This window comes from Phyllobates terribilis, unplaced genomic scaffold (genome assembly GCF_046119375.1).
Source record: "Phyllobates terribilis strain yellow unplaced genomic scaffold, ASM4611937v1 Scaffold_8__6_contigs__length_399053987, whole genome shotgun sequence".
NCBI lineage: Eukaryota > Metazoa > Chordata > Amphibia > Anura > Dendrobatidae > Phyllobates > Phyllobates terribilis.
This window is the reverse complement of record NW_027362768.1, coordinates 352,663,074-352,951,431: the sequence shown is the minus strand read 5'-3', so window position 1 is coordinate 352,951,431 and position 288,358 is coordinate 352,663,074. Positions and strand designations below refer to the sequence as shown.

General features: G+C 46.5%; 1 protein-coding gene across 2 annotated transcripts; it reads right to left on the bottom strand.

Moving 5' to 3' along the window:
* Positions 1 to 136,079: 136,079 nt before the first annotated feature.
* Positions 136,080 to 143,122, bottom strand: LOC141157444 (uncharacterized). 2 transcript variants are annotated; one of them, XM_073644730.1, is made up of 4 exons: positions 142,983 to 143,122; positions 142,608 to 142,849; positions 142,073 to 142,248; positions 136,080 to 139,506 (listed from the first exon to the last, which is right to left on the bottom strand). In XM_073644730.1, exons 2-4 carry the CDS (start codon positions 142,650 to 142,652, stop codon positions 137,883 to 137,885), a joined length of 1,845 nt encoding a protein of 614 aa, XP_073500831.1. In that variant the 5' UTR covers positions 142,653 to 142,849; positions 142,983 to 143,122; the 3' UTR covers positions 136,080 to 137,882. The 2 variants fall into 2 exon arrangements, with proteins under 2 accessions (XP_073500831.1, XP_073500832.1); XM_073644731.1 differs by lacking the exons at positions 142,073 to 142,248; positions 142,608 to 142,849; positions 142,983 to 143,122 and adding an exon at positions 139,715 to 139,804.
* Positions 143,123 to 288,358: the final 145,236 nt, after the last annotated feature.

Here is a 288,358-nt window from a genome sequence, read left to right as displayed (position 1 = left end):
CCAGCAATGTATACATGACATTGCCAGAGCAGACCACCCCACTGTATCCAGAGCTGATCACTCCGTACTAGGACCCTGTAATAGAAGTGGACGGCCCCCACACACAGGGGGCAGCTGTGGACGTGGTCCTGTGCCGGCTTCATTAGGGCAAGGTATATAGAGGATCTCATCTGTACCGAGAAGCCGGACGAGCAGTCCTGCAGCAGAAGTGACCGAACACTGCGAGGGTCAGTACCTAGGACCACCTCTTGGGAGGAGGAGGATGTTTTAATGAAGTATAAAAACTTAGGACACTATAGTCCTGATTGATCAATGCAATTATGCCAGAATTCTGGTGTAAATCACTTTGAAAAGTCACAATTTTTGTGCATTGTTGAGTTGATCAAAAATGTTGTGACTTTTGGTGTTTTCACGTCAGTTTTGCCCAGCTTCACCAAAATGGGCAGAGTTGGGGTAGGATGGAAGTGTGGCACCACAGCTTGTCTAATTCATGGCGAACTGTGGCTTCCCTTACACCAGAAATCTTACTCCAGTCCATGACTGGAGCAAGATTTGTGGCAAGGTGCACGCACCACTTGTCAGAAGTGCATAATTCATGCGCCACTTAATGAATCTGGACCGTCTGACTCCAGCACGCTCCCTCATCAAGAGCAGCTTGAATATGACCAGTCTTAATGAATCCGTGTCCTAAGTGCTTCATTAGTTAAAGAATAACCGTTGTTTTAATTTTTGTTTTGTAAATTAATATTACACATGATAATAAGTAATTTTATAATCTTATCAGAGAAGTCTTCTTTTTCCTGCTGGATTGATCTTTCAGTCTCAATTCGCGGTAACATCTGTAAAATCTGTATTCAGTGAAGACAAACTTTCCTATTAGTGAGATAGATGACAGTTAGTGCTATTAATACTCTTTATAGAAGGAAGGGGAGGAGCTAGTGACGCGCCCCTGGGCCTGTGTCGCGCTGCGTTGCGCACGCGGGAGCTTACCCGGAGCCGAATCTGTTGAGGGTTGTAGTCTCGTGGCGGTGACCCGGTCCGTGCCCAGGGAGTCAAACTGAGCGGCGATGTATCAGCGGTAGATGTTGGACGACTACGCCACCCGTTGAGTACAGCTAAGGAGCTGCTGCTGCAGGGCAGACCGCTGAGGCCGGTGGTAGGATTGTGCAGCGTGATAGTATAACCCCCAACGGGAGGGGTATGGCCTCAGGGCAGCCGACGTGGATGATGGGGGTAGCAGGAACCACTCGGAGACGGTACGGTGTAGTTCAGGGTCTTTACTGGTGACAAAGATAGACCCTCCCAGAGTACTGGCTAGCGATTGTGGCCTGGTCAGTCCTTGAGCAGATGGGATCTCCCCTGGCCAGGCGGAGTTGTAGGCCTTTCAAACTAACTGTACTCTTCTGGCTACCTTGCTAGAGGCGGGTATAAGTAGCCCACGTCCCTCAGTGTACCGTGTGGTGCTCACCCGTATGGCCGGTGACTCAGGGCCTTCGGGTTTCTTGGCCAGAGGACCTGGAATCCCCTGCCTGACGGATTCTGCTGCTGGGTAGGAGTTAGTCCCCACAGCCTCGGACTCCGGGTCCGGTAAGAAATCTTCTCAGTCAGGGCGAGCTCTGCAGCTGCCAGCCCCTGACTCCTTGTAACACTGCTCCCACAGAGCTCCTGATGTTCTGTTCCTATATTTGCTTCTTTTCTCTGTCTCTACTTCTTCTCTACTCACTAACCCTGCCTCAGCCCCAGTTTTATATAGGGGAAGTTCTTCCCCTCCCAGGACTGTGCAGGAGGTGTGGCATGCATAGGATTCCTGACCAAGAGACCTCCCACCTGCTCTCAGACGTAATATCTCTATCACTGTGGCAACCAGACCCCTGGGGTGTCACATTCCCCCCTAGTGAAATTTAGTACTCCGGGACTAAACATATTTTAGAAAAACATAACAAGATATAACAATAACAATACAATAAAGAAACACATAAAGGTGGTCACGGCATGTCCGTAACCGGGTGCAGTGTTTGAAGAAAGCAAGGTGTCCATTTCACCAAAACAGGGAGACGTAACCAGGTAGGGGTCTGTCCTGCCCCGAGTCCTTAACAGTCTTTAATCCGTCCTGGGTTACGCTCCAACTATGTACACAGGATTCCCGGTAAATCCACCAAAGACTCCTATAAACAACTAGAAACACATAATTATACACAAGCAACAAGAAAAACAGGTAACCACAAATAAAACAATTTATACACTTCAAATCCTCCAACGTGCGGGTAACTGGCCTCTAGTGGCCCTAGTGGACCTACGGAGCTGACTGTCTGGCCCTGAACTACAGGGTGTAGGAGCTGTCAAGGGTAAATTGGGCAGCTGTCTATGGGCCCTTTGGCTCACTAGGGATATGGCAGGCTCACTGCAAGCAGAGGGTTGATCCTCCTGATCTGCTGGTGTGGGGTCTTCTGCCTCCTGGACCGGCTGTTCTTCCAGCTCTACCTGTTGCTCCGTAGGTGCTTGGGATGCTGGTTGGAGGAAGGTGAGTACGGGTACCACAACTGCACCATTGACTTGAGTCCAAGACCGAGGGAAGTCTCCGAGCACAGTACTAACCATATCTTCCCTTTCCTCTACGGGTCGATGGTCTTCTTGTTCCTCTTCAGGGTTCCGTAGCTGTTCAGGACACTTCTTCAGGTGATCCCGGGATACAATGGCTGTGGTCTCCCCTCCGTCTTTACTGATGGTACAGACCTTCGGGTTCTCGTGGCTTGAGGGCAGTACGGTGTACGGGTCCTTCTCCCACTGGTCGTCCAACTTGTGGAGCCGTCTTTTCCTCTTCAAGACCTGCTCTCCGGGCACCAGGGGAACAGCGGGAGCATACTGGTTGTAAGTTTTCTCTTGTCTCTCCCTAGCCTGACAGAGACTTCGCTCCACGCTCTCCTGTACTTTCCGGTACTGCTGCTGCCTCTCTGTGTCCCAGTCTGCTTCTGGTGAAGTGTCCTCGGGTGTCAGGACTCCCATTTCCAGGTCAACAGGTAACTTACCAGGTCTCGCCCTCATTAGGTAAGCCGGGGTACAGTTGGTGGAACCTACCGGGATGTGGTTGTATAGGTCCACCAGATCGGGCAGCTTCTCAGGCCACAGACTGCGTTCTTCCAGGGGCAACGTTTTCAGAAGATCCATTACCACCTGGTTCATTTTCTCACAAAGTCCATTAGTTTGCGGATGATAGGGTGTCGTCCTTATCTTCCGGCAGCCATACAGATTGCAGAATTCCTGGAAGACCTCCGCTTCAAAGGCAGGTCCCTGGTCCGTCAGCACTTGGTCCGGGTACCCGTGTGGACGGCAGAAGTGCTGCTGGAAGGCTCTAGCTGCTGTTTGAGCCGTTAAGTCCTTGACGGGGACGACAACCAAGAACCGGGAGTAATGATCCACGATAGTTAACGCGTAGACGTAGCCACTTCTGCTTGGGGTCAGTTTTACATGATCCAAGGCTACCAGTTCCAACGGCTGCCGGGTGACGATGGACTGCAGGGGAGTCTTCTGGCTGGCACGGTCCTTCCTCCTCAGGTTGCACGGGCCACAGTCTCTGCACCACCTCTCGATGGTTCCCCTCATGCCTACCCAATGGAACCGCCCGCGCAGCAGGAACTCCAGCTTCTTCCATCCGAAATGCCCAGCTCCATCGTGGTATGCCTCCATCACCATGGCTGCGTCTCGTCGTGGCACCACTACTTGCCAGATTAGTTCATGCGTCCGGGAGTTAACCATCCTGCGGCACAACTTCCCCTTGTAAAGGAACAGTCTACTCTTTTCTGCCCACAGTTGCTTGGCTTCCTCCGGAGCGTCTGGGTCAAGGCGAGCCTCTGGCCGAGTCAGCATCTCCTTCACCAGCCGGACGGCAGGGTCACTGTCTTGCGTTTCCGCCCAGTTGTAGTGAGGTAAGGGGTTAAGCGTAGCGCCTTGCTTACTCCTTACCCGATGGGAATACTGGATAGTCCCATGACGGTGAAACGCGGGGAGTTTGACTTCTTCCAGTCTCTCTGGATCTTCTCCTACGTCCAGTAGGTTTGGCATCCTGGACAGGGCGTCCGCGTTGGTATTGGAGCGTCCTGCCCGGTATTTGATGGTGAACTCGTAGTTGGACAGGCGGGCCATCCATCTCTGCTCTAGGGCACCGAGTCTTGCCGTGTCCAGGTGTGTCAACGGGTTGTTATCCGTGTACACGACGAACCAGGAAGAAGCGAGGTAGTGCTTAAAGCGTTCGGTGACTGCCCACACCACTGCCAGGAACTCTAGCTTAAATGAGCTGTAATTCTCAGGGTTTCTTTCGGTGGGTCGCAGTTTTCGGCTGGCGTAAGCGATTACTCGCTCCTTCCCCTGCTGGATCTGGGACAACACGGCTCCTAGCCCGATGTTACTTGCGTCGGTGTAGAGGATAAAGGGCTGGCTGTAATCCGGGTACGCCAGGATTTCATCCCCCGTGAGGGCCATCTTCAGCTGGCGGAAGGACTCTTCTTCCAACTTCTCCCATCTGAAGGGCGGCTTCTGGTTCTTGGCCTTCCGGGACTGGCCTATCAGGAGGTCCTGCATAGGAGCTGCCTTTTTGGTGAAACCGGGGATGAACCTGCGGTAGTAGCCTACCAACCCGAGGAACTGCCGCACTTCCTTTACACTGGAGGGACTTGGCCATTCCTTAATTGCGGTGATCTTATCAGGGTCGGGAGCCACTCCGTCAGCGCTCACCACGTGTCCCAGGTACTGCACCTTTGGTTTCAGGAGGTGACACTTGGAAGGTTTCACCTTTAGGCCGTAGCTTGCCAGAGCTTCGAACACTTCCGCCAGGTGTTTCAGGTGGTCCTCATAAGTCTTAGAATATACGATGACATCGTCCAGGTACAACAGGACCGTCTCGAAGTTTCTGTGGCCCAGACAGCACTCCATTAATCGTTGGAAGGTTCCTCGTGCGTTGCAGAGTCCGAACGGCATACAGGTAAACTCGCTAAGTCCCATCGGGGTGGTGAATGCGGTCTTCTCCCGGTCCGCCTCTGCTACAGGAACCTGCCAGTACCCACTAGTGAGATCCAAGGTAGAGAAGAAGTTAGCAGATCTTAAAGCAGCCAAAGACTCCTCTATCCTTGGTAAGGGGTACGCATCCTTGTGTGTGATACGGTTGATTTTCCGGTAATCTACACACATCCTCATGGTGTTGTCTTTCTTTTTGACTAAGACTAGCGGAGCTGCCCAGGGGCTACAGCTATCCCTGATCACCCCAGCCTCCTTCATGTCTCTAAGCATCCCCTTGGCGTGTTGGTAGTGTGCAGGGGGTACGGGTCGATACCTCTCTTTTATGGGAGGATGGTCTCCCGTGGGGATGTGGTGTTCTACCCCCTTGACTCGCCCGAAGTCTAACGGGTGTTTACTAAACACTCTCTCGTACTCTTGAACCACCCGATAGACTCCCTGTTTCTGGTGTGAGGGAGTGGAGTCAGTACCCAAATGTAGTTGCTGACACCAGTCCTCCATTGTTTTCTTAGAGCCGTTACCTTCCTCCGGGTGAGATGGAGGCAAGGGTTCCACAGATTGTATAGCATTTTGGTTAATGGTATATAATTTGGCTAGCGTGGCATACCGGGGCAGGTACACTTCCCTCTTCCCGATATTGATTATGCGAACGGGCACCCTCCCATGGCGTACATTAACCACCCCCCGTGCTGTCAAGATGGTGGGCCTACTGTCTGAGTAAACTGGTTCTACCATTGCCTGGTAATCTCTACCTCTCAGACCAATAGCTGCCCGGCACCAAATCATCATTTCACTTTTTGGGGGCATGGCAATAGGGAAAGGGTCACACATTCTCACGCTACCAATCTCACCGCCGGAGAGTTCCACCTGTTGCCGTCGCATCAGTGCCCGGATCTCTTTTTGGAGCACTCGCTGCTCGCCGGAGCTGGCGTTCTTGGCAACCTGCTGTAAAAGGAAAATCACCTCTGCAAGACAATTTTCAATTACATTAGTTCCTAGAGTTATCTTTGGGTGACTCTCGTGCTTGTCAATGTCTACAATGATCAGTCCCTGTGCTGCCAGTTCGACTCTACCGATTTTAATGGTCACCTCTTTAAATCCAATCTGTGGCACGGGCTGACCATTGCTGGCGATGATATTCAAGTCGTCGTCAGGGTAGCGTGTGATATCCGAGTCATTCCAGTACTGCTTGAAGAGCACGTACGGGATGGTGGTGACCTGTGACCCGGTGTCCAGTAGGGCACTCATAGGAATGCCATCCAGTACCACGGGTAAGACTGGACGTCCTCCCACATATTTGTCGCGCCAGTTCGATGGGCCTGGTGATCTTTTTCCTGGGGGTTGGCCCTCTACCCCAGGTTGTGCCAGTTTAAAGGACAGTACCTTGCCATATGTCCGGGTTGATTGCAGCGGCGGCAGATGGGTCGTCCGTCCTCGTTGTATCGGTCGCTGGGTCTCCCTCTGGCCGGTGGGGTCCTCCTTGGTCGACGCCACGGGATGTCCTCCGGTCCGGATGCCAGCTGGATCTTCCCTGGAGTGGAAACCTGTAAAGACTGCACAGTTCGGGTTAGCGCAGCAACGCTTTTAGCTAGCTCTTGGACCTGATGGTGCAGGTCTGGAGCTGGGTCATTGTTCAAAGCCTGCGCATCAGCTCCCACAGGCCCTGCCGACAAGGGTGCCGCCTCCTGGTGGTAAGTGGTAGTGGGGCGTCTGTGGGTCACAACGCCACCTGGTGCCGGTTCTCGGAGCACCCGGATGGCTCTGTCCTTGAACTGTGCAAATCCCAGATGAGGGTCCTGTAAGGCCATTGCCCGCAACTGGGTTCGGTGGGCATTGCAATATAAACCCTCTATAAATTGTTCAGTCAACAGCCTGTCCTCGTCTCCCACGCCGTCAGGGTCGGTCTGCTTAATGGCTCTCAGGGCCTCTTGTAGGTTTAGGGCATAGTCCCTTATACTCTCGTGTGCTCGCTGCTTGCACCCGTAGAATCTAAGCTTGATCTCGGCTGAGGTGCGGGTATCAAAGGTGTCCCTCAGCCGGGTTAGTATCCCTGCGACAGTCCTCCCCCCAGGTGGCCAGGACTTTACCTCCCTTCGGGCTGCCCCAGTTAATTGGGCCACCAGGATGCTCACTTTTTGCTCTTCTGTGAGGGGGTACACCTGGAAGAGGCTATCCAGCTTTTCTCTAAAGTCATGCAGGGTATGTGACTCCCCTGAGTACTGGGGTAGCCAGGCCGCTCCCGGGATATAGGGCATGGTGAAAGGCATGACTGCAGCAGCGGTGGCGCTGGCGGGGGTTGAGGCAGTGAAGCTCTCCTCCGTATCCGACATCCTCCTCCCCCCTAGTGGACCGTGGCCTACCTTGCGATGATCCTCTTCCGTAGGCCGCGGCTCCGCAGTAGATCGTCAGGGTTGAGGACCTTCCGTCGCGCTCCTGTGACGTCGGCGTCTGCTGGGCTCCTTCCAGGACCTTACGCGACGTCCGGACGTGAGGCGGGGCTTCAGTTCTCGCGCGCTTTCGGAGTCCACGCCCCTCTTCTTCCCGCGCGACGTCTTCAAGATGGCGTCCAACGGCGGGAAAACTCCACGGAAGGCGGGAAGAAGGCTGAAGATGGCGCCGGATAGCGGGAATCTTCACCACAGGTAAGTTTGAACAGTCTTTTTCAGGCACGCAGTACCCGGTGGTTGCGGGCACGAAATCCTGCCGACTACGCCAAAAGTTGACGCGCCCCTGGGCCTGTGTCGCGCTGCGTTGCGCACGCGGGAGCTTACCCGGAGCCGGATCTGTTGAGGGTTGTAGTCTCGTGGCGGTGACCCGGTCCGTGCCCAGGGAGTCAAACTGAGCGGCGATGTATCAGCGGTAGATGTTGGACGACTACGCCACCCGTTGAGTACAGCTAAGGAGCTGCTGCTGCAGGGCAGACCGCTGAGGCCGGTGGTAGGATTGTGCAGCGTGATAGTATAACCCCCAACGGGAGGGGTATGGCCTCAGGGCAGCCGACGTGGATGATGGGGGTAGCAGGAACCACTCGGAGACGGTACGGTGTAGTTCAGGGTCTTTACTGGTGACAAAGATAGACCCTCCCAGAGTACTGGCTAGCGATTGTGGCCTGGTCAGTCCTTGAGCAGATGGGATCTCCCCTGGCCAGGCGGAGTTGTAGGCCTTTCAAACTAACTGTACTCTTCTGGCTACCTTGCTAGAGGCGGGTATAAGTAGCCCACGTCCCTCAGTGTACCGTGTGGTGCTCACCCGTATGGCCGGTGACTCAGGGCCTTCGGGTTTCTTGGCCAGAGGACCTGGAATCCCCTGCCTGACGGATTCTGCTGCTGGGTAGGAGTTAGTCCCCACAGCCTCGGACTCCGGGTCCGGTAAGAAATCTTCTCAGTCAGGGCGAGCTCTGCAGCTGCCAGCCCCTGACTCCTTGTAACACTGCTCCCACAGAGCTCCTGATGTTCTGTTCCTATATTTGCTTCTTTTCTCTGTCTCTACTTCTTCTCTACTCACTAACCCTGCCTCAGCCCCAGTTTTATATAGGGGAAGTTCTTCCCCTCCCAGGACTGTGCAGGAGGTGTGGCATGCATAGGATTCCTGACCAAGAGACCTCCCACCTGCTCTCAGACGTAATATCTCTATCACTGTGGCAACCAGACCCCTGGGGTGTCACACTAGCAGAAGGGGAGGAGCTAGCGGAAGGCACAGACCTTCTGCTGCAAGTTCTCCTGAAACCACAGTTACTTCTCCATGGAAGATTGCAGCTGGTGTTTATACATAGAATCCTAGAACATTAGAATTGGAGGAACCTCCAGGGTCCTAGTGTCCAACCCCTGCTCAATGCAGGATTCACTAAACCATCTCAGACAAATGTCTGTCCAGCCTCTGTTTGAAGACTTCCATTGAAGGAGAATTCACCACCTCTCGTGGCAGTCTGTTCCATTGAAAAACGCACCAAATCTGCAGCGTGTGCACACAGCCTTGTTGTTCTTTTGGTCACAGGCAGGTCTTTGCACAGTCCTGAATGATAAGTACAGCACATACACGCTAAGGCTATGTGCCCACGTAGCAGATTTGATGCAGAGCGTTTTTGCCTCTCTCTGGCAGAAGAAAACGCATGCGATTTACATGCAGATTTACATGCAGATTTACATGCATTTTTTCTGCCAGAGAGAAGTGTTTTTTCAGCATTTTTTCAGCGTTTTCGCATGCGTTTTTTCAAGCACTTTTCCAAGTGATTTTGAGCATAACTTGGAAAAGTGCTTGACAAGTTGGTCTAACAATATAAATCCATGCAACCGGCATGGATTTATATTGTGTGACCAACTTAGATGCTTTAAATGCTGCATCTATAGTAAAAAAAAAAGAATTAAAACGTTAAAAATAAAAAAAAAACCTGTATACTCACCTCTCCAGTCTCCTCCCGGCGGCGTTCTCTCTTCAGCGTCCCGCGGTATACTGGCAGGACCTGCGGTGACGTCATTTAGTCAGCTGATGGTCACGCGACCATCACCTGACCTCTGACGTCAGCGGTCACGTGACCATCAGCTGACTAGATGACTTCACTGCAGGTCCTGCAAGTACACCGCTGGACGGCGAGGAGAGAGGATCGCCGCCGGGAGCAGACCGGAGAGGTGAGTATACAGGTTTTTTTATTTTTAACTTATTTATTTCTTTTTTTCACCGCTTGGTAGCCGGGATGAAGAGGAGTTGTAGTCTCTTCTTCATCCTGGGTACCACACGCACCCCGATTACGCTGCAAATTCTCGGCCATTAAATTTAATTGAAACGCAGCAAATCCACATATACCTGCGGGGTTGCTGCTTTTCAATGGCCGCAAATTTGCGGCGTAATCGCGGTAGAAATGGTCATGCTGCATTTTGCAACGCAATGCGAATGCGACGCGCTAATTAGCGCATCATGTGCACAGCACATCTGAATTCACATTGCTTCGCATGGCAGACGGTTTTACAAGCGTTTTCATGGGCACATAGCCTAAGAGCGGGGAGCGGCTCTAGTGTCACCTACTGGGATGGCACAATCACTGTCACCAGGATACAGGGGACATTATCAGAAAGGAGGAGATGACGTCTCTTCCCTCTCGCCTATCAGAGAATAGATTGCTGTATACGGGGGGCCTTATCCTCCTCTATTACACAGCACTCAGCTCCTAAAGGGAATGATTTGACCATAATACAATATATTTGAGTGGGGCCAGTGCTCCAGTTTTATGTTCATAATGTTGAATGGAGATTGATCAGTTACAGTGTGTCTGAACAGGGTCCGAGCCCACATCTCCTGAGCTCAGGCTTTACACTGAGCATCACTGTCACGGACGTCAGATGAGAAGGGCATGGAGCACGATGTGGATGGTTGCCTCCGTATCCGCCATTACCTGGACTGCTAGCTTTACCTGGACACTCTGGATCAGCTCCTCCGTCTTGTCGAGACCTCTAAGGGCCTGTTCACACAAGCAGATAAAATATCATTCAGAGTTTCATCCAGAAAAGTGGGAGAATTCTTTTCTCACTTGTCATCCATGTGCAGTCCAGATCTAATCTGGCTTTTTAACCATTTACAGTTTCCAGGGCTACAGGATTGCAATGTATCTGTATAAAGCAGATTTTTTTCTGTACCCATAGACTTGAATGGGTGAATCTTGTCTGACGGATGAAACGAGGACATGCTGCCATTTTCTCTATTTATTTTTTGCTCACACACAGATTCGATCAGTGACAAAAAAAAAAAAATTCCTCATCTGCACTTTCCCATTGAATAGCATTGGTCTGAGTGCTGTCCATTTGTTCCACAGACAACTTTCCTACTGAAAATACATTCGTGTGAACGAGTCCTAAGACATTGTAATTGGTTATTAGATGTTGACTGAAGTTTGGCTCTGAAAATGCAGGGCTCTTAAAGACGTTCTCTAATACTTTAATGCAGATGATTTATGCATAAAATAGGTTGTCTATATCAGATGGTTGTAGGTCCGACTCTTGGCTCCCCACCAATAAGTTGTTTATAGCTCTGGCAACGGCCGGATGTAACTTGTGCACAGAGCGCACCCCAGTGGCCACTGCCTGGTGCTGCAGATCACCTCCGGTACTCCTCAATAGCTGGTCTGCACCCGGCAGCGGCCGCAGTGTACGGAGCGGTTTTGTTCCACTTTGAACATTGCCTGCATCTTGCCAGAGGTGATGGCGGCTGATCATCGGGGGGCCGATGGTTGGACCCCCACCTATCTTATATTAATGACCTATCCAGTGGAGTATAAAAGTGTTTGATAACTCCTTTTAAAATCTTGTTTCCATCCCATTGTCTTATACAGCGTGTATCTGTGTTCTTTGTGTAACCAGATGGGCCTGACCTCTGATGGTTCTTCTAGGCCTCTATTACAGCTCTTACAGCCCCAGCATGCATCATTTGTGCTGGAGAGGAATATGAAGATGCAGGAGCAAATAGAAGAACAATTAGGAAAGCTTGGATTATTAGAAGAGCAAAAAATGCTCATAGTGGAGGTGAGCCTATTATTATTATTATTTTATTTATTTTTTAACTTTCATTTTAATATTTTTTTATTTTTAGGACATTTGTTTCCTCTCTTCAGAAAATAACAGTAGATAAGATTGATTAAAGCTTCTGGAAAGGTGTTCAATAACGTCTGATCAGGTGGCTGGTTTGTAATGGTTGTCCCATCTTACCAATCCCTCTCTCCTGCGGTGAATGTGACATTGTGGGATGAATATATATATATGTACATCTGTATGTGTGAAAAGTTATTTGCCCCTTCTTGATTTCTCATTCTTTTGCATGTTTGTCACACTTAAATATTTCAGATCTCAAAACAAATTTTAATATTAGACAAAGATAACACAAGTAAACACAAAATGCAGTTTTTAAATGAAGCTCCTAATTATTAAGGGAAAAAGAAATCCAAACCTACATGGCCCTGTGTGAAAAAGTGATTGCCCTCTAAACCTAATAACTGGTTGAAGCACCCTCAGCAACAACAACTACAATCAAGTGTTTGGGATAATTGACAATGAGTCTTTTACAACACTCTGGAGGAATTTTTGCCCACTCATCTTTGCAAAATTGTTGTAATTTAGCCACATTGGAGGGTTTCCGAGCATGAACCGCTTTCTTAAGGTCAGGACTTTGACTAAGCCACTGCAAAGTCTTAATTTTGTTTTCCTTAAGCCACTCAGAGGTGGACTTACTGCTGTGTTTTGGATCATTGTCCTGCTGCATAACCCAAGTGCACTTCAGCTTGAGGTCATGAAGAGATGGCCGGACATTCTCTTTCAGGATTTTTTGGTTAACCAGCAGAATTCATGGTTCCATTTACCACAGCAAGTCTTCCAGGTCCTGAAGCAACATAACAGTCCCAGACAATCACGCTACTGCCATCATATTTTATGGTTGGTATGATGTTCCTTTTTTGAAATGCAGTGTTACTTCTACGCCAGATGTAATGGGACATACACCTTCCAAAAAGTTCAACTTTTGTCTTGTCAGTCCACAGAGTATTCTCCCAAAAGTCTTGGCGATCATCAAGATGTTTTCTGCCAAAACTGAGATGAGCCTTTGTTCTTATTGCTCAGCAGTGGTTTTCATCTTGGAACTCTGCTATGCGTGTCATTTTTGCCCAGTCTCTTTCTTATGGTGTAGTCATGAACACTGTCCTTAACTGAGGCAAGTGAGACCTGCAGTTCTCTGGATGTTGTTGTGGGGTCTTTTGTGACCTCTTGGATGAGTCTTTGCTGCGCTCTTGGGGTAATTTTGATCAGCCGGCCACGCCTAGGAAAGTTGACCATTGTTCCATATTTTCGCCTATTGTGGATAATGACTCCCACTGTGGTTCGCTGGAGTCCCAAATCTTTAGAAATGGCTTTAGAACTTTTTCCAGACTGATAGATCTCAATTACTTTGTTTCTCATTTGGTCCTGAATTTCTTTGGATCGCAGCATGATGTCTAGCTTTAGAGGATCTTTTGTTCTACTTTACTTTGTCAGGCATGTCCTATTTAAGTGATTTCTTGATTGAGAACACGTGTGGCAGTAAACAGGGCTGTGTGGGGCTACGGAAATTGAACTCAGCTTCCCAAAGATGTGACAAATCACAGTTAATTTATGTTTTAAGGAAGGAGGGGCATCACTTTTTTCACACAGGGCCCTGTAGGTTTGGATTTCCTTTTCCCTTAATCATAAAAACCTTCCTTTTTAAAACTGCATTTTGTGTATACTTGTGCTGTCTTTGTCTAATAGGAGTCTGCTGCTGACATTGGTATTGGGGTAATGTCCCCTAATTCTGTTAATATCCTCCATCCTGGTATGTATGGTCCCCCCTTCCTGGTATGCATGGCACCCCCTGATCCCCATCCTAGTTTTCATGGCACCCCTTGATCTACCATCCTGGTATGCATGGCACCCCCTGATCCCCATCCTAGTTTTCATGGCACCCCTTGATCCCCCATCCTGGTATGCATGGCATCCCTTGATCCCCCATCCTGGTATTCATGGCACCCCTTTGATCTACCATCCTGGTATGCATGGCACCCCCTGATCCCCATCCTAGTTTTCATGGCACCCCTTGATCCCCCATCCTGGTATGCATGGCACCCCTTGATCCCCCATCCTGGTATGCATGGCATCCCTTGATCACCCATCCTGGTATGCATGACACCCCTTGATCCCTCATTCCGGTATGTATGGCACCCCTTGATCACACATCCTGGATATATACAGTAACAGACCAAAAGTTTGGACACACCTTCTCATTTAAAGATTTTTCTGTATTTTCAATGACTATGAAAATTGTACATTCACACTGAAGGCATCAAAACTATGAATTAACACATGTGGAATTATATACTTAACAAAAAAGTGTGAAACAACTGAAAATATGTCTTATATTCTAGGTTCTTCAAAGTAGCCACCTTTTGCTTTGATGACTGCTTTGCACACTCTTGATAGTCCTACTGAATAGAATTTGTACTATGGCAAGAAAAAAAGCAGAAAAACACATCCCCTACATGAGACACCCATTCAGGGCCAGCGTAAGGGCAGGCTTACTAGGCATCTGCCTGGGGCCTCCAGCCCGTGGCGTGCCGCTATAGGTCCCATGAGTTCGTCCCCCCGCATCGCGCATTGAACTGTATCGGTAGCGGGGGAATGACTGTCCCTGCAGAGTGTAGCTGCTGAGACGCTCTGCAGAGCATGGAGCAGCTGGAGAATGAGGAGAGGTGAGTATTGTATGTATTTGTTTTTTATACGTGGTGACCATAATACTGCAGAACTGGGGGGCTGCATTATACTCTATGGTTGGGGCCGAATTATACTTTATCGAGGACTATGGGTTGCATTATATTATATGTACTATATGTTTGGCTGCATTATACTATAGGGAGGCTGCATTATACTCTATTAAGGACTGAGGAGAATGCATTATACTATATGAAGGACTATTGGGAGTGCATTATACTATATGAAGGACTATGGGGAGTGCATTATACTATATGAAGGACTATGGGGAGTGCATTATACTATATGGAGGGCTATGGGGAGTGCATTATATTATAGGGAGGGCTATGGGGAGTGCATTATACACATTATACAGAAGCTCCTTTTGAACAAGGGGTCCTATGTGCAAATATTACATCACCTAGAATAAAGTTTTGAGTTGAAAACTGTTTGAGTTCAGTTTGTAATAACCTGCTAATGCTTATAATTTCAAAAATGACCATTTTTTGTTCTTTATTAAAATGAAAAGGTTGAAAACTCTGCTGTGCATAATAATTTGGAACATGCATTTTGAGTGCAGTTTGAGTGTTTTATTTTTTTAAAAATATACTGTTATCATAGGCAGTTTGTACAAAAACCTTTCAATTGTACTCTAATAGTTATTTGACTGGAAAATTACAATGACTGCAATTCATATAGGTAATTTGGGAAAATCTGAGAAAATATTATTTGCATAATAATTTGGAACACAGTGTATATGGAGGACTATGAGGTGCATTATACTATATGGAGAACTATGAGGTGCATTATACTATATAGAGAGCTATGGGGAGTGTATTATACTATTTGGAGGAATATGGGCCACATTATACAATATGGAGGGCTGTGGGGCACATTATACAATATGGAGGACTATGGGGAGTATATTATACTATATGGAGGGCTATCGGGAGTGTAGTATACTATTTGGAGGAGTATGAGCCTCATTATACAATATGGGGGGCTGTGGGGCACATTATACAATATGGAGGACTATGGCATGTATTATACTAAACAAGCAAAATGCTGCCTATTCATCGAGTAATTGGATTGTTTATGCCAGAACAAAAATCCTTGTTCTCAGCAGCACATTGGCCGGTGTAACCTGCAGATGTGCTGCTGATAACATGATGCTGTATGGGGACAGATTGATCTATTAGTGATTGTTCTGTATCCATCATTCTTCCTCAGCTGGTGTAAAGAGGTCGGGAAACAAGCGTCGAACGGCTTCAGTATTGTGGATTGCGCTCGTTTAGCGGCCTGATCTCAGCGCATGTAAATACAAGCTAAATGTTTGTGTGGTGCTGTATGTCAGCATTTGGGACCCCACTTTAAACTTTTCCCCAGGGCCCCACTTTATCTAAAATCGGCCCTGCACCCATTTAAATGGTTCCCGTCCGCTGCACAGACTGGGAGAGAGAGGGGAGACTATTTGTGGCTTATGTAGTGGCGCTCAGTTTTGTGGACATCGGAGGGAAAGTTTTCTTTTAATTTATGAAATTCAATTCATGTGCTAAATTTAAAAAAATAATATTAGTAACAATTCAACTTTATTTTAGTCCTTAGGTTATGGGTGAGGATCTTTTGGCAGAAAGAACAGAGGAAGGACAAACGGACACAAAAACCACTCAGACATTGGCCTCTTACATAATGCCGTCTGACGCCGAGTTCAGAGTCAAATGGTTTCAGAAAGCGACCACTTTCCTAATGAGCAGCGAGTAAAGATGATCAGCTCTCCGCCATCACTGACTGTCTGCCAACTGGAGCTTGTCCATCTCTAATCATTCCTGCTCAATGGGGGCCAAAATATTTTTACTTCACAGTAATCCCTGACATCTTTTCGAAGTATATTGTATACATAGTGATCTTTATACGGCTGGAGCACTTAGCAAATCAGATGGCGTGCAGGTAGCGTTGTGCAAGATCCAGTATGCCGTCCTGCTTCTATCATTAGAGGGTCCTGCTAGAGAACAGCGGCCACACTATTATACTGTGTCCAGAGTTACAGGAGTCTGTCAGATGTGGACTGCTACTTTGCAAAAAATGCTTAATAAGTTATTTTTTTTCAAACTGGATTGATATGCAAAATATTTTTAATAAAATCATTTTCTTATACTTGCAGGGTTTCTGTTTATTCAGTAATGTTGTAGCTGTTTTCTCTCACGCTGTGGATGATTGTAAATGAATACAGTTTCCTACATAATCATTGCAGCGGATCAGTTAAAAACGGGTGCCGTATGTGTTGTACCCAGGGCCGGCATCACCACCCGGGCAAGTGCCTGGGCCCTGAGCGAGCAGGGGGCCCACTCACCCTCTGGGACACCAGCACGCTATGGGGCCCATGAGTCGGCGGGGCCTGATGCCAGCGAATGGGCACTTGCACTGGGCCTTCCTCAGTGCTTTAAACTTTTTGCAATACTTACCTCTCCCTGTTCCTCTGCTGCTCCTCTGTCTTCTGCGTCTTCTTACTCTGTGACATCTCAGGGCAGAGGGCGCGATGACATCACTACAGAGCGCCCTCTGCTGATCAGTCCCAGTGCAGAGAGTCGGAAGATGCTGATGAGACAGGCCTGCAGTCAGCAAGGAGCGGTGAGTATTTGATTTTTTTTTTTTATGTATGGAGTATTATATGGGGCTCATTATTTATTGAACAATATATGGGGCCCATTATGTATGGAGTATTATATGGGGCTCATTATTTATTGAACAATATATGGGGCCCATTATGTATGGAGTATTATATGGGGCTTATTATCTATTGAACAATATATGGGGCTCATTATGTATGGATGTAAAATATTAATCTCTTATGATATAAAATATTACATATAAGCTCTCAGAAGCTTAGTCTCATGCTTAGTAGGTTCAGAGCGTGACAGAGGTTATTCTGAGAACCTTGGCAGACACACCTGTTCTGTACATCAAATCTATAGGACTCGTTGTCAAGATGGGTTATTTAGAGATAACTAATGATGAAAAGTCCTTAGCCATATGTTTGAAATATGCAACATGAAGTAATTGTACATAGTCGAAAATACATACTCTATTATAGGTATGGAGGTTACTGCCATATCAGCAAACCGCCATATTGGGTTATGTAACTGTAAAAATAGTCTCCAATGTATATCCATGAGGCAAGATGGTATATAAGGAGAGGCATCAGTATGGTGGGTAGATTCTCATACCTTGAGGTCTCCACCACGGACCATCACATACTGACAAAACTGGTTACGTAAGAACTTATAATTGTTTCTATTTTCCTTTAACCTGATACTCCTTTTGTTGTGTGCTATGAACTATTTTCTTTCCATTTTTTGTAATCACCTTTTTGAATGAACATTAAATAAGCTTTTATTTTATCCACACAATTCAAAGACTGATTTCCCTTTTATCCTCACTGTGCCCTTATCTAAGATAAGGAAGTGTTAATTTTTCTAACATTAATGGCGAGCCACAGCCAGCTCTGATTTTTGTGCTATTTTGTGTGGAATCCTTCCTCTAGTACAAAAAGGGGGGAGGAGAGAGAAAGCTAAAAATATACTTGTACAAGTCTCAGGAATTCCACATTCACAAGGATCAGACGGAATCTACTGGACAGTGAGGAGCGTCTCTAAAGCATACCACGTGGGGGTCAGCGGAGCACAGAAAAGTCACCATCCATTGACGGTTGCATCAATCCAGGAGAGGAAAAGCCATTCCATAGCTGAGAAATGGATTTTATTCATGAATATTCTAAGAAAAGTAACATACAGTTTAAGTTTGTTCATAGCCATACAGACGCACAATTGTGGTCTAGTTTGTATACCCAATGTGAAGCAGAGAATCTTAGCATTGATAAAAGGTTTTTTTCTGTAAAAAAAGTTACAGAGAAACCTTCAAAATGTGATGCATATGGTCCGTGTGTACAATAATTTGGTTTTTGAAAAAACTGACACACAAGCACACAAAGCATGCATTATCACACAAGACATCAGTCATTCTGACAAACAGGTAGACACACAAGACATCAGTCATTCTGACACACAGGACACTGACGGGGATTACTTTGATTGTCCAAATTGTTTGATTTTGGCAGAACATATTGAACAATTGGAGGATCAAATTGATACCAGGACAGAGTTATTGTCCAAATTACACCAAGACATAATAAAGGTTTCTGTAAATACAAGATCAAATAGTAAAAGTGAAGATAGTGCCTCCACATCATTTATACCAGAGACACAAGAGTTCAAAATTTTTGGGGAAAAATTACAGGGAGTTGAACTACAAAGGAAAAAATTACATGACAGAGCAGCACGAATCAATCTTAAAATACACGATCAATTGATGAAAATTGTAAAAGACATCCCAAAGTACAATGAGAAGGTGGATGCTTTTGATAATGCAGATATTTTTGAATCTAATACAGATAAGTTACCTCTGATGAAGGAAGTCACTTCACAGGAAAGATCATGCGAGCAGTTTGTGCTATTCTAGGGGTACAACAACAGTTTCATGTACCTTACCATCCACAGTCTGCTGGTATTGTGGAAAGGATGAATAGAACAATAAAATCCAGAATTGCAAAAATGTTATTGGACAAAGGTAATACTTGGGTTGATGCAGTACCTTTTGTACTGTTGAGTGTTAGAGGAACTATTTCTTCTACAACTCAGTTTACTCCCTTTGAACTAATGACAGGAAGGAAAATGCCATTGATTTTCCCACATGAACCATTTTTGTCCACACCTCAAAAAGATGCTGTTGCAAGGTCCAAATGGTTGCAATTGTTGCAGGAAAACTTGAAAAGCATTCTTCCACATGCTGCATCAAGAATGCAGAGGATGGAGCCACCATATGAATCGAAATTCAAAAAAGGGGCTCTAGTCATGATAAAAACTTTCAGGAAGAGTGGACCTTGGGAAAGTAACTGGGAAAGTCCCTTTGAAATAATCGATACCATGGGACAAGTTATGATCCTAGTGCAACCAGCATCTAACATGGTTAAAAATACCCACAGACAACAAAAATTGTGGGTACATGTTCATCAATGCAAATTGTACATTGCAAAATAATGATACTGCATTTCTTTTAGGAAGAAATGTATTCCAATAAGAGCTGGAATACGGAATACCATGTCCTTGATGGAAAGAATTCAATACCAATCCTTCAAGAAAAGAAAAAGTTTCCCAGGAAAAGCTACTACCTGATGGGAACCACATTTCTGCTACTTTGTACTATTTCAATTGTGATCTACGCAGAAGACATTTTTTATCATGGAACGAATACTAGTGAAGTGAATGGACATATCAAAGGAACGTTACATTCACGAAAACCAAGAGGATCAAGTCTACAAAATCTAATTGATGAAGACATACCGGACGATTCAGTAGATATTACTGGAAACATTTGCATGGGTTATGGTGTAGAATGCTGTATTGAACTGCACTTCATACACGACACTAACATAATATTACATGCGGCCACAGGACCGAAGTCTAAATTTACACAGTTACAAGGAGATTATATACATAATAATAAGACAGGCACATGGGAATGCAATCCTACAGATGTGTTATACTGGAATATAGAGATAAGAGGTGAAGAGAAAGCTGTATGGTCGGGTGATATTACTAATGATATGCTCGTAAAAGGGACAGTTAGAACATCCGAAACAGAGATTGTGTTAAAATCACAACTTTTTGGGAAAATTTTGGATCATTCATTACTTTCTATTACAGAAGGAGATGAGGATTGGGTAAAAACCTGGAATTTCCAGATAACCAGAGAACCAGTACGCGTACAAGTATCTGTAGTTTTTACAGTAACAAATACTATCACTCCAGAAGTAAGGGTTGCACCACAAGCGGTACATAGTCAAGAAAATATGTCTCCTCTTTTATTAAAATGCAACACAAGGTTAGAGTTACCTCCCGAGTCTTTGTTAACATGGACCAGAAACAAATTATTTTTGGGAAGTTTTTCAAATGGTCCAACAAATGTTATACATAGAAGTCAATACGGGAATGTGAGATGGCTGGATAAGAATTTTGTTTTTTCTCTAGAGAATCCATCTCCTAAGGATTCTGGACTTTACCAGTGTTGTGTTTTAACTAAAAATAATTACAAACAGTGTAAAGATGTAAATGTGAATGTTTGGTCAGCAGTAGATAATGTATGTACGCAGACAAGGTTTCAACCATCTACTTCTTTCCAAATCAATCAATTCCAATCTAAACCTCTATTAAGAGATGGAGTATTTATGACCATGATATGGACTTTCAATATGACTAACTAGAAAATCTCTTCCAAATATCCCCAGTGTAAATCACATCTCATTAACATGGAGATGGGAATAGAGCAATGGTTTGGGAAAAGAACTTCAACACAGGTTAGAAGCAAGAGGGGGATATTAGAAGGTATTTTGGGGGGATTAGGAACAGTGGGAAGTTTAATTAATACTATGGACATTCATACACTTAAATCAGATTTTGAAAATATTGAGTATGTTGGAGGTAAAGGAGTAAAAATTCAGAAAAGTTTGAATCAACTCCTTGAAAAGATGGTTTTGAACACGGCTGCTGTGCTGGGATCTCCAGTGTCACATCTACAAGATGCGACTTTAGCTCTAGCAAAAAGTGAACAGGAATCCCAAGTGGCCAGAGCATGTCTAGAAGTTCAGATTGAATATTCCACCAATCTGAAAATGATTGCACAAGCATTGCAAAGTGGAATTACACCTTTAGGAATAATGAGAAATTTGCCTACAGAATATAATTTTGCATTAAATCATACAGATTTGTGGGTAAATAAGTGGTTAGGATGTGAACAGAACATTTGTATAGGAACATCACTAATCCCAATATCGGGAAGAGAAGAAACCATGGTTCCTATAACTGTTCTGGGCATTCCTGTTAGTAATACACAATTACTATATGATCAATTACAGTACACAGATTTTGCATTTGATGGTACAAACACTGAACAATTAGACATTTCTTCATGCTTACATTTTGTTTCTAAGGTAATGTGTCTACCTGGACAGGATAAAGTCATTTTCCATTCATGTTTTCACAATCATACCTCATGTCACGCTAGGGTTGAGAATGTGCGGACATTACATGATTTGGTGACTCCAATAAGTTCAAACAAAATTTGTTTCCAAGTTATGTCCGAAAAAGAAGTTGTTTCTGCATTCTTCTCCTCTTGTGTACATGCTCAAAATCTGACTATAGGCTTATATTGTATGGAAGGAGATGTAAAAACTATCTCCAAGAAGGAAGGAAGTATTAACATTACGTCAATAGGGACAAGAAATCTGAAAATCCTTCCGATACAGTTCAATTTGTCTCAAATAAATAATTTCCCATGGGATATGTGGACAAATGAGATAAAGAAAGACAAAGGTTTGTTAAATTTATTAACAAAACAACTAAAAGAAGCTGAAATTGTATTCAGACATGAACAAGGTCGTTTAAATGATATTGAACATGAATGGACAAGTATGTCGGGCTCATCTTGGTGGAAAAATTTAGGAAAATCAGTTACTAGTTGGTCACAGTCTTCAGCGAAAATGGTAGCAGGAAATATATTAACAAATCCAATAATAATATTATTTATTTTGATATTTTCATGCATATTTTATCAGATTTTAATAACCTATAAAATTAAGAAGATATATAAAAAGATAAAGACAGAAATGAAAAAGGAGGATGATATTTTAAGAGAAATGCTAAAAAGAAAAAATTAACTTTTTGAGTGAATTTTTAATTTTAATTTAGAAGTTTTTGGGAACTCAGATGATGTTCAATACAGGTGTCAATACAAGGTGTTCAGAATAAAGAATGAATGTGATACGAATGGTGAGAAAATGAGTTTAGGATTGATTATGATATTTCTTAAATCATAATCAGGGGGGACTGTAAAATATTAATCTCTTATGATATAAAATATTACATATAAGCTCTCAGAAGCTTAGTCTCATGCTTAGTAGGTTCAGAGCGTGACAGAGGTTATTCTGAGAACCTTGGCAGACACACCTGTTCTGTACATCAAATCTATAGGACTCGTTGTCAAGATGGGTTATTTAGAGATAACTAATGATGAAAAGTCCTTAGCCATATGTTTGAAATATGCAACATGAAGTAATTGTACACAGTCGAAAATACATACTCTATTATAGGTATGGAGGTTACTGCCATATCAGCAAACCGCCATATTGGGTTATGTAACTGTAAAAATAGTCTCCAATGTATATCCATGAGGCAAGATGGTATATAAGGAGAGGCATCAGTATGGTGGGTAGATTCTCATACCTTGAGGTCTCCACCACGGACCATCACATACTGACAAAACTGGATACGTAAGAACTTATAATTGTTTCTATTTTCTGTTAACCTGATACTCCTTTTGTTGTGTGCTATGAACTATTTTCTTTCCATTTTTTGTAATCACCTTTTTGAATGAACATTAAATAAGCTTTTATTTTATCCACACAATTCAAAGACTGATTTCCCTTTTATCCTCACTGTGCCCTTATCTAAGATAAGGAAGTGTTAATTTTTCTAACAATGGAGTATTATATGGGGCTCATTATCTATTGAACAATATATGAGGCCCATTATGTATGGAGTATTATATGGGGCTCATTATCTATTGAACAATATATGGGGCCCATTATGTATGGAGTATTATATGGGGCTCATTATCTATTGAACAATATATGGGGCCCATTATGTATGGAGTATTATATGGGGCTCATTATCTATTGAACAATATATGGGGCCCATTATGTATGGAGCATTATATAGGGCCCATTATCTATGGAGCATTATATGGGGCCTATTCTTTATGGAGCAATATATAGGGCCCACTATTTATGGAGCAATATATAGGGCCCATACTGTATGGAGCAATATTTGGGCTCCATTATTCTGTATGGAGCATTATATGGTACCCATTATGTATGGAGCAATATATGGGGCTCATTTTACTTTATGGAGCAATATATGGGGTCCATTATACTGAATGGAGCAATATATGGGGATCATACTGTATGGAGCATTATATGCGGTCCATTATTCTGTATGGAGCAATATATGGTGCCTATAGTACTGGATGCAGGACCATGTGCTGCCCATAATACTATATGGAGGACCATGTGGTGTCCATAATACTGTATGGAGGACCATGTGGTGTCCATAATACTGTGTGGAGGACCATGTGGTGCCCATAATACTGTATATGGAGGACTACGTGGGGCCCATAATACTGTATAGAGGACTATATTGTGTGCGCTGGGAGGATTCGCCGGTTTCTGAGCTGTTGTAGACTTTACAATAGATATCACTCATGTAATGTGAGAAGTCAGTGAAATCTTTAGCATTGTACTATACCTATATTTCTGTGCATCATGAATCGTGGTAGGTGTGAAAGGGGCCCACTGAGACTTTTGCCCGGGGCCCATGAAATCCTGGAGCCGGCCCTGGTTGTGGCATCTATTTCTTTTTGTACTGTATGCATGAGTTTTAATGGCGAATTTCTTTCAAAAAACAGTGGGATAAACAGTCATCTGAACTTGTCCCTTAACTTACATTGGTCTGTGAGGTGATCTGAAAGCAGAAAATCCAATGCTGACTTCTATAACATTTGGGGTAACTTTCCCGCATTGGTCTCTACATAATCTGTGAATTCAGGGAACTGCTCGATCTGCAGCAGATAAGAGGGATTATATCAAAATGCCATCATGCAGACCAGCAAGTGACACATCGCTGGGATAAGATCCTCTGCCCCGACTTGTTGCTTTTAGATTACATAGCAAAAACCTGATGACAGTTTCCCTGTAATAAAATATCAGAGCTTCTCACATGGGAAATACAGCGGGTGGCAGATACTGGCCTGGAATCCTGCAAATACACAATACTGCCGTCGCCTATACAGTGCATTGTGAAAGGATTTGGCCCCCTTAAACTTTTCTACCTTTTGCCACATTTCTGGCTTCAAACATCTACTATATAATTGTCTTATCCCATCTGTCTGTCTGTCCGTCCTGGAAATCCCGCGGGATTTCTGAAAAAAGATGGCAGCCGTTAGCGGCTCATCTGGCGGACGGAGGTCAGCGGCGATGCAGCGGGGAGATGAGCGGCACTAGCAGCACAACTATCCCGACCGGCGCCGCTGACCTCCATGCGGCTAACGTCGGAAGATCAGCCGCTCGGCCCGCTGATCTCCCGACAGCAAGTGTGAACGGAGGACCGGGGAGCGGCGCCGCCGGTCGGGATGCTTCTGCTGCGAGCAGCCGCTCATCTCCCGGCTTCTCGCAGCAGAAGGAGCCGCACAAGCAGCGCCGCTCCCGGGCCCACACTAATACGACGCTGATTGGTCGCGGTGGCCGACCGCGACCAATCAGCGAGATGGGCGGCAAATTTAAACGCCGCTGTGCTGATTGGTCGCGGTGGCCGACCGCGACCAATCAGCGAGATGGGCTGCAAATTTAAACGCCGCTCTGCTGATTGGTCGCGGTGGCCGACTGCGACCAATCAGCGAGATGGGCGGCAAATTTAAACGCCGCTCTGCTGATTGATCGCGGCCGGCCACCGCGACCAATGAGCGAGATGGGCAGCAAATTTAAACGCCGCTCTGCTGATTAATCGTGGCCGGCCACCGCGACCAATCAGCGATATCGGCGGCAAATTTAAACGCCGCTCTGCTGATTAATCGCAGCCGGCCACCGCGACCAATGAGCGAGATGGGCGGCAAATTTAAACGCCGCTCTGCTGATTAATCGTGGCCGGCCACCGCGACCAATCAGCGATATCGGCGGCAAATTTAAACGCCGCTCTGCTGATTAATCGTGGCCAGCCACCGCGACCAATCAGCGATATCAGCGGCAAATTTAAACGCCGCTCTGCTGATTAATCGTGGCCGGCCACAGCGACCAATCAGCGATATCAGCGGCAAATTTAAACGCCGCTCTGCTCATTGGTCGCGGCCGCCGGCGACTGCTACCAATCAGCGATTTTGGCGCCAAATTTAAACACCGCTCCGCTCATTGGTCCCGGCTGCCGGCCGGCCGAGACCAATCAGCGAGATTGCCGGAAAATTTAAACAACGCTCTGCTGATTGGTCTATTTTATCGCCAAATTTAAATAAGCTCTCCGGTCCTCACTAAAACAGTTCGCTGATTGGTCGCGGCCGCCACCCGTGACCAATCACCGATATTGCCGCCAAATTTAAACACTGTTTTGCTGATTAGTCGCGGTTGCCGTCCGCGACCAATCAGCGATTTTGGCGCCAAATTTAAACAACGTTCTGCTGATTGCGCCCGGTCGGCCGCATACATATTCTAGAATACCCGATGCGTTAGAATCAGGCCACCATCTAGTAAAGATATAAAATTCTATTTTTCTGGGGAAGAATCAACAACAAGTGGGACACAATCGTGAAGTGGAACGAAATTTATTTGCTATTTTAAACTTTTTTAACAAATTGAAAAGTGGGGCGTGCAATATTATTCGGCCCCCTTGAGTTAATACTTTGTAGTGCCACCTTTTGCTGCGATTACAGCTGAAAGTCGCTTAGGGTATGTCTCTATCAGTTTTGCACATCGAGTGGCTGAAATTCTTGCCCATTCTTCCTTGCAAAACAGCTCGAGCTCATTGAGGTTGGATGGAGGGCGTTTGTGAACAGCAGTTTTCAGCTCTTTCCTCTGATTCTCGATTGGATTCAGGTGTTTATGCCAAACATATCGTTTTGCATTGTGGCCAAAAAGTTCGATTTTGGTTTCATCTCACCAGAGCACCTTATTCTACATGTTTGGTGTCTACCAGGTGGCTTGTGGCAAACTTCAAACGAGACTGTTTGTGGATATCTTTGAGAAATGGCTTTCTTCTTGCCATTCTTCCATAAAGCCCAGATTTGTGCAGTGTACAACTGATTGTTGTCCTATGGACAGACTATCCCACCTCAGCTCTAGATCTCTGCAGTTCATTCAGAGTGATCATGGGCCTTTTGGCTGCATCTCTGATCAGTCTTCTCCTTGTTCGAGATGAAAGTTTAGAGCAGTGTTTCCCATACTCTTGTCCTCACAGACCCCACAGGTCATGTTTTCAGGATTTCCATAGTATTGCACAGGTGAGAGAATTCCTGATGCCTTGATGATACTTCCATCACCTATGCAATACTAACAAAATCCTGAAAACACGACCTGTGGGGGTCCGTGAGGACTGGAGTTTGGGAAAAACTGGTTTAGAGGGACGGCCGGGTCTTGGTAGATTTGCATTGGTCTGATACTCCTTCCATTTCAATATGATCGCTTGCACAGTGCTCCTTGAGATGTTTAAAACTTGGGAAATCTTTTTGTATCCAAATCCAGCTTTGAACTTCGCCACAACAGTATCTCGGACCTGCCTGGTGTGTTCCTTGGTCTTCATGATGCTCTCTGCACTTGAAACAGAACCCTGAGACTATCACACAGCAGGTGCATTTATACGGAGACTTGATAAAACACAGGTGGATTCTAGTTATCGTTACCAGTAATTTAGGACAACATTGGATCAGTGGATTCTCGTTATCGTTACCAGTCATTTAGGACAACATTGGATCATTCAGAGATCCTCACTGAACTTCTGGAGTGAGTTTGCTGCACTGAAAGTAAAGGGGCTGAATAATATTGCACGCCCCACTTTTCATTTTTTATTTTTTTTTAAAAAGTTTAAAATATCCAATAGATTTCATTCCCACTTGTTGATTCTTCCCCAAAAAATTTGAATTTTATATCTTTATGTTTGAAGCCAGAAATGTGGCAAAAGGTAGAAAAGTTCAAGGGGGCCAAATCCTTTCACAATGCGCTGTATGTACCACTCGCCGACCTCCCTCTGTGAGAAGCTGATGGTTATTAACTATGGAATACAATGTTTTATTATAGCGGTGAGTGCTGCATTCACTTCTTACACTCATTCATGTGGATTTGTCTGATTAGTGACCTGCACCAGCTTATATCATGGGGCTGCTCAAAGTATAAAAATTTACCAAAAAGGTGTGGTCTGTTTATTTTCTTTTGGTTTCCATTTTTTTTACTTTTTTTTTTTTCTTTACCTGGATCTTTCTGTAAAAAATAAATAAATAAAAAATAAAATATAGTCAACCTCTGGTATGCTCTACTACCATGAGATCCCCATAATAAAGGCAGAATTTAATAAAGGGTTACACATTTATCCAAGACATTGAAAGTTATGGTTAAAAAGGTAAAAAGACTTTTCTTTTTTTGCAGCAAAATTGGCTACAATTGCCCAGCCAGGTTATATTTGCCCACAGCGTCGGACTGGGGAGACTGGGGCCCACCCTACAGCTAGATGCAGATACCTGATAGCCTTTATCCCCGTTATAGTGGAACCTCGACTGTAAAACACAGGCGGCTCCTGCACATCTACTGTGCGCACAGCACAACTGGGATGTACAATTACGGTAGTTTGCATTAAAGGGCTTCTTTGGTGAAAGCAAGTTATCGCCGATCCATGGGCTCCTCAGCCCATAATAACTTAATGATCGTTTGGGTCCGACCATTGGAAACCGCACTGATCAGAATTGGGAAGTTTTATCCCTGACAGGACACTTTTATCCCCATTTTTAAATGCAGCGGCAGGTGGGATGTCTGACCGCAGATCCATTCATTCTCTTTGGGGATTCCAGAAAAAAACAAGAGCATCGCTCGCAGCCATTGAGGGAATGAATGGATCAGTGGTGAAGTCGCACATGCTGCTCCAGTCTAGTGGGGATAAAAGCTCCACATTCTACCAATCGGTGCGGGTCCCAGCAGTCAGACCCCCACCAATCAATACCTTATCACTTATCCTTTGGAAAGGTGATTACTTGTTTTCACAGTAGATTTCCTGTAAGTGCATCTTGTTCCAAGTATTTAATCACAAATCTAAATAAAGATTATTCTCCTAATTAATATCAGAGAGAACAATTGACTGCTATACACAACACAATCCACTTTTACAAGACCAATAATACCACATTCAAGGGAGAACTAACACGACACTGTGACCAGACCACATATTACCAGCATAAAGCGACCGAATAATCCCACGTAGAAGGGAGAAATACAGCCACACCGTGACCAGACCACATATTACCACCACATAGTGACCGAATAATACCACATATTGTATAAGGGACAAATATTGCCACACCATGACCAGACCAGATTTTAGCAGCATATAGCGACCAAATTATTCCACATACAAGGGAGAACTACCGTCACACCGTGAGCAGACCACATATGACCACCACATAGTGACCGAACAATACCACATACTGTAAAAGGGAGAAATATTGCCACACCATGACCAGACCAGATATTACCAACATATAGCGACCAAATAATTCCACATACAGGGGAGAAATACCACCACACCATGTCCACACCACACAGTGACCAAATAATAACACATACAGGGATAAATACCACACCATGACCGGACCAGATATTACAATGTAGCACCCTGAGGATTCGGCTGCTACAGGGGTATTGCACCTCAACCCAGAGGTGTGATATTCCACTCCCGGGTAAGGATGGAGTGTGGAGCTGAGCTCAGAAAGCTGCATGCACTACACACATCCCATTTCCGAGGAACAGACCAACGGTACTCCCACTTAGAAATGTGCAGGTACGACCGAGTCTGTTCCTGGCTGGAGTGGGAGGGGGGTGGTACATCCCAGTAGTGTAGGGGCAGATAGGGGGAGCAGTCTGGGTAGTGCTAGGAGCTCATTGGGTGCTGGTCACCTGAGCTCACACATAGAGGGAGTATATAAGGTGGGAACCATCTAAGATCAGGGTCAGTCAGCCACAGTCAGTCAGCCACAGTCAGTCTGTGAGAGGACAGTCAGTAAGCCTTTGCAGAGGAGTGGAAGAGAGCAGAGGAGCAGAGCAGCCCCAAGGCCCAGAGTGAGAGAGGAGTTTGAAAGACCCAGAGGGGGAGAAAGAAGGAACTCTGAGAGCCCAAATACAACCACAGGGTGAAGAGTTGGCAACAGGGTACCGGATCCCAAACTGGTGGGGGCTACAGCATACCTCAGCCAGAGACCGGAGGCCGTGGGCAGCATCTGCCACGGCCACCCACCATATCCACCCGGAAGGCAGACCACGCGTAGGGTCAGGGAACCCAGAGACAAGGGTTCGCCAACAAGAGGCCCGAGGGAGCCGGACATAGGTGGATCCCTGGTGGGGAAGGCCAGAGACGAGGACAGGACAGAAAGGGAGCTCAGAACCACGCTCCAGAACTACTTGGGGGTTGGCCGAGTCCAGGACCTGGTGGACGCAGCACGGCTCGGGTGGTCACTCAAGGCCGGAGTGACCGGAACATCTGCAGTAAGTAAAGAACCCTGAACTGCACAACCCGACTCTGACTCTCATTACCATCATCCCTGCACTTCCACAACCACCATCCTCTGCACCTGACCCCCTGAGGCTATACCCCTCCCGTTGGGGGTTATACTACCTAAGCTGCACTCACATCATCAGCCTCAGTGGACCCTGCTGCAGCGGCGGCCGTAGTGACCGCAATTCAACGGGTGGCGTAGTCGACATAAAGAACTTTAGTAACATCAGTAAGGACTGCCACACACTGAGCTTGACACCCTGGGCACGGACCGGGTCACAGCCACTCGGAGACTACAACCCCCATCTGATCCGGCTCCAGGTATTCCCCTAAAGAATATGGCCCAGGGGGTGCGTCGACTTTGGCGTAGTCGGCAGGATAACGTGCCCGCAACACCCGGGTACTGCGTGCCTGAAGAAAAGAACAAGTTTACCTCAAAAAGAAGTCTCCCGCCAGTCCCGGAGGGTCCCCGCCATCGGACTCCATCACAGATCGATTCCCGCCGGTTGTCCGCCATTAACAGCTTTTTCCCGCCATCTGCAGAGTTTCCCGCCACTGGGAGACGATTCCCGCCATTTCCAAAGGTTTCCCGCCTTGTCAGAGCGGACGCCATTATGGGCGTACCAGAGGATGGCAAGAGGCCGCCTCCCATCGTGGGCCAGGACCGAAAATGGCGCCAAAAGTGGAAACCGCCCCCACCAACAGAGACTGTGATGCTAGAGGTGTCTGTCAGCGTGAAAGAACTGCCCCTGGAGCTGACAATCACCAAGTGGCCCCGGGACCGCCCTCGAAGTGGGAGGACTGAGAAGAAGAGAACAAAGATGGGTGTCGCCTGGAGCAGTCTGGAGAGAGCGCACCCGGAGACAAGAAGCCTGGAGCAGAGTCCAGAAAGAGCCTACCCGGAGATGGAGGGAGAGCCAGGCAGCACCGACCCAGTGGTCAGGAGCCTGATGCGGGCCGCCACTCCAGGCAGCACCGACCCAGTGGTCAGGAGCCTGTTGCTGGTCGCCACTCCAGAAGGCCTGCTGGAGACAACGGGAGGAGAGCAGAGCAGCACCGACCCGTTGGTCAGGAGCCTGCTAGAAGCAACGACCCCACTAGGCTTAGTGGAGGTCTTGGCACAGCTCCCCCGAGATCGGGAGTGTGCACAGACCGCGCTGGAGGGCCTCGCACGGAGGATGGCCCGGGTGCAGCGAGAGACGTTAGCAGAATGGAGCCGTGAGATGGCCCAGCAGACAAGAACCCGTCAGCGGAGCACGCCACCCGAGACGAGGAGACAGACCGCCTCTGAGGATGGCGCAGGAGGACTGAAGGCCGGAGACGGCGCCGAGAAGGGAGCCGAACGAATGGAGGCAGGTAAAGGGGACGTCACTACCCCGAGCCGGGAAACCGCGTGCCTGCCCCAGCTCCCCGTCGCAGAGCCCGAAGTATCCCCTGCCGTGCCCGTCGCTGCAACGTCACCGCCGCAGACTAGGCCTCAAACGGGAGCCGCGACCCCTGTGACGTCACACGCCTCGACCCCGAGCGTGACCAAGCAGGAAGTACCATCGGCCTGGTCGCAAGGCCTAGTACCCCCGGGCGCCGCAATACCAACAGCGCCCCCTACATACGCGGAGCCACCGGCCTGGTCGCAGGGCCAAGTAACACAGGGCGCCGCCGTTCTTACGGTGCCCTTTACTTTCAAGGTGCCCCAGGCCTGGTCGCAAGGCCTGGTTAACCCGGGCGCCGCTACCACCACGGCGCCCATAACACCTAAAGTACCGCACCTGGGTGAGGACCTGTTCGCCCAACATACGTGCCCGGATGGGCAGCCCTTTATATGGCCACCGGAGTTTCACCATCCCCGACTCCGGAAAGAGAGACCCCTAGACGAACCCCTGATTCCGGTTCCAAAGCCCGTAAAGAGGATCTCGCCCCCGCTAGCAGAAGCGCAGTTTGAGTGGGACCCCACCAGAGAAGACCTCATGGGGTTCACTCAGGAGACTCGGGCAGCCGCAGCGGAGCGTGCAGAGTGCTGCCGCCAGCAGCTCGAGGTCTTTGAGAGGGAGCGGAGAGAGAGGCGGGTCCGGGAACAGCAAGCCCAAATAAGGAGCGCGGAGCAGAAAAGCCGGACCAGGAGAAACCCCCGTGCAGCGCATGGTCCCCGTACCATCGGGACTGTGATAAAGTTCAATCTGCAGCATGGGTGGGGTTTCATCAGGGATCACTGCACCCCAGGCGACGTCTTCGTGACCAGGAGAGACGTTGAGTCCCACCTACCGGAGGGACACAGAGGTCGTGACCTGTATTTAGGGGACGAGGTCACCTTCACCCGGCACAAGTGTGCCAAAGGACCCTACGCCCTCCATGTGCATCGCCTGACGGAGGAGGAGCTGCGGTGTGAGGAGGAGCAAGAGGACCCGGACGGGTCTGAACCAGAACCTGGAACCAATCACAAAGAAAGAGCAGGAGGACGCCGTCGTTGAGTACGGTAGTATAGAGACTGTATATAGTTGCCCGTCAGGGCACAGTGAACCGTTGCTGCTAATAAAGTCCCCGTTGGGACCAGAGAACTGAACTGTTAACCCCGTGTGTCCCTATTCCCACTGACCGAGGACTGAGAGCGGTCATCCCTTTCCTAATACCTGGCTGAGGACTGAGAGCGGCCATACCTTCCCTTTGTATATAGTTGCGCTTCCTAAAGCGCCCCCTACTGGTTTTATAGAAGAACTGATTTTTCTTCAAGAGACTGTCGCACTTTACCCGGTCACAAGTTGCACCGTGACCGGAGGTACCAGAAGACAAGAATGTTAATATGAAAAGTTTTATGATGCTGCTAATATATGTTGTTTTATATGTTTTATTATGTTGTTTATGCAAAAATTGTATGTTTTGATGTTTTTATATCTTACAGCCCGAGAACGTGCTGTGATTTACCAGGGGGGAATGTAGCACCCTGAGGATTCGACTGCTACAGGGGTATTGCACCTCAACCCAGAGGTGTGATATTCCACTCCCGGGTAAGGATGGAGTGTGGAGCTGAGCTCAGAAAGCTGCATGCACTACACACATCCCATTTCCGAGGAACAGACCAACGGTACTCCCACTTAGAAATGTGCAGGTACGACCGAGTCTGTTCCTGGCTGGAGTGGGAGGGGGGTGGTACATCCCAGTAGTGTAGGGGCAGATAGGGGGAGCAGTCTGGGTAGTGCTAGGAGCTCATTGGGTGCTGGTCACCTGAGCTCACACATAGAGGGAGTATATAAGGTGGGAACCATCTAAGATCAGGGTCAGTCAGCCACAGTCAGTCAGCCACAGTCAGTCTGTGAGAGGACAGTCAGTAAGCCTTTGCAGAGGAGTGGAAGAGAGCAGAGGGGCAGAGCAGCCCCAAGGCCCAGAGTGAGAGAGGAGTTTGAAAGACCCAGAGGGGGAGAAAGAAGGAACTCTGAGAGCCCAAATACAACCACAGGGTGAAGAGTTGGCAACAGGGTACCGGATCCCAAACTGGTGGGGGCTACAGCATACCTCAGCCAGAGACCGGAGGCCGTGGGCAGCATCTGCCACGGCCACCCACCATATCCACCCGGAAGGCAGACCACGCGTAGGGTCAGGGAACCCAGAGACAAGGGTTCGCCAACAAGAGGCCCGAGGGAGCCGGACATAGGTGGATCCCTGGTGGGGAAGGCCAGAGACGAGGACAGGACAGAAAGGGAGCTCAGAACCACGCTCCAGAACTACTTGGGGGTTGGCCGAGTCCAGGACCTGGTGGACGCAGCACGGCTCGGGTGGTCACTCAAGGCCGGAGTGACCGGAACATCTGCAGTAAGTAAAGAACCCTGAACTGCACAACCCGACTCTGACTCTCATTACCATCATCCCTGCACTTCCACAACCACCATCCTCTGCACCTGACCCCCTGAGGCTATACCCCTCCCGTTGGGGGTTATACTACCTAAGCTGCACTCACATCATCAGCCTCAGTGGACCCTGCTGCAGCGGCGGCCGTAGTGACCGCAATTCAACGGGTGGCGTAGTCGACATAAAGAACTTTAGTAACATCAGTAAGGACTGCCACACACTGAGCTTGACACCCTGGGCACGGACCGGGTCACAGCCACTCGGAGACTACAACCCCCATCTGATCCGGCTCCGGGTATTCCCCTAAAGAATATGGCCCAGGGGGTGCGTCAACAACATAGTGACCGAATATTACAATACTGATCATTAATGAAATGTCCTCGGACGCAAATTCAGTTGAAACCAGTGGGCCCCCTCTACGTCCTGCTCAGGGTCCTGCCAAGGACCCTGGCCCACCGGATAATCATCCAGTGTCCCGGTGCTCCAGTCAGATCCTGTTTGCCCACCAAACTCATCCATTTAAATGTCTGATTTTAGAGTTTGCATTGTGTTCCTTTTCTTTGCTTATAAAAACATAATAATTATAGTCTATGGACCTTTTCTGATGCTGATGGTTCACAAAAGAAATTTGAGACATGTTTGATTGTAATCTGATTTGCAGATAAAACTGGCCCATTCAAATGATTGGATTGCCAAAAAAAAGATACATTTGCATCCTTGTTCTGTATGTTTTTCACTGACTAATGTTAGAAGTTTGTGAACCTTCATCACTTTTTTTCTCTCATCAATAGGTGGCAGAAAATGTCATTTTTCAACATGAGGAGAGAAAACTTCCTTCCATCACTTTACCTGATGGGCCCATGTGTCAGATCAGCACAGAAGCAAATAGGCTGCAATTGCTCATTTTTAACTCCTCTTTAGCTCATAATGTGGAGTAACATTGTGTGGATCAGACACACAAAAACTCTGTTCAAAGGTCGGCTTAGGGTTTACTTCATGTACACACAAATTGCCAAAGGCAAATAGAGATCCCTTAATAAAGACCGAAATATAAAACATAACTTTTATTTTGATTATTAGATATAATAACGGAAAAGATAACACACACTTAAAATCACACAGTACTGGATGTTTCTGATAATTCAGCGCTGGGTTCTATGAGCCATAACTATTAAAGTGCTTGTGCTTCTGTTATGGCAGTTGTGTATCGAGGGCTTATTTGTCTAATATATTATTCTTCAGAATAAATCACCACCAATAGTGAGTCCTCAATATAATCCTACTCGGTATACACTATTCACTTTATTATGAGGGCTTATTTATCAGGAAATTGGATAAAAGGGATTATGCTATACGTAGCAAGAGAAAACTGCTTCTATGTACAACTACACTGCTCATCCCGGTGTTCAGCCGTCTCTCCAGTCTCTATAGATAGAAAACTATTTGGATCACAATAGATATCTTTTCATATCCAAATGAGCCTTATTCGGCAATATTTGGTTTCATTCATTAGTGGGCAGTGAGGTAAATGCTTCTACTGCCGCCCTTGTATCTCATCTATTAGACTTATGAGCTGTAGCACTTATTTATCATTGTAGTGCTTTTCAATTGTCATACAATAGGGCTTCTTGTAGCATGCATTCTTACCTGTAGCAGCTACTCCAAACCATAAAATGTACTGATTTTTATCAATTGTATATAAAGCGGAAATCATACTGCTCCTGTTATTCAGCCCTTGTGTTTTGATCAACAGTTACTAATACAATATGATGTAACACCCGGCCCGGCACCTAGAATGACATCCCCACAAAGCCTCACTACACAGTATTATGTCCTCACAGAACGATATGCTCACACAGCCCCCTTACACAGTATTGTCCCCACAAAGTTCCCTTAAACAGTATTCTGCATCCTGTGACAGTCACTGGTGTTATATGCAAGAGGAGGTATGTGTCACTCCGGCTGCTAGCTTGTGTGAACTTAAACCTACAAATTTTCCTCCAGCATGTTATATGCTGGGGGTTAATTCCTAAAGGGTGTGGTTTTATGTGAATGGCAAAGAGGGTGGGAGGTCATTCACCCTACGTCCCCTCAGGGTGTAGCTGAGCAAGCTTAAATGCTCAGTCACTGTTTTTTTTTCTGTAGTGTGTGGTCTGGAGAGTGAATTTTCCAGGCTGTGTTTGCCAGAGAGCAACACCGAAGGACTGGTGTTTGGGGGACTTCACTGTGCTACTTGGAGCAGGCAAAGCCTCGCTAATGGACTCTGCTATACTTTATCTTTTGTTTTACCGTTAACCCGGAGAGGGCCTGTTTATTTTTGTGGAACGCTGCTGGAGTTTATGCCATACAATAAACCAGCAGGAAGTGAACCCGAACCGTGTGTCCTGTGTCTGCCTCTGGAAAGCCTAGCAAGTCTCTTTACCACAATTGGTGGAGAATACGGGCAAGATTCCAGGAACACGTGTACCTGCCATAGAGAACAGTGGATGTCCTGGGTGAAGGCCGTCAGCCAGCCACAGATGTCCGGCAACATGGAGAAGCTTCTTAAGCATTTAGTCCAGAGCCAAGCGCAGCAACACCAGCAGCACCTGCAGCAATTACAGCAGCACCGGGAGCTACAGCAGCAACAAGCTCAACAGGAGACGACCAAACTTGCTGCAACAGTTGCAGCAAAAGGCGCAGCAGCAGCACCAGCGGGAGCAGCAAAAGAAGATACAGTTTCTGGCGGATGCCATCCAGGGTAGAGCAACCGCCCCACCCCCTGGGCCGACTGATGACTCACACGTGAGGAAGGCGGTAAGATGGGCCATGCAGAAGATGACCCCTGGGATGATGTAGAAGCCTTTCTGACAGTCTTTGAGAGGGTGGCTGATCGGGATTGACTTCCACCAGAACAGTGGGCAGAGGTTCTGGCACCATATTTGTCTGAGACATGGTTATGACTAAGGATATTTTTGTTCGAAACGCGTAATCCCTTGGATCCACAATTTTAACAGCATGATTTTAAAGGAATTCTAATAAACATGAAGTTTTAATACACATTCAGATTCTCATTTGGATGTTTGTTGCTGGATCCCTGTTTTTTGTTGTTGGACTCTGGGAGTCTGGTGACCTTAATCAGAGCTACCCTTCCCCAACATTTGGTCCCTACCAAATCCGTGGGCGTTCAGTAAATCTATGAAGACGCCAAGCACTACCCCGTGGCCACAGTGACAGTGGGAAAAGAGTGTGGTGCCCAGTCCCACGAGGTCGGGGTGGTAAAGGACCTGATATATCCCGTATTACTGGGATGTGATTTTTCTTTGTTTTGGGACTTGTGGGGAAAGGGAACCGGACTATGTAGCATGGGCCAAAGCTTGGTCCCTAGGGAAGAACCCCCGACGAAGTCTCAAGTGGATGAGTTCCCACTGTGCATCCTTGCTGGCAATGAGGGTGAGATGGTGACCGACGAGGCCGAGGTTCCTGAATTAGATGTGTCCGGAGAGAACTTTGTGACTGCTCAAGTTTGGGACCTGACCTTAAAGGGGGCGTTTGATCAGGTTACTGTATGTAATGGGGTTGCTCAAGAGCTGGGGGCCGACACCAGGTTCCCCCACTTTGCAGTTCAGGGGGAGTTGTTATATCGGGTGGCCAAACTAAGGGGTGGTGAGATAGTGGAACAGCTGTTAGTGCTGGGGCCCTACCGACAGAGGGTATTAGATATGACCCATTCACATGTTCTGGGGGGACAACTAGGGGTCGAGAAAACTCAGGAGAGGATATTGAGAAGGTTTTATTGGCCAGGGTGTTACCGAGAAATTCTAAACTATTGTAGGTCCTGCCCCACCTGCCAGTTAACCACTCCGTCTTCCCACTTCCGTAGCCCACTAATCCCACTACCTGTGATAGAGGTCCCCCCTTTGAGAGGATTGCAATGGACCTAGTGGGGCCCTTAGTCAAATCAGCCCAGGGCCACCAATACATTCTGGTGGTCATGGACTATGTGACCTGGTATCCAGAAGCGGTACCGCTAAGGAACTCATCGACTAAGTACATAGCTAGAGAACTTGTGAATATATTCACCAGGACTGGTCTGCTGAAGGAAATACTAACCGATCAAGGGACCCTATTCATGAGCAAGGTAATGAAGGAGCTGTTTAAGGTCCTACAGATTAACCAGTCCATTAGACTCAGGATGATAACCAGACGAAAATGACAAATGAACTCCCAACCAGTCACAAAAAGCACGCCAAAAGCGAGCCACAAACTGAGGTCCTCTATCACAAACAATATCCGTGGGAACGCCATGGAGCTTGACAATCTCCTTAACAAACGCCTTAGCGAGTGTCTTGGCGCAGGGCAACTTAATGAATGGAACCAAATGACACATCTTACTAAAACGGTCTACGACCACCCAGATGACAGTAAAACTCTCAGACACAGGAAGATCAGTAATAAAATCCATAGAGAGATGTGTCCAAGGCGCACTAGAAACCTCCAGAGGGCAAAGCAACCCCGCAGCAGGAGTATGTGAAGCCTTTGACCTGGCACACACAGTACACTGACGCACCCACTTGATGACTTCCTTCTGCCATCCAGGCCACCAAAAACTGTGACTGATAAGTCTCTTGGTCTCCGAAACTCCTGGATGACCTGCCAACCGAGACTCATGACACTCCACAAACAAAGCTCTCCTAAAGGCTCTAGGCACGAACAACCTCCCATGGGGAGTGTTAGATGGAGCATCATCTTGAGCATTCAGAATCCCATTCTCCAAATCGGAGTCCAATGCCGCCACCACAAATCCTTTCTGCAAAATGCTCTCCTCCTCCTCGGCACCGACCGTAGGAGAGAAGTTGCAAGATAAAGCATCGGCTTTAACATTCTTAGTACCAGGGATATAGGTAACAGAAAAATGAAACCGAGAAAAAAAAAGTGGCCACCTAGCTTGACGGCCATTCAAGCGCTTAGCAGCATCCAGATAGATCAAATTCTTATGATCTGTGAAAACCTGAATAGGAAATCTAGCGCCTTCCAAAAAATGATGCCAGTGTTCAAATGCAAGTTTAATAGCCAGCAACTCCCGATTTCCAACATCATAATTCAGTTCGGTTTCCGAATTTTTTTTCGAAAAGAAGGCACAAGAATGTACTCCACCCTTGTTCTCCTAAGACAAAACTGCTCCGACCCCCACTGATGAAGCATCGACCTCGACCAAAAAAGGTTTGGTCTCATCAGGCTGTATAAGGATAGGGCCAGTACTGAACCTCTCTTTGAGATACTCAAACGCTTCAATGGCCTCAGTAGTCCACTGGGTCGTATTTGCACCTTTCCTGGTGAGATCGGTTAGAGGTTTAACAATTACAGAAAAATTCTTAATGAATTTCCTGTAATAATTGGCAAAACCCAAAAACCTCTGTATAGATTTCAAACCAATAGGCCTAGGCCATTCCTGCACAGCCTGAACCTTCACAGGGTCCATCTCAAAGCCCTCGCTGGAGATAATGTAGCCCAAAAAACTAATTTTCTGCACAGCGAACTCACATTTCTCCAGCTTAGCAAAGAGTGAATTATCACTCAATAACTGCAAAACTTCACATACACTCTGCCAATGGGACTCCAGATCTGGTGAATAAATCAAAATGTCATCCAAATACACAACCACATTCTTACCAATCAAAGGTCTCAGGATGTCATTAATAAGATTCTGAAAAATGCAGGTGCATTGGTAAGACCAAAAGGCATCACCAGATTCTCAAAATGACCTACCGGAGTGTTAAAAGCAGTTTTCCATTCATCACCCTCCTTCACACGTAACAAATTGTATGCCCCTCGGAGATCAATTTTTGAGAACCACTTGGCCCCCACTAACTGGTTAAACAAATCAGGAATTAATGGCAATGGGTAGGAATTGCTTATGGTAATCTTATTAATTTCACGAAAATCCAGACATGGACGCAAACCGCCGTCCTTTTTTTTAACAAAGAAGAATCCGACTGCCACAGGCGACTTAGAAGGTCTAATGTGACCAGCAGCCAGGCTAGTCTGTATGTACTCCTCTAATGCCTTTCTTTCAGGGATAGTCAGATTAAACAAGCGACTTTTGGGAAATGTAGCACCTGGAACAAACTCAATGGTGCAATCATAATCCCTATGAGGAGGTAAAACTTGCGACTCCTCCTCCGAAAAAACCCTCCAAAAATCTTGAATAGGTAAAGGTAATTCCCCTTTTTCCACAGCCGCAATGCGACCATTACAACATTTATCATAGCACTTCGGACTCCAAGACTTAATCACATTAGTAGACCAGTCCAACAAAGGATTGTGCAGTTTTAACCAAGGCAATCCTAGAACAACTGGAGAGGGCAAATTATCCAAAACAACCAAATCCAAAATGTCTAGGTGAACACCATTGATAGTGAGAGGAAATGCAGCAGTTTTGTGAGTAATACATTTCAAAGGAGTGTTATCAATTGCAACCACAGAAATAGGAGATGACAAAGGTTTGGATTTCAATTTAAGTTTTTCCAAAAACCCTTTATCAATCACATTAAGTGTTAAACCACAATCCACAAATACCTGAAATTCAATCAAATCTCCCTGCAGAGTAGTACACCCAGAAAGGAACACTCCTGCAGAGCGTAAACAAGCTATACGGGCGTAACTGACCTTTTTATTTTATTTACTTAAACGACGCTCACAATACTTAATCAAATGGTCAGCTTTACCACAATAAAGACACAAACCTTCAGCGAATCTCCGATCTCTTTCTTGAGAGCGGAGTGACATTGTCCCAACCTTCATTGGTTCTCCGCTGTCAGAGCAGATTTTCTGGAAACTATGACCTGAAGTTACAGGAGTTTTTACATCATTAACCCTGGACCTTATTCTCCTGTCCACACGAACAGCTAACTGCATAGCTTCTTGCAGAGTCTCAGGTGCAGGGAATGCAATTAGCTAATCCTTAACCCTTTAACTCAGACCAGCAAGAAATAAACTTTTCAGCTCCGAATCATTCCACTTAACTTCTGAAGCCCATCTCCTGAAGTGTGTGCAATAAATTTCAACATCATCTGACCCCTGATTCAAACGTCTAAGTTCTGATTCAGCAGATGAGATTCGATCAGGATCGTCATATAATAGCTCCATAGCAGAAAAAAAATCCTCAACAGAACTTAAACACGGATCATTAGGTTGGAGAGAAAAGGCCCACCCCTGTGGTTCTTTGCGCAAAAGTGACATAATAAAACCAATGCGCTGTGATTCATTTCCAGAGGACCTCGGTCTCAAACGAAAATATAACAAATAAGCATTTTTAAAGGAAAAAAAATCTTAATGTTTACCATAAAAAATATCAGGCAGTCCTACCTTCGGTTCCACAAAATGCGCTCCAGGACAGCTACTCACATGTTGCTGAAGCTCGGCCACCTCCAGAGATAATCCCTGCAGGCGTTGAGCCAACTCCTGGACGGAAACCATATTGATCCCCGAATTTCTTTCCTTTTAGTTTTTTTTTTTTTTTTGGGCTGGACTTACTGTTATGATCTGCAACATAAACTAAGGAAAGAATGGGAAAAGCTGTCCCTACAGTAAGACTAAGCTGAATCCCTACAATGTAGCGGCAGCCTGTTCCTTGTGAACAGACCCGCCTTCGTCCTCGGCTAGTCTGAACGGAGACCTATAGAATAAAGGGAGGGGTCCCTAAAAGAACTAAGGACTGGGACAAAAATGGGACACCTCCTAACAGAAGTTGTTACAGAGCAAAAAGACAAACTGACAAAAAGTACTAGAGGTCCCAGAGGACCAAGCAAACTAGACAGATAGGCACCGAAGCACCTGGCTAGAGAGACAGGCAAAAAACACTGAAGTCCAGTAAAGCCAGAAGGGCGGAGCTGGAATATATAGGCAGCTGGTCACGTGACCGCAAAACACAAGATAGCAAAAACTAACAGGAGGGTTCTAACAATTGCAGCTGTTGCCTATTTGAAGGTTATAGACTCTAACAATGAAGCCCATGTTTGATTTCTATTTGGAAAGGCTAAACTGGCTCCTAAACCTGAACACACCATACCGAGACTTGAGCTCTGTGGAGCTGTACTAGCCATCGAGATTGCAGACTTCTTACAGAATGAACTAGCTATTCACATGGATGACACAAGATTCTACACAGACAGCAAGGTTGTTCTGGGCTGCATATACAACCAGACAAAACGCTTCTATGTCTATGTCAGTAACCGCGTTGAAAGGATCAGGAAATCCTCTAAACCTGAGCAATGGAAGTATGTTCCATCACATCTTAACCCTGCTGACATTGCTACTAGGCCAGTGTCTGTTGGTGCCCTCGCAAACTCTTCTTGGTTAAAAGGACCGGAGTTCCTTTGCGGCCAGTGTGAAGAGACTGCTGTTGAAGACAGCTTCAGTCTTCAGGATCCAGACGTTGACCCAGAGATCCGTCCTGATGTCAGCACCCCCATTGCCAAAGAGAAGGTTGACTTGGGCTGACAGCAATTTGAACACTTCTCCAGATGGACAAGGCTTGTTTGCGCCAACACATCTGGAACTTGAACTTGGAACTTTCAAGAAACTTTTGGACTGCTAAAAACACTCATCTGATTGCAACCAGGAACTGTAACCACTGGATTACAATTGGGTTGGAGACAGTTTGGCCTAGTGCGGCTTCTCCAATCCGAAGATGGGCATCCTTTGGATTGCTTCAGGAACTGTTATAGACATTCGTCTACCTCGTTTGTTATATGTTATTGTTGCATTGCATGCATTGTTTGTCTTTCAGGTTGAGGTATCCCTCAGTACTTCAGGAAAACACACCCACCTCAAGACTGTTAATATAGTGAAATGCAGGGATTTCAGACGAGGAGTGTGCTGTCCAGCTTTTTGTTTGAAAAGACTTTCAGACATTTGGGGCATTACCTAATGTTACATGATTATTATATTGTTGTACTTTGCTGCCATCTACTGGCCGTTGTTATAATACTGTATGTTATAACATGTATTATTCTTGAGTTTTACCCACAAACCCTGTTGGTCTGTAACTCCTCCTATCTCCTGCTCAGCACTTCCTTCTTCTTCTTCACATCCATCTTGACTACTCATGCTGCAGGACTGGAGAAAGGATTCTCTTGTTAACATTTTACCTGGCGCTTCTAATACCTACAATTCCTACCCTTTCCTCATCCTTCACTTTCCCTCATCTCACCTCATCAAGAACTGTAAATAAATCTGTTGAATTCATCACTGCATCATCATTCCGGATTACCACGTGCAGTTCACGAGGAACAGGAGCGCAGGTCAGTGAGTTAGTAGAGAAGTAACCTGGCACTCAGAAGACTCATGGGTTCTTTTATAGTTTTTAATAAAGTAGTGCAGAAAAATAAACAACAGACGTTTCGGTCACATTAGACCTTCATCGGTGTACTACAAAAATAAAAATGGCAGTAAGTATCATATAGACATGTATAAATAATACAGATGTGACCAAACATGATCAAATCAAACCAATTAGTCATGAAAAAGTGCTTAAAGGGAGTACAACATGGGAAAAAAGGATGGGAAGGGGAGGAGGATTAGGAGAGGGAATGGTGGCAGATCCTGAAATCTTATAGAAAGGAACCTACCAGTTAGCAGAAGTGGGTATATTAAAGCAGTAGCCTATTAGGTTCTGTAAGCTGTGGGGATAAAAATAAAGGCATAAATGCCATGGACCAAGGCTATTACTAGTATGGAGAGTGAGGGGATTGTCCCTATGAAGTTACCTGTAGATGTGTGGTAGCCGGACACGGTGTCCACCGTTTGTCAGGAGGTGCTATGAGGGACTGAGGACCTTATGGGTCTTAAGTAGGTAGTGGAGAGGGTCAAAGGTCACTCTCTAGGCTGATCATTGGTAGCAGTGGGATTAGAGCGCGCATATAACAATCAGAAGGACCTGAGAAGCGGAAGTAGCGTCATTTGACGTTCTTTAAGGTCCTACAACGAGAAGGGCCGGTCACGTGACCGGAAGTGACGCGCGAGTGCGTTCCACGCTATGTTGCATGCGTTCCACTGCATAAGAGTAGCGCTGGAGACAGTTCGGTAGGATGGAGGGATGTGATAGGATCAGGATAGGAGTCCAGGAGGGTAGGGGATCAGGAGGGAGGAACCGCCGAAGGAGACGAGAGGTAGAGATTGGGAAAAGGAGTTACGCCACTGTACTAATCTTGAACTACATTGTGCCACACTCTCTAAATACGTCAGAGTCCAACGCATTCCAAGGGGACTTAGAGTCCCATTACACCCTACACTTTTCTATGACCAAGAGGACTATTGCATAAAGTTTGAACTTATTTTAAACAAATGCTCGTTTGATCTCATGACTTTAACGATTGAATTCTTACAGAAGGAAATCATCGCATCCAAAGAACAGATTTCTAGCATTGAAACTCAACTAGCATCCACGATCTCCATAGAAGAATTGAATTCTCTAAAGACCAAGGTAAATCAGAACCTGGAACAACACCGACGGGATACTGAAAACAGGAAACGACTGAAATTCATCCGTGATGCAGAGGACTACCAGAAGGATCGAGTATATAAATGGCGCGACTTCTCCAGCACACGACGTGGTCCGGGACAACCGGGTCACTCCTCCACCGACCTTTCCTCTTCTGGCTCGGAATTGGACAGACCAAATCACCCATCCACCTCTACTCATTATTTTAAGTTTCGGGAGAAGTACAACCGAAAAAGAGGAGGACGAGGAGAGGCGGTACCAACAGTTGGCGACAGGAGCTTCGTCAGGGTTACACGCTCCCAGGTATGACCCCATTAGTTGTGAACATTTCGTCACGATCCCTCAGCATAGCGGAACTATGGGTGTTACAGAAAGGCCTGTCTTTCTGCCCATCTTACAAGTGTAATACATTTGGTTTAGAGATGGATTTACAAAGGTTTTTCAGATCTATTAGACTCAAGGCTCACTTTTCTCAGGAGGTTATTCCCAATACCACTACACCTATCATTAATCCAGTCAGCATCACAGCGGCTAGCCTAGGATTAAAGAATAAAAGTACTTATCGACCCCCCCAAACTACCATGCTGCAGAAACTTTCATCGATTTTATTAAACAATCCCCTCACTCTCCATACTAGTAATAGCCTTGGTCCATGGCATTTATGCCTTTATTTTTATCCCCACAGCTTACAGAACCTAATAGGCTACTGCTTTAATATACCCACTTCTGCTAACTGGTAGGTTCCTTTCTATAAGATTTCAGGATCTGCCACCATTCCCTCTCCTAATCCTCCTCCACTTCCCATCCTTTTTTTCCCATGTTGTACTCCCTTTAAGCACTTTTTCATGACTAATTGGTTTGATTTGATCATGTTTGGTCACATCTGTATTATTTATACATGTCTATATGATACTTACTGCCATTTTTATTTTTGTAGTACACCGATGAAGGTCTAATGTGACCGAAACGTTGGTTGTTTATTTTTCTGCACTACTTTATTAAAAACTATAAAAGAACCCATGAGTCTTCTGAGAGCCAGGTTACTTCTCTACATGACTACGGGCTTGTAACCCTACCTGGGCACCACCATCACCTCAGGAGTGCGGTAGTTTTCATCTATTCAGGTCAGTGAGTTGACGCTATATGCCACTGCTTATACAGAGATCCGTGTCACATCCCTCAGACACATCTCGCCCCACGTACATCGGTGGCAGAATATCCTCCATACAGTATTATGGGCACCACATGGTCCTCCATACAGTATAATGAGCCCCATATATTGATCCATTCAGTATAATGGACTCCATATATTGCTCCATAAAGTAAAATGAGCCTCATATATTGCTCCATACAGTATGGGCCCCATATATTGCTCCATACAGTATGGGCCCAATATATTGCTCTATAGATAATGGGCCCCATATAATACTCCTTACATAAAAAAAAAAATCAAATACTCACCGCTCCTTGCTGGAAGCAGGCCTGTCTCATCAGCGTCCTCCGACTCTCTGCACTGGGACTGCTCAGCAGAGGGCGCTCTGTAGTGACGTCATCGCGCCCTCTGCCCTGAGATGTCACAGAGTAAGAAGACGCAGAAGACAGAGGAGCAGCAGAGGAACAGGGAGAGGTAAGTATTGCAAACAGTTTAAAGCACTGGGGAAGGCCCAGTGCAAGTGCCCATTCGCTGGCATCAGGCCCCGCCGACTCATGGGCCCCATAGCGCGCTGGTGTCCCAGAGGGTGAGTGGGCCCCCTGCTCGCTCAGGGCCCAGGCACTTGCCCGGGTGGTGATGCAGGCCCTGGGTACAACACATACGGCACCCGTTTTTAACTGATCCGCTGCAATGATTATGTAGGAAACTGTATTCATTTACAATCATCCACAGCGTGAGAGCAAACAGCTACAACATTACTGAATAAACAGAAACCCTGCAAGTATAAGAAAATGATTTTATTAAAAATATTTTGCATATCAGTTTGAAAAAAAATAACTTATTAAGCATTTTTTGCAACGTAGCAGTCCACATCTGACCGACTCCTGTAACTCTGGACACAGTATAATAGTGTGGCCGCTGTTCTCTAGCAGGACCCTCTAATGATAGAAGCAGGACGGCATACTGGATCTCGCACAACGCTACCTGCATGCCATCTGATTTGCTAAGTGCTCCAGCCGTATAAAGATCACTATGTATACAATATACTCCGAAAAGATGTCAGGGATTACTGTGAAGTAAAAATATTGTGGCCCCCATTGAGCAGGAATGATTAGAGATGGACAAGCTCCAGTTGGCAGACAGTCAGTGATGGCGGAGAGCTGATCATCTTTACTCGCTGCTCATTAGGAAAGTGGTCGCTTTCTGAAACCATTTGACTCTGAACTCGGCGTCAGACGGCATTATGTAAGAGGCCAATGTCTGAGTGGTTTTTGTGTCCGTTTGTCCTTCCTCTGTTCTTTCTGCCAAAAGATCCTCACCCATAACCTAAGGATTAAAATAAAGTTGAATTGTTATTAATATTATTTTTTTAAATTTAGCAAATGAATTGAATTTCATAAATTAAAAGAAAACTTTCCCTCCGATGTCCACAAAACTGAGCGCCACTACATAAGCCACAAATAGTCTCCCCTCTCTCTCCCAGTCTGTGCAGTGTACGGGAACCATTTAAATGGGTGCAGGGCCGATTTTAGATAAAGTGGGGCCCTGGGGAAAAGTTTAAAGTGGGGTCCCAAATGCTGACATACAGCACCACACAAACATTTAGCTTGTATTTACATGCGCTGAGATCAGGCCGCTAAACGAGCGCAATCCACAATACTGAAGCCGTTCGACGCTGTTTCCCGACCTCTTTACACCAGCTGAGGAAGAATGATGGATACAGAACAATCACTAATAGATCAATCTGTCCCCATACAGCATCATGTTATCCACCAGGCGATGTGCTGCCGAGAACAAGGATTTTTGTTCTGGCATAAACAATCCAATTACTCGATGAATAGGCAGCATTTTGCTTGTTTAGTATAATACATGCCATAGTCCTCCATATTTTATAATGTGCCCCACAGTCCCCATATTGTATAATGAGGCCAATAGTCCTCCATATAGTATAATACACTCCCGATAGCCCTCCATATAGTATAATGCACTCCCCATAGCCCTCCATATTGTATAATGTGCCCCACAGCCCTCCATATTGTATAATGTGGCCCATATTCCTCCAAATAGTATAATATATTCCCCATAGCCTTCTATATAGTATAATGCACCTCATAGTTCTCCATATAGTATAATGCACCTCATAGCCCTCCATATAGTATAATATGCTCTCCACAGTCCTCCATATAGTATAATGCACGCCCCATAGTCTTTTATATTGTACAATGTGCCCCACAGCACTCCATATTGTATAATGTGGCCCATATTACTCAATATAGTATAATATATTCCCCATAGCCTTCTATATAGTATAATGCACCTCATAGCCCTCCATATAGTATAATATACTCTCCATAGTCTTCCATATAGTATAATGCACGCCCCATAGTCTTTCATATTATACAATGTGCCCCACAGCCCTTCATATTGTATAATGTGGCCCATATTACTCAATATAGTATAATATATTCCCCATAGCCTTCTATATAGTATAATGCACCTCATAGTCCTCCATATAGTATAATACACTGCCCCATAGCCCTCCATATAGTATCATACGCTGCCCCATAGCCCTCCATATAGTATCATACACTGCCCCATAGCCCTCCATATAGTATCATACACTGCCCCATAGCCCTCCATATAGTATCATACACTGCCCCATAGCCCTCCATATAGTATGATACACTGCCCCATAGCCCTCCATATAGTATCATACACTGCCCCATAGCCCTCCATATAGTATAATACACTGCCTCATAGCCCTCCATATAGTATAATACACTGCCTCATAGCCCTCCATATAGTATAATACACTCCCTATAGTATAATACACTCCCTATAGTATAATGCACTCCCAAAAGTCTTCAATATTGTATAATGTGCCCCACAGAGCTCCATATTGTATAATATGGCTCATATTCCTCCAAATAGTATAATACATTCCCCATAGCCCTCCACATAGTATAATGCACCTCATAGTCCTCCATATAGTATAATACACTCCCCATAGCCCTCCATATAGTATAATGCACTCCCCATAGTCCTCCATAAAGTATAATACACTCCCCATAGCCCTCCATATAGTATAATATACTCCCTGTAGTCCTCCATATAGTATAATGCACTCCTCATAGTCCTCCATATAGTTGTCACGGGTGTGTCGCCACGAAGATCGTCACGATTACACAGCCTGACTTCTCGCAGCTGACTTTTTGGTGCTTTGTGTTTTTCGGCAGTGAGGGAGTTAATTCTCTCTCTCTCTGTGCTAGACGAGGTCCAGCCTCGCCCAGCTGCAATCAATGCTGCTGTAGTGAGACTCCTTCAAATGCCTGCTGGTCTGTTAGGGAAGTGTCGGTGAAAGCATTTCATGCAGACTAACAGAGCGGATCGTGGTATTTGGAGTTTCAGAGATAAGTGTATTCGGAGAGTTTTTTCCCTTCCTCGCTTTATCATTTATCTCCTTTCCCGTTGGTGTTCCCTCTGTTGTAGTTGTGTAGTTTTTGTATGCAAGGTGGTTTTGGTTTTTCCCTTGTACTGTCTCGTTCGTCTAAGTACTGTGTGTGGGCATATTATTACTTGTCCCCTTTTGTTGTGATCGGGGTCCTTCTCAGGACTAGATTACTTAGGTGCAGGGATCCTAAGGAGGTAGGGGTTACGCTGGCGGCCTGGACCTCTGTACCTTTAACAGTACCTCCAGGTTGAGGGATTAGCCAGGGCCCCAGCTTAGGGTCAGCTTAGGCCCCCTACCTCCAGTATACAGAGACAGCGTGACATTTTCACCGACCACTTAGTTTTTCTCCAGCTACCATGGATCCAGTAGCCGGTCTAGCTCGGCAGTTGCAGAGTTTGTCCATGGAGCTGGCGGACGTTAGGTCCAAGGTTTTGTATCCTCAGGAGCAAGCCGGACCAGAACCTAAAGTAGCTCTCCCTGACAGGTTCACTGGGGGGCGGGACAAGTTTTTTGTTTTCCGGGAGGCATGCAAGTTGTACTTTCGGCTGCGGCCTCGGTCATCGGGGAGTGAAGAACAAAGGGTGGGAATTGTCATCTCGCTCCTACAAGGGGACCCACAATCTTGGGCGTTCTCTCTTCCCCCGGGCTCCCCGGCTCTCCAGTCAGTGGATAGGTTTTTCGCTGCTCTGGGACTCGTATATGATGACCCAGATCGGATCTCCCTTGCTGAGTCTAAGTTACGTAGGATCCAGCAGGGAGATCGTCCGGCGGAGGAATTCTGTTCGGAGTTCCGTAGGTGGGCCACGGACACCCAGTGGAATGACCTGGCTCTCAGGAGCCAGTTTTGTCAAGGTTTATCCGACAAATTACAGGATGTGTTGGCACAGTATGACTCTGCCGCGTCACTGGAAGCCGCTATGGCCCTTGCTATTCGCGTTGACAGACGGCTTCGGGAGAGGTGCGGGATAACTCTACCCCCTGTGATGACTCCACCTCCTACAAGGTCCCCTCATATGGTGGTTCCCCTGGTCAGTCCAGAGGAGCCTATGCAATTAGGAGGGACATCATTTCGGGGGAGGGGACCGGTGGTGCGCCATAAGACAGGAAGGTGTTTCTTCTGCGGGAGAAAGGGACATTTTATTGGGGGGTGTCCATCCCGTCCCTTGCAGGGTGAAGAGTCGTCGGAAAACTGTTGATCCCAGGTTGTGTGGTGGACGGCAATCTGGGAGTAGGTATTTCGTCCCTAGGTTCGTCTCAGTTTCTCGTACCGGCGGAGGTGGTGGTGGGTACGAGAACTGAGAGGATATCTGTTCTTCTGGATAGTGGGGCCGGGGCTAATCTGGTTGATGCTCGGTTTGCCCGGGTTCAGGGTATGCCATTGAGTGAGTTGGCTAAACCCATCCCCATATTCTCGATCGATGCCAGGCCTCTCGGTCAGGGAAGTTTTTTGCAAGCTGTGCATGACGTAAAACTTCAAGTGGGGGCGATACATAAAGAACTGTTGTCTTGCTACGTGTTGGAGGGTCTTCCCACTCCTATAGTGTTGGGCCTTCCTTGGTTAACTAAGCATAACCCGGTTATTAATTGGCAAACCAGAGAGATAAGCCAATGGAGTAAATTCTGTAATAAAAACTGCATGAACACGGTCATCGGTGCGGTTACTCCTTGGGTCTTACCTCCATTTCTGGCGGACTTTGAGGATGTATTCTCGGAGAAAGGGTGTCAGGAACTACCTCCTCATCGCGAGTATGACTGTTCTGTAAAACTGCTCCCTGAGGCCAAGTTACCTAAAGCTAGGTTGTATAACCTTTCTGGTCCTGAGAGGCAGGCCATGAAGGATTATATTTCAGAAAGTCTGGCTAAGGGGCATATTAGACCTTCATCTTCACCGGTGGCTGCAGGGTTCTTCTTTGTTAAGAAGAAAGATGGAGGCCTACGCCCTTGCCTGGATTTCCGTGAACTTAATCGGATTACGGTCCGAGATCCGTATCCGCTCCCACTTATTCCCGATCTCTTTAATCAGATCGTGGGCACCAAATGGTTCTCTAAGTTGGATCTCAGGGGGGCGTACAATCTGATTAGGATGAAGGAGGGGGATGAGTGGAAGACGGCGTTTAACACTCCGGAGGGGCATTATGAGAACCTTGTCATGCCATTCGGTCTGACTAATGCCCCGGCGGTGTTCCAACACTTTGTTAATGACATTTTTCACCGCCTGGTGGGACAGTTTGTTGTCATATATCTGGATGATATCTTAATTTACTCGCCGGATCTGGTGTCTCATCAGGAGCACGTTAGGCAGGTGTTACAGATCTTGCGGGATAATAAACTGTATGCCAAATGGGAAAAGTGTGTGTTCGCCGTACAGGAACTCCAGTTTTTAGGCTTCCTGGTTTCAGCGTCCGGTTTTCGTATGGACCCTGGGAAAGTGCGGGCAGTTCTTGAGTGGGATCGGCCAGAGAATCTTAAGGCACTACAACGTTTCCTGGGGTTTGCTAATTATTACCGGAAGTTCATTCGTAATTTCTCGTCCATGGTTAAGCCTCTCACAGACATGACTAAAAAGGGGACGGATTTTTCTAGGTGGTCTGACAAGGCTTGTCAAGCATTCTCCTCCTTGAAAAAATGTTTTGCCTCGGCACCCATACTCATTCAACCGGATGCGTCACAGCCATTCATTGTAGAGGTAGACGCTTCCGAGGTAGGGGTGGGAGCAGTATTGTCACAAGGTTCGTCCCCTGGTAAGTGGCATCCGTGCGCCTTTTTCTCTAAAAAATTGTCGTCCGCTGAGAGGAATTACGATGTCGGCAATAGGGAACTCTTGGCCATTAAGTTAGCTTTTGAGGAGTGGCGCCATTTTTTGGAGGGGGCAGTCCATCCGGTCACCGTCATCACCGATCACAAGAACCTGCTATATCTGGAGTCCGCGAAACGTCTGAATCCCAGACAAGCTAGGTGGTCATTGTTTTTTACCAGGTTTAATTTTGTCGTTACATATTGTCCTGGGTCAAAAAATGTAAAGGCGGATGCCTTATCTCGTAGTTTCCCTGGGGCCGGGAATACAGACGACCCGATTCCTATCCTTCAGGAGGGGGTGGTGGTTTCGGCAGTATGCTCTGAGCTGGAGGAGGAGGTATTGGAGGCTCAGGGGGACGCCCCTGTTGGACCTCCGGGGAGACTGTTTGTTCCAGATCAGTTGCGACAAAAGGTGATCGAGGCACACCATAACTCAGTTTTTGCAGGACACCCGGGGAGTAGAGCAACTGTGGATCTCCTCTCGCGTCGGTTTTGGTGGCCTAACTTACATAAGGAGGTGGTAACTTTTGTCGCGTCCTGTGGGGTTTATGCGCGCTCTAAGACCTCACATACCCGTCCGTCTGGGGCCCTCTTACCTTTGAAGATCCCGGAGCGTCCTTGGACTCATCTGTCTATGGACTTTATTACGGACCTCCCTCCGTCTTCGGGTAAAACGGTCATACTCGTTGTAGTGGACAGGTTCAGCAAGATGGCACATTTTATCGCTCTTCCGGCTCTCCCTAATGCCAAAACTCTTGCGCAGGTGTTCATTGGGGAGATTGTGAGGCTTCACGGGGTACCCTCCGAGGTGGTGTCTGATCGGGGGTCTCAGTTTGTGTCCAAGTTCTGGAAGGCGTTTTGTGCATGGCGGGGTATGCATTTGTCGTTCTCATCGGCTTTTCATCCTCAGACCAATGGTCAGACGGAACGTATGAACCAGAGCTTGGAGACATATCTCCGGTGTTTTGTGTCAGAGAACCAGGAGGACTGGGCTTCTTTCTTACCTCTGGCAGAGTTTGCTCTTAATAATAGGCGGAGCGAGTCCACTGGTAAGTCCCCATTTTTTGGGGCATATGGTTTTCACCCCCAGTTTTGTACTTTCAGTAGGGGGGGCTCTTCGGGGGTTCCTGAGGAGGAACGTTTTTCCTCATCACTCGCTTCAGTATGGAGAGGGGTGCTGAAGAATCTGAATACTATGGGGAACCGATACAAACGTATGGCTGATAGGAAGAGAGTGTCTGGTCCGGACCTAAGTGTGAACGATCGGGTATGGTTGTCTACCAGGAATATAAAACTTAAGGTTCCCTCCTGGAAACTGGGTCCCAGGTTCATCGGGCCGTACAGAATCAGTTCTATTATTAATCCGGTGGCATTCCGTCTTGACCTCCCCCCTACGTTTAAAATTCACAACGTGTTCCACAGATCGTTGCTTAAGAGGTTTGTGGCGCCGGTGGTACCGTCACCTTTACCTCCCCCTCCAGTGGTGGTCAAGGGTAACTTGGAGTTCCAGGTATCGAGGGTCATCGATTCACGCTTTAATCGCCGGTCCCTTCAGTACCTGGTTCATTGGAAAGGGTATGGTCCTGAGGAGAGGATGTGGGTTCCTGCGTCGGATATTAACGCAGACCGATTAGTTCGGGCCTTCCACACGATTCATCCGGATAAACCTGGCCCTGAGGGTCCGGAGGCCCCTCGTAGAAGGGGGGGTACTGTCACGGGTGTGTCGCCACGAAGATCGTCACGATTACACAGCCTGACTTCTCGCAGCTGACTTTTTGGTGCTTTGTGTTTTTCGGCAGTGAGGGAGTTAATTCTCTCTCTCTCTGTGCTAGACGAGGTCCAGCCTCGCCCAGCTGCAATCAATGCTGCTGTAGTGAGACTCCTTCAAATGCCTGCTGGTCTGTTAGGGAAGTGTCGGTGAAAGCATTTCATGCAGACTAACAGAGCGGATCGTGGTATTTGGAGTTTCAGAGATAAGTGTATTCGGAGAGTTTTTTCCCTTCCTCGCTTTATCATTTATCTCCTTTCCCGTTGGTGTTCCCTCTGTTGTAGTTGTGTAGTTTTTGTATGCAAGGTGGTTTTGGTTTTTCCCTTGTACTGTCTCGTTCGTCTAAGTACTGTGTGTGGGCATATTATTACTTGTCCCCTTTTGTTGTGATCGGGGTCCTTCTCAGGACTAGATTACTTAGGTGCAGAGATCCTCAGGAGGTAGGGGTTACGCTGGCGGCCTGGACCTCTGTACCTTTAACAGTACCTCCAGGTTGAGGGATTAGCCAGGGCCCCAACTTAGGGTCAGCTTAGGCCCCCTACCTCCAGTATACAGAGACAGCGTGACAATAGTATAATGTGCCCCCCAGCCCTCCATATTGTATAATGTGGCTCATATTCCTCAATAGAGTATAATACACTCCCCATAGCCCTCTATATAGTATCATACACTGCCCCATAGCCCTCCATATAGTACACCGCGTGCAGAATTATTAGGCAAATGCGTATTTTGATCACATGATACTTTTTATACATGTTGTCCTACTCCAAGCTGTATAGGCTTGAGAGCCAACTACCAATTAAGTAAATCTGGTGATGTGCATCTCTGTAATGAGGAGGGGTGTTGACTAATGACATCAACACCCTATATAAGGTGTGCTTAATTATTAGGCAACTTCCTTTCCTTTGGCAAAATGGGTCAGAAGAGAGATTTGACGGGCTCTGAAAAGTCCAAAATTGTGAGATGTCTTGCAGAGGGATGCAGCAGTCTTGAAATTTCCAAACTTTTGAAGCGTGATCACCAAACAATCAAGCGTTTCATGGCAAATAGTCAACAGGGTCGCAAGAAGAGTGTTGGCCAAAAAAGGCGCAAAATAACTGTCCATGAATTGAGGAAAATCAAGCGTGAAGCTGCCAAGATGCCATTCGCCACCAGTTTTGCCATATTTCAGAGCTGCAACGTTACTGGAGTATCAAAAAGCACAAGGTGTGCGATACTCAGGGACATGGCCAAGGTAAGGAAGGCTGAAAAACCACCACCTTTGAACAAGAAACATAAGATAAAACGTCAAGAATGGGTCAAGAAATATCTTAAGACTGATTTTTCAAAGGTGTTATGGACTGATGAAATCAGCGTGACTCTTTATGGGCCAGATGGATGGGCCAGAGGCTGGATCAGTAAAGGGCAGAGAGCTCCACTCCGACGCCAGCAAGGTGGAGGGGGGGTACTGGTATGTGCTGGTATCATCAAAGATGAACTTGTGGGACCTTTTAGGGTTGAGGATGGAGTGAAGTTCAACTCCCAAACCTATTGCCAGTTTCTGGAAGACAACTTCTTCAAGCAGTGGTAAGGAAGAAGTTGGTATCGTTCAAGAAAAACATGATTTTCATGCAGGACAATGCTCCATCACATGCATCCAACTACTCCACAGCGTGGCTGGCCAGTAAAGGTCTAAAAGAAGAAAAAATAATGACATGGCCCCCTTGTTCACCTGATCTGAACCCCATAGAGAACCTGTGGTCCATCATAAAATGTGAGATCTACAGGGAGGGAAAACAGTACACCTCTCGGAACAGTGTCTGGGAGGCTGTGGTGACTGCTGCACGCAATGTTGATCAAAAACAGATCAAGCAACTGACAGAATCTATGGATGGAAGGCTGTTGAGTGTCATCATAAAGAAAGGTGGCTATATTGATCACTAATTTTTTTGGTTTTTGTTTTTGCGTGTCAGAAATATTTATTTCTAAATTTTGTGCACTGATATTGGTTTACCTGGTGAAAATAAACAAGTGAGATGGGATTATATTTGGTTTTTATTAAGTTGCCTAATAATTCTGCACAGTAATAGTTACCTGCACAAACAGATATCCTCCTAAGATAGCCGAATATAAAAATACCCCACTCCAACTTCCAAAAATATTAAGCTTGGATATTTATGAGTCTTTTCGGTTGATTGAGAACTTAGTTGTTGATCAATAATAAAAATAATCCTCTAATATACAACTTGCCTAATATTTCTGCACACAGTGTATAATACACTGCCCCATAGCCCTCCATATAGTATAATACACTGCCCCATAGCCCTCCATATAGTATAATATACTCTCCATAGTCCTCCATATAGTATAATACACTGCCCCATAGGCCTCCATATAGTATAATGCACGCCCCATAGTCTTTCATATTGTACAATGTGCCCCACAGCCCTTCATATTGTATAATGTGGCCCATATTACTCAATATAGTATAATATATTCCCCATAGCCTTCTATATAGTATAATGCACCTCATAGTCCTCCATAAAGTATAATACACTGCCCCATAGCCCTCCATATAGTATAATGCACTGCCCATAGTCCTCCATATTGTATAATGTGCCCCCCAGCCCTCCATATTGTATAATGTGGCCCATATTCCTCAATATAGTATAATACATTCCCCATAGTCCTCCATATAGTATAATACACTGCCCCATAGCCCTCTATATAGTATAATACACTGCCCCATAGCCCTCCATATAGTATAATACACTGCTCCATAGCCCTCCATATAGTATGATGCACTCCCTATAGCCCTCCCTATAGTATAATGTACTCCCCATAGTCCTCCATATTGTATAATGTGCCCCACAGCGCTCCATATTGTATAATGTGGCCCATATTCCTCCAAATAGTATAATACACTCCCCATAGCCCTCCATATAGTACAATGCACTCCCCATAGTCCTCCATATTAGTATAATGCACCTCATAGTCCTCCATATGTGTGACGCTCGCAGCCCTGCCCTGGGAAAAGATGGTGGGGGTACTCGGAACCGGGTCAGATGTTAGGGGGGATGCAGTCGTGGACCGGACCCGTTCCGTGCCCAGGGCCGTCACATTAAAAAGGATGTAAGGGCTTTCAGGGTTGAGTGGTATTATCGACTACGCCACCTGCGGTGTCTGGTGATGCGCCACCAGCGCTGCTAGCAGTCCTCTGAGGCCGGGTGTTGTGGCAGCTTGCGATGGTATAACTCCCCACAGGCGGAGCTGTGTCTCAGGGCAGAAGTAACAGGAGGATGGGGAGAGTAGTCCTGGGTCACTCGGGTGCGGTGTGGTGCAGCGCAGAAATAAAGGAACCATAGGCCATAAGTCTTTCAGGTCTTTTACTCACAGTTCTTTTAGCTCAGCCGCAAGGCTTCTCCCTGCTCCTCACGGATGACTGCGGCCACCAGGGATGAGGGCTCAGCGCACCCAAGTCCTTCAGGTGCCTGGATCAGGACCCTCAGAGTGTTCCTAACTCTCCCCTTTTTGGACCTCTCCTCTACGTGTGTAGACTAAAGGCTGGGTATCCCTCTGGACTTTCCACAGATTTGGGGCACGGCGGCAATTGCTGTTGCGTCCGTCCCGCGACGGGATTCACTGTAGCCCACCGGGCTTCTCTGACAGAGACCTAAAGTGACAAAGTCAGATATCGGGGGCCGGTACCCCTCTTGCAGCAGGAGTCCCTCTGGCTAGGCCAGTATAGCGAGGACAGGTGGCGTATACCGCTCCGTCTGCATCCTCCTGGGATCCTTTTGCTATGGAGCTCCCGACCTTCTTAAGCAAGGGAACTTGACCGGGGTAGAGACTCTGTTAACTCGTACCCGCTCCTCGTGTCAAGGTCAGAGCACGAGGACTGTGCATCTTCAGCACACTGCAGGCTCCTACACAAGGCCACTGTCAGCTGCAAAGACCACAATCAAAGAACAGGAGCCAAGAACCAAGAACCTTGTGCTTAAGATGGCTGGCTATTATATATGAAACTATGTGTGCAAACATAAAAGTGTGTTCTACACCCTTCACCCACTACATGGTTCCCCTAACTTTAGGTTCCCCCCACTCGTGATCCTGCTGAGGCAGCACTATGGTGCATACTTGCCTCCCATAGGTCAGGAGTGTGTAGTGTTGGATGCAAGACAGGGTCCTGACCAGTGCACCTTCCTTACCTGGGTGGAGACACTACACCTGCTGACAGGCTGCAGTATCCCCCCCTTGTGGCGACCGAACCCTCAGGGGCGCCACACATATAGTATAATACACTCACCATAGCCCTCCATATAGTATAATATACTCCCTATAGCCCTCTGTATAGTATAATGCACTCCCCATAGCCCTCCCTATAGTATAATGCACTCCCCATAGCCCTCTATATAGTATAATGCACTCCCCATAGTCCTTCATATAGTATAATGCACTACCGATAGTCCTTCATATAGTATAATGCATTCTCCTTAGTCCTTAATAGAGTATAATGCAGCCTCCCTATAGTTTAATGCAGCCAAACATATAGTACATATAATATAATGCAACCCATAGTCCTCGATAAAGTATAATTCTGTCGCCCCATAGAGTATAATTCAGACACTCCATACAGTATAATGCAGCCCCCCAGTTCTGCAGTATTATGGTCACCACGTATAAAAAAACAAATACATACAATACTCATCCTCGTTCTCCAGCTGCTCCATGCTCTGCAGAGCGTCTCAGCAGCTCCACTCTGCAGGCACAGTCATTCCCCCGCTGCCGATACAGTTCAATGCGCGATGCGGGGGGACGAACTCACGGGCCCTATAGCGGCACGCCACGGGCTGCGGGCCCCAGGCAGATGCCTAGTCTGCCTGCCCTTACGGCGGCCCTGAATGGGTGTCCCATGCTGGGGACCACGTCCAGTGTCCTTCCGTGAAACAGCCTCAGCAGAGGAATCTAACATTCTGTTTGGATCTATAATGTAGGTAACTTGGCAGACAGTGGGGAGATTAAAAGAAATGCAAGTGCAAAGTGAACACATGTTTCAATTGGCACTCGGAAAATTATATATATACACACACATACGTGTGCGTGTGTGCGCTGTGTGTGTGCGGTGTGTGGTGTGTGTGTGTGGTGTGTGTGTGTGGTGTGTGTGTACAGTACAGACCAAAAGTTTGGACACATCTCATTTAAAGATTTTTCTGTATTTTCATGACTATGAAAATTGTACATTCACACTGAAAGCATCAAAACTATGAATTAACACATGTGCAATTATATAGTTAACAAAAAAGTGTGAAACGACTGAAAATATGTCTTATATTCTTGGTTCTTCAAAGTAGCCACCTTTCGCTTTGATGACTGCTTTGCACAATCTTGGCATTCTCTTGATGAGCTTCAAGAGGTAGTCACCGGAAATGGTCTTCCAATAATCTTGAAGGAGTTCCTGGAGATGCTTAGCATTTGTTGGCCCTTTTGCCTTCACTCTGCGGTCCAGCTCACCCCAAACCATCTCGATTGGGTTCAGGTCTGGTGACTGTGGAGGCCAGGTCATCTGGCGTAGCACCCCATCACTCTCCTTCTTGGTCAAATAGCCCTTACACAGCCTGGAGGTGTGTTTGGGGTCACTGTCCTGTTGAAAAATAAATGATGGTCCAACTAAACGCAAACCGGATGGAATAGCATGCCGCTGCAAGATGCTGTGGTAGCCATGCTGGCTCAGTATGCCTTCAATTTTGAATAAATCCCCAACAGTGTCACCAGCAAAGCACCCCCACACCATCACACCTCCTCCTCCATGCTTCACGGTGGGAACCAGGCATGTAGAGTCCATCCGTTCACCTTTTCTGCGTCGCACAAAGACACGGTGGTTGGAACCAAAGATCTCAAATTTGGACTCATCAGACCAAAGCACAGATTTCCACTGGTCTAATGTCCATTCCTTGTGTTTTTTAGCCCAAACAAGTCTCTTCTGCTTGTCGCCTGTCCTTAGCAGTGGTTTCCTAGCAGCTATTTTACCATGAAGGCCTGCTGCACAAAGTCTCCTCTTAACAGTTGTTGAAGAGATGTGTCTGCTGCTAGAACTCTGTGTGGCATTGACCTGGTCTCTAATCTGAGCTGCTGTTAACCTGCAATTTCTGAGGCTGGTGACTCGGATAAACTTATCCTCAGAAGCAGAGGTGACTCTTGGTCTTCCTTTCCTGGGGCGGTCCTCATGTGAGCCAGTTTCTATGTAGCGCTTGATGGTTTTTCCAACTGCACTTGGGGACACTTTCAAAGTTTGCCCAATTTTTCAGACTGACTGAGCTTCATTTCTTAAAATAATGATGGCCACTTGTTTTTCTTTACTCTGAATTTGTATTATGGCAAGAAAAAAGCAGCTAACAGTCTATTCAGTAGGACTATCAGCTGTGTATCCACCTGACTTCTGCACAACACAACTAATGGTCCCAACCCCATTTATAAGGCAAGAAATCCCACTTATTAAACCTGACAGGGCACATCTGTGAAGTTTAAACCATTTCCGGTGACTATCTCTTGAAGCTCATCAAGAGAATGCCAAGAGTGTGCAAAGCAGTCATCAAAGCAAAAGGTGGCTACTTTGAAGAACCTAGAATATAAGACATATTTTCAGTTGTTTCACACTTTTTTGTTAAGTATATAATTCCACATGTGTTAATTCATAGTTTTGATGACTTCAGTGTGAATGTACAATTTTCAAAGTCATGAAAATACAGAAAAATCTTTAAATGAGGTGTGTCCAAACTTTTGGTCTGTACTGTATATATATATATATATATATATATATATATATATATATATATATATATATATATATACACACTAGATGGTGGCCCAATTCAAACGCATCGGGTTTTCTAGAATATGTATGCGGTACACCGGGCGCAATCAGCACAGCAGTGTTTAAATTTGGCGCCAATATCGCTGACTGGTCGTGGCCGGGGGGCGCGACCAATCAGCACAGCGGTGTTTAAATTTGGCGCCAATCTCGCTGATTGGTCGCAGCCGCCGGCCGCGACCAATTAGCGAACTGTATTACTGAGGACCGGGCAGCGGTGCCGTCCCTCCCTTCACACTTGCCGTCGGGAGATCAGCGGCCCAAGCTGCTGATCTCCCGACGGTAGCCGCATGGAGGTCAGCGGCGCCGCCCGTCAGGGTACTTGTGCTGCCAGCAGACGGGAGATGAGCGGCTGGCGCCGCTCATCTCCCGCTGCATCGCCGCTGATCTCCCGACTGTAGCCGCATGGAGGTGAGCGGCGCCACCCGTCGGGGTACTTGTGCTGCCAGCAGACGGGAGATGAGCGGCTAGCACCGCTCATCTCCCGGCTGCATCGCCACTGAGCTCCGTCCGGCAGATGAGCCGCTAACGGCCGCCATCTTTTTCTGAAAACCCGCATCGCTGCTTGGCCGCGGCTGGACCAATCAGCCACGCGGGATTTCCTGGACAGACAGACGGAATAAGACGATTATATATATTAGATATACACATATGCATATATATATATATATACACACACACACACACACATATACATACACTGGTGTGAAAAAGTGTTTGCCCCTTTCCTTGCATATTTGTCACACTTAAATGTTTCAGATCACAAAACAAATTTAAATATTAGACAAAGATAACACAAGGAAACACTTAATGCAGCTTTTAAAAGGAAGGTTTTTATTATTAAGGGAAAAGGAAATCCAAACCTACAGGGCCCTGAGTGAAAAAGTGATCCCCCTCCCTCCTTAAAACATAAATTAACTGTGGTTTGGTGAACTTTCCTAGGCGTGGCCGGCTGATCAAAATTACCCCAAGAGCGCAGCAAAGACTCATCCAAGAGGTCACAAAAGACCCCACAACAACATCCAGAGAACTGCAGGTCTCACTTGCCTCAGTTAAGGACAGTGTTCATGACTCCACCATAAGAAAGAGACTGGGCAAAAATGACACGCATAGCAGAGTTCCAAGACGAAAACCACTGCTCAGCAATAAGAACATAAAGGCTCACCTCAGTTTTGGCAGAAAAAATCTTGATGATCACCAAGACTTTGGGGAGAATACTCTGTGGATTGACAAGACAAAAGTTGAACTTTTTGGAAGGTGTATGTCCCATTACATCTGGCGTAGAAGTATCACTGCATTTCAAAAAAGGAACATCATACCAACAGTAAAATATGGTGGCGGTATTGTGATGGTCTGGGACTGTTTTGCTGCTTCAGGACCTGGAAGACTTGCTGTGGTAAATGGAACCATAAATTCTGCTGGTTAAACAAAAAATCCTGAAAGACAATGTCCGGCCATCTGTTCATGACCTCAACCTGAAGTGCACTTAGGTTATGCAGCAGGACAATGATCCAAAACACAGCAGTAAGTCCACCTCTGAATGGCTTAAGGAAATCAAAATTAAGACTTTGCAGTGGCTTAGGCTTAGTGCCCACGATGCAGAAATGAAGCAGAAATTTTCCTGAGTATTTGCATGCGTATTTGCCATGCGTTTTTCCAATGCATTGTATAGGCAAATACGCATGCAGAAACGCACAAGAATTGGTCAAGTCCGTATTTTTTCTGCGAGTAAAATCTGCACAGAAAAAATACGGACCATGTGCACAGAACTTGCAGAATGTCATAGGAAGTCATGGGATAAGGTATGCAATGCGTTTCTGGAGCGTTTACGCGCTGCAAATATGCACCAAAATACGCACCAAAAACGCATCGTGGGCACACAGCCTTAGTCAAAGTCCTGACCTTAAGAAAGCGGTTCATGCTCAGAAACCCTCCAATGTGGCTAAATTACAACAATTTTGCAAAGATGAGTGGGCAAAAATTCCTCCAGAGTGTTGTAAAAGACTCATTGCCAATTATCCCAAACACTTGATTGTAGTTGTTGTTGCTGAGGGTGCTTCAACCAGTTATTAGGTTTAGAGGGCAATCACTTTTTCACACAGGGCCCTGTAGGTTTGGATTTCTTTTTCCCTTAATAATTAGGATCTTCATTTAAAAACTGTATTTTGTGTTTACTTGTGTTATCTTTGTCTAATATTAAAATTTGTTTTGAGATCTGAAATATTTAGGTGTGACAAACATGCAAAAGAATTAGAAATCAGGAAGGGGCAAACAACTTTTCACATATACAAATATACATATATATATATATTCATCCCACAATGTCACATTCACCGCAGGAGAGAGGGATTGGTAAGATGGGACAACCATTACAAACCAGCCACCTGATCAGACGTTATTGAGCACCTTTCCAGAAGCTTTAATCAATCTTATCTACTGTTATTTTCTGAAGAGAGGAAACAAATGTCCTAAAAATAAAAAAATATAAAAATGAAAGTTAAAAAAAATAAAATAATAATAATAGGCTCACCTCCACTATGAGCATATTTTGCTCTTCTAATAATCCAAGCTTTCCTAATTGTTCTTCTATTTGCTCCTGCGTCTTCATATTCCTCTCCAGCACAAATGATGCATGCTGGGGCTGTAAGAGCTGTAATAGAAGCCTAGAAGAACCATCAGAGGTCAGGCCCATCTGGTTACAGAAAGAACACAGATACACGCTGTATAAGACAATGGTATGGAAAGACGGATTTTGGTAAGACCTTACCTGTAAAATCCTTTTCAGCGAAGGAAGGAAGGGAGACACAGTCATTACTAGTGGGTAGGCGGAGCCCACATAGGATAGAACACCTCAGATTAAAAAAGAGTGTTGTCCGGCCCCTCCAGCTTGGGCTCCTCCTACTCCAGCTCTCCAGTCCGTACACAAGCTAAGGAAGAGCAAATATCACCAGCGGAGCAACATAACCCCTTCTGAAGAACTTCAGAGAAAAAACAAGAGACAGGTTATGCATATAACAGAAAAACCACACAGTCCCAGGTACTACTCACTGGACCTGACCACTGCGATGAGCTGGCAATGCTGGAACAGAGCCTTAGCGCGCCGACCTCAGCCCAGATAATCGCTATCAGAGAAGGGTCACGCTGCATCTGAAAACACAACAACACACTTCTGCCATGGGAGGGAGCTGTGTCTCCCTTCCTTCGCTGAAAAGGATTTTACAGGTAAGGTCTTACCAAAATCCGTCTTTCAGCAGCAGATGGAAGGAAGGGAGACACAGTCATTACTAGTGGGACGTCCCAAAGCAGTCCAAAAATTAAGGGTGGGAAAAAACCAACAGAGGCAGAATCCCAACAACCTAGAAAAATGCGCAACTAGCGCTAAATACAAGTTAACGATAACTTAAACTACAGCCGCCTGCAGGACCCTACGTCCTAAGGCTGCATCAGCGGAAGCACTGACGTCCACCTTATAAAACTTTGTAAAAGTGTGGACGGAGCGCCAGGTAGCCGCCCGGCAGAGTTGAGCTGCCGAGGCCCCTTGATGAAAAGCCCACGATGAACCCACAGCTCTCGTGGAGTGAGCTCGAATCTTAATTGGACAAGATTCGCCCTTGAGTCGGTAAGCCTCTAAAATGGCCGACCGAATCCATCGAGCTATAGTGTCCTTGGAAGCTCGTTGACCACGCCGACGACCTGCTGGAATCACAAACAGAGAGTCCGATTTCCGAAAACCTTGAGTAATAGACAAATAGAACTTCAAAGCCCGCACTAAATCCAAGGAGTGCAAGGCCCGTTCCTTCGCATTCCTCGGTTCCGGACAGAGTGAGGGCAACACAATATCCTGGTTAACATGAAATTGTGACACCACCTTAGGTAGAAAGTCGCCCCGTGTGCGAAGCACCACGCGATCCGGGAGAAATTCCAGAAAAGGAGGCGAGCAAGAAAGAGCCGCCAGTTCAGAAACCCTTCTCAAAGAGGTGACTGCCACTAAAAAGGCAACCTTCCAAGAAAGCAAAGAAAGGCTAACGGAGTCCATAGGCTCAAAAGGCCCATGTTGAAGAGCCTCCAAGACCAGATTGAGCCGCCAAGGGGACACAAGCGCCTTCCGCGGCGGAAACTGACGGGTTACCCCGCGAAAAAAGGAACGAACGTCCCTACGCGAGGCGATAGCCTTCCGAAACAGCAAGGACAAAGCAGAAACCTGACCCCTCAGAGTGCTAACTGCCAAACCCTTGTCCAGGCCATACTGCAAAAAGGCCAACAAATTGGGAATGGAAAAAATCCTTGGGTTCCTTGAAGAACCCGAACACCATGAAAAGAAGGCCTCCCAAGTCTTGTGATAGATCCTAGTAGTGGCAGGACCCCTGGCAGCTCGCAGAGTGGCAATGACTTCAGCTGAAAAACCTTGACGAGTCAAGATTTCGGTCTCAAGAGCCACGCCGTCAAACGCAGAGACTTCAGGTCCGGATGACGAACGGGCCCTTGGGTTAACAGGTCCGGGCGAAGAGGGAGAGGAAGTGGAGGCGCAGCCAGAAGCGACACCAGCGTCGAGAACCACGTCCTCCTTGGCCAGTCTGGGGCTACTAACATAGCCGGGACTCTTTCCAGTCTGATCCGACGCAACACCAGAGGAAGTAAGGATATCGGCGGGAACACATAGATTAGCTCGAATTGGTCCCACGGAGCCACCAGAGCATCCACCGCCACAGCCTTCGGGTCCTTGTACCTGGACATGAATGTCGGTAACTTGGTGTTGAACCTTGATGCCATCAAATCCACTTGAGGAGTTCCCCAACGGGAGCACAGCTGTGCAAAAATTTCTGGGTGAAGACTCCATTCTCCGGGATCCACCTTCTCGCGACTGAGGAAGTCCGCCGTGATATTCTGAACTCCCGGAATGTGAATCGCAGAGATGGCTGGCACCTTGGCCTCGGCCCATACCAGGATCCGAGACACTTCCATCATGAGCCTGGAGCTCCTCGTTCCACCTTGATGGTTGATATACGCGACCGCCGTCGCGTTGTCTGTCTGCACTCGGACTGGCAGACCGTTTAAAGGGACCGTCCAGTGTTGGAGGCAAAGGAAAATCGCCCTCAATTCCAGGATGTTGATCGGCAGGACAGACTCTTCCGACGACCATACTCCCTGAATCCAGAGATCGTTCCAGACACCCCCCCAGCCTGATAGGCTGGCATCGGTGGTTATGACCGACCACCTCGGAAGGAGGAAGGACTTCCCCAGGGATAACGCTTCCGGACGTAACCACCATCCTAGAGACTCTCGCACCCTGTGGGAGATGATGACACTGCGATTCAGCGAAGCCTGTGATCGATCCCAACGGTTCAGAATAAGCATTTGGAGAGTCCTGGAATGAAATTGGGCAAACGGAAGTGCCTCCATTGACGCCACCATCAAACCCAAAAGGCGCATACACCTTCGAAGGGACATTGCTGTCGAAGACTTCATAACCTGTACATGTCGAAGAAGACTTGCTTGCTTGTCTGGAGGCAGGGACACCACTGCTCGTACCGTGTCGAAATGCATCCCCAAAAACAGGATTGACTGCGACGGTTCCAGAGACGACTTCTTCCAATTGACCAGCCACCCGAAGTCCTCCAGGAGCTGAAGGGATAGATTGCGAGCCGTCACCGCCTCCTCCTTTGAGGACGCCACAATCAAAAGGTCGTCCAGGTAGGGAAGAACCGTAACCCCCTGTCTTCGAAGGATCGCCATGAGAGGTGCCAGAATTTTTGTAAAAACTCTGGGCGCCGAGGCCAACCCGAATGGCAGGGCCACAAACTGGAAATGGTCCTGACCTATGGCAAAAAGAAGGAAGCGTTGGTGGGCCCTTCCGACGGGAACATGCAAATAAGCGTCGCGAATGTCGATTGACACCAAAAAGTCGTTCTGCGACAGGGCCGCCACAACCGAGCGAAGCGACTCCATGCGGAATTTCCGGGTGCGGACATGCCGATTCAATCTTTTGAGATCCAGAATGGGGCGAAATTTGTCCTCCTTTTTGGGGACCACAAAGAGGTTTGAATAAAACCCTCTTCCCCGGTCCTCCAGCGGAACCGGTACCACCACACCCTTCTGCAGAAGGGAATCGACCTCCTGCCGTAGAGCGGCAACTAGCTCGGGCTCTGACGGAATGCGAGATCGGCAAAACCTGTCCGGGGGTCGAGAAAGAAACTCTATGAAGTAGCCTGCTGACACAACCCGCGTCACCCAGGCGTCCGAAACACGGGACGCACAAGTCGATTCGAATTGGAGCAGGCGACCCCCCACTCGAGAGCCCTCGAGTGAAAACCTGGCATCAGTCCGCCTTAGCGGGCTTTTTGTCAGCTTCCCGCTTGTCTTGACGGAAGCTCTGTTTCCAGGGAGTGCGGGATTTCTGAGAAGCCTTTTTTCCTGAAAAAGAGGGACGACCCGATCCCCAAGAGGGCTGACCGGACCGTCCCCTGGACCGAAAGGGCCGCCGACTACTACCGGTACTAGGCCTGCCCGACGCAGAAGCCACAGTTCTTCGCTGTGGTAAGGCCGCTTCTTTTGCCTTTGCCTTGACAATCAGCTCCGTGAGGTCAGATCCAAATAACTGACCACCCTTGTAAGCTAAAGATAGCAAACCTTGCTTGGAAACCGCGTCCCCGGTCCACTGTCTGAGCCACAGTGCTCTTCTGACTGTGACCGCCGAGGATTGCGCCCTGGACAGCAGTGACGCGGTATCCAAACCTGCATCACTGCCATATCGGGCCGCATCCTCCAACAACTTGAAAAGCCCATCTACCTCGGATAGCGGGGATCCATCCTGCCACGCCGTCCGTAGACGGTCCAACCAGCTTAGGGAAGCTTTACAAGCACACATGGATCCTAGCACCGCTCTGAATCCATGACCCGCGGCCTCGTAGATGGATTTCGCCGCCATCTCCGTTTTTCTGTCCAGCGGATCCTGCAGACTCGCCTTCCCGTTAACAGGCAGTAAAGAGGATTTGCTAAGCTGGGATAAAGGGACATCCACTTCAGGAGAAGGAATCCAATTATCAATCAACTCCGTGGAACACGGATACAGTGCCTCAAAAAACCGTGTCCCCTGAAAACGTTTATCTGGACACAGGCGTTCCTTCTCCACTGCCCCATTAAGCTCATCCAGAGATGGTAATGCCAAGCGCGACCTATGCGACTCCTGAAACATCCGGGCCGACTTACCAGGACGCCTAGTTACCTCCTCCGGAAACTGTAACGCCTCCCTCATGGCTCCAATAAAAGCCTCTGCACGGCCCAAAAAAGAGGCAGAGTGCCCCTGCCGATCCTCCTTATCCGAATCGGACATCTCCCCATCTGAGCTTGAAGGGGAACCCTCCATAACAGAGATCTCCGAGTCGCTGCGCGGGGAGGGCAGTACCGGCCTGTGGCGCTTCCTGCCATGAGAGGATCTAGCTGACACCCAATAACCTAGAAGGTCAGACAGGCCATCAATAGAACGAGTGAGGGCCTCCATTTTGACCACTGCCCCATCACCGAAACCCCCGACCGCTGCGCTTGACGCCGTCGAGGACTCCTGCGTGTCAGACACGCGAGACTGATCCTGTAGCGGACCTGGGAGACGGTCCGCACCTCCTGGACCCTGATCTGACATGCCCTCACACAGTATATGGCAGGTTAAACCTGTCAGTAAGTAGGACAGTGTGGTTTCTTAAAAGAAAGCTGAAGGGTTAAAGCTCTTAAAGAGAGAGCTACCCCAGCTGACCCCCAATTAAGGGATAACCGCCTAATAAGGGGTTAATGTCGCAGACTCCCCACAACCTCTGTGAAATGAAAAGGATGTGCGAGCCCCAGACAAAAAAAAAAGGGACCTCTATATGAGGTAATAGCTGCAGGACAGCACAGTCTGCCACCTTATTGTGCCTCAGAAAGGTGCCCTGCGCTGAGGGGGTGAGGGGTTAAGCTTCTGCCCTGACAGGCAGAAGCGACTCACCCAGCTGGCCGCGGTGCAGTGTTCCTTCGGTCTGTCGGGAGGAGAGGAGAGTGAGGAGCCCGATGGAAGCCGTTCAGTAATGGCCGCCGCGCTGTGAGGAGAGAGAAGCCGAAAGAGGAGGGGCAGGAGAAAGCACGCGCTCAGATCGCTTCCTGCCCGCGAAAGACCGGGAAGGCGCGAAGCCACGCCCCCCGCCGGCTTCAAAAAAAGCGCGCGCGACTCCTCCGCTCTCCGCTCCTGCCCCGCTTCCATGTCCCGCAGGCATCCACCTGCGGACAAAAAAACACAAGTCACCACATGAATACATGTAGCAGCGGCTGCCGCAGCAGCCGCTGAAGCACTCAAAACACATTAACATGCTGAGTACTCACCCAGCTGAGCGCCACAGGGACCCCCAGGGATTTGTGGCGCTGTGCCCAAGCTTCCCCCCAGGGCGGAGAACGCAGTGACCCCAGATGCGCGGTTTGCGTCCCCGCCAGGGAAGCATCCCTCATCCCCCGGGGCCGGCAGGGTTCTGCAGGGACCTCTCTCAAAGGGTAATGCAGATCCGCCAAGGGAGGGGTGGGGGTCCAGCAGCGCTGAGACCCCTGAGACCTCAAGACCACGGGGGTCCAAGTCTCTGTCCGATAAAAATAAAAAAAATTTCTGAGGAGCTGCTTCCAGCAGCGACCATCCTCTGTGACCTCAAATTTTAGACTGGAGAGCTGGAGTAGGAGGAGCCCAAGCTGGAGGGGCCGGACAACACTCTTTTTTAATCTGAGGTGTTCTATCCTATGTGGGCTCCGCCTACCCACTAGTAATGACTGTGTCTCCCTTCCTTCCATCTGCTGCTGAAACAAGATTTTAAAAGGAGTTATCAAACACTTTTATACTCCACTGGATAGGTCATTAATATAAGATAGGTGGGGGTCCAACCATCGGCCCCCCGATGATCAGCCGTCATCACCTCTGGCAAGATACAGGCAATGTTCAAAGTGGAACAAAACCGCTCCGTACACTGCGGCCGCTGCCGGGTGCAGACCAGCTATTGAGGAGTACCGGAGGTGATCTGCAGCACCAGGCAGTGGCCACTGGGGTGCGCTCTGTGCACAAGTCACATCCGGCCGTTGCCAGAGCTATAAACAACTTATTGGTGGGGAGCCAAGAGTCGGACCTACAACCATCTGATATAGACGACCTATTTTATGCATAAATCATCTGCATTAAAGTATTAGAGAACGTCTTTAAGAGCCCTGCATTTTCAGAGCCAAACTTCAGTCAACATCTAATAACCAATTACAATGTCTTTCTTAGGACTCGTTCACACGAATGTATTTTCAGTAGGAAAGTTGTCTGTGGAACAAATGGACAGCACTCAGACCAATGCTATTCAATGGGAAAGTGCAGAGGAGTCTTTTTTCTTTTTTGTCACTGATCGAATCTGTGTGTGAGCAAAAAATAAAGAAAGAAAATGGCAGCATGTCCTCGTTTCATCCGTCAGACAAGATTCACCCATTCAAGTCTATGGGTACAGAAAAAAATCTGCTTTATACAGATACATTGCAATCCTGTAGCCCTGGAAACTGTAAATGGTTAAAAAGCCAGATTAGATCTGGACTGCACATGGATGACAAGTGAGAAAAGAATTCTCCCACTTTTCTGGATGAAACTCTGAATGATATTTTATCTGCTTGTGTGAACAGGCCCTTAGAGGTCTCGACAAGACGGAGGAGCTGATCCAGAGTGTCCAGGTAAAGCTAGCAGTCCAGGTAATGGCGGATACGGAGGCAACCATCCACATCGTGCTCCATGCCCTTCTAATCTGACGTCCGTGACAGTGATGCTCAGTGTAAAGCCTGAGCTCAGGAGATGTGGGCTCGGACCCTGTTCAGACACACTGGAACTGATCAATCTCCATTCAACTTTATGAACGCAAAACTGGAGCACTGGCCCCACTCAAATATATTGTATTATGGTCAAATCATTCCCTTTAGGAACTGAGTGATGTGTAATAGAGGAGGATAAGGCCCCCCGTATACAGCAATCTATTCTCTGATAGGCGAGAGGGAAGAGACTTCATCTCCTCCTTTCTGATAATGTCCCCTGTATCCTGGTGACAGTGATTGTGCCATCCCAGCAGGTGACACTAGAGCCGCTCCCCGCTCTTAGGCTATGTGCCCATGAAAACGCTTGTAAAACCGTCTGCCATGCAAAGCAATGTGAATTCGGATGTGCTGTGCACATGATGCGCTAATTAGAGAGCCGAATTCACATTGCGTTGCAAAACGCAGCATGACCATTTCTACCGCGATTACGCCGCAAATTCGCGGCCATTGAAAAGCAGCAACCCCGCAGGTATATGTGGATTTGCTGCGTTTCAATTAAATTCAATGGCCGAGAATTTGCAGCGTAATCGGGGTGCGTGTGGTACCCAGGATGAAGAAGAGACTACAACTCCTCTTCATCCCGGCTACCAAGCGGTGAAAAAAAGAAATAAATAACTTAAAAATAAAAAACCCTGTATACTCACCTCTCCGGTCTGCTCCCGGCGGCGATCCTCTCTCCTCGGCGTCCAGCGGTGTACTTGCAGGACCTGCAGTGATGTCATCTAGTCAGCTGATGGTCACGCGACCGCTGACGTCAGCGGTCAGGTGATGGTCGCGTGACCATCAGCTGACTAAATGACGTCACCGGAGATCCTGCCAGTATACCGCGGGACGCTGAAGAGAGAGAACGCCGCCAGGAGGAGACTGGAGAGGTGAGTATACAGGTTTTTTTTTATTTTTAACTTTTTAATTCTTTTTTTTTTTACTATAGATGCAGCATTTAAAGCATCTAAGTTGGTCACACAATATAAATCCATGCCGGTTGCATGGATTTATATTGTGTGACCAACTTGTCAAGCACTTTTCCAAGCTATGCTCAAAATCACTTGGAAAAGTGCTTGAAAAAACGCATGCGAAAACGCTGAAAAAATGCTGAAAAAACACTTCTCTCTGGCAGAAAAAATGCATGTAAATCTGCATGTAAATCAGCATGTAAATCTGCATGTAAATCAGCATGTAAATCTGCATGTAAGGCTATGTGCCCACTATGCAGAAATGAAGCAGAAAATTTCTGCAGCATTTCTGCATCTCCCTGGCAGAAAAAAACGCATGCAGATTGTGCATGCGTTTTTCCTGCAGAATACATGCGGATTCACATGCGTTTCCGCATGCAGATTGACAAGCGCTTTCCAGGCGATAGCATCACTTGGAAAGTGCTTGACAACTAGGTCACACTATATAAATCCATGCAAACAGCATGGATTTATACAGTGTGAACCGTAAAAATGAAAACAAATAAAGCTATCCTCACCCCCGATGCCCCGGCGTGGCTGCAGCGCTGCTTCCTGTCTGGTTCCTGGATGCCGGCATCTCGCGAGACACAGCGGTGAAGGGCCTGCGGTCACATGACTGTGACGTCACCGCAGGTCCTCAAGCGATGCCGGCATTCAGAGACAAGCCGCCGGACAGGTGAATATAAACTTTATTTGTTATTTTATTCTTTTTTTACAGGTACAATGGTACCCAGGTCTGGATGAGAGTCTTCTCTCCTCCAGAACTGGGTACCATCCGCACATAGAGACGCATAGAAGCCGCTTGTAAAAATGTACAGTCGCGGTTTCTATGCGTCTCAATGCAAGTCAATGGCGGGAGTTCCGCTGCGCTTCCGCAAAATTAAATGACATGCTGCGGATTTTTGTACGCAGCATAAACGCTGCGGAAAAATCCGCAGCATGTGCATAGAACATGCGGAATCCCCTTGGGGACCATGGGGTGCGGATTACCTAGCGTTTAACAAGCGTTTCCGCTGCGGAAATTCCGCAGCATAAACGCTTGAAAAACGCTACGTGGGCACTCAGCCTCAATCTGCATGTAAATCTGCATGTAAATCTGCATGCGTTTTCTTCTGTCAGAGAGAGGCAAAAACGCTCTGCATCAAATCTGCTACGTGGGCACATAGCCTTAGCGTGTATGTGCTGTATTTATCATTCAGGACTGTGCAAAGACCTGCCTGTGACCAAAAGAACAACAAGGCTGTGTGCACACGCTGCAGATTTGGTGCGTTCTACAATGGAACAGGCTGCCACGAGAGGTGGTGAATTCTCCTTCAATGGAAGTCTTCAAACAGAGGCTGGACAGACATTTGTCTGAGATGGTTTAGTGAATCCTGCATTGAGCAGGGGTTGGACACTAGGACCCTGGAGGTTCCTCCAATTCTAATGTTCTAGGATTCTATGTATAAACACCAGCTGCAATCTTCCATGGAGAAGTAACTGTGGTTTCAGGAGAACTTGCAGCAGAAGGTCTGTGCCTTCCGCTAGCTCCTCCCCCTTCCGCTAGCTCCTCCCCTTCCTTCTGTAAAGAGTATTAATAGCACTAACTGTCATCTATCTCACTAATAGGAAAGTTTGTCTTCACTGAATACAGATTTTACAGATGTTACCGCGAATTGAGACTGAAAGATCAATCCAGCAGGAAAAAGAAGACTTCTCTGATAAGATTATAAAATTACTTGTTTTCATGTGTAATATTAATTTACAAAACAAAAATTAAAACAATGGTTATTCTTTAACTAATAAAGCACTTAGGACAGGGATTCATTAAGACTGGCCATATTCAAGCTGCTCTTGATGAGGGAGCGTGCTGGAGTCAGACGGTCCAGATTCATTAAGTGGCGCATGAATTATGCGCTTCTGACAAGTGGTGCGTGCACCTTGCCACAAATCTTACTCCAGTCACGGACTGGAGTAAGATTTCGGGTGTAAGGGAAGCCACAGTTCGCCATGAATTAGACAAGCTGTGGTGCCACACTTCCATCTTGCCCCAACTCTGCCCATTTTGGTGAAGCTGGGCAAAACTGACGTGAAAACACCAAAAGTCAGAACATTTTTGATCAACTCAACAATGCACAAAAATTGTGACTTTTCAAAGTGATTTACACCAGAATTCTGGCATAATTGCATTGATCAATCAGGACTATAGTGTCCTAAGTTTTTATACTTCATTAAAACATCCTCCTCCTCCCAAGAGGTGGTCCTAGGTACTGACCCTCGCAGTGTTCGGTCACTTCTGCTGCAGGACTGCTCGTCCGGCTTCTCGGTACAGATGAGATCCTCTATATACCTTGCCCTAATGAAGCCGGCACAGGACCACGTCCACAGCTGCTCCCTGTGTGTGGGGGCCGTCCACTTCTATTACAGGGTCCTAGTACGGAGTGATCAGCTCTGGATACAGTGGGGTGGTCTGTTCTGGCAATGTCATGTATACATTGCTGGGGGGCTCCCAGTGATGTCTGAGCACATAAGCTGAATCTATGGCAGTTATGTGATGGATCCTCGCAGTCAGTGATGGAGAGGAAAAGCCTCATGGAAGATTCAGCCGGACAAATCCACAACTGTGGACTGAATGGAGGCAGAGAAATCAGTGGCTGCAAACAAGACATTTCTTCTTGTAGATTCCCCGGATGATTGGGAATAGTTGCTTGAAGATGTAAGACCCCGGTCAGGTGGTCGCTGTTATTATCTCCTTTTTCCTAAAAAAAATACAAATAAAATCTGCAGTCACTTTTGATAATTTTTGGTCACAGCTTCTGGCCTTAGTCTTTCTTCTCTAATTCTATCCAGTAATGGAGATTACAATGATAGCATACACGGCACCATCTAGAGCCCACAATACATTTATATGGAAAGGAGTTATAGAACATCAGAAAATGTCTGTTTTGTCACAGAAACAATCACATTAAATAGGATCTGTCACTTGTCATAAATCTGTAACATTTATTTGGTGTAAATGCCGCTGTTCTTCTGAATCTGGGATTGGTTTTATTCCCTTTTCCATCGGCCACTCCACTCCTCTTACTTATATATTAATCTTCTCCCTTTAGCTAAGTGGTAGTGATACAAAACTCCTTCCTCTACATGGGAGGCTTTTTAACCCCTTAATGACCGAAGCATTTTCCATTTTTTCATTTTCATTTTTTGCTCCCCTTCTTCCCAGACCCATAGCCTTTTTATTTTTAGGTCAATATTGCCAAGTGAGGGCTTATTTTTTGCGGGACAAGTTGTACTTTTAAGCGCCATCACTGGTTTTACCATATCATGTACTGGAGAACGGGGAAAAAAATTCCAAGCGCGGTGAAATTGCAACAAAAAATGGAATTCCACGGTTGTTTTTTTATTACCACGTTCACTGAATGCTATAACTGACCTGCAATTATGATTCTCCAGGTCATTACGAGTTTGTAGACACCAAACATGTATAGGTTCTTTTTTATTTAAGTGGTGAAAAAAAAATCCAAAGTTTGCTAAAAATGGCGCCATTTTCCGAGACCCGTAGAGTCTCCATTTTTCGGGATCTGGGGCCAAGTGAGGGCTTATTTTTTGCGTGTCGAGCTGATCGCTCGTTATTTCATTTTATTTCAATGTTGTGACGACCAAAAAACATAATTCTGGCGTCTAGAATTTTCTCGTTACGCCGTTTACCGATCGGATTAATTCTTTTTTCTATATTGAAAGAATGGGCGATTCTGAACGCAGCAATACCAAATATGTGTTTTTTCTTTATTATTATTTTATTTTGAATGGGGAGAAAGGGGGCGATTTAAACTTTTATATATTGTTTTACCTTTTTCATATTTTTAAAAACATTTTTTTCCACTTTCTGCATGCTTCAATAGTCTCCACAGGAGACCAGAAGCTGCAGTTACCTGATCGGCTCGGCTTCAGAAAGGCGATGACCAGATTGCCTCTATGTAGCATAAATGCTCATGCGCTATGAGCGCCAACCATTAGGTGGCGGTCATAGCAAGCAAGGCATGACAACCACAGGGGTCTGCTGCAGACCCCGGGTTGCCATGCCCACGCATCGGTAACCCGCGATCACGTGACAGGTCACCGATGGGCGGGGCTAATGCCGCTGGCCAGTAAGGGGTTAAAGACCACTCCGAGTTGGCTAAAAAGACTACTTTACACAAGGCGTAAAGTGCCATATTTTAGAAACGAAGGGGCACAGGAAAGAAAAACAAAATTACGCAGATTCATGAGAACGGAAAAAATTACACATTTATGTCTCTACAAAGGAAGTTGTTCAACAGAAAAAGTTGTCTTAATGTACTTAAAATAAAAACTGATGAAACTTCCTGTAACACGGCTGGGTGTGGACCCACTGCTCCTGGGGCCGGGCTGACCCTGGAGTGGCGTGACTAAGCAACTAACTGGTTTTCACTAGAGCCTCTGGTGGCGAGGATAGTCTTGGCCACAGGTAGTCGCCAGGTACCACTCCTGATCTCTGCAGGACAAAGCAGGGTTAAATTCCTGCAGAGACCGGCCACGCCCCCTAAGGCCAAATGGAAAACACCATGCTGTTGCAGCTGTGCAGAGGAGAGCTGCAAGAGGCAAACCTCAGCGAGCCGCCCTGATGGGAGGAGACGCCCACTCGTATCCAAGGTGCGGAGCTCCGAACAGTCATCGTTTCTAGGGCGTCACCGGCAGATCTCTTCTAGGAGATCACAGTGGATCCGGAGATCTCCAGCATTTCTCTTTATGTCTCACTATATTGTGGCTGATATCAGCGACTCCACCCTTATAAATGTACAGACGCCACAGGTGCAACACACCAGACCTCCTGACCACAATACCCCGGACCCCCTGACCACCAGGGCACAACACCCCGGACCCCCTGACCACCAGGCGGTCATTATGGGGGCTAATGGACTATGTTACTGGAGGAGAAAAGGATTTCTATAGAATCAGTAGGAAACACCCTGAAGGTTTCTCTTTGTGGCTTTTCTCCAGGATTTTCCTCACCCGTCATTTATCGCTTCTCATTATTGCCAGGATCCCAGTGGGTGAGGACGATCCCGGACAGCGCCCCAATAGTGAAGTGCACCGAGGAGTTCACAAGATTCCTTTATATGTTGCAGGGGATTAAACGTCCTGCAGATTGAGGGGTCCTCAGACCCCCAACAATCATGCAACAGACTTCATAGAAACCCCTGAGCAGCAGAAGCAGTGAGCGGCTGCAGGAGCGTGCACATAGTGCGGTGTGAGGACCAGAGACTTTCTATGGAGTCCATACACAATGTGCTGAGCGCTCTGGCAGGGAAATAACCTCTCTATTGGTGGTGGATCATAGGACCGCTGCAGACAATCAGTAGCTATAGATCAGCTGCAGACATCACATTCTATATGTAGGTATGGGCTGAGTGTGGGATGGAAATACTGAACAGCCCCTGCTGATCCCCCCCTAGTCCTCCATGCTGCTGGTCGGGTCCCACCAGGCTCCTTTCCCAGTACTGTTGGCATGTGACTGCTGCAGCCAAGTCAGTGGCCATACCTGCTACCACCACTGCTTGGATGGGACAGGCACGAGCCAACAATGAAAGAAGAGAAGAAACCGGCGGGGACCCGACCAGCAGGACAGAGGAATGGAGGGGGGGATATCAGCAGGAGGGAGGAATTGAGGGGTGGGGGGGGTAATATCAGCAGCACGGAGGAATGGAGGGGGGGGGGTAATATCAGCAGCACGGAGGAATGGAGGGGGGGTAATATCAGCAGCACAGAGGAATGGAGGGGGGGTAATAGCAGCACAGTGGAATGGAGGGGGGGTAATATCAGCAGCACAGAGGAATGGAGGGGGGGTAATATCAGCAGGAGGGAGGAATGGAAGGGGGGGATATCAGCAGGAGGGAGGAATGGAAGGGGGGGATATCAGCAGCACGGAGGAATGGAGGGGGTGGTAATATCAGCAGCACAGAGGAATGAGGGGGGGTGATATCAGCAGCACAGAGGAATGGAGGGGGGGTAATATCAGCAGCACAGAGGAATGGATGGGGGGATATCAGCAGCACAGAGGAATGGAGGGGGTGGCAATATCAGCAGCACAGAGGAATGGAGGGGATGGATATCAGCAGCACGGAGGAATGGAGGGGGTGGTATATCAGCAGCACAGAGGAATGGAGGGGGTGGTAATAGCAGCACAGAGGAATGGAGTGGGGGGATATCAGCAGCACGGAGGAATGGAGTGGGGGGGATATCAGCAGCACGGAGGAATGGAGTGGGGGGGATATCAGCAGCACGGATGAATGGAGTGGGGGGATATCAGCAGCACGGAGGAATGGAGTGGGGGGGATATCAGCAGCACGGAGGAATGGAGTGGGGGGGATATCAGCAGCACGGAGGAATGGAGTGGGGGAGATAGCACTGAGGAATGGAGTGGAGGGAGATATCAACAGCACGGAGGAATGGAGGGGGGGATATCAGCAGCACAGAGGAATGGAGGGGGGGATATCAGCAGCACAGAGGAATGGAGGGGGGGATATCAGTAGCACGAAGGAATGGAGGGGGGGATATCAGCTGCAAGGAGGAATGGAGGGGGGGTAATATCAGCAGCACAGAGGAATGGAGGGGGTGGTAATATCAGCAGCACAGAGGAATGGAGGGGGGGTAATATCAGCAGCACAGAGGAATGGAGGGGGGGTAATAGCAGCACAGAGGAATGGAGGGGGGGATATCAGCAGCACAGAGGAATGGAGGGGGTGGCAATATCAGCAGCACAGAGGAATGGAGGGGGTGGATATCAGCAGCACGGAGGAATGGAGGGGGTGGTATATCAGCAGCACAGAGGAATGGAGGGGGTGGTAATAGCAGCACAGAGGAATGGAGTGGGGGGATATCAGCAGCACGGAGGAATGGATTGAGGGGGATAGCAGCACGGAGGAATGGAGTGGGGGGGATATCAACAGCACAGAGGAATGGAGTGGGGGGGATATCAGCAGCACGGAGGAATGGAGTGGGGGGATATCAGCAGCACGGAAGAATGGAGTGGGGGAGATAGCAGCACGGAGGAATGGAGTGGAGGGAGATATAAGCAGCACGGAGGAATGGAGGGGGGGATATCAGCAGCACAGAGGAATGGAGGGAGGGATATCAGCAGCACAGAGGAATGGAGGGGCGGGGATATCAGTAGCACGAAGGAATGGAGGGGGGGATATCAGCAGCACAGAGGAATGGAGGGGGGGTAATATCAGCAGCACAGAGGAATGGAGGGGGGGTAATATCAGCAGCACAGAGGAATGGAGGGGGGGTAATATCAGCAGCACAGACGAATGGAGGGGGGTATATCAGCAGCACAGAGGAATGGAGGGGGTGGCAATATCAGCAGCACAGAGGAATGGAGGGTGGAATATCAGCAGCACGGAGGAATGGAGGGGGTGGATATCAGCAGCACAGAGGAATGGAGGGGGTGGTATATCAGCAGCACAGAGGAATGGAGGGGGTGGTAATAGCAGCTCAGAGGAATGGAGTGGGGGGATATCAGCAGCACGGAGGAATGGAGTGGGGGGGATATCAGCAGCACGGAGGAATGGAGTGGGGGGGATCTCAGCAGCACGGAGGAATGGAGTGGGGGGGATATCAGCAGCACGGAGGAATGGAGTGGGGGGATATCAGCAGCACGGAGGAATGGAGTGGGGGAGATAGCAGCATGGAGGAATGGAGTGGAGGGAGATAGCAGCACGGAGGAATGGAGAGGGGGGATATCAGCAGCACAGAGGAATGGAGGGGGGATATCAGCAGCACAGAGGAATGGAGGGGGATATCAGTAGCACGAAGGAATGGAGGGGGGATATCAGTAGCACAGAGGAATGGAGGGGGGATATAAACAGCAGCACGGAGGAATGGAGGGGGGGATATCAACAGCAGCACGGAGGAATGGAGGAGGATATCAACAGCAGCACGGAGGAATGGAGGGGGGGTATCAACAGCAGCATGGAGGAATGGAGGGGGGATATCAACAGCAGCACGGAGGAATGGAGGGGGGGATATCAGCAGCAGCACGGAGGAATGGAGGGGGGATATCAGCAGCAGCACGGAGTAATGGAGGGGGGATATCAGCAGCAGCACGGAGATATGGAGGGGGGATAGCAGCAGCACGGAGGAATGGAGGGGGGATATCAGGAGCAGCACGGAGGAATGGGGGGGATATCAGCAGCAGCACGGAGGAATGGGGGGGATATCAGCAGCAGCACGGAGGAATGGAGGGGGGGATAGCAGCAGCAGCATGGAGGAATGGAGGGGGGGATAGTAGCAGCAGCAAGGAGGAATGAAGGGGGATAGCAGCAGCACGGAGGAATGGAGGGGGGATAGCAGCAGCACGGAGGAATGGAGGGGGGATAGCAGCAGCACGGAGGAATGAAGGGGGGGATAGCAGCAGCACGGAGGAATGGAGGGGGGGATAGCAGCAGCACGGAGGAATGGAGGGGGGGATAGCAGCAGCAAGGAGGAATGGAGGGGGGATAGCAGCTGCACAGAGGAATGGAGGGGGGGATAGCAGTAGCACGGAAAAATGGAGGGGGGGTATATCAGTAGCATGGAGGAATGGAGGGGGGTATATCAGTAGCACGGAGGAATGGAGGGGGGTATATCAGTAGCACGGAGAAATGGAGGGGGGTATATCAGCAGCACGGAGGAATGGAGTGGGAGGGATATCAGCAGCACGGAGGAATGGAGTGGGGGGGATATCAGCAGCATGGAGAAATGGAGTGGGGGGATATCAGCAGCACAGAAGAATGGAGTGGGGGGGATATCAGCAGCATGGAGGAATGGAGTGGGGGGGATATCAGCAGCACGGAGGAATGGAGTGGGGGGGATATCAGCAGCATGGAGAAATGGAGTGGGGGGGATATCAGCAGCACAGAAGAATGGAGTGGGGGGGATATCAGCAGCATGGAGGAATGGAGTGGGGGGGATATCAGCAGCACGGAGGAATGGAGTGGGGGGGATATCAGCAGCACGGAGGAATGGAGTGGGGGGGATATCAGCAGCACGGAGGAATGGAGTGGGGGGGATATCAGCAGCACGGAGGAATGGAGTGGGGGGGATATCAGCAGCACGGAGGAATGGAGTGGGGGGGATATCAGCAGCACGGAGGAATGGAGTGGGGGGGATATCAGCAGGAGGGAGGAATGGAGGGGGGGTAATATCAGCAGCACGGAGGAATGGAGGTGGGGATATCAGCAGCACGGAGGAATGGAGTGGGGGGGAGATCAGCAGCACGGAGGAATAGAGTTAGGGGGATATCAGCAGCATGGAGGAATGGAGGGGGGGTAATATCAGCAGCACGGAGGAATGGAGGTGGGGATATCAGCAGCACGGAGCAATGGAGTGGGGGGGAGATCAGCAGCACGGAGGAATAGAGTGGGGGGGGATATCAGCAGCATGGAGGAATGGAGTGGGGGGGATATCAGCAGCACGGAGGAATGGAGTGGGGGGGATATCAGCAGCACAGAAGGATGGAGTGGGGGGGATATCAGCAGCACAGAAGGATGGAGTGGGGAGGATATCAGCAGCACGGAGGAATGGAGTGGGGGGATATCAGCAGTACAGAGGAATGGAGTGGGGGATATCAGCAGCACGGAGGAATGGAGTGGGGGGGATATCAGCAGCACGGAGGGATGGAGTGGGGGAGATAGCAGCAGCACGGAGGAATGGAGGGGGGATATCAGCAGCACGGAGGAATGGAGGGGGGATATCAGTAGCACGGAGGAATGGAGGGGGGGATATCAGTAGCACGGAGGAATGGAGGGGGGGATATCAGCAGCAGCACGGAGGAATGGAGGGGGTGGATATCAGTGTGGCACCCCGAGGTCTCGGTTGCTACAGAGGTATTGCATCTCATCCAGATGTGCGATATCTCACGCTCAGGTAAGGATGGAGTGTGGATCAGGACCCCGATACCTGCATGCATTACACATTTCCGGGGGGCAGGGCGACTGATATGCTCCAGGCAGAGGACGACAGTCCCTGTCCCTGGCTGGAGTGGGGGGGAGGGAACACCGAGGAAGGGGGAACCCTGTAGTGCAGGAGCAGGGAGGAAGTAGTTCCTGGGTGCACCTAGAGGGAGGTGTAAAAGGTGGGCACCTTCTTAGATCAGGGTTGAGTCTGAGGAGAAGTGACCGGGAGCAGAGGCTCTGCATGGGCTCTGCTCCAGAGGCGGGCCTAGTAACTTAGGCCCAAGCCTGGAGGGGAAGAGAAAGGAAGAGGAGCAGAGAAGGCTCCAGGAACAAGGAACGAAGGGACCCCAGGGGTGTGGACCGGCTGGTATCCACCACACGCCCGAATCTACCTGCGTGGAGGGGTCAGGCCAAAGGAGGAGACTGGTCCCCGAAACTAGTGGAGGCGGGGAACTACCCTCAGCTAGAAACCGGAGGCTGTGACATTTTATGTGGCGCAGCCCCTTGCCATACCCGTTAGGAAGGCACCACATAGGGTCAGGGAAACGGAGGCCAACGTTTACCCGCCAAGGCCCGAGGCAGCCGGACAGAAGCGTGGTCACTGGTGGGGTATGACAGGCCAGAGGAAGGACACACAAAGGAGGTCCTGTGAAGTGCTCCAAAGTTATCTGGGAGTTGGCCGAGCCCCTTACCTGGTGAGCACAGTGCGACGCGGGACGTTATGACCAACTGAAGTAACTTGGATAAAGAACTGTGAGTAAAGATCCTGAATTGTATTACAGAGACTCTGAGTCATTACTCCCGTGCACCATCACTCCCAACATCCCCGCTTGCTGCCCTGAGGCTGTACTCCACCCGTGGGGAGTTATACTACACTCTGCTGTGCCCACAACACCAGCCTCAGCGGTCTGCACTGCAGCGGCGGTTCACTCCGACCGCTATCCACGCGTGGCGTAGTCGGACATTCAGAACGAATAGGCTATCCCCTCTGGTTTGACCGCCCTGGGCACGGACCGGGTCGCCGCCACGGATACTACAACCCCCAGCACCTCACACAGGCCCGGCTCCGGGTATTCCCCTACACACACGACCGAGAGGGCGCGTCATCAGCAGCACGGAGGAATGGAGGAGGGGATATCAGCAGCATGGAGGAATGGAGGGGGGGGATATCAGCAGCACGGAGGAATGGAGGGGCGGGGATATCAGCAGCACGGAGGAATGGAGGGGCGGATATCAGCAGCACGGAGGAATGGAGGGGGGGAAATCAGCAGCACGGAGGAATGGAGGGGGGATATCAGCAGCACGGAGGAATGGAGAGGGGGATATCAGCAGCACGGAGGAATGGAGGGGGGGATATCAGCAGCACGGAGGAATGGAGGGGGGGATATCAGCAGCACGGAGGAATGGAGGGGGGATATCAGCAGCACGGAGGAATGGAGGGGGGGATATCAGCAGCACGGAGGAATGGAGGGGGGGATATCAGCAGCACGGAGGAATGGAGAGGGGGATATCAGCAGCACAGAGGAATGGAGGGTAGGATATCAGCAGGAGAGAAGGTTCTGGGGTATATCTCATAGCACACAGGGACCGCACTAACATTAACGGCAGAAAATACCGTTGATAAAATATTCAGTTATCAGAAAATAATATAATAACATTTATACCCATCACTGGAGTGGACGTCCATATGTGCCACGGCCACCGGGCCAGGAGGAACAGCAGGAGGGTCCTTCACCTCCTCGTGTCTATTACTCAGGGGCTACTTACATCTTATAGGGTCACATTGTAACCCGGAATATAACGATCACAATGGCACAGAGTGACGCTGCAGCTAATCCCTGGTATATAACGATCACAATGGCGCAGAGCGACGCTGCTGCTAATCCCTGGTATATAACGATCACAATGGCACAGAGCAAAGCTACAGCTAATCCCTGGGGGGATATAACGATCACAATGGCACATAGCGACGCTGCAGCTAATCCCTGTTATATAACGATCACAATGGCACATAGCTACGCTGCAGCTAATCACTAGGACTTGGTTACACTCCGCTTCTTACAGCCAATCCCAGCTGTAGAATACTGGCAGATCAGCAGGTGATCGAGTCTCCCCGGGCACAGTGAGCGGCACAAGTCTCCCGGGCACTGGCAGCGTTACCAGGGCAGGTGCCAGTCTCACCCCATCATCCCAGACACCACACGCTATGGGCATCTCCTCCTGCCAGCGTCCCTGGCACTGCTGCGCCCCCATCTGACCAGTATGTGCCCACATCACACAGGACCCATCACCTGCTGCCAGTCCCGGCTGCCATCGCCTCTGCCAGCAGCAATCAGCAGCCGGAGGCTTCTCAGCCCGGGACATGGGCTGCGGGCACGGGGCTGCTACTTACCTGTGCCCGCAGCAGCGGCCGGTGATGGATGGAGGCAGCGGTCAGGATCCTCCCGGCGCCCTGACAAGAGGGGCGGCTCACTGACAGGATCTCTCCGCGGAGTGTGGAGGAGACAGGGCGCCTGTGATCTCTGCTGCCCACAATCCACAGCGTTATATCAGACTGGAGACTCCGTGATGACAGCAAGAGCAGAGGAGAGCAACATTCCAGCCTGGAAAAGTCTGCCGCCACCTAGTGGCCAGCGACTGCACCCAGCAATTGTAATGGAAGCAACAGCAGAGATGCCCCGCCACCTAGTGGCCAGCGACTTCACCTGCACGCTAGTATTGGCTGCAACAGCAGAGGTGCCCCGCCATCTAGTGGCCATGTGCGGTAATGTCGGCAGCGGAACATGGAGGGAAGGAGTGATGTGCTCTGCTGCTTGTCTGCTGGACCTTGTAGTTCTAATGGATGGGGAGGACATTGTCCCCAGGGTGTCCTGCACATTAGTAGATGGCTGCACCAGGTCCTGGGTCACATAGTCCTATTGCTTCCTCTTTGCTTTCCAACTTTCTTATTTTTTTTATTTGCAGTGTTTGTGTAGTTTTTATCCTTACTATTTTGGGGTCCATACTGTGAAGATCTGAGATGGTGCATTTCAATAATTACTTAGGCAGGTTAATAATAATAATGATTTTTATTTATATAGCGCCAACATATTCCGCAGCACTTTACAATTAAGCAGGGACATGTACATACAATAAGTTCAATACAAGGTAAGACAGTTTAAACTGTTACATGAGGAGTGAGGTCCCTGCTCCTAAGCTTACCATCTACAAGCAACACTATTTTATTCCTTACATCCATGGTAATACAGCAATTCCAGGTAAATGTCCAAAATACAATTGTCTCAGTCCACAAGGTCCCCTCCCCGGGGAGGTAATTCCACTGCCTTTGTGCCAAGTGATACTCACTATCCCCCAACTTTTGGTTGGCCCACATATTTCGTATCTCCAGCTAGTATAGTCTGTAGTCACAGTTCACGATCCTCCATGTGACACATAAAACGATAGAAGCAAAGGTATCCAGTAGCAACAGTCCTTTAAGAAAATGTATCAAATCCAGACAATGGATCACGGATCCCATAACTGTAGCACATTTATTCAGCTCAGGTGGTAGCTGATCTCTACACCATAAGCCATCGATTCATCCATGGTCCAGATCCTCAGACTAGATACTATCCCTTCAACGACATTCCACCAGCTCTAACCATGTGGCTTCTTTTCTCCTTCACTGGGATCAGCCCTCTGAATGGACAGAACTGCTCCTACCCTCCCCCCAAAGCTAGTGGAGGTATTTTTCTCAGGTCAAACACATCACCTGGGTGTACATGTGAGACTCCCTGTGGTGACGGCTCCGCTGGATATACTTTCAACATTCATACAATTGGCCTATTATAATGCCTCAATAATACTGCCATACAGTGGTCAAATTAATTCCACCAAACAATCCCTAAATACCCACCATATGAAACCTCTAAAGAATAGTAACACATTACTAAAAACGATGATACAATAACTAAATAATAGCACCATACAGTCCATAAGAAAATAATTCCATAAAGTGGTCAAATAATTCTGTCATAAAATAATACCGTACGGTGTTCAAAATGTTACATAGACTATAAAAATAGAAGCAATTACATTAATATGAACAGAATTGTACAGTCCACAAAATGATGACACAAAGTTTCAGAATAATAGTATCCATAGTGCCAAAAACTACTACCATATGCTGGCCAAATAATATAGCCACACAGTTCTATGGAAAATAGTGCAATACAGTGCACAAAATAATTCTACCCCACAGTCCATAAATACACGTCAGAAAGTCCCCAAATAATAGTGCTGTACAATACTGAAATACACCGGCCAAATAACTGTGCCATAGTCCTGACATCACACCGTAAAGTTTATTGTATTAAAGTTTTAAATATTAGTACAATACAAATCATTACCTAAAAATACTGTTATACCCTGGCCGAATAATTGATAGATTAATGTTCCAAATACTGCACAAACAGCATAAAACCCCCCAGATCAGTGTCAGCTCCCATACTCCGGAGGGCCCAATTCCCAACAAAATAAGCAAAATGTTGTGGACCAGGGTCCTCTCTCTGTGGAAAAGCCGCAGCGTATTATAGCAGCAGGAAAGCGGATGGAAGTTTACAAAATGTAATCTGCACGCTGAAAATAAATGTCTCTGCTGATTTCATGCAGAAATTGTTTGCAATGTAGAATTAAAATCTGCATCATGTCAATGTATGTGACACATTTATGTGACGTCCCTTTAGCGTTTCCAAGCGTCTCCTGCCCATTAAACCCTAAAAGACAGACATCGCTCAAATGACGTGGATAGCATCCGAGTGCTGTGCATTTTCCTTACAAACTTTCACTCGAAGGGGCGAGTTTTATCTGCAAATCCGATGGAAAATGGATATATCCATGTTTTATCTTTGTGGACATTGTGAACATGACCATAAATTACAGCCCCAATTCCCAAAAAGTTGGGGCCGTGTGTAAAAATGGAAAGAAAACAAGAATGCAATGATTGGGAAAACTCTTATAGCCACATTTTATTCACAACAGAACATAGATCACAGATCAGAGGGTGAACATCAGACATTTTCCATTTCATTTGAAAAACTTACCTAATGTAGAAATTGACGGCAGCAACACAACTCAAAATCAGGTCATGGTCATGTCTACCACTGTGTGACATCTCCTCTTCTTTGTACAGCAGTCAGGAAACCTCCTGTGGAAAGCTTTAACAAGCCTAGGAGCAGAGACATCATCCGTCCTTACCCAGGAGTTGTCTTCGGGACCGAAACCCTTCCAGGAGACAAGATACTGTAATATCCCTCTATGCCATCTTGAAATCAAAATATGAGAAATTTCATATTCACCGTCCTCCACCACAGGAGGAACTGTGACAGTGGCGTCCCTATTAGAAACGTCAGCCTTTTTCAACAAGGAAACATGAAACACAGGATTAATCTTCCAGGAAGTAGGGACATCCAACCTGACAGCAGATGGGTTAACAACCTGAAGCACTTTAAATGGACCCACAAACTTAGGACCCAGTTTTTTAGAGGGAATCATCAACCGCAAGTTCTTTGAGGACAACCAAACCATGTCACCCACAGTAAACAATGAACAAATAAAGTAGCACACTGTAACACTGAGTATATAGATATGAAATATGAATAGCATAACTGCTGTAGTAAATAGAAATAAATGAAAACATTTTTGAAAAAAATTTTTTTTTAGCGCATGTAAATATGAAGTATGGAAAATGAATAGCATTACTGCTGTAAATAAATGAGAAATCTTAGCGCATAAATTGGCCAATTCATGTGTACCTGACAGCCGCGGTAAGGCGTTTCTCGATGTCAGGACCTACCAATGTGAATACCTCTCTAAGAGACCTCCGTCTGCTTATGTGTGGGAAAGACAGATCCTGATGCATTTAAAACCACTTGCGGCATGGGGGTGGGGGGTGGAGTGCTCAGTCAACGCTAAATCAAGTAACAAAGAAAATGACGGCACATCCACTACAGAGAAACGCCTTACCGCGGCTGTCAGGTACACATGAATTGGTCAATTTATGCGCTAAGATTTCTCATTTATTTACAGCAGTAATGCTACTCATTTTCCATACTTCATATTTACATGCGCTAAAAAAAAATTTTCAAAAATTTTTTCATTTATTTCTATTTACTACAGCAGTTATGCTATTCATATTTCATATCTATATACTCAGTGTTACAGTGTGCTACTTTATTTGTTCATTATATATGGAGGTAGCTGCTCTTAGTAAGCACCTGTTCACACCTATTTTTTGTAGTGGATGTGCCGTCATTTTCTTTGTTACTTGATTTAGCGTTGACTGAGCACTCCACCCCCCACCCCCATGCCGCAAGTGGTTTTAAATGCATCAGGATCTGTCTTTCCCACACATAAGCAGACGGAGGTCTCTTAGAGAGGTATTCACATTGGTAGGTCCTGACATCGAGAAACGCCTTACCGCGGCTGTCAGGTACACATGAATTGGCCAATTTATGCGCTAAGATTTCTCATTTATTTACAGCAGTAATGCTATTCATTTTCCATACTTCATATTTACAAGCGCTAAAAAATTTTTTTCAAAAATGTTTTCAATTATTTCTACTACAGCAGTTATGCTATTCATATTTCATATCTATATACTCAGTGTTAAAGTGTGCTACTTTATTTGTTCATTATATATGGAGGTAGCTGCTCTTAGTAAGCACCTGTTCACACCTATTTTTTGTAGTGGATGTGCCGTCATTTTCTTTGTTACCCACAGTAAACAAAACCTCTTTATGTTTCCTGTCAAAATACTTCTTGGACTTCTTGTTAGCCTCTTGCAGGTTACAACGTACATTAGTCCAAACACTCTCCAAATCACCGGAAAAATTCTCCTCCTCCGGCACCGCCGACCCCAATTTGGAGAATGAACCAAAAGATGGATGTCTCCCAGTGCAACAAAAAAAAAGGAGAACACCCAGCAGAGGAGGATGTATGGTTGTTAAGAGCAAATTCTGCGAGAGGCAGAAACTCAGACCACACCTCTTGATTGTCCGCCACAAAACAACGCAAAAACTGTTCTACATCCTGGTTCTTTCCTTCAGTCTGTCCATTAGACTCAGGATGATATACAGACGAAAATGACAAATGGACTCCCAACCTGTCACAAAAAGCACGCCAAAAGCGAGCCACAAACTGAGGTCCTCTATCAGAAACAATATCCGTGGGAACGCCATGGAGTTTGACAATCTCCTTAACAAACGCCTTAGCGAGTGTCTTGGCGCAGGGCAACTTAATGAATGGAACCAAATGACACATCTTACTAAAACGGTCTACGACCACCCAGATGACAGTAAAACCCTCAGACACAGGAAGATCAGTAATAAAATCCATAGAGAGATGCGTCCAAGGCGCACTAGGAACCTCCAGAGGGCAAAGCAACCCCGCAGCAGGAGTATGTGAAGCCTTTGACCTGGCACACACAGTACACTGACGCACCCACTTGATGACTTCCTTCTGCCATCCAGACCACCAAAAACTGCGACTGATAAGTCTCTTGGTCTCCAAAACTCCTGGATGACCTGCCAGCCGAGACTCATGACACTCCACAAACAAAGCTCTCCAAAAGGCTCTAGGCACAAACAACCTCCCATGAGGAGTGTTAGATGGAGCATCATCTTGAGCATTCAGAATCCCATTCTCCAAATCGGAGTCCAATGCCGCCACCACAACTACTTTCTGCAAAATGCTCTCCTCCTCCTCGGCACCGACCGTAGGAGAGAAGCTGCGAGATAAAGCATCGGCTTTAACATTCTTAGTACCAGGGATATAGGTAACAGAAAAATGAAACCGAGAAAAAAAAAGTGCCCACATAGCTTGACGGGCATTCAAGCGCTTGGCAGCATCCAGATAGATCAAATTCTTATGATCTGTGAAAACCTGAATAGGAAATCAAGCGCCTTCCAAAAAATGATGCCAGTGTTCAAACGCAAGTTTAATAGCCAGCAACTCCCGATTTCCAACATCATAATTCAGTTCGGTTTCCGAAATTTTTTCGAAAAGAAGGCACAAGGATGTACTCCACCCTTGTTCTCCTGAGACAAAACTGCTCCGACCCCCACCGATGAAGCATCGACGTCGACCAAAAAAGGTTTGGTCTCATTAGGCTGCATAAGGATAGGGGCAGAACTGAACCTCTCTTTGAGATACACAAACGCTTCAATGGCTTCAGTAGTCCACTGGGTCGTATTTGCACCTTTCCTGGTGAGATCGGTTAGAGGTTTAACAATTACAGAAAAATTCTTAATGAATTTCCTGTAATAATTGGCAAAACCCAGAAATCTCTGTATAGATTTCAAACCAATAGGCCTAGGCCATTCCTGCACAGCCTGAACCTTCACAGGGTCCATCTCAAAGCCCTCGCTGGAGACAATGTAGCCCAAAAAACTAATTCTCTGCACAGCGAACTCACATTTCTCCAGCTTAGCAAAGAGTGAATTATCACTCAATAACTGCAAAACTTCACGTACACTCTGCCAATGGGACTCCAGATCTGGTGAATAAATCAAAATGTCATCCAAATACACAACCACATTCTTGTGGAATGGAATTTTTATGTAAGTAGTTGTATCAGACAAACGCTCCAACATTTGTTTGTGATACATGTCTGCATCCATAACTACTACTAGTCCGCCTTTATCTGACATCTTAATAATGACATCCTCCATCCGTTTTAGCTCCTGTAATGCCTTCATTTGTTTTTTGTTCAAATTACTTTTTGAGCTGTTATTTTCCACCTGCATATGGAGATTTTTTAGTTCACGTTGAATAGTTTCCTGGAATTTATCCATTGCTCCTGTTCTCGATTGTATAGGATAAAAAAAGGATTCCGCCCTGAAAAAAACTCTGCTGAATTGATGCTAGGTTGTGGAGAGCGATTTTCCTTTTCCAAATCTTGAAGGTGTAGTAATGCTGATTGTTCCTGAAAATTAAGAGTCCGAAATTCATTGGTTATTTTGTCATGATCTATATTGTTAGGTGCAGATAAAAAAATGTCTTTTTACCGTCAGGTTTCTTACAAATTTATTGACATCTTTCATCTTTTTATTACTTTAAGAAAAAAATCTATGCAAAATACAAATGAAGGCATTACAGGAACTAAAACGGATGGAGGATGTCATTATTAAGATGTCAGACAAAGGCGGACTAGTAGTAGTTATGGATGCAGACATGTGTCACAACCAAATGTTGGAGCTTTTGTCTGATACAACTACTTACACAAAAATTCCATCAAATCCCTCCACAGATTGCAAAATAACAACCCATGCTATAATAAACGAAGGTTTTGTTTTAGGGGTTATTACTAGTGTTGAGCCACCCCCGTAGTGTTCGAGTTCACTTCGGTTCGTCGAACACCTTCGAACACCGTTAAAACCAATGGCAGGCAAACAAAAACACATAGAAACACATAGAAAACACCTTCAAAGGTGTCCAAAAGCTGACAAACTGCTCAGAAGACATAACTAACACATGGAAAAGTGACAAGTACATATAGTCATGCGAAAAGAAAAGAGGTGGAGGAGTAAAAGGAGGGGGAGACACAGATATAGGCATGTCATGCCCTTCTAAAATCCAAAAAGTGAGAAGCCGACACGGCCAGTCCGTTCCTGCCCATGCCACCTCCGTGTCGCCGGGTGTGTGCCAGAGCCGCGGTGGACCCTGACGGCCAGCCCCCCTCTCCCAATACTGGTGCCTGTCCGCTGGTGGGTCGAGCGAGCCCCCCTGTGGTGGAGGCAGCTCTAAGCTTTTTAATTTAAATTGTCTCTCTAATTTGAATGAATACACTTTAAATCCTTTTACAAGGATCTATTGGAGGGCAAGTCTCATGCCAGCAGCCGCGTAATTCCAGCTCCAGTAGCGTCCACTAAAGCTGCTGCAGTCAAAAAGCTTTTATAAGGATCGAGCTCGGCTGTCCACCGCAAGGCATTCTACCACCAGTCCCAGCCCCTATGCCTTGGGGTGCCTCCTGATGCTCTTCACTGAGTAGCCCGTGGTCCCGAAGCATTTCCTTTGAAAAAATAAAGTGTCCAAACTACAGGTGGTGTAGCTTGCTTAACAGCCGGGATAATCCGCTGACTAGCAGACACTGCTACTAGGCACAAAGTATTTCCTGGGCTAGATGCAGTTAAAAATTTGTAATTAGATACTCTCGTTGGATGCTGAGAAAGCATTCCATAGAGTCTCCTGGCATGCCATATATTATTCTCTTAAAAAGCTTGGGGTAGGGGTCTAGGGGACACTTTTATAGCCAAAATCACGGCCCTGTATCGCGATACGTCACCTAGGCTGAAGATAAATGGAACTGTAGCACCCTGAGGGCTCGGTTGCTACAGAGGTATTGCACCTCACCCAGAGGTGTGATATCTCACTCTCAGGTAAGGATGGAGTGTGGATCAGGACCCGACACCTGCATGCATTACACCACATTGCTGTGGGGCAGGGCGACCAATATGCCCCTGAGATGGGCACGACAGTCCGTGTCCCTGGCTGGAGTGGGGGGAGGGAACACTGAGGAAGGGGAACCCTGTAGTGCAGGAGCAGGGAGGAAGCAGTTCCTGGGTGCATTGAGAAGGGAGTATAAAAGGTGGGCACCATCTTAGTTCAGTGCACAGAAGTCTGAGCAGAAGTGACAGGGAGCAGGGGCTCTGCATGAGCTCTGCTCCGGAGGCGGGCCTAGTAACAGAGGCCCAGGCCTGGAAGAGGGAGAAGGAAGGAAGAGGAGCGGAGAAGGCTCCAGGAACGAGGAACGAAGGGATTCCAGGGGTGCGGACGGCCGAGTAGCCACCACACGCCCGAATCCACCTGCGTGGAGGGGTCAGGCCAAAGGGGGAGACCGGTCCCCGAAACTAGTGGAGGCGGGAAACGACCCTCAGCTAGAAACTGGAGGCTGTGACATTTTATGTGGCGCAGCCCCTCGCTACACCCGCTAGGAAGGCACCACATAGGGTCAGGGAAATTGGCGCCAAGTTTACCAAGAGGAGGCCCGAGGCAGCCGGACAGAAGGGTTGGCAAGAAAGGCCAGACAAAGGAGACACAAAGGGGGTCCTGGGAAGCGCTCCAAAGTTATCTGGGAGTTGTCTGAGCCACTCATCTAGTGAGCACAGTACGACGTGGGCAGCCGTTACCTGCAGAAGTGGTCTGGATAATAAGAACTGTGAGTAAGGGCCCTGGACTGCATCACTGACTCCGTGTCGTTACTGCTGCTGCCCTGCACCATCACCCCCATCCTCCGCATACACTGCCCTGAGGCTATACTCCTCCCGTGGGGAGTTATGCTACGCTCTGCTGCACCCACAACACCAGCCTCAGCGGTCTGCCCTGCAGCGGCGGTTCACTCTGACCGCAATCCACGGGTGGCGTAGTTGGACATTTAAACATCAAAACCACATAAATAGTTCCGCCACTGGTTTGACCGCCCTGAGCCACGGAACCGGGTCGCCGCCACGGAGACTACAACCACCAGCATCCACCAAAAAGGGTCCGGCTCCGGGTGTCCCAAGGCCCAGGGGGCGCGTCAGAACATTTTCATCACCTTTCATAATCACCAATGGGACAAGGCAGGAATGTCCTCTGTCCCCTTTCTTATACATCCTAGTGACGGAGCACCTGCTCTCATCAATTCGCCATAACCCCAATATTAGGTGGATTGAGGTGGGAAGCACCGAGTACAAGTGCTCTCTATTTGCTGATGATGTCCTAGTATATATCACTCAATCACATATATCCATCCCTGCTGTTATGGCTGAAATAGATCACTTTGTTACATGGTCAAATTTTAAAATCAATGCAGCGAAGTCTAAGGCCCTCGATGTCTCCCTCCCCAAATCCATACAGGATTCCATCCAGTCCAACTTTCCCTTTGCCTGGCCCTCACAGGGTATCAAATACTTAGGAATTCCTATTCATAGAGACCTCTCCCGTCTATGTTATCTTAATTTTGGCCCCTTTATTGAACAACTCCATACAGACCACGGTTGTCAAGTTAGAACTGTAAGATTCACTACGTGAACCACTGGTGTTTTGTGAAAAAGCACATGTACACTGTGTTCCAAATGATTATGCAAAAAGTGTTTAGGAGTGATAAGGGAAGAATTTGTTTGTTTGTCAGTTAAACTCATTGATGGTGATGTGCGTCAGGGCTCTTTATATCACTGTAAGCAATTGCAGACACCTGTGCTAATTAGTTTGGCAGTTCTGTCCAATGAAAGGCAAGACTACTTAAGAAGGCTGTCCCACATTATTAAGCAGCCTACATTTTCTGCCAAAATGGGAAAGAAAAAGGATGTGTCGACTGCTGAGAAGCAACAAATTGTGGAGTGTTTAGGTCAAGGCATGACTACAATCAACATTGTGCGATGATCAGGATGAAGTGTTTTGGCAATCAATAAGTATGTAGCTGATTCACAGTACACACGTGTGCGTGCTGATAAGGGCAAAATGAGGACTCTTTCCTACAGGCAATTACGTCAGGTTAAAAGAGCAGCGGCAAAAAAGCCTTGTCATAGCAGCAGACAAGTTTTTGAAGCTGCTGGTGCCTCCAACGTCCCCCGAACAACAAGATGCAGGGTCCTTCAGAGGTTTGCAGCTGTGCGTACGCCATCCTGTCGACCTCCTCTATCCACTGCACACAAGCAGAAATGGCTCCAGTGGGCCAAACAATACATGAAGACTGATTTCAAAACTGTTTTGTTCACGGATGAGTGCCGTGCAACGCTCGATGGTCCAGATGGATGGAGTGGAGGATGGCTGGTTGATGGACACCCCACGCAAACACGGCTACAGCGCCAACAAGGAGGAGGTGGAGTAATGTTTTGGGCTGGAATCATGGGGAGAGAGATTGTCGGCCCCTTTAGCATCCCTGAAGGGGTAAAGATGAAATCCATAATCTATGTGGAGTTTCTCAAACACCACTTCCTGCCATGGTTCAAGATGAAGAACCGTGTATTCCACAGCAAGATTATTTTCATGCATGATAATGCACCGTCTCATGCTGCACATAACACATCTGCATCTCTGGCTGATATGGGCATAAAAGGGGACAAACTTATGGTGTGACCCCCATGCTCCCCTGACCTCTACCCCATTCAGAACCTCTGGAGCATCATCAAAAGGAGTGTCTATGATGGCGGGAGGCAGTTCACATCTAAGCAACAGCTCTGGGAGGGTATTCTGTCCTCATGCAAAACAATTGAAGCAGAAACCATCCAAAACCTGACAAATTCAATGGACGAGAGAGTTCAGAAGCTCCTTTCGAACAAGGGGTCCTATGTGCAAATGTAACATCACCTAGAATAAAGTTTTGAGTTGAAAACTGTTTGATTTCAGTTTCTAATAACCTGCTAATGCTTATAATTTCAAAAATGACCATTTTTTTGGTCTTTATTAAAATGAAAATGTTGATCGAAGAGTGTGGGGGATCTAAGAGTTTGGCAACCCAGTAGTCAGGATTACTTCGAATTCTGACAATCTGAGGGTCATGTTGCAGGTAGTGCAGCAAGAAGGCACTAATGTGTCTTGCGCATCTCGGAGCCCCAAAATTATTTTCCGGGCTAGATGCAGCTAAAAATTATTATTAATTTTAAATCTGGTGGAGCTTAGTATAGATGGCCTAATAGAATCAGTATTGCACACTGCTACAAAGCCCAAATTATTTTCCAGCCAAGATACAGATAAACATGATTAGTAATTTTAAATCCGGTGGAGCTTAGTATAGATGGCCTAATAGAATCAGTGCTGCACACTGCTACAAAGCCCAAATTATTTTCCAGCCAAGATACAGATAAACATGATTAGTAATTTTAAATCTGGTGGAGCTTAGTATAGATGGCCTAATAGAATCAGCACTGCACACTGCTACAAAGCCCAAATTATTTTCCAGCCAAGATACAGATAAACATGATTATTAATTTTAAATCTGGTGGAGCTTAGTATAGATGGCCTAATAGAATCAGTACTGCACACTGCTACAATGCCCAAATTATTTTCCAGCCAAGATACAGATAAACATGATTAGTAATTTGAAAGCTTAAAACAGTTGGTGAGGTGATTTTAACCAATCATCAAGCTTTTACTCTCCCCAGGATGACACAGGGGTAGAAAAGTCGTTTCGGATCCATGATTTGTTCATCTTTATGAACGTGAGTCTGTCTACATTATCAGTGGAGAGCCGCGTGCGCTTATCTGTCAGCACACCACCAGCAGCGCTGAACACACGTTCAGACAGAACACTGGCTGCGGGGCATGACAAGATCTCCAAGGCGTAAGTGGCTAGCTCCGGCCATTTATCCAGATTGGAAGCCCAAAAAGAGCAAGGGTCCAGTGACACAGTCATGGCTTCAATGTTTACTTGGAGATACTCCTGTACCATCGTCTCTAGGCGTTGACTATGCGTCAGACTTCTTGTCTCCTGTGGCCTTGCAAAGGATGGGCTAAAAAGTGGTGAAATGATTCCGCAAAATTGATGTTACCAGCAGATACTGTGTTTCTGTTACGGTTTGAGTGCTGAACACTCGACGGTCCCACGGTTGGCAAGTTGGAACTGTGAGATTCACTACGTGCACCACTGGTGTTTTGTGGAAAAGCACATGTAAGATTCTGCAACAGTCTCAGCTGATACTCCTGCATGCGTGCATCCTTTTCTATGGCAGGAATAATTTCTGCAAATTTACTTCTGTACCGGGGATCTAACAGTGTGGCAACCCAGTAGTCAGGATTATTTCTGATTCTCACAATTCGAGGGTCATGTGGCAGGTAGCGCAGCAAGAAGGCACTCATGTGTCTTGCGCATCCAGGAGCACCAAGTCCCTGTTGTGTTGGTGGCGAGGTAACAATCATGCTTCCTTCCTCTGTCCTCTCCCCCCAACCTCGCACAACAGAAATGTGATCAAGGTCTCCCTCATCTGATGAGTCTTCCATCAGTTCGTCCTCCACTTCTTCCTGGGCTCCTGCACCTTCCTCACTAGTTTGGCTGCTACCATGCGCCCTGGTAAAACCATCTCCCCCACCCTCACATGCCTGCCGCCTTGGTGCTGCCGACGGTCTGGACCTTGCAGATGTTAGCCCTTCCGCATACAACTCCTCCTCCTCTACTTCCTCCACCTCCTCTTGTGCCACCACCTGACTCCGAATTCTGTTTAACATGTGCTCCAGCATGTAAATCACCGGAATAGTCATGCTGATAATGGCATCGTCAGCACTAAACATCTTCGTCGCCATTTCAAAACTGTGCAGAAGGGTGCATAGGTCCCTGATCTGAGACCACTCCTCCAGCATGATTTGCCCCACCTCTGGATCTCGTTGGCCCAGGCTATACGTCAGAACGTATTGCACCAGGGCTTGTCGGTGCTGCCACAGTCGCTGCAACATGTGCAGAGTTGAATTCCACCGGTTAGGCACATCGCATTTTAGCCGGTGAAGTGGCAGGCCCAACGACTTCTGTAGAGATGTAAGTCGCTGAGCTGCGGGATGCGAACGGCGGAAGTGAGCACACAGCGACCGTGCCCTCTGCAGAAGGCCATCTAGTCCGGGATAGTGGGCTAAAAATTGCTGGACAACCAGGTTCAACACGTGAGCCATACAAGGCACGTGTGTGACATTGCCCCGGTGAAGGGCCGCACCCAGGTTTGCAGCATTGTCGCACACGGCCTTCCCTGGTTTCAGGTCCAGTGGAGACAACCATTCATGAAATTGGTTCTCCAGAGCTGACCACAACTCCTCAGCTGTGTGACTCACATTTCCCAGACATTTCAAAGTAAAAACCGCCTGATGACGTTGAGCCCTACTGCCAGCATAGTAAGGAGGTGTGAAGGATCCCTTCTGCGCAGTTAGAAAGCTTGTGGCATGACCAGACAGGCTTTGGGTGCAGGTGGAGGACCGCGAGGAGGTTGAGGAGGCAGAAGCAGTGGAGGAACTTTGAGATAAAGAGGATTGACGCACAACTCGTGGGGACGGCAAGACTTGGACAGCAGCCCCTTGTCCTGCTGTCACCATAGTTACCCAGTGCCCAGTCAGCGACATGTAACGCCCCTGTCCATGCCTACTCGTCCAAGTGTCTGTGGTGAAATGCACCCTGTCACACACAGAGTTTCTCAAAGAAGCGGCGATGTTGTGTGCGACATGCTGGTGGAGCGCAGGCACACCTTTATTTGAGAAGTAGTGCCGACTGGGCATCTGGTACTGGGGCACTGCGACGGACATAAGGTCTCGAAAATCCTCTGTGTCCACCAGGCGGAAAGGCAGCATTTCAGTAGCCAAGAGCTTGCAGAAGGTGAAATTCAACCTCTTAGCTTTCTCATGGCTAGGAGGAAATGGTCTTTTACTTGTCCACATCTGAGGGACCAAGGGCTGGCTGTTGTGCTTACACGGGGTTGATAAGGGTGTCCCCGGCAAACTGCCGGTCTGTGAGGAAGATGCAGGCGGACATGTTAGGTTGCCTTGATCCAAAGGTGGTGCTATCAATGTCGGACAGCGCTCAACACCAGCTGGTGTTACCACCTCCAAAGAAAATGATGACCTGCCAATCACGCTGGCTGTTGCGGGTAAAGAGGTGGCAGGTCTGCGTCCCAAAACAGGTGTGACTGCTGTCCCCCCAGTCACAGAGGATGAAGAGGCCACGGATGCACAAGATGTGGCAGACGGTGGTTGGCCCGGCTGGCTAGGCCGCATTGTAGCACAGTGAGTTTCCCACTGCAACTTATGCTTCATGTCCATGTGTCGGTTCATGCATGAAGTACTCAAGCTATGTATTTTTTGGCCTCTACTTAGCTTTTGCTGACAAATGTTACAGATAACACGAGTTGGGTCATCTTTATCGATCTGAAAAAATGCCCAGGCTATGCAAGGCTTAGCACCTATGCGACCTGAAGAGCCACCACGACTTGTGGTGAGAGGCAGAGTTTTGTTTGAGGATGCAGTTGTTGACGTGCTTCCAGTACTACGTCTCTGTCCAGGAATGCACAACCTGACCTCGTCGTCACTAGCATTCTCCTCCACCTCCTCTGCTGACCTCATCTCTTGGCTGACTGTGGGTTGACAGTAAGTGGGATCTCCAACCTCATCATCATCACCCTGTGTGTTATCACACCCGTCGTCCTCAGAGCCAACCTGTTCCTGCCCTGACAAAAAACTAAAGTTGTCGCTCCAATCAGGTATTTGAGTCTCATCATCGTCTTTCTCATTGTCTCCACCAACAGGAGTTACAGTTTGGGAATGAGGGTCTACATTATGGTCAGAACCTTCTGCGTCTGGTCCTGGATCCGACTCATAAAGATTCTGGGCATCAGTGCAGATCATTTCCTCGTCTGGATTCACAGAAGCGCTGGAGCCGACCTCTGATTCTCAGGCTATAGTATGAGTAAACAGCTCTGCAGACTCAACCATCTGTTCTACCCCATACTCAGATGGGCAGCTGGAGATTTGGGAGCTGTGAGGAAGCAAGTGCGATTGGGGTGACACCTCTGAGGACTGGAGTATTTGTGATGTTGAAGTTGATGTGGAGGAGAGCCCACTTAAAGGAGCACTTGATATCCGTTGAAGCACCTGCTGTTTTTATGCCTCATCTGGAATTTGTAGCGATTGGCGTGGCCGTAAGAAAGGGATCTTATCACATTGTCCGCTAAAAGAAGTAGACATTTTAGTTTGGCTGGAAGATGGTCTTTCTTCTGCAGATGTTACTGTTGCTTTAACACCTACCCCACGGACACAACCTTTTTTCCCCTTCCCAACACGCCTATTCCCCTTTCCACCAGCAGCAGGCCTTTTTCCACTCATTTTGGTGGTTAACTAATTCACAACTCTGGAGTTGTTTGCACAAAAAAACAATGGATGGGAACTGAGCAGAGCTGAGTGGCCAAACTGTGGTATTAGGCCAAAACTATTGGCTGGGTTAGATGCAGAAAAAAATTATATTCAATTTGCAACCTGATGGAGGTCAGTATAGATGGACTAATAGACCAAGTCCCACACACTGCTAGAAGCCCAAATATTTTTTCAGAGCTAGATGCAGATAAAAATTATTTTTAATTTGCAACCTGATGGAGGTCAGTATAGATGGACTAATAGAGAAAGTCCCACACACTGCTAGAAGGCCAAATATTTTTTCAGAGCTAGATGCAGATAAAAATTATTTTTAATTTGCAACCTGATGGAGGTCAGTATAGATGGACTAATAGACAAAGTCCCACACACTGCTAGACGCCCAAATATTTTTTCAGAGCTAGATGCAGAAAAAAATTATATTCAATTTGCAACCTGGTGGAGGTCAGTATAGATGGACTAATAGAACAAGTCCCACACACTGCTAGAAGGTCAAATATTTTTTCAGAGCTAGATGCAGATAAAAATTATTTTTAATTTGCAACCTGATGGAGGTCAGTGTAGATGGACTAATAGACAAAGTCCCACACACTGCTAGAAGCCCAAATAATTTTTCAGAGCTAGATGCAGAAAACAATTATTTTTAATTTGCAACCTGATGGAGGTCAGTATAGATGGACTAATAGACCAAGTCCCACACACTGCTAGAAGCCCAAATATTTTTTCAGAGCTAGATGCAGAAAAAAATTATATTCAATTTGCAACCTGATGGAGGTCAGTATAGATGGACTAATAGAACAAGTCCCACACACTGCTAGAAGCCCAAATATTTTTTCAGAGCTAGATGCAGATAAAAATTATTTTTAATTTGCAGCCTGATGGAGGTCAGTATAGATGGACTAATAGAGAAAGTCCCACACACTGCTAGAAGGCCAAATATTTTTTCAGAGCTAGATGCAGACAAAAAATTATTTTTAATTTGCAACCTGAAGGAGGTCAGTATAGATGGACTAATAGACCAAGTCCCACACACTGCTAGAAGCCCAAATATTTTTTCAGAGCTAGATGCAGAAAAAAATTATATTCAATTTGCAACCTGGTGGAGGTCAGTATAGATGGACTAATAGAACAAGTCCCACACACTGCTAGAAGCCCAAATATTTTTTCAGAGCTAGATGCAGAAAAAAATTATATTCAATTTGGATCCTGATGGAGGTCAGTATAGATGGACTAATAGAACAAGTCCCACACACTGCTAGAAGCCCAAATATTTTTTCAGAGCTAGATGCAGAAAAAAATTATATTTAATTTGCAACCTGATGGAGGTCAGTATAGATGGACTAATAGACCAAGTCCCACAGACTGCTAGAAGCCGAAATATTTTTTCAGAGCTAGATGCAGAAAAAAATTATATTCAATTTGCAACCTGATGGAGGTCAGTATAGATTGACTAATAGAACAAGTCCCACACACTGCCAGAACCCCAAATATTTTTTCAGAGCTAGATGCAGATAAAAATTATTTTTAATTTGCAACCTGATGGAGGTCAGTATAGATGGACTAATAGACCAAGTCCCACACACTGCTTGAAGCCCAAATATTTTTTCAGAGCTAGACGCAGATAAAAATTATTTTTAATTTGCAACCTGATGGAGGTCAGTATAGATGGACTAATAGAACAAGTCCCACACACTGCTAGAAGCCCAAATATTTTTTCAGAGCTAGATGCAGAAAAAAATTATATTCAATTTGCAACCTGATGGAGGTCAGTATAGATGGACTAATAGAACAAGACCCACACACTGCTAGAAGCCCAAATATTTTTTCAGAGCTAGATGCAGATACAAATTATTTTTAATTTGCAACCTGGTGGAGGTCAGTATAGATGGACTAATAGAACAAGTCCCACACACTGCTAGAAGCCCAAACATTTTTTCAGAGCTAGATGCAGAAAAAAATTATATTCAATTTGCAACCAGATGGAGGTCAGTGTAGATGGACTAATAGAACAAGTCCCACACACTGCTAGAAGCCCAAATATTTTTTCAGAGCTAGATGCAGATAAAAATTATTTTTAATTTGCAACCTGATGGAGGTCAGTATAGATGGACTAATAGAACAAGTCCCACACACTGCTAGAAGCCCAAATAGTTTTTCAGAGCTAGATGCAGAAAAAAATTATATTCAATTTGCAACCTGATGGAGGTCAGTATAGATGGACTAATAGAATGATGCTATGCCCAAAAGGTTTTACTTCACTAGGTGCAGTAAAAAAATTGGTATTCTATACACAGTTGGTGTAGCTTGCAACACAGATAGGCTACTCCACTGACTAACACACTCTGCAATAGGCCAAAAAGGATTTGCTTTGCTAGATTTAGCCAAATGCTGTGAAAAAAACTTGCACAGCACTGGCACAGACCTGCCTGGCAAAAACTGATAGGAACTGATGTAACTTAGTCCTGAAAAGGACTGCAATTACAATTAGTCTTTACTCCCAACCTATCTATTTAAGAGCACAGACCTGCCTGATAAAAGTCGTAGGAAATGCTGTAACCTAGTCCTTAAAAGGACTGCAATCACAACTCTTCCCTACTCCCAAGCTATCTGTAGATTTGTGCGAAAATTGGCTTGAAATTAACAAGGTATAGCGCACACAGCAACAGCGGTGCCGTCTAACACGCAGCTGTAGCAGTGAGAAAATGGTGGCGACGGGGAAAATGGCAGGGTCTTATAGGACAAGGACATGTGACATACACTGCCAATGACACATGCCCTTGCTTGTGTGAAAAAAAGCACTTCGCTCCGTGTGTGCGCTGCTGATAGGCTGACAGATTGCACCTCCCCACTGTAAATGCGGGAAAGAGAAAAAAAAAATGGAGATCTTCATTATTCCTGCAGAGATCCATCCCCTGCCCCTCCCCCCGCCCCGCTGTACAGTCATGGCCAAAAGTTTTGAGAATGACACCAAAATTATATTTTCACATGATCTGCTGGCCTCTGGTTTTTATTAGTGTTTGTCTGATGTTCATATCACATACAGAAATATAATTGCAATCATATTATGAGTACCAATAGGTTATATTGACAGTTAGAATGAGTTAATGCAGCAAGTCAATATTTGCAGTGTTGCCCCTTCTTCTTCAAGACCTCTGTAATTCTCCCTGGCATGCTCTCAATCAACTTTTGGACCAAATCCTGACTGATAGCAGTCCATTCTTGCATAATCAATGCTTGCATTTTGCCAGAATTTGTTGGTTTTTGTTTGTCCACCCGTCTCTTGGTGATTGACCACAAGTTCTCAATGGGATTAAGATCTGGGGAGTTTCCAGGCCATGGACCCAAAATCTCTATGTTTTGTTCCATGAGCCATTTAGTTATCACCTTTGCTTTATGGCAAGGTGCTCCATCATGCTGGAAAAGGCATTGTTGGGCGCCAAACTGCTCTTGGACGGTTGGGAGAAGTTGCTCTTGGAGGACATTCTGGTACCATTCTTTATTCATGGCTGTGTTTTTAGGCAAGACTGTGAGTGAGCCGATTCCCTTGGCTGAGAAGCAACCCCACACATGAATGGTTTCAGGATGCTTTACAGTTGGCATGAGACAAGACTGGTGGTAGCGCTCACCTCTTCTTCTCCGAATAAGCTGTTTTCCAGATGTCCCAAACAATCGAAAAGGGGATTCATCAGAGAAAATGACTTTGCCCCAGTCCTCAGCAGTCCACTCCCTGTACCTTTTGCAGAGTATCAGTCGGTCCCTGATGTTTTTTCTGGAGAGAAGTGGCTTCTTTGCTGCCCTCCTTGAAACCAGCCCTTGCTCAAAGAGTCTCCGCCTCACAGTGCGTGCAGAAGCACTCACACCAGCCTGCTGCCATTCCTGAGCAAGCTCGGCACTGCTGGTAGTCCGATCCCGCAGCTGAAACAGTTTTAAGATACGGTCCTGGCGCTTGCTGGTCTATCTTGGGCGCCCTGGAGCCTTTTTGACAACAATGGAAGCTCTCTCCTTGAAGTTCTTGATGATGCGATAGATTGTTGACTGAGGTGCAATCTTTGTAGCTGCGATACTCTTCCCTGTTAGGCCATTTTTGTGCAGTGCAATGATGGCTGCACGTGTTTCTTTAGAGATAACCATGGTTAACTGAAGAGAAACAATGATACCAAGAACCAGCCTCCTTTTAAAGTGTCCAGTGATGTCATTCTTACTTAATCATGACTGATTGATCGCCAGCCCTGTCCTCATCAACACCCACACCTGTGTTAATGGATCAATCACTAAAACGATGTTAGCTGCTCCTTTTAAGGCAGGACTGCAATGATGTTGAAATGTGCTTTGGGGGTTAAAGTTCATTTTCTGGGCAAATATTGACTTTGCAAGTACAGTAATTGCTGTTAAGCTGATCACTCTTTGACATTCAGGAGTATATGCAAATTGCCATTACAAAAAATGAAGCAGTAAACTTTGGAAAAATTAGTATTTGTTTCATTCTCAATACTTTTGGCCATGACTGTACACTCAAACTGCGTATTAACATTAATTTTCATCATTACTGAGAAAAAATCCAGTTATGATTTTGGTGCACGAACAGTTATCGAACATAACCTCGAACAGCCGAATTTTTTTCGTGTTCGCCGAACGGCTCGAACACCGCCCAAAACAGCTCGAATTTGAGATTGGCGAACAGTTCGAGTCGAACAACGCTCATCTCTAATCGGCGAGTTCAGAATCACCCGATCTGTCAAAATATAAAAAGAATTAATCAGATCGGTAATGAGGAAAAAAAACAAAAATGTAGAATTTTGTTTGCTGCAACATTGCAATAAAATGAAATAACGGGTGATAAAAACATCGTATCTACCCCAAAATGGCATCAATAAAAACGTCGGCTCAACGCGCAAGAAATAAGCCATCACCCGACCCCAGATCCCAAAAAAGGAGATTAAATGGGTCTTGGAAAATGGCTCCTTTATTTTCTTTTTTACAAACTATGGAATTTTTTTTCACCACTTAAATAAAAAAGAACCTATACATGTTTGGTGTCTACAAACTCGTAATGACACGGAGAATCATAATGGCAGGTCACTTTTAGCATTTAGTGAATATGTTAAAAAAAACAATTGTTGAATTGCACTTTTTTTGCAATTTCACCACACTTGGAATTTTTTTCCCGTTTTCCAGTACACAATATGGTAAAATCAATGGTGTCGTTCAAAAGTACAACTTGTCCGCGAGAAACAAGCCCTCACACGGCCATATTGACTGAAAAAAAAAAAAGTTATGGCTCTGGGTAGAAGGGGATCAAAAAATGAAAATGCAAAAACAAAAAATCCCAAGATGGTAAAGGGGTTAAATGAGCAATGTATATATGTGATTTGTTTTTTGAAATCTATGTCTTAATCCACAGTTTTTAATATACCGTATTTTACAGACCATAAGGTTTTAGAGGAGGAAAATAGAAAAAAAATGTGAAAAAAAAAATGTCATGCCGCATTGTTATGGGGAAGGGTCTCCTGCTGGCACTGTTTATGGCCCCCACACGCCGATGTCAGCTGGCGGAATATTCACTGCTCCCCATGCCCGGGGGTGTGTAGAAAGTTTTAAGAAAATTATACAAACAACCTTTTCACCTATCTAAATTAGTGCCCTTATGGGAAAATCCTAGATTTATTCAGGGTAAACAGAACAAGCTTTGTAAGCAATGGAACCAGAAAGGGATTTATTAAATGTTAATGAAGGAAGGCTGCTCACCTGGCAGGAATTCTCAGGGATGTATGATATGGGAGATCATCAATGTCTACAGTACCACCAAACAGTTACTTTCCACAGCTCTGTGGTGAGAGATTTCGGGAAGGTGGAAAGGAGGGGTGATTTTGACATATTGATGTGGTCTAGCTCATGGGTAAATTCCCTATCCACAATATACCAAAGGATTAGGAGACAAATTCTGCACACTGCGGTACCGGATTCATTTATCCATTGGAGTATAGCGCTAAATGACACTTAGATAGATGGTAAACTTTTGACGGGCTTGGATAAAGTAAAAATAGCAATGAACAATGGAGAGAAATGCAGTACAAACTGATTCATAATGCCATTTATGCTTTCAATTTTTCCTACAAAGATGCTTCATCACATTATTTATGAAAATGCCCAAAATGTAACCTAAAACCAATTTGTTTGATAGAATCAGGCGATGCCCTTCCACCCAAATGGTGTGGGAAGAGACCCTTCTCTATTTAGATAATGTTTGGAAAATTAAAGTACCACAGTCTCCTCGGGCATGTTTATTTCATCATATTGTAACAGAACATCGGGAGGATGGGGACTGAGTTCTGTCTATACAGATAATACATGTCGTTCTTTTGGTGGTTAAAAAATGTCCACTTAGATATTGGTTGAAGAAAGAGACTCCTCAATTATCTGAAATAATCAAAACTCTGAAAACCTTATTAGTTTATGACAAACTTGAGTCAGAAAGACAAAAAGAAAAGTCGACGACAGCGTTTTTTCACAAACTGAGATCTTTTAATGAATATAACAATACACAATCTGATATGTCCCAGCTGATGAAAGTATTCTGACACACATCCTGGTATCATACGGAGGAACATAGGGGGACAACAGGATTACTTAAAGTCTAATGGATTCACTTATTTTTTCATCTATTCATATAAGGATTTTGGAAAAGTATTTTTTTGTTGTTTTGCATGCGGAGTTAAAAACTGAATCTGTTAAAATTGTGAAAAAAAATGATTGGATGGATTTCACACTTATTTCTAAAGATGTGGTCTGTGTTGGTAAATGTCATGGAGATTCTAGGATTATAACCTGATTTGTTTGTCTATTTTGTCTCATTAAATAAAGTTTGTTTAAAAAAAAAAAAGATGAGAACACTAGATTCCATCATGACATCATAATTAACCATCACTACTTACAGAAGTGTTTACACCCATATAGTCACTTTGACATTCCGGTGTCATTGCTGTCAGTGAGAAGCTGCATAGCTAATCATATACTGATTGCGCTTGGATTTACTTTGGATTTACTTGAAATGTCTGAAATTCCTTCAGACAGACTTCAGGTGTTAGCACTGCTCCAGGGGATTCTTACCACCTACGCCCCTGACATTGTGCTACCACTACCCGATGGCGTCCTCAGCTTCACTTACCGGCTGGTTATGAAGCTTGTGAGAGACTGCCTGACCAAATACCACAAAGGTCGTATTAGCTCAGAATATCTTGAGCATTTACAGCAAAACATCTGGACACTCGTACAGCAGGTAAATAGCAGGCAATCTGCACAAATCTTATAATATTAATAATAATAATAGAATATGATAAGGGATTACAAGTTTAAGTTTAACCTGTTCCAAATACTAAGATAAGAATAGCTGGGGACCAAAAATAGGGCATACAGGCTACATGACAAGGGAAATTGAGGTATCTAAAGGGTTAATTGAAATAGGGACAGGACGGTTGTTACCGTGGGGTGAATGGGATTGGTTAACCTTGTAAGGACCAGGAAATTAGACATTTTTTTGCTGTCATTTTTTCATCACTTTCTTTTAAGAGCCATAACTTTCTTATTTTTCTGTTGGCGTTTGTGAGAAGAGTTGTAGCTTTGAGTGGCTCCATTCTTTTTACCATAAAATATACAGTAGTTTTTGGGGGTTTTGTTTTTACGGCGTTTGTTATGCAGTAAAAATGACCTGGAAAAATGATTTTCCACGTCAGTTCGATTAAGGCGATACCGAATATGCAAAGAAAATTCAGAATATTGCGAAAACATTTTTTTGCTTTGTGTCGCTAAATTCTGAGACCCGTAACATTTCTTATTTTTCTGTTGATGGGGCCCAGTGAAGACTTGTTTTTTTACGCTGTAAGAAATGGAGGAGAGGAAGGAGGATTTAAAAGGCGGTACTTGATAAATAGATGGTTTGGGGAGATGTGATTTTTAATTGTCACAGGCCGATTTACACAAGTCGTAAGCAGTCATGTGTCTTACTTACATGCCCTAGGTGTGGAGGGTGGACGTGGAGATATAAAGGGAACCTGTCGCCTAAAATAATGCTATTAATCTGCACCTTAATCTGCAGGTTAATAGCGTTCTGACACCATGGAGCCGCCACACTGAAATAAACTGTATCCCCCCTGGCAGTCTCACTCTTTCAGTCATATCGGTGGCGCCGGCAGGATTTCAGTCTCCGTTCTCTGCATAGTGAGCGGCGGCTGTAACCGCACCCGGCACTGACTGACAGCCGGTGCTAATATGGCCGCACAGTGTCAGAATGCTAATAACCTGTATATCAACTCCATATCTGCAGGTTAATAGCATTACTTTACATGACAGGTTCCCTTAAGAGGTTTACAAATGACCGGATCCCTCGTCAGCTGTCATGTAGCATTTGTAGTGCCGATATCAGGAGTAACACGGCGATATAAATGGCGTCCTCCATTCTGCACTTTCTCTCATGATTTTCCTTTCTTGTTTATTTCCATCTCTATAGGCTGAAGAAAAATCCCATAGTGGAGAATTGGCCTTTATTAAACAACTGGCCCAGAATGTCCTGCTTGTACTGGAGTATCCGGCCTACTCCCTGGAGAACCTGGTAAGGAGCCATCGTCTTCTATATCTCATGTCCTTGTTGTCTGATCTTCTCCAGATTACCGTCATATAGCAGAAGCTCAGATTTATGGTGGTAGAGGCCTCCCTGTCCGCTCCAGGCAGACACAGGACATTTTATGACCGCCTGTCTCTGCGGCTCCATCATCTGTGAGGACAGTCTGATGTTCATTCAGTTGTTTAATGTTGTTGAAAAAAAAGCAGATCACAGACATGGCACAAAACTTAAGTAATTTCCAATGGCAACTTTAGGGCTTTAAGATACACTAAAAGAAATCAAGATTAAAAATGTGGTACTCAGTAAGGGTAATTTTTTTCATACCAAGTAGAGGAAAAAAAAATTATGGAATCACTAAATTATGAAGAAAAAATTATGGAATCACCCTGTAAATTTTCATTTCCAATACTAACACCTGCATCAAATTAGATCTGCTAGTTAGTCTGCATCTAAAAAGGAGTGATCACACCTTGGAGAGCTGTTGCACTAAGTGGACTGACATGACTCATGGCTCCAACACGAGAGATGTCAATTGAAACAAATATGGAATCACTCAATTCTGAGGAAAAATTATGGAATCATGAAAAACAAACACACAAAAGAACACTCCAATACATCACTAGTATTTTGTTGCACCACCTCTGGCTTTAATAACAGCTTGCAGTCTCTGAGGCATGGACTTAATGAGTGACAAACAGTACTCTTCATCAATCTGGCTCCAACTTTCTCTGATTGCTGTTGCCAGATCAGCTTTGCAGGTTGGAGCTTTGTCATGCACCATTTTCTTCAACTTCCACCAAAGATTTTCAATTGGATTCAGATCCGGACTATTTGCAGGCCATGACATTGACCTTATGTGTCTTCTTTCAAGGAATGTTTTCACAGTTTTTGCTCTATGGCAGGATGCATTATCATCTTGAAAAATGATGTCATCATCCCCAAACATCGTTTCAATTGATGGGATAAGAAGACTGTCCAAAATATCAATGTAAACTTGGGCATTTATTGAAGATGTAATGACAGCCATCTCCCCAATGCCTTTACCTGACATGCAGCCTCATATCATCAATGACTGTGGAAATTTGCATGTTCTCTTCATGCAGTCATCTTTATAAATCTCATTGGAACGGCACCAAACAAAAGTTCCAGCATCATCACCTTGCCCAATGCAGATTCGCGATTCATCACTGAATAAGACTTTCATCCAGTCATCCACAGTCCACAATTGCTTTTCCTTAGCCCATTGTAACCTTGTTTCTTTTTGTGTTTAGGTGTTAATGATGGCTTATGTTTAGCTTTTCTGTATGTAAATCCCATTTCCTTTAGGCGTTTTCTTACAGTTTGGTCACATACATTGACTCCAGTTTCCTCCAATTCATTCCTCATTTGTTTTGTTGTGCATTTCCTGTTTTGAAGACATATTGGATTAAGTTTCCGGTCTTGACGCTTTGATGTCTTCCTTGGTCTACCAGTATATTTGCCTTTAACAACCTTCCCATGTTGTTTCTATTTGGTCCATATTTTAGACACAGCTGACTGTGAAAAACCAACATCTTTTGCAACATTGTGTGATGATTTACCTTCCTTTAAGAGTTTGATAATCCTCTAATTTGTTTCAATTGACATCTCTCGTGTTGGAGCCATGAGTCATGTCAGTCCACTTGGTGCAACAGCTCTCCAAGGTGTGATCACTCCTTTTTAGATGCAGACTAACTAGCAGATCTAATTTGATGCAGGTGTTAGTTTTGGAAATGAAAATTTACAGGGTGATTCCATAATTTTTTCTTCAGAATTTAGTGATTCCATAATTTTTTTCCCTCTGCTTGGTCTAAAAAAAATTACCCTTACTGAGTACCACATTTTTAATATTGATTTCTTTTAGTGTTTCTTAAAGCCCCTAAGTTGCCATTGGAAATGACTTTAGTTTTGTGCCATGTCTGTGATCTGCTTTTTTTTCAACATTAAACAACTAAATGAACATCCTCCGAGCCCGGTGATTCCATCATTTTTGCCAGGGGTTGTATATTAATGTGGATTTACTGGGGGGAGCGGCGTTGTACAGTTCGTCCAATACTGAAATTATCCAGGAAATCCAATGTTTAGTCCTTCCTGTCTATTGTATGTGGTAATGTAGTATTTGTGAAATGTTATATTAATTGTATATATTATATCCATCAGGAAACATCTGAAGGCGACTCCAAAGAGGGGCAAAACGGAAATATTGCTGACCCTGATATCAGTCAGCCGGGGCCGAACCCTGATCTGATGGAAGGTAAGACGGTCATCTAATATTCTACATACAAATATCAAGTTATAGAGAAAGGCAGAGAACATGGAGATTTACTCTTCATCCAATGTATGAGGTCGCTGGCGGCTCATGAGCCCCCATGGGCTATAATGGAGGGGGTCACAAATGTACAAAGAGGCTCATTGGTCCCCAATCATGTAATTGTTGAGGATTCGGTCAGATCCTGAGCAATGACAGGTTCATAATACAGTATATATATATACATATGCCATAAATATATACAGTGTGTGCAGAATATCCTTATATCTAGTATATTCCATGTACAGGGGTCTTATCATTTCCATTATTATATGGATGTGTTATATAAGTGGTGATATAGACTAATACATGTCGTCTCTTCATTATTTTATCATTATTATAGGAATAACTGTGCCGGCAAATACTGATGGTGGAACATCTGAGCCACCAGAAATCATCCAGGAATCAGCCAGTGTAAGTATCATGGGACCTCTGTATATCATCAGATGACGGGTGGGAATTACACATCCCATATTATACCCCATATGACAATGGGATATCTCTGCTCTTATGTAGATCAGACCTATTATGTGTGACGGTGGTGTTATTATTCTGTCTCCTCCGTGTGATGTCCCTTATCCTCCCCTGCAGTACAATGATTTATGTGTATGGGGAATATCCCCTTATAATATAATAGTGTCTGTGGGGGGTCCGGCTTTTATCACGTTCTCTACTTCGGTTGCAGTGTAATCAGGGGGGATATAATATAGACGGAAGATGTTCCTGCATCTGGAGCTTTTATCCTCCTGCAGCTTCGTTGTCTTAATGTCATTTCTTATTCCTTTTTAGGCCTTGATCGGATCAGTGAACCCGGGGAGAAATCCTTGTAAGGACGACTTTAATCCTATCAAACTGATCAGCTGTGGAGGATTTGGGTGAGCTTTACTTTGGTATAATATTCATTTCTCAGGGCTCCTTATGACGATGCCTATGTCTCTACGTCCTGCCCGTGCAATGCTACCATAGAGAAATTATGGTTCCACATCACTGTCCACATCTAATTGTCTCTCTTCAGGTCAGTTAGGATGTGACGTGGATGAGGACTTTCCATAGGTGATCATTTATGGAGTGTTATTTTATGGATTTCTAGTGATGGCCGCACATCTAGTATTAACCATTAGTACAGGAGATCACTTGATCAGGTCTATGGATGGACTGTTAGTAAGAATTCATAATAAATCATGGATTTTCTTCCTCCTCAGATCCGTCCACCTAGTTCGCCATACAGACACAAACAAGATATGTGCTATGAAGAAAATGGACAAGCAGAACCTGAAAAAGCCAAAGACCCTTAAATGGGCCTTTCAGGAGAGGGACATCTCTACATTCGCTGATTGTCCCTTTGTGGCCTCCATGTTCTGCTCCTTTCCTACTAAACTTCATCTGTGTATGGTCATGGAGTATGCACCAGGTAGGACACATCCATTGTATTTATATCCAGCCCACGTCTGCCTAATCCTAGCACCTTATATATAACCTGAACATGTCCACATGGACGGTTACATGTCCACACCGCATTTACTATAATGTTACTAAGATGCCTTGTGTGTCCTCACTGAGCATGGCGGCAATATCTGCTATGGAGGAAAGGAAGATTTCTCTGTATTTGAACAGTTTTTATAGATGAGAACTTTCACAGAGAAATAAATGAGAGGCTTGTAGATGAGGCCTGGCTCTGTCTCTATGTACAGGGTTCCTCTGCAGTATACGCTCTACATTACACAGTGTATCTCTATATATACCATCCTGTCCCAATATCTCCGCTTGTTTCACATTCACACTCATCATGTGTAATTTACTCTGTAACAGACCCTCACCTGTCATATTTGCTTTTTCCTGTAGGAGGAGACTGTGGCAATCTTCTACAGCACAGGGGTCCTTTACCTATCACCTTGGCCCGTCTGTACATTGCAGAAACAGTCCTTGCTGTGGAATATCTGCACAGCTATGGTGTGGTGCACAGAGACCTGAAGCCTGTAAAGTAAGTGACCCTTGAGGTATAATAAAGGGGATGAAAGTTAGTTTGTTATACAGTCTATGGGTTATTACTTGGGGCTGACACCATCTTTTCTTTTACAGCATCCTGATAACATCAACAGGACATATTAAAGTGACCGATTTTGGAGTTTCGAAACTTGGCCTCATGAGACCAACATCAAACATCTATAAGGCTCCAACTAAGGACATCACCAAAGAGTTCTGTGATAAAGAGGTCGGCTTTACTTACAGGATCTTCTACTTTACATATCTCATCTCTTTCTCCTTCTCTGATCATTTCTCATCACATTTCCACTGATGTTATTTGTCGTATGTATTGATCATCATCTCATTCTTCTGTTGTTTTCCAGACTGCTGGCACGTCTAGTTACATGGCCCCAGAAGTTATTCTAAAGAAAGGCTATGGAAGACCTGTTGACTGGTGGTCAGTAGGCATCATCCTATATGAATTTCTCTTTGGATATACACCATTTTATAGGGCTTCCCAAAAGGAGAAATTACGCAGTATCCTCAGTGGTAAGTAAAATAATCTGACTGCTTGTCATGTCGCTGTTATTTGGTTTGATTGGTTCCTTGGTTTAGCTTCTAGCTTTTTTTAAGGAAAATGCTTTTTTATGTAAATAAATGAAGAGGTTTTATTTCCTGTAATATTTTCTTTTTATATCACAGATGACATTGTTTGGAGATGTAATTACTTTCCTCCACCAAATGCTCGAGGCATCATCACTCAGCTACTCAGAAAAAATCCAGAACAAAGACTTGGGACAGGTAATATGATAATAGTATTAATAATGACTTATTACACCTCTGGACAAATGAAGGTGTCCATGAGGATGAGCACTGAAGGTCTCTACCAACGTGTCCATTCCCCATTCTTCATGCTCTAATGTTCAGTACATTTCCTTCATGTTGGCTCTTTTAAATCTCCAGTTCAGATTAACATAAACTGTATAGATACGGAGTAGTTTCTCTGACAATAACTGTATCGATTTCTTTCTTGTCTTCCTTTTCCAGGAGGGGCACACGAGATCAAAATTCATCCATTTCTGCGTGCCTTAAACTTTAACAACCTTCTAAGTCAGAAGCCTCTGTTCGTTCCTGATCTAAAATCAGATGAGGACACCCGCTACTTTAGCAGTAAGTAAAATGAGACGTTATCAGCAGAAAACTGCTGAGTGCCTTTTCTTTCATTATGTGTGACAATCAGTTCCCATCATAATGAGTAATAACATGGTGACTGTCTGACCGGCTCTTATACTAATAATTTCTCATAACACTTTTACTTTTCAGATCGCTCTGTGCGTTATAAATTTAGGAATTCAGATGATGGGGACACAAGTGAGGACAATGACTGTCCAGAAATCAAAAACTTTGAATCATCTTCTCAAAGGTTTTCCAAAGTAAGTATGTCTAAAGCATGTAGGTCAAAAAAATGAATAAAACCTATAATTAGAAAAAAAAGTTTAAAAATATATCTATTTATATTTTATATTTCTTTGTGTTTTTTAGCTATATACCACCAGTACCAAGATGGTGACCATTGAAGAACCTATGTCACCTCCAGAGTGTACCCCTGAGAACAGCAAAAAACACCCAGACTGGTGAGTAGATTATTATTATTATTATGAGATTTAGCTCTGATATATGCTCAGACACGAGTAACACAAATCTAAATCCAGCATCCACCACCCCATGATAACTGATTGCTGTTCATCAGGCTTGTGATTACACAGCAATATCAGTTGATCATTGCAACCAGCCATTCATTCCCAGCTCTTTATAGGCCAATATTACTAGTTAGACTCCATTCTTGCTGGTAGAATGGGGTCCTGAGCAGAGTATCCCCTTCATGATGTCCCAAGTGGCCTTGCAGACAAGTGTTCTTCCTTTTTGTATTGTTTTCACTTGTAATTTACTTGACTTTCTTCTACCAAACAGGCAGAAAGAATCTCCCCCTTCCAAAACTGATGATGGTGACAATCAGTGTGTCACTGCTAAAAAGTGTGAGTCATCCTCGCCCTCATTGTCAGGTATGTACAGATTTATAGACCATCCCATTATAGGCTATGATACAAAAGTGTAATGTGAATCTTCACATGAAGGCTCAGATAATGACTTACTTTATTCCCGCTGCCCCTCAGTATTCAATTTTTTGCTTTGGTAAAATCCACCATACGGTTCCAGAGTTATTGGCAGTTTTATTTAGTGCTAATTTTTATGTTCTTTACAAGGGGGTGGTGCTTACAGGATTATCTGGGGGGGGGGGGAGCGTCTTCAGCCTCTTCTTCAGTATTATAGTGTGGTAAAGACCATAAAAATGACCACTAAATAAAAAGGCCCCTGTCTGTGGAACTGTAAGGCGATGTGCTCACTATGCGTTTTTAATCGTTTCCGCAGCGGCAATTCCACCGCAGAAACGCTTAAAAAACGCTTGGTAGAAGGTCTGCCATGTTCCCCAATGATAATCCGCATCTGCTGTGCACATGCTGCGGAAATTTCCACTGCGGATTATCATTGCGGAAAAATCCGCAGCACTACCAATTATCTTGCAGAAGTGCTGCGTTTATACCGCCATTGACTTGCATTGGAACGCATGGAATCCGCATCACTGTATCTGTACATGCGGAATCCATTTGTTTCAATGTGCGGATGGTACTCGGGTCTGGAGAAGAGGAGACTCTCCTCCAGACCCCCCCTACCATAGAACCTGTAAAAAAAAAGAATAAAATAAAAAATAAATATTATACTTACCTTCTGATGGCCTCCGGTTCCTTGTCTCGGCTTGCCGGCAGATCGCGGTAGACTAAAGGACCTGCGCTGACGTCATTTAGTCATGTGACGGGTCATGCGACCAATGATGTCGGCAGGTCCTTAAATCTACCGCGAGCTGCCGGCAAGCCAAGACAAGGACTCCGGGGTCCATCAGAAGGCAAGTATATTTATTTTTTATTTTTTACCATTCTTTCGGTCACACTATATAAATCTATGCCAGTTGCCTGGATTTATATAGTGTGACCAGGTTGTCAAGCACTTTCCAAGTGATACTAAAATCGCTTGGAAAGCGCTTGACAACCCGCATGCGAAATCGCATGATCAAAACGCTTCACATCCGCATGTCCCTGGCAGGAAAAACGCATGTACAATCCACATGTACAATCCGCATGTACAATCCGCATGCGTTTTTTGTGCCAGGGAGATGCAGAAACGCTCAGGAAAAAATCCGGAGCATTTCTGCATCGTGGGCACATAGCCTAAGGGGGATTTTAATAAAAACCAAAAACAGAGTCCTCAGGGGAGCAGGGGGAATAAAGTAAGAGTGAATTCTGGACACTTAAGACCTGGTGATGAGTCTTCTTTAAACTTACGCTTAAGTGTTATCTGACGGATTATATAAAAACACTTTGGCTTGCTGCAAGTAATGTCATGTTAATAAGGGAGACACCACATGGCCGCAGACAGAAAAGCTACAAGTGCATATTAACCAGTTTGAGTAACTCTATAAACATATAAAATTAATCTTTGAGGAGTTTATAATCAACATCTTTTTCTGACTTTTTATTAGAACCTCCAGTTCAGGAGAGAAAGAAATCTGCACTAAATCTGAGAAAACAGCAAAGAACAGATAAAGTGGAAGAGGGGGAAAGTAGTAGGCGAGGTAAGTGTGACGATAATCTCCATGTTGTATGATGTCAGTGAGATAAGTCATGTGGAGCAGATGTCATCTGTCAGTGGTGGGATTGTCACATGTATGATGGCTGACAATGATCCCGCACCTCTGTATGGAGAAGATTCCTCTACCGGCCTCCCACAGAGACACCACAGTAGTGTCCTCTAATATGGAGTCCCATTACTTACTTCGGTTTTACATCTTTTTTATAGGTTCTATCTTCCGCCGGATGATATCATCCTGCCGGCGTGGATTATCCAGGGCTGCTCGCACTATCAGACAAAGCTGCATTTTTGCCCACTGTCACCAGGGCACCAGAAACATCTCAAGGGCAGAAAACCCTCACATCTAGTGCCCTGAAGAAAGTACAGCACATCCACCATCAATGCTGTACCTGCATGGAAAGAGTTGTACCACCTACTGTACCTGTGGCCGTCTGACCAGCAAGAAATATCTGCAAAAGTCAAAGGCCTCCAAGAACATCTTTTCAACCTTCCATGTAATTCTTAATTAAAAAAAAAAATAAAATTGCTTAATGTCCTTTTGAATTTAATTGAATATTACTGACATTTATGGCATATCAATGCTATACATGTTATATCTGTCCAACGGTTTGGACACCAAACAGAAGATTAGACAAGACTGAAACATACAGCTTGCACAGCAAGTTGTTTTTACATTGCAGTGTATGTTCAATTTAATTTTTATTGAGTGCTTTTCATAAGCGAACCAGGAGGAAACCACCTGAAATAGACATTGTGTGCACAAAAAGTGGCAACCAAGCTAGGGGGAAACATGCCCTGATCCACTGATTTTACAAGAGCTCAGATACTTTTACCTTAGTAGCGCTCTATTTCAGATTCAGGCACAAGAACAAGTTGGATTCTGTGCTGTGCATCCTGGGGGTCCCAGCAGTCACAATCCACCAAAATCGTAGCTAAGACTTCAAGCACAGGGGAGGCGAAACATCCGAGTGGGTCACTAACCGATATTACCACTATTTGGTGGCCATATAGTGGTAGATAACAGCACATATTAAGACTATAGATGAGTGAGCACTAAACTGCTCAGATGCTTGTTACTCGAACTGAACAATTCCTAATGCTCGTGTGCTCATTTCAAGTAACAAGTATAATGGAAGTCAATGAGAAATCCGAGCATTTTTCTGGAAGACCCTACAAGGAGGTCTGGGCGGCAGTGAAAATGTACAAATGGATGGAAAAAGTGCTGAATGGAAGGAGAACAGCATGTGGAAGACCCCTGGAGACATCTCTGACTCCCAGATCGCTGCTGAGAACAATGGTGTGACACTTTTTCTCCACTTTAAGGACTGACAATAAAACATTCCCAATCAATGAGAAATTGCATTTTACAGGAACAAAAATGTTAAAGGGGTTGCCCAGTACTTTAGATTACCCCCACAATGTATCCCCCCTGGGCCCCTAAGGATTTTTGTAATTACCTTACGTTGCAGATAATGCCTGTGAGTGGCGCTATCACTGGCCGCTCACAGGCATCACGTGACCCCCGGCTGCAGCCGGCTCTGATATCCGCTGATGTCACGACAAGTGCTGGCAGCAGCCGGGGGTCTCTCTCTTCCACATTCCAGGCTGTAGGTGGGGTTACCCCCTGCGTCACACCCGGCATCCACCTCGCGCTCTCCCTCTCCCCATTCATTGGGAACGCACGAGGTGAATGCTGGGTGTGACGCGGGGGGTGATCGCGCCCACAATCCAGCTGTCATGCCTCACTTGTCGTGACGTCAGCGCGGGGTCACGTGATGCCTGTGAGCGGCGCTATCCTTGGCTGCAACGTAAGCTAATTACAAAAATCCTTAGGGGCCCCGTGGGGATACATGGGGGGGGGGTAATCTAAAGTACTGGACAACTTCTTTAAGAATCATTTTTTTCCTGTATAATGACTTAAACCAAAATTTTATTTTTTATTAACAAATAGGTAATTTCAGTGTAATTTATGAAGGAAGAAAGAACTGCCAAAAATTAGGGATTCTGATACATCCTGTATTAGAATAAAGGAGGGTCTCATACACATTCTGGTCCATTTGACATATAGTAGTACTTCTAGACTCATAAAGGCTATGCACTTAGTGCAAAATGCAAGTAGTTTCATGCTTTGACTACACCTCACAATTTTTTGGCATCTGTTGGCTTTGCCTCAGAAACAGCATTTTTCATGTCACCCCACAAGTGTTCTATCGGATTAAGATACGGGTGTAGCATCGGCGTCTCTGCCTCCTGCCCGGCAGAGACTCCGTCCCCCTTACCGCCGTGGTCCTGCTACGGCGTCTTCTGGCCTCCCTGCAGCTGCTGCTGGTGCACGCAGCTTCCCCGGCTCTGTACTTAGGGCGCGCACACGCTCAGTCCCTCTTAAAGGGGCCGCGCGCGCCGTCCTAAAAAGTCCCCGGCCAATGGCCGGAGGACTTCCCCTATAAAAGGCACCTCCTCCAATATGGAGGTGCCCGTGCAAGGTTGTAGCTTTGTGTGTTAAACTCTGCATCAGCCCTCAGGTCCCGCTGCTAGCCTGACTACAAGTCCTGCCTGCCCGCCAGCCTACCAGTCCTGTCCGAAAGCTTGACTACCAGTCCTGTCCGCCAGCTTGACTACCAGTCCTGTCCGCCAGCCTGACTACCAGTCCTGTCCGCCAGCTTGTCTACTCTCCAACCAAACAGTCTGCCTACGGTCCAGTCCGCCAGTTTGTCTATGGGCTCAACCCGCCTGCTTGTCTGGAAGCATCTGCCTTTAACCTGCCGTGCCTACCTGTCTGCATGCCAGCCGTGCATGCCAGTGTCCACCTGTCAGCCTACCTGGAGGCTCCTGCTTGTTACCTGCCGTGCCTACCTGGAGGCTCCTGCTTGTTACCTGTCGCGCCTGCCTGTCCGTCTGCCTGGATCACCCGTCAGCCTGCCTGCCGTGCTCATCTGCTGCACCGGTCGGTCCCTGCCTTCTGACCCGTGGGAGTCACCTGCTCTCATACAAGGTTGGTACCCAGAGTAGCACCTGGTCCCTCTGCTCGGTCCTTCCCTGGTCACGGAGTCGATTGAACCGCCGTACGACCTTGGTCGGTCCGAGTTGATACCTAGTTACGCCTCTCTGGTCCCCCTTGCACCGCAGCACAGAGGTTTCACCACCCGGATCCGTAACACCGGGGATTGGGCTGGTCACTCCATAACCTCTATTTTGTTGGACTGGAACCAAGATTTTGATCGTTTACTGGTGTGTTTAGGGTCGTTGTCTTGTTGAAACACCCATTTCAAAGGCATATCCTCTTCAGCGTAAGGCAATATGACCTCTTCAAGTATTTTAATATATGCAAACTGGTCCATAATCCCTGGTATGCGGTAAATAGGTCCGGCACCATAGTAAGAGAAACGTGCCCATATCATAATGCTTGCTCCACCATGCTTCACTGTCTTCAGAGTGTAATGTGGCTTGAATGCAGAGTTTAGGGGTCGTCTGACGAACTGTCTGAGCCCCTTGGACCCAAAAAGAACAATTTTACTTTCATCAGTCCACAAAATGTTTCTCCACTTCTCTTTAGGCTAGTTGATGTGTTCTTTGACAAATTGTATCCGCTTCAGTACATGTCTTTTTTTAACAGTGGGACTTTGCGGGGACTTCTTGCTAAGAGATTAGCTTCACACAGGCATCTTCTAACTGTGACAGTACTCACAGGTAACTTGAGACGGTCTTTGATCATCCTGGAGCTTATCATAGGCTGAATCTTTTCCATTCTGGATATTCTTCGATCCATTCGAATGGTAGTCTTCTGTTTTTTTTCCACGTCTCTCTGGTTTTGCTTTCCATTTTAAAGCATTGGAGATCATTTTAGCTGAACAGCCTATCATAGTCTGCACTTCTATATAAGTTTTACCCTTTCCAAACAACTTTTTAATCAAAGTACGCTGTTCTTCTGAACAATGTCTCGAATGACCCATATTTCTCAGGCTTTCAAGGAGAAATGCATGTACAACATGTGCTGGCTTCATCCTTAAATAAGGGCCACCTGATTCATACCTGTGTCTTCCCAGAATGATTGACCTCACTATTGAACTCCACACTGCTATTATTTTGAACACACCCCCTAACAATTAATTATTCAAATACACAGACTCAAAAACATGCAGATCATGAAAGCGGAGTCTGTTGGTTTTCTTAGAATCTACTGCACCAACTGGTAAATTGCTTGACATGTGGTAATATAATTTATAAATCATATATAGCAACTATAGTGGATTTAAAACTTAACTTTTACTATTAAGAATAAAAGATTTGGCAATCCTCAATACAAAATTGACAATACACATAACAAATATGTTAAAAACTAGAAAATATGTCCATGTCCCTGTTTAGGATCATACTCTGACAATAGTCAAAAAGGTGGCAACAAGGCATCAGTGAATACCTATATAAATATATAACATGTTACAACAAAACCAGACAATAAAGTCCAGAAATTGTATACAGTAGGGCCAATGGATATAAGGAAAGATCTCACCAAATTCGCTGGTCTCCAAATTCCTCCAACAGGTCCTCATCCATAAAGGCCCAAATCATGGAGTCCAAGGGGTTGATTATCCCTGTCAGTCCCCATAATCTTGACTGACCCTCCAACCCCAAGACTCCCGCCCTTACAAGGGCAGTCAAGAGGTGACCCTGAAAACCTGGACAGCCCTGAACTGACCCTATGCGCCTCCCGACGCGTTTCTTCAAAAATCTTGAGTCATCAGGGGATTGGCACAAAAAACTGTAGAATACAGGGCTGGGAACTGGGCTGGGAACCCTCTATCTGGGTTGTAATTTTAGGCAATGGCAGATTCCATAGAGGCTGCCAGCAATTTATAGAATGTCTAAATCAGGGAGTGTGGACACCTGGAGAGTGGTGCCCCACCCCTTAGTTATGTAGATGTGTCGTAATTGGTAGATTCAAAAATAAACTAATCAAGTGGACCTATCCAAGACATTCTCGCCTTATTTGGGCAAATAGGATTACAAAACCACCCATATCTGTGACCCTGCAATAAACAGAGGGCACGCCCCTATAACCAGATTTAATATTATATCTCATGTTTGTGGACCGCCGGTTGGTTCCGGGATGTATGCGCCACTATGCTATTATGGAACGCTGTATGAGCTCCACAGGATTTCCGGGGGAGCCGCAAACTATGCTGTATGCGCTCCACAGTTTCCCTACTATATTTCCGGGGGAGCTGCAAACTTCGTTTCTGGTACGCCGGCACGTCACTTCCGGTACGCTGGAACGCACCCTGCGTGCCAAGTAGATGGGGCGCACCATTAGCGACACGTATGCACGTCACTTCCGGTGCACTGGAGTGCAGAATACGTTTGAGGGTCAGTCAAGATTATAGGGACTGAAAGGGATAATCAACCCCTTGGACTCCATGATTTGGGCCTTTATGGATGAGGACCTGTTGGAGGAATTTGGAGACCAGCGAATTTGGTGAGATCTTTCCTTATATCCATTGGCCCTACTGTATACAATTTCTGGACTTTATTGTCTGGTTTTGTTGTAACAAGTTATATATTTATATAGGTATTCACTGATGCCTTGTTGCCACTTTTTTGACTATTGTCAGAGTATGATCCTATACAGGGACATGGGCACATTTTCTACTTTTTAACATATTTGTTATGTGTATTGTCAATTATGTATTGAGGATTGCCAAATCTTTCATTCTTAATAGTAAAAGTTAAGTTTTAAATCCCTATAGTTGGTATATACAGTTACTGTAGGTCCATATATATTGGGACAGAGACAACATTTTTCTAATTTTGGTTCTAGATATTACCACAATGAATTTAAAAAAAAAAAATCAGATGCAGTTGAAGTTCAGACTTTCAGCTTTCATTTGAGGGTATCCACATTAAAATTGGATGAAGGGTTTAGGAGTTTCAGCTCCTTAACATGTGCCACCCTGTTTTTAAAGAGACCAAAAGTAATTGGACAATTGACTCCAAGGCTATTTCATGGACAGGTGTGAGCAATCCCTTCGTTATGTCATTCTCAATTAAGCAGATAAAAGGCTTGGAGTTGATTTGAGCTGTGGTGCTTGCATTTGGAAGGTTTTGATGTGAAGTAAACATGCGGTCAAAAGAGCTCTCCATGCAGGTGAAACAAGCCATCCTTAAGCTGCAAAAACAGAAAAAACCCATCCGAGAAATTGCTACAATATTAGGAGTGGCAAAATCTACAGTTTGGTACATCCTGAGAAAGAAAGAAAGCACTGGTGAACTCATCAATGCAAAAAGACCTGGGCGCCCACGGAAGACAACAGTGGTGGATGATAGCAGAATAGTCTCCATGGTGAAGAGAAACCCCTTCACAACAGCCAACCAAGTGAACAACACTCTCCAGGAGGTAGGCGTATCAATATTCAAATCTAGCATAAAGAGAAGACTGCATGAAAGTAAATACAGAGGGTTCACTGCACGGTGCAAGCCACTCATAAGAATCAAGAATAAAAAGGCTAGACTGGACTTTGCTAAAAAAAACATCTAAAAAAGCCAGCACAGTTCTGGAAGAACATTCTTTGGACAGATGAAACCAAGATCAACCTCTACAGCTCATGATCCAAAGCATACCACATCATCTGTAAAACACGGCGGAGGCAGTGTGATGGCTTGGGCATGCATGGCTGCCAGTGGCACTGGGTCACTAGTGTTTATTGATGATGTGACACAGGACAGAAGCAGACGAATGAATTGTGATGTATTCAGAGCTATACTGTGTGCTCAGATCCACCCAAATGCAGCCAAACTGATTAGTCATCGTTTCATACTACAGATGGACAATGATCCAAAACATAAAGCCAAAGCAACCCAGGAGTTTATTAAAGCAAAGAAGTTGAATATTCTTGAATGGCCAAGTCAGTCACCTGATCTCAACCCAATTAAGCATGCATTTCACTTGTTAAAGACTAAACTTCAGACAGAAAGGCCCACAAACAAACAGCAACTGAAAACCACCGCAGTGAAGGCCAGGCATCAAAAAGGAGGAAACACAGCGTCTGGTGATGTCCATGAGTTCAAGACTTCAGGCAGTCATTGCCAACAAAGGGTTTTCAACCAAGTACTAGAAATTAACATTTTATTTACAATTATTTAATCTGTCCAATTACTTTTGGTCCCTTTAAAAACAGGGTGGCACATGTTAAGGAGCTGAAACTCCTAAACCCTTCATCCAATTTTAATGTGGATACCCTCAAATGAAAGCTGAAAGTCTGAACTTCAACTGCATCTGAATTGTTTTGTTTAAAATTCATTGTGGTAATATCTAGAACCAAAATTAGAAAAATATTGTCTCTGTCCAAATATATATGGACCTAACTGTATGATTTTCGAATTATGGACTTGGCAGGAGGGGCAACCCACACATATTGCCTCCCCTTGAATTTTGCTGTTAATGTTTAATATAATTTATACCAAAAACAGTGATCAATCTGGTTAGTCATATTGGACTGCTATTATTTTGAATACTACTGTACATACAGCGCCGGACTGGGGTGTCTGGGGCCCACCAGGGACATTGACTCCAGGGGCCCACCCACCTTTCAGCTATTTGCAAATACCTGTTAGCCGTTATACCCATTATATTGTCGGCTCCTGCACATCACTGTGCGCTCACAAGAACTGCGATGTACAATTACTGTAGTTTGCATTAAAGGGTTATTATTGGTGAAAACAAGTTATCAGCGATGCACAGGTTGGGAAGGTGATCACTTATTTATTGGTGGAATCCGCACTGTCAGAAGATTGTGGCACTTTGAGTATTTGGTGACATTTTTACCTCTGTATTTATAAGACAAAAAACCAGGAGTGGAGCAATCAGAGGTAATGTTTTATGCATTTCTCACCCACTCCTGGTTTTGTCTTATAAACATGTGGCACCCCAGGGGTCTGGTTACCACAGTAATAGAAATATTACGTCTGAGAGCAAGTGGGAGGTTTCCTGGTCAGGAGCCCTTAAACATGCAACACCTCCGGCCCAGTCCTGGGAGGGGAAAATCTGCCCTTATAAACTGGGTTTGGGGCGGGGTTAGGGAGAACAAGCAGATACAGGGAAAGTAACAGCAAGGAGCTCTGTAGGAGCAGGAGCTGAAGACCAGGGGCTGGAGCTGAGCAGAGCTCGTCCTGGCAGAAGAATCTAAGTACCGGACACCGGAGTCCGAGGCTGTAAGGATCTCTAAGTCCAACAGCAGAACCCAGCCGGCAGGGGATTCCAGGTCCTCTGGCCATAGAAGCCCGGAGGCTCAGTCACAAGCAAGGGACCAGCACCGCCATCGAGGAGCGGAGGCTAACAGAAGGCCCCAAGTCACCAGCCATACGGGTGAGCACTAAACGGTACACTCAGGGACGTGGGCTATTATCACCCGCTTATAGCAAGGTAGCCAGGAAGAGTGCAGACAGACGGGGAGGCCTACAACTCCACCTGGCCACGGGAGCTCCTGCTTGCTCACAGACTGACCAGGCCTCTTATGCTAGCCAGTACTCCCGGGAGGGTCTGCCTTATTATCATCAGTAAAGACCCTGAACTGCACTGCAAAGACTCTGAGTCATTCCTGTTACGCTCGTGCACCATCACTCCCATCATCCACACTCATTGCCCTGAGGCTATACTCCTCCCGTGGGGAGTCATCCCATTCTCTGCTGTGCATACAACACCAGCCTCAGCGGTCTGCCTCGCAGCGGCAGTATACCCTGACCGCAATCCACGGGTGGCGTAGTCGGACAATTAACCTAAAACCTTACAAATAGACTGCCACTGGTTTGACCACCCTGAGCCACGGGACCGGGTCACCGCCACGGTGACTACAACCCCCAGCGTCCCACGAAAGGCCCAGTTCCGTGTTCCCCACGCGGCCCAGGGGGCGCGTCAACTTCAGAGGTGAAAATCTCACCAAATGCCAACTTGCTTTCTCTGGTGAACCTCTGTAACTGCATCTCTGCTGCTGTGTAATAGTCACAGGGCAGGGAGGAGTTAAACATCCAAGTATTTAATATCTATTGGAAATAAAGAGGTTTCCCCTTATTGATATCAGGTAAAACAAATGACCAACCACAATCCACTCTACCAAGATCAATATTACCAGATAGAAGGCAGAAATACCACCACACCGTGACCAGATCACATATTACCACCACATAGTGCCCAAATAATGCCACATACAAGGCACAAATACCGCCACACCATGACCAAAGCACATAATACCACCATATAGTGATCAAATGCTACCAGATACAAGGTATAAATACTGACACACCATGAGACCACATATTACCACCACATAGTGACTGAATAATGCCACATACAAGGGACAAATATCGTCATGTCATGACCAAAGCACATAATGATACCACAAAGTGACAAATAATGCTAAAATAATAAAAATGTAAAAAAGCTCTGTATATTGGGTCAGTGTACAGGTTATACAGTGATCACCAGTGACATTATACACAGGAGCTCTGTATATAGTGTACAGGTTATACAGTCATCACCAGTGACATTATACACAGAAGCTCTGTATATAGTGTCAGTGTGTGTGTATAGGTAATACACATACTCACCAGTGATGTCTCTAGGTGAAGTTCTTTATCTGCAGACCGATATATCACATCTTCTATGCAGGACTTATCTATGCAGAAAATAACATAGTTAGCTATAACTGATCACTTCCAGAGCACAATCCACACTTTTCCCAAGATTTCTACACTGCATGAAATGACAAAAAAGCAACATAGTGCCGCACTACACAGTAACAGTGCTCCAGTGTCATTCTGTGCCTGCTCATCTGTCAGCAGACATATTTGTCTGATGGCAAAGATGTGGCAGAGCTGAAGACAGAAGATCCATGGATTACGTCAGAGCGAGGATTTTTTTTTATATTAAAGATAGAGTCCCTTAGGCTACGTTCCCACGCGGAGTAATAGCCGCATATTCCTGCTTTTATGCGGCGCTTTAGAGCGCTCGCGTAAAAGCAGTGCCAAAGAAAGCTGGAAACGGCTTCCAGCAAAAGCTATGGCTTTTACTGAAAAGCGTTCAGACGCCGCGTTTTGCCACGTATTTTTGCGCGGGCTCTTTCACTGCAAAAGCGGCCGTGCAAAAAGAATTGACATGCCAATTCTTGGCGTTTTTTTCGGCACGATTTCCCTATAGGCTACATGTTAACATGGCCTTGGGAAAAGCGCGCTGAGAAAAGCGCAACGTCGGCATGCAGTAGCGATTTTTTGCGCCGCGTATGAACGTAGCCTAAATGTGTTTTGTGTTTTATTTTTAATAAAAAAAAAAATTCTGTGTTTCTTTTCCGTTTACTAGAAATTCATGGTGGCCATGTCTAATTTGGCGTGACAACATGAATTTCGGGCTTAGTATCAGCTGATAATACAAAGCTGGCCTGGTACTAACCCTATTATTACCCAGGGTACTCACCACCAGGGCCGCTAGAAGAGCCAGCTAAAGAGCCTGGAAATTTTCATGGGTGGCTGCGGGCTGCGATTTTCAGCATGGGGGGCCAAGAACACTTGGGCCTTACCATGCTGAGAATCCCAGCCCCCAGCTGCCTTGTTTTATCTGGCTGGCGATCAACATATGGCAGGAGCACACACCTTTTTCTAAAAAAAAATATTTGAAATAAGTTTAAAACAAATATTCGGCTTCTCTGTCTTTTGATCGCCAGCCAAGGTAAAGCCAGGCAGCTGGGGGTGGCAGGCCGTAGCTGTCCGCTTTACCTGCGGTGAGAATCAAAAATTCTGCAGAGTGCTACATCATGTTTTTAAAAATGATTTCTTTTCACACTTCTATATGTCACAGACCCAACAGCCAATCACAGATGCTGTCAAAGAGGATGGGCGTCTGTGATTGGCTGTTCGAGTAATGTACAATCAGCCCATACATTCTAGTATGGTACTATGTATGGGCTGCTTTCAGGTTACTCAAGCAGCCAATCACAGACGCCCATTTTCTGTGTCAGCGTCTGTGATTAGCTGTTGGGCCTGTCACACATATAGAAGTGTGAAAATAAATAATAAAACAAAAATGACATAGCGCTCCGCAGAATTTTTGATTCTCAGCGCAGATAAAGCAGACAGCTACAGGCTGCCACTTCTAGCTGCCTGGCGATCAAAAGTCAGGAAAGCCCAATGTTTTTTTTAAATTATTTAAAAAAAATAATTTAAAAAAAAATGCGTGGGCTCCCGCCATATTTTGATCGCCAGCCTGGTAAAAACCAGGCAGCTGGGGTCTGGGATTCTCAGCATGGTAAGGCCCAAGCATTCTGGGCCCCCCAAGCAGAAAACGGCAGCCCGCAGCCACCCCTGGAATTGGCGCATTCATCGTAGCACCATTTCCAGGCACTTTATCCGGCTCTTCCAACGGCCCTGGTGGGGGGTGGCACGCTGGGTAATAATGGGGTCAGTACCAGCTTTGTATTATCAGCTGGCACTAAGCCTGAAATTCATGGCGTCACGCCAAACTAGACATGGCCACCATGAATTTCTAGTAAACAGAAAAAAAAAACACAACACAGAATTTTTTTTTTAATAAAAATAAAACACAAAACACATGTAGGGACTCCATCTTTAATAAATAACAAAATCCTCGCCCTGACGTAATCCACGGATCTTCTGTCTCCAGCTCTGCTACATCTTTGCCATCAGACAAATATGCCTGCTGACAGAGATGAGCAGGCACAGAATGACACTAGAACACAGTTGTCAGAGAAGTGCTCAGCTGGCCTCCAGCCGCCGACCATGTTTTCCTGCTCGTTGCAAATAATGCATACTTTCAAATGCATGCCTATTTTTGCAATGGAAGTCTACGGTACATTGCGTCTGCGCTGATTTACAACGGATCCGTTGTAACGCACAGCATAAACGCAATGTTAACCCAGCCTAACAGCAGCGAGAAGGGGAGACGGAGCCCTGGAGACCGCCTAGTCAGTCTACTGGTGGTACTATCATGACCATTGCCCAGTATGTACTGCCAGACTCTGTGGTACTAGCATTCAAGCTCACATGGCATGTCCTGCCAGCCAGCCACTGGTGTTAGTACTAGCATGATAGTACCACACCACCAGTGGCTGGGCAAGGGGCATGCATGATGGTACCACCAGTGGCTGGCAGGACAGGACATGCTGGGCATGATAGTACACAGAGGCTGGCAGGACATACTAAGCATGATTCATGCCTAGTATGTCCTGCAAGCCTCTGTGGTACTATCATGCCCACCGGCATGTCCTGCCAGCCAGCCACTGGTGGTAGTAGTACTAGCATGATAGTACCACAAAGGGCCGGATCCAGGTTTTTCTGGGCCCCGGGCGAAAGAGTCTCAGTGGGCCCCTTCAACACATACCACGATTCATGATGCACAGATACTGCAGAGAAATAAAAGTATAGTACAATGCAAAGATTTCACTTCTTATATTATATGAGTGATATCTATTTTAAATTCTACAATAGCTCAGAAACCGGTGAATCGCTCCACACAGTGTACTGGCCCCCCAAAAATGCTCCATACAGGATATTGGCCCCCATATAACGCTCCATACAGGATACTGGCCCCCCAAAAAATCCTCCATACAGGATACTGGTCCCCATATAATGCTCCATACAGGATACTGGCCCTCCAAAAATGCTCCATACAGGATACTGGCCCCCATATAAGGCTCCATACAGGATACTGGCCCCCATATAAAGCTCCATGCAAGCTGTTCCCCCCACATAATGCCCTATGCAGGCTGTCCCGTCCCCCCCTTATAATGCCCCATGCAGGCTGTCCCCCCCCCATATAATGTCCCATGCAGGATGTCACCCCCCATATAATGCCCCTTGCAGGATGTCACCCCCCATATAATGCCTCTTGCAGGATGCCACTTCTCCCCCATATAATGCCCCATGCAGGATGTCCCTTCCCCCCCCATATAATGCCCTATGCAGGATGTCCCTTCCCCCCCCATATAATGACCCATGTAGGATGTCCCTTCCCCTCCATATAATGCCCCATGCAGAATGTCACTCATCATACAATGCACCATGAAAGATGTCACTCCCCCACATATAATGCCCCATGCAGGATATCACTTCCCCCCCCCACATATAATGCCCCATGCAGGATGCCATCCCCCATATAATGCCCCATGCAGGATGTCACTTCTCCCCCCCATATAATGCCCCATGCAGGATGTCACCCCGCCATATAAGCCCCATGCAGGATGTCACCCCCCTTATAATGCCTCATGTAGGATGTCCCTTCCCCCCATATAATGCCCCATGCAGGATGTCACCCCCCCATATAATGCCCCATGCATGCTGTCACCCCCCCCCCCAATATAATGCCCCATGCAGGCTGTCACCCCACCATATAATGCCCCATGCAGGCTGTCACCCCACCATATAATGCCCCATGCAGGATGTCCTCCCCCCATATAATGCCCCATGCAGGATGTCACCCCCCCCATATTATGCCCCATGCACGCTGTTACCCCCCCATATAAAGCCCCATGCAGGATGTCACCCGCCCCCAATATAATGCCCCATGCAGGCTGTCACCCCCGCCCATATAATGCCCCATGCCTCCATACATAAATAAAAATCAAATATTCACCTCCCTCCTCCTCACCTGCTGCCGCTGCTCAGGTCTATACTCCTGCGTTGCCGGCGTCTTCCCGCTCTGCGCTGCCTGTGATGGCTCAGGGGAGGACGCGGTGGAAAGTCGTCACCGCACCCTCTGACCTGAGACGTCACAGGGAGCGCAGACCAGGAAGACAGCGGATCTGCGGAGGCACGGGGAGAGGTAAGTATCCGGCTGCCGGGGCCCTGAGCAAGCGGGGGAGAAGGGCGGGCGCTGGCACTGCTCTCCTCTGCCCATAGCCTGGCGGGGAGCCCGACGGCAAGTGGGCCTCCCGCCTGCTCAGGGCCCCAACACTTGCCCGGGAGCTGACGCCAGCCCTGACTACCACGCCACCAGTGGCTGGCAGGACATGCCGGGTGGGCATTATAGCACCACAGAGGCTGGCAAGACACACTAGGCAGGCATGATTCATGCCTAGTATGTCCTGCCAGCCTCCATCATGCCCACCCAGCATGTCCTGCCAGCCCCTGGTGGTATTACATGCTGCTAGGCATAGTACCAGTAACCAGAGGCTGGAAGCAAGACATGCTAGGCAATGGGCATGATGATAATCATGCCCACTGCCCAGTAGTATTTACTGCCAGCCTCGGCCAGGGGTCCTCCCAGTCACTCCCACCGATCCCTCCCCCCGTCCCGGCCCCTGCTTTTCATACTCACGCGTCGAGATGAGCGGCAGGCCTGCAGCCGCTGCCGGGAGCGACGCCGGGTCCGTCAGCGCGCACAGGAAGCAGTCCCAGGGCGATGACGTCATCACCCTGAGACTGACCTCCTGCGCACGCTCCGGCAGTGTCGCGCTGCGCACGGGAGGCAGAAGGGTTGCGTCTAGTTTGGAGTTGATTTTTTGTGGTCCTCAAACAATCAACTCCATTCTAGCTGATTCACCAGTGAGCCGTCTAAATCGGAGTTGATTTTTTGAGGCCTCATTTTATCAACTCCACTCTAGACGGCTCACTACTGAAGTGACTAGATCGGAGTGGATATTTTGTGGTCCTCATTCCAGCAACTCCACTCTAGACGGTTCACTGGTGAGGTGACTAGATCGGAGTTGAATTTTTGAGGCCTCACTGTAGTGACATGTTTTTGAGGACCTCATTTTAGCAACTCCACTCTAGCTGATTCACTGGTGAGGTGACTGGATCGGAGTTGATCTTTTGATGATCTCTCTGCAGCTTCTCCATTCTAGACAGTTCAGTTTCTACAGTGATGTTCCTCAAAAAATCACCTCCAATGTCCAGAATGGAGCAGATTCCCGGATCCTCATAGTCTGCAATGTAGTGGAATTGGAATGTACACACATTGTAGATATATATCAGCTTTATAATTCTAATGATTTCATGTTTTTATTTTTTAGGTACTTGCTGAAACTGTTATATTTATTACGTATTTCCAAAGGGCAAAATTTTATTTTTTTCATGATTAATCAAACTTGCATTTTATTATCGCTTTTTATAATATAAATAATCACACACAGCGCTGATCGTTCAGTTTTACGCGGGGAATAACATAACAGAGCGCAGCGAAAGAGTGCTCATAATTTACAACATTGTATTGGAGTGGATTTTTTGAGGACCTCATTTTAGCAGCTCCATTCTAGCTGATTCACTAGTGAGCCGTCTAGATCGGAGTGGATTTTTTGAGGATTTCCTGTAGCCTTCACTCTGTACAGTTTGGTGCTGAGGTGACTGAAATTGAGTTTTTCAAAGATTAGGTGTAGCCTCGTGAGGAAAAACATAACAGAGTGCAGCCGACAGTCCTCATAATTTACAACATAGGATTGGAGTGGATTTTTTGAGGTCCTCATTTGAGCAACTCCATTCTAGCTGATTCACTAGTGAGCCGTCTAGATCGGAGTGGATTTTTTGAGGACCTCATTTTAGCAACTCCATTCTAGCTGATTCACTAGTGAGCCGTATAGATCGCAGTGGATTTTTTGAGGATCTTCCTGTAGCCTTCACTATGTACAGTTTGGTGCTGAGGTGACGGGAATCAAGTTTTTCAAAGATTTAGCGGAGCTTTGCAGGGAGAAACATAACAGAGCACAGCAACAGAGTCCTCATAATTTACAACATTGTATTGGAGTGGATTTTTTGAGGACCTCATTTTAGCAACTCCATTCTAGCTGATTCACTAGAGAGCCGTCTAGATCGGAGTGGGTATTTTGAGGATATCCCTGTAGCCTCCAAACTGTACAGTTTGGTGCTGAGGTGACGGGAATCGAGTTTTTCAAAGAGTGAGCGGAGCTTTGCAGGGAGAAACATAACAGAGCGCAGCAACAGAGTCCTCATAATTTCCAACATTGTATTGGAGTGGATTTTTTGAGGTCCTCATTTGAGCAACTCCATTCTAGCTGATTCACTAGTGAGCCGTCTAGATCGGAGTGGATTTTTTGAGGATCTTCCTGTAGCCTTCACTCTGTACAGTTTGGTGCTGAGGTGACTGAAATTGAGTTTTTCAAAGATTAGGTGTAGCCTCGTGAGGAAAAACATAACAGAGTGCAGCCGACAGTCCTCATAATTTACAACATAGGATTGGAGTGGATTTTTTGAGGTCCTCATTTGAGCAACTCCATTCTAGCTGATTCACTAGTGAGCCGTCTAGATCGGAGTGGATTTTTTGAGGACCTCATTTTAGCAACTCCATTCTAGCTGATTCACTAGAGAGCCGTCTAGATCGGAGTGGGTATTTTGAGGATATCCCTGTAGCCTCCAAACTGTACAGTTTGGTGCTGAGGTGACGGGAATCGCGTTTTTCAAAGAGTGAGCGGAGCTTTGCAGGGAGAAACATAACAGAACGCAGCAACAGAGTCCTCATAATTTCCAACATTGTATTGGAGTGGATTTTTTGAGGTCCTCATTTGAGCAACTCCATTCTAGCTGATTCACTAGTGAGCCGTCTAGATCGGAGTGGATTTTTTGAGGATCTTCCTGTAGCCTTCACTCTGTACAGTTTGGAGCTGAGGTGACTGAGGCTATGTGCCCACGTTGCATTTATGAAGCAGAAAATTTCTGCTGCATAAATGCAAGTCCTCTCCCGGAAAAACGCATGCGGAATTCCGCACGCGTTTATCGCGCTTTTTTCGCGCGTTTATCACGCGTTTTCCACATGCGGAATTGCCTTGCGTTTTTTATGCATTGGACAAAGGCAATTCCGCTTGCGGAAACGCAAAATTAAATGACATGCTGCGGATTTTTGAACGCGGCATAAACGCTGCGGAAAAATCCGCAGCATGTGCATAGAAGTTGCGGAAACCCATTGGGGATCATGGGGTGCGGGTTACCAAGCATTTTACAAGCGTTTCCGCTGCGGAAATTCCGCATCAAAAACGCTTGTAAAACGCTACGTGGGCACACAGCCTTAAATTGAGTTTTTCAAAGATTAGGTGTAGCCTCGTGAGGAAAAACATAACAGAGTGCAGCCGACAGTCCTCATAATTTACAACATAGGATTGGAGTGGATTTTTTGAGGTCCTCATTTGAGCAACTCCATTCTAGCTGATTCACTAGTGAGCCGTCTAGATCGGAGTGGATTTTTTGAGGACCTCATTTTAGCAACTCCATTCTAGCTGATTCACTAGAGAGCCGTCTAGATCGGAGTGGGTATTTTGAGGATATCCCTGTAGCCTCCAAACTGTACAGTTTGGTGCTGAGGTGACGGGAATCGCGTTTTTCAAAGAGTGAGCGGAGCTTTGCAGGGAGAAACATAACAGAGCGCAGCAACAGAGTCCTCATAATTTACAACATTGTATTGGAGTGGATCTTTTGAGGTCCTCATTTGAGCAACTCCATTCTAGCTGATTCACTAGTGAGCCGTATAGATCGCAGTGGATTTTTTGAGGACCTCATTTTAGCAACTCCATTCTAGCTGATTCACTAGAGAGCCGTCTAGATCGGGGTGGATTTTTTGAGGATCTTCCTGTAGCCTTCACTCTGTACAGTTTTGTGCTGAGGTGACTGGAATTGAGTTTTTCAAAGAGTCGGTGTAGCCTCGTGGGGAAAAACATAACAGAGTGCAGCCGACAGTCCTTATAATTTACAACATAGGATTGGAGTGGATTTTTTGAGGTCCTCATTTGAGCAACTCCATTCTAGCTGATTCACTAGAGAGCCGTCTAGATCGGAGTGGGTATTTTGAGGATATCCCTGTAGCCTCCAAACTGTACAGTTTGGTGCTGAGGTGACTGGAATTGAGTTTTTCAAAGAGTGAGAGGATCTTCGTAGGGAGAAACATAACAGAGCGCAGCAACAGAGTCCTCATAATTTACAACATTGTATTGGAGTGGATTTTTTGAGGACCTCATTTGAGCAACTCCATTCTAGCTGATTCACTAGTGAGCCGTATAGATCGGAGTGGGTTTTTAGATGATGTCCCTGTAGCTTCTATTCTGTACAGTTCATTGCTGACCTGACTAGAATGGAGTTGCTGGAGCGATGTCCTCATAGGATCAAATGCAATCTAGACGGCTCATGACTGAAACCTCCAGAATGGCGTTAATTCCAGGAGCTCCTCATAGATTCCAATCTAGTGGCATAGGAATTATATATGGATGTATGTATTGTCACTTTTTGTAACATAAATAATTACACACAGCACTGATTGTTCAGTTTTGGCCGAATTTGACTTTTACTGTATTTCCACCAATCACAGCCACAGCATCGACATTTCTGAAGAGTGGGCGGAGCTATAAAACATTTATGTGATCATTTTTGCCACTTTTGTGATGTAAATTATGATAATGTCCACCCGCTCTTCAAAATGCTGGGGCTGACCAGGACTTGTGGACAGACAAGAAAAGTAACATTTTGTCAAACATGAACAATCAGAGCTTTGTGTAAGTTTTTAAACTGTGAAAAGTGATAATATAAAAAAAATTTTTTTTAAGTTAACCAAAAAAAAAAAACTGGCCCAGCTTTGTACCTCTCACCTTTTATTAATACTGGCTTGCAAAATTTGTTTCTTAATGAATTGTGGCTGTAATCTTGTATAATGTCTGCCAAGAAATAATAAAACACCCTGCAGCAACTCCAATCTATATGTCTCAGCACAGAGATGACAAGATTGAGCTGCTGCCCTGAGGTCCATGATTTGTGGGCACAATGTACTGTGTATAAGGACGTCCTCTTTACAGAAACTTCATTCTAGATGTCTCAGTACAGAGGTGACTAGATCAGAGTTACTGCACCGAGGCTCATGATTTCTGTGCACTGTACTGTGTATATGGATGTCCTCTGTACAGCAACTCCATTCTGTCTCACTACAGAGGTGACTAGATGGGAGTTGCTGCCCTGAGGTTCATAATATTTGGGCAGGCAGTAATGTCTATAAGGGAGTCACCTGGAAACGGTGATCCCTGCACGGCCTTACTCCCCTGATGGTGGGGCCGATGAAACGCGTCGGGAGAAAACACACTTGAGATAGCGATTTATTGAGACAATTGGTCCGGAGGCTGGTATGTCACATGATGAGGGCATAGAGCTGCAAGAGAAAGTGTGGACAGTGAATAAACTCGGCGAGGTCGTTCGTCATTTCATAACGTTTTTTTAGCACACACAAGTCTTTTGATTGTTTTATCAGGTATATCCAGGTAGAAACTTTAATAGAGCTAATGTATCCTGACATCTCCTGGTGAGGGATGTCTGGAGCCAGGACCATCTTAAGTTCAAATCTAATGAGATAAAGATACTGCTGAGTTCTAGGCCCTATTATTGATGCTTTGCATTAAAGGCAAAAAAGAGGGAGGAGAGGGTTCAACTCACCATCCCCTCGGAGTTTGTTTGTATGCTGTGTTCTTCACCCCCGCCCTCTCATCAAGACTGGCATGAACATTAATCAGGTGCATAGTTCTTTTAAGGTGATAACGCAGCAATTTAGCTCGAGTAGTTAATATTTTGTATGCATTTATGTACAGTACAGACCAAAAGTTTGGACACACCTCATTTAAAGATTTTTCTGTATTTTCATGACTTTGAAAACTGTACATTCACACTGAAGGCATCAAAACTATGAATTAACACATGTGGAATTATATACGTAACAAAAAAGTATGAAACAACGGAAAATATGTCTTATATTCTAGGTTCTTCAAAGAGAATGCCAAGAGTGTGCAAAGCAGTCATCAAAGCAAAAGGTGGCTACTTTGAAGAACCTAGAATATAAGACATATTTTCAGTTTTTTCACACTTTTTTTTTTGTTAAGTATATAATTCCACATGTGTTAATTCATAGTTTTGATGCCTTCAGTGTGAATGTACAATTTTCATAGTCATGAAAATACAGAAAAATCTTTAAATGAGAAGGTGTGTCCAAACTTTTGGTCTGTACTGTACATAAATGACATAGCCGAGTGCTGTGATGGCCTATTTTTTATTAGTCCCATACAGAATCCATGAATGGATGGACAGACCTGTGCTATGTATACGTGAAAATTACTTAATTAAACATGGACAGTCTTTCCTAAGTAACATTGGGGTCCCTGGTGGTCCTAACCTCAGCAACTTATGTTTTATCCAATATGACTAACAGCACGTCCCTCACTCGGCCTGTGTTCATGGACTGTAATGTAATCAGGCCTAGGTCAACATTTCTTGTTGCATCTAGTGGATGTGAACCCTTCCCCCATCCAGAGGCTGATCCCAGTAGACAGAACAATAGACTCATATTTGGCCCAGTCAGTTGCGTGGTGACTCCCAACGCTGGAGGGTCTCAGGCTGCGGCCAGATCCTCGTGGCGTGTGTGGATTGATAGAAGTTGCCATGTGGGATTGTGTTGTGTCCCTCATCTGCTGGACCCATTGAACTCATCCAAGGACTATTTCTATATTTTCCCTGGCGTCGGATTACCGGGAGACACCCCCGGACTTGTTTCTGCTGTTATGGACTCTTTGCGGACTAGCAGAATTACCTTCATTCGTGCTGTTCCATTTTCCCTGTTCAATCCAACGAGATTTATTTGATCATCGGCCTGGTGTCCCTTCCTGCTCTGTCACACACCCCGTCACAGTGACCACTAAAAATTTAGTTCTCCAGGCCACCTGGAATGCAAAACCACCACAGAAGGTTGTGATGCACCAAGATTGCCAAAGAAACACTGCTGTGACCTAATAAAATAGTCTGCAGGAGGAACACGATCCACATTGTTGCAGATCTATTATTGTGGACATTTGTGTAGATACTTCTGGATTTTTTGAAAATATAACGTTTATACACCTTGATAGTTTGATCTCTATCAGTTACTGGTCATTAATGCCACAACAAGCTTCTCTCAAACTGTTTAATTAAAAAAAATATAAATAACAAAACATTGACAAAGGCAAAACGTTTGTACCAGAGTAACCTGTGATTTTAGTTACATATAAAAAACATCTATATGAAGAAGTTACTGACATTTGTAAAATACAAAAAGTAACAAACAAATGTAACATTACACAAAACATGTTGCTCATAGTTCCTGCCATTAGAATGAGGTCTGTATGTAGTACACTAAGATGGCACGGATCATCCACAATCAATGGAGGACTTCTGAGATATGAAGACTTTGAATTGATATTGCGTGTCATGGTGCGCAGGAGTAATGGCAGAGATCACATGGATCAGGTCACACAAGGAGGCAGGATCTGCTTTGAATGGTTTTTCCAAACAAAATACATTTTCATCAATAGATCTTGGGATAAGGCCGGCTTTCTTTCAGCTTTCCCGGCCCATTAAGATACTTTGTTCTGCCCTCAGCAGTGCAGAGAGAAGTGCACCTGCGCAGGAGCGCAATGGAGGAGACTGTGTATATGACATAGGACGCGTTATCCAAATGAAGCAGACCAGGACGCCATTCACAAAATAGGAGGCGTTGTGCCCAGATCAGCAAGGCCCAACAGACCAGGCTGCCCCTCCAGTGAGAATAAATGCTGTTTTTTAAATTATTACAGACTGGCCTGGGGACTTGTATACAGCCTTGTGGAATAAGGTGATGGAAGGTGAACATGATGGGGGACGACTACTGGGCGCTTCACAGAGAAGGTCCACAGCCTTGTATAAGACAAAAGGGAGCGAGAGAAGCTTTGAAGGGAATAGGAGCAAAAATTAATTTCCAATAATGTTGCCGAATGACTGGTGAACACATTTTTATATATAATAGTGTAAATTTGTGGGTACAATAAAGAGGTCTCTTGTACATGTAGCTTATACGCAATTTTGTGTGCATTTTTTAGGGGGGCAAAATCAATACTTTTGGGTGGGCAGGGGGGGTCAGGGCATAAAAAAAAATAAAAGTCAGTCATTGGATTTGAATAAATTTTCATAAAGCCAAATTTTACATACCTGTATCATTATTCCAAGACCTATTAAAGTGTATATTGTTCATGTGATAAACCCTTTACTGTTTTTGTTTGTAGCGAATATGTTAATGTGCAACAGATATTATACACACACACATAATATGCATATATAAATAGAATAGTAAACAACTATTTCAAGCCACTTAAAGTGGTAAAGTGCAAAGAAAAAGAAATCCAACTCGTAAATATTAAATTAAAATTAGTTCCATCAAGTTTGCTATAACCTAAGGTCAGCATTGGAAGACAGTATGATTATTTAACAGACATTTGAAGAGGAGGCCGGGCATTTGACCAGACCTTTCTATCAGCCTTGTCCAATTGTAATCTTCAAATCTACAGGAGAAGACTGATGGATGGGCCTAGTTACATGTGCTTTCACCAGCAGCCATTGCATGGAGTGGAGAACTGTGCAGTCTGTGAGGATAAAGTGTCAACTGTATAATAGTAAGTACCACAAAAATAGGTCCTCAACACATCTGATTAATCTTTATTTTATGTGCCTGACCTTATTAACTTATTCTGCAGCCACAATAGACACTGTAATACAGCAGCCATAAGAGATAAATAGTGCAAAATTTTCAATTACAACTAGTTTGCTAAATATTTTTTTCTAGGTCATAAACGTATGAATTCAAGAAAAGTAACTAGCAACTAGCCACAAAAGGTGGACAAGCTCTAAGTGTGAGATAGATATATATAATCTCTATCTATATCAAAAACACCCAACCCTACCTAAAGTAAATTTTTGTTTTTATTCTCTAGGCACATGGGACAGTAAAAGCGTTTTCTTGTTGTAACAAGTTTGTCATCTTTTTTGATATTTACACATGCTAAGTGAAACCATGATTTGCACAAGGAACATTCCACCATATGTTCATGTGCTTTGTACACGTGGCAAAGGCAGTAAGTTGTAAGAGTTAACCTTTTTTTATATATTTTCTGACGAAGCTTGGTTTCATAAGGAAATAATTCCAAACGACCCTTTTCTAGGCATAAAATTAGATGACTGCGCATCTCAGCCTGGTTAAATTCTACACTCTTTAGATCTACACCTTCGGCTAATGCCACTGCATTGGCAATTGCAAAAAGCCCACAATCATTTGCTCCATTTTGTTTCTGGCAACACATAATTGTAACATCCAGAATTTTATTACAGCCGTGGAAAAGTGGTTTGTACATTTTCAAAATTTGTTTTTTCAGAGTGTCAGAAATGGAAGAGGAGTGCAATGAGTTAAATACAGTGACCGAATTGTTGTTACATGCTGAAACTAGCCAATGTGCGCCAACATGGTGGATCTGGATGATATGGCTGCCAGTTACCAAAGGAATGTCAGAATGGGCCAACACTACTGTGTCCATCAAACCTGATACTTTAGGGCATGCTTTTATAATTAAATTCTGGCACGCATTAATTATATTATCGTCTAACCATTCTTGCTCGGTTATCAAGGCACGATCCCTGAAGCTCAATTTTATATTCTTTACAGTGACCCACACACAATCCAGCTTTTCTGTTGGGGGTGTTTGTGGGGTAGCCCCTTGTCCATCTACATTCACAGTTTCCCATACATCAGCTGTTTTATTCTCTGCCTTAGATCCTACTCTGTGAATGTCCATGTTTTTTTGTTTCCCATATTTTCTTACAGGAAGCTCCTGTATAGCTTTTGAGACTGTTATTTTTGGTGCTGGTTTCAGTGGCAAGCCACCTTCTTGGGGGATTTGTTCCCGTAATTGTAAATACAAATTACTTAATTCAACAGTGAGATGTTTCACAAAGTCTTGATTGTCCAAAAGATATACTGAGTCTATAAATCTTTTTAACACTTTGACACAATGGCGAATCAAATAGGTCAGCCGATTTCTCCTCCTAGAGGGCAATTCGTGCAGTGTTGGATCTGAACGGACACTATTTTGTGGTCTACACTCGTGTTCTTGTAAACCATTGTCACAATGCCTAGTGTTTGTGTCCACAAAACAATCACTATCCAGGATAAAAAGGGGGTTTTCAGAGTATGCTGGATTAATGTCATGCCACTGCCAATTTGCAACACGCAAAATTAAACACATGTGTTTACATGGTAGCAGAAATTTCTGCCAGTCTTTGCATGTGCAAGTGGGCCCATCCAATCCAACACAAACAGTATGCATTTTTTCTAAGTCAATTGCAGACTCGCTTTTAACTTCAAAAAGTCCCTTATCAGAGTCCAAACATTTAAGGTGTGACAAATCAAGGCCACTGTAGTAACGCTGCATTACATGGTCAATGAATCCACGAGGCCGATTTTTTAAAAACGATGGGACTTCTACGACGTATTTTCGGTAATAGTCAGAACTCGTTAAATTCATCTGTACGTATCTGTGAAAATAAAACAAGTCAGTTAAAAAAAAAAAAGCTGTTAACCTGAAGGTATAGGGTGAATTGACAGGTTAATAGGGTTTGGAAGCCGCACTGAAAGCCCTGCTGCTGTGAGTAGAGATGGGCAAACTGCTCGGTTTTACCCGGGTTTGTGAGCGGGGTTGCTTTGTTAAAGCAAACTGCTAATAACCATACTGATTATACTTACCGAGTCTGCGTTGTCTTCCAGCTCTGCTGCGGTGCTGCATCACTTTCGGGGGGAATAGTCACGTGACTGGCCACAGCCAATCACATACACTCAGAAGATAAGGGGCGGCCCAGAAGTGACGCAGCGATTCTTCACAGCAGGAAGAGAGAACGCCTACCCAGTAAGTATATTAGGTGTAGTAACTATTTGCTTGCTTTAACGGAGTAACCCCGGTCACGAACCCGGGTAAAGCCAAACAGTTCGCCCATCCCTAGCCATGAACAACTGAAGATGTTTCCTTAGCAGTGCATCAGTAAATAGTGCGCAGTGGCTGTAAACACATCCCGACACTGACTGACAGCTGGCTGTACAGTGCATCAGTAGAGAGGTTGTGGCTTCAAAATCTATCATTTGCCAATGGATGATGTGGATATTCATGTGATTAAAACAAAATTCTAATTTCATTAGTCTGCTACAACAAACAGAAAAAAAAAATAATTTGAAGTTGAAACACTCACTCTGGGGTATCTATACACCCATTTTTTGTTTTGTCATTTAAAAACAAACAAAAACAAATACAAGAACCTGTTTAATAGTAATAAATGAAGTTTTAAAACATAGCCTTCAAAAATTATGTGAAAAAAAAAAGCATTATATTTTGGACTTTTTGGTCCCATTCTTGGTTTTGCATAAAGTGGTTGTCCAATGCTTGGACTACTCCTTCTCACTCCCCATGTTCAACCCCAGAATAATAAAGCCTATACTCCCCTCTAGTGCCAGTCCGGTTCCAGTGATGTCCGAACTCGCGTTTCCATAGCCCAGGTGCCATTTTTATGACATGTGAGCTTCACAACCAATCATCACCAGTTTCCTTCTCCCCACCTTCAAATTCTTAAGTGAACTCTGCATCTGCCACCCACTTCATATCAATTGCTCCTGCATACCAAGGCAAGGAGAATGAAGGTGGAGGTGACTAGTCTCGGACCTTGCTTGTCATAACAATGTCATCTAGGCTCCAGGAAGGATCGTTCTGACATCGCTTGAACAGTGCCGGCCCAAGGGTATTTTTTTCTTTTTAGATGGGTGCGCACATGGAGAATAAGAAGTGGTTGTCCTACAAGTGGACAACCCCTTAAAGCTGGAGACACACTGGGCAAAATGCATGCGATATACTCGCAAGAGTCTCGCATGCCTCACCTGGCACGACCGCCAGCTCTCTGGACAGGAGTGTATCAGGTGCATGTGTTTCTGTAAAGCTGCTGACCCGATCCTGTCCAGAGAGCCGGTGGTCGTGCCAGTTGAGGCATGTGAGACTCGTGGGAGTATCTCACATGCATTTCACCCAGTGTGTTTCTGGCTTTAAAGCAACATTCCATGCTTTTTTTTTTTATTTATTGCACCACTGGAGTGGTGCTTTAAATTTAATTCCCCTGCCTCTTGTCTTATACTTACCCTCCCGACCCGTGGCTTCATCCTTTAAGTGCCGCGTCACTCCTATGGCAACATCTTTTGTATAGAAGTCCGAAGTAACCTCACAAGTGTTCAATGCAGTATGAGAGGCAGATCTAGGCTCTCGTAAAGATGTATTGATTTGTGACCTACAGCAACCCCATAAAAAACTGGAGCTGCTGGCAGATCCCAAATCTCCACTAACTGTAGTAACGCTGGAAACAGATGAAAACTGAGGCAGGTGAGTGTAAAGACTGGAGCCAGAGGCCTTGCATTTAAGCACCACTGTACTGTTAAAAAAAAAAAAAAAAAAGATAAATTGTGCTTTAAGTAATGGGCAACCCGAAATACGATCCATGATGCCTGAATCACAGGCAGCATAAAAGATACTGGCTACATTATATTGTAGATATCTTGGTTCATAGTAACTCTGTAAAGCATGCTGGTACCATGTGTCTTAGATGACAAGTGCTTGAAGCACGTCTGTCCACAGAAAGCTTCTGTACATCACACTTCAAAAACTGATAGGGAGAGACCTGTCAGTCATACAGAGCAGGACAGGGAGAATAGTTTGGGGAAGGACCTGCTGTTTGCACTTGTAATCTGAGACACGTGGTTCCCAGCATGCTTTTCAGAGTTACTAAGAAATGCTGCAACATCCTGGAGTAAGATAACACATCTGCAATATAATCTAGCCAGTATCATGTATGCTGCCTGCAGTTCGGGCATCATGGATCTGATGACAGGATCCCTTTAAAAAGGAATATTCAAAGATTAAATTGATTTACTAACTAGAAAAAAACCTATGTGAAAAAATGCAGGTAAATGGGAGAAGAAAACAGCTAAAAAATATTTAACACTATTGGTAAGGTTAAGTTCATGATATGTATGATTACAGGCATACACTAAAAAGTACTGAAAAGGACTTACTTTTGATACATATCTGTGAAAAATTCAAAATGCAGAACACGGATCAACTGGCTTAAATTACAGTTTTTCAGACTTGATAGATAAGAATGCTTCAAAGTCTGATGTTGCCTTTCTAGACCATTGTTGGTATTGATTCCAAATTGTTGTGTCCCAGTACGATACACATGTGCCCATTTCTTGTAAGAAAAAAAAAATCATGTTAGAGCATACTGATACGGCAAAGCAGCCCTATAAAGTAACAATTAAAAATAAAAAAATGGTGTTATGAAGACAGATTTTACTTACAAGATATAGATAACATACAGCTTGTTATGCCAAGCAAGCCTTTAACCCTGCTCTGCATATTGTAAAAACTATGTTTCTTTGTACTTGATGCAAAAAATATATGTTGTTTTGAGTAAAAATTTACTTGCCTGTGATTAGGTAGTATTTTCAATCAGATTTGAAATATTGGATATTAATATAATCATAATGACCCATAAAATAAATCTATAGTATCAATAAATCTAAAATCAAAAGATATTTGTTGGTTTACCTTTATATCCGGTAGCCATTTATGTGAGAACCACATTCTCAACATCTTATTTCTCTTCCAGACATTGCTAGATGTTAGAGTAGCCAAGGCTGTATCATGTTCTTCTCTTGAAGAAGCAAGAGCTATGCCCCGAAGCAAGGCCAGAACTTCTTTTTTATTTTCATGAACACCATGCACTTTTTGGTTAACCCATTCTGTCCAAGCTTTCTCCCGATGAAAGTCACACAACTTTATGTCAGCATCTAAACATAATATTTTAAAGAAAGTTACAAATTAACTAAACTATTACTTGTATCTAATATTTAAAGGGGCTGTCCTCTACTCAGCCAACCCCTTCTCAGTTTCTAAATTTACCCACAACAAAATAATACCTACATAATTTCTGGCACTGTTCCAGAGGTCAGCAATGGCTCTCCCAGTGCTTGCATGACATCCAATGTGTTCAATTAGCAACCGCTTCACTCACCCCTCCTAAGAAATCAGAAACCTGAAGTAACAGCAGTGGACACTGGATATGTCACACAATACCTCCCTGCAAGCAATGTTACAAGAGCTCCAGGAGAGACAGTGCTGAAACGGTCTCCAAGTAGTGGATAACCGTTCTAACCTATGCATGACCAAAAAAGGTCCAGAGCACCACAATAATGAAGATTTGCTTAAAAATGTGTGGGCCAGTACCCAACATTTCATTTCAAAATATCTATTTTTAAACCATTATCAATGTAACTACCTTTACTCTAAACTAACAAAACACTTATACTTATCTAGCTAACCCCCCCTTTTTTGGGGTTGAGGAGGGGGGGGGGTGGCGGCGAGGGGAGAGAGGGAATTCCTTCACTTTGTCTTGTCAAAGAACAGGATGTCACAGGAGACCAGGGTTGCAATTACATTTCTTCATCATCCCTCACCTGTACTGGAACACAATGCTATCAGGAGGAGGGGCTGCAGTTATTTACTATAGGAGTCTTGACTCTCAGCCGTCACAAGACATCCTGGATAGTGATGAGTGAACTTTGCTCGAACGTGTTTGCCCATTTCAGATTCGGCAAGAACATGGCCGATTCAGTTTGGGTTGGTCAGACAAGACCAATTTCCAAAAAAGTCAGCGAACAAAGGTTTGCTCAGTGAGTGATCGGATTAAAAAAAGCATTACTGCGTTTAAGTGATGCTTTTCTTCTACCTTCTGACTGTGTAGGATAACGGGTAGGATAGCGGGTGGGATGTGTTTGCATGTGTTTGTTGAGAGGAGGGGTGTGGGAACAGTAGTGTCAGACTATTTTTTTTCTCTTGCACGGCATTTTCTGTGTGCATGTTGCAGGTCAGCCGCCAATCAGGGCGAATAAAACATCCATAAGTTGAAGACACAAGGGCTTGTGTCATTTTATGGCTGTTTCTTTAGATACCAAAATCACGTCTGTAGGGATATAAGAAGCAGACATTTGCAGTCGCCACCATTTTCAGTGTTACTGGTTAGACACATTGCTGCTGCACTCCGTACAGCTCCATCCGCGTTACACAATTAGATAGCTAGTACTCCATCGCTTTTTAGCATTTTGTGCCGAGAACAAGTGTAATTCCTAAACCTGTGTGTGTTGCCAAAGCTGCGGTTTTTTTTGCATTCAGGAAGCGATTGCCATATCCATCAGTTTCCCCTAAAAAGGTTGAATTTGGCCTCAAACAAGTGCTTACCAAATCTGTGTGCAGAAAAGCCGAGTGGGAAATCCTGAGTAGGGATGGGTGAACTTGTGGTTTTTACCTGGGTTCGTGACTGGGGTTGCAGTGTTAAAGCAAGTTAATGGCTAATAATCAGGCTGATTATACTTACCATGTCCGCGTTATCCCGTTCAGCTGTGCCGCGACGCTGTGTCAATTCCAGGGAGAATAGTCACGTGACTTGCCACAGCCAATTACATACACCAAGATGATAAGGTGCGGCCTGGAAGTGACGGAGCGATGCGTCACACCAGGAAGAGAGAATGCGCACCCGGTAAGTATATTAACATTATTAACTATTGGCTTACTTTATCGCCGCAACCCCGGTCACGAACCCAAACAGTTTGCCCATCCCTAATCCGGAGGTCGTGGTGGAAAGGGGAAGGGGAAAAAGTTTATTGTAAAGGGGAACTAGTCTTGGTGTTGGAGGTGTATGTGGGGGTAGGTGCTACTGGTAATATTACTGAAAGCAGTAGTAACCAAACATTGGCTTATCGTCGTATCCCAAGCGAAGTGACAACTTCTGTTACTGGATGGCCTACTCCAGTCTCTGTTTGCCAGCAGCAGAGAAATACGAGTTGTGGATGAGGCCCAGAAAGAGCTTTTGCTACAGTTAATGGAAACCACTGCATCAAGTGGCCTGTCCTGTTCCTCCACCCCATCATCAAACAGTACAGTCCTCAGAGGTGGCGCCCCAATTACCCATGTGTCACACTCACAAGTCTCCAACCGCACAAATGACTGGGGAAACACAGATGACGGCTTCTGCTGAGATGTTCACACATTATATTCCATGGGCATCAGAGGTCTGCTCCAAACATACTCCAGAGGAGGAAAGCATCTGAACCGATGCCCAAAATCTTTTGCAATCTTTCTCTGGAGATAGAGGAAATTAGGTTCTAGCAGAAATCAAAACCCTGGTTGCCAGACGTTAACCCCCCGGGGTAGAGTTGATGGCGATGATGAGAGTCAGATACCTGAGGAAAACCCGCACTGTACGTTCAGAGCAGCAAGTGTAGGAGGGCGACTCATGGCGAGGAGTTGGACAACAGAGCGGATGATGAGGTTTTAGATCTGACTTGGAATGAGCCCAGAGTAACGCAGCTGACCAGCTCAGCAGAGGAGGAAAAAAGACAGATTTTGGTAAGAACTTACCTGTAAAATCCTTTTCAGCGAAGGAAGGAAGAGGGACACAGATCCATTACTAGTGGGTAGGCGGAGCTCCACAGGATAGTTCACCTCAGATTAGAAAAAAGTGACGACCGGCCCCTCCAGCTTAGACTCCTCCTACTCCCATGTCCTTCAGTCCGTACACAAGCTAAGGAAGAGCAGACAACACCAGCGGAACAACACAACCCCCTCCGAAAATTCAGAAATGCGAGAGAACAGGTTATGCATATAACAGAAAAAACACACAGTCCCAGGCACTACTCACTGGACCTGACAACTGCGATGAGCTGGCAATGCTGGAACAGAGCCCTAGATCGCCGACCCCAGCCCAGATGACCGCCATCAGAGAGGAGTCGCGCCGCATCTGGAAAACAATAATACACTTCTGCCATGGGAGGGTGCTGTGTCTCCCTTCCTTCCTTCGCTGAAAAGGATTTTACAGGTAAGGTCTTACCAAAATCCGTCTTTCAGCAGCAGAAGGGAAGGAAGGGAGACACAGATCCATTACTAGGGGGACGTCCCAAAGCAGTCCAGAACTCAAGGGTGGGAAACCGTGGCAGAATCGCCAACACCCCAACAACTTAGGCAAGCGCGCAACAAGAGCCGAAAACGAGATAAAGAGATAACCTAAAACCGCCGCCTGCAGGACCCTCCGTCCCAAGGCCGCATCGGCGGAAGCACTCACGTCCACTTTATCAAATTTAGTAAAAGTGTGAACGGAGCGCCAGGTAGCCGCCCGGCAGAGCTGCGCTGCCGAGGCCCCCTGACGAAAAGCCCACGACGAACCAACAGCTCTCGTGGAATGAGCTCGAACCTTAACCAGACAAGGCTCGCCCTTGAGCTGGTACGCCTCCAGGATAGCCGAACGTATCCACCGAGCTATAGTATCCTTGGAAGCCCGCACACCACGCCGACGACCAGCAGGAATCACAAAAAGAGTGTCCGACTTCCGAAACCCTTGCGTGATTGTAAGATAGAACTTCAACGTCCGCACCAAATCCAACGCGTGCAAGGCCCGCTCCTTTGGACTCTTCGGTTTCGGACAGAGGGAGGGCAACACAATGTCCTGATTGACGTGGAAACGCGACACCACTTTAGGCAGAAAATCGCAATGGGTACGAAGCACCACGTGATCTGAGTGGAACTCCAGAAAAGGGGGCGAGCAAGACAGTGCCGCCAACTCAGAAACCCTTCTCAAAGAGGTGACCTCCACCAGGAAGGCCACCTTCCAAGAAAGCAAGTAAAGCGTAGCTGAATCCATAGGCTCAAACGGTCCATGCTGAAGAGCCCCCAAGACTAGATTGAGCCGCCAAGGAGCCACAAACGCCCTCCGAGGCGGAAACTGACGTGCAACCCCACGAAAAAACGAATGCACATCCCTGCGCGAGGCAATAGCCTTCCGAAAAAGCACGGATAGTGCAAATACCTGACCCCGCAAGGTACCAACCGCCAGACCCTTGGCCAAACCACATTGCAGAAAAGCCAAGACGTTGGGAATGGAAAAAACCCTCGGGTTCCTTGACGATCCAGAACACCACGAATAGAAGGCCTCCCAAGTTCTGTGATAAATGCTAGTCGTAGCTGGACCTCTGGCCGCCCGCAAGGTGGCAATGACCTCGGCCGAAAACCCCCGACGGGTCAAGATCTCGGTCTCAAGTGCCACGCCGTCAAACGAAGTGACTTCAGGTCCGGATGGCGAATGGGCCCTTGGGTTAACAGGTCCGGGCGAAGAGGCAGTGGAAACGGAGGCGCCGCCAGAAGAGACCAGCATTAAATACCACGCCCTCCGCGGCCAATCCGGCGCCACCAAAATCGCCAAAATTCGTTCGAGTTTGATCTGCCGGATCACCAGAGGAAGCAAGGATACCGGCGGAAACATGTAGATCAGCTCGAAATGGTCCCACGGGGCTACTAGAGTATCTACCGCCACAGCCTCCGGGTCCCTGTACCTGGACGTGAACGTCGGAATCCTGGCGTTCAGCCTGGATGCCATCAAGTCCACTTGGGGAGTCCCCCAGCGGGAGCACAGCAGTGCAAAAACTTCCGGATGAAGACTCCATTCTCCGGGATCCACCTGCTCGCGACTGAGGAAGTCCGCCGTGATATTCAGCACTCCTGGGATGTGAATCGCGGAGATGGCTGGAACCCTGGACTCTGCCCATACCAGGATCCGAGAGACCTCCATCATGAGTCTGGAACTCCTCGTCCCTCCCTGATGGTTGATATACGCGACAGCTGTCGCATTGTCCGTCTGAATCCGGACCGGCAGACCGCTCAAAGGGACTGTCCAATGTCGGAGGCAGAGAAATATTGCTCTCAACTCCAGGATGTTGATAGGCAGAGACGACTCCTCTGACGACCAGACCCCCTGAACCCAGAGATCGTTCCAAACCCCCCCCAGCCAGTCAGGCTGGCATCGGTGGTAATGACCGACCACCGTGGGAGGAGGAAGGATTTCCCCAGGGATAAAGCCTCCGGACGTAACCACCATCCAAGAGACTCTCGCACCCTGCGGGAGATACCGACAGCGATCCAGCGAAGCCGCCAATCGATCCCAACGGGTCAGAATAAGATTTTGGAGACCCCAGGAATGAAATTGTGCAAACGGTACCGCTTCCATTGCCGCCACCATCAGACCCAGAAGGCGCATACACTTCCGAAGGGACATTGCCATCGCCAACCTCATAGCCTGGACATTGTGACGAAGGTTCGCTTGTTTGTCCGGAGGCAGGGACACCACTGCCCATACCGTGTCGAAAAGCATCCCCAAGAACAGGATTGACTGCGACGACTCCAATGACGACTTCTTCCAATTGACCAGCCACCCGAAGTCCTCCAGGTGCTGAAGGGAGAGATCGCGAGCTGTCACCGCCACCTCCGCTGTGGGCGACACAATTAACAGGTCGTCCAGGTAGGGGAGAATCGTAACTCCTTGCCTTCGATGGAGCGCCATGAGCGGCGCCAGAATCTTTATAAAAACCCTGGGCGCCGAGGCCAACCCGAATGGTAGGGCCACAAACTGGTAATGGGCCTGACCTATGGCGAAACGCAGGAAGCGCTGGTGAGCCCTGCCGATAGGGACATGCAAATAGGCGTTGCGGATGTCGATTGACACCAAGAAATAGTACTGTGACAGGGCCGCCACGACAGAGCGAAGAGACTCCATACGGAATTTCCGGGTACGAACATGAAAATTCAATTCTTTGAGGTCCAGAATGGGGCGAAACTTGTCCTCCTTTTTGGGGACCACAAAAAGGTTGGAGTAAAACCCCCTTCCCCGGTCCTCCGGCGGAACCGGAACCACCACACCCTGCTGCAGAAGAGAGTCGACCTCCCGCAGCAGTCAGCTTGGGCTTGGACGGGATGTGAGACTGACGAAACCTGTCCGGGGGTCGAGAATGAAACTATGAAATAGCCTGCCGACATAACCCGCGTCACCCAGGTGTCCGATACGTGGGACGCCCAAACCGACCCAAATTGTAGCAGATGACCTCCCACCCGAGAGCCCTCGAGTGGGTTCCTGGCGTCAGTCCGCCTTAGCGTGCTTTTTGTCAACCTCCCGTTTGTCCTGACGGAAATGTTTCCAGGGTGTACTGTATTTCTGGGTTGTCTTTCTGGAAGACGAGGGACGACCCGATCTCCAAGAGGGCTGACCGAACCGTCCCCTGGGCCGAAAGTACCGACAACCACTACCGGCACTTGACTTGCCAGATGTAGAAGCCGCTGCTTTCCGCTGCGGCAAAGCCGTATCCTTGTCCTTGGCCATCAGCTCCGTGAGGTCCGAACCAAAAAGCTGACCGCCCTTGTACGTCAGACTCCACAAACCTTGTTTGGATACTGCGTCTCCAGTCCACCAGCCACGCAGCCCCCTGGACTCCCCTCTACATGACCCATGCCCCCTCACACCAGCCACGCAGCCCCCTGGACGCCCCTCTACATGCCCCATGCCCCCTCACGCCAGTCACGCAGCCCCCTGGACGCCCCTCTACATGCCCCATGCCCCGCCACGCAGCCCCCTGGACATGCCCCATGCCCCCTCACGCCAGCCACGCAGCCCCCTGGACGCCCCTGTACATGCCCCATGCCCCCTCACGCCAGCCACGCAGCCCCCTGGACGCCCCTGTACATGCCCCATGCCCCCTCACGCCAGCCACGCAGCCCCCTGGACGCCCCTGTACATGCCCCATGCCCCCTCACGCCAGCCACGCAGCCCCCTGGACGCCCCTCTACATGCCCCATGCCCCCTCACGCCAGCCACGCAGCCCCCTGGACGCCCCTCTACATGACCCATGCCCCCTCACGCCAGCCACGCAGCCCTCTGGACGCCCCTCTACATGACCCATGCCCCCTCACGCTAGCCACGCAGCCCCCTGGACGCCCCTCTACATGACCCATGCCTCCTCACGCCAGCCACGCAGCCTCCTGGACGCCCCTCTTCATGACCCATGCCCCCTCACGCCAGCCCCGCTACATGACCCATGCCCCCTCACGCCAGCCACGCAGGCCCCTGGACGCCCCTCTACATGACCCATGCCCCCTCACGCCAGCCACGCAGGCCCCTGGACGCCCCTCTACATGACCCATGCCCCCTCACGCCAGCCACGCAGGCCCCTGGACGCCCCTCTACATGACCCATGCCCCCTCACGCCAGCCACGCAGGCCCCTGGACGCCCCTCTACATGACCCATGCCCCCTCACGCCAGCCACGCAGCCTCCTGGACGCCCCTCTTCATGACCCATGCCCCCTCACGCCAGCCCCGCTACATGACCCATGCCCCCTCACGCCAGCCACGCAGGCCCCTGGACGCCCCTCTACATGACCCATGCCCCCTCACGCCAGCCACGCAGGCCCCTGGACGCCCCTCTACATGACCCATGCCCCCTCACGCCAGCCACGCAGGCCCCTGGACGCCCCTCTACATGACCCATGCCCCCTCACGCCAGCCACGCAGGCCCCTGGACGCCCCTCTACATGACCCATGCCCCCTCACGCCAGCCACGCAGGCCTCTGGACGCCCCTCTACATGACCCATGCCCCCTCACGCCAGCCACGCAGGCCCCTGGACGCCCCTCTACATGCCCCATGCCCCCTCACGCCAGCCACGCAGGCCCCTGGACGCCCCTCTACATGCCCCATGCCCCCTCACGCCAGCCACGCAGCCCCCTGGACGCCCCTCTACATGCCCCATGCCCCCTCACGCCAGCCACGCAGCCCCCTGGATGCCCCATGCCCCCTCACACCAGCCACGCAGCCCCCTGGACGCCCCTCTACATGCCCCATGCCCCCTCACGCCAGCCACGCAGCCCCCTGGACGCCCCTCTACATGCCCCATGCCCCCTCACGCCAGCCACGCAGCCCCCTGGACGCCCCTCTACATGCCCCATGCCCCCTCACGCCAGCCACGCAGCCCCCTGGACACCCCCCTACATGCCCCATGCCCCCTCACGCCAGCCACGCAGCCCCCTGGACGCCCCTCTACATGACCCATGCGCCCTCACACCAACCACGCAGCCCCCTGGACGCCCCTCTACATGACCCATGCGCCCTCACACCAACCACGCAGCCCCCTGGACGCCCCTCTACATGACCCATGCCCCCTCACACCAGCCACGCAGCCCCCTGGACGCCCCTCTACATGCCCCATGCCCCCTCACGCCAGCCACGCAGGCCCCTGGACGCCCCTCTACATGCCCCATGCCCCCTCACGCCAGCCACGCAGCCCCCTGGACGCCCCTCTACATGCCCCATGCCCCCTCACGCCAGCCACGCAGGCCCCTGGACGCCCCTCTACATGCCCCATGCCCCCTCACGCCAGCCACGCAGCCCCCTGGACGCCCCTCTACATGCCCCATGCCCCCTCACGCCAGCCACGCAGCCCCCTGGACGCCCCTCTACATGACCCATGCCCCCTCACGCCAGCCACGCAGCCCCCTGGACGCCCCTCTACATGACCCATGCCTCCTCACGCCAGCCACGCAGCCTCCTGGACGCCCCTCTACATGACCCATGCCCCCTCACGCCAGCCACGCAGCCCCCTGGACGCCCCTCTTCATGACCCATGCCCCCTCACGCCAGCCCCGCTACATGACCCATGCCCCCTCACGCCAGCCACGCAGGCCCCTGGACGCCCCTCTACATGACCCATGCCCCCTCACGCCAGCCACGCAGGCCCCTGGACGCCCCTCTACATGCCCCATGCCCCCTCACGCCAGCCACGCAGCCCCCTGGACGCCCCTCTACATGCCCCATGCCCCCTCACGCCAGCCACGCAGCCCCCTGGACGCCCCTCTACATGCCCCATGCCCCCTCACGCCAGCCACGCAGCCCCCTGGACGCCCCTCTACATGCCCCATGCCCCCTCACGCCAGTCACGCAGCCCCCTGGACGCCCCTCTACATGCCCCATGCCCCGCCACGCAGCCCCCTGGACATGCCCCATGCCCCCTCACGCCAGCCACGCAGCCCCCTGGACGCCCCTGTACATGCCCCATGCCCCCTCACGCCAGCCACGCAGCCCCCTGGACGCCCCTGTACATGCCCCATGCCCCCTCACGCCAGCCACGCAGCCCCCTGGACGCCCCTGTACATGCCCCATGCCCCCTCACGCCAGCCACGCAGCCCCCTGGACGCCCCTCTACATGCCCCATGCCCCCTCACGCCAGCCACGCAGCCCCCTGGACGCCCCTCTACATGACCCATGCCCCCTCACGCCAGCCACGCAGCCCTCTGGACGCCCCTCTACATGACCCATGCCCCCTCACGCCAGCCACGCAGCCCCCTGGACGCCCCTCTACATGACCCATGCCTCCTCACGCCAGCCACGCAGCCTCCTGGACGCCCCTCTTCATGACCCATGCCCCCTCACGCCAGCCCCGCTACATGACCCATGCCCCCTCACGCCAGCCACGCAGGCCCCTGGACGCCCCTCTACATGACCCATGCCCCCTCACGCCAGCCACGCAGGCCCCTGGACGCCCCTCTACATGACCCATGCCCCCTCACGCCAGCCACGCAGGCCCCTGGACGCCCCTCTACATGACCCATGCCCCCTCACGCCAGCCACGCAGGCCCCTGGACGCCCCTCTACATGACCCATGCCCCCTCACGCCAGCCACGCAGGCCTCTGGACGCCCCTCTACATGACCCATGCCCCCTCACGCCAGCCACGCAGGCCCCTGGACGCCCCTCTACATGCCCCATGCCCCCTCACGCCAGCCACGCAGGCCCCTGGACGCCCCTCTACATGCCCCATGCCCCCTCACGCCAGCCACGCAGCCCCCTGGACGCCCCTCTACATGCCCCATGCCCCCTCACGCCAGCCACGCAGCCCCCTGGACGCCCCTCTACATGACCCATGCCCCCTCACGCCAGCCACGCAGCCCCCTGGACGCCCCTCTACATGACCCATGCCTCCTCACGCCAGCCACGCAGCCTCCTGGACGCCCCTCTACATGACCCATGCCCCCTCACGCCAGCCACGCAGCCCCCTGGACGCCCCTCTTCATGACCCATGCCCCCTCACGCCAGCCCCGCTACATGACCCATGCCCCCTCACGCCAGCCACGCAGGCCCCTGGACGCCCCTCTACATGACCCATGCCCCCTCACGCCAACCACGCAGCCCCCTGGACGCCCCTCTACATGACCCATGCCCCCTCACGCCAGCCACGCAGCCCTCTGGACGCCCCTCTACATGACCCATGCCCCCTCACGCCAGCCACGCAGCCCCCTGGACGCCCCTCTACATGACCCATGCCTCCTCACGCCAGCCACGCAGCCTCCTGGACGCCCCTCTACATGACCCATGCCCCCTCACGCCAGCCACGCAGCCCCCTGGACGCCCCTCTTCATGACCCATGCCCCCTCACGCCAGCCCCGCTACATGACCCATGCCCCCTCACGCCAGCCACGCAGGCCCCTGGACGCCCCTCTACATGACCCATGCCCCCTCACGCCAGCCACGCAGGCCCCTGGACGCCCCTCTACATGACCCATGCCCCCTCACGCCAGCCACGCAGCCCCCTGGACGCCCCTCTACATGCCCCATGCCCCCTCACGCCAGCCACGCAGCCCTCTGGACGCCCCTCTACATGACCCATGCCCCCTCACGCCAGCCACGCAGCCCCCTGGACGCCCCTCTACATGACCCATGCCTCCTCACGCCAGCCACGCAGCCTCCTGGACGCCCCTCTACATGACCCATGCCCCCTCACGCCAGCCACGCAGCCCCCTGGACGCCCCTCTTCATGACCCATGCCCCCTCACGCCAGCCCCGCTACATGACCCATGCCCCCTCACGCCAGCCACGCAGGCCCCTGGACGCCCCTCTACATGACCCATGCCCCCTCACGCCAGCCACGCAGGCCCCTGGACGCCCCTCTACATGACCCATGCCCCCTCACGCCAGCCACGCAGGCCCCTGGACGCCCCTCTACATGACCCATGCCCCCTCACGCCAGCCACGCAGGCCCCTGGACGCCCCTCTACATGACCCATGCCCCCTCACGCCAGCCACGCAGGCCTCTGGACGCCCCTCTACATGACCCATGCCCCCTCACGCCAGCCACGCAGGCCCCTGGACGCCCCTCTACATGCCCCATGCCCCCTCACGCCAGCCACGCAGGCCCCTGGACGCCCCTCTACATGCCCCATGCCCCCTCACGCCAGCCACGCAGCCCCCTGGACGCCCCTCTACATGCCCCATGCCCCCTCACGCCAGCCACGCAGCCCCCTGGACGCCCCTCTACATGCCCCATGCCCCCTCACGCCAGCCACGCAGCCCCCTGGACGCCCCTCTACATGCCCCATGCCCCCTCACGCCAGTCACGCAGCCCCCTGGACGCCCCTCTACATGCCCCATGCCCCGCCACGCAGCCCCCTGGACATGCCCCATGCCCCCTCACGCCAGCCACGCAGCCCCCTGGACGCCCCTGTACATGCCCCATGCCCCCTCACGCCAGCCACGCAGCCCCCTGGACGCCCCTGTACATGCCCCATGCCCCCTCACGCCAGCCACGCAGCCCCCTGGACGCCCCTGTACATGCCCCATGCCCCCTCACGCCAGCCACGCAGCCCCCTGGACGCCCCTCTACATGCCCCATGCCCCCTCACGCCAGCCACGCAGCCCCCTGGACGCCCCTCTACATGCCCCATGCCCCCTCACGCCAGCCACGCAGCCCCCTGGACGCCCCTCTACATGCCCCATGCCCCCTCACGCCAGCCACGCAGCCCCCTGGACGCCCCTCTACATGCCCCATGCCCCCTCACGCCAGCCACGCAGCCCCCTGGACGCCCCTCTACATGCCCCATGCCCCCTCACGCCAGCCACGCAGCCCCCTGGACACCCCCCTACATGCCCCATGCCCCCTCACGCCAGCCACGCAGCCCCCTGGACGCCCCTCTACATGACCCATGCGCCCTCACACCAACCACGCAGCCCCCTGGACGCCCCTCTACATGACCCATGCGCCCTCACACCAACCACGCAGCCCCCTGGACGCCCCTCTACATGACCCATGCCCCCTCACACCAGCCACGCAGCCCCCTGGACGCCCCTCTACATAACCCATGCCCCCTCACACCAGCCACGCAGCCCCCTGGACTCCCCTCTACATGACCCATGCCCCCTCACACCAGCCACGCAGCCCCCTGGACTCCCCTCTACATGACCCATGCCCCCTCACACCAGCCACGCAGCCCCCTGGACGCCCCTCTACATGACCCATGCCCCCTCACACCAGCCACGCAGCCCCCTGGACGCCACTCTACATGACCCATGCCCCCTCACGCCAGCCACGCAGGCCCCTGGACGCCCCTCTACATGACCCATGCCCCCTCACGCCAGCCACGCAGCCCCCTGGACGCCCCTCTACATGCCCCATGCCCCCTCACGCCAGCCACGCAGCCCTCTGGACGCCCCTCTACATGACCCATGCCCCCTCACGCCAGCCACGCAGCCCCCTGGACGCCCCTCTACATGACCCATGCCTCCTCACGCCAGCCACGCAGCCTCCTGGACGCCCCTCTACATGACCCATGCCCCCTCACGCCAGCCACGCAGCCCCCTGGACGCCCCTCTTCATGACCCATGCCCCCTCACGCCAGCCCCGCTACATGACCCATGCCCCCTCACGCCAGCCACGCAGGCCCCTGGACGCCCCTCTACATGACCCATGCCCCCTCACGCCAGCCACGCAGGCCCCTGGACGCCCCTCTACATGACCCATGCCCCCTCACGCCAGCCACGCAGGCCCCTGGACGCCCCTCTACATGACCCATGCCCCCTCACGCCAGCCACGCAGGCCCCTGGACGCCCCTCTACATGACCCATGCCCCCTCACGCCAGCCACGCAGGCCTCTGGACGCCCCTCTACATGACCCATGCCCCCTCACGCCAGCCACGCAGGCCCCTGGACGCCCCTCTACATGCCCCATGCCCCCTCACGCCAGCCACGCAGGCCCCTGGACGCCCCTCTACATGCCCCATGCCCCCTCACGCCAGCCACGCAGCCCCCTGGACGCCCCTCTACATGCCCCATGCCCCCTCACGCCAGCCACGCAGCCCCCTGGACGCCCCTCTACATGCCCCATGCCCCCTCACGCCAGCCACGCAGCCCCCTGGACGCCCCTCTACATGCCCCATGCCCCCTCACGCCAGTCACGCAGCCCCCTGGACGCCCCTCTACATGCCCCATGCCCCGCCACGCAGCCCCCTGGACATGCCCCATGCCCCCTCACGCCAGCCACGCAGCCCCCTGGACGCCCCTGTACATGCCCCATGCCCCCTCACGCCAGCCACGCAGCCCCCTGGACGCCCCTGTACATGCCCCATGCCCCCTCACGCCAGCCACGCAGCCCCCTGGACGCCCCTGTACATGCCCCATGCCCCCTCACGCCAGCCACGCAGCCCCCTGGACGCCCCTCTACATGCCCCATGCCCCCTCACGCCAGCCACGCAGCCCCCTGGACGCCCCTCTACATGCCCCATGCCCCCTCACGCCAGCCACGCAGCCCCCTGGACGCCCCTCTACATGCCCCATGCCCCCTCACGCCAGCCACGCAGCCCCCTGGACGCCCCTCTACATGCCCCATGCCCCCTCACGCCAGCCACGCAGCCCCCTGGACGCCCCTCTACATGCCCCATGCCCCCTCACGCCAGCCACGCAGCCCCCTGGACACCCCCCTACATGCCCCATGCCCCCTCACGCCAGCCACGCAGCCCCCTGGACGCCCCTCTACATGACCCATGCGCCCTCACACCAACCACGCAGCCCCCTGGACGCCCCTCTACATGACCCATGCGCCCTCACACCAACCACGCAGCCCCCTGGACGCCCCTCTACATGACCCATGCCCCCTCACACCAGCCACGCAGCCCCCTGGACGCCCCTCTACATAACCCATGCCCCCTCACACCAGCCACGCAGCCCCCTGGACTCCCCTCTACATGACCCATGCCCCCTCACACCAGCCACGCAGCCCCCTGGACTCCCCTCTACATGACCCATGCCCCCTCACACCAGCCACGCAGCCCCCTGGACGCCCCTCTACATGACCCATGCCCCCTCACACCAGCCACGCAGCCCCCTGGACGCCACTCTACATGACCCATGCCCCCTCACACCAGCCACGCAGCCCCCTGGATGCCCCATGCCCCCTCACACCAGCCACGCAGCCCCCTGGACGCCCCTCTACATGCCCCATGCCCCCTCACGCCAGCCACGCAGCCCCTGGACGCCCCTCTACATGCCCCATGCCCCCTCACGCCAGCCACGCAGCCCCCTGGACGCCCCTCTACATGCCCCATGCCCCCTCACGCCAGCCACGCAGCCCCCTGGACACCCCCCTACATGCCCCATGCCCCCTCACGCCAGCCACGCAGCCCCCTGGACGCCCCTCTACATGACCCATGCGCCCTCACACCAACCACGCAGCCCCCTGGACGCCCCTCTACATGACCCATGCGCCCTCACACCAACCACGCAGCCCCCTGGACGCCCCTCTACATGACCCATGCCCCCTCACACCAGCCACGCAGCCCACTGGACGCCCCTCTACATGACCCATGCCCCCTCACACCAGCCACGCAGCCCCCTGGACTCCCCTCTACATGACCCATGCCCCCTCACACCAGCCACGCAGCCCCCTGGACTCCCCTCTACATGACCCATGCCCCCTCACACCAGCCACGCAGCCCCCTGGACGCCCCTCTACATGACCCATGCCCCCTCACACCAGCCACGCAGCCCCCTGGACGCCACTCTACATGACCCATGCCCCCTCACACCAGCCACGCAGCCCCCTGGATGCCCCATGCCCCCTCACACCAGCCACGCAGCCCCCTGGACGCCCCTCTACATGACCCATGCCCCCTCACACCAGCCACGCAGCCCCCTGGACGCCCCTCTACATACCCCATGCCTCCTCACACCAGCCACGCAGCCCTCTGGACGCCCCTCTACATGACCCATGCCCCCTCACACCAGCCACGCAGCCCCCTGGACGCCCCTCTACATACCCCATGCCTCCTCACACCAGCCACGCAGCCCTCTGGAAGCCCCTCTACATGACCCATGCCCCCTCACACCAGCCACACAGCCCCCTGGACGCCCCTCTACATACCCCATGCCCCCTCACACCAGCCACACAGCCCCCTGGACGCCCCTCTACATACCCCATGCCCCCTCACACCAGCCACGCAGCCCCCTGGAGGCCTCTACAACATTTATTCACATGGTCAGTTCTCCCCACCTCAGTCCACTCCGGATCCGCATCAGTCCTCACAGCAAAACACGAGTTCCTGAGCAGAGTCCTCGCCAGAGCACAGGTTGTTACACAACTCAGTACAGGAACCTCAGCAGAGTCCTGGAGTCCTCTCCACAGCACAACTCAGGAGCAACTACAGAAACAACTACAGGAGCTCCTCATCACCAGTCCTCCCGTCCCCGCACAACATGCGCACTGCTGCGGCTGCACTGCTAATTTCCACTGGGCTGAGAAGGCTCCGCCCCTTCCGGTGACGTCATGATTTCATGATATCACTCCTCCCCCTCAAGAAATCAACTCCAAACTAGACGCTACCGAGGCAGAAGGCCACTGCGGCAGCAGGCAGAGCAGGGAGATCGCTCTCCAGAGGGCCCATCACTAATCATATCGGCAGTGCTGCCGACATGATTAGCGAACCGGGGTGCCCTCTGTTCTCTGTACAGGGGGTGTAGGGGGCGGGGCTTGATGGAGACATTAGGGACAGAATGGAGGCAAAATGGAGACATGGGGGCATGAAGGAGACATGGGGGCATGATGGAGACATTGTGGCCAGGATACAGACATGGGGGGCAGAATGGAGGCAAAATGGAGACATGGGGGGGAAATGGAGGCAAAATGGAGACATGGGGGGCAGGATGGAGACATGGGGAACAGGATGAAGACATGGGGGACAGGATGGAGACATGGGGGACAGGATGAAGACATGGGGGACAGGATGAAGACATGGGGGACAGGATGGAGACATGGGGGACAGGATGAAGACATGGGGGACAGGATGGAGACATGGGGAACAGGATGAAGACATGGGGGACAGGATGAAGACATGGGGGACAGGATGAAGACATGGGGGACAGGATGGAGTCATGGGGAACAGGATGAAGACCTTGTGAGGGGGTGTCATGTTACTGTGCAAGGCGACACTAGGTTGCTTTATTTTCTTTATCTTGTGCAGTGTAGAAGCTGGGGAAAAATTGGGTTATGTGCTCTGGAAACTGTTCTTGATAACTGTGTTATCTTATGCAGAGACGAGTCCTGGCTGGAAGAAGTGATGGCAGTCTGCGCTGGATGAAGAGGAAAAGCAAAGATGAAGGACTTCAACTAGAAATGTCACCGGTGAGTCAATGTGTTATCTGTACATTTACACTATACACTGTGTACGTTGTACAGAGCTCCTGTGTATAATGGTACTTATGGTAATATTAGTTTTCTTTTTTTTATTAATAATCAGTATTGTATTCGGTCACTATGTGGTGGTAATATGTGATCTGGTCATAGTGTGGTGGTATTTGTCCCTTGTATGTGGTATTATTCGGTCACTATGTGGTGGTATTATGTGATCTGGTCATGGTGTGATGGTATTTGTCCCTTATACGTGGTATTATTGGTCATTTTAAAAAATATATGTAACACATTCCCATAAATAGAAATATACCTAAAAAGAATATTGGATATTATAAGAAATTTTTAATAGGTTAGCGTAGATTATGGCCCGGCCAGAAGAGTCTCCTTGTCGTGGTGGTGACTTAAAATATCTTTTGGCAAAAACAAAAGCTGCTGGCTATATATGTGATCTGCTGTTCAATGGGAAATGTTAATGTGTGATTGGTGAAGATGTGGTGCAGAAAGTAGAGTTTTTCCAGGAGTGGGCGGTGGGACTGTGGAACTTTTGAGGGATGGAGACAGAGCTGGGGTGGAGGTGGAGCTAGGATGGAGCCTGGCTGGAGTTTCAAGGGGGCCCAAAAATTTTGTCAGTATGGGGCCCCCAAATTACTGGTGGCAGCCCTGCATCTGATGGATGGCTCTAGGTTTGGTGAATGCCAGGAGAATGTGACCTGCCTGAATACATTGCAGGGCTGCCTCCAGGAATTTTAGGGCCCCATACAGCCAAAGTTTTTGGGCCCCCCTGAGACTTCACCCCAGGCTCCACACCAGCTCCACCCCTCGAACCTTCCACAGTGCCACCGCTCACTCTTGGAAAAACTCCACTTTCTGCACCACGTCCTCACCAATCACATATTAACAGTTCCATCAAATACCAGATCACCTACATAGCCAGCAGCTTTTGTTTTGGCCAAAAGATTTTTTTAAGCTGCCACCACGACAAGGAGATTCTTCTGGCCGGGCCCTACTCTACTCTAACCTATTAAACATTTCTTATTTTACCTAAAACTCTTTTTAAGTACAGTATATAGGAGCTCTGTGTATAGTATGTAATGCATAGTGTAAATGTACAGGTAACACACTGACTCACCGGTAACGTCTCTAGTTGAAGTCCTTCATCTTCGCTTTTCCTCTTCATCCAGCACAGACTGCCATCACTTCTTCCAGCAAGGACTCGTCTCTGCAGAAAGTAACACATAGTTATCTAGAGCAGTTTCCAGAGCACATTCCCTAATTTTTCACCAACTTCTACACTACACCAAATGAAGAAAAAAAGCGACATAGTGCCACCCTGCACAGGAACAGGGCCCCCTCCCCACTGAAAACAGCATTCTCAAAAATAAAATACATCACACTTGTAATAATATCCTTTTATTAGCCCCTACAGTAATAATGTAATAATGTCCCACATCCTGCTTCCATATGTACTCCATTCTGGACCCCATATGTCTTCATCTTGCCCTGATATGTTCTCCCATCCTGGCCCCATGTGACTTCATTCTCCCTGAATATTTCTCCATTCTGGCCCCCATGTGTTAGCTCGCATTCTGCCCCGCATGTGTCAGTTCCCATTCTGCCCCCCATGTCTCATCTCCCATTTTGCCCCCCATGTCTCATCTCCTATTTTGCCCCCCATGTCTCAGCTTCCATTCTGAACCCAATTCTCAGCTTCCATTCTGCCCCCCAGGTCTCATCTCCCATTCTGCCTCCCATTTCTCAGCTCCCATTCTGCCCCCCAATGTGTCAGCTCCCATTCTGCCCCCCAATGTGTCAGCTCCCATTCTGCCCCCCAATGTGTCAGCTCCCATTCTGCCCCCCAATGTCTCCTCTCCCATTCTGCCCCCCATGTCTCCTCTCCCATTTTGCCCCCCGTGTCTCAGCTTCCATTCTGCCCCCCATGTGTCATTTACCATTCTGCCTCCATTTCTCAGCTTCTATCCTGCCCCCCTTGTCTCAGCTCCCATTCTGCAACCATGTGTCATCTCCTATTCTGCCTCCCATGTCTCAGCTTCCATTCTGACCCCCATGTGCATGTGTTAGCTCTCATTCTGCCCCCCATGTGTTAGCTCTCATTCTGTCTACCCCCATGTGTTAGCTTTCATTCTGCCCCCTTGTCTCATATTCCATTCTGCCCCCTTGTCTCATATTCCATTCTGCCCCCTTGTCTCATATTCCATTCTGCCCCCTTGTCTCATATTCCATTCTGCCCCCCATGTGTCATCTCCCATTCTGCCCCCCATGTGTCATCTCCCATTCTGCCCCCCATGTGTCATCTCCCATTCTGCCCCCCATGTGTCCTCTCCCATTCTGCCCCCCATGTGTCATCTCCCATTCTGCCCCCCATGTGTCATCTCCCATTCTGCCCCCCATGTGTCATCTCCCATTCTGCCCCCCATGTGTCATCTCCCATTCTGCCCCCATGTGTCATCTCCCATTCTGCCCCCCATGTGTCATCTCCCATTCTGCCCCCCATGTGTCATCTCCCATTCTGCCCCCCATGTGTCATCTCCCATTCTGCCCCCCATGTGTCATCTCCCATTCTGCACCCCATGTGTCATCTCCCATTCTGCCCCCCATGTGTCATCTCCCATTCTGCCCCCCATGTCTCAGGTTCCATTTTGAACCCAATTCTCAGGTTCCATTCTGCCCCCCATGTGTCAGCTCCCATTCTGCCCCCCATGTGTCAGCTCCCATTCTGCCCCCCATGTGTCAGCTTCCATTCTGCCCCCTATGTGTCTTCTCCCATTCTGCCCCCATGTCTCAGCTCCCATTCTGAACCCAATTCTCAGCTTCCATTCTGACCCCATGTCTCAGCTCCCATTCTGATCCTAATTCTCAGCTTCCATTCTGCCCCCAATGCTCAGCTTCCATTCTGCCCCCAATGCTCAGCTTCCATTCTGCCCCCCCACGTCTCAGCTCCCATTCTGCAACCATGTGTCATCTCCCATTCTGCCCCCCATGTCTCAGCTTCCATTCTGCCCCCCATGTGTTAGCTCTCATTCTGCCCCCATGTGTTAACTCTAATTCTGCCCCCATGTCTCAGCTCCCATTCTGCCCCCAATGTTTCAGCTCCCATTCTGCCCCCAATGTTTCAGCTCCCATTCTGCCCCCCATGTTTAATCTCCCATTCTGCCCTGATGTCTCAGCTCCCATTCTGCCTCCACGTCTCCTCTACATTCTGCCCTCATTTTTTTGCTCCATCAAGCCCCCATGTGTCTACTCTCCATTTTGCCCCATGTGTCAGCTCCCATTCTGCCCCATGTGTCATCTCCCATTCTGCCCCCATGTCTCATTTCCCATTCTGCCAACCATGTGTCATCTCCCATTCTTCCCCCCATGTATCATCTCCCATTCTTCCCCCCATGTATCATCTCCCATTCTGCCCCCCATGTATCATCTCCCATTCTGCCCCCCATGTATCATCTCCCATTCTACCCCCCATGTGTCATCTCCCATTCTTCCCCCCGTCTAAGCTTCCGTTCTGCCCCCCATGTGTGAGCTCCCATTCTGAACCCCATGTGTCAGCTCCCATTCTTCCCCCCTGTCTAAGCTTCCATTCTGCCCCCCCCATGTGTTAGCTCCCATTCTGAACCCCATGTGTCAGCTCCTATTCTGACCTTCATGTCTCATCTCCCATTCTGCCCCCATGTCTCATCTCCCACTCTGGCTCCCATGTGTCATCTCCCATTCTGCCCCCCATGTCTCATCTCCCATTCTGCCCCCCATGTCTCATCTCCCATTCTGCCCCCCATGTGTGATTTCCCATTCTGCTTCCATGTCTCATCTCCCATTCTGACCCTAATGTCTCATCTCCCATTCTTCCCCCCTGTCTAATCTTCCATTCTGCCCCCCCATGTCTGAGCTCCCATTCTGACCCCCATGTGTCTCTTCTCCATTTTGCCCTATGTGTCAGCTCCCAATCTGCCCCATGTATCATCTCCCATTCTGCCCCCAAAATTGACTCCCATTCTGCCCCCAAAATTGACTCCCATTCTGCCCCCCATGTCTCATCTCCCATTCTGCCCCCATGTGTCATTTCCCATTCTGCTTCCATGTCTCATCTCCCATTCTGACCCTCATGTCTCATCTCCCATTCTTCCCCCCTGTCTAAGCTTCCATTCTCCCCCCCCCCCCCCAATGTGTGATCTCCCATTCTGACCCCCATGTGTCAGCTCACATTCTGCCCCCATGTCTCATCTCCCATTCTGGCTCCCATATCTCATCTCCCATTTTGCCCCATGTGTCATCTCCCATTCTGGCTCCCATGTCTCATCTCCCATTCTGGCTCCCATGTGTCATCTCCCATTCTGGCTCCCATGTCTCATCTCCCATTCTGGCTCCCATGTGTCATCTCCCATTCTTCCCCCATGTGTCATCTCCCATTCTGCCCCCCATGTCTCATCTCCCATTCTGCCCCCCATGTCTCATCTCCCATTCTGCCCCCCATGTCTCATCTCCCATTCTGCCCCCCATGTCTCATCTACCATTCTGCCCCCCATGTCTCATCTACCATTCTGCCCCCCATGTCTTATCTACCATTCTGCCCCCCCTGTCTCAGCTCTCATTCTGCCTCCACATCTCCTCTACATTCTGCCCCCATTTTTTTGCTCCATCCAGCCCCCATGTGTCTCCTCTCCATTTTGCCCCATGTGTTATCTCCCATTCTGCCCCCCATGTATCATCTCCCATTCTGCCCCCCATGTATCATCTCCCATTCTGCCCCCCATGTATCATCATCCATTCTGCTTCCATGTCTCAGCTCCCATTCTGCCCCCAATGTCTCATCTCCCATTCTGACCTCCATGCCTCATCTCCCATTCTTCCCCCTGTCTCAGCTTCCAATCTGCCCCCCCTCATGTGTTAGCTCCCATTCTGACCCCCATGTGTCAGCTCTCATTCTGCCCTCATGTCTCAGCTCCCATTCTGCCTCCTTGTCTCCTCTACATTCTGCCCCCATTTTTTTGCTCCATTCAGCTCCCATGTGTCTCCTCTCCATTTTGCCCCATGTATCATCTCCCATTCTGCCCCCATGTCTCATCTCCCATTCTGCCCCCATGTCTCATCTCCCATTCTGCCCCCATGTCTCATCTCCCATTCTGCCCCCATGTCTCATCTCCCATTCTGCCTACTATGTGCCATCTCCCACTCTGCCCCATGTGTCATCTCCCATTCTGCTTCCATGTCTCATCTCCCATTCTGCCCCCATGTCTCATCTCCCATTCTTCCCCCTGTCTAATCTTCCATTCTGCCCCCCCCCATGTGTTAGCTCCCATTCTGACCCCCATGTGTGAGCTCCCATTCTGACCTTCTTGTCTCATCTCCCATTCTGCCCCCATGTCTCATCTCCCATTCTGACCTTCTTGTCTCATCTCCCATTCTGCCCCCATGTCTCATCTCCCATTCTGGCTCCCATGTCTCATCTCCCAGATTTCCAGTGTGTAGTCCCAGTCAATGTATAGCAGTCATCACCAGACAATGCAGATCAGGCACTAGAATAGCTTACAGCCGTTGATCTTTGGGGATACAGTATATCACAAAAGTGAGTACACCCCTCACATTTTTGTAAATATTTTATTATATATTTTCATGGGACAACACTGAAGATATGACACTTTGATACAATGTAAAATAGTCAGTGTACAGCTTGTAAATTTGGTGTGCCCTCTAAATAACTCACACGGCCATTAATGTCTAAGCCACTGGCAACAAAAGTGAGTACACCCCTGCTTGAAAATGGCCAAATTGTGCTCATAGTGTCAAAACTTTGTGTGGCCACCATTATTTTCGTTTTGATTTAAATTATTTATTTATCATGAATCAAAAAAGTAAAGACAAATCAGAGATACAACAATGGTGGAACAACATCTGGAAATAAGATATTACAGGAAGATCAAAAATTAGAAATCAAACAGAAGTGCCAGTTGAGTAGAGCTAAAGGTGAGGATTAGTTCCGACAAGAGGAAGAGAATTAAATAGATGATTCGTGGCCACCATTATTTTCAAGCAGTGCCTTAACTCTCTTGGGCATGCAGGTCACTAGAGCTTCACAGGTTGCCACTGGAATCCTCTTCCACTCCTCCATGATGACATCACGGAGCTGGTGGATGTTAGAGACTTTGCACTCCTCCACCTTCTGTTTGAGGATGCCCCACAAATGTTCAACAGGGTTTCGGTCTGGACACATGCTTGGCTAGTCCAGCACCATTTCCGGTGACTACCTCTTGAAGCTCATCAAGAGAATGCCAAGAGTGTGCAAAGCAGTCATCAAAGCAAAAGGTGGCTACTTTGAAGATCCTAGAGTATAAGACATATTTTCAGTTCTTTCACACTTTTTTGTTAAGTATATAATTCCACATGTGTTAATTCATAGTTTTGATGCCTTCAGTGTGAATGTACAATTTTCATACTCATGAAAATACAGAACAATCTTTAAATGAGAAGGTGTGTCCAAACTTTTGGTCTATACTGTATATATACTACTATATATTCCACAGGTATATTTGTGTACACATACATATTTATATATAGCAAGAGACAGTGCTGTATATACTGTATATAAGCATTCTTGTGTTATATAGACAGAGGGGCTCAGCATAATGTGCAGTTACATAAAGTTGCGCTATATATAAATCTATAGATATAGAGAGAGTCAAAATTGAAACAGCACCATATCTTCAAAATATCGGGTGCAAGGCCCCCAAACAGATATCCATAAGTATAGACAGTAGAGCAAAAAAACGGCAGGCAGCGCTCCAAAAGGTCTTTGAAAAAATATGGACTTTATTAGCCCGGCGTGGCGACGTTTCGGTTGCGGTGCAGTGATCAAGCAGTGATGAAGGTTGTCTGCAACTGAAACGTCGCCACACCGGGCTAATAAAGTCTATTTTTTTTTTTGGAGAGCTGCCTGCCATTTTTTTGCTATAGATATAGAGAGATATATGGAAAAAATATCAGCAACCGGCCAAAAACCTTCAAATTAGGAAAACATAGAATGGAAAGAGCACTTCACTGAAAATAAGTGATGCGCACTTTATTCCCCCATCTGATCTGGATGGATAATGTCGGCCTTTTTCACTTATTTCCACTGGAGCGCTGCTTCAACTCTTAACTTGCTCCATTTTTAGCCACGAGATGTAAATGTGGATCTTTATTCGCAGATATGGGTGATACATGCTGTGGTCACCCTGTAGCCTTCTCTCTGGCTCTACACACAGTATATATAGACAGGAGACCCTTTATATAGATTGTCCCCCTTTCTATTACAACAATTTGATAAATGAGCTCTTAGGGTCACTACTCTGCTGACCAGAGGCGCTGCCTAGCAACCAGCCTCTGGGGGCGCCGTGCCGCCAAACCCAAGATGGCCGCTCCCATAACTGTGATTCTCTTATTTGATAACGCAAGTAATTCTTCCAAAGGTAATTCTTCTGTGGGTTGTAGAGTCCGTCTCATGCTACTACGAGTGTGAAAACACAACCAGCATTCCAAAGTGACCAAAACATCAGCCAGAAAGCATTGGTACTGAGATGTGGTCTGTGGTCCCTACCTGCAGAACCACTCCTTTATTGAGGGTGTCTTGATAATTGCCAATAATTTCCATCTATTGTCTATTCCATTTGCACAACAGCATGTGAAATTGATTGTCAATCAGTGTTGCTTCCTAAGTGGACAGTTTCATTTCACAGAAGTTTGATTTACTTGGAGTTATATTCTGTTGTTTAAGTGTTTTGGTTTTTTTTGCGCAGTGTATATTTTTTTAATTACTTTTTATTAGCTTTTTAGGGGCTCGTCATATTGTCAGAGTCCTAGCTTTTTCATTTTTCTGTAAACAGAACTGTATGAGGGCTTGTTTTTTTGTAAAATGAGCTGTTGTTTTTATTGGTGTCATTTTGGAATACATATGACTTTTTGATCACTTTTTATCATTATTTTTATTTGGCCTCATGGAGAGATGGAAGTGAGTGATAATTCAGAGTTCGAGGCTGCAGGAAGATGCGCCCCTGACTCAGAACCATAAACCCATAGTTCTAGTAACAATACAACCTTAGTCAGTTAGAGGCACGAGTCAGCTGTGAACCCAACCCACTCCCACCTTGTATGACCCGGTCTCAGCTCCTGAGCCCACTCCATGCACTCACAACCATCACCCGCTGTACATATACAGCTAAGTAAGATTCCCAGAACACACGTAGGAACAGAAAACCCGGAGTTCTAGTAACAACACAACCTCATTCTCAGGAGGAAGCAATAACAACGTATAGGGAGGCTGTAGGAAGGAGCCGGTGAGTTTACGTGTTACATTGTAACTGTGCAGACTACTAGAGGCTCAAAACTTACTTATTGAGAAATTAATGTTTTATGTCACTGTAGACATTATAAGTAATAGGATATGAAAGTCATGACAGAATGTCCAGTGTTACCACCTTTCTATATATCACTTACTGGTAATAAATACAGAAATACACGAGATACATGATGATGATGTTCAATAATTAATAATTTTATTTTTTTCTCCTATCAGTATGTTTTGAGTTGTGGGAGGAAACCGGAGTACCCGGAGGAAACCCACACAGACACGGGGAGAACATACAAACTCAGTGCAGATGGTGTCCCAGATTTACACCCAGGACCACCGTGCTGCTCGCCAACAGAGCTAATCACTGCACCACCGTGCCGTCCTGTAGTATGATGGTCCTACATCTCCAAGCAGCATGCCACCAGATGAGGTATGGGACAGCAATAGAGAATGCAGGAGGTCATGGTCTCTGATATGTAACAGAGTAGATGGAAGAACTCTGGACAAGAGACCAATGGTAAAGCTCATGGGTGGGATTCAAACAGACCCCGCCTGTTTCTTCAGACCACACCCAGGTCCATGCCTCCCTGACCCAGTAGTCTGGTATTGGGGGGAGGGAACTGCTTTACATTTCCATTGCTGTTATTGCTGCGGCTTTGAATGTTCTTCCACCTGTTGCTGATATAGGAGAAGCCACAGAACAGCCGCTGGTCCTCCGGGGTTATAGGTGGTTTCCGAGCTTCAGTGCGGGACATCACTTGCTGCAATTCAATTTGTTTGCTAGTTTGCATCACTGGGATCTATAGAAGAAAGACAAATCAGTCTGGTTAATTCATTAGGTATTTCATTATATTAGTCCCCTCCTTAGGGCACCTGTACAGATTGTGGATGAGCCGTGGTAACCATGTGCAGATTACCCCTAATCACCACGATCCTCCGGTACTTTTAGCTTGAGAACAAGTCAACTACTGGTGGTGCCTGGCAATCTGCGGTATGCACATCGGCTACAACTGCACCACTAGGCTGCGCTCACACGTTACAACCACATTGGTTTCTTTTGCCGCAGTATCGACAAAAATACATACTTTTGTTGTGGTTTTCCCAAAAAAATGGCAAGAGCATTATGGCGCTTTTACCAAAAAAAATGGACAGTGTGAACGCAGCCTAATGGATCCAAGTTTTTAACTAAGTGGCCGTCTGGAGAATTGGGGACAATAATTACACTTTTGAGAAATATGTAAAGGCCTGCCCATCCTGCCCCATGCTGTAATTCCACACGTTTACCAGCAGGGGAGGATAAACACATTCTGGCCTACACTATGTATGATTATTACTCATTATTTGAGTATTTCTTACACATATTGTCACATTACACAGACGAGGAGGTGACAGTATAATAAAATAATGCTGCGTACTTACAGGTGTCATTGTAAATGGTGGACGTAACCTTCCTGCCTCCAATTCCTCCCAGTTTATGGGCGAGAAGAATGGATGTCCTTTTAAATTGCTGCAAGCAACCTGTCTCTTCTCTGGTGATTTACACAAGAGCTGCAAATATATAAGAACCATTATTATATCACAAGTAATCATATAAATAATCCCAGAAAAACATCAGTGTCACAAATGTATTCTCATTTTCTTATAGAAAGATGAATTTATTATAACAACTATTGCTAGAGAGAAGTAGGATAGGATAGGACAGGATAGGACAGGATAGTACAGGATAGGATAGGATAGGGCAGTATAGGATAGGACAGGATAGTACAGTACAGTACAGGAAAGAATAGTACAGGATAGGATAGGATAGTACAGCATAGGATAGGAAAGTACATTATAGGATAAGACAGGATAGGATAGGACAGGACAGTATAGGATAGGACAGGATAAGACTGGACAAGACAGGACAGGATAGTACAGGACAGGATAAGACATGACAGGATGGGATACGATAGGACAGGTTAAGATAGGATAGGATAGGCCGTCTGTAGTAGATCAGACGGGGGCCGATGCCCAATGATCATGATGATTAGCTGTTTGAAGAGGTTTTGGTGAGTGCCGCGGCCTCTTTATAGTATGAATAAGGCTGTACATAAGAACGCTGTACATATAGGAGGGGCTGTGCCGGGGGCTGCAGCGTTGTCCCAATCACTTGTATTGGATAAAGCTGAAATACCCAACACAATGGTGATGAAATGTTCAGCGTGTTATCACAACTCATGACAGGCCTATCTGTTCTACTTCTCCAGATATAAGTGTCTAATTACTCACTCTCTCTATGATGTCCCTGATGTTAGAATCCATGGTGTTCGGATAGCGAGGTTTATCATGCTGCACTGAACGCTTAATCCTTAGTCGATTCCGACCAGTATAGAACGGGTAAGATCCTGTGGCCATTTGGAAGACTGTGATCCCAAAAGAGAACAGGTCGACCGTGTAATTAAAGGGCTGCTGACGATGCATCTGTGGAAAAATCAGATTAAAATGATAAGTTAGTATATTTTCCATTCTGGGAGACAAAACAACCGTGGCCAGGTTTACCGGTAGTGTTCCTCCACTCCTAAGCCCCCATAAACATTACATAGGTGTTGGCCAAAAGATCGTTGTTAGCTACCTCCCCCATGAACAGGAATGCATGGCTCGGGCGAGAGCTCCTTTGTTCTCGATGAGAAAGAAGCTGCTAGACTCCTCCGAAGAACAAAAGATCGGTCATTGGAAGTCCGATGTGCCGTGGTTTTCTCCTCCCGGGTGGTCCTCATACACATTAGACTGTTTGCTGAAACTTCTGATATTGGCAGGTTCGGCTGACTTGCGTCTTATATGTATGGGGGCCTTTACACAGTCCATCAATTAGACAGCGTTAGTAAATGAGGGCCGCTGTGGTGATGGGTCTGTGATTGCACAAGCTCCACAGTAAATGAAGATCACAGGTGGATAATAAGATATGAGATATCAGTAGTCACATAGTCACCTCAGGAGCCATATAGCCGGGAGTGCCGGCAAAGTCACTGATCTTCTGAGAGCCAAATACATTCATTGCAGCAAGGCCGAAATCAGCGATCTTAGCGTGTCCATCGCTGTCCAGAAGGATGTTGTCTGGTTTTAAATCCCTGAAAAAAGAAAGAAAAATAGTTCTGTGAATCAGACGTGGATCAGTTGTAGTGCTTGGGTTGCTGTGGGGGCGGCTGCACAGGACCACTCACTAAACACTGGGGGGCAGAGTTACTAATCCCGTCTTGTGTAGACGTATACCAGACTGTCTGAAAACACACCAAATTTCATCACAGTAAATTTGGAGCATCTTTAGTGACTTTTGTCTGATCGGATTACTTCGTTCTGGCACATTTCACTATTTTACAAAGTAAACCTTCTCCTATGTATAAAAAAGAAATGACTTATTACCGGTGAATAATCCCCCGGCTGTGGAGAAACTCTAGTCCACTCAAGATTTCTGCTGCAAGGAACCTAAGAAGGAAGAAAAAAAATCCTATCAGCATTAATACTTCTATAGAACCACTAATAACTATGATGGGAGACAGCGGCCACAGATGTCACAGAGCTGCTGTTCTCTTACCTGGTCGTGCAGACATCCAGGGGGGCTCTGGAATTGATAAATGCAGTCAAGTCGCCACCACTCAGATATTCCATGGCATAAAATGCATAGTCCTGTGTGAAAGGAGGGAAGATGATGGTAAATAATGTGGATTTTATCCATCCTGATAACATTTACCATGGTTCTGGGAACTATAATGCATGTTCAGGAAAAAATGGCCCCATGATCTGCAAACTCTGGAGGCGTACGAGTTCAAGATTCAGTCAAAATCCACTAACGATAGTCATCAGTAATGGCGGCAAGGGCACACAGCAGATCTTTTCATTTGCACTGGCAAAGATTGGATTTGCACTCTAATGGAAGCAACTAAACATGATGGGGGGAAAGGGGGAATTTCTAGAAGGAAAGGAGTCTCTTACCACTGTCTGGAAGGTGCCATAGGCGTGTGGAAGAATCTGCTCTCTCCAGTGATTTCCAGGACCTCTCTCTCTAAGCGGATGGCGTCTCTAGCGTTCTCCACCAATTCCCTCTTCTTGACCATCTTGATCGCCAGCTGATGTCCGCTGGTTTTATGTGTGGCCAGCATCACCTTGCCAAAGCTGCCCTCTCCAAGCTTCCTGGTAAAGGTGAAACTCTCCAGGGAAATACGGGCAGTCACTGGGTCTGAAACGCTGGTGGGTCTGAAACGCTTTCCTAGAAAGAAAAACAGAAGAACTAACAATTAATCTTACTGTCGCACTCGCATATAATGCTACAATAAATTGACAATTATTTTAACCCAGTCATGAACTTTGAACATGATGAAGCTGGATACCACCATGTTCCGGCCGGAGAGCCCCAAGTATAGAAGGTGGAGAGCTCTGATGTACATGGTAAGATGTACGGGATACGATTATGTCATTAGATTACATTTTGTAAAATAAATTAACACTATATAAAGCATGGATGTGGTCTGTGACTTAATGACTATAGACTTTACCTTCTGGAGCTTGGTAGATGGCTTTGTCATTCTCACGTCTTCTCTTTGTAGTGGTCTCAGTGTCAGATGTCCTCTTTCTCTTAAGTTGTTCTCTACAACTTAGATCTTCACCACTCTCATGATGTTTTTGAGAACTCCTTGTTTTAGCTGACCCGCTAAACCTTATTACAGAGGTATCATCCTTTCCACTCTCAGATTCCACCATTCTCCCTCTCTTATTTGGGGTTTCATCTGCCTTCTCAGGAGATGTGTTCCCTCTTTTTTTCCCCTTCTTTAGGGTCTTTTTCTGTAGAGGATGCCCAAAAGATGTTGTACAGGGATCTTCTGTCTTCTCAACAGGTACATCCTGTATAATGTCCTGAGAAGTTTCTCCTCTCTGAGAAAAACTCTCTTCCATGCATCTCTTTTTAGCGCTCCTCTTATTCTCCTCACCATACTTCCTTTTTCTTCCCATGATAAGTTAATATCAATGAAAAAGAATTTGCTATGTACGCAAAAGTCGTCCTCACTCTTCAACAGTTGAAGGTAAAGTAAGAAAAGTGACAGTGGAATCTTAACTTTACAATTCCATAGTATTGTGATATCATCGCCATTGTGACATCATCAGTCAGAGCGTAAGCGATGATGTCATCAACCGCTGAAGGTCTAAGTTTGACATAATCAGATGACCCAGTATGAGAAAAGTTTTGTTTTGCAGTGTAACATACCTTTTTTAAGATTCTACTGATGGGTCCTAAATGTTGTGCATCTAACTGTCCAAAAAACTATGAGCACCTAGAAAAAAAACAAGGACCGATGCACCAACAAATATAAAGTTTAATAAATAAATGTATCTTTATTAGATATACAAAATTGCTGGACATGATCTGATTAAAAACAACATATGCACAAAGACATATTAAAATAACAATCGGAGATGGAGGAACACAGCAGTGTTACAGGATATAGTAAGGAGGACACCAAATCGCCTAAATATAGCAGCAGAAATAATCAATTGTGACATTAGGGTACACGTAAAGATTGCAGAAGGAAGAGGAACAGTGACTTCCCAAATAAATAAGTATAAGAGAAATAGTTCTGTGCTCCAGTATATGACACCACAACACAGGTCAAGACAAGTAAATCCCGGTGTTTTCAGGCCCATATTGCCCACGAGGTGAATGTTTCTGTGTCCTCCCCTCACCGTCCTGTTCACTAAACTAAGATGAATTTACCAACCTGATATTATGTCCCAGGACTCATCTAAAACCAAGTATCTCCCTTCATGGCAGCCATGTTCCCTACTGGCAGAGGTCCCTATCATTAGGAGAATGCCCCCTGCTACACGGCAAACATCACTGAGGTCTCCAAAGTACCCAAAATATTAGGCAGGTGGTGTTCATGTTATGGCTGATGGGTGTATATCTGCAGTGATGTACATGAATGAAAATAGGAACTAATCCTTATATTTCACATTCTGCCTCCTACTGCCGCTATCCACAGCCCTGTGTTGTGTAGAGGCCACACTGACATTTCATCTACATACAAGAGTATATAAATCTCTACATTCTCCAGTGGGTTTTATACTGTGGTGTTTTGTCCACAGTGATGTAATACCCTGCAGTAGCCACAGGATGACGTAGTTTCATGGCTTTATCTCTCTATGGATGTAATGTTACTGTATTATTACTGCGAGGAAACAAGTAAAAAGAAATTGGCCAGCGCTATGGATCACTTGGCTGCACTGGAAGAGCAGCCATGTCATGTATATAATGGATCTCCCAGGACATACGACCACAAGGTCAGTGCTGGACACTCTGAAAGGTGTAGTCCATATACAGGATCTTCAAAGAAAAGATAAAAGCATGTCAGTCACCCTGGAAGTAAAATGCCCATATACTTTATTTCTGTGCAGCGGTGGATGGGATGTGCACACAGGCAACATGAAAATGTATCGGCCGTATCGCACTGTGACTAACGCTTCATCTGGCCCGAGTCTATCATGACATTAGTGTATGCCTTATATATGCCCTGCTACAAAGTGTCATGATAGAAACTTATTCTGCTGCATTCGATAGAGGAAGGTCAAGTGGACAAAATATGAATTAGAAGAACACTCTCATGTCAAATTTAGCATTTAACCCCAGAGGTCCTAATGTGTTAGTATGGAGGATCCATTATGCTTCTTTTCTTAATAGGATCTTATGTCTGTCACCACCCCCGAGTGGTGGTGGGACCTTTTCTAAACCTGCAAACTGTAATATATTAATTTTCCCTTCTTGGTTTTTATTTATATGTTTGATTAAATGAGAAGAAAAAGCTCCTGTATTAATTGATTTAAAATGTTCCTTTTGTTTAGACCTGTAGGTTACGTATTGTTCTTCCTATATAAAACGCTCCTCATTCACAGAGCAGGACATAGACTATGATGTTTATTGGCATGAAATAAACTCATTACCCTGATGCGTTATGTTTCACAGTCTGATGTAGTTCGTTTTCTCATTATAATCACATATTGTGCAATTGCCCCATCTGTAATTTCCGTTTGGTGCGGATTTTTCTAACCAGGTGGTTTTCCTATCACTAAAGCGGCTCCTCACTAAAATGTATTTTTTTATTGCAATTGCGTTTCAGACCACTACTTTATAATCTGGATAATTTTCAATTATATGCCAATAGTTTTATAAATAACTGATTTTATAGACGCAGGTAAGGGACGGTGTTTAACAGAAAAGCAAAAGTGATTTTCTATTCTTCTTTCTTCATCTTTAGAATATAAAAGGCAATTGGAGCTTACTCCATTCAGAGCTTCTGGGATTCATTTTTTGGGTACCATCTTTTTGTGAATCTTTCTTTTAATTATGTGTCCTGTTCCATGAAATTCTCCATAATATTATATATACATCGCATTCTCAAGAAGTGACTGTATGGATTGGATTTTCTACATGTGGAGCATGTGCACTTTCTTATTGCAGGAAAGACTAGTTTTCTGTAGTTTTTAGTAATGATTTCATTGGTAATTATAGAGGCTGAAATCTCTAATAATTCTATTCTGATATCACTAAACTTGCTAGTAAATTTCATATACATTTTTTCAATATTATTTAAATCATTAACAAACTGGTTAAATTGTGAGTCTGTACCAGAACATATCAGAAAAATGTTGTCCACAAAACAGCAAAAAATACAAATAAATCTGATGAACGGATGACTATAGATTAAAATATAATTATTTTCAAAAACGGTCATAAAATATTGGTGTAAATCCATGTGACGAAGAATCCTACCGCGGTGCCGAACTGCTGATGATGCCATTTATTATTGAATTTAATAGCATTATCAGTAAGTATGAAATGTAATGCTTCGCTCATAAATACAATGAATTGTTCATTTGTATTTGGGTTAATCAGAATGTCTTGGACCGCATGGAGACCCCCGTCCTGGGGAATCCTGGTGTACAGACTTTTAGTATCAATGGAAGCCAAAAGGAAAACGGGTTGCCAAGTGAAGTCTTCCAAAGTGCTCAAGAAATAGTCCCTGTCCATTATATAGGACGGTACGTCACTGTACCTAATCATTATTAAGGGCCATAGGATTCTGCTGGCCAGGCACATTGGAGAATTTTAGTGTTAACTTTCTGAAAAAGTTTTTTTTATATTACATACAGATTCCCAGAGCAGAGTTATTTTGATAACACCCAAAGTCCCAGGAAAATAATTAATGTTTTCTGAATGTTGTTCTGGAATCATTGGATGGTGTTACGGATCCGGGTGGTGGAACCTCTGTGCTGCGGTGCAAGGAGGGGCCAGTGGGGCGTGCCAAGTATCAACTCGTATCAACTCGGTCCGACCAAGGTCGCACGGCGGCTCAGTCGACTCCGTGAACCAGGGAGGAACCGAGCAGAGGGACCAGGTGCCACTTTGGGACTGACCTTGTATGAGAGCAGGTGAATCCCACGGGTCAGGAGGCAGGAACTGACCGGTACAACAGATGAGCTTCGGCTGGCAGGCTGACTGGTGGTCTGGGTAGACAAGCAGGCAGATAGTCAGGCGAGTGTTCCGGGTAGGCAAACTTGCGGCACAACAGGTAGCTGGCTGGTGCTTCCTGGTAAGCGGGCAGGCAGGCACGGCAGGTAACAGGCAGGTGCTTCCAGGTAAGCGGGCTGGCAGGCACGGCAGGTAACAGGCAGGTGCTTCCAGGTAAGCGGGCTGGCAGGCACGGCAGGTAACAGGCAGGTGCTTCCAGGTAAGCGGGCTGGCAGGCACAGCAGGTAACAGGCAGGTGCTTCCAGGTTAGCAGGCGGGCAGAGCCCATAGACAGACTGGACTGTAGACAGACTGTCGGGCTGGAGAGTAGTTAGGCTGGCGGACTGGACTGAAGATCAGACTGGCGGACAGGACTGACTTGCAGAGGACCTGGGGGCTGAAGCAAAGTAAGAATCACAAAGCAACAACCTTGCACGGGCACCTCCATATTGGAGGAGGTGCCATTTATAGGGGAAGTCCTCCGGCCATTGGCCGGGGAATTTTTAGGACGGAGCTCGCGATTAAGCAAAATTGAAGTAGGTCTTTCTTTTGAGTACCTATTGCATCGCCCCAGGAAGCATTTCTGACCCCCAGGTCACTGCTGTGAACAATGTGGTCAGAGGTATTAAGCCACTTTTACGGGCACACAATAAGACGTTCAAAAACGAAATTGAAACGGTTTTCCTGTGAAATATGTTAAGGAACTTCCTTTCCAGGGTAAAGACTTGTGTATAAGGTAAAATAAATAACCAAAAACAAAAATATTCCTCCACACCTTCGGCTATGTTCACAAGTAGCATTTTTTATGCGTTTTTGCACTTTTGTATTGCTTTCAACCGTGACAAATGCATTCACCGGGAAATGTCATTTTATCATTTTACAATCTTATCTTGCCATGTGCTGTGTGACACATGCATACAGTGCTGAAAAGACATGGGAACATCATGGGGAAGATACCTGGAAGCATCTCTGACACCCAGGTCACTGCCTAAAAGTGTGCCCATCAGAAGTGATCCTTGCCGCATCAGAAGATGCAGACTTGCAACTATCCCCATGCAAGTCCTTGTCCCAGGGCAGTGTTCAATTGTACCTCCCCCATTCCTTGCAATGCAAGCGCAAGTATGCAGCCTGCACCCGACCACCCCCAGGCTGCAATACCATACTGCTAGCTTGCTTGCACTTAAAATTGGGCCTTTTAGGCATGTGGAGGCAGACGCCGGCCACCATGTCATGGCATCCCCAGCCACCCCGCGGCCGGGTGCCCACACACAGTCCCCAGCCACCTGGGGGTGGCCGGGTGTCCATAAACGGTCCCCAGCTGCCCCTATTTGAAGGACAGCCTAACCACAAACACGTGGACATATGAATGTGGCCAGGAATGGTCCATCTGACTGACGCCGTCACACTGGGTTAATATTGTGGAAGCCGGGACACAGTTGGACACTGGGATGCAACACTTCCTCCAGATATAGAGGATTGCGGGTCCTGGGTCAATCAGGCTTCAACACAAAGTTCAGAAGGTAGACAGCAGCAGTGGTCGGCCTCCTACACAACGAGTAAATTATTCATGATCATGAGGCCATCCATCTCCTTAGCTTTCTGTTCCTTGGAATGCAAGCGCATGTATGTAGTTGCGGCTAGGCCTGAGGTGGTCAGGGTTTTGGCGCATATCCTACCTCCTCTGAGGATTGCTGGATGTTTTCCTGCTACTATCCCAGTTCTATGACTCCCGTTAAAACAAAGCTTCAGGTGATGAATGATGGATGAGGTGGTGGCAAAGGAGAAAGAGCAGGAGGAACAGGGACCATTCACATCAATATCAGGCCAGTCAACCACACATGTCTTGTAGGATATGTTTCTGCACCAAAAGGAACGGTTCGGCTACACAGTTATAGGGCATAAAATGAGTGCAATGCCTACCAAAAATTTCGAGGCACTCCAGTGCCCCTTGGAAGTGACATGGAGGTAGAGGGCCTTAACTAAACCATTTTTTCCATTTATAGCAACTGGGTCTCCTGTACACTGTTGGCCTAAGCAGTGAATATAAGGCTTTCCAAAAATTATGAGGAACTGCAATGCACCTTGAAACAGACGTGGATTACAGCGTACTAAAAACCTCCTACCCATTATTGGGGAGTGGGTCTCCCTTAGTGTTCGCCTATGCATTGAAAAGCAAAAGCTGACTAAAATTAGGAGGAATTGCAATGTCCGTTGGAAGAGTCGTGGAGGTTAGAGTTAATTAAAAACAACATTTCAATGCCCCTTGGAAGAGACGTGGAGGTCACAGTGGAATAAAAAGACAATATCAATGCCCCTTGGAAGAATGGTGGAGGTCGCAGTAGCTTAAAAAGACGGTTTTTATGCCCTTTGGAAAAGTGGTGGAGGTCGCAGTAGCTTAACAAGACGGTTTTAATGCCCCTTGGAAGAGACGTGGAGTTCAGAGTGGTTTAACAAGACGGTTTTAATGCCCCTTGGAAGAGACGTGGAGGTCACAGTAGCTTAACAAGATGGTTTTAATGCCCCTTGGAAGAGACGTGGAGGTCACAGTAGCTTAACAAGATGGTTTTAATGCCCCTTGGAAGAGACGTGGAGGTCAGAGTGGTTTAACAAGACGGTTTTAATGCCCCTTGGAAGAGACGTGGAGGTCACGGTAGCTTAACAAGACGGTTTTAATGGCCCTTGGAAGAGACGTGGAGTTCAGAGTGGTTTAACAAGACTGTTTTAATGCCCCTTGGAAGAGTGGTGGAGGTCGCAGTAACTTAACAAGATGGTTTTAATGCCCCTTGAAAGAGACGTGGAGTTCAGAGTGGTTTAACAAGACGGTTTTAATGCCCCTTGGAAGAGACGTGGAGGTCACAGTAGCTTAACAAGATGGTTTTAATGCCCCTTGGAAGAGACGTGGAGGTCACAGTAGCTTAACAAGACTATTTTAATGCCCCTTACAAGAGACATGCAGTACAACATATTCAAAACATTATTCCCATTATTGGGGAGTGGGTCTCCCATAGTCTTTGCCTATGCCTTCCAAGCAAAAGCTGCCAAAAATTAGGACGGAGGAACTTGCAGTGCTTCAACACGGACCACGGTCACCCTGGTGGTATAGTGGTGGTAGAGGCTGAGGATAAGGAGAAGAACAAAATACAGCCGAAATGAGGAAGCGTATACCCATGTGTGGATGTGAAGCGGTGCATGGGAATACACCTCCCGAAATGACACAGTGGATTTGACTTTATGTTACTCTGCTGTCATTTGGTGGTGATGAGAAGTCTGGCCCAATTCAGCCCTTGTTCATTTTGATAAGGGTCAGCTTGTCAGCATTGTCAGTTGACAGGCGAGTGCACTTACCAGTTATAATTCCCCCAGCGGCACTAAAAACACGCTCCGTTAACACGCTAGCGGCAGAGCAGGCCAGGACCTCCAAGGCGTACAGAGCGAGTTCATTCCAAGTGTCCAGCTTGGATACCCAATAATTAAAAGGCACAGAGGATTCACGGAGGATGCTGGTAAGGTTGGCAAGGTACTCCCTCACCATCTTTTGAAACTTCCCACGCCTCAGGGCCTGTAAGTGGGGCGGGTCTAAGAAAACTGTCCCAGAATGTTGACAGTGTTCCCCTGCCTCTGCTGGATTGCAGTTGCTTCTCTCTCGCCTGTACGCCTTGGTTGGTCAACGAACTGTGACCTCTGCTGCTAGCGTGTTCAGATGGGAATTTTTTTAACAGTTCTGCAGCAAGGGCCTTCTGGTACTGCCACATTTTTGTAGACCCCTCCACCTCAGGAATAAGAGAGTGAAAGTTCTCCTTGTAGCGGGGGTCTAAAAGTGTCACCAACCAGTAATGACTGTCACCCAACATTTTGACAACGCGAGGGTCACGGTTAAGGCCTTGTAACATAAAGTCAGCCATGCGTGCTAGACTGGTAACGGGCAAGACCTCCGTGTCCTCACCAAGATGACGACTGACCATGCTCTCCTCCTCCTCCTCCTCCCCCCCTGTCCTCAGGCCACCCACGCTGAACCGATGGTATGACAGTTGTACAGGTACTACCGTCTACAGCGCATGTTACCAGCTCCTGTTCTTCCTCCTCCTCCTCCTCCTCTCCCTCATTGTCCCCCAATGCACGTTGGGATGAGATGAGGCTGGGCTGTGTGTAATCGCCCTTTACGGCTTCTTGATCCATCTCATCATACTCTGGCTGCAATGTCTCCTCTTTAATTCTCTGCAGAGAGCATTGCAAAAGACAGACAAGTGGGATGCTGACGCTAATGATGGCGTCATCACCACTCACCATCTTGGTGGACTCCTCAAAGTTTGTCAGGATGGTACATATGTCAGACATCCAGGTCCACTCCTGAGGTCTTATGTGTGGAGTCTGACCTGAATATCGACTGCCTTGTTGCGGCTGGTACGCCACAACTGCTCTCTTCTGCTCACAAATCCTTTGCAACATGTGGAGGGTAGAGTTCCAACGTGTGGGGACATCACACACCAGTCGGTGTGCCGGAAGCTGCAAACGCTGCTGCAGCATAGCAAGGGCGGCGGAAGCTGTAGCCGACTTGCGAAAATGAGCTGACAGGCGGATTACTTTGACGAGCAGATCTGGCAACTCGGGGTACGATTTAAGAAACCGCTGAACCACAAGGTTAAGCACATGAGCCAGACATGGTACGTGTGTGATCTCGCCTTGCCTCAGAGCCGCCACCAGGTTACGGCCATTGTCACACACGACAATGCCTGGATGTAGGTTCAACTGTGTGAGCCACAGATCTGCCTGCTCTTTCACAGCTGTCCACAACTCACAAGCATTGTGAGGTTTATCACCTAACTTATGAGTTTCAGCACAACCTGTTGCCGCTTGGCTGAGGCAGTACTGCAGTGCTTCCAGGTTGTAACTGATGTGCTGATATGTGAGATGGAGGCTGAACATGAGGAGGAGGAGGAGGATGATGCGTAGGAGCTGTACACTGTGGGGGAAACTCTGACTGACATAGGGCCCGCAATCCTCGGTGTGGGGAGGATGTGTTCCGTCCCAAGGTCCGACTGGGCACCCGGCTTGCACTATGTTTAACCAGTGTGCCGTCAGGGAGATGTACCGTCCCTGGCCACAAGCACTTGTCCACGTGTCCGTGATGTATTAGATGTATCTTACATGTGCCGTGTACTTCCAGCATAAATGTTACTCCTTGATTGGAGTATATTTCTGGCGTAAGCTTGGCTATGATTGGGTCACAGTTAACATTGATCTGTATTGGGCTCTTTTCTTTTTAACATATTTATTAATGACCTTGGCCAGAGCTTACAGAGTAGAATTTCAATATTTGAAGGCGATTTTTAAAATCTTTCATAATCTGCTTCATCCAATAAGCATTCAAGTTTATATAGCTTGGAGGTTGAAGCTCTGCATAAAAATGATGATATGGTCAAAATACTCACTTCTGCACCCAGAGCAGAAGATTTTGTTCAGTAACAAGATGGCGGTTATACTCAGACACTATGTGGTGATAATATATGGCCATTGTGTGGTGATAATATCTGGTCATTGTGTGGTGCCATTTTTCCCCTTCAAATTGTTTATGACTGGTTAATAAATTTTGGTATAGTGAACTTGTTCAGTAGCAATATGGTGATGATTGTTATTTGGTAACTCTCTGATTACTATTTAGAAGTTTTACCTAGAAAATGTTCTTACTGCTGTGTTTTCTGTGAGGTTTACATATTTTCTTTTTTCTAATGTAGGTAAGATAAACACATACCGTATTTTTCGGACTATAAGGCACACCGGACCATAAGACGCACCCCAAATTTTGGGGTGGAAAATAGGAAAAAAAATGTTTTTATAAAATGGTGGTCCGTCTTATAGTCTGAATAGGTATATAGGTATCTTACCTGGGGGACGGTCCCTCAGGAGGTAGGGTCCCTCAAGAAGCCGGCGGAAGTGGAGGAATGCTGTGAACCCGGAGTGTTCCAGCAGCGGGGAGTTGCGGTGGTGGTGGAGCAGGATCGTAAGAAGCAGAAGCCTCCGTTCCCTCCCTCAGAAACCTGGCGGTGGCAGAAGAGGTGAGATGCTCGGGGCCGGTGTCTGGCTGTAGGCGATGAGGCAGAGTGAGGAGTGTGCGCTGCTTTTATGGTGTGTGCCGCCATCGATCCCACTCCACCACCACCGCAACTCCCCAGACATTCGGACCATAAGACGCACCCCTCATTTTCCTTCCAAATTTTGGGAGGGAAAAAGTGCGTATTATGGTCCAAAAAATACGGTATGTCTTTATAGGATGTAGAATTCTACAGAACCCTATACATCAGGCCAACATGCTTTTCTGGTCCAGATCCAAATTTTCATTGGGGCCCATTATTCCACTACGTATACATCCTAATGAATCAGCCCCATACTGTTTAACCCTTTAAGGACCGAGCCACTTTGTATATTAATGACCGAATCTCAATTTTCTAATCTGACATGCGTCACTTTTTGTGGTAATAACTCTGGAACACTTCAACATATTCCAGTGATTCTGAGGTCATTTTACGTGACACATTGTACTTCAGGATAGTAGTAAATCTAGGTCGATACGATTTGTGCTTATGTATGACAATATCTAAAATTTGACAAAAATGTGGAAAATGTGCAATTTTCGAACTTTTAATTTTGTTCTGCTTTTAAAACAGTCATACCACACAAAATAATTCATAAATAATATTCACCACATTTCTACTTTACATCAACATCATTCTTGAAATGACTTTTTTTTGCTAAATTATTGAAAAGGTTAAAAGTTTATCAGCAATTTTTCATTGTTTCATTGAAATTTAGAAAACCTTTATTTTTAGAACCGCTTCACTTTTGAAGTCGTCTAGATGTGAGAAAACTGGCAAAAAATGCCACATTTTAAAATCTGTACCCCTCTAAGTATTCAAAACCGCATTCAGAAAGTTTGATAACTATTTAGGCGCTTCACAGGAATAAATTCAACTTGGAAAAACCTGGAAAAAAAAAAATGAAAATTTACATTTTCTTTACTAAAATGTCTCTTAAGCCCCACATTTTAAATTTTTGCAAATGTAAAAGGTGGAAATGGACACCACAGTTTGTTGTGAAATTTCTCCTGAGTAGAACAATACCCTATATGTGGTGGAAATAAAAAGAATTTTGAGAAAACTACTGTTAGGGCACATGCAGGGCTTGGAAGGGAAGTAGCGCTGTATGATTTTTAGAGCGTAAATTTGTCTGCAATAGATTGCAGACGCCATGTTGCATGTGACCCGAATTTGGAGTCTATACCCCTCAAGGAATATATTGACGAGTGTGATGAACGTCTTGAACATACATGTGTTTCATAGAATTTTATAATATTTTTTAGCAGACAAGATAATCTTTTCAGGATTTCATATACAATTTTTTTATCTCGTTTTATTCCCCTTTTTGTTTGGCAGCAAAATGCAAAAGTTTTTGCCACTTTTTTTTTTTTTTTTTACGGTGCTCACTTTAGGGGTTAAATTGAGTGACAGTTTCATACATCACATTGTTCTGTCTGCCACGATTCCAAATATCTGTACTTTTTTTCTTTATTTTTGTTTTTAAATAAATATGCACATTTATTGGTGTAATATTTTTTGTTCTTTGGTTATTTTTTTTTAAATCATTTTTATGATTTTTTTCTTAACCTTTTTTCCCTTTTTTTCTTAGTCCCTCTATGGAACTTTAACTTTTATTTGTCTGGTCACTGGTCTCATGCACTGTAACACACATGTATAGCAATTAGTGTTGAGCGAGTATGTTCTGTTAACCCTTTCGCTGAGTATGCTCGGGCCGAGCTCCGAGTATTTACAGCTGCTCGGTGATATGTTTGAATCGCTCCCGTGTGCATGATTTGCAACTGTTTGACAGTTTTAATACATGTGAGGAATGTCTATTTCTTACACATTCCTCACATGTAATAAAGCTGTCAAACAGTTGCAAATCATGCACACGGGAGCGATTCAAACATGTCACCGAGCAGCTGTAAATACTCGGAGCTCGGCCCGAGCATACTCGGAACAGAACATACTCGCTCAACACCAATAGCAATGCATAAGACCTATCATATTAAACTGGCAGCCTACGGCTGGGCCTAACAGGCCACCGTACCTAGCAGACCAGGAGGTCATTGTTTGACCTCCGGGTACCATGACAACTTTCAACTCCTGGTGATTGTGTCGATGGGGTGCTGATGGTGGTGAGAGGGGGAGCCCTCTCCCTGTTACAACTTATAAATGCCGCGATCACTATGGATCGTGGCATCTGGAAGGTTAATCAGCCAGGGTCAGTTCTAGCACCGGCTATGGCTGTTACCACAGGAGCTCAGCTGTCAGATAAGCCGAGCTCCCGGTGCTGATCGTGCAGGGAAGTGATGGTGTTTCAGCACCTCTCGCTGATCTCATGGTTTGCATGGTTAGTCTTATACTCGCTCATGATATGCCATATCCATCATTCATCGTTAAGGGCTTCATTTTGTCATAAGCAACGTCCTGACTGAAGCGTCAATGTTCTCCACAACCTCCTCCTGTCCTGACACAGAACCGTCCCTTTTGCTTTACAGGACAAAATAGCAGAACGCACAAGCCTTAACCCCATAGTGTCACAGACAGTTTTGGCCTCTATTTGTGTGATCCAGGAGTGATAATGTCTTTAGTAAAAGTGAGAGCATTTTATCCCAGGGCGAATGTAAACAGTTTGTTTTGGACAGATCAAATATGACAATAACAAATTTATATAGTTTACTGTTGTACAATTAATACGCTCATGGATAAAAAAAAATCTTCTGATTTTGGGTCATCAAATTCTGAGAGCTATAATTTCGCAATTTTCGGACAACTGAACTGTACGAGGGCTTATTGCTTGTGCTACTAGCTGTAGTTTACATTAGTGTCATTTTGTGGTACATGCGACTTTTTGATATATTTTTCTTTACAGTTTGGATGGAATCAATTCTATATTTTGATCATGGAATCTTTATTCAATATGATCACGACAATATCAAATTTATATACTGTAGATTTTTTTCTTATTTTTTGCTGCTTTTGCAGAAGAACTTGCATTAAAAAAATACTTATTTGTCACCATATTCTGATAATCATAACCTTTATTTCCCCACAGATTGGGCTGCATGAGGACTTGTTTTTTCTGGGATAATTTTGGGGTTTTTAAGGTTTTTTTTATCATCATTTATCATTATTTTGGTAGCAGGCAGGAGCAAAAAAGATTAAATCTGTGTTTGGTTTTAAATTTTAGTCTTTACAAAGAGTAACTGACATGTGTAAGAAAGTCCTTACCAAGAGCTGGAAGAGCTGGGAAAACAGTGTGGACAATTTCTTATTTAAAGCAGAGAATGAAGTTTATTCAGAGGTACGCGGCAGAACAGTTCAGAATGCAGACAGGGAAAATGCACTGGCACTCGCAGGTGTCCAGATCAGCAACACAGCATTGGAATATCTGGTGGTGGTCTGACCATGGTGTGGATGTGTTGTGGCGATGGACTGGCCCCGAACAACAATATCAGAGCCTTTTTATACATGGCTTAAACAAAGGAACTACATATTGCGGCAAAAGGCGTATACAGTGGGTACGGAAAGTATTCAGACCCCTTTAAATTTTTCACTCTTTGTTTCATTGCAGCCGTTTGGTAAATTCTAAAATGTTAATTTTTTTTCTCATTAAAGTACACTCTGCACCCCATCTTGACTGAAAAAAAAACAGAAATGTAGAAATTTTTGCAAATTTATTAAAAAAGAAAAACTGAAATATCATATGGTCATAAGTATTCAGACCCTTTGCTCATATTTAAGTCACATGCTGTCCATTTCCTTGTGATCCTCCTTGATATGATTCTACTCCTTCATTGGAGTCCAGCTGTGTTTAATTAAACTGATAGGACTTGATTTGGAAAGGCACACACCTGTCTATTTAAGACCTCACAGCTCACAGTGCATGTCAGACCAAATGAGAATCATGAGCTCAAAGGAGCTGCCCAAGGAGCTCAGAGACAGAATTGTTGCAAGGCACAGATCTGGCCAAGGATACAAAAGAATTTCTGCATTAGTCAAGGTTCCTAAGAGCACAGTGGCCTCCATAATCCTTAAATGGAAGAAGTTTGGGACCACCAGAAGTCTTCCTAGACCTGGCCATCCAGCCAAACTGAGCAATCGTGGGAGAAGAGCCTTGGCGAGAGAGTTAAAGAAGAACCACAAGATTACTGTGGCTGAGCTCCAGAGATGCAGTAGGGACATGGGAGAAAGTTCCACAAAGCCTCTCCTCAGTGCAAGACATATGAAAGCCCGCATTGAGTTTGCTCAAAAACACATGAAGGACTCACAGACTATGAGAAATAAGATTCTCTGGTCTGATGAGACGAAGATAGAACTTTTTGGTGATAATTCTAAGCGGTATGTGTGGAGAAAACCAGGCACTGCTCATCACCTGCCCAGTACAATCCCTACAGTGAAACCTGGTGGTGGCAGCATCATGCTATGGGGGTGTTTTTCAGCTGCAGGGACAGGACGACTGGTTGCAATTGAAGGAAACATGAATACGGCCAAGTGCAGAGATATCCTGGATGAAAATCTCTTCCAGAGTGCTCTGGGCCTCAGACTTGGCAGAAGGCTCACCTTCCAACAAGACAATGACCCTAAGCACACAGCTAAAATAACAAAGGAGTGGCTTTAGAACAACTCTGTGACCATTCTTGACTGGCCCAGCCAGAGCCCTGACCTAAACCCAATTGAGCATCTCTGGAGAGACCTGAAAATGGCTGTTCACCAATTTTCACCATCCAACCTGATGGAACTGGAGAGGCTCTGCAAGGAAGAATGGCAGAGGATTCCCAAATCCAGGTGTGAAAAACTTGTTGCATCATTCCCAAGAAGACTCATGGCTAAATACTTATGACCATGTGATATTTCAGTTTTTCTTTTTAAATACATTTGCAAACATTTTTACATTTATGTTTTTTTCAGTCAAGATGGGGTGCAGAGTGTACTTTAATGAGAAAAAAATCAACTATTTAGAATTTACCAAATGGCTGCAATGAAACAAAGAGTGAAAAATGTAAAGGGGTCTGAATACTTTCCGTACCCACTGTACATGATAACCTCATACTGCAGGGAAAACATGCGTCTTAGAACAACAAATAATGCAACATGACAATATTTATGAGTATTTTTGCCAAACTCCATTACAATCCATGAATCCCCATGTCCTTCTTAACTAATGATGGTTTCCTCATAATTCCTCACATATTGATAACTGTATTGTCCTAATTTCTTTACCACTATTACAATGACACTATTTTCTACCCTATAATGCCACTTATTTACTTTCACAATGACCTGCAGCTGCTCCAATTAACCTTTGTGTATGCTAACCATACCTGCTAATGGCGCTGACATCATTCCATGGCTCCATTGTGGCTAGAGCCGCAGAACATGCATCTCATTAGCTGCAAAACTCAAACTTTGCAAAAGATGGCTGCTAGGTTTAACATGGCTGTTCAGATTGTTAGGACTTCTCATTCTCTTACAACAAGTTAACTTTTTTTTGGGTCAATATAATTATAGTGATAACAAAAATATATATATTTAATTATTTTTTACTGTTTTTTTACATGAAAAAAATATACACTGTTCAAAAAAATAAAGTGAACACTCAAATAACACATCCTAGATCTGAATGAATGAAATATTCTCATTGAATACTTTGTTCTGTACAAAGTCATGCTGAAGGATGTTGCAGGCAGTAGATCGCTCTTCATGGCGCCTCAAGACTCTGTCACGTCTGTCACATGTGCTCAGTGTGAACCTGCTTTCATCTGTGAAGAGCACAGGGCGCCAGTGGCGACTTTGCCAATCTTGGTGTTCTGTGGCAAATGCAAAGCGTCCTGCACGGTGTTGGGCTGTCAGCATAACCCCCATCTGTGGACATCGGGCCCTCATACCACCCTCATGGAGTCGGTTTCTAACCGTTTGTGCAGACACATGCACATTTGTGGCCTGCTGGAGGTCATTTTGCAGGGCTCTGGCCGTGCTCCTCCTGTTCCTCCTTGCACAAAGGCGGAGGTAGCGGTCCTGGTGCTGGGTTGTTGCCCTCCTACGGCCCCCTCCTCGTCTCCTGATGTACTGACCTGTCTGCTGGTAGCGCCTCCAGCCTCTGGACACTACGCTAACAGACAGAGCAAACCTTCTTGCCACAGCTCGCATTGATGTGCCATCCTGGATGAGCTGCACTACCTGAGCATCTTCTGTGGGTTGTAGAGTCCGTCTCATGCTACTACGAGTGTGAAAGCACAACCAACATTCAAAAGTGACCAAAACATCAGCCAGAAAGCATTGGTACTGAGATGTGGTCTGTGGTCCCTACCTGCAGAACCACTCCTTTATTGAGGGTGTCTTGATAATTGCCAATAATTTCCATCTATTGTCTATTCCATTTGCACAACAGCATGTGAAATTGATTGTCAATCAGTGTTGCTTCCTAAATGGACAGTTTGATTTCACAGAAGTTTGATTTACTTGGAGTTATATTCTGTTGTTTAAGTGTTTTTTTGGTTTTTTTTGCGCAGTGTATATGATGTGCCCCCTGGGCCGTGGGGTACTCAGTGCCGGGCCGGTCGATGCAGGGGATGTCACAGTGGCATTGACCCGGTCCGTGATCCAGGGCGGTCAATCAAAAGGGGTTATTTACAGGGGATTCGTAGTTTTTATATAAAGTTTGTGACGCCAGCAAAAGGGAGCCGCCGCTGCGGAGCAGGTCCTCTGGAGCTGATGTTAGCACAGCAGAGTTGGTTTAGCTCTCCACAGGTAGAGCTTAGCTCCAGGGCGTTGCAGGAATGTTATAGATGAAGTAGGTGTGTAGGGTGGTGCAGGGGATGATGGCGCAGTAAAAATTCACAGAGACAGTGGGGTGCAGTCTTCAGGGTTTTACTCACGATTTTTAGACTTCAAGTTACCAGGGCCAGGGTAACTTCCCACGTTGTCCTGTGTTTACTCAGGGAGGGGTTCAGCAAACCCCCAGGCAATTCCAGAGTACTTAACGGGACCCCGTTCTGGGTGTTCCCTCTGGCCATCTCCCTGCACCCCACACCCAGTGCCCCAAGCCAGTGACCGCGGACCTTGTCGGGCGACGTCTTCTCTGTCCCCTGGGTCCTCTATGGCCACCTTTTTGATGAGTTAGATGTGGCTTTTGGCTGCAGCACCTGAAATGCTGCACCCTCCGGTTGTCTAGTTGAGACTTGAAGAACTCTGCTAGTTAAAGGGCCAGTCCCCTCTCTGCGACCTGATCCTTCCACTCCTGGTGGGTTCGGGTGCACGGGTGGCATCCGCACTGCCTGTGCCCCTGGGATCCTTTCTGCTTTACTGGAGCCTTTCTTCTCACTCTACTCCTCTCTTCAGTCTGTCCTGGGCCTGTCTCACTAGGCTCTCCTCCTGAGCAGAGCTCCTGCTGAGCTCCTGCTCCACACTCTCTTCTCCTCTGACTGAACCTTCAGACTGACCTGACTTCACAAGATGGCTTCTCATTTTATATCCTCCTTTCAAGTGCTCCCCTAAGCTGCTTCCTCCACCCACACCCACTACATGGTTCCCCCTAATTTGGTTCCCCCCACTCCAGCCAGGGACAGGGCTTAGCAGGAGAGCGACGCATCTTGCCCCTCCTGCTGGTCTGGAGTAGTGTAGTGTTGGATGCAGGTGTTTGGGTCCCGAGCAGTACTCCCTCCTTACCTGAGAATGAGATACCACACCTGTGGGTGAGATGCAGTACCTCTGTGGTGACTGAACCCGCAGGGGCGCCACATATATTTTTTTAATTACTTTTTATTAGCTTTTTAGGGGCTCGTCATATTGTCAGAGTCCTAGCTTTTTCATTTTTCTGTAAACAGAACTGTATGAGGGCTTGTATTTTTGTAAAATGAGCTGCTGTTTTTGACGCGCCCCTGGGCCTGTGTCGCGCTGCGTTGCGCACGCGGGAGCTTACCCGGAGCCGGATCTCTTGAGGGTTGTAGTCTCGTGGCGGCGACCCGGTCCGCGCCCAGGGAGTCAAACTGAGCGGCGATGTACTAGCAGTAGATGGTTGGTGACTACGCCACCCGTTGAATGCAGCTATGGAGCTGCCGCTGCAGGGCAGACCGCTGAGGCCGGTGGAAGGATGGTGCAGCGTGGATGGTATAACCCCCAACGGGAGGGGTATGGCCTCAGGGCAGCCGACGTGGATGATGGGGGTAGCAGGAACCACTCAGAGACGGTGCGGTGTAGTTCAGGGTCTTTACTGGTGACAAAGATAGACCCTCCCGGAGTACTTGCTAGTGATAGGGGCCTGGTCAGTCCTTGAGCAGATGGGATCTCCCCTGGCCAGGCGGAGTTGTAGGCCTTCCCAACTAACTGTACTCTTCTGGCTACCTTGCTAAAGGCGGGAATAAGTAGCCCACGTCCCTGAGTGTACCGTGTGGTGCTCACCCGTATGGCCGGTGACTCGGGGCCTTCTAATGGCTTCCGCTCCACGATGGCGGTGCTGGTCCCACGCGTGTGACCGTGCCTTCGGGCTTCTGGGCCAGAGGACCTGAAATCCTCTGCCGGACGGTTTCTGCTGCTGGGTAGGAGTTAGTCCCCACAGCCTCGGACTCCGGGTCCGGTAAGAAATCTTCTCAGTCAGGACGAGCTCTGTAGCTGCCAGCCCCTGACTCGTTGTAACACTGCTCCCCACAGAGCTCCTGATGTTTCTTGCTATGCTGCTTCTCTTCTCTACTCTTGTTCTGTCTTCTTTCTCACTAACTCTGCCTCAGCCCCGGGTTTATATAGGGGAAGTCCTTCCCCTCCCAAGACTGGGCAGGAGGTGTGGCATGCACAGGATCCCTGACCAAAGGACCTCCCACCTGCTCTCAGACATAATATCTCTATCACTGTGGCAACCAGACCCCTGGGGTGTCACATTCCCCCCTAGTGAAATTTAGTACTCCGGGACTAAACATATTTTTTTAGAAAAACATAACAAGGTATAACAATAACAATACAATAAGAAAAACACATAAGATGGTTACGGCGTGTCCGCAACCGGGTGCAGTTTTGAAAAGCAAGGTGTCCATTTCACCGAAACAGGGAGACGTAACCAGGTGGGGCCTGTCCTGCCCCGAGTCCTTAACAGTCTTTAGTCCATCCTGGGTTACGCTCCAACTATGTACAAGGATTCCCGGTAAATCCACCAAGGACTCCTAAAAAGAACTAGAAACACAAAATTATACACAAGCAACTATAAACAAGTAAACATTATAAGATAGCTTAAACATTTAGATCCTCCAACGTGCGGGTAGCTGGCCTCTAGTGGCCCTAGTGGACCTACGGAGCTGACTGTCTGGCCCTGAACTACAGGGTGTAGGAGCTGCCAAGGGTAAACTGGGCAGCTGTCCATGGGCCCTCTGGCTCACTAGGGGTATGGCATGCTCACTATAAGCAGAGGGTTGATTTTCCGGGTCTGCTTGTGTAGAGTCTTCTGCCTCCTGGACCGGCTGTTCTTCCAGCTCTACCGGTTGCTCCGTAGGTTCTTGGGATGATGGTTGGAGGAAGGTGAGTACGGGTACCACAACTGCACCATTGACTTGAGTCCAAGACCGAGGGAAGTCCCCGAGCACGGTACTAACCATATCTTCCCTTTCCTCTACGGGTCGATGGTCTTCTTGTTCCTCTTCAGGGTTCCTCAGTTGTTCGGGACACTTCTTCAGGTGGTCCCGGGATACAATGGCTGTGGTTTCCCCTCCGTCTTTACTGATGGTACAGACCTTCGGGTTTTCGTGGCTTGAGGGCAGTACGGTGTACGGGTCCTTCTCCCACTGGTCGTCCAACTTGTGGAGCCGTCTCTTCCTCTTCAAGACCTGCTCTCCGGGTACCAGGGGAACAGCGGGAGCATACTGGTTGTAAGTTTTCTCTTGTCTTTCCCTAGCCTGACAGAGACTTCGCTCCACGCTCTCCTGTACTCTCCGGTACTGCTGCTGCCTCTCTGTGTCCCAGTCTGTTTCTGGTGAAGTGTCCTCGGGTGTCAGGACTCCCATTTCCAGGTCAACAGGTAACTTACCAGGTCTTGCCCTCATTAGGTAAGCCGGGGTACAGTTGGTGGAACCTACCGGGATGTGGTTGTATAGGTCCACCAGATCGGGCAACTTTTCAGGCCACAGACTGCGTTCTTCCAGGGGCAATGTTTTTAGAAGATCCATTACCACCTGGTTCATTTTTTCACAAAGTCCATTAGTCTGCGGATGGTAGGGTGTCGTCCTTATCTTCCGGCAGCCATACAGGTTGCAGAATTCCTGGAAGACCTCCGCTTCAAAGGCAGGTCCCTGGTCCGTCAGCACTTGGTCCGGGTACCCGTGTGGACGGCAAAAGTGCTGCTGGAAGGCTCTAGCTGCTGTTTGAGCCGTTAAGTCCTTGACGGGGACGACAACCAGAAACCGGGAGTAATGATCCACGATGGTTAACGCGTAGACGTAGCCACTTCTGCTTGGGGTCAGTTTTACATGATCCAAGGCTACCAGTTCCAACGGTTGCCGGGTGACGATGGACTGCAGGGGAGTCTTCTGGCTGGCGCGGTCCTTCCTTCTCAGGTTGCACGGGCCACAGTCTCTGCACCACTTCTCAATGGTTCCCCTCATGCCTACCCAGTGGAATCGCTCGCGCAGCAGGAACTCCAGCTTCTTCCACCCGAAGTGTCCAGCTCCGTCGTGGTATGCCTCCATCACCATGGCTGCGTCTCTTCGTGGCACCACTACTTGCCAGAGTAATTCATGCGTCCGGGAGTTAACCATTCTGCGGCACAACTTCCCTTTGTAAAGGAACAGTCGACTCTTCTCTGCCCATAGTTGTTTGGCTTCCTCCGGAGCGTCTGGTTCAAGGCGAGCCTCCGGCCGAGTCAGCATCTCCTTCACCAGTCGGACGGCAGGGTCGCTGTCTTGCGTTTCCGCCCAGTTGTAGTGAGGTAAGGGGTTCAACGTAGCAGCCTGCTTACTCCTTACCCGGTGGGAATACTGGATAGTCCCATGACGGTGGAACGCAGGGAGTTCAATTTCTTCCAGTCCCTCCGGATCTTCTCCTTCGTCCGGCAGGTTGGGCATCCTGGACAGGGCGTCCGCGTTAGTATTGGAGCGCCCTGCCCGGTATTTGATTATGAACTCGTAGTTGGACAGACGGGCCATCCACCTCTGCTCCAGGGCACCGAGTCTTGCCGTGTCCAGGTGTGTCAACGGGTTGTTATCCGTGTACACGGTGAACCGGGAAGAAGCAAGGTAATGCTTAAAGCGCTCAGTGACTGCCCATACCACGGCCAGGAACTCTAGCTTAAATGAGCTATAATTCTCGGGGTTCCTTTCGGTGGGTCGCAGTTTTCGGCTGGCGTAGGCGATTACTCGTTCTTTCCCCTGCTGGATCTGGGACAGTACGGCTCCTAGCCCGATGTTACTGGCGTCGGTGTAGAGGATGAAGGGCTGGCTATAATCCGGGTACGCCAAGATTTCATCCCCCGTGAGGGCCATCTTCAGCTGGCGGAAGGACTCTTCTTCTAGCTTTTCCCATTTGAAGGGCGGCTTCTGGTTCTTGGCCTTCCGGGACTGGCCTATCAGGAGGTCCTGCATAGGCGCTGCCTTTTTGGTGAAACCGGGAATAAACCTTCGGTAGTAGCCTACCAACCCGAGGAACTGCCGCACTTCTTTTACGCTGGAGGGGCTTGGCCATCCCTTAATTGCGGTGATCTTATCGGGGTCGGGAGCCACTCCGTCAGCGCTCACCACGTGTCCCAGGTACTGCACCTTTGGTTTCAGGAGGTGACACTTGGAGGGTTTCACCTTTAGGCCGTAACTCGCCAGAGCTTCGAACACCTCCGCCAGGTGTTTCAGGTGGTCCTCATAAGTTTTGGAGTATACGATGACATCGTCCAGGTACAACAGGACCGTCTCGAAGTTTCTGTGGCCCAGACAGCACTCCATTAATCGTTGGAAGGTTCCTGGGGCGTTGCAGAGTCCGAACGGCATGCAGGTGAACTCACTAAGTCCCATCGGGGTGGTGAATGCGGTCTTCTCCCGGTCCGCCTCTGCTACAGGAACCTGCCAGTACCCGCTAGTGAGATCCAAGGTAGAGAAGAAGTTAGCAGATCTTAAAGCAGCCAATGACTCCTCTATCCTTGGTAAGGGGTACGCATCCTTGTGTGTGATACGGTTGATTTTCCGGTAATCTACACACATCCTCATGGTGTTGTCTTTCTTTTTGACTAAAACTAGCGGGGCTGCCCAGGGGCTACAGCTATCCCGGATTACCCCAGCCTCCTTCATGTCTCTAAGCATCCCCTTGGCGTGTTGGTAATGTGCAGGGGGTACGGGTCGATACCTCTCTTTTATGGGAGGATGATCTCCCGTGGGGATGCGGTGTTCTACCCCCTTGACTCGCCCGAAGTCTAACGGGTGTTTACTAAACACTCTCTCATACTCTTGAACCACCCGGTAGACTCCCTGTTTCTGGTGGGAGGGAGTGGAGTCAGTTCCCAAGTGTAGTTGCTGACACCAATCCTCCATTACTTTCTTAGAGCCGTTACCTTCCTCCGGGTGAGATGGAGGCAAGGGTTCCACAGACTGTATAGAGTTTTGGTTGATGGTATATAATTTTGCTAGCGTGGCATACCGGGGCAGGTACACTTCCCTCTCCCCGATATTGATTATGCGAACGGGCACCCTCCCATGGCGTACATTGACCACCCCCCGTGCTGTCAAAATGGTGGGCCTACTGTCTGAGTAAACTGGTTCTACCATTGCCTGGTAATCTCTACCTCTCAGACCAATAGCTGCCCGGCACCAAATCATCATTTCGCTTTTTGGGGGCATGGCAATAGGGAAAGGGTCACACATTCTTACGCTACCAATCTCACCGCCGGAGAGTTCCACCTGTTGCCGTCGCATCAGTGCCCGGATCTCTTTCTGGAGCACTCGCTGCTCGCCGGAGCTGGCGTTCTTGGCAACCTGCTGTAGAAGGAAAATCACCTCTGCAAGACAATTCTCAATTACATTAGTTCCTAGAGTTATTTTTGGGTGGCTCTCATGTTTGTCAATGTCTACAATGATCAGTCCCTGTGCTGCCAGTTCGACTCTACCGATTTTGATGGTCACCTCTTTAAATCCGATCTGTGGCACGGGCTGGCCATTGCTGGCGATGATACTCAAGTCGTCGTCAGGGTAGCGGGTAATATCCGAGTCATTCCAGTACTGCTTAAAGAGCACGTACGGGATAGTGGTGACCTGTGACCCGGTGTCCAGTAGGGCACTCATGGGAATGCCATCCAGTACCACAGGCAAGACTGGACGTCCTCCCACATATCTGTCGCGCCAGTTCGATGGGCCTGGTGATCTTTTTCCTGGGGGTTGGCCCTCTACCCCAGGTTGTGCCCGTTTAAAGAACAGTACCTTTCCATATGTCCGGGTTGATTGCAGCGGCGGCAGATGGGTCGTCCGTCCTCGCTGTATCGGTCACTGGGTCTTCCTCTGGCCGGTGGGGTCCTCCTTGGTCGACGCCACGGGATGTCCTCCGGTCCGGATGCCAGCTGGATCTTCCCTGGGGTGGAAACCTGTAAAGACTGCACAGTTCGGGTTAGCGCAGCAACGCTCTTAGCTAGCTCTTGGACCTGATGGCGTAGGTCTGGAGCCGGGTCATTGTCCAAAGCCTGCGCATCAGCTCCCACAGGCCCTGCCGACAAGGGCGCCGCCTCCTGGTGGTAAGTGATAGCTGGGCGCCTGTGGGTCACAACGCCACCCGGTGCCGGTTCTCGGAGCACCCGGATGGCTCTGTCCTTGAACTGTGCAAAGTCCAGATGGGGATCCTGTAAGGCCATTGCCCGCAACTGGGTTCGGTGGGCATTGCAATATAAACCCTCTATAAATTGTTCAGTCAACAGCCTGTCCTCGTTTCCCACCCCATCAGGGTCGGTCTGCTTTATGGCCCTCAGGGCCTCTTGTAGGTTTAGTGCATAGTCCCTTATACTCTCATGCGCTCGCTGCTTGCACCCGTAGAATCTAAGCTTAATCTCGGCTGAGGTGCGGGTATCAAAGGTGTCCTTCAGCCGGGTTAGTATCCCTGCGACAGTCTTCCTCCCAGGTGGCCAGGATTTTACTTCCCTTTTGGCTGCCCCGGTTAGTTGGGCCACCAGGATGCTCACTTTTTGCTCTTCTGTGAGGGGGTACACCTGGAAGAGGCTATCCAGCTTTTCTCTAAAGTCATGCAGGGTATGTGACTCCCCTGAGTACTGGGGTAGCCAAGCTGCTCCCGGGATATAGGGCATGGTGAAGGGCATAACTGCAGCAGCGGTGGCGCTGGCGGGGGTTGAGGCAGTGAAGCTCTCCTCCGTATCCGACATCTTCCTCCCCCCTAGTGGACCGTGGCCTACCTTGCGATGATCCTGTTCCGTAGGCCGCGGCTCCGCAGTGGATCGTCAGGGTTGAGGACCTTCCGTCGCGCTCCGGTGACGTCGGCGTCTGCTGGGCTCCTTCCAGGACCTTACGCAACGTCCGGACGTGAGGCGGGGCTTCAGTTCTCGCGCGCTTTCGGAGTCCACGCCCCTCTTCTTCCCGCGCGGCGTCCTCAAGATGGCGTCCAATGGCGGGAAAACTCCACGGATGGCGGGAAGAAGGTCGAAGATGGCGCCGGATGGCGGGAAACCTCCACGGATAGCGGGAATCTTCACCACTGGTAAGTTTGAACAGTCTTTGCTTTTCAGGCACGCAGTACCCGGTGGTTGCGGGCACGAAATCCTGCCGACTACGCCAAAGTTGACGCGCCCCTGGGCCTGTGTCGCGCTGCGCTGCGCACGCGGGAGCTTACCCGGAGCCGGATCTCTTGAGGGTTGTAGTCTCGTGGCGGCGACCCGGTCCGCGCCCAGGGAGTCAAACTGAGCGGCGATGTACTAGCAGTAGATGGTTGGTGACTACGCCACCCGTTGAATGCAGCTATGGAGCTGCCGCTGCAGGGCAGACCGCTGAGGCTGGTGGAAGGATGGTGCAGCGTGGATGGTATAACCCCCAACGGGAGGGGTATGGCCTCAGGGCAGCCGACGTGGATGATGGGGGTAGCAGGAACCACTCAGAGACGGTGCGGTGTAGTTCAGGGTCTTTACTGGTGACAAAGATAGACCCTCCCGGAGTACTTGCTAGTGATAGGGGCCTGGTCAGTCCTTGAGCAGATGGGATCTCCCCTGGCCAGGCGGAGTTGTAGGCCTTCCCAACTAACTGTACTCTTCTGGCTACCTTGCTAAAGGCGGGAATAAGTAGCCCACGTCCCTGAGTGTACCGTGTGGTGCTCACCCGTATGGCCGGTGACTCGGGGCCTTCTAATGGCTTCCGCTCCACGATGGCGGTGCTGGTCCCACGCGTGTGACCGTGCCTTCGGGCTTCTGGGCCAGAGGACCTGAAATCCTCTGCCGGACGGTTTCTGCTGCTGGGTAGGAGTTAGACCCCACAGCCTCGGACTCCGGGTCCGGTAAGAAATCTTCTCAGTCAGGGCGAGCTCTGTAGCTGCCAGCCCCTGACTCGTTGTAACACTGCTCCCCACAGAGCTCCTGATGTTTCTTGCTATGCTGCTTCTCTTCTCTACTCTTGTTCTGTCTTCTTTCTCACTAACTCTGCCTCAGCCCCGGGTTTATATAGGGGAAGTCCTTCCCCTCCCAAGACTGGGCAGGAGGTGTGGCATGCACAGGATCCCTGACCAAAGGACCTCCCACCTGCTCTCAGACGTAATATCTCTATCACTGTGGCAACCAGACCCCTGGGGTGTCACATTTTTATCGGTGTCATTTTGGAATACATATGACTTTTTGATCACTTTTTATCATTATTTTTATTTGGCCTCATGGAGAGATGGAAGTGAGTGATAATATCAGAGTTTGAGGCTGCAGGAAGATGCGCCCCTGACTCAGAACCATAAACCCATAGTTCTAGTAACAATACAACCTTAGTCAGTTAGAGGCACGAGTCAGCTGTGTACCCAACCCACTCCCGCCTTGTATGACCCAGTCTCAGCTCCTGAGCCCACTCCATGCACTCACAACCATCACCCGCTGTACATATACAGCTAAGTAAGATTCCCATAACACACGTAGCAACAGAAAACCCGGAGTTCTAGTAACAACACAACCTCATTCTCAGGAGGAAGCAATAACAACGTATAGGGAGGCTGTAGGAAGGAGCCGGTGAGTTTACGTGTTACATTGTAACTGTGCAGACTACTAGAGGCTCAAAACTTACTTATTGAGAAATTAATGTTTTATGTCACTGTAGACATTATAAGTAATAGGATATGAAAGTCATGATAGAATGTGCAGTGTTACCACCTTTCTATATATCACTTACTGGTAATAAATACAGAAATACACGAGGTACATGATGATGATGTTCAATAATTAATAATTTTATTTTTTTCTCCTATCAGTATGTTTTGAGTTGTGGGAGGAAACCGGAGTACCCGGAGGAAACCCACACAGACACGGGGAGAACATACAAACTCATTGCAGATGGTGTCCCAGATTTACACCCAGGACCACCGTGCTGCTCGCCAACAGCGCTAATCACTGCGCCACCGTGCCGTCCTGTAGTATGATGGTCCTACATCTCCAAGCAGCATGCCACCAGATGAGGTATGGGGCAGCAATAGAGAATGCAGGAGGTCATGGTCTCTGATATGTAACAGAGTAGATGGAAGAACTCCGGACAAGAGACCAATGGTAAAGCTCATGGGTGGGATTCAAACAGACCCCGCCTGTTTCTTCAGACCACACCCAGGTCCACGCCTCCCTGACCCAGTAGTCAGGTATTGGAGGGAGGGAACTGCTTTACATTTCCATTGCTGTTATTGCTGCGGCTTTGAATGTTCCTCCACCTGTTGCTGATATAGGAGAAGCCACAGAACAGCCGCTGGTCCTCCGGGGTTATAGGTGGTTTCCGAGCTTCAGTGTGGGACATCACTTGCTGCAATTCAATTTGTTTGCTAGTTTGCATCACTGGGATCTATAGAAGAAAAACAAATCAGTCTGGTTAATTCATTAGGTATTTCATTATATCAGTCCCCTCCATAGGGCACCTGTACAGATTGTGGATGAGCCGTGGTAACCGTGTGCAGATTACCCCTAATCACCACCATCCACCGGTACTTTTAGCTTGAGAACAAGTCAACTACTGGTGGTGCCTGTCAATCTGCGGTATGCACATCGGCTACAACTGCACCACTAGGCTGCGCTCACACGTTACAACCACATTGGTTTCTTTTGCCGCAGTATCGACAAAAATGCACACTTTTGTTGTGGTTTTCCAAAAAAAATGGCAAGAGCATTATGGCGCTTTCACCAAAAAAATGCACAGTGTGAAAGCAGCCTAATGGATCCAAGTTATTAAATAAGTGGCCTTCTGGAGAATTGGGGACAATAATTACACTTTTGAGAAATATGTAAAGGCCTGCCCATCCTGCCCCATGCTGTAATTCCACACGTTTACCAGCAGGGGAGGATAAACACATTCTGGCCTACACTATGTATGATTATTACTCATTATTTGAGTATTTCTTACACATATTGTCATATTACACAGACGAGGAGGTGACATTATAATAAAATAATGCTGTGTACTTACAGGTGTCATTGTAAATGGTGGACGTAACCTTCCTGCCTCCAATTCCTCCCAGTTTATGGGCGAGAAGAATGGATGTCCTTTTAAATTGCTGCAAGCAACCTGTCTCTTCTCTGGTGATTTACACAAGAGCTGCAAATATATAAGAACCATTATTATATCACAAGTAGTCATATGAATAATCGCAGAAAAACATCAGTGTCACAAATGTATTCTCATTTTCTTATAGAAAGATGAATTTCTTATAACAACCATTGCTAGAAAGAAATAGGATAGGATAGGACAGGATAGTACAGGATAGTACAGTACAGGATAGGACAGTACAGGATAGGATAGGGCAGGACAGGATAGTACAGGATAGGAAAGAATAGTACAAGATAGGATAGGATAGTACAGCATAGGATAGGAAAGGACATTATAGGATAAGACAGGATAGGATAGGGCAGGACAGGACAGTATAGGATAGGACAGGATAAGACTGGACAAGACAGGACAGGATAGTACAGGACAGGATGGGATACGATAGGACAGGTTAAGATAGGACAGGATAGGACGTCTGTAGTAGATCAGACGGGGGCCGATGCCCAATGATCATGATGATTAGCTGTTTGAAGAGAGTTTGGTGAGCGCCGCGGCCTCTTTATAATATGAATAAGACTGTACATAAGAACGCTGTACATATAGGAGGGGCTGTGCCGGGGGCTGCAGCGTTGTCCCAATCACTTGTATTGGATAAAGCTGAAATACCCAACACAACGGTGATGAAATATTCAGCGTGTTATCACAACTCATGACAGTCCTATCTGTTCTGTGTCTCCAGATATAAGTGTCTAATTACTCACTGTCTCTATGATGTCCCTGATGTTAGAATCCATGGTGTTCGGATAGCGAGGTTTATCATGCTGCACTGAACGCTTAATCCTTAGTCGATTCCGACCAGTATAGAACGGGTAAGATCCTGTGGCCATTTGGAAGACTGTGATCCCAAAAGAGAACAGGTCGACCGTGTAATTAAAGGGCTGATGACGATGCATCTGTAGAAAAATCAGATTAAAAGGATAAGTCAGTATATTTTCCATTCTGGGAGACAAAACAACCGTGGCCAGGTTTACCGGTAGTGTTCCTCCACTCCTAAGCCCCCATATACATTACATAGATGTTGGCCAAAAGATCGTTGTTAGCTACCTCCCCCATAAACAGGAATGCACGGCTCGGGCGAGAGCTCCTTTGTTCTCGATGAGAAAGAAGCTGCTAGACTCCTCCGAAGAACAAAAGATCGGTCATTGGAAAACCGATGTGCCGTGGTTTTCTCCTCCCGGGTGAAGACTTGAGAGGTCCTCATACACATTAGACCATTGGCTGAACCCTGTGATATTGGCAGGTTCGGCTGACTTTAGTCTTATATGTATAGGGGCCCTTACACAGTCCATTTATTAGAGAGCATTAGTAAATGTGGGCCGCTGTGGTGATGGGTCTGTGATTGCACAAGCTCCACAGTAAGTGAAGATCACAGGTGGATAATAAGATATGAGATATCAGTAGTCACATAGTCACCTCAGGAGCCATATAGCCGGGAGTGCCGGCAAAGTCACTGATCTTCTGAGAGCCAAATACATTCATTGCAGCAAGGCCGAAATCAGCGATCTTAGCGTGTCCATCGCTGTCCAGAAGGATGTTGTCTGGTTTTAAATCCCTGAAAAAAGAAAGAAAAATAGTTCTGTGAATCAGACGTGGATCAGTTGTAGTGCTTGGGTTGCTGTGGGGGCGGCTGCACAGGACCACTCACTAAACACTGGGGGGCAGAGTTACTAATCCCGTCTTGTGTAGACGTATACCAGACTGTCTGAAAACACACCAAATTTCATCACAGTAAATTTGGAGCATCTTTAGTGACTTTTGTCTGACGTTACACCACCTATTATTCGGATTACTTAGTTCTGGCACATTTCACAATTTAACAAAGTAAACCTTCTCCTATGTATAAAAAAGAAATGACTTATTACCGGTGAATAATCCCCTGGCTGTGGAGAAACTCTAGTCCACTGAAGATTTCTGCTGCAAGGAACCTAAGAAGGAAGAAAAAAATTCCTATAAGCATTAATACTTCTATAGAACCACTAATAACTATGATGGGAGACAGCGGCCACAGATGTCACAGAGCTGCTGTTCTCTTACCTGGTCGTGCAGACATCCAGGGGGGCTCTGGAATTGATAAATGCAGTCAAGTCGCCACCACTCAGATATTCCATGGCATAAAATGCATAGTCCTGTGTGAAAGGAGGGAAGATGATGGTAAATAATGTGGCTTTTTTACATCCTGATAACATTTACCATGGTTCAGGGAACTATACTGTATGTTCAGGAAAAAATGTCCCCATGATCTGCAAACTCTGGAGGCGTACGAGTTCAAGATTCAGTCAAAATCCACTAACGATAGTCATCAGTAATGGCGGCAAGGGCACACAGCAGATCTTTTCATTTGCACTGGCAAAGATTGGATTTGCACTCTAATGGAAGCAACTAAACATGATGGGGGGAAAGGGGGAATTTCTAGAAGGAAAGGAGTCTCTTACCACTGTCTGGAAGGTGCCATAGGCGTGTGTGAAGAATCTGCTCTCTCCAGTGATTTCCAGGACCTCTCTCTCTAAGCGGATGGTGTCTCTAGCGTTCTCCACCAATTCCCTCTTCTTGACCATCTTGAGCGCCAGCTGATGTCCGCTGGTTTTATGTATGGCCAGCATCACCTTGCCAAAGCTGCCCTCTCCAAGCTTCCTGGTAAAGGTGAAACTCTCCAGGGAAATACGGGCAGTGACTGGGTCTGAAACGCTGGTGGTCTGTGCACCAATTACTCCTAGAAAGAAAAACATTAGAACTAACAATTAATCTTACTGTCGCACTCGCATTTAATGCTACAATAAATTGACAATTATTTTAACCCAGTCATGAACTTTGAACATGATGAAGCTGGATACGACCATGTTCCGGCCGGAGAGCCCCAAGTATAGAAAGTGGAGAGCTCTGAGGTACATGGTAAGATGTACGGGATACGATTATGTCATTAGGTTACATTTTGTAAAATAAATGAACACTATATAAAACATGGATGTGGTCTGTGACTTAATGACTATAGAATTTACCTTCTGGAGCTTGGTAGATGGCTTTGTCATTCTCACGTCTTCTCTTTGTAGTGGTCTGAGTGTCAGATGTCCTCTTTCTCTTAAGTTGTTCTCTACAACTTAGATCTTCACCACTCTCTTGATGTTTGTGAGAGCTCCTGGTTTTAGCTGACCCGCTAAACCTTATTTCAGAGGTATCATCCTTTCCACTCTCAGATTCCACCATTCTCCCTCTCTTATTTGGGGTTTCATCTGCCTTCTCAGGAGATGTGTTCCCTCTTCTTTTCCCCTTCTTAAGGGTCTTTTTCTGTAGAGGATGCCCAAAAGATGTTGTACAGGGATCTTCTGTCTTCTCAACAGGTACATCCTGTACAATGTCCTGAGAAGTTTCTCCTCTCTGAGAAAAACTCTCTTCCATGCATCTCTTTTTAGCGCTCTTCTTATTCTCCTCACCACACTTCCTTTTACTTCCCATGATAAGTTAATATCAATGAAAAAGAATTTGCTAAGTATACAAAAGTCATCCTCACTCTTCAACAGTTGAAGGTAAAGTAAGAAAAGTGATAGTGGAATCTTAACTTTACAATTCCATAGTATTGTGATATCATCGCCATTGTGACATCATCAGTCAGAGCGTAAGCGATGATGTCATCAACTTCTGAAGGTCTAAGTTTGACATAATCAGATGACCCAGTATGAGAAAAGTTTTGTTTTGCAGTGTAACATACCTTTTTTAAGATTCTACTGATGGGTCCTAAATGTTGTGCATCTAACTGTCCAAAAAACTATGAGCAACTAGAAAAAAAACAAGGACCGATGCACCAACAAATATAAAGTTTAATAAATAAATGTGTCTTTATTAGATATACAAAATTGCTGGGCATGATCTGATTAAAAACAACATATTCACAAAGACATATTAAAATAACAATCGGAGATGGAGGAACACAGCAGTGTTACAGAATATAGTAAGGAGGACACCAAATCGCCTAAATATAGCAGCCGAAATAATCAATTGTAACATTAGGGTACACGTAAAGATTGCAGATGGAAGAGGAACAGTGACTTCCCAAATAAATAAGTATAAGAGAAATAGTTCTGTGCTCCAGTATATGACACCACAACACAGGTCAAGACAAGTAAATCCCGGTGTTTTCAGGCCCATATTGCCCACGAGGTGAATGTTTCTGTGTCCTCCCCTCACCGTCCTGTTCACTAAACTAAGGTGAATTTACCAACCTGATATTATGTCCCAGGACTCATCTAAAACTGAGTATCTCCCTTCATGGCAGCCATGTTCCCTACTGGCAGAGGTCCCTATCATTAGGAGAATGTCCCCTGCTACACGGCAAACATCACTGAGGTCTCCAAAGTACCCAAAATATTAGGCAGGTGGTGTTCATGTTATGGCTGATGGGTGTATATCTGCAGTGATGTACATGAATGAAAATAGGAACTAATCCTTATATTTCACATTCTGCCTCCTACTGCCGCTATCCACAGCCCTGTGTTGTGTAGAGGCCACACTGACATTTCATCCACATACAAGAGTATATAAATCTCTACATTCTCCAGTGGGTTTTATACTGTGGTGTTTTGTCCACAGTGATGTAATACCCTGCAGTAGCCACAGGATGACGTAGTTTCATGGCTTTATCTCTCTATGGATGTAATGTTACTGTATTATTACTGCGAGGAAAAAAGTAAAAAGAAATTGGCCAGCGCTATGGATCACTTGGCTGCACTGGAAGAGCAGCCATGTCATGTATATAATGGATCTCCCAGGACATACGACCACAAGGTCAGTGCTGGACACTCTGAAAGGTGTAGTCCACATACAGGATCTTCAAAGAAAAGATAAAAGCATGTCAGTCACCCTGGAAGTAAAATGCCCATATACTTTATTTCTGTGCAGCGGTGGATGGGATGTGCACACAGGCAACATGAAAAGGTATCGGCCGTTTCGCACTGTGACTAACGCTTCATCTGGCCCAAGTCTATCATGACATTAGTGTATGCCTTATATATGCCCTGCTACAAAGTGTCATGGTAGAAACTTATTCTGCTGCATTCGATAGAGGAAGGTCAAGTGGACAAAATATGAATTAGAAGAACACTCTCATGTCAAATTTAGCATTTAACCCCAGAGGTCCTAATGTGTTAGTATGGAGGATCCATTATGCTTCTTTTCTTAATAGGATCTTATGTCTGTCACCACCCCCGAGTGGTGGTGGGACCATTTTCTAAACCTGCAAACTGTAATATATTAATTTTCCCTTCTTGGTGTTTATATGTTCGATTAAATAAGGAGAAAAAGCTCCTGTATTAATTGATTTACAATGTTCCTTTTGTGTAGACCTGTAGGTTACGTATTGTTCTTCCTATATAAAACGCTCCTCATTCACAGAGCAGGACATAGACTATGATGTTTATTGGCATGAAATAAACTCATTACCCTGATGCGTTATGTTTCACAGTCTGATGTAGTTCGTTTTCGCATTATAATCACATATTGTGCAATTGCCCCATCTGTAATTTCCGTTTGGTGCGGATTTTTCTAACCAGGTGGTTTTCCTATCACTAAAGCGGCTCCTCACTAAAATGTATTTTTTTATTGCAATTGCGTTTCAGACCACTACTTTATAATCTGGATAATTTTCAATTATATGCCAATAGTTTTATAAATAACTGATTTTATAGACGCAGGTAAGGGACGGTGTTTAACAGAAAAGCAAAAGTGATTTTCTATTCTTCTTTCTTCATCTTTAGAATATAAAAGGCAATTGGAGCTTACTCCATTCAGAGCTTCTGGGATTCATTTTTTGGGTACCATCTTTTTGTGAATCTTTCTTTTAATTATGTGTCCTGTTCCATGAAATTCTCCATAATATTATATATACATCACATTCACAAGAAGTGACTGTATGGATTGGATTTTCTACATGTGGAGCATGTGCACTTTCTTATTGCAGGAAAGACTAGTTTTCTGTAGTTTTTAGTAATGATTTCATTGGTAATTATAGAGGCTGAAATCTCTAATAATTCTATTCTGATATCACTAAACTTGCTAGTAAATTTCATATACATTTTTTTAATATTATTTAAATCATTAATAAACTGGTTAAATTGTGAGTCTGTACCGGAACATATCAGAAAAATGTCGTCCACAAAACAGCAAAAAATACAAATAAATCTGATGAACGGATGACTTTAGATTAAAATAAAATTATTTTCAAAAACGGACATAAAATAGCGGTGCAAATACATGTGCCAACCCCCTGATGATGCCATTTATTATTGAATTTAATAGCATTAGCAGTAGGTATGAAATGTAATGCTTTGCTCATAAATACAATGAATTGTTCATTTGTGTTTGGGTTAATCAGAATGTCTTGGACCGCATGGAGACCCCCGTCCTGGGGAATCCTGGTGTACAGACTTTTAATATCAATAGAATCCAAAAGGAAAACGGGTTGCCAAGTGAAGTCTTCCAAAGTGCTTAAGAAATAGTCCCTGTCCATTATATAGGACCGTACATCACTGTACCTAATCATTATTAAGGGCCATAGGATTCTGCTGGCCGGGCACATTGGAGAATTTTAATGTTAACTATCTGAAAAAGTTTTTTTATATTACATACAGATTCCCAGAGCAGAGTTATTTTGATAACACCCAAAGTCCCAGGAAAAGAATTAATGTTTTCTGAATGTTGTTCTGGAATCACTGGATGGATCATAGGCTAAGTTCACACAAGTGTATAAAAAATCTTCCGATTTTCATCCATTAAAAAAGAATGATTTTTCATCCTTATTGTCATCTGTATATTATCCGTACGTCCTTTTATACATCTGTATGGCATCTGTTTTATAAATCACCAGTTAAAAAAGTTTACAAGACCAACGTGTCTGTATAAATTAGATGCAAAACAGATGATCAGTATGGGATACCGATTCTTTTGCCCAGCCATAGGCCATAGCACTCGGACAATACACTGGTGTGAATGTACACATGGGAAGAGATATGATTTGATTTCTCTACAGTTAATATTCAGGCACTTGTGTTTTATTGAAAGAACTTTACTTGCACCCTCATTTATATTTTTTCATTATAAATGGAATAATTAATACAATAAAAATCATTATTTATTTTCTTCTCAAAACACAGAGATACAGATTAAACGATTATATAAAATAGTATTTACCTGCTGCTATTATTTGAACCTGCTGGAAAATAACAATTTACACATGTGCTGCAGTCTAATTGGAAGTGCAGCTACAGGGAGAAAATGACGTTATATTCTCCCTGCAGCTTCTGCTTCCAGTCATTGGGGTAATGAATTGTCAGTGCTCACTACACAGTGAGGTCGCTGTAATCACTCCCTCCTGCTTGACTGATATCCTGCTCTGCACACACCCTGAATCAGGGTCAGACTGTGACACAAACCCTACCAGCCCATAAACTATAACCCCACCCCAAACAAGGGGCAATGAACGGTTCAACAAATTTTGCTTTAGTTGTTCATGCCCCTTACCACTCCCTTGGAGGAGTCATCTGTTAATGATGCGGCAGTGCACATGACTGACCAGGACTCCATTCACACCGGGCACTTCAGAGCCCTGTTTTTCAGGATCAGTGGGGGTCCCAGTAGTTTAACAGTTATCTTCTACCCCATCGGATAGAGAATTATTTCCAAAGTTAAAATTACCCTTTATGTTCAATATGTTTTATTAAACATTAATTAAACATTAATTATTGATTGTTAAACATTTTGCAAATCAAAAAATATATTGAATTTGAAGAAAACATAACAATATGGAAAATGTCCACAGTTCCAATGAGATCACCTCTTTCAATATCAATTCACATTGTAATACCTTGAACATCATATTGTTTATGTAATAATCAGCAATAAGAGGTTCTTATGTTGAGGTAACTTCTATATTATGTCTGAAGAAATCATATAAAGAGAAAAAAGAAAAAGAGAGAGAAAAGACATTGGGATGAGGGATGGGAGGGGGAGGAGGTCCTTATGCCCATGTAGCTGATTATGAGCACAATGACATAAATCTGTTGAAACTATTAAAACATAGTATGAAAATTATGTGAATCCTGAAACAGAATCCAACCGCTCCAAACCCTTCTGAATTTATCATTGGTTCCATTAAATTCTGCAGAAAGTTCTTCCATTCTACATAAATTCACCATTTCATTGTACCAATCCAATATACCAGGTGGGTTTTTAAGTTCCCCAAACCGCGGGATTACCGTCCTTGCCGTTGTAAAGCAAAATCGAAGTAGGTCTTTCTTTTAAGTACCTATTGAAGAAAGGAGAATTGACAGGAGAGCTATTTGGGGAGACCTTGTTACTCTGTTACCTGTGATACGTTGGTAATTATCGAATAACTTCTCCCAAAATGGTTTCATTCTAGAGCACTCCCACCAGATAGGAATCATGGAACCCACTTCACATTCACATCTCCAACACATTTCTGAAACTGTAGGGAACATTGCATGTCATTTAGATGGGTAGTGATACCATTGTGTAAGTATTTTATAGTTCTTCTCTTGTGCACTCCCAGCATTAGTGAGCGTGTGTGTGAAGTAAAACCCTTTTGCCCATTCAAGAGGGGACAAACTAATCCCCAAGTCCCTCTCCCATGCTCGCTGATATGCCAGCTTCTCCGTTCCCTCCTCTCTACCCAATCCCTCACAGATCACAGAAATAGAGTGAGTCGGTCCATTTTCCTGAAGGAACATGTTCTCAAAGCAGGTGTAGTTTGGGAGCGAATTTACATTAGGGTTATGTGCTACTAGAAGGGATTGTATTTGCAAGTATTCAAACCATTTGATTTTCACATTTGGAGACTTTGTTTGTAAAGATACAAAAGAAGGTATCATACCATTTTCCAATATTTGAAACAATCAGGTGTCCTCCACTGCCCTCCGACCGAGGAAGGACCCCCGTAGATATCCGGGAAGAAAGGAAAGGTTATAAAATATTGATGTGAGTGGACTAATAGTTTTATCTGGAAACACTTTTTCCTCAGTGAATGTCATGTTCTAAGTGTTTCCCTAGTTAATTTGCACTTGACCAAGGTCACTGAGTCTTCTTGACACCATGGTAGATGTCGTAGAGGGACTTCTAAGCCTTCCTGTTCCACCCCCACCCATTGTTTAGTGTCTGCATAAAAGTGCCAATCTAGGATCCTCAACAAGACAGAGGCCTGAAAATATCTCTTGAAATTTGGAAGGTTTGCACCACCCATTGATTTATGACGAGAGAGTGTCTGTATGTTTATGCGAGGTTTAATCTTACACCAAATGAATTTAATCATAGCTAATCTTAGTCTACGAAAGAAACTATGGGGAGGAGAGATCGGGACTGTTTGAAAAATGTACAAGAAACGAGGTAAAATGTCAATTTTGATGGCGTTTATTCTTCCAAATCAAGATAGCTTCAATTTACCATATTTCAATAGATCTCTATATGTTCTATTCAGTAAAGCTTGATGGTTAAGCGCAAATAATTTATTAGGATCTGAGGGAATATGGACCCCTAAATATTTCAATGATTCTTTCTGCCATTTAAATGGAAATTTAGTCATAAGTTGTGAGACTTCAGTCTGTGGGAGAGATATGTTCAAGGCCTCTAGAATTTAAAATTACTGACTGATCCAAACCTATCAAATTCTTTTAGAGTCATTGGAAATGTTATTTGTGGTTGGGATATATAGAGAAGTAAATCATCTGCATACAGAGCTGCTTTATAAGACTTAGATCTCACCTTGTATCCATGAATATTGGGATTATTTCTGAGAGCATTGGCCAGATGCTCCATTACCACTACATATAGCAATGGAGATAGGGGGCACCCTTGTCTAGTTCCATTGTTAATTGCAAATGGAGCAGAAAGATAATTATTTACTCTCACTCTTGCTGTTGGGCTTTTGTATAGTGCCATAATTTTCTGTAGGTAGCAAGGGCCCAAACCTATCTGTCTTAAAGCTTCCTCCATGAACCCCCAGTGAACTCTATGAAAAGCCTTCTCTGCGCCTATAGATAGAAGACTTAGTGGAGTAGACTCAATTCTTGCTATAGAAATAATGAGTAGTGTCTTAATAGTATTGTCCCTAGCTTCTCGTCCTTTGACAAAGCCTACTTGATCATTATTAACTAAAGAGTGGAGTAAAGGAGCTAACCTATCGGCCCAAGATTTTTGAAAATAATTTAATATCTATATTTAATAAAGACATTGGTCTAAAATTAGCAATTATTGAGGGGTCTTTTCCTGGCTTGTGGAGAACATTAATATGTGCCTCTATAGATTGGGGGACAAATCCAGCATTTCCATCAATTGCATTAAATGTTTTAGCCATTATTGGAGAGAGTTGCTCTCTAAACTGTTTGTAAAATGCCGGCGTAAAGCCATCTGGGCTCGGGCATTTACATGATGGGGAGGCCCGTATCGCAGAATAAATTTTATTTATGGATATCACCTCTTCCAGAGTTTTCGTAAAATAACCCTTTAAACAATTTGTCAACAATTAATTTTTATTTGCCTATAGGATTGCAGACATAGAAAATAATAAACCCACCAATACTGACGCTCCCCAAGTCCAATGCCTCCCAGCCAACGAGCCAGAAGAAGTTGTATTGTGCAATGTATGTACACAGAATAAAAGCATTACCAAACAAAACTTAGGATAAAACAGTGAGCAAATACCCTGCAGTAAGTAAAGAAATAATAGTAGTATTAATACATGTATATATGGGGGTCTAGCTAAGTATTCTGGTGAGGGATGAAGTATGTAGATGACTGAGATTAGACCCTTAGTCGAGGATCCCACTCTGCATATTCTCTCAAACCTAGTTGAAATAGAAACTCGGGTATATTGAAGTAAATAGGAACCAAAGTGGTGAATTTGAAAGTAGTGATATCTGCTTCAACATGGAAGGAAAATTTAGATGAAAGGTCCTCAAAGGACTGGGAAAATTTGGATAAAAAGTCCTCAAAGGACTGGAGGGATCTAGACCTGTAATGAATTATCTCTACAAAAATATGCAGGATAAGGAGAAAGGATTACCAGCTTCATGAATAGTTCAAAAAATAGGTTTCTTTATTGTGAAAAAAGCTCTTTAAAAACAGATTTCATAGTCACATAGTGTAGCCAGGGCTACGCGTTTCGAACCCTAAAGATGCGTTCTTTGTCAAGACTGGCTTGCAAATGGCATACCCATGGTATATAAACCATTGTTCACCAATCACATACAAAATGGAAGTCACATGATACATAAATTTGCATACAAAAATATAAAACCAATTTGCAGAGTATATGCATAGTAAAAGCAATCACATGACAAAGAAGAAATCACATATGCATAGACAAGTTACTCGCTATAATGGAACAGTAGTTCCCTCCGTAAATTTAGTCCATTTGGTTGGCAAGTGTTCAGATGATACATCCAAAATGCTTCTCGATCGAGTAGGCGTTTCCTATTATCCCCGCCCCGAGGATCAAAGGTAAGTTTTTCAATGCCAAAGACCTGAAATGAGGATGTCTCTCTATTATGCTGCTCAATAAAATGTCAGGAGGCACAAGAAATGTTATGATTAGTGACATTAAAAATATCAGAAAGATGTTCTGCCACTCGCTGTTTTCATTTTCTTATAGTGCATCCCACATATAACAGATCGCAGCTGGCACATCTTATGATGTAAACCACATAATTACTGTTGCAATTCAGATAGCTTTTTATATTGTGGGTTTCACTAGAATCAGCATTAGTGAAGTTTTTAGTGATTTTTACATAGCGACAAATGCCGCATCTGGTGTAACCACACTTGTAAAACCCTTTACAATTAAGCCAGGTATGCCGTTTTTGTAGATTATTTGGGCGACTAGATGCCAATAGCCCCCCTATTGTTTGCGCTTTTTTTGCCACCACCAAAACTCCAGAATCAAGAATTTTAGATAATACAGTATCCTCATATAAAATGGGAAGATGTTTCAGTATTATATTTTTAATCAGTTGAAATTGTGAACTATATCAAAAGGAAATAACATTTCGATTTTTATGTGCTGTAATATCATTGCGATTAATCCTTGCCCTAGACAGATCAATTAGATCCAGTCTATTTTTACTGTCCACAATTTTTTCTGCTCTCTTTAACCCCTTAAGCCCCGAGGGTGGTTTGCACGTTAATGACCAGGCCAATTTTTACAATTCTGACCACTGTCACTTTATGAGGTAATTACTCTGGAACGCTTCAACGGATCCCCCTGATTCTGAGACTGTTTTTTCGTGACATATTGTACTTCATGATTGTGGAAAAATTTCTTCGATATCACTTGCGTTTATTTGTGAAAAAAACGGAAATTTGGCGAAAATTTTGAAAATTTTGCAATTTTCAAAATTTTAATTTTTAAGTCCTGAAATCAGAGAGATATGTCACACAAAAGAGTTAATAAATAACATTTCCCACATGTCTACTTTACATCAGCATAATTTTGGAACCAAAATTTTTTTTTGTTAGGGAGCTATTAGGGTTAAAAGTTGACCAGTGATTTCTCATTTTTCCAACAAAATTTACAAAACTATTTTTTTAGGGACCACATCATATTTGAAGTCACTTTGAGAGGTCTTTATGACAGAAAATACCCAAAAGTGACACCATTCTAAAAACTGCACTCCTCAAGGTGCTCAAAACCACATTCAAGAACTTTATTAACCCTTCAGGTGCTTCACAGGATTTTTTTGAATGTGGAAGAAAAAAATGAACATTTAACTTTTTTCACAAAAATGTTACTTTAGACCCAATTTTTTTTATTTTCACAGGGGTAACAGGAAAAAATGGACCCCAAAATTTGTTGTGCAATTTCCCCTGGGCACGCAGATACCCAATATTTGGGGAAAAAACACTGTTTGGGCGCACGGCAGGGCTCGGAAGGGAAGGAGCGCCATTTGACTTTTTGATTGTAAAATTTGCTTGAATAATTAGCGGACGCCATGTTGTGTTTGGAGAGCCCCTATGTGCCCAAACTTTGGAGCTCCCCCACAAGTGACCCCCAGGTCACGCAACATGGTGTCCGCTAACAATTTGAGCCGACAATTTGTTAGCGGATATCATGTTGCATTTGGAGAGTCCCTGTGTGCCCAAACATTGGAGCTCCCCCACAAGTGACCCCATTTTGGAAACTAGACCCCCCAAGGCACCTATCTAGATTCATAGTGAGCACTTGGAACCCCAGGTGCTTCACAAATTGATTCATAAAAATGTTTTTTTTTTCACTTTTTCATTTTTACGAATCAATTTGTGAAGCACCTGGGGGTTCCAAGTGCTCACTATGCATCTAGATAGGTGCCTTGGGGGGGTCTAGTTTCCAAAATGGGGTCACTTGTGGGGGAGCTCCAATGTTTGGGCACACAGGGGCTCTCCAAACGCAACATGGCATCCGCTAACAATTTGAGCCGATTTTCCATTCAATTCGTTAGCTGACACCATGTCGCGTTTGGAGAGCCCGTGATGTGCCTAAACAGTGGAGCTCCCCCACAAGTGTCCCCATTTTGGAAACTATACCCCTCAAGGATTTTATTAAGGTGTATAGTGAACATTTTGAACCCAGAGGTACGGCACAGAATTTGTTTACATTAGGTCATCATATTGAATAAGTTGTCATTATTCTTGAGCGCAAGTGCTCGCTACTTGAGTTTGCATCGGGTACTCAGGTATGCACCATGTACAGCGTGTGCTCGAGTGACATGCTCGAGTCCCTGCTCCGCATGTTTCACGGTTATTGGACACCCAAAAAAAAACATGCGGGGATCGCTCGTGCATGGCAGGCAATCCCCGTAAAGTTTTTTTGGCCGCGAAGCATATGGGGCAGAGACTCGAGCATGTCACTCAAATACCCACGATACTCAATGCATACCAGAGCACCCGATGCAAACTCAAGTAGCGAGCACTTGCACTCAACACTAGTCACCATATCGTCATCTTTTTTTCTTACTTTTGAAAAAAATCCCAACCCCAGCCCTAACCCTAGCACAACCCTAACCATAGCACAGCCCTAGCCCTAGCACAACCCTAGCCCCAGCACAACCCTAGCCCCAGCACAACCCTAGCCCCAAACCCAGCCCTAACCCTAGCCCAATCCTAACCCAAGAGTTTATTTTTGACGCCGTTCCTTGTGCGGTATAAGTGATTAGACGACTTTATTCTTCAGGTCGGTGTGATTACAGCAATGCCAGAATCATATGGGGTTTTTATGACTGACAGCTGTCACACACTAAAAGACGCATTTTTTGTAAAATCTAGTTTTTGCATCGCCATATTTTGAGAGCTATAATTTTTCCAGATTTTGGCAGACAGTCATGTGACGGTTCGTTTTTTTGCGGGATGACTTGACGTTGTTATTGGTGCCATTTTCAGGCACGTGACATTTTTTGATCGCTTTCTATTTCGATTTTTGGGAGGCAGAATAAACAAAAACCAACAATTCAGGAATTGTTTTTTTTTTTTATTCTGTTCTGCGTGTGGTAAAATTGATGAGGTAGCTTTATTCTTCGGGTCAGTACGTTTACAGCGGTACCACATTTGTATCATTTTTCTATGTTTTGGCGCTTATACACAATAAAAGATATTTTATAGAAAAAAATATTTTTTAGCATCGCTTTATTCTGAGAGCTATAACTTTTTTATTTTTCGGCTGATTGAGCTGTATGGTGGCTTGTTTTTTGCGGGACGAGATGACGTTTTCAGCGGTACCATTTTTATTTATATGCGTCTTTTTGATCGCGTGTTATTCCACTTTTTGTTTGGCGGTATGGTGATAAAGCATTGTTTTTTGCTTCGTTTTTTTTTACCGTGTTCACTGAAGGGGTTAACTAGTGGGACAGTTTTATAGGTCAGGTTGTTCCGGACGCGGCGATACCAAATATGTGTACTTTTATTGTTTTTTTTTTGTTTTTTTTTTATAATAATATTTATTGATGGGTACATTATATTTTTATTTTTGGTGGATTATTTTTTTTATTTTTTTTTTATATTTTTGCAATTTTTTTTTTTTTTTTTTCCACTTTCAGACAGTTTATACACTTTATTACTTTGTCCCACTCTGGGACTTTCACTTTTTTTTCTCTGATCGCCTGCATGGCACAGGAATGCAGCACCATCCCTATGCCATGCAGGCTATCAGCGGTGCACAGTGTGAAGATTGTTTGGAGATGCACTGCGCATGTCCAAACAATCTTCCTGCTGTCTGGTGACCCGGATGTTGTCATGACGACATCGGGTCGTCATGGCAACACCCGGGAAGCCTTTGCAGACTGCGCTGGAAGCCGGAAGAGGAGGTGAGTATCGGCGATCACCTCCCCTTGCCCCCGCAATGCCGCGATCGACGTCGATCGACTTCGATCGCAGCATCGCAGGGGTTAATGTGCTGGGAGCGGTGCAGGACCGCTCCCTGCACATAGTACCGGGTGTCAGCTGTGACAATCAGCTGACACGCGGCGGCGATCGCGCCCGCACAGCCTGTGTGCGCGCGCGATCGCGATGACGTACTAATACGGGTCTGGCTCTTAAGTCCCAGGGCACAGACGCGTATTAGTACGTCAGATGTTGTTAAGGGGTTAAAGACCATTCCGGATAACCCCTAGATTTCAATTTACTTTTACACCTGATGAATTCTTCATCCAATTTATTTGCATTGTTACAGTTACGTTTGATTCTTGTCAGTTCCCCCACAGGTATAGCTTTTATAGTATGGCGCGGATGTCCGCTTTTGGCATGTAGAATGGTATTCCCAGATATGGGTCTGGAAAATGTGGAAGTAGTGATGGAGCCGTGAAGAATCTCCAATTTTAGATCAAGAAATGATATACACTTAGAATCAAAGGTGTAAATGAAAGAAAGATTGAATTCATTGTTATTTAAATACTTGATGAATTCCGGTATGGCAGACGCATCCCCAGTCCAAATTATGATCAAATCATCTATGTATCTGCCATACCAGAAAACATCACGAGCCCATGGATTGGCGAAGGTGTACAATGCAACATATTCCCAATGGGACATTACCATATTTGCCAACGATGGGGAATAGCTAGATCCCATGGATACTCCTCTACATTGGAGATAAAATTCCTGATTGTACATAAAAAAATTATTAGTCATAAGATATTGTGTACAAGACAAAAGATAATTAATTAAATCCAAGGTATAATTACTATACTTATTAAGATGGAAATCCAATGCTTGCAGAGCGACATCATATGGTATACTTGTGTACAAAGACACTACATCACACCCTAACCATGTATATCCCTCCGGCCATGTGATATTTGTTAATTGGTCCAGAACGTCTCTTGAATCTTTAAGAAAACCTGCAGATCTCTGCACTAGCGGTTGAAATAATGTATCCATCCAATTACCAAGATGCTCTGTAACAGAATTAATATTAGAAATGATTGGTCTCATTGTGGGGGGATTGATGCCCTTGTGTGTCTTGGGTAGACTATATAAAAGTGGTAGCATGGGATGCTCAACAATGAGAAAGTCTTTTTGTTTAGCTGTAATAACCCCTAAAACAAAACCTTCGTTTATTATAGCATGGGTTGTTATTTTGCAATCTGTGGAGGGATTTGATGGAATTTTTGTGTAAGTAGTTGTATCAGACAAAAGCTCCAACATTTGGTTGTGATACATGTCTGCATCCATAACTACTACTAGTCCGCCTTTATCTGACATCTTAATAATGACATCCTCCATCCGTTTTAGTTCCTGTAATGCCTTCATTTGTTTTTTGCATAGATTTTTTTCTCAAAGTAATAAAAAGATGAAAGATGTCAATAAATTTGTAAGAAACCTGACGGTAAAAAGACATTTTTTTATCTGCACCTAGCAATATAGATCATGACAAAATAACCAATGAATTTCAGACTCTTAATTTTCAGGAACAATCAGCATTACTACACCTTCAAGATTTGGAAAAGGAAAATCGCTCTCCACAACCTAGCATCAATTCAGCAGTTTTTTTCAGGGCGGAATCCTTTTTTTATCCTATACAATCGAGAACGGGAGCAATGGATAAATTCCAGGAAACTATTCAACGTGAACTAAAAAATCTCCATATGCAGGTGGAAAATAACAGCTCAAAAAGTAATTTGAACAAAAAACAAATGAAGGCATTACAGGAACTAAAACGGATGGAGGATGTCATTATTAAGATGTCAGATAAAGGCGGACTAGTAGTAGTTATGGATCCAGACATGTATCACAACCAAATGTTGGAGCTTTTGTCTGATACAACTACTTACACAAAAATTCCATTCCACAAGAATGTGGTTGTGTATTTGGATGACATTTTGATTTATTCACCAGGTCTGGAGTCCCATTGGCAGAGTGTACGTGAAGTTTTGCAGTTATTGAGTGATAATTCACTCTTTGCTAAGCTGGAGAAATGTAGAGTTCGCTGTGCAGAGAATTAGTTTTTTGGGCTACATTGTCTCCAGCGAGGGCTTTGAGATGGACCCTGTGAAGGTTCAGGCTGTGCAGGAATGGCCTAGGCCTATTGGTTTGAAATCTATACAGAGGTTTTTGGGTTTTGCCAATTATTACAGGAAATTCATTAAGAATTTTTCTGTAATTGTTAAACCTCTAACCGATCTCACCAGGAAAGGTGCGAATACGGTCCAGTGGACTACTGAAGCCATTGAAGCGTTTGAGTATCTCAAAGAGAGGTTCAGTTCTGCCCCTATCCTTATGCAGCCTGATGAGAACAAAACTTTTTTGGTCGAGGTCGATGCTTCATCGGTGGGGGTCGGAGCAGTTTTGTCTCAGGAGAACAAGGGTGGAGTACATCCTTGTGCCTTCTTTTCGAAAAAAATTTCGGAAACCAAACTGAATTATGATGTTGGAAATCGGGAGTTGCTGGCTATTAAACTTGCGTTTGAACACTGGCGTCATTTTTTGAAAGGCGCTAGATTTCCTATTCAGGTTTTCACAGATCATAAGAATTTGATCTATCTGGATGCTGCCAAGCGCTTGAATGCCCGTCAAGCTAGGTGGGCACTTTTTTTTTCTCGGTTTCATTTTTCTGTTACCTATATCCCTGGTACTAAGAATGTTAAAGCCGATGCTTTATCTCGCAGCTTCTCTCCTACGGTCGGTGCCGAGGAGGAGGAGAGCATTTTGCAGAAAGGAGTTGTGGTGGCGGCATTGGACTCCGATTTGGAGAATGGGATTCTGAATGCTCAAGATGATGCTCCATCTAACACTCCCCATGGGAGGTTGTTTGTGCCTAGAGCCTTTAGGAGAGCTTTGTTTGTGGAGTGTCATGAGTCTCGGTTGGCAGGTCATCCAGGAGTTTCGGAGACCAAGAGACTTATCAGTGGCAGTTTTTGGTGGCCTGGATGGCAGAAGGAAGTCATCAAGTGGGTGCGTCAGTGTACTGTGTGTGCCAGGTCAAAGGCTTCACATACTCCTGCTGCGGGGTTGCTTTGCCCTCTGGAGGTTCCTAGTGCGCCTTGGACGCATCTCTCTATGGATTTTATTACTGATCTTCCTGGGCCGGAGGGTTTTACTGTCATCTGGGTGGTCGTAGACCGTTTTAGTAAGATGTGTCATTTGGTTCCATTCATTAAGTTGCCCTGCGCCAAGACACTTGCTAAGGCGTTTGTTAAGGAGATTGTCAAGCTCCATGGCGTTCCCACGTATATTGTTTCTGATAGAGGACCTCAGTTTGTGGCTCGCTTTTGGCGTGCTTTTTGTGACTGGTTGGGAGTTCATTTGTCATTTTCATCTGGTTATCATCCTGAGTCTAATGGACAGACTGAAAGAAAGAACCAGGATGTTGAACAGTTTTTGCGTTGTTTTGTGGCGGACAATCAAGAGGTGTGGTCTGAGTTTCTGCCTCTCGCAGAATTTGCTCTTAACAATCATACATCCTCCTCTGCTGGGTGTTCTCCTTTTTTTTGTTGCACTGGGAGACATCCGTCTTTTGGTTCGTTCTCCAAATTGGGGTCGGCGGTGCCAGAGGAGGAGAATTTTTCCGGTGATTTGGAGAGAGTTTGGACTAATGTACGTTGTAACCTGCAAGAGGCTAACAAGAAGTCCAAGAAGTATTTTAACAGGAAACGTAAAGAGGTTTTGTTTACTGTGGGTGACATGGTTTGGTTGTCCTCAAAGAACTTGCGGTTGATGATTTCCTCTAAAAAACTGGGTCCTAAGTTTGTGGGTCCATTTAAAGTGCTTCAGGTTGTTAACCCATCTGCTGTCAGGTTGGATGTCCCTACTTCCTGGAAGATTAATCCTGTGTTTCATGTTTCCTTGTTGAAAAAGGCTGACGTTTCTAATAGGGACGCCACTGTCACAGTTCCTCCTGTGGTGGAAGACGGTGAATATGAAATTTCTCGTATTTTGAATTCAAGATGGCATAGAGGGCTATTACAGTATCTTGTGTCCTGGAAGAGTTTCGGTCCCGAAGACAACTCCTGGGTAAGGACGGATGATGTCTCTGCTCCTAGGCTTGTTAAAGCTTTCCACAAGAGGTTTCCTGACTGCTGTACAAAGACGAGGAGATGCCACACAGTGGTAGACATGACCATGACCTGATTTTGAGTTGTGTTGCTGCCGTCAATTTCTACATTAGGTAAGTTTTTCAAATGAAATGGAAAATGTCTGATGTTCACCCTCTGATCTGTGATCTATGTTCTGTTGTGAATAAAATGTGGCTATAAGAGATTTCCCAATCATTGCATTCTTGTTTTCTTTCCATTTTTACACACGGCCCCAACTTTTTGGGAATTGGGGCTGTAATTTATGGTCATGTTCACAATGTTCACAAAGATAAAACATGGATATATCCATTTTCCATCGGATTTGTAGATAAAACTCGCCCCTTCGAGAGAAAGTTTGTAAGGAAAATGCGCAGCACTCGGATGCTATCCACGTCATTTGAGCAATGTCTGTCTTTTAGGGTTTAATGGGCAGGAGACGCTTGGAAACGCTAAAGGGACGTCACATAAATGTGTCACATACATTGACATGATGCAGATTTTAATTCTACATTGCAAACAATTTCTGCATGAAATCAGCAGAGACATTTATTTTCAGCGTGCAGATTACATTTTGTAAACTTCCATCCGCTTTCCTGCTGCTATAATACGCTGCGGCTTTTCCACAGAGAGAGGACCCTGGTCCACAACATTTTGCTTATTTTGTTGGGAATTGGGCCCTCCGGAGTATGGGAGCTGACATTGATCTGGGAGGTTTTATGCTGTTTGTGCAGTATTTGGGACATTAATCTATCAATTATTCGGCCAGGGTATAACAGTATTTTTAGGTAATGATTTGTATTGTACTAATATTTAAAACTTTAATACAATAAACTTTACGGTGTGATGTCAGGACTATGGCACAGTTATTCGGCCAGTGTATTTCAGTATTGTACAGCACTATTATTTGGGGACTTTCTGACGTGTATTTATGGACTGTGGGGTAGAATTATTTTGTGCACTGTATTGCACTATTTTCCATAGAACTGTGTGGCTATATTATTTGGCCAGCATATGGTAGTAGTTTTTGGCACTATGGATACTATTATTCTGAAACTTTGTGTCATCATTTTGTGGACTGTACAATTCTGTTCATACTAATGTAATTGCTTCTATTTTTATAGTCTATGTAACATTTTGAACACCGTACGTGCGGTATTATTTTATGACAGAATTATTTGACCACTTTATGGAATTATAGAACTTTTTGGTGATAATTCTAAGCGGTATGTGTGGAGAAAACCAGGCACTGCTCATCACCTGCCCAGTACAATCCCTACAGTGAAACCTGGTGGTGGCAGCATCATGCTATGGGGGTGTTTTTCAGCTGCAGGGACAGGACGACTGGTTGCAATTGAAGGAAACATGAATACGGCCAAGTGCAGAGATATCCTGGATGAAAATCTCTTCCAGAGTGCTCTGGGCCTCAGACTTGGCAGAAGGCTCACCTTCCAACAAGACAATGACCCTAAGCACACAGCTAAAATAACAAAGGAGTGGCTTTAGAACAACTCTGTGACCATTCTTGACTGGCCCAGCCAGAGCCCTGACCTAAACCCAATTGAGCATCTCTGGAGAGACCTGAAAAGGGCTGTTCACCAATTTTCACCATCCAACCTGATGGAACTGGAGAGGCTCTGCAAGGAAGAATGGCAGAGGATTCCCAAATCCAGGTGTGAAAAACTTGTTGCATCATTCCCAAGAAGACTCATGGCTAAATACTTATGACCATGTGATATTTCAGTTTTTCTTTTTAAATACATTTGCAAACATTTTTACATTTATGTTTTTTTCAGTCAAGATGGGGTGCAGAGTGTACTTTAATGAGAAAAAAATCAACTATTTAGAATTTACCAAATGGCTGCAATGAAACAAAGAGTGAAAAATGTAAAGGGGTCTGAATACTTTCCGTACCCACTGTACATGATAACCTCATACTGCAGGGAAAACATGCGTCTTAGAACAACAAATAATGCAACATGACAATATTTATGAGTATTTTTGCCAAACTTCATTACAATCCATGAATCCCCATGTCCTTCTTAACTAATGATGGTTTCCTCATAATTCCTCACATATTGCTAACTGTATTGTCCTAATTTCTTTACCACTATTACAATGACACTATTTTCTACCCTATAATGCCACTTATTTACTTTCACAATGACCTGCAGCTGCTCCAATTAACCTTTGTGTATGCTAACCATACCTGCTAATGGCGCTGACATCATTCCATGGCTCCATTGTGGCTAGAGCCGCAGAACATGCATCTCATTAGCTGCAAAACTCAAACTTTGCAAAAGATGGCTGCTAGGTTTAACATGGCTGTTCAGATTGTTAGGACTTCTCATTCTCTTACAACAAGTTAACTTTTTTTTGGGTCAATATAATTATAGTGATAACAAAAATATATATATTTAATTATTTTTTACTGTTTTTTTACATGAAAAAAATATACACTGTTCAAAAAAATAAAGTGAACACTCAAATAACACATCCTAGATCTGAATGAATGAAATATTCTCATTGAATGCTTTGTTCTGTACAAAGTCATGCTGAAGGATGTTGCAGGCAGTAGATCGCTCTTCATGGCGCCTCAAGACTCTGTCACGTCTGTCACATGTGCTCAGTGTGAACCTGCTTTCATCTGTGAAGAGCACAGGGCGCCAGTGGCGACTTTGCCAATCCTGGTGTTCTGTGGCAAATGCAAAGCGTCCTGCACGGTGTTGGGCTGTCAGCATAACCCCCATCTGTGGACATCAGGCCCTCATACCACCCTCATGGAGTCGGTTTCTAACCGTTTGTGCAGACACATGCACATTTGTGGCCTGCTGGAGGTCATTTTGCAGGGCTCTGGCAGTGCTCCTCCTGTTCCTCCTTGCACAAAGGCGGAGGTAGCGGTCCTGCTGCTGGGTTGTTGCCCTCCTACGGCCCCCTCCTCGTCTCCTGATGTACTGGCCTGTCTGCTGGTAGCGCCTCCAGCCTCTGGACACTACGCTAACAGACAGAGCAAACCTTCTTGCCACAGCTCGCATTGATGAGCCATCCTGGATGAGCTGCACTACCTGAGCATCTTCTGAGGGTTGTAGAGTCCGTCTCATGCTACTACGAGTGTGAAAGCACAACCAACATTCAAAAGTGACCAAAACATCAGCCAGAAAGCATTGGTACTGAGATGTGGTCTGTGGTCCCTACCTGCAGAACCACTCCTTTATTGAGGGTGTCTTGATAATTGCCAATAATTTCCATCTATTGTCTATTCCATTTGCACAACAGCATGTGAAATTGATTGTCAATCAGTGTTGCTTCCTAAATGGACAGTTTGATTTCACAGAAGTTTGATTTACTTGGAGTTATATTCTGTTGTTTAAGTGTTTTTTTGTTTTTTTTTGCGCAGTGTATATGATGTGCCACCTGGGCCGTGGGGTACTCAGTGCCGGGCCGGTCGATGCAGGGGATGTCACAGTGGCATTGACCCGGTCCGTGATCCAGGGCGGTCAATCAAAAGGGGTTATTTACAGGGGATTCATAGTTTTTATATAAAGTTTGTGACGCCAGCAAAAGGGAGCCGCCGCTGCGGAGCAGGTCCTCTGGAGCTGATGTTAGCACAGCAGAGTTGGTTTAGCTCTCCACAGGTAGAGCTTAGCTCCAGGGCGTTGCAGGAATGTTATAGATGAAGTAGGTGTGTAGGGTGGTGCAGGGGATGATGGCGCAGTAAAAATTCACAGAGACAGTGGGGTGCAGTCTTCAGGGTTTTACTCACGATTTTTAGACTTCAAGTTACCAGGGCCAGGGTAACGTCCCACGTTGTCCTGTGTTTACTCAGGGAGGGGTTCAGCAAACCCCCAGGCAATTCCAGAGTACTTAACGGGACCCCGTTCTGGGTGTTCCCTCTGGCCATCTCCCTGCACCCCACACCCAGTGCCCCAAGCCAGTGACCGCGGACCTTGTCGGGCGACGTCTTCTCTGTCCCCTGGGTCCTCTATGGCCACCTTTTTGATGAGTTAGATGTGGCTTTTGGCTGCAGCACCTGAAATGCTGCACCCTCCGGTTGTCTAGTTGAGACTTGAAGAAGTCTGCTAGTTAAATGGCCAGTCCCCTCTCTGCGACATGATCCTTCCACTCCTGGTGGGTTCGGGTGCACGGGTGGCATCCGCACTGCCTGTGCCCCTGGGATCCTTTCTGCTTTACTGGAGCCTTTCTTCTCACTCTACTCCTCTCTTCAGTCTGTCCTGGGCCTGTCTCACTAGGCTCTCCTCCTGAGCAGAGCTCCTGCTGAGCTCCTGCTCCACACTCTCTCCTCCTCTGACTGAACCTTCAGACTGACCTGACTTCACAAGATGGCTTCTCATTTTATATCCTCCTTTCAAGTGCTCCCCTAAGCTGCTTCCTCCACCCACACCCACTACATGGTTCCCCCTAATTTGGTTCCCCCCACTCCAGCCAGGGACAGGGCTTAGCAGGAGAGTGACGCATCTTGCCCCTCCTGCTGGTCTGGAGTAGTGTAGTGTTGGATGCAGGTGTTTGGGTCCCGAGCAGTACTCCCTCCTTACCTGAGAATGAGATACCACACCTGTGGGTGAGATGCAGTACCTCTGTGGTGACTGAACCCGCAGGGGCGCCACATATATTTTTTTAATTACTTTTTATTAGCTTTTTAGGGGCTCGTCATATTGTCAGAGTCCTAGCTTTTTCATTTTTCTGTAAACAGAACTGTATGAGGGCTTGTATTTTTGTAAAATGAGCTGCTGTTTTTATCGGTGTCATTTTGGAATACATATGACTTTTTGATCACTTTTTATCATTATTTTTATTTGGCCTCATGGAGAGATGGAAGTGAGTGATAATATCAGAGTTTGAGGCTGCAGGAAGATGCGCCCCTGACTCAGAACCATAAACCCATAGTTCTAGTAACAATACAACCTTAGTCAGTTAGAGGCACGAGTCAGCTGTGTACCCAACCCACTCCCGCCTTGTATGACCCGGTCACAGCTCCTGAGCCCACTCCATGCACTCACAACCATCACCCGCTGTACATATACAGCTAAGTAAGATTCCCATAACACACGTAGGAACAGAAAACCCGGAGTTCTAGTAACAACACAACCTCATTCTCAGGAGGAAGCAATAACAACGTATAGGGAGGCTGTAGGAAGGAGCCGGTGAGTTTACGTGTTACATTGTAACTGTGCAGACTACTAGAGGCTCAAAACTTACTTATTGAGAAATTAATGTTTTATGTCACTGTAGACATTATAAGTAATAGGATATGAAAGTCATGACAGAATGTGCAGTGTTACCACCTTTCTATATATCACTTACTGGTAATAAATACAGAAATACACGAGGTACATGATGATGATGTTCAATAATTAATAATTTTATTTTTTTCTCCTATCAGTATGTTTTGAGTTGTGGGAGGAAACCGGAGTACCCGGAGGAAACCCACACAGACACGGGGAGAACATACAAACTCATTGCAGATGGTGTCCCAGATTTACACCCAGGACCACCGTGCTGCTCGCCAACAGCGCTAATCACTGCGCCACCGTGCCGTCCTGTAGTATGATGGTCCTACATCTCCAAGCAGCATGCCACCAGATGAGGTATGGGGCAGCAATAGAGAATGCAGGAGGTCATGGTCTCTGATATGTAACAGAGTAGATGGAAGAACTCCGGACAAGAGACCAATGGTAAAGCTCATGGGTGGGATTCAAACAGACCCCGCCTGTTTCTTCAGACCACACCCAGGTCCACGCCTCCCTGACCCAGTAGTCAGGTATTGGGGGGAGGGAACTGCTTTACATTTCCATTGCTGTTATTGCTGCGGCTTTGAATGTTCTTCCACCTGTCGCTGATATAGGAGAAGCCACAGAACAGCCGCTGGTCCTCCGGGGTTATAGGTGGTTTCCGAGCTTCAGTACGGGACATCACTTGCTGCAATTCAATTTGTTTGCTAGTTTGCATCACTGGGATCTATAGAAGAAAAACAAATCAGTCTGGTTAATTCATTAGGTATTTCATTATATCAGTCCCCTCCATAGGGCACCTGTACAGATTGTGGATGAGCCGTGGTAACCGTGTGCAGATTACCCCTAATCACCACCATCCACCGGTACTTTTAGCTTGAGAACAAGTCAACTACTGGTGGTGCCTGGCAATCTGCGGTATGCACATCGGCTACAACTGCACCACTAGGCTGCGCTCACACGTTACAACCACATTGGTTTCTTTTGCCGCAGTATCGACAAAAATGCACACTTTTGTTGTGGTTTTCCAAAAAAAATGGCAAGAGCATTATGGCGCTTTCACCAAAAAAATGCACAGTGTGAAAGCAGCCTAATGGATCCAAGTTATTAAATAAGTGGCCTTCTGGAGAATTGGGGACAATAATTACACTTTTGAGAAATATGTAAAGGCCTGCCCATCCTGCCCCATGCTGTAATTCCACACGTTTACCAGCAGGGGAGGATAAACACATTCTGGCCTACACTATGTATGATTATTACTCATTATTTGAGTATTTCTTACACATATTGTCACATTACACAGACGAGCAGGTGACATTATAATAAAATAATGCTGTGTACTTACAGGTGTCATTGTAAATGGTGGACGTAACCTTCCTGCCTCCAATTCCTCCCAGTTTATGGGCGAGAAGAATGGATGTCCTTTTAAATCGCTGCAAGCAACCTGTCTCTTCTCTGGTGATTTACACAAGAGCTGCAAATATATAAGAACCATTATTATATCACAAGTTACACAAGAGCTGCAAATATATAAGAACCATTATTATATCACAAGTAATAATATGAATAATCGCAGATTAACATCAGTGTCACAAATGTATTCTCATTTTCTTATAGAAAGATGAATTTCTTATAACAACCATTGCTAGAAAGAAATAGGATAGGATAGGACAGGATAGTACAGGATAGTACAGTACAGGATAGGACAGTACAGGATAGGATAGGGCAGGACAGGACAGTATAGGATAGGACATGATAGTACAGGATAGGAAAGAATAGTACAAGATAGGATAGGATAGTACAGCATAGGATAGGAAAGTACATTATAGGATAAGACAGGATAGGATAGGGCAGGACAGGACAGTATAGGATAGGACAGGATAAGACTGGACAAGACAGGACAGGATAGTACAGGACAGGATGGGATACGATAGGACAGGTTAAGATAGGACAGGATAGGACGTCTGTAGTAGATCAGACGGGGGCCGATGCCCAATGATCATGATGATTAGCTGTTTGAAGAGATTTTGGTGAGCGCCGCGGCCTCTTTATAATATGAATAAGACTGTACATAAGAACGCTGTACATATAGGAGGGGCTGTGCCGGGGGCTGCAGCGTTGTCCCAATCACTTGTATTGGATAAAGCTGAAATACCCAACACAACGGTGATGAAATATTCAGCGTGTTATCACAACTCATGACAGTCCTATCTGTTCTGTGTCTCCAGATATAAGTGTCTAATTACTCACTGTCTCTATGATGTCCCTGATGTTAGAATCCATGGTGTTCGGATAGCGAGGTTTATCATGCTGCACTGAACGCTTAATCCTTAGTCGATTCCGACCAGTATAGAACGGGTAAGATCCTGTGGCCATTTGGAAGACTGTGATCCCAAAAGAGAACAGGTCGACCGTGTAATTAAAGGGCTGCTGACGATGCATCTGTGGAAAAATCAGATTAAAAGGATAAGTTAGTATATTTTCCATTCTGGGAGACAAAACAACCGTGGCCAGGTTTACCGGTAGTGTTCCTCCACTCCTAAGCCCCCATATACATTACATAGATGTTGGCCAAAAGATCGTTGTTAGCTACCTCCCCCATAAACAGGAATGCACGGCTCGGGCGAGAGCTCCTTTGTTCTCGATGAGAAAGAAGCTGCTAGACTCCTCCGAAGAACAAAAGATCGGTCATTGGAAATCCGATGTGCCGTGTTTTTCTCCTCCCGGGTGAAGACTTGAGAGGCCCTCATACACATTAGACCATTGGCTGAACCCTGTGATATTGGCAGGTTCGGCTGACTTTAGTCTTATATGTATAGGGGCCCTTACACAGTCCATTTATTAGAGAGCATTAGTAAATGAGGGCCGCTGTGGTGATGGGTCTGTGATTGCACAAGCTCCACAGTAAGTGAAGATCACAGGTGGATAATAAGATATGAGATATCAGTAGTCACATAGTCACCTCAGGAGCCATATAGCCGGGAGTGCCGGCAAAGTCACTGATCTTCTGAGAGCCAAATACATTCATTGCAGCAAGGCCGAAATCAGCGATCTTAGCGTGTCCATCGCTGTCCAGAAGGATGTTGTCTGGTTTTAAATCCCTGAAAAAAGAAAGAAAAATAGTTCTGTGAATCAGACGTGGATCAGTTGTAGTGCTTGGGTTGCTGTGGGGGCGGCTGCACAGGACCACTCACTAAACACTGGGGGGCAGAGTTACTAATCCCGTCTTGTGTAGACGTATACCAGACTGTCTGAAAACACACCAAATTTCATCACAGTAAATTTGGAGCATCTTTAGTGACTTTTGTCTGACGTTACACCACCTATTGATCGGATTACTTAGTTCTGGCACATTTCACTATTTTACAAAGTAAACCTTCTCCTATGTATAAAAAAGAAATGACTTATTACCGGTGAATAATCCCCTGGCTGTGGAGAAACTCTAGTCCACTCAAGATTTCTGCTGCAAGGAACCTAAGAAGGAAGAGAAAAAATCCTATCAGCATTAATACTTCTATAGAACCACTAATAACTATGATGGGAGACAGCGGCCACAGATGTCACAGAGCTGCTGTTCTCTTACCTGGTCGTGCAGACATCCAGGGGGGCTCTGGAATTGATAAATGCAGTCAAGTCGCCACCACTCAGATATTCCATGGCATAAAATGCATAGTCCTGTGTGAAAGGAGGGAAGATGATGGTAAATAATGTGGCTTTTTTACATCCTGATAACATTTACCATGGTTCAGGGAACTATACTGTATGTTCAGGAAAAAATGTCCCCATGATCTGCAAACTCTGGAGGCGTACGAGTTCAAGATTCAGTCAAAATCCACTAACGATAGTCATCAGTAATGGCGGCAAGGGCACACAGCAGATCTTTTCATTTGCACTGGCAAAGATTGGATTTGCACTCTAATGGAAGCAACTAAACATGATGGGGGGAAAGGGGGAATTTCTAGAAGGAAAGGAGTCTCTTACCACTGTCTGGAAGGTGCCATAGGCGTGTGTGAAGAATCTGCTCTCTCCAGTGATTTCCAGGACCTCTCTCTCTAAGCGGATGGTGTCTCTAGCGTTCTCCACCAATTCCCTCTTCTTGACCATCTTGATCGCCAGCTGATGTCCGCTGGTTTTATGTGTGGCCAGCATCACCTTGCCAAAGCTGCCCTCTCCAAGCTTCCTGGTAAAGGTGAAACTCTCCAGGGAAATACGGGCAGTGACTGGGTCTGAAACGCTTGTGGTCTGTGCACCAATTACTCCTAGAAAGAAAAACATTAGAACTAACAATTAATCTTACTGTCGCACTCGCATTTAATGCTACAATAAATTGACAATTATTTTAACCCAGTCATGAACTTTGAACATGATGAAGCTGGATACGACCATGTTCCGGCCGGAGAGCCCCAAGTATAGAAAGTGGAGAGCTCTGAGGTACATGGTAAGATGTACGGGATACGATTATGTCATTAGATTACATTTTGTAAAATAAATTAACACTATATAAAACATGGATGTGGTCTGTGACTTAATGACTATAGAATTTACCTTCTGGAGCTTGGTAGATGGCTTTGTCATTCTCACGTCTTCTCTTTGTAGTGGTCTGAGTGTCAGATGTCCTCTTTCTCTTAAGTTGTTCTCTACAACTTAGATCTTCACCACTCTCTTGATGTTTGTGAGAGCTCCTGGTTTTAGCTGACCCGCTAAACCTTATTACAGAGGTATCATCCTTTCCACTCTCAGATTCCACCATTCTCCCTCTCTTATTTGGGGCTTCATCTGCCTTCTCAGGAGATGTGTTCCCTCTTCTTTTCCCCTTCTTAAGGGTCTTTTTCTGTAGAGGATGCCCAAAAGATGTTGTACAGGGATCTTCTGTCTTCTCAACAGGTACATCCTGTACAATGTCCTGAGAAGTTTCTCCTCTCTGAGAAAAACTCTCTTCCATGCATCTCTTTTTAGCGCTCCTCTTATTCTCCTCACCACACTTCCTTTTACTTCCCATGATAAGTTAATATCAATGAAAAAGAATTTGCTAAGTATACAAAAGTCATCCTCACTCTTCAACAGTTGAAGGTAAAGTAAGAAAAGTGATAGTGGAATCTTAACTTTACAATTCCATAGTATTGTGATATCATCGCCATTGTGACATCATCAGTCAGAGCGTAAGCGATGATGTCATCAACTTCTGAAGGTCTAAGTTTGACATAATCAGATGACCCAGTATGAGAAAAGTTTTGTTTTGCAGTGTAACATACCTTTTTTAAGATTCTACTGATGGGTCCTAAATGTTGTGCATCTAACTGTCCAAAAAACTATGAGCACCTAGAAAAAAAACAAGAACCGATGCACCAACAAATATAAAGTTTAATAAATAAATGTGTCTTTATTAGATATACAAAATTGCTGGACATGATCTGATTAAAAACAACATATGCACAAAGACATATTAAAATAACAATCGGCGATGGAGGAACACAGCAGTGTTACAGAATATAGTAAGGAGGACACCAAATCGCCTAAATATAGCAGCAGAAATAATCAATTGTAACATTAGGGTACATGTAAAGATTGCAGATGGAAGAGGAACAGTGACTTCCCAAATAAATAAGTATAAGAGAAATAGTTCTGTGCTCCAGTATATGACACCACAACACAGGTCAAGACAAGTAAATCCCGGTGTTTTCAGGCCCATATTGCCCACGAGGTGAATGTTTCTGTGTCCTCCCCTCACCGTCCTGTTCACTAAACTAAGGTGAATTTACCAACCTGATATTATGTCCCAGGACTCATCTAAAACTGAGTATCTCCCTTCATGGCAGCCATGTTCCCTACTGGCAGAGGTCCCTTTCATTAGGAGAATGCCCCCTGCTACACGCCAAACATCACTGAGGTCTCAAAGTACCCAAAATATTAGGCAGGTGGTGTTCATGTTATGGCTGATGGGTGTATATCTGCAGTGATGTACATGAATGAAAATAGGAAATAATCCTTATATTTCACATTCTGCCTCCTACTGCCGCTATCCACAGCTCTGTGTTGTGTAGAGGCCACACTGACATTTCATCCACATACAAGAGTATATAAATCTCTACATTCTCCAGTGGGTTTTATACTGTGGTGTTTTGTCCACAGTGATGTAATACCCTGCAGTAGCCACAGGATGACGTAGTTTCATGGCTTTATCTCTCTATGGATGTAATGTTACTGTATTATTACTGCGAGGAAAAAAGTAAAAAGAAATTGGCCAGCGCTATGGATCACTTGGCTGCACTGGAAGAGCAGCCGTGTCATGTATATAATGGATCTCCCAGGACATACGACCACAAGGTCAGTGCTGGACACTCTAAAAGGTGTAGTCCACATACAGGATCTTCAAAGAAAAGATAAAAGCGTGTCAGTCACCCTGGAAGTAAAATGCCCATATACTTTATTTCTGTGCAGCGGTGGATGGGATGTGCACACAGGCAACATGAAAATGTATCGGCCGTTTCGCACTGTGACTAACGCTTCATCTGGCCCGAGTCTATCATGACATTAGTGTATGCCTTATATATGCCCTGCTACAAAGTGTCATGGTAGAAACTTATTCTGCTGCATTCGATAGAGGAAGGTCAAGTGGACAAAATATGAATTAGAAGAACACTCTCATGTCAAATTTAGCATTTAACCCCAGAGGTCCTAATGTGTTAGTATGGAGGATCCATTATGCTTCTTTTCTTAATAGGATCTTATGTCTGTCACCACCCCCGAGTGGTGGTGGGACCTTTTCTAAACCTGCAAACTGTAATATATTAATTTTCCCTTCTTGGTGTTTATATGTTCGATTAAATAAGGAGAAAAAGCTCCTGTATTAATTGATTTACAATGTTCCTTTTGTGTAGACCTGTAGGTTACGTATTGTTCTTCCTATATAAAACGCTCCTCATTCACAGAGCAGGACATAGACTATGATGTTTATTGGCATGAAATAAACTCATTACCCTGATGCGTTATGTTTCACAGTCTGATGTAGTTCGTTTTCGCATTATAATCACATATTGTGCAATTGCCCCATCTGTAATTTCCGTTTGGTGCGGATTTTTCTAACCAGGTGGTTTTCCTATCACTAAAGCGGCTCCTCACTAAAATGTATTTTTTTATTGCAATTGCGTTTCAGGCCACTACTTTATAATCTGGATAATTTTCAATTATATGCCAATAGTTTTATAAATAACTGATTTTATAGACGCAGGTAAGGGACGGTGTTTAACAGAAAAGCAAAAGTGATTTTCTATTCTTCTTTCTTCATCTTTAGAATATAAAAGGCAATTGGAGCTTACTCCATTCAGAGCTTCTGGGATTCATTTTTTGGGTACCATCTTTTTGTGAATCTTTCTTTTAATTATGTGTCCTGTTCCATGAAATTCTCCATAATATTATATATACATCACATTCACAAGAAGTGACTGTATGGATTGGATTTTCTACATGTGGAGCATGTGCACTTTCTTATTGCAGGAAAGACTAGTTTTCTGTAGTTTTTAGTAATGATTTCATTGGTAATTATAGAAGCTGAAATCTCTAATAATTCTATTCTGATATCACTAAACTTGCTAGTAAATTTCATATACATTTTTTTAATATTATTTAAATCATTAATAAACTGGTTAAATTGTGAGTCTGTACCGGAACATATCAGAAAAATGTCGTCCACAAAACAGCAAAAAATACAAATAAATCTGATGAACGGATGACTTTAGATTAAAATATAATTATTTTCAAAAACGGACATAAAATAGCGGTGCAAATACATGTGCCAACCTCCTGATGATGCCATTTATTATTGAATTTAATAGCATTAGCAGTAGGTATGAAATGTAATGCTTTGCTCATAAATACAATGAATTGTTCATTTGTGTTTGGGTTAATCAGAATGTCTTGGACCGCATGGAGACCCCCGTCCTGGGGAATCCTGGTGTACAGACTTTTAATATCAATAGAAGCCAAAAGGAAAACGAGTTGCCAAGTGAAGTCTTCCAAAGTGCTTAAGAAATAGTCCGTGTCCATTATATAGGACGGTACGTCACTGTACCTAATCATTATTAAGGGCCATAGGATTCTGCTGGCCGGGCACATTGGAGAATTTTAATGTTAACTATCTGAAAAAGTTTTTTTATATTACATACAGATTCCCAGAGCAGAGTTATTTTGATAACACCCAAAGTCCCAGGAAAATAATTAATGTTTTCTGAATGTTGTTCTGGAATCGCTGGATGGATCATAGGCTAAGTTCACACAAGTGCATAAAAAATCTTCCGATTTTCATCCATTAAAAAAGAATGATTTTTCATCCTTATTGTCATCTGTATATTATCCGTATATTATCTGTACGTCCTTTTATACATCTGTATGGCATCTGTTTTATAAATCACCAGTTAAAAAAGTTTACAAGACCAACGTGTCTATAAATTAGATGCAAAACAGATGATCAGTATGCGATACCGATTCTTTTGCCCAGCCATAGGCCATAGCACTCGGACAATACACAGGTGTGAATGTACACATGGGAAGAGATATGATTTGATTTCTCTACAGTTAATATTCAGGCACTTGTGTTTTATTGAAAGAACTTTACTTGCACGCTCATTTATATTTTTTCATTATAAATGGAATAATTAATACAATAAAAATCATTATTTATTTTCTTCTCAAAACACAGAGATACAGATTAAACGATTATATAAAATAGTATTTACCTGCTGCTATTATTTGAACCTGCTGGAAAATAACAATTTACACATGTGCTGCAGTCTAATTGGAAGTGCAGCTACAGGGAGAAAATGACGTTATATTCTCCCTGCAGCTTCTGCTTCCAGTCATTGGGGTAATGAATTGTCAGTGCTCACTACACAGTGAGGTCGCTGTAATCACTCCCTCCTGCTTGACTGATATCCTGCTCTGCACACACCCTGCATCAGGGTCAGACTGTGACACAAACCCCACCAGCCCATAAACTATAACCCCACCCCAAACAAGGGGCAATGAACGGTTCAACAAATTTTACTTTAGTTGTTCATGCCCCTTACCACTCCCTTGGAGGAGTCATCTGTTAATGATGGAAGAGTGCACATGACTGACCAGGACTCCATTCACACCGGGCCCTTCAGAGCCCTGTTTTTCAGGATCAGTGGGGGTCCCAGTAGTTGAACAGTTATCTTCTACCCCATCGGATAGAGAATTGTTTCCAAAGTTAAAATTACCCTTTATGTTCAATATGTTTTATTAAACATTAATTAAACATTAATTATTGATTGTTAAACATTTTGCAAATCAAAAAATATATTGAATTTGAAGAAAACATAACAATATGGAAAATGTCCACAGTTCCAATGAGATCACCTCTTTCAATATCAATTCACATTGTAATACCTTGAACATCATATTGTTTATGTAATAATCAGCAATAAGAGGTTCTTATGTTGAGGTAACTTCTATATTATGTCTGAAGAAATCATATGAAGAGAAGAAAGAAAAAGAGAGAGAAAAGACATTGGGATGAGGGATGGGAGGGGGAGGAGGTCCTTATGCCCATGTAGCTGATTATGAGTACAATGACATAAATCTGTTCAAACTATTAAAACATAGAATGAAAATTATGTGAATCCTGAAACAGAATCCAACCGCTCCAAACCCTTCTGAATTTATCATTGGTTCCATTACATTCTGCAGAAAGTTCTTCCATTCTACATAAATTCACCATTTCATTGTACCAATCCAATATACCAGGTGGGTTTTTAAGTTTCCAAAACCGCGGGATTACCGTCCTTGCCGTTGTAAAGCAAAATCGAAGTAGGTCTTTCTTTTAAGTACCTATTGAAGAAAGGAGAATTGACAGGAGAGCTATTTGGGGAGACCTTGTTACTCTGTTACCTGTGATACGTTGGTAATTATCGAATACCTTCTCCCAAAATGGTTTCATTCTAGAACACTCCCACCAGATAGGAATCATGGAACCCACTTCACATTCACATCTCCAACACATTTCTGAAACTGTAGGGAACATTGCATGTCATTTAGATGGGTAGTGATATCATTGTGTAAGTATTTTATAGTTCTTCTCTTGTGCACTCCCAGCATTAGTGAGCGTGTGTGTGAAGTAAAACCCTTTTGCCCATTCAAGAGGGGACAAACTAATCCCCAAGTCCCTCTCCCATGCTCGCTGATATGCCAGCTTCTCCGTTCCCTCCTCTCTACCCAATCCCTCATAGATCATAGAAATAGAGTGAGTCGGTCCATTTTCCTGAAGGAACATGTTCTCAAAGCAGGTGTAGTTTGGGAGCGAATTTACATTAGGGTTATGTGCTACTAGAAGGGATTGTGTTTGCAAGTATTCAAACCATTTGATTTTCACATTTGGAGACTTTGTTTGTAAAGATACAAAAGAAGGTATCATACCATTTTCCAATATTTGAAACAATCAGGTGTCCTCCACTGCCCTCCAACCGAGGAAGGACCCCCGTAGATATCCGGGAAGAAAGGAAAGGTTATAAAATATTGATGTGAGTGGACTAATAGTTTTATCTGGAAACACTTTTTCCTCAGTGAATGTCATGTTCTAAGTGTTTCCCTAGTTAATTTGCACTTGACCAAGGTCACTGAGTCTTCTTGACACCATGGTAGATGTCGTAGAGGGACTTCTAAGCCTTCCTGTTCCACCCCCACCCATTGTTTAGTGTCTGCATAAAAGTGCCAATCTAGGATCCTCAGCAAGGCAGAGGCCTGAAAATATCTCTTGAAATTTGGAAGGCTTGCACCACCCGTTGATTTATGACGAGAGAGTGTCTGTATGTTTATGCGAGGTTTAATCTTACCCCAAATGAATTTAATCATAGCTAATCTTAGTCTACGAAAGAAACTATGGGGAGGAGAGATCGGGACTGTTTGAAAAATGTACAAGAAACGAGGTAAAATGTCAATTTTGATTGCGTTCATTCTTCCAAATCAAGATAGCTTCAATTTACCATATTTCAATAGATCTCTATATGTTCTATTCAGTAAAGCTTGATGGTTAAGCGCAAATAATTTATTAGGATCTGAGGGAATATGGACCCCTAAATATTTCAATGATTCTTTCTGCCATTTAAATGGAAATTTAGTCATAAGTTGTGAGACTTCAGTCTGTGGGAGAGATATGTTCAAGGCCTCTAGAATTTAAAATTACTGACTGATCCAAACCTATCAAATTCTTTTAGAGTCATTGGAAATGTTATTTGTGATTGGGATATATAGAGAAGTAAATCATCTGCATACAGAGCTGCTTTATAAGACTTAGATCTCACCTTGTATCCATGAATATTGGGATTATTTCTGAGAGCATTGGCCAGATGCTCCATTACCACTACATATAGCAATGGAGATAGGGGGCACCCTTGTCTAGTTCCATTGTTAATTGCAAATGGAGCAGAAAGATAATTATTTACTCTCACTCTTGCTGTTGGGCTTTTATATAGTGACATAATTTTCTGTAGGTAGCAAGGGCCCAAACCTATCTGTCTTAAAGCTTCCTCCATGAAACCCCAGTGAACTCCATCAAAAGCCTTCTCTGCGCCTATAGATAGAAGACTTAGTGGAGTAGACTCAATTCTTGCTATAGAAATAATGAGTAGTGTCTTAATAGTATTGTCCCTAGCTTCTCATCCTTTGACAAAGCCTACTTGATCATTATTAACTAAAGAGGGGAGTAAAGGAGCTAACCTATCGGCCCAGGATTTTTGAAAATAATTTAATATCTATATTTAATAAAGACATTGGTCTAAAATGAGCAATTATTGAGGGGTCTTTTCCTGGCTTGGGGAGAACATTAATATGTGCCTCTATAGATTGGGGGACAAATCCAGCATTTCCATCAATTGCATTAAATGTTTTAGCCATTATTGGAGAGAGTTGCTCTCTAAACTGTTTGTAAAATGCCGGCGTAAAGCCATCTGGGCCCGGGCATTTACATGATGGGGAGGCCCGTATCGCAGAATCAATTTTATTTATGGATATCACCTCTTCCAGAGTTTTCGTAAAATAACCCTTTAAACAATTTGTCAATAATTCATTTTTATTTGCCTAATGGATTGCAGACATAGAAAATAATAAACCCACCAATACTGACGCTCCCCAAGTCCAATGCCTCCCAGCCAACGAGCCAGAAGAAGTTGTATTGTGCAATGTATGTACACAGAATAAAAGCATTACCAAACAAAACTTAGGATAAAACAATGAGCAAATACCCTGCAGTAAGTAAAGAAATAATAGTAGTATTAACACATGTATATATGGGGGTCTAGCTAAGTATTTTGGTGAGGGATGAAGTATGTAGATGACTAAGATTAGACCCTTAGTCGAGGATCCCACTCTGCATATTCTCTCAAACCTAGTTGAAATAGAAACTCAGGTATATTGAAGTAAATAGGAACCAAAGTGGTGAATTTGAAAGTAGTGATATCTGCTTCAACATGGAAGGAAAATTTAGATGAAAGGTCCTCAAAGGACTGGGAAAATTTGGATAAAAAGTCCTCAAAGGACTGGAGGGATCTAGACCTGTAATGAATTATCTCTACAAAAATATGCAGGATAAGGAGAAAGGATTACCAGCTTCATGAATAGTTCAAAAAATAGGTTTCTTTATTGTGAAAAAAGCTCTTTAAAAACAGATTCCATAGTCACATAGTGTAGCCAGGGCAACGCGTTTCGAACCCTAAAGATGCGTTCTTTGTCAAGACTGGCTTGCAAATGGCATACCCATGGTATATAAACCATTGTTCACCAATCACATACAAAATGGAAGTCACATGATACATAAATTTGCATACAAAAATATAAAACCAATTTGCAGAGTATATGCATAGTAAAAGCAATCACATGACAAAGAAGAAATCACATATGCATAGACAAGTTACTCGCTATAATGGAACAGTAGTTCCCTCCGTAAATTTAGTCCATTCGGTTGGCAAGTGTTCAGATGATACATCCAAAATGCTTCTCGATCGAGTAGGCGTCTCCTATTATCCCCGCCCCGAGGATCAAAGGTAAGTTTTTCAATGCCGAAGACCTGAAATGAGGATGTCTCTCTATTATGCTGCTCAATAAAATGTCAGGAGGCACAAGAAATGTTATGATTAGTGACATTAAAAATATCAGAAAGATGTTCTGCCACTCGCTGTTTTCATTTTCTTATAGTGCATCCCACATATAACAGATCGCAGCTGGCACATCTTATGATGTAAACCACATAATTACTGTTGCAATTCAGATAGCTTTTTATATTGTGGGTTTCACTAGAATCAGCATTAGTGAAGTTTTTAGTGATTTTTACATAGCGACAAATGCCGCATCTGGTGTAACCACACTTGTAAAACCCTTTACAATTAAGCCAGGTATGCCGTTTTTGTAGATTATTTGGGCGACTAGATGCCAATAGCCCCCCTATTGTTTGCGCTTTTTTTGCCACCACCAGAACTCCAGAATCAAGAATTTTAGATAATACAGTATCCTCATATAAAATGGGAAGATGTTTCGGTATTATATTTTTAATCAGTTGAAATTGTGAACTATATCAAAAGGAAATAACATTTCGATTTTTATGTGCTGTAATATCATTGCGATTAATCCTTGCCCTAGACAGATCAATTAGATCCAGTCTATTTTTACTGTCCACAATTTTTTCTGCTCTCTTTAACCCCTTAAGCCCCGAGGGTGGTTTGCACGTTAATGATCAGGCCAATTTTTACAATTCTGACCACTGTCACTTTATGAGGTAATTACTCTGGAACGCTTCAATGGATCCCACTGATTCTGAGATTGTTTTTTCGTGACATATTGTACTTCATGATTGTGGAAAAATTTCTTCGATATCACTTGCGTTTATTTGTGAAAAAAACGGAAATTTGGCGAAAATTTTGAAAATTTTGCAATTTTCAAAATTTTAATTTTTAAGTCCTGAAATCAGAGAGATATGTCACACAAAAGAGTTAATAAATAACATTTCCCACATGTCTACTTTACATCAGCACAATTTTGGAACCAAAATTTTTTTTTGTTAGGGAGCTATAAGGGTTAAAAGTTGACCAGTGATTTCTCATTTTTCCAACAAAATTTACAAAACCATTTTTTTAGGGACCACATCACATTTGAAGTCACTTTGAGAGGTCTTTATGACAGAAAATACCCAAAAGTGACACCATTCTAAAAACTGCACTCCTCAAGGTGCTCAAAACCACATTCAAGAACTTTATTAACCCTTCAGGTGCTTCACAGGATTTTTTTGAATGTGGAAGAAAAAAATGAACATTTAACTTTTTTCACAAAAATGTTACTTTAGACCCAATTTTTTTTATTTTCACAGGGGTAACAAGAAAAAATGGACCCCAAAATTTGTTGTGCAATTTCCCCTGGGCACGCAGATACCCAATATTTGGGGAAAAAACACTGTTTGGGCGCACGGCAGGGCTCGGAAGGGAAGGAGCGCCATTTGACTTTTTGATTGTAAAATTTGCTTGAATAATTAGCGGACGCCATGTTGTGTTTGGAGAGCCCCTGTGTGCCCAAACTTTGGAGCTCCCCCACAAGTGACCCCATTTTGGAAACTAGACCCCCCAAGGCACCTTTCTAGATGCATAGTGAGCACTTGGAACCCCCAGGTGCTTCACAAATTGATTCGTAAAAATGAAAAAGTGAAAAAAAAAACACTTTTTCATTTTTACGAATCAATTTGTGAAGCACCTGGGGGTTCCAAGTGCTCACTATGCATCTAGATAGGTGCCTTGGGGGGTCTAGTTTCCAAAATGGGTTCACTTGTGGGGGAGCTCCAATGTTTGGGCACACAGGGACTCTCCAAATGCAACATGGTATCCGCTAACAAATTGAATGGAAAATTGGCTCAAATTGTTAGCGGACACCACGTTGCGTTTGGAGAGCCCCTCTGTGCCCAAACTTTGGAGCTCCCCCACAAGTGACCCCATTTTGGAAACTAGACCCCCCAAGACACCTTACTAGATGCATAGTGAGCACTTGGAACCCCCAGGTGCTTCACAAATTGATTTGTAAAAATGAAAAAGTGAAAAAAAAACACTTTTTCATTTTTATGAATCAATTTGTGAAGCACCTGGGGTTCCAAGTGCTCACTATGAATCTAGATAGGTGGCTTGGGGGGTCTAGTTTCCAAAATGGGGTCACTTGTGGGGGAGTTCCAAAGTTTGGGCACACAGGGGCTCTCCAAACGCAACATGGTGTCCGCTAACAATTTGAGCCGACAATTTGTTAGCGGATATCATGTTGCATTTGGAGAGTCCCTGTGTGCCCAAACATTGGAGCTCCCCCACAAGTGACCCTATTTTGGAAACTAGACCCCCCAAGGCACCTATCTAGATTCATAGTGAGCACTTGGAACCCCAGGTGCTTCACAAATTGATTCATAAAAATGAAAAAGTTTTTTTTTTTTCACTTTTTCATTTTTACGAATCAATTTGTGAAGCACCTGGGGGTTCCAAGTGCTCACTATGCATCTAGATAGGTGCCTTGGGGGGTCTAGTTTCCAAAATGGGGTCACTTGTGGGGGAGCTCCAATGTTTGGGCACACAGGGGCTCTCCAAACGCAACATGGCGTCCGCTAACAATTTGAGCCGATTTTCCATTCAATTCGTTAGCTGACACCATGTCGTGTTTGGAGAGCCCGTGATGTGCCTAAACAGTGGAGCTCCCCCACAAGTGTCCCCATTTTGGAAACTATACCCCTCAAGGATTTTATTAAGGTGTATAGTGAACATTTTGAACCCAGAGGTACGGCACAGAATTTGTTTACATTAGGTCATCATATTGAATAAGTTGTCATTATTCTTGAGCACAAGTGCTCGCTACTTGAGTTTGCATCGGGTACTCAGGTATGCACCATGTACAGCGTGTGCTCGAGTGACATGCTTAAGTCCCTGCTCCGCATGTTTCACGGTTATTAGACACCCAAAAAAAAACATGCGGGGATCGCTCGTGCATGGCAGGCAATCCCCGTAAAGTTTTTTTGGCCGCGAAGCATATGGGGCAGAGACTCGAGCATGTCACTCAAATACCCACGATACTCAATGCATACCAGAGCACCCGATGCAAACTCAAGTAGCGAGCACTTGCGCTCAACACTAGTCACCATATCGTCATCTTTTTTTCTTACTTTTGAAAAAAATCCCAACCCCAGCCCTAACCCTAGCACAACCCTAACCATAGCACAACCCTAGCCCTAGCACAACCCTAGCCCCAGCACAACCCTAGCCCCAGCACAACCCTAGCCCCAAACCCAGCCCTAACCCTAGCCCAAGCCTAACCCAAGAGTTTATTTTTGACGCCATTCCTTGTGCGGTATAAGTGATTAGACGACTTTATTCTTCAGGTCGGTGCGATTACAGCAATGCCAGAATCATATGGGGTTTTTATGACTGACAGCTGTCACACACTAAAAGACGCATTTTTTGTAAAATCTAGTTTTTGCATCGCCATATTTTGAGAGCTATAATTTTTCCAGATTTTGGCAGACAGTCATGTGACGGTTCGTTTTTTGCGGGATGACTTGACGTTGTTATTGGTGCCATTTTCAGGCACGTGACATTTTTTGATCGCTTTCTATTCCGATTTTTGGGAGGCAGAATAAACAAAAACCAACAATTCAGGAATTTTTTTTTTTTTTTTATTCTGTTCTGCGTGTGGTAAAATTGATGAGGTAGCTTTATTCTTCGGGTCAGTACGTTTACAGCGGTACCACATTTGTATCATTTTTCTATGTTTGGCGCTTATACACAATAAAAGCTATTTTATAGAAAAAAATATTTTTTAGCATCGCTTTATTCTGAGAGCTATAACTTTTTTATTTTTCGGCTGATTGAGCTGTATGGCGGCTTGTTTTTTGCGGGACGAGATGACGTTTTCAGCGGTATCATTTTTATTTATATGCGTCTTTTTGATCGCGTGTTATTCCACTTTTTGTTTGGCGGTATGGTGATAAAGCATTGTTTTTTGCTTCGTTTTTTTTGTTTTTTTTTACCGTGTTCACTGAAGGGGTTAACTAGTGGGACAGTTTTATAGGTCAGGTTGTTCCGGACGCGGCGATACCAAATATGTGTACTTTTATTGTTTTTTTTTATAATAATATTTATTGATGGGTACATTATATTTTTATTTTTGGTGGATTATTTTTTTTATTTTTTTTTAATATTTTTGCAATTTTTTTTTTTTTTTTCCACTTTCAGACAGTTTATACACTTTATTACTTTGTCCCACTCTGGGACTTTCACTTTTTTTTCTCTGATCGCCTGCATGGCACAGGAATGCAGCACCATCCCTATGCCATGCAGGCTATCAGCGGTGCACAGTGTGAAGATTGTTTGGAGATGCACTGGGCATGTCCAAACAATCTTCCTGCTGTCTGGTGACCCGGATGTTGTCATGACGACATCGGGTCGTCATGGCAACACCCGGGAAGCCTTTGCAGACTGCGCTGGAAGCCGGAAGAGGAGGTGAGTATCGGCGATCACCTCCCCTTGCCCCCGCAATGCCGCGATCGACTTCGATCGACTTCGATCGCAGCATCGCAGGGGTTAATGTGCTGGGAACGGTGCAGGACCGCTCCCTGCACATAGTACCGGGTGTCAGCTGTGACAATCAGCTGACACGCGGCGGCGATCGCGCCCGCACAGCCTGTGTGCGCGCGCGATCGCGATGACGTACTAATACGGGTCTGGCTCTTAAGTCCCAGGGCACAGACGCGTATTAGTACGTCAGATGTTGTTAAGGGGTTAAAGACCAATCCGGATAACCCCTAGATTTCAATTTACTTTTACACCTGATGAATTCTTCATCCAATTTATTTGCATTGTTACAGTTACGTTTGATTCTTGTCAGTTCCCCCACAGGTATAGCTTTTATAGTATGGCGCGGATGTCCGCTTTTGGCATGCAGAATGGTATTCCCAGATATGGGTCTGGAAAATGTGGAAGTAGTGATGGAGCCGTGAAGAATCCCCAATTTTAGATCAAGAAATGATATACACTTAGAATCAAAGGTGTAAGTGAAAGAAAGATTGAATTCATTGTTATTTAAATACTTAATGAATTCCGGTATGGCAGATGCATCCCCACTCCAGATGAAGATCAAATCATCTATGTATCTGCCATACCAGAAAACATCACGAGCCCATGGATTGGCGAAGGTGTACAATGCAACATATTCCCAATGGGACATTACCATATTTGCCAACGATGGGGAATAGCTAGATCCCATGGATACTCCTCTACATTGGAGATAAAATTCCTGATTGTACATAAAAAAATTATTAGTCATAAGATATTGTGTACAAGACAAAAGATAATTAATTAAATCCAAGGTATAATTACTATACTTATTAAGATGGAAATCCAATGCTTGCAGAGCGACATCATATGGTATACTCGTGTACAAAGACACTACATCACACCCTAACCATGTATATCCCTCCTGCCATGTGATATTTGTTGATTGGTCCACAACGTCTCTTGAATCTTTAAGAAAACCTGCAGATCTCTGCACTAGCGGTTGAAATAATGTATCCATCCAATTACCAAGATGCTCTGTAACAGAATTAATATTAGAAATGATTGGTCTCATTGGGGGGGGATTGATGCCCTTGTGTGTCTTGGGTAGACCATATAAAAGTGGTAGCATGGGATGCTCAAGAATGAGAAAGTCTTTTTGTTTAGCTGTAATAACCCCTAAAACAAAACCTTCGTTTATTATAGCATGGGTTGTTATTTTGTAATCTGTGGAGGGATTTGATGGAATTTTTGTGTAAGTAGTTGTATCAGACAAAAGCTCCAACATTTGGTTGTGATACATGTCTGCATCCATAACTACTACTAGTCCGCCTTTATCTGACATCTTAATAATGACATCCTCCATCCGTTTTAGTTCCTGTAATGCCTTCATTTGTTTTTTGCATAGATTTTTTTCTCAAAGTAATAAAAAGATGAAAGATGTCAATAAATTTGTAAGAAACCTGACGGTAAAAAGACATTTTTTTATCTGCACCTAACAATATAGATCATGACAAAATAACCAATGAATTTCAGACTCTTAATTTTCAGGAACAATCAGCATTACTACACCTTCAAGATTTGGAAACGGAAAATCGCTCTCCACAACCTAGCATCAATTCAGCAGAGTTTTTTCAGGGCGGAATCTTTTTTTTTATCCTATACAATCGAGAACGGGAGCAATGGATAAATTCCAGGAAACTATTCAACGTGAACTAAAAAATCTCCATATGCAGGTGGAAAATAACAGCTCAAAAAGTAATTTGAACAAAAAACAAATGAAGGCATTACAGGAACTAAAACGGATGGAGGATGTCATTATTAAGATGTCAGATAAAGGCGGACTAGTAGTAGTTATGGATGCAGACATGGATCACAACCAAATGTTGGAGCTTTTATCTGATACAACTACTTACACAAAAATTCCATTCCACAAGAATGTGGTTGTGTATTTGGATGACATTTTGATTTATTCACCAGGTCTGGAGTCCCATTGGCAGAGTGTACGTGAAGTTTTGCAGTTATTGAGTGATAATTCACTCTTTGCTAAGCTGGAGAAATGTGAGTTCGCTGTGCAGAAAATTAGTTTTTTGGGCTACATTGTCTCCAGCGAGGGCTTTGAGATGGACCCTGTGAAGGTTCAGGCTGTGCAGGAATGGCCTAGGCCTATTGGTTTGAAATCTATACAGAGGTTTTTGGGTTTTGCCAATTATTACAGGAAATTCATTAAGAATTTTTCTGTAATTGTTAAACCTCTAACCGATCTCGCCAGGAAAGGTGCGAATACGGTCCAGTGGACTACTGAAGCCATTGAAGCGTTTGAGTATCTCAAAGAGAGGTTCAGTTCTGCCCCTATCCTTATACAGCCTGATGAGAACAAAACTTTTTTGGTCGAGGTCGATGCTTCATCGGTGGGGGTCGGAGCAGTTTTGTCTCAGGAGAACAAGGGTGGAGTACATCCTTGTGCCTTCTTTTCGAAAAAAATTTCGGAAACCAAACTGAATTATGATGTTGGAAATCGGGAGTTGCTGGCTATTAAACTTGCGTTTGAACACTGGCGTCATTTTTTGAAAGGCGCTAGATTTCCTATTCAGGTTTTCACAGATCATAAGAATTTGATCTATCTGGATGCTGCCAAGCGCTTGAATGCCCGTCAAGCTAGGTGGGCACTTTTTTTTTCTCGGTTTCATTTTTCTGTTACCTATATCCCTGGTACTAAGAATGTTAAAGCCGATGCTTTATCTCGCAGCTTCTCTTCTACGGTCGGTGCCGAGGAGGAGGAGAGCATTTTGCAGAAAGGAGTTGTGGTGGCGGCATTGGACTCCGATTTGGAGAATGGGATTCTGAATGCTCAAGATGATGCTCCATCTAACACTCCCCATGGGAGGTTGTTTGTGCCTAGAGCCTTTAGGAGAGCTTTGTTTGTGGAGAGTCATGAGTCTCGGTTGGCAGGTCATCCAGGAGTTTCGGAGACCAAGAGACTTATCAGTGGCAGTTTTTGGTGGCCTGGATGGCAGAAGGAAGTCATCAAGTGGGTGCGTCAGTGTACTGTGTGTGCCAGGTCAAAGGCTTCACATACTCCTGCTGCGTGGTTGCTTTGCCCTCTGGAGGTTCCTAGTGCGCCTTGGACGCATCTCTCTATGGATTTTATTACTGATCTTCCTGGGCCGGAGGGTTTTACTGTCATCTGGGTGGTCGTAGACCGTTTTAGTAAGATGTGTCATTTGATTCCATTCATTAAGTTGCCCTGCGCCAAGACACTCGCTAAGGCGTTTGTTAAGGAGATTGTCAAGCTCCATGGCGTTCCCACGTATATTGTTTCTGATAGAGGACCTCAGTTTGTGGCTCGCTTTTGGCGTGCTTTTTGTGACTGGTTGGGAGTTCATTTGTCATTTTCATCTGGTTATCATCCTGAGTCTAATGGACAGACTGAAAGAAAGAACCAGGATGTTGAACAGTTTTTGCGTTGTTTTGTGGCGGACAATCAAGAGGTGTGGTCTGAGTTTCTGCCTCTCGCAGAATTTGCTCTTAACAATCATACATCCTCCTCTGCTGGGTGTTCTCCTTTTTTTTGTTGCACTGGGAGACATCCGTCTTTTGGTTCGTTCTCCAAATTGGGGTCGGCGGTGCCGGAGGAGGAGAATTTTTCCGGTGATTTGGAGAGAGTTTGGACTAATGTACGTTGTAACCTGCAAGAGGCTAACAAGAAGTCCAAGAAGTATTTTAACAGGAAACGTAAAGAGGTTTTGTTTACTGTGGGTGACATGGTTTGGTTGTCCTCAAAGAACTTGCGGTTGATGATTTCCTCTAAAAAACTGGGTCCTAAGTTTGTGGGTCCATTTAAAGTGCTTCAGGTTGTTAACCCATCTGCTGTCAGGTTGGATGTCCCTACTTCCTGGAAGATTAATCCTGTGTTTCATGTTTCCTTGTTGAAAAAGGCTGACGTTTCTAATAGGGACGCCACTGTCACAGTTCCTCCTGTGGTGGAAGACGGTGTATATGAAATTTCTCGTATTTTGAATTCAAGATGGCATAGAGGGATATTACAGTATCTTGGTTCCTGGAAGGGTTTCGGTCCCGAAGACAACTCCTGGGTAAGGACGGATGATGTCTCTGCTCCTAGGCTTGTTAAAGCTTTCCACAGGAGGTTTCCTGACTGCTGTACAAAGACGAGGAGATGCCACACAGTGGTAGACATGACCATGACCTGATTTTGAGTTGTGTTGCTGCCGTCAATTTCTACATTAGGTAAGTTTTTCAAATGAAATGGAAAATGTCTGATGTTCACCCTCTGATCTGTGATCTATGTTCTGTTGTGAATAAAATGTGGCTATAAGAGATTTCCCAATCATTGCATTCTTGTTTTCTTTCCATTTTTACACACGGCCCCAACTTTTTGGGAATTGGGGCTGTAATTTATGGTCATGTTCACAATGTTCACAAAGATAAAACATGGATATATCCATTTTCCATCGGATTTGTAGATAAAACTCGCCCCTTCGAGAGAAAGTTTGTAAGGAAAATGCACAGCATTCGGATGCTGTCCACGTCATTTGAGCAATGTCTGTCTTTTAGGGTTTAATGGGCAGGAGACGCTTGGAAACGCTAAAGGGACGTCACATAAATGTGTCACATACATTGACATGATGCAGATTTTAATTCTACATTGCAAACAATTTCTGCATGAAATCAGCAGAGACATTTATTTTCAGCGTGCAGATTACATTTTGTAAACTTCCATCCACTTTCCTGCTGCTATAATACGCTGCGGCTTTTCCACAGAGAGAGGACCCTGGTCCACAACATTTTGCTTATTTTGTTGGGAATTGGGCCCTCCGGAGTATGGGAGCTGACACTGATATGGAAGGTTTTATGCTGTTTGTGCAGTATTTGGGACATTAATCTATCAATTATTCGGCCAGGGTATAACAGTATTTTTAGGTAATGATTTGTATTGTACTAATATTTAAAACTTTAATACAATAAACTTTACGATGTGATGTCAGGACTATGGCACAGTTATTTGGCCGGTGTATTTCAGTATTGTACAGCACTATTATTTGGGGACTTTCTGACTTGTATTTATGGACTGTGGGGTAGAATTATTTTGTGCACTGTATTGCACTATTTTCCATAGAACTGTGTGGCTATATTATTTGGCCAGCATATGGTAGTAGATTTTGGCACTATGGATACTATTATTCTGAAACTTTGTGTCATCATTTTGTGGACTGTACAATTCTGTTCATACTAATGTAATTGCTTCTATTTTTATAGTCTATGTAACATTTTGCACACCGTACGTGCGGTATTATTTTATGACAGAATTATTTGACCACTTTATGGAATTATTTTCTTATAGACTGTATGGTGCCATTATTTAGTTATTGTATCGTCATTTTTAGTAATGTGTTACTATTCTTTAGAGGTTTCATATGGTGGGTATTTAGGGATTGTTTGGTGGAATTAATTTGACCACTGTATGGCAGTATTATTGAGGCATTATAATAGGCCCATTGTGTGAATGTTGAAAGTATATCCAGTGGAGCCGTCACCACAGGGAGTCTCACATGTAGACCCAGGTGATGTGTTTGACCTGAGAAAAATACCTCCACTAGCTTTGGGGGGAGGGTGGGAACAGTTCTGTCCATTTAGAGGGTTGATCCCAGTGAAGGAGAAAAGAAGCCACATGGTTAGAGCTGGTGGAATGTCGTTGAAGGGATAGTATCTAGTCTGAGGATCTGGACCATGGATGAATCGATGGCTTATGGCGTAGAGATCAGCTATCACCTGAGCTGAATAAATGTGCTACAGTTGTGGGATCCGTGATCCATTGTCTGGATTTGATACATTTTCTTAAAGGACTGTTGCTACTGGATACCTTTGCTTCTATCGTTTTATGTGTCATATGGAGAATCGTGGACTGTGACTACAGACTATACTTGCTGGAGATACGAAATATGTGGGCCAACCAAAAGTTGGGGGATAGTGATTATCGCTTGGCACAAATGCAGTGGAATTACCTCCCCGGGGAGGGGATCTTGTGGACTGAGACAATTGTATTTTGGACATTTACCTGGAATTGCTGTATTACCATGGATGTAAGGAATAAAATAGTGTTGCTTGTAGATGGTAAGCTTAGGAGCAGGGACCTCACTCCTCATGTAACAGTTTAAACTGTCTTACCTTGTATTGAACTTATTGTATGTACATGTCCCCGCTTAATTGTAAAGTGCTGCGGAATATGTTGGCGCTATATAAATAAATATCATTATTATTATTAACCTGCCTAAGTAATTATTGAAATGCACCATCTCAGATCTTCACAGTATGGACCCCAAAATAGTAAGGATAAAAACTACAGCAAACACTGCAAATAAAAAAACTAAGAAAGTTGGAAAGCAAAGAGGAAGCAATAGGACTATGTGACCCAGGACCTGGTGCAGCCATCTACTAATGTGCAGGACACCCTGGGGACAATGTCCTCCCCATCCATTAGAACTACAAGGTCCAGCAGACAAGCAGCAGAGCACATCACTCCTTCCCTCCATGTTCCGCTGCCGACATTACCGCACATGGCCGCTAGATGGCGGGGCACCTCTGCTGTTGCAGCCAATACTAGCGTGCAGGTGAAGTCGCTGGCCACTAGGTGGCGGGGCATCTCTGCTGTTGCTTCCATTACAATTGCTGAGTGCAGTCGCTGGCCACTAGGTGGCGGCACACTTTTCCAGGCTGGAATGTTGAGTCTCCAGTCTGATATAAAGCAGTGGATTGTGGGCAGCAGAGATGACAGCCGCCCTGTCTCCTCCACACTCCATGGAGAGATCCTGTCAGTGAGCCGCCCTTCCTATCAGGGCGCCGGGGAGAGCCTGACCGCTGCCTCCATCCATCACCGGCCGCTGCTGCGGGCCAGGTAAGTAGCAGCCCCGTGCCCGCAGCCCATGTCCCGGGCTGAGAAGCCTCCGGCTGCTGATTGCTGCTGGCAGAGGCGATGGCAGCCGGGACTGGCAGCAGGTGATGGGTCCTGTGTGATGTGGGCACATACTGGTCAGATGGGGGCACAGCAGTGCCAGGGACGCTGGCAGGAGGAGATGCCCATAGTGTGTGGTGTCTGGGGTGATGGGGTGAGACTGGCACCTGCCCTGGTAACGCTGCCAGTGCCCGGGAGACTTGTGCCGCTCACTGTGCCCGGGGAGACTCGATCACCTGCTGATCTGCCAGTATTCTACAGCTGGGATTGGCTGTAAGAAGCGGATTGTAACCAAGTCCTAGTGATTAGCTGCAGCGTCGCTATGTGCCATTGTGATCATTATATACCAGGGATTAGCTGCAGCGTCGCTATGTGCCATTGTGATCGTTATATACCAGGGATTAGCTGCAGTGTTGCTATGTGCCATTCTGTTCGTTACATTCCGGGTTACAATGTGACCCTATAAGATGTGAGTAGCCCCTGAGTAATAGACACGAGGAGGTGAAGGACCCTCCTGCTGTTCCTCCTGGCCCGGTGGCCGTGGCACATATGGACTTCCACTCCAGTGATGGGTATAAATGTTATTATATTATTTTCTGATAACTGAATATTTTATCAACTGTATTTTCTGCCGTTAATGTTAGTGCGGTCCCAGTGTGCTATGAGATATACCCCAGCACCTTCTCTCCTGCTGATCTCCCTCCCCTCAGTCCTCCGCCCTGCTGATATCCCCCCTCCATTCCTCCGTGCTGCTGATATCCCCCCCTCCATTCCTCCGTGCTGCTGGTATACCCCCTCCTTCATTCCTCCGTGCTGCTGATATCCCCCCTCCATTCCTCCATGCTGCTGATATACCCCCTCCATTCCTCTGTGCTGCTGATATCCCCCCTCCATTCCTCCGTGCTGCTGATATCCCCCCTCCATTCCTCCATGCTGCTGATATCCCCCCCTCCATTCCTCCGTGCTGCTGATATCCCCCCCACTCCATTCCTCCATGCTGCTGATATCCCCCCCACTCTATTCCTCCGTGCTGCTGATATCCCCCCCCACTCTATTCCTCTGTGCTGCTGATATCCTTCCCACTCCATTCCTCCGTGCTGCTGATACACCCCCCCACTCCATTCCTCCGTGCTGCTGATACCCCCCCCACTCCATTCCTCCGTGCTGCTGATATCCCTCCTCCATTCCTCCGTGCTGCTGATATTACCCCCCCTCCATTCCTCCCTCCTGCTGATATCCCCCCCCCTCCATTCTTCCGTCCTGCTGGCCGGGTCCCCGCCTGTTTCTTCTCTTCTTCAATTGTTGGCTCGTGCCTGTCCCATCCAAGCAGTGGTGGTAGCAGGTATGGCCACTGACTTGGCTGCAGCAGTCACATGCCAACAGTACTGGGCAAGGAGCCTGGTGGGACCCGACCAGCAGCATGGAGGACTAGGGGGGGATCAGCAGGGGCTGTTCAGTATTTCCATCCCACACTCAGCCCATACCTACATATAGAATGTGATGTCTGCAGCCGATCTATAGCTACTGATTGTCTGCAGCGGTCCTATGATCCACCACCAATAGAGAGGTTATTTCCCTGCCAGAGCGCTCAGCACATTGTGTATGGACTCCATAGAAAGTCTCTGGTCCTCACACCGCACTGTGTGCACGCTCCTGCAGCCGCTCACTGCTTCTGCTGCTCAGGGGTTTCTATAAAGTCTGCTGCATGATTGTTGGGGGTCTGAGGACCCCAACCCCTCAATCTGCAGGACGTTTAATCCCCTGCAACATATAAAGGAATCTTGTGAACTCCTCGGTGCACTTCACTATTGGGGGCGCTGTCCGGGATCGTCCTCACCCACTGGGATTCTGGCAATAATGAGAAGCGATAAATGACGGGTGAGGAAAATCCTGGAGAAAAGCCGCAAAGAGAAACCTTCAGGGTGTTTCCTACTGATTCTATAGAAATCCTTTTCTCCTCCAGTAACATAGTCTATTAGCCCCCATAGTGACCGCCTGGTGGTCAGGGGGTCCGGGGTGTTGTGCCCTGGTTGTCAGGGGGTCCGGGATGTTGTGCCCTGGTGGTCAGGGGGTCCGGGATGTTGTGGTCAGGGGGTCTGGTGTGTTGCACCTGTGGCCTCTGTACATTTATAAGGGTGGAGTCGCTGATATCAGCCACAATATAGTGAGACATAAAGATGGAGAAATGCTGGAGATCTCGGATCCACTGTGATCTCCTAGAAGAGATCTGCCGGTGACGCCCCAGAAACGATGACTGTTCGGAGCTCCGCACCTTGGATACGAGTGGGGTCTCATTCACACCTCCGTGATTTTCACGTGTGCAAGAAAAATGCTCCCGTGGTCCTCCGTGTTCTGGATATAAGTATAAGGGTCTGTGCACACCACGTCTTGTAGATGCCGGCGACCCGCTCAGCTTTACTACAGGAAGAAGCTGCAGAAACCGAGACAGGGAGAACTCCGAGCAGAAACCGCCTGGAGAAAGGAGCGGTCACTTCTAACCGTGTGGCCTCTTCATAAACGTGAAACGGTTAAAGGACTGACCATGTGCACAGCGAGGCGGATTACATTGCAGGGTATATGGTCATTCTATCTATTTATTGGGTGGTTGTTCTTCAGACGGGTTGTGGAGCGTACCGGCCTGATAAACGCGCTGTGTACACAGAGCCTAAACCTGCAGCGGGAATCATAGGGTCAGCCATGAATCTCTGCTCGTAGATCACATTGCAAATGCACAAGGGATTTATTAGTGTGAACTCCCGGTAACAATGCTCACACTCACTGGGTGGATGTGGACCAAGCCTGCTCATATTCACCACCTAACATGTATGGTGTTTCTTCATGTCTGGGAAGGAAAGATCAGGCATATTGGATATCAGCATGCCCAATCCTTTTCTTCTGAGAGAAGCTGTCACCAGAGGCGTCTGACAGCGGCTATCTCTCTGGTGAGAATAAATGCCCTCTTGGCTGTGGAGTGTGCATGTGTATAGCGGGGGCAGGAGGAATAGTGACGGCTGGACAAGCTTTCTTATGGCGGCTATCCCATGACTATTTCCCGGAACAAACAGCGGTGGAATAAGTATTCATCACGTCACTACTATTCTAAGTAAATATATTTCTAAAGGTGCTATTGCCATGAAATTCTCACCAGATGTCGGTAACAGCCCATCCAATCCACACAGGCAAAGAAATCACCATAGATGTCCATAAATGAAGTTTTGTGTAATGAGAAATGACAATTTCTCAGCTGGAGGACTACGAGGTATCGAGTGATATCATTGCTACTAATGGAGACAAGTGTAGAGAATTCTGCTACTTCTGGGCTTAGGACCATTATGTGCAAAAAGTGTATGGTGTGTGTTAACAAAATAGGAATACCTCTTTAAAGGGGTTGTCCGAGCTTTTATACTTTTCAATGTGTGTGTCTAAGTTGCAGAATGCTGACCCCTTGTAATATACTCACTGTCAGCATTCTGCACCGTTGCCTACATACTATACTTCAGCATGTGACCAGCCTCACTCCTGGTTTTGGAGGACCTGGTCACATCCTGACTAGTCTTTTCGTGTTCTGTTCGGAGACTAGTCATGAAGTCACAACTAACACCACACCCAGTTTCTGCCAGACCCTCCTCCTTCAGCCTCCTGTGCCTGCACACAGTGCAAGGCAGCAGTGGCATGTCACAGCTGGTTGCACTAACCAGTCCAATCAGCTGCTAGCAGAGACATACAGGTGAACTGAATGGTGGAACAAGGAACTGAAAGCTTCTTCCTCCACTGATCAATCTCAGGAAAGGCTGGAGGTCCTGTCACTGATGATGATGGTAAAACAGTCCTGCTGTAGGTGCAGCGCAAAATCACATTTTGCAAATGGGAAAGTAATCAGACCTAGGTATTTCCAGTAGCTGCAGAGCAGGTGACGTTACTTTGACCGATGTCCTAATAGACCTTTCTTCAGTCAAGGTCTAATAGGAGCAGTAAGATGTCAGTCATGGGGGTCACTGTTAGGACCCCAACTTCTATAGAAACTCATCAGCACCGTAATCGTATCTCCCTCTCCTTCTGTCCAAACCATCTAGATGCTGTGGTTGCTACTGACGGTGGGGTATAAGGGGTTAAACTGCCAGGATCAGGAATAGCTCCTCCAGCAGCGGGACTGTGTAATACAGCTGTACGACTGCTGCAGATCTCGTAGGTGCCCTGACGACACCTGCCTGATGAAAATGTGCACTATTGAGCGGGTGCTGGATCCTGACTGTGAAGTATATTTTCGATGCTTCTCGGGAACCAGTTATTCTTAATCTTTCAGCAGGTTAAGGTTAGAGAGTCTGATTCCAGTGATGTGTCAATTACTGGGTGTGTTTTGCTGTTTTAATACAATCAGTATTTTATCAGCAGGACGTTATCACTACAAGACTAGGTGTCTCGTGTCTCCTAGTCCAACCACACCGCCATCACTGGTTAGCGGCTTTCTGTCAATATACAGTGTACATAGAAAGCTGCCAATCAATGGTGTGTTCGGGGTTATACAGGGCTCAACATCTGAGCTCTGCTACAGAGAAAAGTGTGATTCTATCACAATTGCTGCACCCAGTAAGTGGCACATCGCTGGAATCAGGGTCTCTGTCCCTACATCATGCTGCTGTCAGATTACATAGCAAAAACCTGCTGACAGATTCCCGTTAAGGCCCAGCTATAATATCACTGTAACACTATCATTAGATGTGAGCTCCCTATACCTGTATACCTGCTGCTGTGGTGCTGCACAAAAAGTTATTCACAAAACGAGCGTATACATGTATATCTATATCTCCTGAATGGTATTACTGCTAGATTTACTATAGATATACAGTACAGACCAAAAGTTGAATCTCATCAAGAGAATGCCAAGAGTGTGCAAAGCAGTCATCAAAGCAAAAGGTGGCTATTTTGAAGAACCTTGAATACAAGACATATTTTCAGTTGTTTCACACTTTTTTGTTAAGTATATAATTCCACATGTGTTAATTCATAGTTTTGATGCCTTCAGAGTGAATGTACAATTTTCATAGTCATGAAAATACAGAAAAATCTTTAAATGAGAAGGTGTGTCCAAACTTTTGGTCTGTACTGTAAATATGAGGTTCTTAGCGCACATTTTGAGCAAATTGTGCGAGCCCATCTGCCAACGACAAGGCGACCTCTTCAGATGGGTCCCTACACTAACCTAACACTAATTTATTTACTAACTGGAACTCGGCCTCACAAATATCTTATTATTACTACCATTTTTACGATTTATTAAAAATGTACCTTTTATTATTTACTTTATTTATTAGTTTTATCATTTTTTTATTACTCTTGTGACTCTAATAATGGTATTACTAAAATCCCTATGTCTAAAGCTTTTGATCCAGAAGAAGGCAAAAACCCCAGGACACATTCATCCAATTTGTGTCACTGGGGAAAAATTCCTTCTTGACCCCGAGAAAAGGCGATCAGTCTTAGGACCCTGGATCAAACCTAATTATGTTATTACTAGTTATCTAATTAATATTGCAGTGCTAATTATACTACTACTATAGTTATTATTATTTTATATATAAGGTTTTGTTCTTTTTATAGATATTATACTATTATTAATATCCCGCTATTTTATTACAGAACTATTCTAACTTTTAGATCCGGTTTTGTTCTTTCTATAGATTTTATATTTATTACTTACGTCCTGCTATCTTATAGTACTATTCTAACTTTTCTATGACTATTTCACTTTACACTACTGATTGAGCTACTACTATAATTATTTTAATTTAGTGTTTTGTTCTTTTTATATATATAACTATTTTATATTCTTACTATTATTAATACTGCTATTTTATAACTATTATTCTAACGTTTCTATAATCATTAATACTACCCTATTCCTACACTGTTGATCCAGAAGAAGGCAAAAACCCCAGGACACATTCAGCCAATTTGTGTCACAGGGGAAAAATTCCTTCTTGACCCCGAGAAAAGGCGATCAGTCCTAGGACCCCGGATCACACTGCTATTCCACCTACTACTGTACTATTACTACGGATATTTTATTACTACTTTTATGACTTTCTTATTATCACTAATATAATGACTCTTGTTAGTCTAATACTGATCTATTACCACTATATTACTATTCTCCTGCTCTTATTATTACTAGTGTTTTTATACTTACGGGCCGGTAATGCCGCATCTGATGTTATCGGCAGAGAGGTCCCAGCAGGACGGTCCACAGGATGTTCTGCTTTCTTGTCATAGGGAAGACTTGGCTGACTTGGTGGTGGAAGTTGTGTGGCCTGGTCCTGCTTCTTCTTGTGCTGCTTCTCGGGAGCTTAATGTCCAGTTTGATCTTCTTTGCCGCCTTCTGCTCTTCTTTCTTGTCTTCCTCTTCATCCAGATAGTCCAGCATTTCTCTTAGAGCCATTTGTTCTTCTTCTTCCCGTTTCCTTTTCTCCCTGGCTTGGATGCTTATGGGTGGAGCGGGCCGTTCTTCTCTCCTTACAGTATACCTTCTTTGGGCTTCTGGGTTGGTTGGCATGAGGCGCTCCTTCTTGTAGAGGGGAGAAGGGAGAAGCTTCGTACAATACGCCAGTCTTCTCAGTATCTCCTCAGGGGGGACGTATCCGGGGCACATGGTGACTGCTGACATCTTCACTGACAATGTATCCAAATCCTATAAAACATCAGGAATAGTCAGCAGGGGTTTTGACTATAAATTCTGGTGCAGGGGAAGGGCAACATTGGGAAATGTATTGGATACTGACTGTTACATATGTCGGCTCCATTACAGGGGGATTTTCAGTTGGAACAAGTTATCACTTATACCTGGGATAGGTGATGACTTATAGATCAGTGGGGTCCGTCCGCTGGGAACTCCAGCTGTCACCAGAACTTTTATCCCCGTTAGATGGTAGAGGAGGTGCACATGCTCCACCGCCGCTCCATTCACCCTCTCTGGGGCCTGCAGGAGCTGTACTCAACGTTCTCTGGCACCCTCGGTGGTTGGGCGAGGGTACTGCCGCTGCCTCCTAACAGGATAACAGGGCCCTGTTCTGGCGATTGGTGGTTCCCAGTGGTCGGACTCTGATCTTATCCCGCAGATAGGTGATAACTTGTTGGGAGCTCCCCTTTAGTATGTGGTATATATGGAGGACGGGGTATCGTGCAGAGTACTAGCAATCCTACACTGCGGCCATCCTGTGTGCGCCGGGGCCGTTCCCCATGGAGGAGCAGAGCGGGGGGTAAATATCGGGATCTTGTCGCCGGATCCATCCAGATGGGAGATGTGACGAGTGCGGCCTCACCCCCTGATATCTCATCCTATTGTGTGTTGGGGAATAATAAGTTGGTGCTGAGCAGATTTCTCAGGACGTCTTGGTTGTGGTCTGTGAGTGCGTGTGATGGGATGTGGCTCCTCCGTTATCTTATAGACGTCTTATACCTGGAATCTCGCGCTGACTGCAGGTGTCTGTCTTCACACTCGAATGAGATATAACAGACTGACTTCTTCTTTATTTTTTTTTCAAATTCAAACTGAGCAATCCTATTGGTTGTTCAGAAATGCAGTTACCATGGTGACAGAAGTATCTGAAGATTTAAAGGGACAGGATGCTGTTATAGAGCTATAATACATTTTACTATAATGTTCCCCAAATACTGTATATTATGTGGCCCTGTGCAGATAATGTGGGGGCATATATAGCTCTCCATATATAGTTCTTCATATTTTACATAGATTCATTTAGAGGATCTGCAGAGATATTTTGGGGGAAAATAACTTATGGTAACAATTGAACGTGTATAAAGAAGGCTGGTTATCTATTAATGGTCATACGATTGTGACGCGCCCCTGGGCCTGTGTCGCGCTGCGTTGCGCACGCGGGAGCTTACCCGGAGCCGGATCTGTTTAGGGTTGTAGTCTCGTGGCGGTGACCCGGTCCGTGCCCAGGGAGTCAAACTGGACGGCAGTCTGTTAGCGGTAGAAAACGGTTGATGACTACGCCACCCGTTGAATGCAGCCAGGGGGCTGCTGCTGCAGGGCAGACCGCTGAGGCCGGTGGAAGGATGGTGCAGCGTGATAGTATAACCCCCAACGGGAGGGGTATGGCCTCAGGGCAGCCGACGTGGATGATGGGGGTAGCAGGAACCACTCAGAGACGGTATGGTAGCGTTCAGGGTCTTTACTGATAACAACGATAGACCCTCCCGGAGTACTTGCTAGCGAACGGGGCCTGGTCAGTCCTTGAGCAGATGGGATCTCCCCTGGCCAGGCGTAGTTGTAGGCCTCCCAAGCTGACTGTACTCTTCTGGCTACCTTGCTAGAAGCTGATGTAAGTAGCCCACGTCCCTGAGTGTACCGTGTGGTGCTCACCCGTATGGCCGGTGACTCGGGGCCTTCGGGCTTCTGGGCCAGGGGACCTGAAATCCCCTGCCTGACGGATTCTGCTGCTGGGTAGAAGTTAGTCCCCACAGCCTCGGACTCCGGGTCCGGTAAAGAATCTTCTTAGTCAGGGCGAGCTCTTTAGCTGCCAGCCCCTGACTCCTTGTGACTCTGCTGCTTCCTATGCTGCTCTTGTCTCTGCTCTTCCTGGACTCAATCACTCTGCCTCAGCCCCGGGTTTATACAGGGGAAGTTCTTCCCCTCCCAAGGCTGGGCAGGAGGTGTGGCATGCACAGGATCCCTGACCAAAGGACCTCCCACCTGCTCTCAGACGTAATATCTCTATCACTGTGACAACCAGACCCCTGGGGTGTCACACTCCCCCCTAGTGAAATTTAGTACTCCGGGACTAAACATTTTTTTAGAAAAATATAACAAGGTATATCAAAGAACAATAAAATACAATAAGGAAACACAATAAGATGGTCACGGATGTCCGCAACCGGGTGCAGTCTTTGAAGAAAAGCAAAGGTGTCCATTTCACCAACACAGGGAGACGTAACCAGGTAGGGGTCTGTCCTACCCCGAGTCCTTAACAGTCTCTAGTCCATCCTGGGTTACGCTCCAACTATATACAAAGGATTCCCGGTAAATCCACCGAAGACTCCTAAAAACAACTAGAAACACAAAATTACACACAAGCAACAATAAACAGGTAAACATTGTAAAACAACTTAAACATTTAGATCCTCCAACGTGCGGGTAACTGGCCTCTAGTGGCCCTAGTGGACCTACGGAGCTGACTGTCTGGCCCTGAACTACAGGGTGTAGGAGCTGTCAAGGGTAAACTGGGCAGCTGTCTACCGGCTCTTTGTCTCACTAGGGGTACGGCAGGCTCACTATAAGCAGAGGGTGGATTCTCCCGTTCCGCTTGGGTGGAGTCTTCTGCCTCCTGGACCGGCTGCTCTTCCAGCTCTACCCGTTGCTCCGTAGGTTCTTGGGATGATGGTTGGAGGAAGGTGAGTACGGGTACCACAACTGCACCATTGACTTGAGTCCAAGACCGAGGGAAGTCCCCGAGCACGGTACTAACCATATCTTCCCTTTCTTCCACGGGTCGATGGTCTTCCTGTTCCTCCTCAGGGTTCCTCAGTTGTTCGGGGCACTTCTTCAGGTGGTCCCGGGATACAATGGCTGTGGTTTCCCCTCCGTCTTTACTGATGGTACAGACCTTCGGGTTCTCGTGGCTTGAGGGCAGTACGGTGTACGGGTCCTTCTCCCACTGGTCGTCCAACTTGTGGAGCCGTCTCTTCCTCTTCAAGACCTGCTCTCCGGGTACCAGGGGAACAGCGGGAGCATACTGGTTGTAAGTCTTCTCTTGTCTTTCCCTAGCCTGACAAAGACTTCGCTCCACGCTCTCCTGTACTTTCCGGTACTGCTGCTGCCTCTCTGTGTCCCAGTCTGTTTCTGGTGAAGTGTCCTCGGGCGTCAGGACTCCCATTTCCAGGTCAACAGGTAACTTACCAGGTCTTGCCCTCATTAGGTAAGCCGGGGTACAGTTGGTGGAACCTACCGGGATGTGGTTGTATAGGTCCACCAGATCGGGCAACTTCTCAGGCCACAGACTGCGTTCTTCCAGGGGCAACGTTTTTAGAAGATCCATTACCACCTGGTTCATTTTTTCACAAAGTCCATTAGTTTGCGGATGGTAGGGTGTCGTCCTTATCTTCCGGCAGCCATACAGATTACAGAATTCCTGGAAGACCTCCGCTTCAAAGGCAGGTCCCTGGTCCGTCAGCACTTGGTCCGGGTACCCGTGTGGGCGGCAAAAGTGCTGCTGGAAGGCTCTAGCTGCTGTTCGAGCCGTTAAGTCCTTGACGGGGACGACAACCAGAAACCGGGAGTAATGATCCACGATGGTTAACGCGTAGACGTAGCCACTTCTGCTGGGGGTCAGTTTTACATGATCCAAGGCCACCAGTTCCAACGGTTGCCGGGTGACGATGGACTGCAGGGGAGTCTTCTGGCTGGCCCGGTCCTTCCTTCTCAGATTGCACGGGCCACAGTCTCTGCACCACTTCTCGATGGTTCCCCTCATGCCTACCCAGTGGAACCGCTCGCGCAGCAGGAACTCCAGCTTTTTCCACCCGAAGTGTCCAGCTCCGTCGTGGTATGCCTCCATCACCATGGCTGCGTCTCTTCGTGGCACCACTACTTGCCAGAGTAGTTCATGCGTCCTGGAGTTAACCATTCTGCGGCACAACTTCCCCTTGTAAAGGAACAGTCGACTCTTCTCTGCCCATAGTTGTTTGGCTTCCTCTGGAGCGTCTGATTCCAGGCTAGCCTCCGGGCGAGTCAGCATCTCCTTCACCAGTCGGACGGCAGGGTCGCTGTCTTGCGTTTCCGCCCAGTTGTAGTGAGGTAAGGGGTTCAACGTAGCAGCCTGCTTACTCCTTACCCGGTGGGAATACTGGATAGTCCCATGACGGTGGAACGCAGGGAGTTCAACTTCTTCCAGTCCCTCCGGATCTTCTCCTCCGTCCGGCAGGTTGGGCATCCTGGACAGGGCGTCCGCGTTGGTATTGGAGCGCCCTGCCCGGTATTTAATTGTAAACTCGTAGTTGGACAGACGGGCCATCCACCTCTGCTCCAGGGCACCGAGTCTTGCCGTGTCCAGGTGTATCAACGGGTTGTTATCCGTGTATACGGTGAACCGGGAAGAAGCGAGGTAATGCCTAAAGCGCTCGGTGACTGCCCATACCACGGCCAGGAACTCTAGCTTAAATGAGCTGTAATTCTCGGGGTTCCTTTCGGTGGGTCGCAGTTTTCGGCTGGCATAGGAGATCACTCGTTCTCTCCCCTGCTGAATCTGGGATAGTACGGCTCCTAGCCCGATGTTACTGGCGTCGGTGTAGAGGATGAAGGGCTGGCTATAGTCTGGGTACGCCAAGATTTCATCCCCCGTGAGGGCCATCTTCAGCTGGCGGAAGGACTCTTCTTCTAGCTCTTCCCATTTGAAGGGCGGCTTCTGGTTCTTGGCCTTCCGGGACTGGCCTATCAGGAGGTCCTGCATAGGCGCTGCCTTTTTGGTGAAACCGGGAATAAACCTTCGGTAGTAGCCTACCAACCCTAGGAACTGCCGCACTTCTTTTACGCTGGAGGGGCTTGGCCATCCCTTAATTGCGGTGATCTTATCGGGGTCGGGAGCCACTCCGTCAGCGCTCACCACGTGTCCCAGGTATTGCACCTTTGGTTTCAGGAGGTGACACTTGGAGGGTTTCACCTTTAGGCCATAACTCGCCAGAGCTTCGAACACCTCCGCCAGGTGTTTCAGGTGGTCCTCGTAAGTTTTGGAGTATACGATGACATCGTCCAGGTACAACAGGACCGTCTCGAAGTTTCTGTGGCCCAGACAGCACTCCATTAATCGTTGGAAGGTTCCTGGGGCGTTGCAGAGTCCGAACGGCATGCAGGTGAACTCACTAAGTCCCATCGGGGTGGTGAATGCAGTCTTCTCCCGGTCTGCCTCTGCTACAGGAACCTGCCAGTACCCGCTAGTGAGATCCAAGGTAGAGAAGAAGTTAGCAGATCTTAAAGCAGCCAATGACTCCTCTATCCTTGGTAAGGGGTACGCATCCTTGTGTGTGATACGGTTGATTTTCCGGTAATCTACACACATCCTCATGGTGTTGTCTTTCTTTTTGACTAAAACTAGTGGGGCTGCCCAGGGGCTACAGCTATCCCGGATTACCCCAGCCTCCTTCATGTCTCTAAGCATCCCCTTGGCGTGTTGGTAATGTGCAGGGGGTACGGGTCGATACCTCTCTTTTATGGGAGGATGATCTCCCGTGGGGATGCGGTGTTCTACCCCCTTGACTCGCCCGAAGTCTAACGGGTGTTTACTAAACACTCTCTCATACTCTTGAACCACCCGATAGACTCCTTGTTTCTGGTGTGAGGGAGTGGAGTCAGTACCCAGATGTAGTTGCTGACACCAGTCCTCCATGTCTTTCTTAGAGCCGTTACCTTCCTCCGGGTGAGATGGAGGCAAGGGTTCCACAAATTGTATAGAATTTTGATTAGTGGTATATAATTTGGCTAGCGTGGCATACCGGGGCAGGTACACTTCCCTCTCCCCGATATTTATTATGCGAACGGGCACCCTCCCATGGCGTACATTGACCACCCCCCGTGCTGTCAAAATGGTGGGCCTACTATCTGAGTAAACTGGTTCTACCATTGCCTGGTAATCTCTACCTCTCAGACCAATAGCTGCCCGGCACCAAATCATCATTTCACTTTTTGGGGGCATGGCAATAGGAAAAGGGTCACACATTCTTACGCTACCAATCTCACCGCCGGAGAGTTCCACTTGTTGCCGTTGCATCAGTGCCCGGATCTCTTTCTGGAGCACCCGCTGCTCGCCGGAGCTGGCATTCTTGGCAACCTGCTGTAAAAGGAAAATCACCTCTGCAAGACAATTTTCAATTACATTAGTTCCTAGAGTTATCTTTGGGTGACTCTCATGTTTGTCAATGTCTACAATGATCAGTCCCTGTGCGGCCAGTTCGACTCTACCAATTTTGATGGTCACCTCTTTAAATCCGATCTGTGGCACGGGCTGACCATTGCTGGCGATGATACTCAAGTCGTCGTCAGGGTAGCGGGTAATATCCGAGTCATTCCAGTACTGCTTGAAGAGCACGTACGGGATGGTGGTGACCTGTGACCCGGTGTCCAGTAGGGCACTCATGGGAATGCCATCCAGTACCACAGGCAAGACTGGACGTCCTCCCACATATCTGTCGCGCCAGTTCGATGGGCCTGGTGATCTTTTTCCTGGGGGTTGGCCCTCTACCCCAGGTTGTGCCCGTTTAAAGAACAGTACCTTTCCATATGTCCGGGTTGATTGCAGCGGCGGCAGATGGGTCGTCCGTCCTCGCTGTATCGGTCACTGGGTCTTCCTCTGGCCGGTGGGGTCCTCCTTGGTCGACGCCACGGGATGTCCTCCGGTCCGGATGCCAGCTGGATCTTCCCTGGAGTGGAAACCTGTAAAGACTGCACAGTTCGGGTTAGCGCAGCAACGCTCTTAACTAGCTCTTGGACCTGATGGTGTAGGTCTGGAGCCGGGTCATTGTCCAAAGCCTGCGCATCAGCTCCCACAGGCCCTGCCGACAAGGGCGCCGCCTCCTGGTGGTAAGTAATAGCTGGGCGCCTGTGGGTCACAACGCCACCCGGTGCTGGTTCTCGGAGCACCCGGATAGCTCTATCCCTGAACTGTGCAAAGTCCAGATGGGGATCCTGTAAGGCCATTGCCCGCAACTGGGTTCGGTGGGCATTGCAATATAAACCCTCTATAAATTGTTCAGTCAACAGCCTGTCCTCGTTTCCCACCCCATCAGGGTCGGTCTGCTTTATGGCCCTCAGGGCCTCTTGTAGGTTTAGTGCATAGTCCCTTATACTCTCATGCGCTCGCTGCTTGCACCCGTAGAATCTAAGCTTGATCTCGGCTGAGGTGCGGGTATCGAAGGTGTCCCTCAGCCGGGTTAGTATCTCTGCGACAGTCCTCCTCCCAGGTGGCCAAGATTTTACTTCTCTTTTGGCTGCCCCGATTAGTTGGGCCACCAGGATGCTCACTTTTTGCTCTTCTGTGAGGGGGTACACCTGGAAGAGGCTATCCAGCTTTTCTCTAAAGTCATGCAGGGTATGTGACTCCCCTGAGTACTGGGGTAGCCAAGCTGCTCCCGGGATATATGGCATGGTGAAGGGCATAACTGCAGCAGCGGTGGCGCTGGCGGGGGTCGAGGTAGTGAAGCTCTTCTCCGTATCCGACATCTTCCTCCCCCCTAGTGGACCGTGGCCTACCTTGCGATGATCCTCTTCCGTAGGCCGCGGCTCCGCAGTGGATCGTCAGGGTTGAGGACCTTCCGTCGCGCTCCTGTGACGTCGGCGTCTGCTGGGCTCCTTCCAGGACCTTACGCAACGTCCGGACGTGAGGCGGGGCTTCAGTTCTCGCGCGCTTTCGGAGTCCACGCCCCTCTTCTTCCCGCGCGGCGTCCTCAAGATGGCGTCCAATGGCGGGAAAACTCCACGGATGGCGGGAAGAAGGCTGAAGATGGCGCCGGATGGCGGGAAACTTCACCGATGGCGGGAATCTTCACCACTGGTAAGTTTGAACAGTCTTTGCTTTTCAGGCACGCAGTACCCGGTGGTTGCGGGCACGTGATCCTGCCGACTACGCCAAAGTTGACGCGCCCCTGGGCCTGTGTCGCGCTGCGTTGCGCACGCGGGAGCTTACCCGGAGCCGGATCTGTTTAGGGTTGTAGTCTCGTGGCGGTGACCCGGTCCGTGCCCAGGGAGTCAAACTGGACGGCAGTCTGTTAGCGGTAGAAAACGGTTGATGACTACGCCACCCGTTGAATGCAGCCAGGGGGCTGCTGCTGCAGGGCAGACCGCTGAGGCCGGTGGAAGGATGGTGCAGCGTGATAGTATAACCCCCAACGGGAGGGGTATGGCCTCAGGGCAGCCGACGTGGATGATGGGGGTAGCAGGAACCACTCAGAGACGGTATGGTAGCGTTCAGGGTCTTTACTGATAACAACGATAGACCCTCCCGGAGTACTTGCTAGCGAACGGGGCCTGGTCAGTCCTTGAGCAGATGGGATCTCCCCTGGCCAGGCGTAGTTGTAGGCCTCCCAAGCTGACTGTACTCTTCTGGCTACCTTGCTAGAAGCTGATGTAAGTAGCCCACGTCCCTGAGTGTACCGTGTGGTGCTCACCCGTATGGCCGGTGACTCGGGGCCTTCGGGCTTCTGGGCCAGGGGACCTGAAATCCCCTGCCTGACGGATTCTGCTGCTGGGTAGAAGTTAGTCCCCACAGCCTCGGACTCCGGGTCCGGTAAAGAATCTTCTTAGTCAGGGCGAGCTCTTTAGCTGCCAGCCCCTGACTCCTTGTGACTCTGCTGCTTCCTATGCTGCTCTTGTCTCTGCTCTTCCTGGACTCAATCACTCTGCCTCAGCCCCGGGTTTATACAGGGGAAGTTCTTCCCCTCCCAAGGCTGGGCAGGAGGTGTGGCATGCACAGGATCCCTGACCAAAGGACCTCCCACCTGCTCTCAGACGTAATATCTCTATCACTGTGACAACCAGACCCCTGGGGTGTCACAATTGCGGTTTATGTTCATTACAAATCTAAATATTAATCAGAAGTCACTGGGAGAGATTTATCAGCTAAATGACAGAATCCTGTAGTTCTGTGCAGCAAAATCTGTATTTCATGATTTGCTTCACATGTTTTAAACCCTTTCTGTGCCTTGTCTGACAAGAGGCGTGGCTTAGCTGAAAAGGGGTGTGGTTTATATGAGAGGGGAGGGGCCTAACATTCTACTCCAGAAATTACACCAAAATTGTAGCTCACATTTCTGGCGGAAAATAAGTAACTAACTAACTAGATGGTGTAAATGTGGAGAAGACAGTGTAAGAATGTGGCAGATGGATGAAATGGCCGCTGCGGGAGGAATGTGACGCCCCACACTGATTATTACCAGTTCTTGCAGCTGCAGCGCTTACTGAGCGGAGTCACTGGAGGTGACGGGTGGGCGACCCCTGAATAGAATAATGCTCCACATCGCCAGCATGGTCTATTCACTGGGAATCATTCACTATAATATCAGTCAGTATTAAACTGAAGGAAACTTCCCAGCACCTCCTAACAGCTGGAAGTAAGTGCCGGGTGCTGTGACTGCATTATACACCGTGTGCACTGAGGGATCAGCAAACATTGAGGAGCAGATGAGAGAATCTGGTAACATTTCAGTTTGCCAGCCATGATGAGTTTTCCACAATAAATTGATTTGTGGCAAAATATTGATGGGAAAATACGTGTATAACACATGGAGGTCTTCTCTAACTTTTTTTTATTCTCTTTTGAGTCTTTTAACACAAACTTAGTGTCCAAGTGATCTGAACCTATCTGACTAGAGGAAAACGGATGGTAACTATTAACTGCACTAACAGACTTTATAGGAAAAATCCAGCTCACCAGCAATGGAAATGCAGGAAATCCAGCGTCACAGTCATACAAAAATTTCTTTAACCCCTTTCTGGCATGAGGCGTAATAAGACATCCCTGTGCCCTGGGCCTTAATGACCAGGTACGTATTATTACACCTCGGCGATCGCGCCCGCACACATGCTGTGCTGGCGCGTTCGGCTCCGAGTGTCAGCTGATTCTGACAGCTGACACCCAGTATTCTGTGCCAGGAGCAGCCCGGCACATTAACCCCCAAAATGCTGCGATTTGAAGTCGATCGCAGCATTTCGGGAGCAGGCAGAGGTAAGACAGCCCTCCTACCTTGGATCGGAGACCCCTCGCTGTCTCAGTGGGGTGGTCTTGTTTGTTGCCATGGTGACCCGATGTCTTCATGACTACATCCGGGTCACCAGGCACCAGCAAGTTTGTTAGATCATGTGCAGAGCACTATCTATGTAACTTGTGTCAGTGCAGCGCTTACAGCCTGCATAGATTAGAGATGCTGCTGCATCCCTATGCTATACAAGCAATCAGCCTGCAAAAAAGTGAAAGTCCCATAGTAGTACAAAGTAAAAAAGTATCAGAAAGTAAAAAAAAATTGGAAAAATATAAAACAAAATGAAAAAATCTTAAAGAATATAAATATATTATACCCATAAATAAATATTATTATGAAAAAAACAAAACGATAAAAGAAAACATATTTGGTATCACCACGTCCAGAACGACCTGACCTATAAAACTGTTCCACTCGTTAACCCATTTAGTGAACACGGTGTAAAAAAAAAATGCAAAAAACAGTGCTTTATCATCATACCGCCAAACACAAAATGGAATAAAATGCAATCAAAAAGACAAATGTAAATAAAAATGGTACCGCTGAAAACGTCATCTTGTCCCGCAAAAATCAAACCGCCATACAGCTCCATCAGCTGAAAAATAAGTTATAGCTCTCAGAATAAAATGATGCAATAAAAATACAAAATATGTAAAGAATATTGTAGATATAATCCCATGTCAATCATTGTATCCTATTTGGCAGGGGATTATAAAGATCTACTGCTTACAGTTGTAACTGGACACTTCTACAGCCAAGAAGGAGGAAGGGGGCCCGAGAGAGTGAGTGACAAATATCTCACTTAGCAGCTCCAAGCCAAGAAATTACACCCCCACCAGCTAGCTGGTGGGCTTCAATAGGAAGACCCCCTGGAGATCCAAGCCATGCCGTTCCCTTTGTGTCAGACAACTATAATTCAATACCAAATTATGGAAATGCTATATGTCCTAGTTATTTATAAAATAGATTTTCAAAATCCCAAGAGAATGGGGAATGTCAGCCTTACTCCCAGCCCAGTCTAGCGCGTAGGGATGGGGAGATACCAGACACAGCCTTTTGAAGACCCGTAAAGCCACTGTCTTTAGTCTCCACGTGTAGCAGGGGCCCGGCTGGATCGTGATGACACCAGAACCGGCTACCTAGGACCGTCCATTAAGGAAGTATAACCCATTTTCGTTTTTGGAGTTTATAGCTGAGGGAGGCCATGGGTGGAGATTTAGGTCCAGTCCAGGGGGCAGGAGGGGGAGTGACCCAGAGAGTTTAAAAGCTCCTGCAGTTCTAGCCTAGGTCTTTTTCTCTGGGAGGTCGTGACGACACATCATGTGAGGGAAGTCATCCCCACAGAGGGACCCACAAGCCTCCCATGTGGCAGCCCTCCCCCACAAGCCAGGCTTTCCATCTGACTGGTAACTCACTCTTAATATCTGTTTTTATCTTTTGTACCACTACTATTGTGTTTGCATCTCTGACCAATATGTATTTATAATCCTTATGTATATAGGCAATGTGATGGCGATTAAATATATAGTTTAACCTTGGGCTGATCTTTTATCTCGATCCACGAATCCTCATGTCCATTGTACGGTCTAACTAACACGATATCGGGGCTGGTTTCTGGCCCGATAATTCCCGTTAACGGACCGGGCGGCTTATATCTAATAGAAACTGGTAGCAGCTCTACCAGGCTGACAAGGTTCTGTTTCACTGGGGCTAGTAGAAGGGGCCTCTCAGCCTGTCAGGGGTGTGAGCGAGTGTGGTGCCACGTCAGACACTGAGTGGGCAACCTCTTCTCACGCCCGGTACCTTCCTGTACCTGTGTGGACAGGGGGTGTCTGTGTAGAACTGTACCAATCTGACATTACGCGTCCTCGTGGGGGTGCGGAACGTCACGTTGGTGCAAAGGGCAGATCCATATCATGTGATCCGTCAGACGTAACTGTGATGTCAGGCGGGTGGCGAGGTGTGGATCCTTCACATGTGGTGGCAGTGGTGGGATTCTGCGGGATCTCTCTGGTGCCATATCGCCAGAAAAAATTTACATACCGGCATGAGCTGAAACCACACACACATGCTGCTGCTCCCAACGCTCGTTTCGCCATCTGGGCTTTGACTAGGGACAAGGAACAAAAAGGCAGAGTAGGTATTTAAGCCGGAGTCAGCCAAAAAGGGTGCAAAGTGCGATATAGCAAGCCGCGATTAGCTGGTAACAGAGAGAGGGATCGTCATGCATGACATGTCAACGTCACATCCGATCAGCGTGACTCGACTCGCTTGAGCGCATCAATAGGGCAGAAGTGACGGCGGTATGCGTTCAGCGTTGGAGCGCAAAACAAGATGGCAACTTCTGCGCTCCACGTTAGAACACAAGGGTCAAATAACAGCCGGCTGGGCTCAGCGCAATAAACATACAAGGAGCCTCATGTCCTGAAACGTAAAACAGAAGTGTGAAAGGTGAATGAATGAATGTTAGTGACCTATTATGAATAAACAGTGTGTGTGTGTTGGGGGGGGTAAGCAAATGTGAAAAATGTAAGTAAGAAAGAAGAAAATGGAAACAGAAACTAAGTAATAAGTATACAGTACAGACCAAAAGTTTGGACACACCTTCTCATTTAAAGATTTTTCTGTATTTTCATGACTTTGAAAATTGTACATTCACTCTGAAGGCATCAAAACTATGAATTAACACATGTGGAATTATATACTTAACAAAAAAGTATGAAACAACTGAAAATATGTCTTATATTCTAGGTTCTTCAAAGTAGCCACCTTTTGCTTTGATGACTGCTTTGCACACTCTTGGCATTTTCTTGATGAGCTTCAAGAGGTAGTCACCAGAAATGGTCTTCCAACAATCTTGAAGGAGTTCCCAGAGATGCTTAGCACTTGTTGGCCCTTTTGCCTTCACTCTGCGGTCCAGCTCACCCCAAACCATGTCGATTGGGTTCAGTTCTGGTGACTGTGGAGGCCAGGTCATCTGGCGTAGCACCCCATCACTCTCCTTCTTGGTCAAATAGCTCTTACACAGCCTGGAGGTGTGTTTGGGGTCATTGTCCTGTTGAAAAATAAATGATGGTCCAACTAAACGCAAACCGGATGGAATAGCATGCCGCTGCAAGATGCTGTGTTAGCCATGCTGGTTCAGTATGCCTTCAATTTTGAATAAATCCCCAACAGTGTCACCAGCAAAGCACCCCCAAACCATCACACCTCCTCCTCCGGTGGGAACCAGGCATGTAGAGTCCATCCGTTCACCTTTTCTGCGTCGCACAAAGACACGGTAGTTGGAACCAAAGATCTCAAATTTGGACTCATCAGACCAAAGCACAGATTTCCACTGGTCTAATGTTCATTCCTTGTGTTCTTTAGCCCAAACTTGTCTCTTCTGCTTGTTGCCTGTCCTTAGCAGTGGTTTCCTAGCAGCTATTTTACCATGAAGGCCTGCTGCACAAAGTCTCCTCTTAACAGCTGTTGAAGAGATGTGTCTGCTGCTAGAACTCTGTGTGGCATTGACCTGGTCTCTAATCTGAGCTGCTGTTAACGTGGGATTTCTGAGGCTGGTGACTCGGATAAACTTATCCTCAGAAGCAGAGGTGACTCTTGGTCTTCCTTTCCTGGGGCGGTCCTCATGTGAGCCAGTTTCTTTGTAGCGCTTGATGGTTTTTGCAACTGCACTTGGGGACACTTTCAAAGTTTTCCCAATTTTTCGGACTGACTGACCTTCATTTCATAAAGGAATGATGGCCACTCGTTTTTCTTTACTTAGCTGCTTTTTTCTTGCCATAATACAAATTCTAACACTCTCTTCAGTAGGACTATCAGCTGTGTATCCACCTGACTTCTGCACAACACAACTGATGGTCCCAACCCCATTTATAAGGCAAGAAATCCCACTTATTAAACCTGACAGGGCACACCTGTGAAGTGAAAACCATTTCCGGTGACTACCTCTTGAAGATCATCAAGAGAATGCCAAGAGTGTGCAAAGCAGTCATCAAAGCAAAAGGTGGCTACTTTGAAGAACCTAGAATATAAGACATATTTTCAGTTGTTTCACACTTTTTTGTTAAGTATATAATTCCACATGTGTTAATTCATAGTTTTGATGCCTTCAGAGTGAATGTACAATTTTCATAGTCATGAAAATACAGAAAAATCTTTAAATGAGAAGGTGTGTCCAAACTTTTGGTCTGTACAGTATATGATTGTGAACTAAAAATAAACGACACAAAGTGAATAACAATTGATCATACTTTCCATACACTAATGAAAGTGCTACAGTGCATATATGAACAATAAAAAATGTGTATATAATTTATTTAAAACAATAATAAATATATAAGGATTGAGAGGAACCACTAATTTTAGAAACCTCTATATCAAAAGAGCTATTGTATTAATATACAGCAGCCTGTCACTGGTATTTATTCAGATAAGTATGATGAACATAACTCCGGAATGTGAAGACCAATTCCTCGTTGGCGAAATATCATCAATTCAGATGCATTTTTATTGTGTAAAAGCGCCAAAACATAAAAAAACTATATAAATGTAGTATAGCAGTAAATGTACTGAACCGAAGAATAAAGCGACCTTATCAATTTTACCACACGTGGAACAGCATAAAAAAAGTAAAAAAACAATTCCTGAATTGTTGGTTTTGTTTGTTCTGCCTCCCAAAAATAGGAGTAGAAAGCGATCAAAAAATGTCATGTGCCCGAAAATGATACCAATAAAACCGTCAACTTGTCCCGCAAAAAACAAGCCCTTACATGACTCTCTCAGCCGAAATATGGAAAAATTATAGCTATCAATATATGGGGATGCAAAAACTAGTCTTTGCAAAAAAAGCGTCTTTTATGAATATGAATCTGGTATCGTTGTAATCGCACCAACCCGAAGAATAAAGTCGTCTAATCACTTATACCACACGAGGAACAGCGTAAAAAATAAGCTCTAGCATTAGAGTTACGGTTAGACCACGGCCTCATTGTCAGTATTCGGTCAGTATTTTTTCTCAGGAGTGGGAACCAAAGCCAGGAGTGGGTGATAAATGCAGAGTTGGTGACTTGTTTCTATTCTACCTTTTCTCTGTTTGTTCCTCTCCTGGTTTTGTCTCCCACTCCTGAGAAAAAATACTGACCAGATACTGATAATGGGGCCCTGGCCTTAGGGTTGTTTTAGGGTTAGGGTTGTGTTGATGTTGGGATTTTTTCAAAAGTAAAGAAAAAAAAAAAAATGATGACGATATGGTGACTAGTCTTGAGCGCAAGTGCTCGCTACTTGAGTATGCATCGGGTGCCGGGTATGCACTGAGTATCGCAGGTGCTCAAGTGACATGCTCGAGTCTCTGCCCCATATGTTTCACGGCTGTTATACAGCCCAAAACAAAAAACACATGGGGATTGCCTGCTATGCATCTGCAATCCCTGCATGTTTTTTTTTTTTGTTTTTTTGGGTGTCTAAAAACCGTGAAACATGCGAGGCGGGGACTCGAGCATGTCACTCGAGCCCCCGCGATACTTGTTTCATACCTGAGTACCTGATGCAAACTCAAGTAGCGAGCACTTGCGCTTAAGACTAATGACAACATATTCAATATGATGACATAATGTTATCAAACTCTGTGTTCTGTGTCGTACGTCTGGGTTCAAAATGTTCACTATACCCTGTGACAAAGTCACTGGCAAAGTACTGGAGGGAAGATGTGTAGCACTGAGATTAGGAGCTCCAGTAATTAAATATAGGAAAAAGGTTCCAGCACACGAAGGGGTTACTCAGCCATCTTTAGTTCTAAGGTGGCTAAACACTTGTAGAAAGGAAGGAGGTCAGAGGATAAAATCCCAGCCTTTTAGAGCATTTGTGTGTAGGGTGGGTTTGGAGTTGAAAGTTCTGAGCTGTTTTGTCATGTGAAGGAAAGACAAACCTTGAGTTGTTTGTTCCTGCAGCGGGCGGTTACTCGTAGCAACAAGGACTGTGCCATACGTTATGTTTTGTTTTTCCGGTTAGGCCAGGAAGGCCGTGTTTGTTTTTGCTATCTGTACTGTGGTTTATGCAGCATTCTTAATAAACCCAGCAGAAGATTTAAAGAGACAGTGTTCCTGTGTACCGCTATATGCAACCAAGTGAGCCGATCTACAACAACCCCTTGATAAAATCCTTGGGGGGTCTAGTTTCCAAAATGGGGTCACTTGTGTGGGATGTCCACTGTTTAGGTGCATCAGGGGCTCTCCAAATGCGACATGGCGTCCGCTCTCGATTCCAGCCAATTTTGCGTTCTAAAAGTCACACAGTGCTCCTTCCCTTCTGAACCCTGCCGTGTGCGCAAACAGTGGTTTTTCCCAACATATCAGGTATCGGCGTACTCAGGAGAAATTGCACAACAAGTTTTGGGGTCCATTTTCTCCTCTTACCCTTGTGAAAATAAAAAATTTGAGGCTGAAAGATCATTTTTGTGAAAAATGTTAAATGTTCATTTTTTTCTTCCACATTCCAAAAATTCCTGTGAAGCACCTGAAGGGTTAATAAACTTCTTGAATGCTGTTTTGAGCACCTTGAGTGGTGCAGTTTTTAGAATGCTGTCACGGTTTGGTATTTCTGTCATATAGTCACTTCCACCTCCTATCCACGATCTGTCACAAACTCTCGCAACCCTTCTAACCTTATTCCCATCCGCCCAGCCCCCGCCTCCCCAGTCCCACTAACAGGAGCTCTATGCATTGCTCGCTCCGTGTGCAACAAACTTTCCTACATCCATGATCTTTTCATTACTAACAAACTCTCCTTCATCGGCATCACCGATACCTGGCTCACCACCTCTGACACGGCGTCCCCAGCTGCACTTTCGTACGGTGGATTCCATCTTTCTCACACACCCCGCTCCAATTTCAAGCATGGTGGAGGAGTAGGTTTTCTCCTACTTTGCCACATTCTTCAAGCAGAAGGTTGACACTATCAGACAAATCTTTTGACTAAAGTCCCCACAGCCCCTCCTCACACCTACTCAACCATCCTCCTCCAAAACCAGCTTCTCCACCATTACAGACAATCAACTCTCCTCTTTACTCTCCAAATCACACCTCACCACCTGCAAACTTGACCCAGTCCCGTCACACCTCATCCCTAACCTTAACACTATTCTCATCCCAACCCTAACCCACCTTTTCAACCTGTCACTAACAACTGGTGTCTTCCCCTCATGCTTCAAACATGCCTCGATCACACCCATCCTCAAAAAGCCATCCCTTGACCTATCCTCTCTGTCTAGCTATCGCCGTATATCACTTCTCCCCTATGGCTCAAAACTACTGGAACAACATGTCCATTCTGAACTGTCCTCCCACCTCTCCTCTTTGACCGCCTCCAATCTGGCTTCCGACCGCACCACTCCACTGAAACTTCCCTGACTTAAGTCACCAACAACCTACTAACTGCCAAATCCAAGCAACACTACTCTGTCCTCCTCCTCCTGGACCTGTCATCTGCCTTTGACACAGTCGACCATTCCCTCTTACTACAGACTCTCATCTCTTGGCATCACGGACTTGGCCCTATCTTGGATCTCTTCATACCTAACTGACCGGACATTCAGTGTTTGCCACTCACACACCACCTCCTCATCTCGCCCCCTATCTGTCAGTGTCCTCCAAGGTTCAGTCCTAGGACCCCTGCTCTTCTCCATCTACACCTTCGGCCTGGGACAGCTCATAGGGTCCCATGGCTTTCAGTATCACCTCTATGCTGATGACACACAGATCTACCTCTCTGGATCCGATTTCTCCTCCCTACTAACCAAAATCCCACAATGTCTGTCCGCTATTTTATCCTTCTTCTCTGACAGGTTTCTAAAACTTAACATAGACAAAACTTAGTTCATCATTTTTCCACCGTCTCACTCAACCCCCTCCCCAACTGACCTATCCATCAAAGTCAATGGCTGCCCAATCTCCCTAGTCCCGCAAGCCCGCTGCCTCAGGGTAACCCTGGACTCTAACCTCTCCTTTAAACCACATATCCAAGCCCTTTCCACTTCCTTCCGACTCAAACTCAAAAAATATCTCCCGGATCCGCACATTCCTCAACCACGAATCTGCAAAAACACTAGTGCACGCCCTCATCATCTCCTGCCTTGACTACTGCAACCTCTTGCTCTGTGGCCTCCCTTCTACCACTCGCACACCTCCAATCTATCCTAAACTCTGCTGCCCGACTAATCCACGTGTCCCCCGCCTCTCCTCTCTGTCAATCCCTTCACTGGCTCCCCATTGCCCAGAGACTCCAGTGTAGGGCCAGCAATGGCAGCCCTAGGAGCAGCAGTACAGTATATCACTATAACCATAGTGAGCATCCAGGAGATGTGTGGCTGGCATGGCCGTGCTGTTTCTGTGGCAGAAGCCACATGATATAAAGACAAAGTAGCACTCTGTAGTGCTAAAGCATGGAAACATGAAATACATGGAATTTGAATGTCATTACTGCTTTAGATAATAAGAAAAAATGGAGATGTTTAGCACATAATTTGGCCAATTCTTGCAAACCCAGCAGCCAACGACAAGGCACTTTCCGGTTTGCTGGGAACTGATCTAATGTGAATCCTCTGCTAGGCTAAAGCCTGCATTTATGGGTAGCTAGGATCCTGCTGCAATTAAATCCACCACAGGCTGGAGGGTGGAGCGCTCGGTCAGAGAGACAATATACAAATAGCAAAAAACTGTCACTTCCAAATCAGAAAACTGGTGTGTACAAGGCCACTCTGGAGCGGGGCTGCGCCCACTAGTCGGGTTCTGCCCGGGAGTATGTATAATGCATATATCACCGCCGTCCCCGGGTCAGAAACCAGCGACTCCGCACAGTGCCCAGTCTCTGCGCTGGAGGATTTATAAGTCTGCAGTTACACAGTGACCCGACAACCCCTTACAGCAAGCCAACCATTTGCTTTGTGTGTAATACCAGGGTGAACCCAAGGTTATGTAATGATTTGTACTCACAGAACTATAATAAAACAATATATTTGTCACTTAGTTAATTTTCTTATAGAATGATCAGACTCGCAGAATTGCAAGAAATCAGTTCTGCAGTTTTGTAGGAAAGACTTTGCCCATAAATCCAAAAGACTTTGCTAAAACATCTGAAAAGAATTCTGCCACCATCCCTTTCTTTTAGGAAGGATAATGGCCGTTCTCTTTCTTCCCTTTCAGAAGGCGTTTAATGTGTCCAGCGACTGCTCTGCACTTATACCGCTGGCAAACACCGCAATGAGGAGCGACGTCCAGGAAAGTCAGGCGCGCGGCTTACTACGTCTGGGGTGGCGCAAAGAAGCGCTGGAGAGCGCAGAACTGCTGGCAATGGAATTGGAGACATTATAGGAAAACATTATTTGCCCAACTTGAGAAGAAAAAGTTGCTTTATTATGTTTAAAAGTAAAAATGGATGAAACTTACCTTTTTTTTTAACTAGAGCATAATAGTATGGAAAAGTTGTCATCTTTGCATTGGTCCAGGATCTCCTTCTGCCAGTGACACCTATGTGGGAATGGAGCTGCCAACACCTGGGACCAGCGCTGATATAGTGTTGTGGGAAAACGCTGCAAAGTCAGAATGTTTTAAAAAATAAGTGTTGTGTAGGGGGGGCATGTCCGGCAGCCATTGGGTGCGTATGTGTCCAAGGGGGCTCCGAGCTGCACAGAGGGCTCATCCCGGCATGGAGGGCCATCAGTGTGACTCCTCTTGGTTACAAGAAGCTTATGGGCCCATTTTCAGATGAGTTTGGCTGTGCTCCATTAGCATGGCCTACGCGATGCTCAGAGTTGCGGCCTCACTTGAGCTGAGGTGGGAGACCAGAGGACCTTGTCTGCCATTGTCCTGTTACGAATGGGCCCCAGACTGTCAGACCCGACTCAGAAACACATGGCCCCTTAGCAGCGCTTCACTAATTGGTACTGTCCCTTACCACAAGATGGCGTAGTTGGCCCAGACCAAGGGTGCAGTTCTAGGTAGACATTGTTCCCCCTGATACCATCACCTATTTACCAGCGCTCAGAGGGAGAGCGAGAGGAGACTGAGGAACAGGGCACAGATACGCCCTCACAGACATTATCGGGCGCACTTACAGTCTGATGTCAGCCATACCAGTGCAAGTGGCAGTATCTCTCATTAGTCAGCACATGTAATATGCAGGTACTGTTATGTCTGACCTTATTCTGAGCATAGTACTCTGCTGCCCTCATGTGGTGAATGTGAAAACTGAAACATCTCTGCACATATAAATAAAAATGATTATTGTATCATAGCACCAACATATTCTGCAGCACTTTCCAATTAAGTAAGGACCTGTACAGACAATAAAAACAATACAATGTAAGACATTTTATCTGTTACAGGAGGAGTAAGGGCCCTGCTCGCAAGCTTACAATTTATATACTGAACTCTCTCAGTATCTTAAGCTGTGCAAAGCCCCCCGCTCTCATTGTCTGATGCCGGTGACATCTGCAGCATTAACTCTGGCTTTGTGGGGTCCGTCCTTTTCAGGCTCATTATAGCTCATTTGCTAATTCTACTTTGGCTACATGAATCCAGTTCTCTATGAATTTGTCTGTCGCCCCTCCCCCATCAGATCCTCTTGTTTGTGTTTCTGGAGTAGATCATTAGTGATCCAGTCTCCTTGGGAAACTGTGCGATCTCCTTTTCCGTTGGATTCTATCCTTCTCTTCCTGCCCCTCTTGGAGTTGTACACCCCCGGTAGCACACCGGACCCTTACCTTATTCTGTGACAGAGACCACCTACTACACGGCTCATTAGAAGGGGAGATGTAGCGTCCGTCCTTTGCTCGGCTTCACCTGCATCCGGCTATTGCTAACCCGGGCTGTGGAGTCAGTAAGCCAAACCTCCGACTCCTCCATTTCCAGGCCTCCGGCTCCCTCATACTCGGCTCATGTGTAAGTGATAAATTTACTGTAGCACAGATTCATCTCAGCTAAAAGTCTAGACCCTTAGATCAGGAATAGGACAGACATTTATAGGACATTTCATAACTTTACCAAATTCTTGTGAAAAAAATATTCCCCACAAACTACTGTACCCAATTTATTATATATTTTAGGAGTCTGAGTTGATCCATTTTATACGGACTCCACCAAAATGGGCTTCATCTCACAACAGAACAGCAGATAAGCTGCAACTTGTTAGGGTGCTTTCACCTTGCATTCTGTGTCCCCATCGGGGCATACTTCCGAAGTTCCCCAAAAAACAGGGTCCAGGCGTATTCACTGACTGGACATAGTAGACTGGGTCTGGATGTCTGTCTCCGGGAGGCGTATACTGGACGTTCGCTCAGTTTGCATCATTACAGTCTATGGCCCCTTTGGCGCATACTCCTGGACCTTGTTTTGTGGGGGTATTTCTGACATATTCCCAAATATCCACGGCTCTTTTTAGGAAATGTACTGATCTCCACCTATGGCCGGGATAGTTTCTCGGCTATGTACATTGCAGAGGGCATATCACATCCCTCCATCCCTTGCCCCTTGGGTCTGCACCTTACACCTTCATTGCAAAATTCTTCAACTGTAGGGACAGAGACTTTCTTCTTTGCTTGTCTTGAAAAGACCATATGTAGTTTGAGAATACTCGCTCAGTTCTGTAAAATTCCTGAAGGAACTCAACCTTATATACTCCATGTTCTCTCTGTCTCGCCTGACGGTCATTGCTGACAACCAGTCTGACTTCTTTGAAATCCCACTGGAGGTGACGCGCCCCCTGGGCCTGTGCTGTGCAGGGGGATACCCGGAGCCAGATCGCTGGGGGTTGTAGTCCTCCGTGGCGGTGACCCGGTCCGTGCCCAGGGCGGTCAAACCAGTGGCAGTCTTAGGTAATAACTATGTCCGACTATGCCACCCGTGGATTGCGGTCAGTGGGGACCGCCACTGCGCTGCAGACCGCTGAGGCTGATGTAGTTTGCGCAGCCGAGTATGGAATAACTCCCCACGGGAGAAGTATTGCCTCAGGGCAGCTAGTGTGGATGCTGGGAGTGATGGTGTGAGCGTCCCAATACTGATGGTGCTGGTGCGGCGATGAAACACAGAGACTTGTGGTGCAGTTTCCAATGCTTTACTCACAGTTTTCATCCAGGTCACTTGTGCACATGAAGGACCGCCTGAGCCGTGCTGCGTTCACCAGGCAAGGGGCTCGACCAACTCCCAGGCAATTCCTGAGCGTGGCACAGGGCTCCCTTCTCTTCCTTTCTCTGGCCGTTCCCACCAGTGACCCACCTTTGTCCAGCTCCCTCGGGCCTTCTGTTGGCAAAACCTATCTCCGGTTTCCCTGACCCTATGCGGTATGCTTTCCTGGTGGATGTAGTGAGGGGTCGCACCAAGATGTGGTAACAACCTCCGGTCTTTGGCTGAGGAATTTGTTGCCTCCACCAATTTGGGTTCCGGTACCCTGTTCTGCCAACCCTTCACCCTGTATCTCCTGGGCATATGGGGTTCCTTCTGTCCTCGTGTCTCTGGGCCTTTCTCTGTATTCCTTGCTTCCTTTCTCCTCTGTTCCAGTTCCTTTCTTACTTTCCTTTCCGTTCCTTCTCCTCTCTCTTTCTGCTGTTTCTGGCCTCCACTCCAGGCCTGCCTCTGGAGCTGGGCCCAGACTGAGCCACAGCTCCCTGTCAGCCCTCTCTGGCTGAACTCCTCTCTGAACTGGCTACTGTCCTAAGATGGTGCCCACCTTATATACCTCCCTCTATGTGTGAGCCCAGGTGACTAGCAACCAATGGGCTCCTACCTATGCCCAGAGACCCACCCCTATCTGCTCCTACACCACTGGGTATTCCACCCCCCGCCCCACTCCAGCCAGGGACAGATGCTGTCGTGCCTGCACTTCTGTCTAGTGGGAGCACCGTTGACCTGTCCCTCGGAAATGGGGTGTGTGTGGTGCATGCAGCCTAACGAGTCCTGGTCCACACTCCATCCTTACCCGAGAGTGGAATATCACACCTCTGGTTTGAGGTGCAGCAATACACCTGTAGCAGCCGAGCCCTCGGGGTGCTACAGAGGCGTTTTCACGTTATCTGTTTTCAGGTGGGCTTACTATTCAGTCTTTTGTACATATGCCCGGGGAGTTTCTATCCTAGTCATGCGCACCCTAAATTGTACCCTTTACAACATTGAAATTTATATAAAGAAGGTATGTGTGTATTCTTGTACTGTACGGAACTTGTGTGTCCTATTACCCATCTGGATATTTATATACCCCCTCCATTTATACCAGTCGTCATGCACAAAGCTGTTGCTTTCATGCTACTATATAGTTCCCCACTAGTAATCTGGCTCCAGTATTTTAACTGTACTCGTGGTATAAATAGGGAGCGGTCCCGGCTGTTGAGCCCTGACACTGATGTGGACTCCTCTGTAATATTGCAGTGTATGGGGACTGGGTCTGGTGCTCTTCCATCTCCTCGTCTAGGACACACTCCTGTTATCCTTTCACTCATGACTGCCTCTCCCACATAGAATAAGAAAGCACAGCAGCACTCTGTAAGGGCCAAGACATATGCAAACACTAAGAAAATAAGATCTAAACTGCACTATTGCTAAATAAAATGTACTTAGAAAAAATCAAGGTTCTTAGCGCATAAATTGGCCAGTTCATGTGTGCCCATCAACCACGGCAAGGTGACCTCCGCATGATGGGTAACTATTTTCCGAAACATGCCTCTCTTGGGCTATAAGCCTACAATTTTAAGTGGGCAGTTAGAAAGCAACACTAATTAAAAGCACCCTTGGGTTGATGGGTGGAGTGCAGAGTCAGAAAAGGAGGCAGTCAAAACCTCCATGGTAAACTGCAAGAAAACAAAAAACCTGACCACCACCTCTTGGCCCTTAGAGAGTGCTGCTGTTCTTTCTTATTTTATGTTATGCAGTCATTGCAGCGTGCACCTGTTCACACTATATGGAGGTTGTTAGGGATCCGGGTGGTGGAACCTCTGTGCTGCGGTGCAAGGAGGGACCAGAGGGGCGTAACTAGGTATCAACTCGGACTGACCAAGATCGCATGGCGGCTCAATCGACTCCGTGAACCAGGGAAGGACCGAGCAGAGGGACTAGGTGCTACTCTGGGCCAGTCCTTGTATGAGAGCAGGTGACTCCCATGGGTCAGAAGGCAGGGACTGACCGGTACAGCAGATGAGCACGGCAGGCAGACTGATGGGTGATCCGGGTAGACGGACTGGCGGACACCACAGGTAACTGGCAGGAGCATCCAGGTAGGCTGGCTGGTAGGCACGGCAGGTAACTGGTACGTTCTCCGGGTAGGCAGGCAAGCCTGGCCCATAGACAGACTGGCCGGTTTGGACCGTAGGCTGACCGTCGGGCTGGAGAGTGTACTTGGCTGGCGGACTGGACAGGCTGGCGGACTGGACAGACTGGCGGACTGGACAGGTAGTCAGGCTGGCGGACTGGACTAGTAGTCAGGCTGGCGGACTGGACTGGTAGTCAGGCTGGCGGACTGGACTGGTAGTCAGGCTGGCGGACTGGACTGGTAGTCAGGCTGGCGGACTGGACTTGTAGTCAGGCTGGCGGACTGGACTGGTAGTCAGGCTAGCAGCGGGACCTGAGGGCGGAAGCAGAGTTTAGAACACAGAGCTACAATCTTGCACGGGCACCTCCATTTTGGAGGAGGTGCCTTTTTATATGAGAAGTCCTCTGGCCACTGGCCGGGGACTCTTTAGGATGGCGCACGTGCTCTAAGCACAGTGCCCGGAAAGCTGCGCGTGCCAGCAGCAGCAGGAGAGCTGGAAGACGCCGGGAGCACGGCGGTAAGAGGGACGGCGTCTCTGCCTGTCAGGGGGCAGAGACGCCGATGCTACAGTACCCCCCCCCCCTTTATGCCCCCTCTTTTTTAAGCCTGAAAGAAATTTTTTAAGGTGAAGCGGGGCGTGGATGTTCTCTCTGGGTTCCCAAGTTCTCTCCTCTGGGCCAAACCCCTTCCAATCCACCAGAAAAAAGGTTTTTCCTCTTACCCTCTTGGTGGCCAGAATGTTCTCTACCTCATAGACTTCCTCAGTGGAGCCCGGAGCTGGCGACGTACCTGGATTGTCGGAAAAAGAATTAAGAACAACTGGTTTGAGGAGAGATACGTGGATGGAGTTGGGAACCCGAAGGGGGCCGGGAGTTTTAACTTGTAGGTCACTGGATTGATTTGCTTGAGGACTTCAAATGGACCGATGAACCGTGGACCCAACTTATAGGAGGGTATTTTGAGACGAACATGTTTGGAGGAGAGCCAAACCTTGTTTCCCGGGCGGAATGGAGGCTGATCCAGACATCTCTTGTCGGCATGTCTCTTCATCTGCTTGTAGGATTGAAGAAGTGCGGATCTAGTGTCCTCCAAAATGGTGGAAAATTCGCTGACCAGAGACTCTGCGGCAGGGTTGTCCACTGAAGCGGAGACGGGAAACGGAATCCGGGAATGTTGACCGTAGACCACAAAGAATGGGGACTTGGAAGAAGATTCGCTGTCATGGTTGTTATAGGAGAACTCGGCCCATGGTAGGAACTCTACCCAATCGGTATAGTGAGCGTTGACGAAGTGCCGGAAGAAGCTGGTAAGGATCTGGTTGATACGTTCCACTTGGCCATTGGACTGTGGATGATAAGCAGAGGAGAAATACAGGGAGACATCCAGCAGCTTACACGTAGCTCTCCAGAAGCGCAAAGTAAACTGGACCCCGCGTTCAGACACGATGTGGAGGGGTAGGCCGTGGAGACGAAAGATGTGATGGATGAAGTCCTTATTCCCCCCGAGGAAGCGGTTTAACACACCAAGCGAAACGTGCGTTGGGGATTTTCTCTTGTGGGGCTGCTATTTAGCAATGGGTAAGCGTGCAATACCATGATTTGAACAAAGATTATAGGGGTTTATGTGCTGACACGATTATTATATACTTTTTTGTATTAACAATGCATGTCTTTATAGAATTTTACTGTATGCAGCACTTAGACAACTATCCCACTAGGGGTTAAATACTGTGGCACTTTTTTTCTCCATTGTTATTTCTATTCTTTATGATCGTTCGATCTTAATATATTTATATATGCAGCCCCACTTTTTATGCCGGGTTGTTCCTTGTTGTATGTCCCATGTCTTTAAGTGTTCAATAAAATATTTGTCTACTAATTATTGCCAAAAAAACTCCTGTGTTTTGTGGTAGCATGCATATTTGTCTTATGGAGTGGCATAAACTTCCACTTTTCCAATTTTTGGGACCTCACTTGGGGTAGAGTGGTTTTTTACAATGTACCTTATGAATATATGGTTAAATGTCTTATCGGGTGGGAGACGAGACTGGCTCCCTTGGACCTTATTCATCACTTTGGAGGGATCGATGATATGCATAGGCTCCTCCTCTTGATCGGAAGACAGGAAGGATCTCGACAACGCGTTGGCTTTAACGTTCTTGTCCGCAGGGAGGTAATGTAGGGTAAAGTTGAAACGGGCAAAGAACAAAGACCACCGGGCCTGACGCGGATTGAGTCTTTGGCCATTTTGTAGATATGCCAGGTTTTTGTGGTCAGTGTAGATGACCACCGGGTGCAGAGCCCCCTCTAGCAGGTAACACCACTCCTCCAGCGCCAATTTGATGGCTAGCAGTTTTCGATCTCCAATGGAATAGTTGCACTCGGACGAGGAGAAGAGCTTGGAGAAGAAGCCGCAGGTTACCATTCTCCCGGACGGAGATTCCTGGGTGAGCACCGCTCCGGAAGAGGAAGCATCAACCTCCAGAAAGAACTGTTTGTTGCAATCCGGACGGTGCATCATCGGGGCAGAGGAGAAGGCTTGTTTTAATGAGAGGAAGGCCTCCTCCGCTTTGGACGTCCATTCCTTAGGATTTGCTCCCTTACGGGTGAGCGCAGAGATGGATGCAGTCCGGGAAGAGAAATGTGGGATGAAGAGGCTTTAATAGTTAGCGAAGCTCAGCAATCGCTGAATCGCCTTCAATCCCTCCAGTTGGGGCCACTTTAAGACGGCAGAGACCTTCTCGGGGTCCATCCGTAGACCAGTCTTAGAGATAATATAGCCCAGGAACGGAAGAGAGGTATGCTTGAAGAGGCATTTCTCAAATTTTGCGTATAGGTGATTCTGCCTGAGCCTAAGCAGGACCTGACGAATATTCCTCCGGTGTGTGGGAAGATCCGGAGAGAAGACCAAGATGTCGCCCAGGTACACCACCACGCATGAATATAAGAGGTCACGGAAGATGTCGTTAACTAGTTCTTGGAAGATGGCTGGAGCATTACAGAGGCCGAAGGGCATCACATGGTATTCATAGTGGCCGTCCCGGGTATTGAATGCCGTCTTCCACTCGTCTCCTTGGCGGATCCGGACCAAGTTATACGCCCCACGAAGATCGAGCTTGGTGAAGATCTTCGCGCCTTTAAGGCGGTGGAATAGCTCAGAGATGAGCGGCAGGGGGTATTTATTTTTGATAGTAATCTGGTTGAGTTCTCTATAATCAATACAGGGGCGTAGTGAACCGTCTTTCTTTTTTACGAAGAAGAATCCAGCTCCAGCCGGGGAGGTAGATTTCTGGATGAATCCCCTAGCCAGATTTTCTTCGATGTACTCCGACATAGCCCGGGTCTCGGCCAATGACAAGGAGTAGATACGCCCACGGGGTGGAGTGGCACCGGTTACCAGGTTGATAGGGCAATCATATGGCCTATGAGGTGGCAGGGTCTCTGCCTCCTTCTTGTCGAAGACATCTGCATAGGACCAGTAAGGTGCCGGTAGACCAGGTAAATTAGCCGGAGTAGACAGAGGTCGAGCTGGGCGAATCGGAACCAGGCAGGTCTCATGGCAATCCTGCCCCCAACGGAGCACCTCACGGGATTGCCAATTCAGAACGGGTTCATGTCTCTGTAGCCAGGGTAGACCTAGCAAAAGGGAGTGAGAGAGTCCGGATAGCACATGGAAGGAGATCCTCTCCGAGTGCAGCATTCCCACCTGAAGGGTTACAGGCTCTGTGACGAGCCAGATGGTCACCGGAAGGAGTCTTCCATCCACGGAAGCGACTGCCAATGGTTCAGCCAGAGGTTTGGTAGTAATCTGATACTTCTCTACAAGGGACTGAGAAATGAGATTCCCAGCGGCTCCGGAATCCAGATGGGCAGTTTCAAAGAAGCGGTTCTCTCCAGAGGAAATAGAAACGGATAAAGTCAAGAACGGAGAGGATTTACTCTTGCCTAGGACGACCTCTCCGAGCGGTCCTAGACACTGTAGTTTCCTGGCTTCACCTGATAGGAACGGATCAGATGCTCCTTACTACCACAGTAGAAACAGCTCGCCTCGGCGTGTTTCTTGGCGAGACTTGACCATCTTGGTCTGGTCGATCTGCATGGGTTCAGGCGAGCGTACCCGGGGAGTTGCTGGTTGGGAGGCAGGTTTCTGGAAAACAGGAGCAAGACGAGGAAATCTTCTCTCCCGGGTAGTCTCCTTAGCACGCTCCGGGAAACGGATGTCAATCCGGGTAGCTAGTGACACCAGGTCAACCAAGGTGGTAGGAATGTTCCGGCCGGCCAGCTCGTCCTTGATCCGTCCGGAAAGACCCTCCCAGAAGGTGGACACTAGGGCCTCGTTGTTCCAGGCAAGCTCAGAAGCGAGGGTACGGAACTGTATGGCATACTGGCCCACGGTGAGACTCCCTTGGCGGAGACTGAGCAATGAGGAGGCAGTAGAAGTTCTTCGTCTGGGCTCATCGAAGACCCTCCGGAAGGCAGTGAGGAAAGCCGGAAGATCGGACACCAGGGGATCCCCTCTCTCCCAATGAGGGTTTAGCCATGCCAATGCTTCCCCGGTGAGGTGAGACATAATGAACGCCACCTTGGCCCTGTCGGAGGGAAACTAATGTGCACTGGTTCAGAAAATCCCGACATAAGACGGGGTCACCCCCAAAACGAGGAGGCGCAGAGAGCCGGGGTCCAGAACTGGATGCCGTGGCACTGGTAGGCAGAGGCGCCGCCGGAGCGGGTGTCGCTTGGCTCCAGGCGGACACAGGTGGGACGGACAGCGTGTCCAGGCGAGAGTTGACAGACCGCAGGTAGGTCAGGATGGTTTCCTGTTGGGATCTCTGACGAGAAACCTCCTGGTACAGGTCAGCAAGCGAAGGAGCCTTGGGGTCACAGGGTTCCATGGCCCGTGCAAACTGTTACGGATCCGGGTGGTGGAACCTCTGTGCTGCGGTGCAAGGAGGGACCAGAGGGGTGTAACTAGGTATCAACTCGGACTGACCAAGGTCGCACGGCGGCTCAATCGACTCCGTGAACCAGGGAAGAACCGAGCAGAGGGACCAGGTGCTACTCTGGGCCAGTCCTTGTATGAGAGCAGGTGACTCCCATGGGTCAGAAGGCAGGGACTGACCGGTACAGCAGATGAGCACGGCAGGCAGACTGATGGGTGATCCGGGTAGACGGACTGGCGGACACCACAGGTAACTGGCAGGAGCCTCCGGGTAGGCTGGCTGGTAGGCACGGCAGGTAACTGGTACGTTCTCCGGGTAGGCAGGCAAGCCTGGCTCATAGACAGACTGGCGGGTTTGGACCGTAGGCTGACCGTCTGGCTGAAGAGTGTACTTGGCTGGCGGACTGGACTGGTAGTCAGGCTAGCAGCGGGACCTGAGGGCTGAAGCAGAGTTTAGAACACAGAGGTACAACCTTGCACAGGCACCTCCATTTTGGAGGAGGTTCCTTTTATATGATAAGACCTCCAGCCATTGGCCGGGGAGTCCTTAGGACGGTGCGTGCGGCCCCTTTTAAGAGGGAGGGAGCGCGTGCCCTAAGCACAGTGCCCGGGAAGCTGCACGCGCCGGCAGCAGCAGCAGGAGAGCCGGAAGGTGCCGGGCCGGGAGCGCGGCGGTAAGGGGGACAGCGTCTCTGCCTATCAGGGGGCAGAGACGCCGATGCTACAGAGGTTCTGGTCAGGTTTTTGTTTTCTTGCCTCTCCCACATAGATCTTGCCCTGGTGCCGGACTCTGCCTTGGCTGCAGTCATTTTCTATTATTACCTCTGTCACTCCATCCCAGATCTTACTCCTCTCCCTGTTCCCCTCTTGGGAGGGTCCATTTCCAAGGCTACTGTGACATATAAATCCATCTTGTGTCCCTCTCCTTCTCCTTTTTTTTATTTTAAAATAACAATGAGGACCGTATAATGCAACAGGTATGGGATACTTTTGAAGCATTTGCTCATGATATCCTGGCTCCTGCTGTGAGGGATGTGAAGATGACTGAGGTATCACACAGGAGCTCCAGTACCTGTGGAGCATAAGTCCCAGTGGCCGGCAGCCTTACTTGTTACACTCCCTCTGCTTAGAGATGATGAGCAACATGGTCCTTTTATGTATGACAGGAATACTAAATGGGGACAAATGTGGTAAACTACTTACCTATATGGCAAATCGTTACTGTGACCCCCATGGTAATCAGGGCACTTAGGGGCGAGGAGAAGAGAACTAGAGGGGACCCTAAACATGTTCTGTCGGAGTTTGATAATTTTTACCAATCTTTATTCCTCATACAGGCCTGTTTATTACTTCAGTTTGATGTAAAAATTCTAGATAAAGTATTGGAAATTCCTCTGTGTTCATATATTTGGCAAATTATTCATTGTGACCAAACTGACATTGTGCCAGGAAAGTCGACAACCCTCAACCTCCAGCGTTTTTATTTATTTTTCTCTAAGGAGGACACGTTATGGTCTCACTTGATGCCAATAAAGCCTTCAGCTCTATTGAATGGTCTGCTCTTTGGGCGACCAAGCGTTGGATGGGCTTTCGGCCAGTGATTACTAAATGGGAAAAGCTCCTATACGCGGACACTGTGGTGCGTATATGCTTCCCCCTGATCCAGGGCGCGCAGCAGGGATGTCCGCTGTCCCCAATGCTGTGACTGTAGTGGAGCCACTGGCCGCCCTTATCCGCTCCACCCCAGAGATTCAGGGGTTTATCCAGGCCCCAACACACAGCAAACTTAGTCTCTACGCAGACAGCACTTTCCTGTACCTGCAAGGTGCTAACGTGTCAGTACCAGCAGCGCTGAATGTGATTGATGACTGCGGCCTCTTCTCAGGTCTAAAAATCAACTGGGATAAGTCTTTTGTCTTCCCTGTAGACCTGAAAGTCCCCTCCAGACAAGCCTCCCTCCTATCTTTAATATGGGTTTCAAAGTTCTCTTATCTAGGAGTCCAAGTATCTACATATTTAGGTGAATTCGCTACACAGCTTCGCTCTTTTGTTGATTATAAAAGCTAAGATAAGGAGATAAGAGAAGTTACTCCTGTCGGTCGCGGCTCACATCAGGTTATATCCCCAATATATGTGAACTTCAATACCTTCAATAAGCGTAACTCCATCTTTTCCTCATTCATTTTGCAGGGTCACAGAACTGGGATCCATCGCCCGGTCCTGTAATATGCTCGGGTGAGGGGGTGGCTTTATCGGACCCTAGACTGTATTATTGGGCGTATTATTATCCTTTTGCGCATTATTGGTTTGTTCAGCTTTCCTGTATATGTAGGTGGAACAGGGATGACTTCCTGAGATCCCTTGTGGCCATTGTTTGACCCTATGACCCAGAGATTAAACACCCTTTGCACATACTTTTTTGCTCCTCCAAGAGCATACATGGAAAGCTCTGGCCCGCAGGGTGATTTATATTTGGCTTGCGGCACCAGAACCGCCACCCCTATGTGGGGCCCATTACCCTGTATGGAGGACTATGTGGGGCACATTATACTGTATACTGATTGGCTCACGACTTTGTCCAAGTTTTTCATTTTGGCCCTCTGTGTGTTTGAGTTTGACATCCCTGTTCTAGAGGGCCCCTTCAATACATAACTGATTTTCATGCAGGCTATATCAATCTAGACCATGGTATGGAAACTTTTCTGTGCTCCTTTTTCTCACAATCATACCCCTCTCTGGCATAGCAGCACTCTTATTGAATTATTAGATTTGGAGTGAGGGCCTTTATGGGAAAGGGCAGGCTCGGTTTACCTGGGTCAGGTATATGTGGCTGGTGACCCATTTCATGTTCTGAAGTGAAATCTTCTTTACCCTTCCATTTCCTACAGCTTAGACAAACTAATTCCTAGCTATTCCGAGAGAGCGGCTCAACTCTGTATCCTACATTGCACATATTACACCACAGCCAGGATGAGTAGGGTCCAGCCCCAGTTCCTGGATGTATGCCTCATGTGCCA

What these genes read in the sequence shown, in the direction of transcription:
- LOC141157444 (XM_073644730.1), bottom strand. Translation starts at nt 142,652, where the DNA reads ATGTTGAGAATGTGGTTCTCACATAAATGGCTACCGGATATAAAG. An exon ending in AATGGCTACCGGATATAAAG is followed by an intron (nt 142,249 to 142,607) that starts GTAAACCAACAA and finishes TTTTCTTACAAG; the next exon opens with AAATGGGCACATGTGTATCG. An exon ending in TTCACAGATATGTATCAAAA is followed by an intron (nt 139,507 to 142,072) that starts GTAAGTCCTTTT and finishes TTATTTTCACAG; the next exon opens with ATACGTACAGATGAATTTAA.